The 211,390-nt window shown below is 37.3% G+C and overlaps 1 protein-coding gene across 6 annotated transcripts; it reads left to right on the top strand.

Moving 5' to 3' along the window:
• Positions 1–3,729: 3,729 nt before the first annotated feature.
• PALLD (palladin, cytoskeletal associated protein) lies at positions 3,730–203,334 on the top strand. 6 transcript variants are annotated; one of them, XM_074905733.1, is made up of 22 exons: positions 3,745–4,691; positions 73,344–73,522; positions 75,796–75,862; positions 76,426–76,531; positions 77,477–77,551; positions 79,649–79,790; positions 80,108–80,131; positions 88,594–88,713; positions 89,510–89,852; positions 165,450–166,145; positions 178,037–178,172; positions 180,554–180,655; positions 181,222–181,272; positions 182,734–182,955; positions 187,929–188,078; positions 192,320–192,414; positions 197,040–197,172; positions 198,137–198,344; positions 199,034–199,199; positions 200,090–200,223; positions 200,337–200,387; positions 201,196–201,327. In XM_074905733.1, the coding sequence occupies exons 1-21, from the start codon at positions 3,745–3,747 to the stop codon at positions 200,348–200,350; spliced, it is 4,110 nt and encodes a 1,369-aa protein (XP_074761834.1). In that variant the 3' UTR covers positions 200,351–200,387; positions 201,196–201,327. The 6 variants fall into 6 exon arrangements, with proteins under 6 accessions (XP_074761832.1, XP_074761834.1, XP_074761833.1 ...); XM_074905731.1 differs by lacking the exon at positions 200,337–200,387 and having other exon boundaries at positions 3,730–4,691; positions 201,196–203,334; XM_074905732.1 differs by lacking the exons at positions 181,222–181,272; positions 200,337–200,387 and having other exon boundaries at positions 201,196–203,334.
• Positions 203,335–211,390: the final 8,056 nt, after the last annotated feature.

The following is a 211,390-nucleotide window of genomic DNA, read 5'->3' on the forward strand; positions in this document are numbered from 1 at the left end:
TTTAAAAAAGCTAAGGGTCTTTTCAACCTAAATGATTCTATATTTCTATGTTTTTTTCTTTTCCTGGAAGGTTTTAAAGTGCACAAGGAAGCTATTAATTTTAAACTGCTTTTAGTAGAAAAAGCTAATTATTTTATTTATTGTCATAAAAATAGTTAATTTTGTTAAAAAAATAAAAATCTGTTAAGACAAAATGCTGTAGAAAGAAATAAATTTTTAAAAATTAACTTCTACGCACTGTGTTTTCTATGACCTGTGGAGGTAGGTCCTTTAATAATGAACAAAAGTCACATCCTAAAATTCCAGAATAATATCTTAAAACAGCCTAAAAAATTATGTTAAATATAAAAAAAATATTGCTCATTAAAGTGATTAAGTTCTTGGAATTTCTGAGTAGTAAGTGCACAGAACTTTGTGCCACTTCCAGGCCTAACATTGCTTCTGTTGGAATTCCAGATAGCGGCAGTCTGCTGAAACATGAGTTCAGTTCCCAAATATAGATGAGTGGGGTAAGAATTACACAGTCACAGAGGACAGATGTAACACACAGGCCACAGTCTTCTCGATGCTTACTGAGGACCAAGCAATCTTTCCTGAATAGCTGGAGCAACTTTAAGCCTACTTATATAAAGACGGAAAAAACCAACTACTATTACTTATACTTAAGACTCATCATTTTGGCCCATTCATTGTAAGGTCTGTTTTATATTTTCTGCTAAATTTAATTATCATACTATGGGGAGTAATTCTGCAGGATTTCAAAATTCAGGGGAAAAATATGTGCCTTTTGTTTTAAAAAAATCTTACCAGATACATTTCTTCCTTCACAGTAATCCTTTGAACAGATTGGCTTTGGGTCATATTTTTTTAAGTAATAATTTTTCACTGGACAGGTTCCGCAAATTCAGGATGCTTATATTTTTCCCAGAATGAGTCCTTTGATTTTCTGTGATTTTCCATCTTTCATTAATCTCTTGAATACCTTACTTTGATTAATTATTCAAATGTCTTCTGAGATTATTGTAATCCAGTACCTTTTGAATTTACTATTTACTATATTATTCATTAGAGCATCTATACTATTTTCTGAGTAAATATTTAAACAGCATGGTATTAAAATGTGTGCTTACTTGTGAGTAGTTTTTAAATGTATAGCAAATAGGACCTCATAAATAGTTTATATGTAATAATACTGGAAGCATTACTAAACACTGATCTGCATGTGACATTGTATTTTATGTTTGTGTCTTTAAATGATATAGTACGTGGCTTTGCAGGTTACTTAATAAGTAATGATGATGAAAACTGTTATAAATACATTATAGTCTAACTTGGAGAAGCTAGAAATAGCATTCAAAATTTCTAATTATGATCTTATATGCTACTTGATAGGGTTAGTGATACTTCACCTCCAGTTCACTGTGCTTACAAGTTGCTCCAAAAGAATAGTAGTGTTATATATTACAGTATGGCTGAAAAAAAGTCTTTATACTGGAAACTTCCATTCAGCTGTCTAAAGCTAGATATATAAATCCATTTTTAGGCATCAGACTTTTCTCACCAAGAAGGCTTATCAGCATTAGAAATTGCCAATAACCAGCACATGTTTAAATTCACTGGCTTCATTTAAGTACCCTGCTACAGATTGATTTACCTAAATTTAGACACTGGGCTTTGAAAATTATGACATATATTGCCGTTATATTTTTTGGATGATAAAACTAGGAGGTGATATGCTAATTCATAATACATTCATTTTAATCATCATGTTGGGTGGCTAGCAATAGATGAAATTGTCCTCCAACTCATAATCCATTGAAACACCAGAGCATCTTGGTGTTGGAAATCAGAGAAGTCTATCTATCTGAGTATGTAATGTGTCACTTTGATATGTGAGCAAGTTAGGAACTAGTGTGAATCAGATTTAAATAAAGATATCATCTGAAGCACAGATATTTACAAGTTATCTAAATAGTAAACTAGCAGCTTTGTTCATTTGAATACAAAGTTTTAAAAAATAACAAAGATTAAGGAGCCCGAAACTCTCCAGGTTTAACTGTTGGTTCCCTGGCATTCATCCAGTTTATGCCTTAACAGCTGAGCCTCTAGACCAACTGTTTGCTTGGCTTCTCAGATTCATTCTTTAAAGCTGCTATGTGGTAGTCAGTTATACTGTATATACTTTTTTAGATTTTGTTGACAAGAGATTGGCATGGTTGCTAAATTTGTTGCCCTGTAAACACAGATAAAAGGAAAGATGTAACCCCAGCAAAGAATAACCCTATCACTGTATTCTATAAAAACATATATCAAATCTTAAAATGCTCTGCTTTCCTTATACTTCTCTTTTCTGTGTTGAGGTGTAATCTGTTGGCAAGACAAGCAGGCATATCAAGGGATGGATATGCCAGGTCAAGAATTCCAATAATCTATCAGTCAGTTAATGACTACATACTGGGTAAGCCCTGGTGAAGTGACTAAAGGTAATTGGAGCTTGCACAAGCTGATGTAAAATACATCCGAGTACATCTCATGACTGTCAAGCCACCTATCTGTCAGTGGAGAAATACTCTGGACCATTAAGAGGAAAATATAATATTTTTTAAAATCTTATGCAAAATTAATCTAATAGAAATGATCATAAGAAGAAGGGGATTTTCAAGGGTAATTAAAACCACTAAAGTTCAACTTAATTAAATGCTTTGCAGAAGTAGCAATTACTTTTAAGATCAGATCACCCACAAACTAGTGACCAGCAGGACAAATACATTTCAATAAGGAGAGTTTCAGGCAGATCCTTTCCTTGGAAAAGAGCAGTTTCCTTAATGTCTTGTTTCTTGCTGTTTTTTCAGAGGCAGAGAACACTCATCCTCTTTCTAAAATCATGTGGGAAAGCTGGAGTTGTATAGATGCTTCTGTACTCTGTGAAACTGGTACAGAATATATGTTATACACATATGGTGCAGGATGATACATGGGTTGTGAAATCTATTTCTTTAGTATTTTACTTTTAGCATGTGGTAGTTTGATATTCCACTTACCAGTGCTGAGGAAAGTGCTACTAAATTGTATTGAAAGGTAACAAGTTAAAAACTTTAACACAAGAAGCAAAGTAGTATTAAACACATTGTCAACATTAAAGAGAAAGGATACTTTGGAATTTCTAATCCAAAAATCCTTGTGTAGATTCTCATAATGGCTTCAGCTGGAAGACTTTTCTGCTCAGAATTTGATGGTTTAGTGTCTGGAAGGAAATGTTATGGGAAGGAGAAAAGTAAATATATTCCATGAATCATCAGAAGCCTAAAACCAGAAAAAATGTATAATAGCATTGATGTGAAGTAATAAATCACTCAGACTGGTCCAGTGGAATTGAGTTTGTGCTAGGCAGTGTACAGAAAAAAGATATCTTCATAGTACTTCATAGAAGACACATGAGAAAAATTACTCCTAAGTGCTCTCATTTTCACCTAGACAATTTGCAACCCTTGCCCATTCTAATAGAAACCAAGGTTTACAGTATTTCATGCACTGTTGGGTTCTGCTCTTCTCCCAGTTTTGGTGCTGCAGTTTATGGGAACCAGGATCTAAGAGGTTTTTTACAGAGAAGTTTTTCATTAAGGAATTGTATTTATGTCTTCCAGGATGCAAGACAGAAGCTGTGGCCAGGCATTGCCTCTTTCTTTAGTGCTGAAAGAGGCTTACTGTGCAGAAAGAGGCATGGATAAGGGATATCTTGAAAATATGTCAGAAGCTTCATCCTACGATGACTTTTTCTATGATCCCCTATCAGACATACAGAATGGGGAATTTTCAAATGAACTTTCTGCCTTCCTTACCCAGGAGGAGATATGTAAGAGCCTTGACATAGCTCAGGAAGCCATTGCCAGTTCCATGAAGGAGGATCAGAATGCAGCACCAGACTTTACTCATTATTTCAACACCTCTCTTTCTAGCACTTCAGAACATCCTTCTTTCAGTGACACCAAACTGCACGAGCAAGATGCTTTACAGAGGCCTCAAGCAAGCAGTCTGACTTCATCTGCTGCAAGTCACCTTCCCCCAGGGAATCAGAAAGAGCAATCCACCACACCTCAAACAGCAGGTAGTTTTGTTACAGTTTCCCGCAGGCAAGCAAGCACTTCACCTTTGCTAACTGCTAGTCCCAGCTTCATTAGAAGCCTGAAACATTTGGAGAAAGATGGTCCAGGTGTGCCTAGGGCAAACCCAAAGTCCGAATTGGCATCCCAGGGAGAAGTTCCTTTCAGGAACAAGCTGTGTGACAAAGCTGCCACATTCATAGAGGAACTGTCATCTATATTTAGACAGGCAGCAAATACAAGAGGCCGAAGCCCTGATGGGGACTCGTCTTCTCCAGACAGTGGATATCTGTCTCCTAAAAAGAAACAGCCATCTGTAACTGCCTTGGTGAACCAGGAGTTTGACAAGACACATCAAGAGACTGAGCCTGACACAAAATTACCTGGAGATCATCTAAACGGAGAACACTTTGCTGAAAGGGAGACCATCACTCAGAGCAAAATGGTCCTTTGCCACCCCTTCATCAACATGGAAGAGAATAAATCTTCACCACCTCAATTCACTCAGAAGCTCCGGAGCCAGGAAGTTGCTGAAGGAAACAAAGTATTGCTGGAGTGCCGAGTTGCTGGCAACCCAGTCCCTGATGTCAGGTAAGTGCATGCCTTTTAACTGAGTCACCAGATATCATCATCTTCTGATTGTGGAAGGTACCTAAGGACAGGTATCACAGTGGACCTGCTTAGAGGCCGTCATAAGAACAGTGGATCATGCAGTGGTAGTAAGCACATGGAAGAACAGATTCTGCCCTTTTTAGTTCTCTAGAGTGTTTCATTGTTTTCTGCTTGGGAAATGACATTCTACTTGATTCAAGAGCCACATGGCAAAATTAGAAACAGAATTGGCTTTGACAACATTCTATGTGACTGTTACCTCATTAAGTTTATGTGAAAGAATTCATAATTTGCCCCTGAAGAGCATGTATCAGGCAGCTGATACAGGTTTTACCATCAATTAATTAGAATGTCTCCAAGCCCCATACCAATGGGATTTGGGGTCTATACTATGAGATAATCTAAAATTTTCTAAATCTAGCCAAATATCCTCTTGTATAAAGCAGTTCCAAAAGACATTAAGGTGGTCTCAATTTCAAAACTTCTTTTGATACGTTATAGTGAAATTTATGTGCATTTGCTTTTGTTAGATGACAAAATTAAAAGTAACTGCTGCATAAGTTTGTTTTAGGTGTTTTGTTTCATTCTTATTATGAATAACTTATAATGCTTTCCACTGTCTTTCTTTCCTTCTAAACCTAATAGAAATTAAGGTCAACCAGCAGTACACAGACAGTGTTTGCCACTTCACAGGTCTGAGCCTTAATGCTAGTATGATTGCTTAACACACACAGAGGTTTATATAGTTCCTCACAACCTATTTTGGTTTAAAGTCAGCAGGGCATACTTGATATTCTCAAAGGAAAGTTTTGTTCAAAAAGCCTTATTTGGACCCGATAGAATTTGTAGTTCCCCATTCAGAACTTCCTGTAAGGTTCTTTAGTTACATCTGAAGACTGCCTAATTCTTTTTAAGTTCTCAACATTTCCTTAAGGAAACGTAGCAATTATTTTCCTGTAACACTGGTTGTTCTTTAAATTGCTTCATATCTTTTTCTGTGAATTCAACATTAAAAAAGCACAGCTCTGAAAAGTCATGTTAGGGCTATATGTGCTTATATATGCTTTCATTTCAGGGTGAAAAGTTACTTTGTAGAAAATATCTCCAGAGGGTCTTGTCTGTGATTGCTGAAGACAACAGCATTGCCTTTATCCTTATCTGATTCTTTCTCTTCTGAAAATACAGCCCAGACAAGCTGAATATTGAGACACTGAAATTTTTACTGGGTCAAAAGGTCATTTATAGAGACATCAAGTGTGTTCAGTTGTTCTTGCATACAAGTCGGAAAAGTTGTACCTCAACACATTGAGTACATTGATTATGTACTGAAGCTCAGATTGTCCTACAAACTGAAGCCAACTGATCTTCTAAGCCAAGACAAGGTGTAGATCTAAGTATGCTAAACAAAGGAATTACGTGATGAGCCTGGCCAACAGGTTAGGAAGCTTACCCAAAAATATAATTGTAATGCCCATCAAGCAATATCATAACCATGTCACGTCATTAATAATTGTCTGTTTGGTTTGGGTTTCTTTAATATCTGCTCAGAAAAAAAGGACAAGAATCACAGTTATGGGTGCAAAAACCTTCCAGTTGTTCATTCTCTTTCAGACTTCATGAAGCGAGAAAGAGGAATTGTAAAAGAAGTCGCACAATTATGACAGCCAGGGAATGCTCCTTGTGTTTCTTAGATTCGTCCTTCCCTCTCAGTAACATATTTCAGTCTACCAGTGGTACTGATGTGGACACTAGGGCAACACAGGCTGTTAACTCTATTAATTCTTTTGTTGTTGTTGAGTTAGGTAATATTGTTTGAAAAGTGGATTCATCAGTTGGTGTGCAAGAGGTCAATAATCACACACTCAGGAGAGACATTGCTTATTTATTTTAGGGGTGTGCAAGCCTAGGCTCTCATGGTTTCCCACAAATCAAACACACCCATGGGACCTTTTGCACTACATTTATACACAAAACTTCCAGAGTTAGTAATTTTCCACGTCCATCCTCTCTATGATGATTAGTTAGTAATTTACATACAATTATAATACTACTGACACAATACTTCTACTACTACTATGCATAGTCAGGTGAAGGGTCTTCACACAGGTAAGGGTCTTCTTGACCTATAGGCATGAGTTTTAGTGTTATAATGAGGGTAGTTCAGTCAAGGATACTTGAGTTTGCTTGCCAAGTTGGCAGTGTACCCTCTTCAAGGTCTGATTGCTCTAGGATGTCCTTGCTTCTACTTGTTCTTCTGATTAGGGACGCCTTTGGCTTTAATATATACAGAGAACATCTTGACCTAAGGGTAATATTGCTACATTGTTCTAAAAGTTTAACCTTCAACAATATGACAGCTAACATGCTGTTACTAATACTTTTGACTTGTCAAATAGAGCAGTAGCAACAGACAGAGGGACCACCTTTAATGAAGAAAAACAATTACTAATAATTAATACTAAAGACCTTTTTGCCTAATTTTATCCATCTGTAGGTTAGATATTTAACCTGATCAAGTCATCCTAGACTCCCTCTGCAGTCACTAGAGAGGAGCACTTCTGCCAAGAGTCACCTGTTTGGTACACTGACAAGAACTTAGGGCAAATACTTCAGACTAAACACTTCATGTGAATCCCACCCACGCCTCCACCTCTATGCCAATGGATGGCACAGGGAGAAAGAGTTGCTCTGCCAACTCATATCCACAGGTAATGCAACTAGGAGAAAAAAAACCTGATCTCTCAGGTGAGAATTCATCATGATACATATTGCCTCAAAGGAACTTAGTTTTCCTAGTATTTGAATTTTGAAAACATCAGTGCTTCCATAACTTGAACAGCAAAATTTCTTCCAAAGTTTTTTTGCTAAGAAAGGAAAAGACACAAAGGTTTTTTTATAGGGTACTACTTTTCATGTAATTAATAAGACTGTTCAGGTACTGAGAGTCAGTCTATAGACAACACGGTTCTACTAGAATGAAACACTGTTTCTGTTATTACCACCATCAGTCTATTACGCTTTAACACATATTTGAGTCCTATTGAGTGACAAAATGCATTTTGTGAGGTGAAAATGATCTTAGAATAGGCAGCACATATGCATAAAGGAACTATAAAAACAAAATTACTAAATATCCACTGCATAGACCCTAGGGCCAACAGCATTTACTTGTGGAACACAGCAAAAAAGCCTTGCTGGTGCCATCAGACTCGCATATTCTGTATTTTATGCCATTGGTACAAGTACAGTGCTGTTGTTCAGAACCGATTAGAAGTTATTGATTTCTTTTATGAAATAAAAACTTAGACAGTTTGAGTGAGTTCGACTGTGGCAATGAGGGTGAAGCGTTTTAATAGCAAAAAAGCAAAAAAGCACTGTTGTAATGCTTCAGTATCTTGTTGATCTTATTTTATCTGGCAGGTTACTTTACTTCAGTGATATGACTACAGAACTGTACATAAGTATCAACTGAAGCAGGAAGTTGTGTACAAGCTATGGAAGTTTTTTGCTTAGGTCTTTTACACCATTGTTGTATTAATGTCAGAGGCTGCTAATATAAAGATGTTTACAAGAAGTCTAGAAAAAACAAGAAGTCTAGAAAAAAAAAGCTTTATTTTAATGCAAATTCTGCTTCTCTGAATCTTAACTCTTGCAGAATCATTAAATAAGGCAAATCTTAATCCCTGAGCAGAATGAGTCATGAGAAACACTGCTGACATAATATTAAATTATTTTAAAATTATTATTTTAAAGTATACTTTTAGGTAATCTCATCAGTATCAATTAATTTGTAACTTTTGCTTTATTTCCTTTTTTTGAAACCCATAATTGTGCTATGTTAACAGTCTGCAGATACAACTGTTGCTGAACTGCAGCAAATATGTTTCATGCCAACTTCTCAGTCTCTTTCAAAGCTCCCTGACACTTTCATGGCCTACCCTTGAACTTAATAATTATTAATAATTCTCCATCTGGCAACTGCACACAAATTTGTGAATATAATTAAAGAAAACATATTACTTGCTAACAAAAAAAATAATTTTCCAACGTTCCCACTAAAAATATATTTCCCCTTTTGTCTCCATTTCATTGTGGAACTTCAAGAGAGAAAAAATACGGCAGCTGTACCTCAAAACCTATTGATTTTGGAAGTCAGTACAATTCTGCACCGTGACCTTCCTGTAATGACGCTGCCTTGGCTGAGGAGGTCACTCGCAGACAGCACTGGCAGGGTTCTCGCAGGCTGGGTTGTTTCTGAGGGCCGAGCCGCGCAAGGGGGAAGTGCGGAGCCCTTGAGCTCTTGGGCGCTGATGCGCAGCCCACAGAACAAAAGCTCAGACTCATTCAGAGACTAGGCGAACCGTGTAAGGACACGGCAAATACGTGCGTGCTGTTTGGGTGAGACTCCTCTCTCTGCATCTTGGGGAAAAGAGGGGGTTCTTTCTTTAGAAGCTAAGAAAGCATGCAGAAAAATTTGCATTACTAGGAACTTCTAAACACTTACATATTATCACTTATGCACATCACTTCCCTTCTTTCTGGAGCTGAAAGGGAGTTCTACAGTATATCCTGAATATCCAGTAAATAGCTAGTATGCTTCAGTGGAAGAAGAAGAGCCTATTTAAAACCGCGGATGTATTGCAGAACAATTGAAGAATCCTTGCAGTTTGTGCCACTTTCAGGAACATTTCTGTAAATTTTATATGGTCAAGACAAAAAAAAAAAAAAAAAAGCAAAACATCAATGATACTAGTTGACCATTCTCTAGTGTTTTGGTAATAAAAAGAATCTAGTTTTCTAAATTGTACTTAGACAACTGTTTCATTAGACTGAATTTCTGATTTGTAGTAACTTTGAAAAAATCCTGGAAGCATGATAACATGAATTGAAAAGATTTAAATACTACTGTTTTCTGAAGAAACTGGCCAGAGGGAAAAACATGTAAAATATATTGTTTTGTGAAAACTGCTGAATAGGTAGAAGGTAGTAGAAATAGGTATTAATATTACTGCCAAAAGAAGGGCTATAGAACAAGCTGAATAGTTACCTGGTCTGTGAGGCATGAGAGCCAGCCACTCAGCACATGTAAAACTTGCTGAACAGGAGATACAAACAGGGGCATGAACCAGGATTACCACAGTCTGGACATTTGCACCTGCAATAAAATCTGCAGAAACCAGGCTTCAGCTGTTCTGATTTTTCCTTGAAAAGCCAATTTCAATAACATAGCCACTGCAAATAATATTTTTGGAATTCTATGTGGTAAGTATGATAAAAGTAGAGAGCAATTGGGATTATTTTTTTTTTGTCTCAGCTGGGAAGAAAATAACCAGAAGCCATAGTTCCTAAAGTCATGATGAAATAACAATAGTTTAATGGTGACAAGAAAAGCACTGACTAAATTGTTATTTTTCCCAGCACCCAAGAAGTTGTCTAGCCTAGTAATGAGCACAGCTGATATTTAGGCAGCAACAAACACTAGTAGCCATGAGTTCATCCAAGTGATCTACAGCAGAGCTATATTTATGACCTTTTATCATGTTACTGATTTTCTATGCATCATAGTTTATTCTGGATCCCAAAAATCTTTATAACTGACTTTCTTCCCTTCTCATAGCTTTTTTGGTGCTAAAGTTTCCAAAGTCCTCAGTTTATCTAAAGTCAAGCTAGAATCCTGCCTTAACCTGCTACCCTTCTTATAAGGCTAAGGATAACAAGGTTGCAGAATCTTATTATAAGCAAAGAAGCCGTCAAATGTAGTGAAAGGACAAGGTGTATAATTGAAGGTGTCTTAAATTTTAAGTTCTTTGGATATTCGTAGCTGTATCATACAGAAAGCAAAAACTGTAAGTATTATGGCTTGTGTGACAAAACTTGAGCAAAGTAGCTTTGTTCTATGAGAGTAAAATAAGTAAACTTTGATGGAAGAACTTATAACTAATAGCATTTATAACTGATAGAAGAACTTATAACCAATCTTAGGGTTGAATCCCAAAAGAAAACAATCAGTTAAATTTCAGGAATTACTACATTTCCTCAAAATTCAATGCCCAGCTTACTAGTTCTATTAGCAAAAAATCAGGTATCTAACAACAAAGATTTTGTCACTGGTCAGAATAATTTTAACATTGTCGAACAACTCAAATTCCAGCGTAAGACCTAGCAAAGTGTTAAGTATTTTGAGAAGTTCTAGGATCTTGTCTTCTAAAAAAGGACTAAAGCATATCAAATATAAGTTGAAACAGAAATTTTCATATTACTCCCAAAATCATTGTATCAGTCAGTAGCTCTCCTTCAAAGTGCATCAGAACTGCAGTACTTAAAATACCCAAGTTAGTATTGAGCTACCTAAAGAAAATCCCTGCTGGGAGTGATTTAGAACTCATTAGTAGTTGCCTCATTACCTGAATATTTAAATACTTCTGAGGTCTTCCCTGAGCTGTAAACTATGATTAAAGTATTTACAGATATTTGCCCATATTCTGTACCACAATGGGTATTGCAATCTTTTGTGCAAAGTATATTCTCTTCAACAGGAAATTGACAAAAAAAAAAAAGGACTTTCCACATACTACGTTGCAAGAACAAGGTTTCTGTTTTAAGGAATTTATTTACTCTCGTTATAATCCTTTTCTCCTCCTCAGAGTTGTTTACCTAAATTTCACTGTAAGTACCTAAAATCCCCACCTAGAAACATTACTTCATGTAATCCAGAGCTGTTCTTAGAAAATATAGAAGCAAATACAAAGTACAACACTTAAATTTCTAATAAACCCCAAACTACCTTCATTTCTACAACTTCACAAAACTTAACCAGTTTTACAGCCTTTAAAAGGTTTGAAGTCTAAAAACATGCAATAAACTGTCTCCACCATGATCTTCATATCAAGCACAGCTGCAAAGGACATAGCATGTCAGATTAAGTAATGCGTAACACAAATCTGAACAGCTGGGTGGAAACCCAGGTGTACAAGACAATAGTGACTGAGCTACCTAGACAGCAGTTGGTAGATTTTTTAATTGTTGGGAATGTAAAGGGTGTCACAGATATAGTTTCTGCTTCTTTACTAGGCTTGATTTCAGGTAGGAAGACTGTGGTTTAGAGGTAGCATTTAGTTTTGTTTCTTAAAGTCTCTCATTGTATACATTTTGTAGTTGTAATGGAACACTAGTGCCTTGGTGGTAGATACAGGTGTTCTACCTTTAATGCTACTTATTTTTTATCAAGTATGAGTAGCCATTATGTGTGTTAATAGAACATATTTGACATTCCTAGGTATCTTCAGTTCAAAACAAATTTGTTTCTTGTGTGTGTTCCTCACCCTTTTTGTATAAGCTCTTTGACAGTCATCTTCAGAAGTGTTACTTTTCCATTTTTAAAATCTTAACTATTGATTAATAGTTTAAACTCAGATTAGAGTTGAGAACCAGGGGGTTCAGGTCCTGCTTTTCAAATATTTTCATAAGCTTAAATACATACTTATGCTATTCAAGATGGAAACTTTAGTAAAACTATTTTATTATGAACTTGTTTAAAGTATTTGTTAACTGCATTCTTATTTGCTAGCCCTAGACTGAGGAAAGACCCAAGAACTAAACTTGCTTCTGAACAATCAGATGCTTAATGTGTCTTACCAATAGACTTTACTAGACTATAAGCATTTTGGTAGGTACAGTGATTGCAAAAATACTTTATAAAGGATTGAAAGGATTAATGTGTTCTTTGAGGCAGGAGAGGGCTTTTGTGACTTGAAAATCATTAACAGCCATATTTATTATTCTTATATATAAAATCAAATATTTTATTGAGGTTTAATGTGATTCTTACATTATTTTCTATAGTGTGCTTTAAAATGAAGATCACTAGGTTTTGAGAGGATAAAAATAGGAAAAAATTCCCTTGCAGGAACTGAAGTACTGCTTTGTTCTGGTGATAGTATTAACTAGACAAATGGTTTCTCTCTGAAGTTTTTGCAATTTTTATTACTGAGAACTACTATTTAAACTTGTCAAAATTCATTACTAATACTTTAACTACAGCAAATTGCCTCTCCTCTTTTTTCTTTTTTTTTTTTTTTTTTCTTTTAACACATGCATATCCTCACATGTTTTTTTAGATACTCTAGCAATTTTACAGCTTTATCAGGGACCTTCTTGCTTTTGGATCTCTTACAGCTTTTATTCAGGTATTGATAGTTTTAGGATGAAATGACATTTTTCATTTTAACTCAAATTCATATGCAAACTGTTTTGACAAACTTTAAGCACAGCAGTTCTATCATGTCTCATTTTTTCCTTTGTTCTGTTGGTTTACTGGATTTTGTGTTTATTATAGGTATTTGTGGTAGTTTTACTTTAATTACCAAATGCAGTATTTTACAGTTCTAAAATACTTCCTTAACTTACACAATAGTTTCTATTCCATTAATTCACAGTGTTGTTATAGTTTTTTGTTAATGTTTAGAACAGTGTGACAAGACATAGCAGTTCTTTTTTATTATGAAACCTTTTGTAAACAAGAAATGTTTCCAGAATATTTTGTATTTATTTCCTAAGGGAGATAGTTTATGGAGGTAGTTGTTAAAGTGCTCCCAAATATAAATATTTTTCTTATTTTTTCCCCATAGGCTGACTGGTTATGAAACTATTTTGCCCAATAAACGTACTTTTATATAGGAATCTACAATAGGCTTCTACTAATCACTTCAGAGTAGCATTTTACTAATTTGTGTCTTACTAGTCTTCTGCAAAGAGAGAGTACTTGTTAAGAATGGAGGAAGATTCTTGTACCTAAGGACTTCCTTGGGTCAAAAATGTTATCTTTGTATATCTGGATGGTTTTCTGTGTATGGAGCATTGAAGATCATCTGAAAGTATAGATGGCATGTGTAATGTTGCTGAGTGTGAATAGAAAAATGTTGTTAGCCATTTTAATCTGGTAGTATTTCAGAAATCTGTATTGTCATTTCGTATTTTGTACATTGTAGTGTATTGTCATTTTGTACATTGTAGTGTATTGTCACTTAGTATTTTATTTTCATTCAGATTGATATCATATCTGTTGATATGAAGATGATGTGTCAACATATTTTTCTGTCACTACTTTTTCTTACTCCTACTTATGTCAATAATCTTTTCTTTACTTTTGCCTTTTTTTTCCTTCATTTACAAGTCAAAAAATAGCTATTTACAGTCTTGACCTTGTTATTTTTTTAACCCTTCTTTCCTTCTCATTTATTTCCTTTTATACTCTTGGTTTACTGGACCATGCTATGCCATTTTTATTTCTTGAATTTTGTTTGTTTGATTTCACTAATTTGAGATAAGGCCTGTCCATCTCCAGGCACCCCTGGAGTTTCAGTTTCCTTTGGAGCAGATCTGGAATGTAATGTTGAAAGTCACCACAGTGACTTGTGAAACTGCTTCTTAGTTCTGTTTGTCTTAGAACAGTGCTTTATATTAGTGGGCTTTATTGGGGAAGCAAGGGTTTATACCCTAGCATGAATGGTTAAGGTATTGCAGTGGCTGCCTGTAGTAATTTGTGGCCTGCATGTTTTAGGTAGAAAATATGCATGTTTCAAATATTTTCTTTCCCATTCTCCATTTATTTTGTGGCAATGAAAGTTCACACTGTCAGGAATGGCTTTAAACTGCGACAGGGGAAGTTTAGATTGGACATAGTGGTCAGACAGTGAAATAGGCTTCCCAGGGAGATGGTGGAGTCACCATCCCTGGATTTGTTTAGGGGTCGTTTAGATGAGATTTTGGGGGATATGGTGTAGGGGAGAACTTTGTAGAGTAGGGATGATGGTTGGACTTGATGATCACAAGGGTCTTTTCCAACCTGAATGATTCTGTGATTTTCTGCATCTGGAGGAAAACATACAGTGGAGTTAAGGACTATTTAGATCATACTCATCTGCTTCAAAAAATAGTGTGGCATATCTGAGAAGTGCTAGTAGTTTATGAGTTTTCTTAACTTGTAAAATACCCTTTACCTTAGAAGCACAGGGATGTTGGACAGAGGATTCTTTATTATGTGTCATCATGCTACTTAAGAACAGCATTTAGGAGACTCTTGAGGTATATGATTACCAAATGTTCTGTTTGGATGGTTGGGGGTTTTTTGTCTTGCTTTATTGTCTAAAATCATGGAGTACAGTATTTAAAATTATCATCTAGAGGGCCAGGCTCTTTCCTAGGTGAAATGATCTTTACAAAGTCCAGATTGTGATAACAGGATAATTTATTAAAGTCTTATAAAATAAACTGATTGCTAATTTGACCATAATTTAGGCTGAGAATTTTTGACCATAATTTAGGCTGAGAATTTTGTAACATCCATTGATGTTACAAAATGAATATTCAAAGATCTAAAATCAAGAATGTGTGGCTGTGGTTGGAGGAAGGGGCGTGGCTGGGTGGCACATGGGCTGTTTGCTTGTTTGCTTTTTGTAAAAGCCTAAGGAAGGAGCTATAGATCCTGGACACTGGGGTGATTCTTACATTTCATATATTTCTTGTCTCTGTAGAACAGTTTTGACTACATGATATATGCATTTCCTCATCTTTGTTATACAGGCTCTGTGCATCACCAGGCTCTCTCTCTTCAGAGCCATAAGTTTAGGTTTTTTCATGAATGCTGAAACAACTTTTGTAGTTTTTGTTTTAGAAAATTGCATACTTTCTTTTTGGTTTCCCATCCTGAAAATAGGAAGAATAAAGCCTGTTAGGTGCCTGAAGATGGGAGTTACAAGAGGCAATTTTTAAAACAGTGGGATAGTTGTTGAAACCAGGACTGTTCCTTCAGTTTAAGAAGAGAATTCCAGCTCAGTAACTTTATTTTTCTCTGTCTGTTTATGAATACCAATGCATCTGTCTTGGTGTATTTCTGATTACATTATTGAAAGTTTAAAAGTATCTCAGTTCACTTCTTTATTCTTTTGTTTTGCTTTTTCTGTTTCTCAGTCAAAGAATGCAGATCTAAAGTGCCTTGCTAATGCACCATAAATAAATAATGTATTACCTAGTATTTATAAAAAGACTCAGAGATGAGATGAAAATGTTATCAAAGTATATTTTAAACTGATTCTATGCTTGACAACTAATATGAAAAGTTTAAAAGTAATAAAAATTACTCTTCTAAAATAAGAAAAATGGTGCTACTATCTGTATAATGAAAAAATACATATATAAAGAACGTTTGCCTTTTATTTACATAGGAACTGAATGAGACTTGGATGAACTCTCAACATAACATGGTACCACATGTCTTCAGAATGCTGTTTCACTACACTGGCTTTGTCCATGTTAAACGTTTTTACTTTAAAAACTAACATTAATTGAAGTAGTTTTAAAATACAGATTTCCAACAAAAGTGGTGCTGAAACAGGGCCAGAGGCAGTATTCCAAGAGGCTGCTTTTACTTCATGTTTCAGCATTTATTTGTATAAATCTTATATACTGTCTCTGGGCCTTCCCAGTATTGTGCAAAGCATTAACAGCCAAGAAGTTTGACAGTGAGGAAATACATTAGCAATCTGCTTGTCATGGACCGATCAAAAGCACCAATCTGTGAAAATTAAAACTGAATCTAGAGGCTAACTAGAACACAGGTGGGAATGAACATGTTTTAGGAGTGAACTGTTTTATTTGTACTGAAATGTGAAGAGAAACGAAATCTTGCGTGAGGTTTTTCATAGAAGAGTTTGGAGTCAGTAATTCTGGCCTCATTACTTATCAGTGTTCAACAGGTATGCAGTGCTAATTCCAAATCCTATTCAAAAAATTATGTTTAATATTCTTTGACATGTTTGCTTATTTGCCTAAAGGCCATACCACATCTTGGATTGTTTAAGTTTCTTAAGGGTAATTACAGCAGTTTAATAACATTACTTAAACAGGACATACCTTTTTAAGATACAATATTTTGCTTTATAAATATAAATTAAGTAAACACAATTATCACTTTGAAACTTGATCCTTTAAATTTTTTTTCCTAATAAAAAAACTTTGTGATGTCTGAAATATGCTCTTTAAAGGGGTTCTTGACAATGTGAAAGCTAACTTTAGAGATGTGGATGATGAAATTGAACAAATAGGACCTTTATGTAAACATTCATAGCTGATGACTGAAAATGTCAGACTTCATGCAATTAGTGTTGACGGGACTGAAGGAGGTAGAGAAGGCTGTGGACTAAAAGCTTATTAATAGACCAAACATAGAAGAAATATTGCTAAACAGCAGTGAAAATTAAGCTTATTTTTATTAGCTCTAGAACACATTTGGAAAGTGCGTTCTTTCTAACAAGTGTTACAGTTTGATAGGGCTCTGTTAAGTGGACTATTTGGATCATTTAGGTCCATGTTAAGTGGATATGGATCATTTAATAGGGCTTATGCTTTAAACCCACACAAAAGTAAAGGAACGACTAAAAGGAATTCCCTTCCCACCTACTCCCTGTCATATATGAAAATAAGAGAGTAAGTCCTTCCCATAATATCTGTATTTGCTTCCCTGAGCACAGAGATGTAAAGTGAGCAGAAAAGTTAAGGAATTAGCAGTGCTTTATTCACAAAATACTTTATGTTGTCACGAGTTCTTACATTCCATGTGCTTTAGGAAAGAAGTAGAGATTAAAGGATTATTTTTTCTTACACTTTTGGACATTGAATAATAATCTACAGTTACGTAGTGAGGAGATAGCATTTCTATTAAGACAGTAAAATTTACAGAATTTGAAAGTCTAGCTTTGCACAGAATAAACTATCACTGAGGTGTAGTCCCCTTAGACAGTTAAGTGGGTTTTAGATTTTGCTCTCTAGAAAAATTTTACATGAATTACTGTAAGAAATGGACTTAATTGCTACTTTGTGCCCCTGTCAGTTGCCTCGTCTGAGACGATTCAAAAAGAACTGATCGGTAGGAATAGTGAAAAATTGCAAACAACTGAAATAGTACAGGACTTAGTTAAGTATTAAAAACTTGGGTCAATATCCATATGACATGTTTCTGTAAATCACAAAATTAGCAGACTTCTTAAATCTACACCTAGCTAATCTAGGTAGAGAAGAGATGCTATTTTATGAAATAGTCAAGAGGAATAATTCAACTAGATAATTTCACCTGTATATAGAAAGATACCTTCAAGTTGCAGAAGGGGCAAATGCTGCATAGAAGTATCTTACCTGATGTACTGAAGTACTGCATGTCCAAGTGCTTATTATAGACTAGATACCAGGAACCTTATTTTCCTTAAGTAATATGCTACACCTAGTGTGATACTACTCAGTATAGATGAGTAGACAACTCAAGATTAGGCATAGTGCGAACTCAAATAGGTCAGACTTCCTGTGGGAAAGGGTAATAAGTTAAAATGCTTGGGGGTTGGAGGTAATTAGCAGGTAGAATCAGTCCTAAAACACTGAGGTTTTTTCAGCTACCTGCAGGTCAAAGCAAGTAGAGGACTAAAATTTTTGTGCAACAAGTCTGTTATGAAGACATGTTTCTTTTAGTCTAACGCTAACATGCTGCTTCAAATTGAAGTGATTCATTGTTCCGTCTAATTAATAATGTGTACTTGCAGTGTATGCACACATTAATGTTATAAAAATAATTAATACTTTGCACTTATGCAGTGCCTTTCATGTGAGCATTTCAGTGCTTTATAAACAGCTTATGTAATGTGTGAACAGCTTTTGTTTATCTCCTCTTATTTGATAAAGTTGTGCTTTTCAGGTGGCCAAAGGAAAAAGATTAAACAAATAAAATCCATCTCTGATTTACGGTGTGATGGAGGGGTACTGATAGCTAACTATGAATTCTTTCAATATCATAGAAAGTGGGGCCACTAAGATTACATATAGCCCAACAGTAAATCATTTATGGAAAGACCACTTAAACATTTGCCCTGTGAGTAGCTGAGGCATGTATTTAACTCAACTAACATTAACTGAGGGCCTCCTACTCCTATGAACTAGCCTTGACAATTGCAAGTTGATAACAAGCTTCACAGAAGACTAACATTTGGCCACAGTCTAGCATCCTTAGCATTTTTGTCCTGGTTCAGCTAGGATAGGGTTAAGTTTTCCCCAGCAGAGAGGGGGAAGGGATCTCTAGGCGGGTTATTCATAGTCAGGTCTGGGCACGGGAGCGTGGGAACCTTTTTCCTTTGTGGCTTTGGTGGTGGGGAGCATTGCGAGCAAGCTGTCTGTAACCATTGCAGTATTCCTCTGTATATCTTTTGTCTTGTTCACTGTTATTGCTGTTTATTGTTGTCATCATTGCTACTGCTGTTGTTCAGATTGTTTATCACACTGTTGTATTAAATTTATCCATATTTTAACTCGGGGTTTGTGCCTCACTTCCAGCCTGACCAGCTGAGGGTGGGGGAGAGGCAATGGCAACGTGGTCTCTGGTCCCAGCAGGGCTTAAACCACCACAATTTTGCACTTCCCCCTATCTTTTTTTTTCCCTATGCCATATTAGTAAAATGGATAAAGTATTAATACACTGACAATTAGGGGACAGTTATAGCATCAGACGCTGTCAGAACCTATTATCATAGAATCATCATAGAAGGGACCTTGAAGACCATCTAGTTCCACCCTCCCTGCCATGGGCAGGGACACCTTCCACTAGATCGGGTTGCTCAAAGCCCCGTCCAACCTGGCCTTGAACACTGCCAGGAAGGGGAAACTCCTCTGGGCAGCCTGTTCCAGTGTCTCACCACCCTCATAGTGAATATCATATCATTGGTATATGCTTTCCAGATAGCTGATTCTGAAGGGAAAAGTGGGTCTCTTTGGTCAAGTGTGTCCCTGTGTGCTATGACAACATTCCTTTTAAGAGGCAGGAGAAAAAACCCACCCTAAAATTGTTCCAAGCACACTTCTTCATGCAGGAAAACAAGCTGAATTCAAATAAACTTTTCCAAGGGTGCTGAGTGTAATACTCTTTTTCCTCCTGGGAATAAGATGGCAAAGTCAAACCCAGTTCGACAAAAATATACATTCTCTGTTGATTAGTTTAACAGGTACAGTTACTTAACCAAAACAGGGCCAGTTACAATGCAATGGCATTATCTCAAATATCTGCAAAACAAAGAAAGAAAATTCTTGTTCTCTTTTGTACATAGGCATGTATTCCTTTTGTCAAGTTAGAGAACATGGCAAAAATAAATTTTGTGTTGTCAGTCATGTAAATAAATGCTTTTAGTGTCTAAGACAAGCAATCATCATGTGATGTATAGAAGTAAGAGAAGGGGATGTGTGTTTTTTGGTTTTTAAGGTAGAATTGATTTCAAGAACTCATTGCTACAGTTAGATATTCTACATGCCTGTGTTGGACTGAACTGTGAAGGCCATGAGTGGCCACAGAGATATTCTTTGTAATAACATACTTAAGCCCAGAGATCAACTAGAAACATGGATCTCATAATGACAATTATCCATAGTTAAAGCTTGAATGTGAACTGACAGTTTTACCTTATTCCCTAAACAAAACCCAAGTTATTCAAAGATAATGCATAAGTGTCATGTTTATTTCAAGTTAAAGCATAGTTCTGGATGTAAAGTAGTGCAATACGCATAGTTTGAGTTATTTAAGTTAATTTTTATACATTTCAAAGTGTTTGAAGAGTAAATTTTTGTTATTGTCCAGTATAGGCTGATTAAAATGTGTGCTGGCTTAGAATTTTTATTCCAGTATCAGATGTCTCACTTAGGAGAATGTGAAGCTCATCAAAGCTTTTTCTGATTTACTCTCTTCTTCCTGCAAATGTCTTTCTCTGCTAGTTCTGAATGTAAATACTTGTTGAACCAATTAGTTCAGAAAAATAACAGGAATGAAATTATGTAGATAATTAAATTAATAAATGCAATGTAAGGTATGAAAATGGCTTTTCATTTTTCCTGTTCTTAATATATAAAATCAGCTTCTGTTAAATTCTTATTGGCAAAATTCATTCTTAGTTTCAGCTAGATCCGTTCACTCAGAATTTTCTACTTTTTAAACTGTAAAAACTTACATTAAGATAATTGACATATTTATCAAGCAGCCTGTTTACAAGCAGCGTAAACCAAAGTCTTTAAAATCTGCAGTGACCAGTTGATAATGTGCCTCAAGTAGATAAACAAAGTTACTGAGTGTATTAGTGTTTTTAAAAAAGGCAAAAAATTCCTCCAGGGAAGTTCTTATGCAGAATTGGAGATATTTATAAAAAGTGGGGAAATATAACTTTTTTTTAAGGGCCTGCCTTAATTCTGAGTGACTAATCCATAGAAATTTAATTCTCACAATTACTGCATGGAGTGTCCTCAGAAAGTGAATTCCATGATAATCAACGAATGAGATTTTGTTCCCAAATTCTTTGAGATCTCTCATGCACAAAGCTGGACCTATGTATACTATAACATAGTTGAAGATTGGTATAATATTCTAAACTGATTTTTAAAAAAATAAGGAAATCATCTCAATTTCTGTTTCTGCACTTCAACAGTTTTCTTAATTAAATATGGATATTTCTGTCTCTTAAACTATGATTGTACTTAATCAATGAAGCTTCACATCTGTGAAGGAAATTTGGAAAGGAAAAAAGTCAGAGAGGAAAATACTTATTCTCTCTGTATTAGATAGTTTTCCCAAGAATGTTTATGAATTGCTGCTGCTGGAAGGAATTCCTCTGCAGATGTTAATTTAGGGAGACCTTGAATCATAGTTAAGAAGCAGTGTAACATAATCCAAACTAGAATGCTGTACTTAATTTTTTTTGTTTTACTGTGTCTTTCCCACAGACTCCAGAAAGCATTTGTATGTTGCAGTCTTTCTTATCAATTACTATTGATATTGACTGGATCTAAAGACTTCAATATTTTGTCCCTTAGGAAAATAGAGATGGACAAATTGATTCTCAATTTATCATTTGAGATGTTGCTACAGTGAGTCTCTTGTGTAGTGAAGAATAAGGGAAAACACTTGTACAGCCTTAAAGAGGTAAAATTTACTGTATGTTTTCTGCCTTTTTTCCAAAAGAGCATTGCCACTGGTGAGGGCTTTCAAGTATAATTAGAGAGGGTTGGGAGAGAAGGAGAGTTGATTCTATCTATCTGAGCTTCCTCATGCTTGCCATATGGCCAGAAGCGATCTATAAAAGCCTGTTTTCCACAAAACCCATGACAGGTAATTTGGGGGACTTTACTTATAAAGAAAGTAGGTGGGAGTGGTGATTTGCAGTTACCTGGGGAGTTGTTGCAGATGCTGGGCGTTGCAATTCTAGAACATGCTACGGACTGCAAGTTCAGAGGCTGATGATTCAGAGTTTCCACCTAGAATCTTCTTTATTCTCAGAGGGTTTCTAAATCACTAACTAACCCCACCCCCCCACCCTCCCCTTTTTTAAAAAACACCCCAAACCTAAAACACAACCTAAATGAGATTAACTTATTCTATCGTTGGATAGAGGATACACCACTGTTGCTGTAATCCAGGTAAATGGCAAACTGAAAATTGGATGCATATGACCTTACGTAGTGTGATATTACAGCCAAAGTCACTCCAGAACTGGCATAAAACCCAAGGCAAATTCTTATATAAACTGATACAGAAACTGGCTTTCAATGAAGGCCTTCCCCAGTTTAATAGTTATAGCAGGCCCGCTGTATTATGCTCCTTTACATCTTTTGTCTTCAGAAGGACTGTTCTTCAGGTATATGACATGAGGATAGAAATTACATGCTTTGGATTGAGAAAGATGCAATATTAAAGTTTCCCTAGCTGGATGGTGTTAAATAAGTCACCTTTAACTGAATGTAGTCATCATGATTCAAAGCAGACTGTCTTACTCTGCCTCTTGCCTATTTGACTTCACCACAAGGTTGGACTGCACTTCAATGCTTTGCATTTTAAACACAGATTGAATTCATTAATTATTGCTTCAGTTAACCATATAGTCTGCTCTGCTGATTTTAGTGTAGTGCAGTTTGACTAACTAAAAGACATTACAGGGTTTTGTATGTAGGCTTTATTATAGATGTGGATATTTTGCTTGATACTATATTATTTATGGCTGCTACATTATGTAATGTCTAGACAGTTCAAACTGCAAGAAAAATGTGACATGTACCTCTGTGTCGATGTTGATCCCGAGGATGATCCTGATATGCTGCACTATCATTTCTTTATCGTATGACAACTGTTCACTTTTCTCTTGTTCTGGCATTCTCAGAGATTAGCTTTCTCACTTAAATACTACTTTCTAAATAGGGAACAGGACAAGAGTTAAATCTTGACACAAAAGTGGACATTTCTGTCTTAACAAACATCTCTAGACTGACTGTAGGTAATGCTCTCCATAACTTTTGTGCTTCTGGAAAGAGCATTGTAGTCTACTATATGCAAATTTAAACTTTAGACGCTTTGGAAAATGAACCAGTGCATGTTGTAATAACCTCTTAGTTTACAAAGAACTTGTATGGGTTTTTTCATGCTTAATTCAGAGAAGTTCTATGGGGTTTAGGGTGCAAATTAAAAATTTGACTTTAACAAATGGGGTTCTTCAGGAGCTTGGATATTTGCTACTTAAGTTCAGTTGTCTATCTGGTTTTGTTGTACAAATATGTGGTTAAGACAACTCTGTTCTGCACGTGATAGGGCAAAGAGAACAGCCAGGAGAATACTGTTTTGCAGTTCTTCGGTTCTTCCCCCCTTTACTTAATTCTGTAAAAAACTATAATTTGGTATTTCAGGTAATCTTTAGAAAAGTATCTATTTCTCACCTTTTTGTGGAAAAGAGAGTGTGAAAGTTGGGTTGAAGCAAGATATCTCTAGTCATTTATTTTTATATTGTTGAGCATTGTATAACAGTGGATTAGTATTTAAGTTATAGAATGATTATCGAAAATTACGGGGGCTCTCACACAAAGAAATGGGAAATAATCTACAAAAAGCACACTTGCTGAAAAGCTTCTCTGTATTCTTTGATTCCCTTCTTTGTCTTGAATATCTTAATAGAAGAACTGAGATTCATTTAATCTAAAAGGTTAATTTTTCTCCTAGAGCAAATTATTCAATCTAGACTACTGGCTCTCCATTTTCAAGTGAGAGGAGGATAATTTATACTAATCTATGTGAAAACAAAATTCAACTCAATTTTTCAGGAAAGGCCCGTGTTCAGATAATTTTTGTAGCAAGTGGTATGAATCTCCCATGAACTTCAGTGAAGTCTGTTTTCCAACTGAAACATGTTGTCTGGCAAATCTATTCTTGATTCTGTTTTGTAGAGCACCTTGCCAATTCCTGTTACTCTGCACCAGCAATGAAACCAGCAGTTGCAGTAATCTCAGTTGACATAAACTTTTTCCTTCTTTTTTAACAAAAGAAGCAGGTATTATTACAACCTGAAATCCAACTCAGTGTTGTAATAGGGTTTATACACCTAAAAGAAGTATGGGGCAAACAAAAGTAGTCTAGATACAGAAGTCTTCACTTAAATTCTATTTATGCCCAATTTAGTTGGTGATCTATTAAGATTGATTTTGCAACCGCAAGAGTTTTTGAGAGCTGGAAATAGTCTCGTTGCCCTTTGCTGCCTTAAGAAACGCAGGGCTGTTTCTAAGGTACGTAGATGAGAATAATGTATCTAACTTACTGTAATTCAAAGTGAAATGCCTGCTTTTAATATTTACTGAAATTTGCATAGTGGTAGTTGGCAACACTGTAGCTGAACTTCTGGCAGTTTATCTGTGTTTTCCCATGAAGAGTACTGCAATATCTGCCTTAGATAAGAAATGTCAGGGGTGAAATAAGCAACTTTTGGTTCCTTAGAAAGGCTCTCCTGACACACCTAATAAAGATTCTCGGAATGCAAATGTCTGACAGTGGGAGACACGAGGAACCACCGACCTTCTGCATGGATCTTCCCATATATGCCTAAAGTATTCTGTGAATTGGCAGCACAAGAAAACAACAGTACATGCAAACATACTATTTATGGGTGAAATGAAAGAACTGAAGAAACAGCCACTACTTAGGAATGCCAGAGAGAGGCCTTAGGCACTGCTCTTACTGGAAAAATTTTTGCCAGTTCAGTCTGGTTTTGACATCTCTTTAAGGACTCCCACTGTTGTAGATAAAAATCTTATTTTTATCTCCTCATCAGTGATGAAATTGAGGTGCAGAGCTTTCTGGGAGCAGGTTTAGAAGGAATACCACCATCTATCTGACTGTCTTTTGTGCCAACAACATGCTTACATATTTTCTTTCAACAGAAATGTCCTTTACTTATTTCTACTCATTAAACTACAGGTAGAACATTGTAGGGAAGATGTGATGACCATCACATACAACCAAAGAGATGAAGTTCCTAGTGTTTTATCATAGAATTTTTATCTTTAATACTAATCGAGAGTTCTGCTTTAGAAATCAACTTTCATAATTTACCTAAAAAAATGAAGTGGTACCTTGTGTGTGTGTGTGTGTGTAAGAATATTTAACACTACTATCTGTACCTATCCCCTTTTCTCTTTTCTTAAAACCTGTATTTCAAGAAATATCAATTTTTTTTTCATAGAAGGGCAAGTATCTCTTCAAGAAATAAAGTGACTTTGTAACCCTTTACATGTGCTTGCCAGGAGTCTTTATCTCTCCCTACATTTTCCCTTAGGTATTCAGAAAGTTTTCTCTTTCACACTATGAGATAGTCCCATGCATAACATCCAGAATCTAATTCTAGGGATTTTTTTCCTCAGATTTGCTCTGGTTTTCAAACTTTGAGATCAAAGCAGGCTGTGGAAACTCACCTGAAGGAGTGTCAGTTAGACCAAGGAAGTTCCTCAATGTGTTGCCAGGTATTTTACCAAGATGCTTATTCTTCTCCGACTTGAATACAATTAGGAGTTTTGACTAGTTGTGCCTCTTCTTTAGCCTCTTGCTGTCTTTTTTTTTTTTTTTTTTAACTGCTTCAGCTGAGCTAGTACATTTAGTTGCATCTAAATTTTGATGCATTGCACTTTCATAGAGTTATGCTGATTTTTCTTCTCTTCCCATAAGGAGAACACGTCTGCCCTCAATTTGAAGTTCTTAATACATGAAATACATGTTAAGTCTTTCATCAAATTGCTGTTCTGTTGTTCTTCAGAATAACTCAGTTTCTTTTTATTGCTAATTAAATTTTCACCCTTTGAATTCTTTCTTGTGTACTGTTTGGTGAATAGTGCACAGGGAATAGCTTCATACTTGCCATTTTATTTTTGCCTCCCATATTATATTGAATCTATTTTCTTGTTTGCTCATTTATACTTACTGAACAGTGCAAAAACTATTTCTTAGTGCTTTTTTTTTTTTTTTTTTTCACCTGTACTCAAAATTGAAACCATCTAGTTAGTTATATAATCTACCTCAAAACTGTTGGTCATATAGGAGGTATCTATGATTCTTTGAACAAAAAGGCTTTTTTTCCTCATTGTTCATCAAAAAACAGTGCCTAAATCCATGATTGAAACAAAAATTAGCAAAGATGAAAAGATTCAAGTGGGTATCAGAAAGTTTTATCTGAAAACAAATCTCAAAGATACTGAAGTGTAGGGGCTGGGTTTGTGGGTTATTTTTAACACTATTCAATTACCCATTCCATGTGTATTAGGCGCATCTCTAAGATGGAAACATGGCGTTGAACTTTTTATTCAAGTCTTGAATAATGTAATGATATTTCTTAATACCTGTTATCTGAACTAGAAGGGATTTCAGTGGTGAGTTAACATAAATGTATTATTTGATATAAAATAATCATTTGCACCTTTGCCCTCAATGAATGGAAAGGCACAATATGTAAAGAAGACTCTTTTCTGAGCGAACTCATTTAAAGCTAATGATAACTCTGTAGTCATATTTTGAAATTGCTTGCAAGTGTCCAGTTCTCATTTGTTACTTAACTGAAGCAAGAGGAGGTTGCATGGTAGGTTGATTTTGAAGCACATCAGTGTTTGATGAGAGCAAGCCTGGGACAGGAAGGCTCCTGACTGTTATCTCAGTATTCTAACAATTTGTTCATACTTCTAAGCTTCAAGAAGCAAATGCTGCACAACCAGTTCCAGTTTCAAAACACCCTTTATCATAAAGGCAGTGCAGTAAACAGGAAACTAGGAGACATTTCAAATCTGACAGATTAATGTACTTTCCACTTATTTCTCAAGTCTTAAACCCTTGTATAGAAACACGGGCATCAGTGAAAGAGAACTGAGAGGCAGAACAAGGTAGCAGACAGCAGAGAGCTTGGCCTTCTTCTGATGTAACTAGGTTACAGAAGTGAAGAAATCTGTAGCACAACAGACCTCATGAGATCCTTTTGTGACTTGCTCTCCTCATACAGCACAAAGATATCCCAAGCTACAAGCAAGGCAAGCACCAGTCAGGGATGTAAGCGTAAGGCACAGTTGAATGGATGGAGCTTGGTGCAAGCTACAAATATGATTATTATTACTATTTCACCTAATCTTGTGGGGTTTGGACTGGGCTTGAGTTTTACTATGATTTTGTAGCTTCACTGCACCCCACCTATAGCCACCTCTCATCTGTAGTATATAATTTCATGAAGTCACTCAGTTGCACAGAATGACCGTGACAAGTCCATATTTAACTGTGGTGGTTGTAACCATCGTGTCCCATTCCAGAGGTACCATTAGAGTCCAGAACTCCTGACTTCTTTATTCTACTCCTTGTTAGCAAATATGCATGTACCTGCTGAAATCTGTTCCCTACATACAAACATATATTGATTCTGAAAAGATAATAGTCTGCTGTGGTTTCACAACACACCATCTCTCTCATGCAAACCATTCTGTTGGCTATGTGATTATCAAAAAACCCATTTCTTCCAGGAAGACAAATTATGCATACACTGTATAACTTCAGTAAGGCAAGCAAGTCCTGTAGAGATTCTCTTACCTTGTTTTGAAAACAGAACTGTGCTTTATTTGTTGCTTTTTTGTTACTTTTTCACAGAAATATGGAGAGGAACCTGAAGTGAGAAAAACAGTAAATAATTGTTGCGATTTTTTAAAATGTATCTGAATGGGGTTTCTTATTTGTATGTGATTATATTATTTCTATAAATGGCTCCTCTGGTATGTCTATTTTGGTCTGAGAAAAATAAAACTATCCTTTCACCTAATATTTGAATCCCTTCTCACTTTTCTAATTTTATGCTTCATGAAACCTTATAGCCTGAGAACCCTTTGAGGGCAGTCATCATAGATCTAACAGAATACTTTTGATTTTTATCACAGTGTGAAGCCAAAATGAAGAAATGCTGAGATTCAGTGATGTTTTTCTTCAGAGTAGCTACTTAAAAATACCAATGGAAAAAATGTTGATTTGTGTTAAGGCCAAATATTGGCTAGAAAGGAAGTATTTTGATTACATTGTAATAGTATGAAATATAGCCTAGATAATGAAAGGCAAAAGGATATGGCCTCTTACTATATAATCTCTTTGGCCATCAGCCAGAGCAGGAAATTTTCTCTGGGAGCGTGAAGGTATCGAGTAACTTGAAAAGTGATATATTTTTGGAGACACTAGCTTCATTTCACACTGCTTTCTAGAATGAGATTGTCACCTTAGAGAACAGACTTCTTGTTTGAAAAGCAGTCTGCAGTCTAATTCTTTTTCCATATTTATTTAAAATATGCTTTAATTGGACAGGGAGAGAGGGGGGAAAACTACACAATGCCATTGTTTTAGGAAGGACCTTTATTACTAGTGAACAATAATACACTGGGATATATACTAGAGAACAGCATACACTATTCATGACTCTGTAGTACAAATGTGTCACCATAAAGGCAAACACTGAAATAACATATTTGCATTATTTCACTTGACAGAACTGACTCTTGGCAGAGTCAATGTCACTAATAAATCCTGAAAAGTGCAGTGATGGGTCCTGCAATTATCTTCTGCTTCTCCTGTTTGCTGTACCTAGTGAGTTTGTTCCTATTTTTAAAGTCTTTGTGGAGACACTATTGTATGCAACTATATAGCAGCAGGGCAGGGGGAGGGAAGTAAAGGCTCTAGATGGTTGGAGGGAATTCAAATCCCTTCAACCTTGAAAGGATTTTGGTTACTTATGGACCTGTAAAAGAACCATTATTTATTATACAGAAAAAGGTATACTGCTGAAATTTGAACAGTGAAATATGTTTTTGCTTAAGACAATTGCAAGTTGTTGATCGCCATTCTATTTATGGGGGCAAAGCTAGCACAATATGTTATTGTGGACTAAACTATTTCAGAAAGTACACCTCAGTTTATAATGCTTTTGTAATGTCCTAAGTGAACGATTCAACAGTTGCAATATTCATGTAACTTATAAAGGCACCGGTAGGATATGGTGGGCTGGGGAGAATCAGACCCACAACCATGGTCTTCCATCAAGGCAGTCTGATCCCATCTCTTGCTGAAGTAGGATGGAAGTCTCAACAGAAGGTGTTATTGGAGGGAATGTGGGATTCCTACTTTCTGCCAGTCCCACGCAGAAATTCTACTATGGATAGCATGGGAGAATCAGCATCAGTCATGTTAGTACTGTGTGCATTCTGATTCATGATGCCAGATACTGTAATGACATCATATCATAAATTATTTCTTTGGGGGCATCCACACCTCCCTTAATTTTTTCTATCCTTTGAAGACCTGCTGACTGTGGCTGCATTATCCCCTGACTTCAAAAGTCCAAACCAATTAAAAGGTTCTGGGAAGGATTTTGTGACAGCTAAGGGTGTGGGATTTTTTTTTTTTTTCTTTTTAAGAGAGGAATGAGCAGAAAATTAGGTGTTTAGTTTGCCTGAATTAAAAGAAAATGCTGCCTGGTAATATATATAGCATTCTGCCAGTTCTTTAGGGCATATTTTGAAATTTGATACAGGGCAACCTTTGTGCTAGAGATGTGCCTTTTGCCACGCCTATGAAAATCCACCCAGAGCTGGCCAAGTTGCAACCTGCAGTTCTTCCTGGGTTTATATGTGGTTCCATGATTGAGGAATTTTGCCCTAAAGCAAAGATTATGTTTGCACTGACTATGTTCATCTCTGAAAAACAATCCAAAAAGCCTAAAGCCTTTGTGGGCTGATGGACGTCTCTGCTCCCCAACAGGCCAAAGAGACTGAGACAATGTGAAGAGAAGCTTTGGTCAGGAGTGTAGGGTGCACTTAGGATCAGCATTGATTGGCCAAAGAGGCCAGTACTGGGAGCTGTAAACAAGCTGGGAGCTGATCAGATAAAAGCCCTTGAGAACTGGGGGAGGAGGGAAGGACTCAGTGTCTGAATAAGGAGACCGGAACTGAGATCCAGTAGGGATATTTGAAGGAGGTGGAATAAAAAGAAAATTAAACAAGACGTCAGGGTAACACTAGGCCTGTGGTAAGAAATCTGAAAATGAGTTAGGGCTGCCTAGACAAAAAGCCATAGATGTAGAAGGGATGGGATCAGGATAGGTGAAGATAACAGTGTTCAACTGTGTCACTGGATATTTAGTAAGTAAGAAGTCTTCATGTTAGACTAAATATTTCTGATTTGATCCCGTACCTTTTTTGTGATGCCGTACAATAGAATTTACCTAGCTGGCTTGTTCTAAGAAACATAACGTACTTTCTATCACAAAGAATTATTGAAGTTATAAAGTCAAGGACTCAAAATGTAGAAAACAAAGTTACACTTAAACAGTATACTACAAGATGTAATTACACAATTACATTTCCCCCCTCCCATCTTATTCATGAGATGAGGGGTACAATCAAGAAAGGATTTTTCTAAGATTCTTAGCTTATTTTTCCTGAAGCTTCAAAACATAATACTAAATTAATAGTGAAAATTAAACATGTTATTCAAGGTACTGACATGAGTGTTTCCAGCTGCAACTGGAAGTAATAGAAATGCTGCTTTAATATATACATAGTTATTTATTCTCTAAAAAAGCAGCTTCTAAATATTTTAAATTGTATTTTGCAATCCCATTTGCAAAACACTGATAACACCTTTTATCTCGCTGTATTAATTCTGAAAATAAATTGCTTATGAAGTATTCATATAAAAGGAAATAAAAAAGGCTGCAAGATACTGATAATTGTCTTAAAAGTAGGCATTGTGTAGTAAAGAAGTCCAAATGTTGTTTGATGAAGCCAAGGTTATGGAAAAGATGGAACAGGAATGGGCATAGATATATCAAGTTGAGGACAAATGGATGGAGAATGGATCCCCTTCAGAGTCTTGGACCTTCACTCTTGTCCGTCCTGTGGCATTAGCCTGTTGGTGAAACCTGGGAACAAACAGTCCCATCCTTTCTTCTCCCAAACACTGTTTTCTGCTCAGTGAATTATCTCAAGAGTAGGTGTTTGCTATTTGGCATTTCCTAACATCTGAGTGCTTCTTAGCAATGTTTTTCAATGTACTGCGCTTGTATGTAATGTCTTTACTTTCCAAATGTAATACTGAAAGCTCAGATCCCTCAATTGTTATTCATGAGATGCATAAAAGCTTGTTGGACATACAGCTGCTCCAGCTGACTTTAAAAAAAAAATAAATCATAAATTGTAAAACTATTTGAGAATGATTATTTAACCTGTGGGTTGAAATTATTAAAATGCTTCAGCAAATTCTTTGTACCCTTTGAAAAACATGAGGAATCATTCTTCCAAATGTGCCGAAAAGTAAGACTAACAAAGATGATATGCAAATAAAAATTTCTGTTAAATGAGTGGTTGCAAGGCATGAATTTAGCATTCTTCAAGCACATAAAAAATTCCAGTTTTACCTGTGGGGAGTATTTTATCAGCACATTTTATTCAAACAATAACCATTCTTATCAACCAGAACCAGGTTCAGTCTTGTTAATGGGATGAATTGGCAATGAATTCTGTCTACATAGCAACCAGCAAATATTGTTCCAGTGGTCCAGAGTGGCCAATGAGAGGCAGGGCACGTTGGGGCAGCGTTGCTCACGCCAATAGCACCGTACTGCAATTCCTCCTCCTGACAACCCCCTCCCCATTTCACTGACGTGAACGTTTTTAGAGTATGATCTCATCTGCAAATTGTAAATACTTGGCACTTTTATGACAGGAAAGTATTACAAAGTGCTGAGGCTTGCTTCATGAAGAATTTAGGTAGGAAGCATTTTTAATTTTCTGTTATTAGTGCATTACACATATTTACAAAAAATTGTACTCTCTTAGTTACCCTAATTTATTTGTAGTTTCAGTAAGAATTCATGTGTGCAGTATTCAGAATTTTATTTAAAGTCCTCACTGTCTTTAGAGCCTCTTAGTGCAACTGCACTCAGATGCCTTTTATTGTTCATAAACAAGCAGTGGCTGGAGGAAAAAAAACAAGAACTCTTCACTACCCTTGTTTATAAGCTTTTAACATCTGCCACCTTTAATTTTAACACCTCCTCCTTTAATTCTTCGTTTTGTTGCTAAAGTGCCTTTACCACTCTGGATGGAAGAATAAACCATGAAATATTATATTGTCTGCTTTTCCTTTTACATTTTTTAATAGAGAATATACTTAAAGCATCCAAAGTGATGAACCATAAAAATGTAAATCAGAAAGTATTTGGAATGTTAAACATTGCTGAAGTTATTTTATAGGCATCTTTTTATTGTTTAATGGTGTTTTCTATGTAAATACAATTTCTACTATGGAGACTTCCCCCTTCATTTCAGTTTAAACCCCATATAATAAACTTAGAGTAAGTGATGTAATATGTGTATATTCCACTAGTGAATATGATAAAGAATAATATCTTATAATTTCTGCATATGTATTAAGGAATCTAGGTTTTAACTGCTCATTAATCATAAACATTACATGAAAATGCTTCTATAGCAAAGCAAAGAAAAGAGAGAGATGGCTTTGAAGCCAGTAAGGGCAATGTTACCTTTTAATTTAATTTTGCTTTTAGGAATAGGGTTATCTTACATTTTAGATAGTGTTTCTGACTTGCAGAGATAGGTGAGATGACAGTATATGTGTCAATAGTAGTAACAAATGTCCAAAAATACTAAATGTCCATAAATAGCATTTCTTCCTACATCTAAACTCAAATTTTAAGTAGAGCTATTCTGAATCTTAAGATCTACTCGAAGTTTAAATTTTTTAGCATTCAGTGTAGCTGTCCGACTTTAAATTCATGAAAAAAAAGATGACACTTTTTATATATAGATTAAAACCAGTAGGACCATCTTTTCAAAAGTTGTAGACTGTAGACCATTTTGAAACAACATTTTGGAAGTATATTTTTTCAGATTAGTATCTTGAAGCCAGACAGAACAGTTGTTTAAATGTGCAGTATTAATACATAAATTATTGTTTATACAAATTGTTGATACAAAAAATTGCTGATACAAAATCATTTATGATGGCATAAACTGCTGCATTGTATAGAGAGTATGTTCTTGTTCTGCTTCCTGCTGATTGTGCATATTTAAAAATGATTTCAGTAGTTCACTTAAAATAATCTGCCAGCTTGATCTGAAGACCAGAAAGGTCAGTGATATAATGGTTTCTGCACATGGTCCTTAAAGGTGAGCTGCAAAGTTAAATTTAAAATTGGATGGGATCCAAAAGTCTAAAACGTCAATGCCCATGATGTCCTGCTGACAAAGAATATTAAACAGATTCTTTAGTAGAACTTAAATTTTTGTAAGCATGGGAATATATACATTGATTTTACTTGAATCTCTTGTCTCAGATGAATACTTCCCTTAAGTTTTATCTCTGTCTGCATTGTGGTTTTTGCCTCTGTTGATTCTATTCCTGAATTTAAAGTGAATTTATGTTTACTCTATCCTTTTGTTTTAGGACTTGCCAACGTTATTACATGTTCTATGTAAGAGAAGTTAGATAGATAGAAGCATTTTTGGATGCTTTTAGAGAACAGAAAAGTGGCATAAAACTTAGGTTAAGTTCTAACATGTATGGTTGCTATTTATGACAATTCAGTCATTAGACATGAATCCCATTTCATAAGTTTCCCCATAATGATCTAGCTGTGTGGAAACAAGTGAATGAAATGAGTCTTTAAAGACAAGGAAAATTAAGAATATGTAGAAAATGAGTCAGTCAGCTTCCTTGCAAGTAGAGTAAAAACACTGGTCACAAAGCACTTTGTTCTTTGATATTCTTTCCTGGACAACCCCTGTGAGGATCATCATGCTGCAGGTTATTTATACCAGAATAGCATAAGGGTGGTCCCTGTAAAATGGATGTTTGAAATAGCTCAAATTAAGTGACAAAACAGACTTAGTCTATGTACTAGCAAGATGTCAAGTGCTTCCTTTCATGTGAAACATGTCATTTTACAGCAGTAACCTTCCACCACTTCACTATGGCTACACAAAAATGATATCATTGCATATTGCATTTAAACATGTTTGATCTTGACCTTTCCGTAGAACACTTACAGAAATTCAAGCCCTGAACTTCATGGGTTCCTTTGTATCCAAACCGAATTGTGTCATTTTAATTACCATTTGTAGTCTCTGATTTCCACATCTTGATGACAGATTAGCATACCAGCAGAGTGATAAAATGAGATTAAAAGGTAGACAAACTTCTGTTTTTATTAAGCCTGGATGTTACAGAAGAAGGGAATTTAATCATGGAATGTTCCTAGACTAAGGACCTTAATACCAAACTTCCATGGTATTTTTTTTAATGTTATTCATTGTTCACCTCTGTATCTGAATGTATTGGAAACTTAGATTAGTGACTTGTTATGAAGCATTGTAGTTTCATAGTTACAGAAAACTCCAGTGCCATTGAAACCAAAAAAGGCAAGTGTCATTGTGTACTTAAACATTTCTACTAAATCCTTTTCCGTTGTTTTTTTGTTGTTGTCTTTTTTTTTTACTGGAAGCATTCTCATTTCCCTTTTTTTTTAAGCTCCAAAGGCATAAATATGTCTTGAAGGACTGCATCATTAAAATTGAGAGTTGAATCATTTTAGAAATGGGTAGTTATCTATTATAAATTAACATCTCCCCTGTGCTGACTTCAGTCTTGGAAAAGATGTACAGAAGGAAAATTCCATAGTGCATTGTTAGTTCTTTGGTTTTTAATGTAATTTTTTACTTTCTGTTTAAAACTATTTTTATTACATGCAATAACATCTCAGATTAAATGTTTAAAATCTGTAAGATAATTCAGCCAAACTGATTGCATACTTGAGGTAAATCTGTCATTAGGAGCTGTGGGCCTTTTGATGATTTGAACATATATTGCATTACCATATTTTAAAATACAGGCAAAGCAGTGTTTGAGCTTGAAAGAGAATTGGCAGATAGCTGTTATTATTTCTGGATATCCCCTCTAAGTAACAGTAGTAGCAGGTGCTAGTGACCTCCAATGATCTTATTCCTAGAAGGGCCTACATTCAATAGGAATACAGTCTCTATGCTTTTGTTGGCCAGAAGCAGCTAGATACCACTGTTTAATATTGTGATCTAGATATTTCTTGCCTCAAATTTATAAACAAGCAAACAAAAGCTTTTCCATGGGGAGAAGTACAAGTAAATTTATAAAATAATCTGAAATCCAGCTGAATATTTATGTGGAATAGGCATTGCATGTTGTGAAAATTTTCACTACTTTAAATTCATTTTTATTCCCAGTTGGAATTAGGAACCAAATTTTAAATTTTTCTGCTGAAGGGAGAGCAACAGAGATTCTAGCATCCACTTTATAGGCTGAAGTCCATGATCCAAGAGGGGCCTAAGGCTCCAACTGGAAGGACGCCACTGAGCCTTTTGTGTGTGTTTGTGTGTGTGTGAGATTAAGACCAACATCTGTTATCTCTACTGAATAAGTGAGAATTTTCTATTTCCTAGTTAGCTTTTTAAAGTAATAATGTGCACTCCATAAATACATCCCTCTCTTTTCCAGGAGGAATTGGAAGTCCCACTGCATAGCTGGGCCTGAGGGACTGTTTAAAGCTCTGCCTTCAGAGAGCCATCAAGAAGGAAAGGTCATGTCAGATTCTGGGGGAGTACAGGGAGTAAGGGATAGCATTGTCTCGGTAAGCAGGTATGGGCCAGGAATCACTTACTTTAGCACTATGTATTAATAGGAAACTGGATGTTCCTTTGTATGGATATATGTGTAGTTTTGCCTGGCAAGTACTTTTATAGTACAGTAAATTGCCATATTGAATGGCTGTCATATTCCTGGTCCTGCCCTGGTAACACAGGCTGGGGCTTTTTTCAAAACAGACTGCACAGACTGGTTGTAAAACTATCAGTCAGCAGTAACCATACTGATAGGATTTTGAAAGCAGGTTTTATTTTTGTTTTTCATCAATCCTACTAAACAAAGGTCTATGCAATATAGGACTGGAGTCTGCTCAAGGGGTAAGAGGTGATACAGAAGCGGAATTATCAGCTATGGAAATAACTCTTGTAGAGACAACAAATTTTAAGATTGCTATGAATGAAGCATGAATAGAAATGTGTGTGTTAGTACCAGAAGAAACACCAGATTAATTGTTAAAAGAATGGCCTGAAATGAGAGCGAAGAACATCATTCCCAGTTAATCAGATGAAAGATTGGGTTGCTTCTATCAAACCCAAGAGGCCTGCACTTCAGTAGGACCACAGCATCTTGTTAGCAGAAGACTATGCATACTGACAACAGAAAAGTGGGAACAAGGTTGTAGTATATGCTATTTCTTTTTCTGTTAGCCCAAAAGGAAGAAATCTTATAGCAAAAGACTTCCCATAACAACAGTTAACTCAATATAAAAATCTGTCATTATCGCTAATCAAGAATAAACCTAGAGAAAACATAATGACTTAATAGCCAGCATCCCTTGTTTTCCAAACTGCGTACAAGTGATCTTGGCCAGACCACTAAACATATGTCTTGGTGCTTGTAAATACGTGGGTGTGAGAGTGTGTGTTAAAATCAAGAGTGGATGAAATCTACAAGGGCATGAGTGAGCAGGTAAAATCAAATTACCTGGAGATACTGTAAATGCTATTTCATCCTCCACAAGGTTTTACACTGATTTTTGTTACCTAATTTCCTACACCCCTAAAAATTATAAGGGAAGCATTTAATTTTAAGCATTCACAGATGAGAAAAACATACTGAAATTGCATCTCAAGAACAAATGGAAAGCTGAAAAAAGCGTTAATTTGGTGCATTTCCTTCTACAGCCACACTTTTACAGTAAAGAAAGAAACCCCAAACTGTACCACCAACTCCATGTTGCACACCCAAATCACTGCAGCCAGAGGGCAAATACTATTCAGTTCTTAGAATCGTCATTTTGCCAAACTTTTGAGGTAAAATACATTAATAAATACAAATAATATTGCGAATCTTGTGATCATAGAACAGGATACATGACCTTGTCTCTCACCCAACTTTTCTGTTACAGTGATATATCTGACATTTCACTAAAGTATCTCACAGGCTACAGCAAGTCACGGCAGGAATAAGCTGACTTGCGTATTCTGTGAATTAGTGAAGAACGTGTCTTACAGTGATAAACATGAATAGTGATAAAGACTAGAAAAGAAAATCAATTGACAAGAATGTAAAATAAATTTCTGCTGGACAGACTGTAGAAAAAGCTGCCTTGATGTAGCTGACCAGGCCAGGCCAGGCAAAATACATTTGAAATATTGTTTTGTATTTTATTTGATTGCTTTGTTTGTTAATTTCGACATTTCTAACATGACTATTTGAAGGTATTTCTACATCCCTCACAATTTTTTCTTTAAAGATAAATTTCCTTTTGCATTAGAATATTTTAAATTTAATAACTGAAGGTGGTATTTTAGTCTAGTGAATTTAGCGGGATTCTTTCTCTTCCCTCCTTGAGTCAGCCAGGAAATTATGTTTTGCATATTTGCAGTTAAACATTGAAATAATTTACAGGTCAACGCTTATCAAGCAGATACACATTTGTGAATAACTTTTGTTGTCAAATTCTCCAATTAGTTTGCTAACAGAAAAAATTAACTTTTTGTTTTAATGACTGCTGTTAAATAATTGAGATCAAATAGAGGATGCTCGTTGCATCTTCATGCATGATTTGTTTTGTTCTCAGGACAAGCAAGAGCATTTCTCCAAAGTAACAACAGCAGAAATGAAATGCAGTTTGATTATAATATAATGACTGCTTAATGACTGTGAAGTTGCTTATTGTGAATATCATGGAGTCAGACTTAACTGTCACGGTTACAATTTTGTAACCTCCTAGCTAGAACTGTCATGGGTGCTCATCATTCAAGCAAAATGAGCCTGTGTGGATGGTTCCTTTGTGGGAGCTGAAGATACTGTTTTGATTTCTCCTGTAGAAGTAGCTTACAGCTGGAGAAGGTGCTATTAGTCCTTCATCCTCTATTTCCCAAGGGTTTAGATTTGACTTTTTTTTTTTTTTTTCTTTCAGGTATCCTTTTACTTAAAGGTGATATCTTAAAGTCTCATTTTACAAAGACAGTTTACATCAGGGACAAATCAGCTTGCTGTGGAGTTAGCACTTATCATATAAGAACAGCAGATAACTTTATGTAACATTCTGATTTAGTGCCAAACAATGTTACCTATGTCTTTCTCAACAATTCATTGAATAGTAACATTAGCAAGACCCAAACTGCTGCTTGTTTATAAACATGAGAGCACCCATTTCAAGGAGTACTTCAAGGATGCTAGAGACTGTTGGTGTTTAGTCCACATGTTAAAATGAAGCTTGTACAATATACTAATTAACACATGTAGGTTCCACCACCTTGTATTAGGAAAAAAAAGAAAGCATTATGAATTGTCACATTTCATGTCATTATCCTTCTAGCTGATGTGGTATCAGCCTGTTTCCTCTCTGATGATGACTGGAAAATGATAGTTCAATCTCTAGAATTATCATTGCCATTAACTCATTTTATGAGAAACATACATACAAGAAGATACCTCTTAGAAAGGAAAGCTGCAAGAAGGTGTACTAAATTTAGTTCAATTTTTAGTTTCATCCCCCTGTGTGTGTTGGTTTGTATTCATGACTAAACTTGTGGGAAAAATTTTAATCAAAAATAAAATAAAAAGGAAAGTCAGACTAGATTCTTTTGGTCAGTTGTAAGGAGTCTCACTTTGGATGTTTATAGAAGAACACCAGAAGAAGAAGATTCTCAACCCTTCACTTATGCTCTTTATAGCCTTGATTTTGTATTTTGCATAATGTGTCCATAGACACTGATGTTTATACCTAACCCGTTTTTTAAATTTCACTTGACCTGACTTTCAGTCTTGTTGATACCATTTTTTGCTAGGTTGTAGGACCTGAGGTGTAACACCTTCATGCTGTACTGTCCTTCTTCAGCAGTAGGACAGACACTACCTCAGACGTCTCTACTGCACTCTTGATTATGGTCTGGATATTCCCCCCATCCTACTCTATAAAGTCCTTCCAAAATTCTGATGAGTTTTGGATGCCTGTAGTCTTTTTTCCCATGCCTTGGTTTTTGATGCATGACAAATATTAAGGCAAAACATGATATTCTGCGTTTTGCTTCCTCCTCTGAGAATCGCCATACACTGAAAGGAGGTTTTAGTGACTTTATATTAAAAAAAATTACTTCAAACTGCTTGTTTTCTGTTACATACTGAAGCTTTTAGGAATCTAAAGCAACTATTCAGAATTAGCCACCTTGAAGAGTTCTGTATTTACCTGCTTATCTTTGAGATAATGTTTGCCTGTACTTAGGTGCTTAGAATGATTTGACATTGTCTAGACTGTGCTTTTGCTGAGGAAGGTTGGACCAGATGAACCTTGAGGTCCTGTCCAACCTGGTATTCTATGTTTCTATGATTTGGGTAGCTTATCTTTGCATTTTTTGACTAGGGAAATGTGCCAACGCTACTACCATATGCTTTGCACTGACATTGAGCTGAGTTATCCAAAATGTTTGCATGAGAATCCATATTACAAAAGGGGTGCAAAATCTCATAGAAGAGTGTAACTTCTAATGCAGATATCTTTATGTGTGCCCACAGTCTGTGTCAATCAATCAGGCTCCTGTATAAGTTATCAAACTCTGTCTAGAATGTAAATAGCTGTTCAAAAGTGAAATTAAATCCAAACTAATCCTGTCTTCTCTCTAGTGGGCACCTCAGAACATATATTTCTGTGTTGTTGCTATTTTTTTTTCAAGTAACATAAAGTGGGATTGCAAAAGAAAAAAGTCGAAGTTCTGTATCAGCAGAAAAAGTCTTTATACTCTGTTCCTGATAAGCAATGTGAACAGGAAGCCAATAATTTTTATTCCATATAAATATTTCAATCTTATGTGCAATTTTACAAGTTTACAAATATTTAAAGGAAAAGTCTTGTCCTGCTTTTAAAAAGGAATGCAGCGTTAACTGTGAGCTGCTTCCAAGAATTAACTATAGATATACTCATTTTGCAGTTCCATTTTAGTAGTTGCCTTTTGCAGCACAAATACCAATTTCAGCTGTAACATAAAACAAGTTCTTGAACCTCTGAATTCATGATATGAGTTTAATAATCAATGTGAACTAGCTATCTTTTCTACTGGTTGGAATCTCATGTTGTTTTTCTATTCTCTCTTTTCTGTTTTGAAGAACATGTACAGGAAAACACAGTGGTTTTGTTTTTGAATATACATTTACATTAGATACAGAGAAAGCCTGCAATATCATGAGACAAAGATAATAAAATGCTTGCAAAATTGAGGCTGTGCCATCTGAGGTGCTTTAAATGGATCATGTCAAGAGCTCTGAGAAGTTCAAAATCTTTATAGTCTTTTGTCCAGTAGTTTAATTATACAGGTAGCTATTCTGATTATTTTTATTCAACCAGTGTTGTATGTTGAAAAGCATACATTTTAATATAAATAGGCTTTTATGTATGTACTAGCAATTTATATAAAATTATCGTTCACACTTGTGTCTCTTGACCTGCTTGCTCTTTAAATTAGAATACTATTTCACGTCCCCAGTAACTTGTATTTGTAGCATCTTTCAGTTGACTCTACTTGTCATTCAACAGCTTGCTGCTCTTCTGGAAAGCAGGAAAATAAGAGGAAATACAAAGTGGTTGTCAGAGAACCATCTAGATCTGGCCAGGCTCATCCCCTCTTCCCAGACTAGAAAGGCGAATGCAGTTCAGCAAGTACGTGCTTGACAGACTGTAGTTTTCTTTAAAATGGCCAGGTTTCCTTCCACAGACACTTCTGTTGAAATGTAGTTACTATGCAAGTCCTCCTACAGATAACCATAAAGCAAGACAGGTAATGTTTGCAAAACACTGCCCTTGGAATGGGCAAGTTGCTGATGGAACCATGGTGGCACAGGCAGACTTAATTCAGCTTATGTGTGCTTTTGGGTACTTTACAAAGTAGGTAAACTGCCTATAGAAAAATGGAGCACTGTTACCTAACTTTAATTTCTTTGTAAGGCTAGAGCATAACAATATTTTGCTGCCTCCACCAAGTCAAGGGATGCAGTGTTTGGAACTGTATGAATATATAATAGCAAGTAAATATATTTCTATTCCCCACATGCATGGATCATTGCAACAAGTAGTAAGAAATCAATAATATCTATGTAGGAGTAGGTAGGGGCGAAGGGAAGGAAAGGAATGGTAGATTTTGCATGGATTTACTACATGCTTAAAATAAAATGTCATCCATTTTAAATGGGGACTTGACATTTCCAGCGGTATTCAAAAGGGAGGCTGTGAACAAACTTTAGCAAACACAGAGGGCTCTGACTGGCATGTGGCAATGGGATGTTACTTCTGGCACTGTGTGGGCTTGACGATCTGCTGAGTCCCTGGCATACAAATTTGTGCAGCAAAGATCTGTAAAGACATCAAGGACTTGGCAGCATTGTATGTATCTTAGCAATACAGCAAGCCTCGATTTGCCAACAGGTATTGCTGCATGAGTTCATTCACTGAATGCAGAAACAAAAGCCAGCTTTTCGGTGAGTGAGAGGGGAAAGAGAACTTCTTGCCAGCTGCATTACTCATTAGTCCTCTTAACCTAGCTTAACCCTTTTGTGCACAGTGAAGCTGTGAGGGGGGAAAAGTAGTGTTTGAATGCTTTGTGGATGTTTTCTGCATTTGTTCATCAGCTGCTATAGGGCAGCTGGCCATGCTGCAAGAGTGAAACTTTAAGAATGTGTTTCCAGATCTGCTTGGGCAGGTTGCCCTCCAGTTTGTGAGGCTATTGTTGAAGGCATGTAAAGATCACAGATACTGCACTGAAGAACGGCAGGATATCTGCTTAAGACATTCAGGATAGCGTATGCCTGGACTATCCATTTTTCACCATAAATTGTGTTTGCCATGCAATTAGCTCAGATCTTGCATTGCAGAATGATGTGAAATGTGATCAGGTTCTACTATGAAACACACATGCAGTCTCTTTGTTTTTATTTTTGTATACTGATTACTGGTTCTCATACCGAAAGGAGATATTTTTGCATATGGACAGGGTGCAACTGCCCTGTTAAGTAACATTGAACTGAAGGAAGACAACATGTTGATAGCACTTCATCTCCAAATGCAAGCTGCAGGAATAGCAAGTATGTAGGATAGACAATTAAAGAGCAGCCTGCGGCCTCCAGGAGGTTACCTCCATTCTTCCTGCACGGTTCTCAGGCTTCGTGCTGTGGCTGCCACTAGTGTTGTAACTCACTCCTGGCTACCAGGGCAGGGGAGCAATATTTAGGTAGACAGCATTACCTGTGCTTTACTTTAGTCCACTCAAGTGAGGAAACACATCGCTGGGGAGCACATGCGAGCAGGCAAGAAGGGCTCTGGGCTTTGTTTTAAAGGGCCGTACCCTCTTTTAGGAACAGGGTGCAAGGCAAGGGGGAGGGGTAAGAGATGTGCTTCAGGCATAGCGCACTAGAGGTAAGGCATCTCAACTTCTCCCATCTAATGTTCTCCTGATTAGGCCTTGCTATGTCTCTGACTGATCTATAAGAATTCTGTGCAGAAGACTGTCCTCATTTAAAAGCTTAATTTCAAAAAACTCCTCTGTTATATTAATTGCCCAGACACGTGTACATTACAGTTTCATCTCATCTTTTCAGGTATCCCGAGACTTCCTTCCTTTGCAAATTCATCTTTCTCCTAGAGATACTTCACATGGAATGAAGTCAGGAAAAAGCTTATCTCTTAAAAATGTAAAACCTGTAACAAAGACATGGCACTGTTCCTGTTTCACTGATTTTGTTTGTTGTTCTTTCATCTTGCTACCACCAAATATAAACACAAAACTCAAGTGAAAAGCCTCAGTTAAAAGAGCATGGGATTTCAAATGACTGGTAGAAAAAAAATACCCCCATGTATGCTAGCTCACCATGAAAAAAGCACTGGAAGGAGCAGCAGTGGGGGGTTAGACAGCCTTTTTCTGTAGAAGCCATGATCGTAGAGAATCCCAGCTGTTCACAAAAGCTTGCCTTCTGGAAGTAACTCCACAGCATTTGAAATTGATCTCCTTGGTGTGGCCACACTCCAACCCTGCTTGCGCTTCAGCTGAATATTTCTGCCTCTTTCTGGCATAATAATTGTTCAACTGTGGCTGGTTTCAAACAGAATTTATCATAGTAGAGATTTCAAAGCTAACTACTTAAAGGTTCTGTTAAAATAAGAAACCAACCTTAATATACCTACTAAGCTTAAGGCTGCTTTGTTGGTGCAAATCATTACGTAAAATTATTATTTTGTTCGCCCAGCTACCTGCTGAGTCAGCCTGTACATACCAGCTTTTACATAGCAGAGTAGAAGTATTGATGTCAACATGGCATATAATGTTTGGTAGCTAGGGGGCATAGAAGGGATTGCAAGGTGCAGGTTTCAGGGCTGACACTGATGCTCTTAAGGGGAAGAGAAAGTGATTTTTGTAACACAGCTTTGTAAGGTATTCAGGTGGAGAAAACATGAATCGTGCATGTCTGTAAGAAAACATCCTTGAAGAATAGCCTGAGTATTACTGCTTGTAAAATTAAAAAGATGTATGTATTAGGTTGATTGGCTAGAGGTAAGAAATCACTCCTTGAATTGGCCCAAACTAACTGGTAATGTTGAGGAAACATTTATAAAATAGTGCTCTGTGCCACTGCAAGAGAACCTGAGGGAAAACTCTATCCAGAATTTGTGATAATCTAGCTTTGCAAAGGGGCACAAACTTCATATGTGGGAAGTCTGAAAAGAAAAATCTCCAATCATTAGTACCTCAGGGGTAGAGGTAATACTTTATAAACATAAATGTAGTTGCAATTATTGCTAACTGTATGCTGATGTTCCTTGGGAAAGGCAGTAGGCACTTGAAGGCACAGTTCAGATACATGTGTCTTACACTGCAGTTCTTTGAGATAGTGGACTGGAAACCAGGTATAACTTTTGAATGGCAAAAATGATCTGCTGTCAAAAAAACATAGCTCTTTTGGAACTTATACACAAGAATCAGTTAGGTTCCTAATACTCCCAGTCAAAGCTGGGAAGATCAGTAATTAAAGGAAAAAAGTTGGGGCATGAGGTGAGAACAAATAGCCTGTACATTGGAATATATATTTGAAAGAAAAAAAAAAAAGGCAAACAACAAAACTGAAGAGTACTGTATATTGCTTCCTAAATTGTTTGTTACATGTTTTAATAAATAGCCTAGTTTTCCAAAATGGCTCAATATTTTACATATTTCAAAAAAAAATATTTTGATGAGCAGAACCTGCTGGGTACTTGATAACATAAACCAACTGATGGTTTACAGAAAAAAACTTCATTTTAAAATCCCATTGAAGACAGCAAAAAGAATTTATTGAGTACAGCTTTGCTTACTATTGGCTAGAAACACTACCAAATCCATGTATAAGCATTCATATACACCCCAACCTTCTTCAAGGTTTCACCAGTGCATTAGGAGAATAGCATTGCGTCTTATGCATTACTTCTTCTGGGTTTTTTTAAATTTTAGTTTTTAATCTACCTATGAGCTCATTTCCTGAACTGATTTTCCTCCGTAGTCAGGAATAGAAATATGTGGTTTACCTCAGGTTACTCTTGAAGAATTACTGCTGCACAGTTAATCTGCCTGAATAGCATTTTTAAGATTTTTTTTCAAATCATGAAAGGGGATTTGTCCCAGAAGTAGGTGAAGCAGGCAGCCTGGTATAACTCAGCCTTCACTCCACAGCTATCCAAACAGCCAAAGCAAACTTGATTCTATATAAAAAGCATTGATTGATGTTCAAGGGAGGCCCATTCCAGGAGATGCATGAACTGGGACCCCCTTATGATCCAGTCAGCAGTCTCTGTTAGGTGATCTATTGGGAAGTTTTTCCGCACCCGACCTAATCCTCAGTGTTTGTGCCAAAATATCTTTTCTGGAAATCATTCTTACAGACATTGCATAGTTTATTTTAAAAAATTTTATGTATTGACTCCAAAATGAAAGAATATGTGAAGAATATGTAAATGAATGAGATTTAATTTAAACAATTTATTTGAGAATTGGATATACTTTTGACTTTTTAAATGTACTTTTAATTTGATTTTCTGCTGATAACAATACTTCCTTTATGACAAATGTTAATTCCTATGTTGTTTCTAGTCCTTACTCTCTATATCCAAATGTAATTTCTTTTTTTTTCCTGTTTCACTAAAAAGGAAAATATTTTAACCTTCCGGAAAAATATAATTTTTAAATATATAATATCTCTCAATTCAATGTCACAAAAGTTTGAGAAGGAAAAGTTGTGGCCACTGTTGTAACTCACTTGTAAAAGAAAACACTGATAATGATGATAGAAAGAGAAGATTTTTTTAAATAAGTAGACATACATATTGTTTATGTCATCCCAGATGGACATGAATTCTTGGCTTATTTAAATGCTACCCTTGTCTAACATAAAGCATTTGTGCAAACAATTTTCATTTTCTGTTAATAGTAAGCCAAAGAATCATAGAGCGCCTTTTTTTTTTTTTAAACAAAGTCTCAATATCATGGCTCTAACTTCTCAAGTTCACCAAATACACCCAGTGCAAGAGTTTGTTTCTTCAATTTAGCTGCTTTCTGTATGAGAATTTATAAATACTGGCTCACCATTAACTCTGATGAATGCTTCTACTGCTTGGTAAACACATCCTGAAAAAATGCAGCATTTTTCACTGGGCTTAAACTAATCACAGTTTCATTAAAAGGAGGTTGTTCTTCCCATTTCAAAGCTTTGTGGTTGCTGGTTCTCAACCTGCTGTTCGCTGAGAATAGAAGGAAAAAAATGCAACTTTTTAATAACTGTTGTATGATTTCAGGAGGTGGCAGTTGCCTTACTGTCAGTTAAAAACTTCACCAGAGTTCAAGAACTGAAATTTTAGGACATGAGAAAAAAATAGAGGCTTTCCTTCCCAGCTTAGCTACACTTTATTTCAATCTATTTTTTGTAAAATATTTGTCGTTTAAATCTTAAAATTTTATTTAAATGGAAATGCAGCAGTAGCTGGATTGCCTTATTTCTCTTTTCACTAAGAAAGGTTGCAGAAATATATTCTTTAAAAGCTCAACTAGGATAGGTAAGGTGACGACTTTTAAAAAGCACTGTGGTTTTAAAAACAAAACGACAAACAAAAAACCCCACCTTCAGAATATCTGTATGAGCTATGTGGTGGGTGGAAGGGTTTGGTCCCCACAAACCTCTTGTATTGCTACATTTTATTATTAAGCTCCTAATAGTTATTAGATCATCACATGAGGACATTGGCATTGTCATATTTTAAAAGTATGTAAACTAAGCTAAAAACTAAAATAAGTGGTTCTCTTCACAGATTCTTAGAGTTGCAAAAGAAATACAAAAAAAATATATTGTATGGGATTTAGTGGTTATTTTGTTACTTTATGGAAAACACCTTCTCTAAACTGAAAGAAAATTGTTTATGAGGTGCTTCTATAAATTTGACTTCTCATTTCTTGGCTAAAATACACTATAGAGTTGTATTGGTACTGGAGTCTGGTCAGCTGCCCTAACTTTTTGCCTTGTTTGCTTGGACAGAAAGGCTACTAAACACTTGTGGTTCTAGTTTCTTTAGCAATGTGACCATGGGAATTTTATGCCGTATTCGAGCTACATTTGTTTCTGGTATTCCTCATAGATTTTTCCGTAGTAAATATTAGCTGGTAATGGCATGATATACAATTAAGAAAATAAATACAATGAAAAGGAGAGAGTAGGAGCAGAACTAGGGAGTATCCACACTGAAAATTATATTACAATAGTTGCAACAATTTTTAGGTGTAGTTTGTTACTTTTTACAACCAAAACTGACACTTTCTCTAGCCCTATACTGGATTTATAATTTCTTACAAAAGAAGTATAATTGTCTTTAATAGCTTTCAAAGCATTCACTTATTTGTGAAAGTCTTCAATTCTGACTGAGAATATGTGCACTATCCAGAAAGAAGTACTTGGGTTTTTACTTTCTGACAGAATGTAAAGGAGAATCATTACCCATTTCCATACTCTAGGTTTGTATGTTACATCAACATGAGAATGAAGGTGAACTAAAGCTGCAGATAAATAGATGCATCAGAAAAGGCATGAGATTCTCACTCACTGGCAATTAAGAATAATTCCCCTGAGCTATAGCCTCGAACAGAACATCACCAGTGCATGAGTCATATGGACAAAGCATGAATTAAAAAAGTGGATGAGTTGAGTTTTAGAAATGTTTGGTTCCCCTCATCTCCACCCTACCAGTATCCCAGTTCATGCATCCTTTTAAGGACTTTTACATTTAATTGCTCAGCAACTTAAGCGGAACCTATTTCAGGGCCAGTTATTATATACTTATCCTGAGATTACAATGGTTTCAATGAACAATCAAAAGAAATAGATCATTTTTTTAACTCTGTGAACAAATACTTCAGTCATTTGACTTGCTTGGGCTAGGGATGCCTGCATGTACACCCCCTACAAGTAAACAAGTTTTCATTGAAATCAGATGTAGCAACTGAATTGGAAAGTAATAGTTATTAAAGTGGTTCTTGGGCTTTTCAGTGTGTGGGGAATTCCCTTTGGCATCTAAATGAGAGATGCATACTCTACAAGATTCTGATGGTCTTCTAGTGCTCTAGAATATCACTGATGTGGTTTGAATGACTTTCAGGCTTAAGTGCAGATGAGGAGGATTTTTATTTGTGTAATTGTAACAAATATGTATTTCTATCAGTTTATGTTATGATATGGCTATAAAACATTTGGGAAACCAAACTTGTCTGAACACATGCTGTCAGCATGATGCAGATACTAACCCTGAAGGCATTGTTCTTGAGGCTGTAGCTTGTAGGTAACGTTCATTTTAATAGATACTGGGTTTGAAAGCTTTGAAACTCCAGTTTAGGTATGATATTAATTCTGACCTTGGGTTGTGTGGAAGGAATCTTATTAATTAACTTATCCTGAGATACCTGAACACATCCCTTTATATACACAGACTATATGTCTGTTTCTAATGCATTGTCCTACATCTCTACTGCTTACGTATAAGTCAATTAACAATGTTTGTAAATAGAAACACTCAAGACCCAAAGATAGAATTATGTATATTCTTTTTTCTTTAATATTTTAATAATAATACTTTAATAAGTTTTCATGCAACAAAAGCATTATGAAAATTTTTAATTCCGCTGACTTAGAACATATTTTCTGTAAAAGTTTATTCAGATTTTTTGGGGAAGGGGGGGAAAGTTCTATTTCTCTTAAATAAATACTTACATTATTTCTCTAAGAGACAGACTTTAGGACTATACAGTAAGTCTCACTTTCAAATATGTCTAAATGCTCTTTCAGCCCTTTTGAGTATGAAGTTTTGACACTGAATAATTTCAGAACATGTAAATATTTCACACATTATCTTTACAGAGAAAAAGCTCCTCTCTAAAACTATGCCACAAAAACAATTCCACTTTCTAAAAGAACACACGTCTTTAGGAGCAGTGGAGAGGGCAGAGGAGGTCAGGAAAGAGCATGCTTTGGCTCAGTAGTCACAGAAACCAAGGAGAGGCTGTATGGATAGAAAAAACAAAAGCTTTAAATGTTTTCTCAATCAAAGATAAACTCAGCATGGTTCATCATTGGAACAGTTAAGGTATGTGGATACTAAAATGAAGATGTTTGAATTGGGAAAATGCAGGCTCTCTTACCTCAGTGTTCTACCTTTTCGCATTTTTCACCAGTCGTGTTTCTTTTATTAGATTATAGCCCTTGTCTTGCATCCAATCACTGTGTGACCTTTACTGCTGAATCCCAAATTTACATAGGCTATATTGGGAACACATTTGTGTGTACCGAGTACAAGACACTGAAGTTGTTAAATGGCCCAGTTTACCAAGGCTTGTGTTCAGTTAGTGCTTAAAAGAAGCAAGTAAAATTTATTTCTCCTCTTAATATATAGCTATTATTATATTATACTATTATTCTGGGGAGGAAAAAAAAAAGAAATATAAGGACTTCTTCATGCAAACAGTCCAGGAGGGTCTGCCATAACCTTTCCAGATTACCATTAGTACTACAAGAAAATTTTGCTTTTCAGAAGCTACTACCGGTAGTCAACTCTGACACTACTTACAACACTCTGATCACCCTTAAGGAATCTTTTTTTTTTTTTTTTTTTTCCTGATTATAATTTCTGATGCACTTATCTAATATCTCAGAAGTTACTGTAGCCATTTGGTTTGAGCAGCAACCAATTTATGATGGCTGTATCTTACCAGTCAAAGTATTACTCCCACAAAGTGTCTCATTTCTATGTGTAATGAGATGGAATTTCAGTGAAAGAAACTATAATATATATCTTTTCTTTTTCTTCCTTACTTAAATAGAAATGAGAGCAGTTGGAAAACAAACTGAATTCTGATAACTGTTCATCAGAATTTGAAACTTGCAGCTGGTTTGTAAGCAGAAGGTGAGATATTACTTGGAGCAGATCAACTGCAAATTAACAAATGTGCAGTTGTCATAAGTATCCTAAATGTGATAGGACTACATTATATTTGAGTTAAATAATAAAAATATTAGTGTAGTAATTGTTTATGCAACTGAGACCCCTGAACAATTCGATCTTTCAGTTCACTAATTACACAATAACAAATAATTCCAGGTATTTTTATCTGACACATGACTTTGTCATCTATGGAGACCGGAGAATAAGAAGAATGTAATATCTATGCTAGTAATTATTTGTTTGATGGATAAATGTTGTGGAATATCAAGTACTTAACTATCCAACTTTATCGTATCTTATTTGAGTTTTTGGTTGTCTGGGTTTCAAATTCTGAAAGCAGCATCATGGTTTTGGGTCTGATTATGACAGCAGTGCTCATACAGAGGAAAACAAGTGACAGCTCTCCATTACTTTTCTGTTTGCTTGCTTTTTTTGTGTTTATGTTATAATTTTATACTTTTGCTGAATTTGTATTCTTTCAGGCCTGTGCTTTTCCATAATAAAAAAACAAATTCAAATGTCTGGACTAAGACTGGGTTTTGGACTAGCCTCTTTCCTCTGGAGACTCAATTGCAAACAAAATTAAATGTGGGCTTATTGTTGTCCACTGGTATGTTTTTCAGGTTAGAACTGTAATTAGCCAATTCAGCAAATTTAGCTGATGTTCAACATGGGATGAGGTGTGAACTAAAAGCCCTCAGGTAATCTTATCTGTTGTTGATCTTCTCTTGCATGTGAAATATGTCAGGTTAAATTTGGGCTGGCAAACCTCAAGATAGCAAAGGAAGTCAAGCTCTATAATGTTACCAAGGAATAAAGTACCAGCAGAAAAGTACATCACAGTAGGGCTCAGTGAACTTCCTGATACAGAACTTGGATTTACTGTAACTTTTATGGCCATACAATATATTGAAATTAAGTCTCTAGTGAATATGCAGGAAGGCAAACTTAAATCATCATAACTTCCTTTCATTCCAGATGGTTTCTATAGGCTTCTGAGATTTACCTTCAACACAGAGTGTAGTTGTAGATTTAAAATTTATCATAACAATTCTTTTTGCTACTAGCTTCAGAAAAGCACTGTAATTTCTTTACTGTACTGGGAATAGAGGGAAGTGTATTGTATCAGTTCTCTAAAACCTAAGCTCCTATCCAAAGCTCCATTAGTCTTACTAAAAGAAAAAAAAAAAAAAAAAAAAAGATAGGTCAGGAAAAAGTATTGACCCTGGATATGGAGATCTCTAGGTCTGATCAACACTGTCTCCCATACTGAGGAACAAAGTCTTGTGTAAACAGGTAGCTGGCTTATGTTATCATTGTTGAAACTGGAGGCCCATTTCTAACCCTTCTTCCTTCTTTCCCACTTTTATTTCTGTTGTGAGAATTGGTATTTCAGAACCATTCATTGTGGAAATTGACCAGTTTTGCTTTTCTAAAATACCCAGTACCAAGTCAGATACCTCAAAATCTTGGGCTAAACTATTCTGCATGAGATCCACATTTCATCAGAAATTAAATCCAAAATTGCTTTGACAAAAGAAAATTGATTTTCTTTATATTGTCATGTTTTAGTTAAACCTTTTAAAAAATAATACTATTCTCTGCAAAGTACTACTCTTCACAGAGAGTGGTATGACAAAAGTATAAATTGTATTGCTTAACTTGTAATATTTAGAGGGTACTTGCTCGAGATTGAAGCCCTACTGGATAAAATAAAAATTCACAGAGACTGCTTCTGGGTGTATAGGTAGTTTTAGTGGTTCTTAAATTTACTTGACAGAGTCCAGATTAAATACAGGTAATAAAAAAAATATTGAGCCTATCACTAATGATTTATTATTTTGCCTTAAATTTGTTGTTCACTTATTAATGATCATTTCTTTAAATTTTAAAAGCCCACAATTCTTGGAACCAACATTCTAAAGCTTTTTACCAAAAAGCAATAGATTATAGCTTTCTGATTACCCAGGAAGGAAATATGAGTTGTTTCTGTTCTGTGGGGTTTTCTTGTTTGTGTTGTGTTGTGGGATTTGATTTTCTTTTTGACAAAGGGTGCTCTTCTGAATGTGGAATTTATTTATGAAAATTTCTGAAAAAACATGGTGAAATAAAACTATAGAGAGATTTTATATCCCTGTTTCTGCATTATATTCTAAACTTGCAACATTTGCTACTCTAAAAATCAACATTAAACAGTATCTAGGAATACCTAGGATTGAAAATTAGGAACTTCTGGAATGGAAAATGTGATGCTATTTTTTCTGACACATAGTAAACTTCAGTGGTAGTTTCTGTTTTTTCTCTACAGTTTGCGAACAAATGCACACAGTGTGAAATGCACTTTGGCTGCAGTATTATCAAGTAGATTGCTACTAAATCATGCATTTCATGACATGTCCCTGTAAGTGCAAAGCTCCTCAGTTACGGTTTAATAGCGCAATCAAATGAGCTGCAAGTCACATTGGAATTTTTTCTCTACCTACTCTTGAGATCAGAATCTTAGGGTAGAGAGACTCAATCTATGCGATAAGGAGAGAGAATGAGGGGAGACGGATCACTACATTACTTCCTTCATGTTATTTTTGGATATGACTAACATTCCTCCCCTTACACACACCCTCTTTTTTCCCCAACCCCCATCTCTTACATGCATTACAAGCTCATACAAACACTCTCACGTACTCTAAAGCAAAAGCAAGAGCAACAGTTGGACTGAAGCCAGAGGACTTAAACTCCGCTTCCTCATTGCCAGCAGGCTTTGTTCTTTGGAATCAGTCAGAACTAGGAAGAACGTCTTCATTGCTGATCGTGAGTGGTTGGAATTTGGCAACTCAGCTGTCTATTAATTTTTTCTGTGCTCTTCTGCAAACTAAGCTGAATTTAGAGCAGCAAAGCTAAGAGCCGGGGATAGTCAAGAAATAAAGGATCCAGAGACCATCAGCTATCAGCTTCTTTGTGGGGGGTGGGGGTCCATCTGTTCTGCAACGGTAAGTGCAAGCATTAAATGTATATAAAGATGCAAGAAACAATAAGGTGCTTTAGTTGTTTTACTACAATAGAGGAGGGGAAAAAAGTACATGAGTGAATCATACAGTATTGTGCTCAGTTATAGTGATCTCAGAACAGTGCCTAGCAATAAAATGTTTCTCATTTCTCCCTTTTCAAAAAGCACTATAAGAATGTATATATTTTAGCAAAATTCCTAAGTACCTGTACAGTTCCAGAAAGCTCTCCAAATAGCTTTAGTATTGTTTTTTCTGCAGATCTGTTTTGGTTTGAACTGTGTGTAGTATGGAGAACTTTAACTAGGAGAGTAACCCATTTGTTTTAAGTGAAAGAGCTGAACCTGGGAAGTAAACATCTTCCATCACAGAGGATATGAATAGAACTAAAGTTCAGGAGGATAGGGGAGTGAAAAGGGATGAGATGCTTCCTAAGACTGCTTAGGTTATAGGAACCCAAAATAAACTTGTTTTAAATGATTGGCATTCATTCAGAGCACACACACACACCCCTCCTCCCCGTCATGGCATTAGGAGCCAAGTGAATCTGTTTGTAAAAACAAAAAGTTTTTAGGGTCTACTGTTCTAGGGCATGCAAGTGAAAGCTAATGTACTGTGGAAAAGAGCGTGTGCTTGGATAAATGACTCTGAGAGAGGATATGAATTGCAAAAAGATACTTGGTTTTCTTCCAATAAGCCAAATGATTTAGCTGTTCTTGCTTTATAAAAGTGTTAATACTGCTGCCTTTTAAGTTTACTAGCAGAATGGATTGCTTACAAGGACTTTCTTTTTCATCTCCCTGTCTTGTCTTTAAGCAAAATTTTATAATGTTCAGCACAGCAGCAGGTTAATCCAAATGCCTTGCTTTCAGAAATGCCATCTAGCTGTCAAAGGAAATTCACTGTAAGGACCCATTTATTTTAAAGCTGCTGATAAACCCTGCTATCAGCATGCTGCCGTCTTGCTACATGTGCTACCTTAATAAAGTGATAAATAAGAAAACCTTGAAATCCAAAAGTTCAGCTGTGTAATAAATTTGACAAAGGGGCAAAGACCAGGTGATTTAAGGTAATTATGTACCTTGGAAAAAGAAAACCAAACAAAAAACCGTTACTAAACCTGAAAAGAGGAAAGTTCTCCTTTCCCTACCCTTAATTCTGGCTTCATCAGCTACTTCAAATAGTTATTCCATTATTTTGTTTGACAACATGAGTGGTCCCTTCCCCCTATTCCCTTATTAAGTGCTGGTTATCAGGGATTTGTGAATCTGGTCACATGAGAAATATGCTGAATGAGCAAATGGGCGATTGTGCTAAGTATAGAAGGCACAATTAACTGTTCGTTTGAGGACTGTAAATTTGTTTTTTCTACTTCAAAAACTCATAACCAAAGCTCTCCTATTCTTTCACCCTTCATTTGGAAGAATACTCTGCTTAGTGTGGTAATAATAACCAACCCACTAAATTCTGTTACTATGGAATGACCGCAAAGCAGGGCTCAGCAGGATAGTGTACAATATGTTAGGACGTTGGGGATGTTTTGTACACATTTTGCTTGCCATGTACTAAGGAACTTCTGGGTAATAGCTCTATTTATGGCAAGTTATTCACTGAGCTGGAATCTCACACTAGAACTACCAAAGATTCTTTTTCAGAGCTAAAAATGGAATAGTGTTTTCCTGAGTTGGGCTCCCCCCTGCCGATGGCACCATGTCAGGTTGCCTCAGCAGCTGCTTTCAGTTTCACAATTTACATGGGTGTTATAATGACATTTTTTCTCATTGATGTGGTGGAAACATCTGACATCTTTATGCTGGTTTTCCTGCACTGATATGTTAAAGCATATTTTCTACTGACTGTGAGGTTTGGCAATGAGTGTTGGGTTCAGAGATGGGCCTGTACCAAACCCCCTCTATTCCAACATCCATGAAGTATGAGAAAGTTAATAACTGGATCCAAACGTCTTGGCTTTGGCCTGTTCCTGTTTTAAATGCACATCACTCTGGCCACATGTTTAAACTGTTTTTTTGAGGGATTAAGACTGAAGAAATCTTTTAGGTTGCAGACAGACTTTTAAAGAGGAAGTGGTATTTAAGAATCTTACAGTTAGTTAAGCAAAGCTTGCTCTCTTGCTGCTTAAACTTGACTTTTAGGCACCCCCAAGGAATTACATTCCTCTTCCTCTATTATAACTTTAGATGTAAGTAATATTCTGGAACTCCTTCTGAGATGGGCTGAGAAAAGTAAGGTGCTTTGTGATTGTCATTCCTACTTGCTCAAGTAGAGCTGTGGAAAATGCTAGCAGCGTTCACCCAGGTAATGCCGGTACCTCAAAGAGCTTTTTTGATCCTAAGTAGTCTACCTATAAGCTTTTACCGAAGTGCCATATACATACTCATCTCTGCAGAAAATTGTGGTATCCCATGGTAAGAAATACTGTAGTGCAATGTAAGGTGATGCACAGATTGTTACTGAAATCATGGTTATTCTGCTTTTTTTAACCGATCAACTTCTCTGAGTCTATCTGGCTTAAATGGATTCAGTGGCTCTCTGTGAATACAATTACACATGCATCTGCCAGCTGCTTGTGGTGTCTCTGCTTCAGCAAGAAAAGCTGTTCTTTGGCTGTGTTGGCTCACTGTGGTTTGTGGCACACAGCACTGATTTATTAGGCAGTAGTTGCATTTTTTTCCTTTTTTCCTTGAATGATTGAACTGTGATGTCACTTTTTGTCTTGGCTTTAACCTTTTAAAGAACTTTTTTTTTTTTTTTCCTTTGCTGCAGACTGTTCTCTTAACACTAGGGAAGTGGGAAATGTCCCAATGTTCATTGCAGAGCAACTCTGTCTACCCCAGCACATTCCAGGGCCACCGAATCATTTGTGGTGAGAGTGATTCAGATCTGGTTAAGATGATTTAAAAGAGAGGTTATGGGCATACTGCAGTTGTGCATTTAAGAAAATACAGAGAGTTTTTTACTGCCTGATTGAGACCACATGGCTCCAACTTAGACTTTTTTTTCTTAACGTGGAAATTGTTGGCTGGATGTACTCAAACTACTTTTTCTTTTAAATGCCTAGAGGCTAAGAGTTGGGATCATAGCATTTAATGGTAAGGTCAGGGTTAAGACAAATTGTTTTTAATGTTCCTTTCAATAAAAGGAGAAATGGCTGCTTTGAATATTTTGCATAGAGTACAAACATGCCTCTCTTAAATGAGAGTAAATATATCTCAGGAATTCTTTTGGATGTTACAGGATAATTGGTGACCTGATTTGAGAGAGAGTGAGAAGGACAGAGAAAAGGGAAGATCTCTTTGTCATCAACCACAGTAAATATATTGCTTTCCAAATACATTATGGAAAGTATGAAAAGTAAAAAGGAAGGACAATGACCTTTTTGATTGTATACAGTTTAATTGCTTGCTCTCAAAGATAGCATTTGGGGCTGCTCTTAAGAGGAGTGAAAAGTTTATATGAATATACACTTTACTAAACTGTTGTAATTATCTAGAACAAAGTATTTCCCTAATCTGCAGGATGACATTGTGATAATTTATAATGTAGGCACTTTGTACTATTGTATTCTTTTTATGCATGTTGTTTATTCTGAAATAGTTACTCTCAATCGAATTTTGCTCTTTCCTCAGTATTCTCATAGTTCTTTCTTCTCAATTATATCCTTTCTCCCATAAACTGACACATGATATAAGACTTTCACCCAAAACTCTTTCAAATTAGATTATTAAATGGTGAATGATTCTTATATGAATACTTTCTAAATGGGAAAACAAATTCAGGGAGTTTCAAATTTAGAAAAAAGATCAAAAGTCATACCATTGAAAAACACTGTTTATTCTTGTCTCTGGTTGGAAGATGAAGTAAAGATAAAGAATGATTCCTACAGTAATTCTGCATACATGACAATTTGTCTAGAAATTATATATAAATATTATTCTACAACAGCAAATCCAATAAACAACAACTATAACCTTTTTGCTATCTTTAAGCATTGGGGTAGTAAATTTAGCTGGCTGAAACTGGAAAAAAAAGAGAATAATCAGTCAAATAGGTGTAAACATCCTTTTCAACTAGTTTCTTGCTTAATATTACTTCTCTCTCTAATTTCCAGAATACACATAAACTTTGTTCTTAACTTAAAAGATAAAACTAAAAAAACCTCCAACCTTTAACCAGGATTTATGAATCACTGTTAGTTAATTTCTGCCTCAAATAAAATAAAATGTAAATGTTTGAAAGTTATTTGCAGTTTTTTGTAACTTTGAAGTGCACAACGCAGAGGGAAAGCTCTTAGTATTTCTGAATAACTGCTGTCAGGATTAATCAGAGGTCAAAAATATATACTACAGCACGTTGACATTCCTGCCTCTGATATGTTAATGTGTTGCGTCGATGTCCAGTTTTACTGTGTTAATGCATATGAAATACATAGAACCAACCTGAATGGGTTTTATTCTAGAAAATCTTAATTATAGGGTGGATAAAACAGTACAGTTTTTCTAATTAAAAGAAAAAAAAAGGGGGGGGGGGGGGGAAGCATGGCTTTCATGATACCCAGTCTTAAAAGGCACATCTTGTGCCTGAAGTCTTTGACAAATTCCAGAGCTCCTCAGCACACACAGATTGAATGAAGTAGAGGTGGTAAGATTCTGCTGTGTAGCACAGGTGGGAGTATCCCTGTGTCTTCATATAAAGGCTAGAATATTCTGTTCTTTGGGACATCTCTGGGTCAACTTTGATAGGGCTTCTGAGGGTCTGCAGGTATTAATCTGTAATTAGATTGACATTTATCATTCTTTCCAAACTTAATGACTACTTACATGGCTTTTCTGACTGTAATGGTGGTGCAATCTGTGTTGCACTGCTTATATGTAAAACAGATCTTCTCTCTTCAGTCAAACAGCAGAGAGAGGAAAGATGGAAAAGGGCTGGAAATAAGGATCAAGGAATTCCAGGATTTACATGGGCCATAGCAAGCATATATAAATTCTAGTCATTGCAAAAAGGAGTTGATGTTAAAACAGTCTTGAGCAGTGACCCTCAACCTCTTGAATTCCTATGGAATTTTTGAATTTCCAGTAAAAGCTGGTTTTGATACTGTTTCATATTTCAGTTTTCGTAATGGTTATGAAAAATACACATGGTATGTTTCAAGACATGGCTGGCTGGGCCAGTGTAAGTTGGTAGGTGAGGAGAATCTTGGAAGTGATGAATGTTTGGAGCAAGCAGGCACTGGCTATAGGTATGCAGATATTGACCAAAGCACACAGCAAGAGTACGTGCATGCTTTTGAATCGTACCATACTGACAGCTGACAACCATGGATATTAGCTTGTCTGATAAGGCTGAAACCAAAGCCTCAAGTGAGAGCCAGGCTGTGTGTTGCGGCTAATAAGAGCATGTAAATGTGCTTTAAGTGATAGCTGAACAGATAGCGTTAGTTAATCATTATTAGTTAGGTGAAGGTGATAAGTAGTCCTCAGGTCTGGCTTAGGTGATGAATGTAGTCCCCCGCTGAAGAAAGTCCTTGTGAGTTTCGAAATGCACAATAATGCAGCAGTTAACCCTGATGACAGGTATCTATTTACATAAACCAAGTCAGTTGGTCAGATTTTGCCTATGCTATGTAATTTCTATAAAGGGATGCTGTGTATAAGGATGCTGAGGAAATGGTGGCAGAAGTTTTGCTGCCCTGGGAGAACTGAGGCTCCAAAGACAGTCAGTTTTCCTTCCCCGCTCTTTCCTTCCTCTTATCTGCTGTTTCAACTAGACCCTGTCCCATAGCACACTCTGAATCTGCCCTAGGACACTACAGATGTTATCTTGCGGTCCAAAGTCTTGAATCTTGTGTTAGCTCTTTCAATGGGTAGCTTTTTGCTATATCTGTTACTGTACTTACCTCCAAGGTAGGATATAAGGAAATAGCACACCAAAGAAAAGTACAGTTACTTGTAAAGATGAAAGCTGTTACATAGAGATCAAGCCTTTTTTTTTCCCACCAGAAACTGCAAAATGTCTTTGATAATATTACATTATGAATCAGAACAGGTATAATCAGTATTGCTGAGGTATTGGTTTTGCTGGTTAATGTTGGAAATTAATTCAGAAGGCATCCAGTTTCAGTCCAGACCACTAGGCTTGGAAACTATTTAACATGTTACAAATGTGGGTTTGCAAAGTATCTGAAGTTCTCTGGCTCTTCCGGATATTAAACTTTTATTGAAAGAAAGTTAATTTTTAGATTGATTGCTGTATTTCAATGATTATACAGGTAACCTCAGATCTAGCTTTAATAATTCCCTTTCTTGAATTTCTCTTTAAATAGTTTTCTCAAAATTTTCCAGTTGTCCTTACATAAAGTACTAAGTGTCACCACATCTGAATTATAAATTAAAGCATGCATGCAAGGTAGCAAGAATTAGCTGTATGGGTCAAGGAGTCTTCAGTATATTTGACAAAGACAGCATCTGTATGTTAAGAACAAAATGTGACAAAAAATTTAGCCATTTAAAAATAGTGCAAATTAGGTGCATTATTGCTGGGACTTGATTATTTAACTCCTGTTGGCTTCTGTATGTCAAGCAAATGTGAAAAATAAAGGAAAAGTTCAAGGTAAATAAAATTTAAGAAAACATATAAGAATATAAATATTTTAAATTCGAACTGGAATGATCAGAATTTCTGTTTTGCTAACTATTTCAGGAATTACTAAGGAAAAACATTCACACAATGAAATTGTCAAGACCCCAAAAGAGCAGATCAGCCTCTCTTTACAAAGTTCTGATTTTATTCATGAGCAAGAAAATATTGGGAAATTGTTGGTTAAAAAAGCAAACAAACAAACAAAACCCCAAGAACCAGAGTGTAAGTGGTTACTCTTGATATTTTGTTTTATTGTGTGTGAAAACAGAAGGCATGTGATTTTTTTTCTGAGATTTTGTTTATGTACATTGTTGGGTACTTCATACAAACACACAAAACCCACATTTTATTTTCCTGATAATCCTGATGACACTTGCATGAGGACTTTAACTTTAGGAGATGGAAATTGTGGTGATCACTAACAGAAATTATTACTTAGAGCTTTAAGCCATACGCCACCAACTTTGGCCAAACCGTCTGTTCTAACTCTATGAGCAGCTCATCCTAAACACCATCATGCAACACACGAGGGACAACCAGATGCTCAGGTCCAGTCAGCATGGGTTTATGAAAGGCAGGTCCTGCTTGACAAACCTGATCTCCTTATATGACAGACCGACCTGCTTACTGGATGAGGGAAAGGCTGTGGATGTAATTTACCTTGACTTTAGTAAGGCTTTTGACACCATTTCCCACAGCATTCTCCTGGCAAAAATGACTGCTCGAGGTTTGGCCAATCGCACACTTTGCTGGGTTAAAAACTGGCTGGATGGCCGGGCCCAGAGAGTTGTGGTGAATGGAGTTAAATCCAGCTGGCGGCCGATCAGAAGTGGTGTCCCCCAGGGCTCGGTTTTGGGGCCACTCCTGTTTAACATCTTTATTGATGATCTAGACGAGGGGATCGAGTGCACCCTCAGTCAGTTTGCAGACAACACCAAGTTGGGTGGGAGTGTTGATCTGCTCGAGGGTAGGGAGGCTCTGCAGAGAGACCTGGACAGGCTGGAGCCATGGGCTGAGCCCAACTGGGGGAGTTTCAATGAGGCCAAATGCCGGGGGCTGCCCTTGGGCCACAACAACCCCCAGCAGCGCTACAGGCTTGGGGAGGAGTGGCTGGAGAGCTGCCAGTCAGAGAGGGACCTGGGGGTGCTGATTGACAGCCGGCTGAACAGGAGCCAGCAGTGTGCCCAGGTGGCCAAGAAGGCCAATGGCATCCTGGCTTGTGTCAGCAATAGCGTGGCCAGCAGGGACAGGGAAGGGATCTGAGCCCTGTACTCGGCACTGGGGAGGCCGCCCCTCGATTCCTGTGTCCAGTTTTGGGCCCCTCACTCCAAAAAGGACATTGAATGACTCGAGCGTGTCCAGAGAAGGGCAACGGAGCTGGTGCAGGGTCTGGAGCACAGGTCGTACGAGGAACGGCTGAGGGAACTGGGGGTGTTTAGTCTGGAGAAGAGGAGGCTGAGGGGAGACCTCATCACTCTCTACAGCTCCCTGAAAGGAGGGTGCAGAGAGCTGGGGATGAGCCTCTTTAGCCTAGTAGAAAGCGACAGGACAAGAGGGAATGGCCTCAAGTTGCACCAGGGAAAGTTCAGACTAGATATTAGGAAGCATTTCTTTACAGAACGGGTTGTTAGGCGTTGGAATGGGCTGCCCAGGGCAGTGGTGGAATCCCCATCCCTGGAGGTGTTTAAGAATAGGGTCGATTTAGAGATTAAGGGTATGCTGTAGGTGGGAACTGTGCTAGGTGAACGGTTGGACTAGATGATCTCCAGGGTCCTTTCCAGCCTAGATGATTCTGTGTGATTCTGTGTGATATCCAGATTTGTTATCCATAAATAAGTAAAATAGACTCAACTGTTGCACCTGTCTGTAAATACATTTCGTCCTAATCATGAATGCTTCACTGATAGAAGTTTTCTCCATTGGCATCCCAGCCATTCAAGACCTGCTGCTACTGTTGACAATTGTAGTCAGTGAAGTGCTGAGGTCCTTGTTCTCTACATCCTGTGATACTCTGCAGAATGATGCCAGTCTCTGCAGGCTGAGCCTCACTGAGTAACCTTGTCTGCTGTCATACTTAATGCAAGGCAGTGACAAAACTGCTGACAGCTTGCTTCCTTTGTTCTCAGCTACTAAATTGCTGACCGGATCCACATGAATCAAGTACTTTATCTTGCGGTCAACAAAGTTGTATTTACTGGCTCTGGCTTGGAAGTAACTGGGAAGAAGAAGGGAGATGATACTAGGAACAGTATCCATGTAAGAATGAAATGGGTTTGTATAGGATGTGTAGGGGTTTATTTTGTATTTAATCTGGTCTGGTTTAGCTAATGTTGCAGATGCAAATAAAAGGGTTTATCTATTCAGCTACAATAATGTAGATAACTGTCTTCTGTAGACATCATTTAATTGTGCCTATAAAAGGCACAGCGATTGCAATGTATGTCACAGTTGATTTAATAACTTTCAAGCTTTCGTAACTCGAGCAAAATGTCTGCCAGTTCTGAAGGTAAACCTGCAAGTTCCACAGTTGCTACTTCCATGTTTTCAATATGAATTAGATGACACACCCTGGATGGAGGTTTCTTCTTACTTATTGGTGATTTGCAAGTTATTAAGGTTTCTTGATTGAACATTGTTGGGGTTTTTCTGTGAATGAGAGTGATTGGTCTAAAACACTTCTCAGCTTCTTCCCCTTTCTAAGTATTATGTTTTTGAGAAGTATTACCACTTCATCTGAAATATGTGTTGCTAGACATGAACTTGCCACTAACTTACTCACCACAGTCATATTAAATGCAATCTACCTTATGTATAGAATTTGAACTGTGTAAATGCAATTTTATCCTTGTACTTTTCCATCTTTTTCTTTACTCTTAACTCTTTAGTGTATTTCCCTCAAAGTTCAAAATGTTTTTCCACTGGAAAATTACGCCTGGCAGTTCTGTAAGAGGTTCCCCTCCCCATGTAGGCAAAATAATGACAGCATGCTTGTTCAAAATCCATTTCTGGTCAAAGGAGTATACAGTTATACTGGATAGCTATGAGTGGCATTTCTGTTATAGACAATATGCATTCCATCCCAGCTAGGCAAGCAATCGTGTTAATCCTTAAAGCCTCAGCAGTTCTTTGGGTCTGACAAATGTTCAGCATTTTACATGAGATTATTAAATACTTTTTTTTTTAGCATGTTGTAACTGTCTTCACTGCTTTTAATTTTCTTTCTTTTCTTCCCTTCTATGATCATGTTATTTTTCTATCAACTACCAGAAGTGGTAACTTGATGTAAGATTAGGTCTACATAAGCCAAGTGATGGTATCTGCAATTTAAGTGAACATAGTTACAGTTATTTAGTGTGTGCACTGCAGAGTTAAGTGTAGAACTGCCCGCAGAATTAGTGGAAGGTGGCCATATCAAATCCTGCTGCAACAATAGGCAAACAGACTCCTAAGAATGAAACTCCAGTACTTCATTACCATGCAGTGCTGTATAATAACTTACACCAGTTTCTTCATTCCAATCTGCTGGCTTTTTAAAAGGTTGAATAATAATTTTGTGGATAACAGTACATCTGGTAATTCAAGGTCAGAATCTGCTCTTCTTCTAGCGACCTGGTCAGCACGTGGAAGGCGGTCTTAGCTTAAGGCAGTATAAACTGAGTTCTAATCTGGCTCATACCTTTCTTGGATGAGAGTGGACAAAGTGCTTAACCTGTTTCTCAATAATAAAACATATCTAAATATCGCATATTTAATTACAGCTTCAGTACTCAATGTCCTATTCATTGATCTTTTCTTTAGAGAAACATTTTATTCAGCTCCCTGAGACACGAAAACATTCATGGTGCTTTTGCTAGTACTGTAGATGAGTGGGAACTTGATCTGAACCATTAGATCCTGTCTAGACTGTTGTTACCAGGTGGTGCAATGCTTGTATTCAGTAAGATAGGTGCCATGTGCTGGACAGTCTGGAAAATTATGCTGAATGTTCTTACTGAAAATACACATGAGGGTATGCCTAACCTAACAGAACAGGAAAAGTGGATGAGGGGAGGGAATGGAATAAAATGACAGAGGCATAGTATGCTGCTGTAGCTGGCTCTTCCAGCATGCTCTGAGGCTGAGAACAGACCATATGAAACCAGGAACATTAATACTATATGTGTGTTTCTTCTGAAGTACCAGTCTGTAACTCTGTTCTCATATGCTTCCCCCACTACTGACTCCCAGTACGGGGCTGGTTGCATTTGAAGACTACTTTTTAAAATATATGGGATATCTTTCTATAACTTCATTTAAACAAAAATATTTGAGGATGCTCAATAGAAAATAAAACAGACATTGTTTCTTGAATTATCTTTGGAATCCATGTTGGAGAGAAAATTTGTATGTATATATGTATGTCTTTGTATTTTCCTTTAGCCACAGGGTGAAAAATATGGAGCAGCATCTGTACTTAAGAAATCTAATATTCTGATTTTTTGGGAAGAGATTATAATCTTTGCATGAAACAAAACAGCAAATAAATCAATTTCTGCTGGCACAACTACAGACACAAGCAGAAGGGGTCTGCTTGACTTACTGACAAACAAATTAGTGGAACACTCTGAAATGCAGATAATGTCTACCACACTAACTTCAGGGTAAGATGTTCCAGGCCCAAGAAGGAAGTTGTACAAAACCAGTCAATTTAATTACTTGTCAGAAAAAAATAAATTATTGCTCACTGTCTAGCATTTCATGCCCTAAAACTATAGTGTGTGTTTCAGGTGCTAGGTTTTTTCTTGTGTTCAGTGCTGAATTTGGTACAGAGTGTTTCACAGTTCTGTGATAATCCTCTGACAGTATAAAGCTCTAAAAGTGTGAAAAATTAAGGGTTATACCTGGTAATCTTTTAAACCTGAGTTACATTAAAAAATTAATGAAAGGGTCTACAATATTAGGGACAGATCTTCAGAGTCAGATATTGTCAAGCTTTTTATGACTTCAGTTCCTCATTCTTCACATTTATAAACTTGCATCTTTGTGGTTTGATACATGGAAGCATCTTCCGTATTTACTGGCCTTGGAAGCAAGCTATTGCTTATGTTGCAGTGGAAATCAAAATGTATATTTCCAAACAACAACAAAAAAACCACCTTCCATAAAAATATAAAAACTAGAAAGACAAAATGAGAATGTCACTTGGAATGTTAAGGAATGAAATGAATGTACATTAGCTGTACGTACTTCGCCCAGTTTAATTTGAACTTGTACTTTGTTTCTTTCTTCCTCTCACTTACTGCTTATAGCACCTACTGATTTAGCATAAAGTCTTCTGAAATACAGGTAAATGTACCACAAAGCTACTGTATGAACATTCTTTTACTGTATCTACTGTCCTACTTCTTGGTTTTCATTTTGTTTTTACTAACCCATTATGGAGAATTGCTTTTGTAGATGTACCAAGAGGCCAAAGGATTTTCCTTTTTAATTCATTTTAAATAATTTTGCAAATTGCAGGCCAGATTATGATCCATTAGTATTCACAGGTTTAGTTGTTTTTTTTTTTTTCTATTTTTTTTTAAACTCTGAAACCCAGAGAGGTTACAGATGGTTTTACTACTGTATTTATGAAACTACCATTGTCCAAACCTAAGTGGTGTAATTTGGGAGCTAAGAACAAGTGGGAATTTGCAACTATTTAATCATTTTGCCATATCTCATATTTAACATTATGGAGAAAACACACACACACACATATATATAATGTATATAACAAATAAATAACTGTTGGGTTAGTGCAGCTTGCTTCTGTTTCCAGTCCAGTCTCTTTTTTTTTCCCTGATATTTGCAGACTTTTATAGTCTAATTTTGGGGTCTTATATCTGAAAAAAATAATTTTTAAGTGAAGGGAAGAGATTTTTCATTCTTGGCCTTTAACAGCAATAGCTTCCTGAAGTTGAGGGTATTTTATTGAGAGGCAGTATCGCCTTTGATCTGAAGGAAATTTATTTCAATTTCAACGAGAGCTTGAAAAAATTACACATTGTCAAGTGCAGCCATCCAAGTTGTTGAGTGATTGCTTTCATTACTGAAATTCAGAACTGTAATTGTAGTGGAGCAGAGTTCTTTTGACTCTGCAGTTGTGCCAGAAGGTGCCTACTCTGACTTTTGAGGAGAACAGTAGTTTTCCCTTTGATTGTTCCAATTTATCCTTCCTCAGGCTGGCTAACCTGTAAGGCAGCAGAGTTATTTCTTAGGTACCTGCAAAAATGCTCTAGACATCTTTGCACAGACTGCACTTCATCTCAAAAGCCACTACAGGAGAAATACCTCAGATGTATAGTTGAGTTCTAAGTGGTGGTAGTACCCATATGTGCCAGGAACTCAAGCTTTGTCAAATAGAAGATTATACAAAATATCCTCCTATAGACTTGAGGATGTCAGGTACAAAATAATGCTCCAGAAAATAGTAAAGTGTGAAGAAACTGTTCAAGAAATTATGTAGGGAAATTGTTACATTAAATATTTTTAATCACTTGTTCTGCAATAAGATTTCTGAATTTTTCTGAAGAAAATTACTATTGTAAAGAATCCCATTAATTTAACCTGCAGTTATATAGTGAGTCCAACAGCCCTCAAAAATATCTTACAGATGAAAGTGTGAAAACCTCAGTATCTTAAATTGCATATAAATTATTCCTTTTTTATTCATGCTTTTTATTTACATATACGAACATGGACATTTATATTTGCCCAACTTCACTAGTTAGAGAAGTTACTCAATGAAATGAGAAGGCATTGTTATTTTTAAATAACTAACTCTGTGTGGCAAATAATCAACATGCTTGTTGTAAAATGTGGTTTGCAGTTTGCACTACATAATTGGTCCTTAAATTGCACAGTATTTTCTCTCTTTCTTGATCTGATGATTACCCAAATCTAGAATGAACTGAACTGGCTATCCACATCTATTTATCAGTTAAATCACTGCTTCTGAAAGGGACACATTTATAGCACAGGCTTGTGCCCAAATACAGAAAATAAAGTTCTCTGTAAGGTTTCTGAAATTTTGTTAAATCTATGGGTTACACCTAGACCTTGTCAATGCTTTTGTCTTCAGAAAACATGCAGTTAGGATCAAGAGTAATATAAGGTACTTTGGTTTTTGGTGATGGAAAAAGATAAGGAAAAATGATACATCTTTTGGGACCAAGGGCAAAGATAAATCAAAATAGGATATGAGGTAGGATTTAAACCTTGAACTTCAGAGACAGAAAGTGTTATTCAGCATGCAGTTCAGCAGTCTGTTATTTCATATATGAATGTTACATATGTAATATAAGCAATATTTTTTTAGATGAAATTACTTTATAGGCATATTTGTTCATTCTGGTTAGAAAAGAAAACATACTGATTTTTCCTTTAATATTGACTGCTTTTTGGCCAGTTAAAGAAATATGATCTCCTTGCTGTTCTTACTGAATACATACAGCTGTACAGAAGCCTTTGTTCTGCATGATGAAACAGGTTTACCTGAAATGTATCTCATTTTGGATGCCATTGGATGCATTTGTGAAATACCATTTGCCCAACCACCACAGTACTGTCAACAGCAAGTCACTTCCCTGGTTTCTTTGCTGTATGTCATAAATGTATCTGTGAGGCTTTGAAGCCTGTTCAGCAAGAAAACTGCTAGATGCTTACCTTAACCTCCTGCACAGCCTGTTATGACAGAGATGTTTGTTGATCACAAATAAATAGCTTTGGATTACATATCCAAATAAATCACACGGCAGGTACCTCTTCTCTATATAATACACTATCTCTGGATTCTATGAAGAAGAAATTAGCATTAAAGTTCTTCATTATAGGCATGGAATGTAATTCAGTTTTGTTCTTTAAATCACACCATTTTTTCCTTTACATCCAGATATTTCATTACTGCATCAATCATGCATATCTTCTAGACTTTTGTAAGAATGCAGGATTAACACAGAGACATTCAATTTATAACAATTAAATTTTACTAAATTAGAATGGTTTTCTTTATTAACTCATTCTTCTCTATAACTTTTCATAGTATATAGTCAAATTATAATAAATGTTTAAAAAAAATCAATTTATTTATTTAAATTACTGTTTATATGGCTCCCACACCAAGGCCACATCTTTAAGACTCAAAAAAAAAAAAAAAAAAATCTAAACAGAGCTGTTTAGAATAAGCTAAAAAAATGATCTTTGGAGTCACTAGAGCCTGCAAACAGCGACAGAGGCCATTGCTCACTGTTCTTGGAAGCTTTGTAACTTGTGGTTCGACTGATCACATCTGTTACCTTCTGCACCCCTGCTCTGCATCCTTGCACAGACCATTATGCAAAGCTTGACTTCAGAGGGAGCAGAATTAACTTGTAGGAAATGGTCGGCTGAAATGTTGACAAGTGTCTTGAAAATGCAGCCATTTTGGTATTCTCTTGCCATTTTTTTTACACTTTGAGAGGGAGGTTTTGGTCCCCAAGTACCTAATCATGCAATTTACTTAGCTGGATGTGAAGTTCGCACTGAAATTTGGGAGAGCTTGGAAAACATTGTGCAACACCTGAAGAATCGGTTAAATTCTGGATAAGTATATAATGTATACTGTTTATGATGTAACACATTTTTTATTATAAAATTGGCTTCTGTGGTTTTCTGTATATAGAGCCATTTTTCTAATTGCTTAACTGGAGATTCAGGCAAAGTGCTAGCATCTATATTTAGATCTTAATTTTCTTTTAAGATTACAAAAATATAAATATTTAAAGTCTGTATGTTGTTATTGGTAACTCATTAATGAATTGACTATACAAATAATAAAATTGTATATTGTACAAAAATTGAGCAGTGTGCGAAGAACATAAGCATCTGGATAATCTGATTACTGCAGTGTACTCTAAATTTTATATGGTGAAGTTGATTTCTTTTAAAAATCAAGTTAAAATCTTTAAGTAGTAATGTCTTAGAGCCTGGAAGTTTGGACTGCTTAACTGCAATGGAGAAAAACCAAAATGGAAGTTACGCAGTATTGTGATGAAAACTGAGTTTGCCAGTACAGGAATGTCAGAGTATTTAATTTTTACTTTTCTTGCTAGACATACTTAACACCACTAAGGATAAAATTACTTTTTAATTTACAACTTATCTTTCTGCACTTTTTGTAGTGGTCAGAGCTCCCTGTTATAATTCTTCCCTAAGGCTAAATCTTAAATTTTCACTTCAGCTGCCATTTTAAATTAACTTTTAAGAGTGTGCAGAAAGGAAAATCTCTCTATTCCTCAGTGACTCTCAAAAAACACAAGTTCCAGCAGGATTATGCATTAGAGAGAACCTTGAACTGTTTTTCTTAAGGCCCTGGTGCTTACTCAGTCAGTGTACTGTTCAACTCTGTTTATATTTTGTTCACAGTCATTAAAATCCCAGACACACGTGCTCATATGTATTTCCATGCATGAAGAGTTGTGAGGACATAAAGAAGAGTGAAAAAGAAAGACATATTATGTGAATTGCTGCTTGATGTCAGTGCATGAACCACTGCTCACCTGGCATTTGACTGTCTTTTTTTGTTTGCTGTTCTAGTTTTGCTGTCATACAATAATGTAGCCAGTAGAAAGGCAAAGTAGGCTTTGAAGCGTGAAAAGAGAATATTTTAATCATTATTCCCCTGCTACCAAAATACCTCTGGTTTGCTTCCTTGGAGTATTGACTTTCCAGTCTAGTGATTGTGTTTCAGTGTCTGCATTAAATACTTAATTGCTACCATTTCAACATACAGTACATACAGTGTAGGTGAAAACTAAGCTTAGTTGGAGAAAAGGGGCAAGGCAAAAGAGTGGAAATGCACGCAGGGAGAGAAATGGAGGAAAGAGAATGAAGAAGAAAGTAGGAAAGAACAGAGAAATTCAGTATAATTTGAAACCTGGCAAGATACTTAATGACTAATAAAAATAATTCCAGTTACATAAATTTTTTACTTTTTTTTTTTCCACCTGACATCTTACAGTAGTTTTTTTTCTCTTTCAAGGGGACAGTTCTCTACAAATTTGCATGAATGCTAGCATGGCCTGCAGGAGCACGCCTAGGATGCAAGCTTGAGTTCTTATTCTGTGGACTGATGTGTACACACATGTGCAAATCCTTTTGTTGGTCTCTCTGCCTGTTTTGTTTCTAGCTGCACACTTTATACAATATTGAGAGCCTACAAGAAAGGGATAGGGAAATGGGTAGATAATTTTTGTACTTGCTATCCAGAACCTGTGAAATAGATGGCTTTTTAAACCAATGTTCTCTCTAAAGGGAATTCTCTTTTTCATAAGGCATCTGCAGTACATTTGCTCCTTTGTGTTACTTTGAGTGTCTTCTAATTTTGGTTTGGTTTGGGGTATTTTGGTTCTCCAGAAGCATTATTGCCTTCTCACAGCTAGATAGTAATCCTCTTATCCCCAAGAGGATCGGTAGGCTTGAATAGACTGGACGTCAGTTAATGCTGCCCTAGTTAGCCCAAAGTTGGAATTGTCTTGTAAGACTTGCCTTGTGGCTGTTTTTCTGTGTCTAGGCATGAGTCCTTCTGGTTTCTTTGGCTCAGTCTGCCTTTGATAGTGATTTGTTACTTGCTTTGGTCATCCCTCTGCAGAAAGACACAATGCTTCTCAAGATGTGTCCTTGAATCTTTTTCAGTTCTTAGGAGCAAATACTCTTACCATGACTATTCCAAGTGTAATGGCAGTAAGGCTGATGGGGCCTGTCAGTAGCATTTTTATGCTCTATAATAGCCCATACTACACAAAAGATGGAAAACTAGAATTCAGTCTGTGTTTGGGAAAAAAATACTTAATGTATTTTTGTTAGCTGACCCTTTTTTTAACTCACAAACTCTCTTGAACTGAACTGGCAACTAGAAAATTATTACAGGATAAGTATTTCAATTGAGTATTTTCTCATTCACTTAATTTTGATGTAATCTCCAAACGAAATTCATGTTAATTAATCCTCTTCTTTTGTCCACATATAGATAGAAAAAAAAAATACAATTAGAAAAGGACAGAGAATATAACCAAATCTATTCTAGTGTTCTTAATTTCAAATAACTCTGCTCTTGCCCATTGTGAAGGTGAATACTTCCTTCCACAGTAAACAATGCCATCCCACACCAGGCCTGTTTCCCATTCATCAAACATCACCTTAATGATGGTTGAGGTAATTTTGTATTGAATTGCTTACTTAGGTGTTTTACTCTGTGGCAGACAATGTCTGATGTAGCAGGTCAGGACTCGTTTTCAGTGGTATGTCACTGATGCGATGCAATGAGTCTCAGTCCCAACCAGTGTTGAGGAATAGCTCCCACTACTTGAGGCTGACTGTGTGACTGCGTGAATCAAAGAGACAGTGTAGAACTTGTCCTCCTAAAAAAACAGTTTGCTTATTAAATGTGACAAAAAATATGAATGGATTTTTTAATTTTAGGTTCATATGCTTATCACAGTTTCTTAAATGTTTTGAGCATGGAATTTTGGAGACAGTAGAAAGCCGTACAATTTGCATGGGATCTATCTGAGAAAATAATTAGGCTTGAAGGAGAGGTTTTGCTTTGCAGGATGTTTCTGGAAAGGAAAGAAAAATAGAACTAATGGTTAAGTAGAACCTCATATTACAGGCTCTTGTCTGTGATTGTCTAGAAATTGAATTAACCTCTCTCTTGTGCATATCGTTTGAAAGGTAACTTAGGAAAAGCTGCACAGAGGTTAGGACTCTAAAGGTCTAATAACCAGAAATAGTAGCAGAGGTCCTCACGCTGGGAGAAGAGACGACTTGTGACAAGAGAGGAAAGGAGGGGAAGAGGGGGAAGAGAAATGTTAATTTTGGCAGCCAAGCTGACAGAATAGATTTGTCTCCAAGCCCAATAGTTGTAAAAGTAGGCCAAAGGGGTCTACTGAGTAAACAAATGAGAAAGTTTGTTAGTTTCTTCCAAAAATGATACTTTCTGTGTGCACTGTCTGGGCACAACAGAAGACAGAAAAGGAATTTGATAGTCTTTTAATTACAGAAGACAATTACATATGGTTTTAATGACACTACCAACATTTTTCACCTTCAGGAACAAAAGATCTGTTGTTCATAAACACAGAGGGCTTGCCCACAGTTCTGAGTGTTAATAGGGGGAATTGTCTCGTGTAAATCTGTTAGGTTTCTTAGCTCTGCATTCTGAAATAAGCATGAAATTTCAAGTTTTTACAATCTAATATTTTCAGAAGAAGATTTTATAATATATTTTTTATTTCTGTTAATTACATGCAATTTACTAATAAGAAAAAAAATAAAACAATTAGGGAGTTAATTTCCAAAGACTTCTTGCTGATTGTTATTGTGTGGTATCTGTCATTCTGTAGTGTTGCATGCTTTTCCTAAATAGGTGTAGGAGGTTCTGTAACTCCTTGGGGTCACCTTGGTTTTGGGGCAGGGAAAAGTCATCTCATAGGGAAGAAAAGAAAAAGTTTAATTCCAAAGTATTACTGGAATTATAACTGCAAAAATTCTCTCATAAAGATGTGCAAACTAAAGGAAAAATATTACATTTTTTTTGGTGGAAGATTGGAAGTCTTTAAAAATTATTTTTGAAAATACAGTCATCTTTCAGTTTGAATTGACTCTCCATAAATTTCTGTGGGGTTATTTATTTATTTATTTTAAATATCCTTACTACAGTAGGAAACTAAAAGTGGTTGGGGGAGAGAAAGAAACATCACTTTTGAAGCTTGCTGTGAAGAAATACTCATTTTATCTTCATCCTTACCATAGCAAGATTTGAATTTTGGGGTGGCAGAGGAAGAAGAGGGAAAGGAGGACAGAGAGAGAACATGGAAAAGCACAAATTAGAATTATGGGATGAGAGGAAAGGAAGGAAGAGTGGAAAACATCAGAGTGAGTTTTTAGGACTGGAGTGGGAATAACAAGCTCAGAAAAACTTGGCAAAATTTTTTTCAGGACATAGTGAAAATTCAAGAACAGAAGGAAGACTGTTCCCTAATGATTTTCCTTTAGTGACTCCAATCTACCATCCATCACAAAAATGCATAGCAGTCCCTGTAAGAAAAAGAATTATCCACTTCTCATACTTGCTGGACTGCTAGAGATATGGATAAATCCAGGAGTAGCCTATGAGAATAGGGCTATTTGATACGAGGGAATCAAACAGAAAAAAGATGGGAGTTGGTACCTTCCTGGCAGCAATGCAGACTGAGAACATGGACTGGCTCTTCAGCCAGCCTGCATTGGAAAATGCTTGATTGACCTGGTGTAAACAAAAGGTTGTGTTTTTACCTAGTAGTAAGTCACTCCAGATAAGTGTCTATTTTGCCTGTACCTAAACCCAGCGCTTTTGTTGGGGCATACATTTTTGGTAGTGGAACATACATACACACAAAAATCCAGGGCTAGAAAACCAGTTTATGTTCCTTATCTGAGACAAGAGTAAACTGATTTAAAGTTTAGTTATATGGAATATGTACCATGGGATTTTATTAGGTTGACTGGGCATGACAGACAAAAATCAAACATCCTGTGTGGAGAATTGGTGAATATTAGGAAGAAGGGAGTAGCAAGTTAAATTGAAATGGATTAGATTGTAGTCAAAGCAAGCTAGTACATAAGATATGCAGAAAGCACGAATTCTACCAAAAGAGAACAGGGAATAGTTTTACGTTGTAGATGTGTACAGTTTTCTTAGCATTCAGAAATGTCTCACTGCCTTTTAGACAAAGCTTATTCCAGCAAGTTATTTCTTTGCAAATGCCATTAAACACTTCAAAGCACCATTTGCTGATTTCAGTAGCAATTTAGATTTTTGCAGCAGAGTGTAATGTCTTCTTGTGTGCGATGAGCCTGAACCAATCTTTTATGTTCTTTTTCCCTTTGTCTTGCTAAATGTGTGTGGGCTGCAGATGGTTCTGTGAAGGAAAAGAACTCCAGAATTCCCCTGACATTCAGATCCGTTCTGGAAGTGGAGGACTTCATTCACTAATTATAGCAGAAGCCTTTGAAGACGATACTGGACGTTATACTTGTCTGGCTTCAAATTCCATTGGTTCAGATAGTACATCAGCTGAAATATTCATTGAAGGTAAGAGGTGAAATAGTATGATATTTGATCAGTACAGGAAAAAATAACTAAGCTGAAGTTTACTTTTTGTTCTGTATGTTAAGAGTACATTTGATTCGGTGGTATTTTTATGGTGTTCCTCTGCCTCCCTATAGTGCAACAGATTTTGAACATCACATCATATTAACTCACATATTTCAAGGAACGCCCCAAGAATTGGTGGCTAGATCGCTATTTATTTAGGTACAAGATAAAGAATGGAAAAAGAGGAACAAGTAGAATTTTTGGTATATGGTTATCATTTATGCAGTACCCTCTGTAAATCAAAGATATGACTGATGATACCAGTAATGATTTTTCATGATAGCAGTAATCCCTGCCTCAGTTCTGAACTTCCTCACAGTGCAGATAAATGTGGCTGCCCCAAATGAGTCTTCTTCAGTCATGTGTAAAGGTATTATAACTCTTCATATTTGGTACACTGACTTTAAGTTAAATTAAAAGTCAGTCATATTGGGTTTGTCCAGAATCAACTGCTAATAATTGTCAAACTATTCCTTGTCTTCAAAATTAGTCATATTTATCGGAGGAAAGTTAATAACTTGACCATGAGTTAAATTATTAATTTTTTTTTAGTTTAGATTAATTGAATACTGATTTTTATTTTAATTCATGCATCTTTCAAACATTTTGGTAATATGCATTCTTTTACCAGTTTTGTAACTCATTACAATTAATTTAAATGGTTAACTGAAAGCATAAAAGAAATTAATTTAACAAATACTCATAACAAATCTGAATAATAGCATGCCAAAATGATTAAATAGCTTTTGATTAACAAAGCAATAAACTTTTGCAAATAAACTATATACAAAAATATGCAAAAATAAATTACATAAATCAGGACAAATATGCATTTATACAGTTTCTTTCATTATGTTTTTTATTCTCAGAACCTTGTTATCCCACACTGGAATATAATAGCAAAATCCCCAAGACTTTTCTGATTGTTATGAATTCTAGTAAGATTTTTCTTTACAGAACTAAACATGATTTCAGAAATACTCAGTTATAGTAGAAATACATAATACTGTGTGAAGTTATAATAACAGAAGCAACACCATAAATAAACAGCTAGGTAGAGAGATACAGTGAATAAAACAATTCCTTTTTTGACATCTGGCAAAGTCTTATTATGCAGAAATGCTACCTTGAAGTTTTACGATATATAATTTTGAGAGAATTGTACAAGTCATTAGGCTTCTACCTGTGATCTTCAATGAAACCAGATTATCACACAAGAATTGCTTTGTACATTAATAGTCTTGATGACACTGATGCCTCATAATTTCTCCTGTGCAGCAGGCCCAGCAACACAAGACCTGGTTATCCTTTGCTCAAGAAAAATACTTTAATGTAGATCCTCTTCACTCAGTTGACATTGCTTCTCTCTTCTTACCTTTCTGTGCCACTTGTTGCTTTGATTTTTGAAGTCTAAACTTTGTAAATAAATAGGGTACTTAGGTGCCTCAGTCCGAGCCTTTTTCATGGGAATGTTTACACTATGCATATTGTTTATTTATGATTTGTATTATAAATACACCTATGCATATACATGTATAGATCCTTTGATCTTTTGCAGTATGTACTGCAAAAATGTCTGGAATAAATGTAGTGTGAAGTACCAGCTCTTAGGAAAAATTAAGACAAAGGGAATAAATGCTTTTGTATTTTTTTCTTTAAGTGAGTTCAGGGCACTGCCCAACACATACATTATATCAAAACTTCCACTGGAAAGAAATACCAGTACATCAATGTTATATATAGGTAAATATAAATAGTCTGAACTGTGGAGATTGTGGATAGCAAGTTTAGTCTGAAAATGTCTTGCTATACTGAGTTGCTCTTGCTTAACACTGAAGATTTGTCATCTGTGTATATAAGTCATGTGTTTTCTTAAGCTTTAAGTTTTAACATTCACGTAAAAATCCAGTCGAGCGGTAGTAGTAGTTAGCATCTTTTTTTTCTTTTTTGGCCATATTTGCTTCAATATGAAGGAAGACAGCTAAGAGCCTAGGGAAAACAGTTTGCAAATGAATTGATATGGTTATGATTTCTGTAACTGTCTAAAGTACATAGTTATAATCTTTTATCAGATAAAAACTGCAGTAGTTTATTAGAGTTCTCAGCTCTTGAAGTGAACGGCAAAAGTAGCACAGTTTTTTCTTTGGAATGTAAACATTAAATAAATCAGTGAAAGAATATGAGATTATTGAAAATACTTTCTTTTCCAGGTGCCAGTTCCACAGATTCAGAGAGCGAAAGTTTAATTTTCAAATCAAAATCTGGAGCTATGCCACAGTAAGTGTGCAAAGTAGAACCAATGCTGTGCAAATATTCTTAATAAGGGGCACTGGAAAATCTTTGGTAGTTCTAGATTCGGATAAGAATCTGGGGTACAGTTGTGTATGTCTTGTCTTTTCTTCTTCTCTCATGTGATATAAATGTGTAGTATTATAATTGTAGATTGTATTAATGTCTTTTTCTGTCAAGAAGTCTGACCCTGCCCTGACAACTCTTTTGTTGATACCAACTTTTCATATTCAGGAGTAACTTTAACTTAACCAAGTCTTCATTTGTGATCACCCAGCCCTGTACCTCCAAAAAAACCCCATGCAGAGGCCTACAATTAAAGAAACAAAATACATTTTAGTTTCTATCTTAAAACAGTACTTTTTATGGGGTGTGAAAGTGTAAAATAGACAGCAATTGTGTTCTACTCAAGCTTTCTCCAATGTTGATCTTTTCATCTGGTAATGACATATTCAAAGATGTAGAAGGTGACTTATCAGTTACAAACTAACATATTCTGATTTCAGATCTTATAAAGTGCTTGCTGGGTTGTTGTTGTTTTTTTTTTTCAGGGCCCAAAAGAAAACCACCTCTGTTTCCTTGACAATAGGATCTTCTACACCAAAGTCTGGAGTCACCACAGCTGTGATTCAACCTATCTCTGTGCCCAGTCAGCAGGTATTCTTAGACACCAATTTTTAAATTAGTAGAAGTATTTTGAATTTAATTTCAAAACTTGTAAGTCCTGAAAAACTCTGTCATTTTGAAGAATTATAATACTGAACTATAAACTTACATTATTATGTTAAGAATTATGATTTTTAAAACTTAAGTATATATCAAGTGAATGGGGCATAAAAGTAAATATACATATGGATTCTTACACAGTGTGTATCAACACAGCATGTGAGCAGCTGACAGATCTGGTGATGAGGAAAATTACAGACTGTATCATGTAATAAAACTTGGTCCGATTCCAAAAGAATGTAGTGCAAGTGAATACCTACAATACTTTTAAGTGGAAGTTTTAATTTTGTTATTAAATATTGCTGTAATTTCTCTGGGCCTTCTAGAGCAAATTAAATTTTACCTTCTAGAAGTTAAATGTAGAAAATCAATGTTCGTTAGTTTACGCTAAGTTTTAATGCCACTGTGGATGACTTGGAGTTTTCATAGAGATCATAAAACAAAATAAAATAAAACCTCTGTTATACTGTACATGGTAAATTCTTTTTCCTTCTTTTGGCTAACCTTGATAAGCTTTTAGGTACCTGGATTTATCTGTTACTGCATCAGTTAAGGGATGTAATAACAGGAGATGCAAAAATGCTTCAGACTTACTTGAATGATATTAACAGGAGTCAAAGCCTCAAAATACTTCAAGGCAAAGGCCGCTGGATACAAAATTCTCACAGGAAGTACAGAAGCCTCTAAAGCCTGCATTTTGATTTCAGAAATATAACAGATGTGAAAAAATGATGTCGCTCAAGAAGCGTGCTAGAACAAGAACACCATAATAAGACTGTGCATTTGAGAGCTGGCATTATTGCATAGATAAATGCAGGCCATATTATTGAAACCAATATTCTTTCCATTTTCTAGCACTGTTGCATTGCTTTGCAGGTTCAAAGCCCTACTTCATACCTGCACCGTGTAGATGGACCTAAGCCTGTCTATTCTGCACCCATTTTTACAAAGGTACATTTTATTTGTCACAATTTTTTTTATTATACTCCTATAGTCCAGAAGGAAGTATCAAAATTATATAACCTAATGCATGCATGTTTGATCATGTTATAACTTTTACAGTTTTCATTATGGTTTTCAGTGGTAATGTCTTCCTAAGAAAGTATTCTTCCACAGCAACAATGAAGTTCTTATGCCTTCTACCCTATTAAAATCACTAGTGGAATTATACATGAATACTCTGCATGTGTTTGTCTTATGCCCATGACTGTCCCCCACTGACAAAATCTTTGTAAGACAAAACAAGATACGCAGCAATTAAACATCATAGTAATGATAAAGCCTCATTCACAATAATTTATCTACTGACAAGAACAGATAATTGAGGCTTTTTTACTTTGTTTTAGAAAAAATCTATCAGGTTTGTTAGTTAAGAAAGCAGTTCAGATATTATTTATTGGGATGTCTTGTAAAATGTAAGTTACTAGAAGGGAGACTTTTATTCAGTAATTCTTAAGTAATTATTTAAGCCAATATTTATCTTCACATTCATCCCAAATTAAACTTTAGAGATGGGAATTAGGTAACAACAAAAAGGGTAGCATATTTCCCTAATCTCTAAAATACAACTTTAACTGAAAATATGATTTTCATTTTGCCTTCAAACCTCATTTCCATAGCAGTAACTATTATTTAGTCACCATTTGTTGAAGTCAAAATTAAGAAAGGAAAGTATTTCTGGTTATTACTTCAGAAAAACAGTTGACTAAAAGCTAATATGGAAGAGCAAGTAGTTTTGCCTATAGATAAGTAAGGGTAAACCCTGTTCTCCACAACTGTCTGGCCTGGTTCCATCATATCCCTTTCTCATGTCAGGAAAGGTCTGATTCTGCACCTCAGAATTCTGCACTGATACTGCAGGTATCAGAGGAGAGTGAATAGTAGAGGTGCATCAGTTAAGAGAATGTGGTTAGTACAAGGTAGGGAGGCAGGCAACTTCTCTATGAGCAAGAAATAGGAGAAATCCAGCCCTCATTCAGAAACCACCAAAGTAACCACAAGTCCCTTGTTCTTTCCCAGTCCTCATACGTCTTGTCCCTGAAATCCAATATTAACTGGCTTAAGCTGGTTGGGACATACAAAATCAAAACAACTTTAATTCTAGAATAAATTAACTGGATAGGAACAACAAAAAGATATACTTATCCAGCTTCTTGACACAAATTTCTTTCTATACAAACTTCAGGGAACAACCCAGAGATTTATAGGCTTCCATGTAACAAAATTCTTACGTATTTAAGTAGAAATCTATTAATAATAACTAGGGATAACTCTTATTTTAGACCTAACTTCAGTGTTTTGATGCATCAAGGCCTAAAACTTTATTAATAATCTGGAAAGGAAATGAGACAGCCAGTATGGTTAGAAAGATTCATTGATTTATCATCTTAAGATCAATAACAAAGCCAAAAATAATGGTTGTCTCCTGTCAATTCTGTTACTTAAAGTACTGTGCCTCTCCCCTCTCACTGTAGTTCTTCATCAAAGGTTTAGACTCCCTGAATTTTTTCAGATGTATATAAGATTTTATTACAGCCGTAATACTGTCTCAGAAGCTGTCCATATGCAAGCTAATATATCCTAATCATATTTGTCATCTAGTTTTGCCTGGTTGGTTTTAAATGGCTCAGAGGAAAAGCAACTCCACATTCTATAGACTGACCTGAAAGCAGCACAGCTACTCTCTCAGGACCAAGTAAATCAATGTGTAGCTAATTGTAGAATTTTCATTTGACTTTGTGGAAGAAGGATGAAAAATGAAAGGTCAGACTGCAACTATCTCCTTGTGCTGGTCTGAGGAATTAAATACTTTTACACCTTTTCCATCTTTGGTCTTATTAAGAATGTATTTGAAAATAACCTATTCAGTCGTTTTTAACTATATAGCTGATTAATTTAATCAGAGTGTAAATACAGCACTCAGAAAATGTCTATTGCAAAACTGTAATGACATGATAAAATAAAGTTGAAATTCAAAGAGAAGAAAAGACTGTTTTTAAAAATGTGAAATGCTTCTGGTTCATTTAAATCATGATTGTTGTATTTCAGGAGCTACAAAACTCCACAGCATCTGAGGGACAAGTCGTGGTATTGGAATGCAGGGTCAGAGGACCCCCTCCCATTCACGTTAAGTGGTTTCGACAGGGTGTTGAAATTCAAGATTCTCCAGACTTCAGAATTCTCCAAAAAAGTAAGGCAATAATCTGAAATGGCTATCTTTGATATGGGGTGGGGAAAGATATTTAAATTAGTCTGTGAGGATTGAGTTTCGGACAGAGTCCTCTCTTCCCCACATTTCAGTGACTATAATAACTAGAATTAATAACTGAACTAGTGCTACCAACAGACAATTTAAGTCTTTCTTATTTTGTAACGTGTCTGCACAGATTCTGTATTTGTCTATAGTATTTAAATATAATGTGTTCACTCAGTATACAGTTGTTTATTAATGTAATCTCTAATACCATTTTTCTTGTTTGTTTCCCCTCCTTATGATGTGATATGCAGAGCCACGATCTGCAACTGAACCTGGTAAGGCTCATATGAAAAAATAATCTCTTGAATCACTTGCTCTTTGAGTTTGTACTGAAGCCATAAATAGAAAAGCATTTCTGCTGAGCATTGGTAATCTGAAACCCCCTAAAAGACAATGTTTCTTTATCACACCTTTCATACTCTACACTGTCCTTTACATCAATTCCTTTATTAGTTAAACAGTAAATTCTGTTTAGACCAGTCTCACAGCTTGAACTCTGAAGCAAACTCATTCTCGGAAAATGAGAAATTTGCATGCTACTGAGGAAAAAGAACAAATCCCACAAAATTCCATTACCCAAATTGTACTCATAAGTTTCATAACACCCAACCACTAAATGCTGGTTTTGCCAGTCTAGCTTGGCAGATGAGAAGTGTCTTAAATGCAAGTAAAATCTGATCCTCAAAAACAGGGGCACACTGAATTTTTCTAGCCTATTCGCAAGATAAAAATCCTAGATTTCAGCAAGGAAAAATGTTCTTCCAACTACAGGTTTTCACTGGCTGCTTTGTTTTCCCATTAGACATCATTATATGCTGTGGTAGTTTATTGAATAGTAAGCGGATGCTAAAAGACTGAGAATGTTTGTGCTTTTCTTTAATGTTTCTAAATCAAACAACATGTAGAAGATAAGACAGTGATATGGTCTGAGTCTTGCTTTAAGAGGGTGACTGCTTGTGCTTGAATACACTTGAATTTGGAGAAAGATTTTGTTTTGGAGTAGGAAAAAAAAAAAAAAACAAAAACAACAAAAAAAAACACAAACAGAAAAGTTTACTATCTAAGACCTGGATATTTCCAGAGTGTTTCTGAACTGAAGTACCTTAGCAATGGGGGGTGTTTAAACTTTGAGGGGTTGCCCTGTCAGTCTTTGACTGCAGGGAGAACATATTTAGCATCTGATTGATGTTTGTGAAGTAGCAGTGTGGCTATGAGGCTATGGACTAGGAAAAGGCAGTGATCCTGGGAGAAATGTAGCTTTGTCTTAACTTTAATGGAAGGAAGAGGAGGTGAAGAGGGAAAAGCTTCTGCTTTTCTTTGTCAATTATTCACTGATTTTCTTACTGCTTCCCAAAATTGTTATATTCCTATTTTACTTCAGGATCATCATACATATACATATAAGCACACACTTGTGTGTGCATGTGCACACACACATGTGTGCTGTATCCTGACAATTTAAATTATTAATTGTGGTGTACAGCATCTTCACCTCTAGTAACAGCTGATACCCAGAATACATACGACTGAATGATTTGATTTATGGAGGCTTGAAATGTGAGCCATGTGAAGGAAAGAAGAGTGCTGGAAAACCAAGTTTAATGAGAAATTAAAACATGTCTGAGCGGTAACAATAGACTATTGGTAGTTTATAAGCATAACCCAAACTTTAAGGTTTAAAAATTGTAAGTTACAGTACAAAACAATTTGAGGAGATCTTTGATATCGTATCAAGCCTTTAAATATGAAAAGAAATTAAGAATAATAGTTGGTGCTGAAATATGTTCAATTCTGTATCTTTCTTGGAACATTCTCCTGTAATATATATTACAGAATAAGTCCACCTTAGCTGTTTTCTTGATACCTTAAAATAAATAAAATTAGAACAATGAGTCAACTTTTTTCCCTTCCCAGAGAAAGTTAGTTCCTGCCCAAGTAGTAACATCTTTTCTAGATTTAATCTATCAATGCTATGAGAATAGTACCTAGTATATCTAGCTCAATGTTACTAGGAGCTTCTTTTCTACAAGAACACTTGAACTGCATTCATACTCTCCTTTAACATGATAAAAAGTATCTGAAAGGACTGAAATCTTACACAAAAGTTTCTATGAAGTCTAAATTTACTAGCATATTTTAGGGTTTTTCTTTTTAATATCTAATGAGAAACTGTTTTGTCAAAACTCACAATTGTTAATGATGTTTGCTTATTTTTGGTTATATTTTTTTTTACCCCTTCACCCACTTTAGGCAACATAATGTGTATAAGGCTAGAGGAACAAAATGTTTTAGAGTAGGGATGCAGTGTTATCTAGTAGAAAGGAGAAGCACTTGTTTGATCAAGACAAAAGTTTCACATTCCACTGTGCAAATATTTGAGTACAAAGGAAAACATATATTGTGCTTCTTGCTCGATTTTTTTTCATGGATAAAGTAATTTTCAGTATTGTTATTTGCAAGGTTTATATAGCCTTTCTGACAGATATTACTGTGGAGTAAGTAAGAATATTCACGATAGTTCACAAAGTTAAATTCCTTTCATAACTACTACCTGAAATGGGAAATGGTGGGATTTTTGTGAGTCCAGAAAGATCATCACCTTGCCAGCCCTCTCACATACCTGCACCATCATGTTGATGGTGCTGAATGCTGTCCTTCCCATGTCTGGTTCACTTGCAGACCCTGGTAGAAGAATACCTGAAGCCTTCTAAAGAACACTAGGGAAGGGATCCTTACATGAAAGGTGCATTTCTTGAGTTTTCACAAATACAGAGAAGTTATTAAATATCAAGATATCTTATACCACTCTCAAGGTAGGTGGCAAGGAAAGAGTAGGAAGCATCTCAAAATACTATTTTGGTATCTGTATTTTTGCAGTTTAATAGGCATAACAGTAGTTAATGCCTGACAGTGGTCTGATTTTTTTTTTTCATGCTTATAATTCTGTTGTAATATACATTCGTAAGGACCTTCCCACTATCCTAAACCTATGAAAGGGTTTCAGTTTGGTATTTTGTTCTCTCTGGATTCACTAAGTGCTATCCCTGTAAGATTTGTGCATGTATCAATTCCTACTAAAGTTTATTAAATAATGGGCAGTCTCTTACTCTCCACTAAAATTAATGACAGTCCACTTATTGGCTTATTTGTATAGGAATTGACTCTCTGCATCCAAAGGGAATGTAAATAAAGTTTAGGCAAAATGTAAATATTTCCTTTTGGCATAAATGATGAGCAGCGTTTCGTGTATTAGTAACTGGTGTTAAGTAACACTGGGTTTTAGGATATCATGAAGGATCTTAAAACTTCTACAATTTTAAAGAAGCTGGGTGGGTACCAGAAATGTAGGTACAGCACTGGTTTGTGGTTTGTGAACACACAACTGCTCTTCAGTGCTGATGGTGAATACATGTGCAAGACTGACAGGAAAACCAACATGCCTATGTTAGATAAGTATTCCGAATTTTGAAAGATGGACACGATTTCTAAAAATTTTTCCTAGTGTACAGCTTCCATGGAATTTTACATAAATTCTAACAAATTGTAGTGTGGCTATAATTACCAGTTGTCACCAAAGCCCAACCATCAGTAAACACTTTACAGTGTTCAAAAACTTTGGTTATCCTTTGCTAGGTCAGTACTAATGATTTAAAAGAGAAATGTTCCATGAACTCACACAGGTAAGAAATTAAGAAGTAAGGGGTGGGGGTTGGGGGGCGCTACTTTGTTTGAGTACATTCTATCCACCCTAATGTGTTTTGCACTCCTTTTTCTGTCTAGACAGAAATCGGTTTGCATCACAAATCTCTCCAGACTGCTTTGTGAATTAATAGCTAGTCAGATTACTTAAAGCCAACATCACAGTTTGTCAAATTACCTGCTCTGTACTTCTTTCTCGGACATTTTGACTTTCTACTGATTGAATCCTTCAAAGAACAGGCTGCCTGAGAATGAAAAATCCTATGGAGTCATTTGCCAGCTGTTGATACTTTGACCATTACTCAGCTGTCTGGAGGCAGCCACAAACTGTATTGAATTACATTAAAACAATTGTCTAATGGCATGTAAGAAGAAAACTATATGAAGTAATTTTTCTTAAATTGCCAGGGAATTGCCACATACACATGCTTTTTTTTTTTTTTTTCCTTAATGATTCCTTAATAACTGTGTATATTCACCATAAACATCTCAAAAGATAGTCATCACTTCTCTTGGATTGTGCTTTCTTGTTTGCTGTTTGGCTGCTGTGTTCTGGAGTTTCAACTCTAGTAAGTAACTCCCCTAGAAATCCCTCCCTATTTCTGCATAATGTTTGAAACTGAAAATATATGGCAAATGTTACAGAAATCCCTACTGCCTCCCCACACAAAGAAAATCAGCTTTCTGATAGCTGATGAAATTTAAAACACACAGAAACTTCAGTAGGTCAGCATGCATGTTGGATCCTTGCATTTTTTTGTGAAAACAAAAGAATTATGACTAAGAACCTGGCTCCTTCTTTCACTGTTGAGCAGCAGAGAAGGGCTTGAAGAGAGCAATCTCTAATGAGCTATAGCTCAAGATGCCAAACAAAGAGAAAAACTGAAAATAAGCTAAAATGATCTTTCATTAGAAGTGGTCTGATTGACCTATGCATTATTGCTTGTCAATTACATTTTCAGTTGTACTCTGCATTCTCAAGGTACCTACAGAATTCTGGTCCTGTCAGTGACCCCATCTTCAGTATGACTGCTGTGACTGTCCTTACTTGTTGATGTTTCCAAATCCAAAGTAAACCTCTGGTCTTTTTTGCACTATATGATTTTTTTTTTTTTAATTGGTTCTATTCCTCGTCAGTTGTAAATATTTAAAGTTTATTGGGGTATGTTAATCCTCAAAGTTATGTTTCTGAATATGTTGATTTCAGCTTCAATGTATAAAGGTGACTTCAAACTATCTACCTTAGGCATTGTCATCTCTCACAGGCATCTACAGGATCACAACTCCCTTAGTGTAAGCTTTAACATAAACTTTTCCTTAACCCTGATATATGGCTTAATTTCTCCTCAAATGTGAACACTGCTGTAGGGACTAAAGTCCATACTGTCATAGCAGTATTCCTATTCATTGTACCTGAACTGGCTAGATAGCAGCCATCTTGGGTATTGATTACATATGCTGTAACCTAAGTTCTGTACCCTAAAACTACATTATGTTGCCCACAGTCATGTTTGTTTGTTCAGTTTTCTCCTCAGTATTTTCTAAGTGCTGTTTGAGATATCTTCAAACACAGTCACTTCTGTATATCTTTTAAAAACTTGTCTTTTGATTCCTTGAGTGTGTAAAGCCTATTAAATAAGCCAGAACTGCTGCCTGACTGGGTAAAGGTGTATACAATAGTGATCATCAGAAACAGGTAAATGAACTACTTTTTTTATTGTGTTATTGCAACTTAAGGCATCTACAGGTCTGCAATACTGCCATCTATTATGCTACCCTGCATATTCAGTTCCTGTCTATTTTCACACTTCCCCATTCTCTTTATAGAAAAGATGCACAGATACATAAATGAGAAGTTGTTACCCAATGGGCATATTGCTTTGCCATTAAAGTCATTAAACATCTGATGGCTAGGGGAACAAGAGGGAGAATAAGAGATAAGTTGTCTACAAGAAGGCAGAGATGGCTTTGGTTGGATTTCTACCAGGAAACCACCACCGTGACTACCCACTGTCTTTGTGTAGCAGAAAACTTGCAGCTTTGAACCCACATCTATAGAAATAGCTTTGTTCATTGCATCATAATGAACAAGTGCTAATAAAAGACCATACTTATTTCCCAGGACTGTATGCGTGTTACAGTGGAGGAAGCTAATGGTCACATTTGGAGATGAAGGGGCAGATATAAGAACTACTCTACCTTTAACATAATACATAGAAACATTCTGAAGTATATACAGTGCCAGTGATGAAATTTGTTAAATTAGATGCAACATTTTTCTGTCTTACCAAAGATTATTTGTCCTAATGGACTCATGAACCATAAAGGGAAAGGATTACTCTGTAAAACATAATCTTCCTTTCTAAATAACTGACAAAATAGTCAAGTACTTGCATGCCTAAGCATTTTACATGTTTCAGTGAACAGAATGCTTTTGTATTCATTTAGTCAAGTGTTAAATATGTTTTAAGGCCCTACGAACAGCATTTGAGAATGGCTTTCTGGAACACATTTTTGTGATGAAATTATCTGTCAGCTGATGATTGCCAGGAAGTAGAACAGACATTATTTACTTCAAATCATCAGGTTCTACTTAGCACAGTAACAGAAAGAAAAATAATTACATAAGTGAGGATGTAAAGCTAGAAAAATACTGAGACTAAGGACCTGGAGGTCAGTGATTCTTGGTCTTGGGAATGGTAATGTGTTGCTCACACATGCTTTGTGCCCAAGCTGCCTTTTGATTTTTTTCTTAGGGTTTTTTCTGTTTTCAGTTTATCCAGTTTTCTCATGATTGATCACAAATGTGTTGCAGTTTGCTCATCTGGCTGAGAAGACTGAGTTTTAGACTCTGATTTATTTTCATTACTAATTTAGTTTCAATTTCTTTTACAAGGGTTACTGCAATTTACCATGTATAATTTTGAGATACACCAATAAACAAACCACATCATGGTATAATCCATTAGAATTCTTTTATCACTGAAGAGTGAAGATAATTTCTTCTCATATGATCGTTTTATGTACATAAAAAGCTGAAAGAAAATTATGCGTTAACTGGTTGTGCTGTTCGGAAAATACAAATTCTACTGGTTCTCACATTTTGCAGTACTTTTCCCCTCATGTAAACAGCAGTTCTCAGCATGGTGGGAATGATTTTCTTTTGCAGCCCTGAAATACCCAGCTTTCAGAATTCTGCTGTTAAATGAACAGGAAACTAGTATGCTGAACGTATCAGATTGCATCCCCAGAGTCAGTTCAATCGAGGAGTACGCACGTGTGGTTAACAATATAGCTTCAACTGCTTACGACACACCAAGATTCTAAAAAAAGCTGATCTCAGTAGTTCAAAACCTAGCTTGTGTTACACATTACTTTCCTGATAAGACCTTTCATGAGTCATTAATCTTCATCTGGGTCAGATAAGATCCAACGTGCTACAGTATTACCAGACGTGCCTCTTGCAGCTACACAGAATGACTGGTTTGTGTTGCCAAAAAAAAAGCATGTTCTGCTGTCTGAAGAACAACTCTGTGCCAAATATTTAGTTAGTCATTCATTTTTAGCCCATTTCCAGCACAAGAAGTTTTTGGATATGTTGCCATTTATAATTGGAAAAATTCTGTTAACTTTTTTGTTAACTGTCTACATCAGACAATGGTCTGCCATTCCACAAGGAATATTAGGAATGAAAAAAAAAAAAAAAAAAAAAAAGTATTAGAAATTTCCTTCTTTGAATTAGAAGTTTTCCTTCTTTGAATTAAAAGAAGAAAGCTTACCTTACTGAACTTCTTCTACAGAATAATTTTCACGTGAAAGTGATATTTTTCCTCACTTTTCAGTTTGTTAACTATATTCCACTGATTTTGTGATAATATGTGGGATTGCACGTAAATGTCCAAAATACAAAATGTTTGGGGGTTTTTTTTGTTGTTTTTTAATGAAACTGAATTCTGTAAAACTTCCCTGCTTTGGTTTTGAGACTAGAAAATGAGCACAAGCAAAATAAACTCCTAATTAATTAAAGAAAACCATGATGTAACATTGTCCAGCTCTAAAATTATCTGGGTATGTTGTGTAAATACTGGATTATTTAATTAGCTATACCATGAATTTTTAAAAATATTAGAATACCATTACAAGTAGAGATAAAAATAAAATTACTTCTTTGAAGAATCTGGAGAAAACATGCCTATATAATTAAATGTGCCTATTATAAATGGATGGAATTGATTTAGAAAACATTACTATGAGACCCAACCTGAAATACAAACAGTCCAGCCTTCATATAAGTTTTCTGACTGAGACCCTGATATAATCAAAGCATATACTATGGCATATTAAAGTAGAATGAACAGATCTCAAACAACCACAGAATACGCCTGTGTCACAGTATTCTGAAGAGTTTCTGGGGATGCAGATTTGTCCCATATTTTCAATTTATCCATTCTCACTGCAGTGCAGATGGAGACAGCAATTATCTTCCCAAACATAAGGAGAATATTTATGCATCAAGGGTTTATAATGCTGGTCAATTTATACAGAAGACTTAATCGGAAGTTATGACAAAAATACTTTCTGGTTCTACCAGGAATGGGATTTGATCTGGAGTGTTGCATTAAATATAGAAAACTTCAGGAAAAGAAGGAATGATGTGACATTCATATTGGTGGTATTATTTAGAGACACAAAAAGAGCTTGCAAGTATTAATTGTGTATGGAAACCAATACACTGATTTGTATGAATTAGTACTGTCCTGCATAAAAATGAAGATCTTGAGTGTGTAAAATGACTGCACGGACTTGTGACTGCAAAATTACTGTTCAAGACAGGTCCCTTTTGGAAACTTAGCTTGGTGAATTTACTTGTTTTAGTGATTTTTATTGAAGCTATTTATGTTGGAAGCTTTTCTGAAGTTCTCCCAGCATTTCTTTGTATAAGGAGCACTTTCTGGTTTCCTTCTAACATACAATGCAAAAACATTATATGGTACTTTAAATAATTTATGATGCAGTTTATTTTTCTGTTTATTTCCAGAAGAGATATGTACCCTTGTAATTGCGGAAACTTTTCCTGAAGATTCAGGACTTTTCACCTGCACAGCAACAAATGAACATGGTTCAGTAACAAGCAGTGCACAACTAACTGTCTGCTCAGGTATGTGATGAAGGGAAAGAGGAATTTTTAATCATATATCTTAGATAATTAATTTACCCTTGAAGTTATTAGTCTGCTTCCCTTGTAGAAAAGGACTGCTGTAAGACAGGGGTTTTGTCAACTTCAGAGCATTCATATAAAGCAAACTGAATGTTTTTATTGGCTCATTTTCTAGTTTAATATTTTTTATTCATGTAAAATACATTTTTAAAGTATCTGCCACAATCCTGGCATATTTTTAAGCATTGGGGTTCTGAGACTAGATGGCAGCAGAGACAAAAATGAAAGCAGATGAAATTATGCTACCAAAGGTAGCATATGACTTCTGTAAAACAAAAAACTGTGACATGGTACATTTAGTTTTGTAATATGTTTTCATACATATTGTTGTGGAATGCGCTAACCCAGCTGCCTTTGCAAACATGCCATGTATTCATACATCCTTCAGCATTTTAAAATTATTTGTTCTTAAATGACGCTGTCTCCAGGAAGAGGAAATGCTGTTTCAGTTGTTGTTGTCCATGCTTGCCAATCTGTTAGTGGCTGGTTTCCTGAAACAGATTTAGAGGGATCAGATCCATAAAGTTTCTTATTGTGCCTTTTGCATGGGGCAAAGTCAGAAAATGTATAGCTAGTCACGTATCTAATTCAGCGTAAATTATCAACGGGAGATCTAGGAAAATATCTGCACAGAACCAAAGAGACCTCATCTTTAACAAACTGAAAATACAGCATGTATGTACCATGTACTTTGTCTATGACTTGTGGGAAGAACATTCTTTTTGATTTCTTTTAGCCAACTCAGAAAGCTCTGGTCATGAATCACTGACAAGAGAATCCAACAGTGATGATTTCCGTCATTTCTCACCACTTCCTCCAGTTGAAATTAGCTCTCTTGAGCTTCCTCCTAAGAAACATACAGAGATCCACCAAGCAAACAACACTGAGTTGAGATCTGGTGTGACAGCCCTTCAACTAGAGCTCAATTCATCCGAGGAAAAAACAAATGGCATCCACCCTATTCATGGAGTAAATGGAATGATTAACACTAAGCCAAATAGTGAAAAATCCATCCCATCTCCAGCTGTCCTGCTTTCACCCACAAAGGAGCCACCACCTGTGCTTGCCAAACCAAAGCTGTGAGTATTTTTTCATTTAGTTGGTTTTTTTTGTTTCCTATAAACTTGATATTTGGTGAAAGCAAATCTTTGCCTGGAGCAATTTAGTGTTAGACAAGTAACGGACAATGACTGTGGCTGTCCCTTGAACAATTTACTTACTTCTGTGATTTATGTCCCAAAGAGCCAAATACAGGAGTAGGAACTGTGTTCTTTCTCATAGTGCTACATCAAAGGGAAGTATATTATATATACCAAATTCTACAGAAACATTTAAGATAGTCACAACAAAGAAATAAGTGCTAGTGGCTGTTGCTCTGCACTTCTTATTCTTAGTCACTGTAGGTAAATGCCACAGTGGCCTGAGATTCTTGCATGCTATTTCTGTTTCAACACTGGTTAGCTATCTTTATTCTGGATGTTCTGGTTTTGTGTAGTCAGTGAATATTCAGGTGCATGTTTGTATTATTTCTTACATTATAGTTATATATATAAGAAGTAACTCATTCTGCTGTCAACCAGATTACCGTGGCTCTTTTATAACTAAAAATCTGAAAATGAAAAGCTCAAGGAGAGGAGAGAGAAATCAATAAAATTGTAGTAACATTTTTACCTTATGTTAGTGATGATACCTTAGTTATGCAAAAGTGATCTTATGCTGACTGTTAATGTATGGTTTGATTTTAGCATTGCGCAGACTCCTCTTTTCCATCTCCCTCAAGAATTTTTAGTGTGATGAAGGAACTAAAAATGCTATTTTATTTAATTTGCACCAATAATCAAAAGGGATTATTAAGTATAACAATGTGTTTAAGAAATATGAAATATGGTCTTCAAGCTTAGCAAGGTCATTTGCTTAATTATGTGTTTTCACAGCATAACTTGCAAAATACAAAAATGGTGTTCTTTTAGCAATCATGCTTGAGGCAGCAAGCCAACAGGGTACTCTTTCTGCATTCGCCACTTTCTTCTTTCTGTTGCTCATTCTAAGCAGTCTCTGACAACTGTAGAAGAGAAGGAGGAGTGGAAGGAGCAGAAAGAGTGGTGGAATAGCAGTATATATGATGGTGATTGCATGTATGGGAGGGAGGTTGCTGAGGATGGCAACTTGCAGATGATAATGTGATGTGAAGCGAGCCAGGTGGTCCTGTACCCACCACATCTGTTGCTAGACCCATTGCCAAAGAAAGGAGACAGAAGCCACAGCAGAGCAGCAAAAAGCAAACTTCACCCCAGAGCTTTCTTTCCCAGAAGTGAGGTTGCCCTAGATAAAGGAAAGAAGGGTGTGTAGTAGACTTCCCATTGTATAATGTTCACTGGTACTTGTGCAAAATTTATTTTGTTTTTAAACATAGAGTCAGCGTATAAACAGAGGTGAACACTGTATACAATGATGTGAGAGGGATGCTATTATGAGAATCCTTTCAGGTGCTGATGTCCAAATTGATGACATTGCAATCCCTAGTGCAATTTCTCGAGTCCTATATTTTACCATGAACACTACTTCACGCGCAAGAGACTGATCTTGATTGTAGTCAAAATACATGTTTTTCTTGGCCAAATCCAGTGTAAGTCTATGCTGCTGTCAGAAATTGAAATCTTGCCTTCCCCTCAGCCAAGTTTTTTGTTCCCAAGCATAGTAATAGCATAAGAAAGGGAAAGAGTGCTAACAGGAGAAGGAAAGGGAATGTCTGGCTGCAGGGACTTGAAATCAGCTATCAGCATTTGGGAACTGCATCCTGAGTCAAAGCAAAAAAAAATAATTGCATTAAAACAAGCTAAATAGTAAAGTAGCTATCTCAACCATGAGAATGATCCCTCTTGAAGAGAACTCATCTACGGAGTTGTATCTGTTCATAGAGTATTAGTATTTGATGATAGAAGCAGCAAGTATTAGCAATGACATAATAGCAAATGTTTATTATAACCTTTTTAAAAATTATTTAAACGTTTAAAGTAATGTTGACTATGTAGAAAGCTTAAAGCTTCTGAATATCATTAGGGAGTTTTAATTTTGCTGAAGACTGACTCTGATTTTAAATTTCTGAAAGAATCTTGTCTTTTCAAGCATATCTTAACTCATAAATTACTTAACAGGTTTATCTGTGAACTCTCTGAAAATAGATTATTAACCCAACACTGAAAGTAATTGCAGAGTTGGGAATGATGGGATGGCTTGGTTTGGATGGTTTTTTAGTAGTAGTAGTTTAACAAGGAGAGTCTGAGTACCTTCTTGAAGTATGAAATATATTTGCACCTTGGCAATGCAGCTGTAACCAACACCTATAAATAATTATTTCCTACAATTCAGTCCAATGCAAGCACTGGCATGATATAGAGAGTTACTGTAGTTGTTTTCAGGCTTGAAAAGTGTTTTTAAAGTCCTACAAAATGCTCAGTTTTACGGTTACAGACACTTATGTAATTCTTAAACCATAATATTAATTGTTGCCTTACTCTGGTGCTGAGAATATTTAAAACAGGGTTTAATGTGATAATTTACAAAATTTTCTGGGAAAAGTATATAAAGAATTAACTGGGAAAGCATTCAACTCCAGATATTTTGCTAAAATTGAATTTAGAAGACAATAATGCTAAATATGGTCAAAAGGCACAATATCTTACCATGTCTTGTTTACAACATGAGTTTATGTAGACAAGAGAGAACGAACTGTTGAACAGAGACCAAAACCTCAAAATTTCTGCAATTCTGCTCTCTGCTGCTGTGACCTAATTAATATGCATTGGACTTTTCCGGGCAATATTGGTGTAATGCACAGATGAGCTTTCAGAAGTGTCCCCACAAAAGTATATCTTCAGATACTTTGCATCTCTCAAAATTAGACAAATAAGTGTTAATATTTATTTCAGTGTGTAGCCCATGTGTGGAAGTGCTGCCTTGAACCCCTCATAATCCTCAGTCTGAATGTCTGCAAAAAAGGCAGGACACTATTCTGTATATAATATGTCTATTGTTTCAAATTAAGAACTGCCATTCAAGCGGCTTAGTATTACTATTATTTTTCCATGTGTCTGTTAAAGCAGTAACAGGAAAGAAAATGGTGTTCATGTGGTTACTGGATGTACCTATGTGTTGTTCGTTGGCTTTGTAACAAGACATCAGTTCAAGGTTCATAGACTCAATGTGACTACAGTGTGGTGCCAGAATTTCCAGACTGGAGAGCTTCTCTTCAGATGGCTCCTTTTTACCCTCTCTATGTTGGAGTAGTATTCCAGTCTGTCATATACAATGATCAGAAAGAGTATTATCTTAGTGGGAGTTCACTTCCATGCTTCTCCCTTGCAGATGCAGAGAGCAACTGTAGGTATTGACAGCCTTCTTTCTATAGTTAATCTATTAACATAAACCCAGAAAAAGCCAGTAGGAAGTGACATGTTTGACACCTTTAAAATTAGCACAGCAATGCCTGCCCCTGTAGAACGATCAACATTTTTTTCACTGCATTATTGTGAAAAGTAGTATTTTGCATGGGGATGTATCATGCATGCTGTGAAGATGATGCATGGACAGAATTCCTGAATTCTACCTCACCCAATTCTTTCTGATAATGTTTTATTGCAGTAAAAATGAAAGGCAGGTATTAATTTTGTAAAAAGCATACCTGTAAAAAGTGAGAAGCAGTAAGATATTATTTCTTGCAGTTTACAGAGTTTTGATAATCAGTATTTCCTTCAACAGACGTGGCTATATTGTTTCCTAGGAGTTTTTGAGATTTTTTTTTTTAATTTATTCAGAAGTCTTAGTTTTTTAAACAGTACACAGAATAAATTAATCATAAACATAATTTAATAGATACCAACTAATTTATATGTAACATCAGTAAGGAAAAGATGAGATTAAAATTATTTCTTAAAGATAAGGAGTTAATCTGCTTGATATGCATCAAAGTTACTCCTATGTGAGTTGACAGAACGTCCTTAACTAAAATCACTTGTGTTCATACTGGTTGTGAAAGTGATACTGTTTCTTGAACTGAATTATTTTCACTTCAGTCTCTGTTCCTCGGCAGCTGAGTTTTCTTTCACAGTTTCTTCTGGTTTGTCATCGATGCCTCAGACATTTTTGCAAAGATGCTAGTTCAAGTCATTTCTAGAATGTCTCTTATGCCCTTTATTAAAATGTTTATTTCACTGTTTTTCACTCATCATTGAAATTATTCTTAACTTGATCTTTCTGCTAGCAATTTGCTTAATATTGAATTTACTTGTACTTCTAGTCACGTACATGCTACGATGTTTGTAATGCCTGTCCTGCCAGGCATTGCATTTGAAAGATTTATTACTTAATAATTGTATTTGATACATGCAAGTTGTAAGTCACTGCTTAGACTATATTAGGAAGAGATGGATAGGAAAAGAACATGTGAGAATAGCCGTCAATCCAATGATTAATGCCTTGGAATATACAAAAGTCATGTATAAGTCCTTAGTCTGCCTAAGAGATCCCAGGTTGCTGAAGCCCAGAGAATGGACACTTGCACTGGGAGCTCTGAAGGCTTCACATTTGTTCTTATGCAGAACAGCAACATTCTGGCAATGGTGAAGACACATGTGATACAGGAAAACTGTTTTCCATCCGGTTCTACTAATGTATATATGAATGTGATTTGCTTTAGCAGCCTAAATTAGGAAAAAATCACCACAGAAATGCTGAACTTGAGTGTTAAACCCTGAATTATATAAGGTTTTGTTTCAAGTTACTGCATCCTCTGATAAAAACCTGAATAGAAAACCATTCTTGCATAGTTTGAATGATGCACAGAGCAGACCTCTGCTGCCATTATATGTACGAAACAAAAAGTAACAGAGGCTTTCCCAACTATGGGAAAGATATTCCCCACCTCTTATATGTGATTCAACAATGAACTATGTCCCAGTGGTTTTTCCATATTTCTCCAAAAGCTAAGGTAAAAATCAAAAGCAGTTGTTATTAATTTTGAATTAGAACTGTCCATCAGAAGTATGTATGGTATATATTCAAGATTTGCTCCAGCAAAAATGTGGGAAGTGAAAGCTTTGTCATTACAGAAGTGTAAAGATAAAAAAAAAAAAAAAAAAAAAAAGACTATTACAAAAACTGGTGAAGTTATACAAACAATAATTTAAATCAAAAAGTAATAACTTAAAATTCCATTGAGTCTGAAAATCTACATTACAAATATGTACCCTTACGGAGAAGGCAATAGTTAGCATCCCCTGTAGTACTTCCTGATAGAAAAAAGGCATAAAGTAATGTATAACTGAGGTTCCCATATTCCTTAAGGCTAAACATAATTCAAAGTTGTAAACATTCATAGAATTTTAGTTGGAAATGAACAAGACAATTCTCATCTGTATAAGAAAATTGTGACACTCTTGCCTTGTCTTAGGAGTCAGTGATCACAGTAAACATGTAACTTTGCATTCATGAACAAAGATCCACCCAGTTCCACTCCTTTGGTTTCATCTGGTGTGCTCTTTCAAGGTTGATAAGGACCTATGGATCCTTATCTTGCTAAAAAGTCTACCCACAATAAAACTTTGATCAACACATATTTTCTCTTGTAGTAGAAATAACTAATGCTAACAAAATTTGCTAAAGTCTAAAGCAGAATAAATGCACATAAAGATAATAACTTGATTATAGTACAAGTCCTGAGCATTTCTACATCTATTTTCACAATATATGAATGGTTCATTTGTAGTGCTTTTATTTGTCTCTCTTATTTCATAGCAGTATTAGAGATAAACCAAGGAAAACCTTTGTGAATAATTTCTATTTCAGTGGCTACTAATCAACAGGCACTTGTTGTACCAAGACTAGGGTTTATGAGTTACTAATAACAAATAATATATAAAAATAGAGGCGGCTTTATGAGAGAACATAATAAGAAATATGGGTTTGTCTCCATTTTCTCTGGCTATTTTCTTATGCAAAAGTTGCAAATCCTGAGAAGGATCAAAAAATATTATGATGCCTCATGGCACAACTGTGGACTGAATGCAGCAGATAAGGTTACTTTAAACTAATATATTAGCTGACTTCCTTAGTGATCTTAGATCTCTCAGAAAAACTCTGAGGCCTCTGGGAGATGGAAGAGAGGAAATAGGAAGTGTTATTAAATATAGGTTGAAAGTCGCATTTATTCATCATGCTGTGTATCTCACTGTTTTAAAGAATGAAGGGAGTGTTGTTTAGTTTTTACCAAAAAAGGATAGATCGGTGGAAAAAAGTTTCTGAGCATTGCATGGTATATTAGATTGGTGTTCGCAGGTAGGAGAGATGAAAAATTACACAGGCAATATGATGTTGCAGCTAAAGAGGCATGCAAGGAGACCCAGTGGTAGGACTAGAAGAAAAATATCATTCTCTTTTCTTCAAGGTATAATGATGCTTAATACTAAATCTTCCTACAAATCTTTAAACTGTTCTGTCTTTATATTCTTATGACCAAAAAAAACACTTCTAAAAGCATGGTTCTTTCCTAGAGAACTCTAAATAATTTAGACACCAATTTTCTTAAGAGAAAGAAGACCCAATTTTGCTGAGAAAAATAGATTTTCTGTACTTAGTATAAATATGTAATACTTGTATGAAATGCCGTAATTGAGTTGCATCAAGTTATATCAGCTCTAATGGAACTGTATGAACTTGAAGAGATAGAAAACTATTCCAATTCCACCTCAAAATTCTGTAACTACTGATCAGATAGATCTGATGCTGCATATTAATGATCCCTTTGTTCATATTATACTAAATTCAGTTTCATGCGACTGTTCTAACCCCAGTGACTTTCATGTTCCTCATTTAGACACTTGAAGTCACATGAAATGTGTCAACAATTTCTTTCATGTTCTTCAAAACAGTCACAAATAACTTGAATATTGAGGTGATGTGCTTGTTGGTCTGCTATTAAAGGCAGCCTGCTCAGGCAGTAGAATGTCACTTTTTTTTCCCTGTTCCTAAGGTGACTAATGAAAATCCAAGAACGGATAGTAACTTGAAATTGTAAATAAAAATAATCAGGTTTTTTTGTGTGTTCTGCTTTCAGTGACTTTAACTGCTTATTTCAGACCAAGGAGTAACATGATCCAAAACCAGTGGCAGTTATTGCTGATAAATTTCCTTTTTACCGATGCCTTTGTTAACATAGTGTTAAAGGGTAATTGTAAATGAACTTTAAGCCTTTAAAAATCTGCAGCAATAGAAGTCTGAATCTCTTTGTAACAATGGGTATCAACAAAAAAAAAAAAAGGTTAAAGGTAGGTGAGAAATGTAGTTTTTAGTTTTTTTCTTTCTTTGGCACTGGTGTTTTCTGACCTTTAATAGGTGGAGGCAACTAACTGTACATCCTGCTTACATAAAAGCTAATCAGTATTTTAACAGGAAAAGTCAAACATCCTTAAATCAGTTATATGTGTAGGGTATGTGCCACCAGAATGATACACACAAAGGACTTCTGTGTTTTTTCAGGTTTTTATTTTAACACTGAAAGTAATCCAAGGTTATAGGATAAGCAGGGGAATGAAGGAAAATGAACACACTTGTTTGCACCTGTGCATTTTAAGTTTTTAGTTAAACACATGACGTAAGCTTATAAAAATCTTTAGTGCCTCCAAGAGTGTTCTCCCTCTCTTTTCTGCCTGGCTATTGCTTCATAGCTCTGTTGACTCTCTCATACCTTTGTTGCTCTTACCCCCAATTCATCTCAAGGTACCAAGAGTAGGCTTTTTAACAAGCAGATAGAAACTAGAAGCTCAGCTTAAGTGCTAAGAACCTTCATTTTCAGTGGGTGCTGGAAGTATATGGAATTATGCAGTTGCATAAATAACCAGACAGTGTTACAGAATAAAGATAGCGAAGGTTGGGGGCGTGTGGGGCAGATAGTGCATTTGGGGTGGGGGTTTTTTTCTGCAACAAGGTTAAGTAGATCAGTATGCCAGCAGTTTATGATGCACCTTTGAACTAGAAAATACAGGAGAAAACGTACCATCTATCTGCAAATGGTAGCTTATGGTAGTCTTATGAAAACTGTGAACTGAAAGCATTGAGATGAAACATTTTGACTTCTGAAACATTTCTGTTGTTTTTTGTTTCCTTCTCACTGAAATAACCAGATGGATTTGATACTTGCAAATGATCAAGCAAAGCAAATCCAAGTGTTCAGTCCTTCTAATATGCTGCATTTTCTGAGGTTCTCAGTGTGGTTTTTGGATAGTGAGTTCCTGTAGAAATGTTCAAAAATTCTCTTGGTATCACAGAATAGGGTTCTCAAACCAACTGATTAAATGCTTCCCTGCTGCTAATCCTTGCAGACTAATCATCATATGTACTTACTCCATATTTACATGGCTTTGAAAATTGCAATGCAACCACATTTTCCTTGATGTTTGTTTCATCCCTGACCTCATCCAATCTACACCTAATTTATAAAATGTAAAAATATCACCTTTAGCTGTGTAGAAGGAGGAGGGGAGGTGAAGGGATACAGTTTTTGTTTTGCACTATCTCTGTTTTGCTCTGCCTCAATGCAGACAAATCCATTTTCCAGGACGTCTCACTTTGGCTGTAGCAGGTAGATGCTGGAGCTTCAAAACTGAGACTGATAGTGTTCATCATTTTGTGTTTGGCTTGAAGGAAAGAAGAAAGAGGAACACTAAATTTTAAAGTACCAATAATAGTAAGTCTGTCATCTTTGGCTTCCAGGTGCCTTCCTAGAGAAAGGTCCCTTCTGGTTCAGACTAAGAGCTTTTCACTAATAGGACAGAAGATTGCACTGTCACTGCCTTTGGTTTGAGATCTGCAACAATATGAGGACCGATTAGTAATTGCTTTATCATTCTTTCCTTCAAGAAATATAAAAAATAAGTTAATTTGAGGATTCATTTAACAAGGATAATTTCTGAATAGTTGATTTACTGCATATTTTTTGCATAATATATATACAATTATATATGCATATATACCTAACCTTACAGTAGGCATTTGCTACCAACCTCCAAACCAAGATGATAAGGGCAATGAAGCAACACTTGGGTCGCTTAAGCAAGCTTTGGTTCAAAAGAACCTGGTTCTTATGGGTGACTTCAACTAGACAGACATTTGTTGGAAGAACAGTACAGCAGTTTATGCATCATTCATCAAGCTCCTGGAATGTGTAGAGGACTGCTTCTGCATACAAATGTTAAATGTGCCAATCAGCAATACGGCACTGCTGGACTTGCTACTCACAAACCAAGAAAACTTGCTTTATAATGTCAGGGTTAGTGGTAGCCTTGGCTGCAGCAATCACAATATTGTGGAGTTTGGGATCCTGCTGAGCATGCTGAACATTAGTACTTAGGTTTTAGATTTTAGAAGAGCAAACTTCAGCTCTCTCAGAGCTCAATTGGGAGGGATTCCATGGGAAGCTTCCATGGAAGATAAAGGAGCTAGTGAGTGCTGGGAGTTTTCCAAGGATGCTCTTCTAGAATCACAGAAAAAGTTCATACACTTTAAAGGTAAGGGAAATAGGCAGAGCAGGAGAACCGCTTGGCTTAACTGTGATCTTCTGAGCCTGATCAAAACCAAAAGAGAAGCATACCAGAGATGGAAAAGCAGATCAATGCCCGTTGAGAAGGGCATTACCAGGGTATGCAAAGATGCAGTTAAAAAAGCAATAGCTCAGTTCAAATTGAAATTGGCCAGAGATGTCAAAAAACTACAAGAAAGGGCTCTTCAGGTACATAAACAACAAGCAGAAACAGAAGGAAAATATTGGTCCACTGTTAAACAGGAGAGGTGAATTAGTCAACAACACCACTGAAAAAGCAGAGGTTCTCAACACTTTCTTCACCTCTGTCTTTATTAGCACTGTTGGGCCCCAGGCACTGGGAACAAAAATCCAGGTTAATGTAAACACAGACCCACCATCAATGGAGGAAGGGTTGGTATGCGAACTATTACAGGAGCTTGACAGATTGATGGGCCCTGACGTTATCCGTCCGTGGGTGTTAAGAAAGCTGACTGATATCATTGCAAGGCCACTCCATAATCTTTCAGAAGTCGTGGAGTTAGAGAGATATGCCAGAGGCCTGAAAGAAGACCCATCTACATGTAGGGCTTAAAGGAGGATCCAGAAAATTATAGGCCCATCAGTCTTACTTCAGTCCCTGGGAAAGTTATGGAACGAATCCTCCTGGGGGCTATCACAAGCCAAATGAAGCACGTGATTAGGAAAAGCCAGCATGGATTCACCTAGGGCAAATTGTGCTTGACGAACCTGGTTGCCTTCTAGGCACAATAAAATAACCTGCCCAGTTGATGTGGGGTGAGTGGTGGACATGGTCTACCTGGATTTCTCCAAGGCTTTTGATATGGTTCCCTGTGGGTGGGGAACTGGCTGACAGGCCGCACCCAGAGGGTGGTGGTAAATATCTCCTTTTCAAACTGGCAACCTGTCACAAGTGAGGTCCCCCAGGGATCGATATTGGGCCCAACACTGTTTAATATCTTCATAAATGATCTGGATGATGGGGTGAAGTGTACCCCGATGAAGTTTGCTGATGATACTAAACTGAGTGGGTAAGTGGACACTTTGGAAGGGAGAGCGACCCTGCAGCATGACCTGCATAGACTGGAAGAGTGGGCTAACAAGAACCTTATGAAGTTCAACAACTGTAAGATCTTGCACCTGGGAAAACATAATCCAGGAGTGCAGCACAGGCTGGGATCTACCTGGCTGGGGAGCAGCTCTGTGGAAAGGGACCTGGGGGTGCTGGTGGACAACAAGCTCAACATGAGTGACCAGTGAGCTGCAGCGGCAAAGAAAGCCAACGGGATGCTGGGCTGCATCAACAAGGGCATCTCCAGAAGAAATAAGAAAGCCATTATCCCACTACTCAGCACTTGTCAGGCCACACCTGGAATACTGTGTTCAGTTTTGGTCCCTGCTATGCAAAATCAATGTGGGCAGGCTGGAGAGGGTCCAGAGGAGGGCCACAAAGATGATCAAGGGAGTGGGAAGCCTGCGATGTGAGGAAAGGCTGAGAGAATTAGGTTTGTTCATCCTCAAGAGAAGGCTTAGGGGAGACCTTATCACCATGTTCCAGTATTTAAAGGGTGGCTACAAAGAAGATGGAGACTCCCTTTTTTACAAGGAGTCACATGGAAAAGATGAAGGGTAATGGGTGGAAGTTACTCCTGGGGAGATTCCAATTGGACACAAGAGGAATATTTTTCACAGTGAGACCAATCACCCACTGGAATAACCTTCCCGTGGAACTGGTGGATTCCCCAACACTGGACACTTAAGATTCAGCTGGACAGGGTGCTGGGCCATCTTGTCTAGACCATGCCAAGAAAGGTTGGATCAGATGATCCTTGAGGTCCCTTCCACCTGGTATTCTGTAATGATTCTATGATGAAAAAGCTCAACTGATGACAAATTCAAGTGCTGGCTACCCTCAGACTCCCAATCCCTACTGTTACGGTGTCTTCTCGGTTTAATAAACTTGTTGCTGGAACTTACTTTATCTCAGAAACATTTAACCACCTGCATTTGGTCCTGCCCATCTACCTGCAGTTGGTCATGCCCATGCTTTAAATAATGCTCTGCAGAAGTAGGAACTCACACTTGGGTAAGGAGAATTCTGGATGAGATGGTACAGCTTATGTAGTTTAATCATAAAGTCACATAGTTACAGAGCTACTTGTTTTTATTACTCTACAGTTCCCTCCTGACAAATGCCAGTGGTTTTTTTTATTGAAGTGATATAATTTTCTGATGGTTTCTGTGCTGTTTCCAGCTGCAACTTCCAACCAAGTGCTGCAGGTCCTGTTCTGTCAGCCTTATTAATGCTAGCAAATATTTCTTGTCATAAGAAGTCTTATTGCTCTCACAGGCTTTTATGGAGGTGAAAACAGAAAAGGCTTATCCAGTGGAGGGAGCTGTTTTGCTTGGGTAGATGTCTCAAAATTTTGCTTCCAGGATGAGATCTAGGCAATGCTCACATGACCTCTCAAAGGTGCTGCATTTTTTGCTTCCTTTGACTAATTCCTTGTTATTACTCACACAGATTATTAGAAACATATCTCAACCTGCAAGTGGTCTGTGGGATAATATTTAAAATTTCTTATTGATTGCAGAAGGATACTTTCTCATTATGTACTTTTCTGCTTATTCTGTGTGCTAAAGACTGGCCTAGCATCTGGAAGAAAATACTCTCCTATAATCTCTTGTGTGCGGTATATGTGCCAAACATTAACAAGTAGTGATCTTATGGTAATTTACCTGAGTTTATCTCCTGGACATTCATGAAGTACCTTGCCAGCGAAAGCAAGTCCTTTGGTATTTTTTCCTCCTTCCTATCTGTACCTGTTTCCTTTTTATATTTCTACCTGTAGCTGATTTCTTAAACTAATGATTTCTTTAGTTTTTATTTGTGTTGGCAACTGCAGTCCACTGTTGGTGTTTTGTTGTTGGGTTTTTTTAATTTGGAAGAGAATGAGAGAAGTAAACAAACTTTATTAAGCTTAAAGCCTCTAGAGTCCTAACGAGGACCTGTGTTCAGAGTACTTGAATGTCACCTCTTTTTAGTTCAGCTTCTAGAATATGAAGCAAGCAAATCTTGTATCACTGCAGAATCTTCTCAGTTGTTCAAGAATAGCAGTAGATACGTGAGTGGTGATCTGGTGGAAGAACCCAGCTTTGTGGTTCAGTAGCAGTGTGTTTCTCCCTGGCAGCTGAAAAAATTACACTATCAACAGCACATGGAGTTCCAAAAGACAAAGCAGAACGGCATGGATTGCTTCTGTTGTAGTTTAGGGAAAGTTTAATGAATGTCAGGTAGTACGGTTACTTTGAGAAAGTAACCTAATTAAATACTCACAGAGAGAAAGCTCAACCAGCCTCAAGTGACAATACTTTTATTGCAGTGGTTTGTTTCTGATTTTACCTAAAAGATGGAGGTATTTTCATTTTCTACCTTTCTGAATTCAGTAGTAACATTTCTGTTGTGGCAATTTTAAGAAAAATGCTTTTTATTTTAGTATGAAATATTCAAAACCTACAATACTGAAATGGCAAACTTTACTGGAAAAGTCTGGTTTTATTTTCTGACAACTGATTGCTCCAAACATACATATGAATTACATCTTTTAAACTCAGTAAATTTTCATAACTGCCTATGGGATAAAACTGTCATTGGACATCACATGGAAGTGAGAAGTCTTCTTAAGTGCTTCATTTTATACTTTTTTAAAAATTAATTTCTGTGGTATTTTAAATACTTAGGGAAATAGTTGTCATATTGGCTTAGATGTTGTTGGCTTGCTGAAAATGCTTAGAATTTTGAGTTGGATACACTTCAACTTTTGTTTACTTTTATAATGCTTACTGGGAATTAAACTCTTCCTCCCTAAAGTAATATAGGATAAACAGTGTTTTCTGTTAGAAACACAAATTCACGACTTCCCTTTTGGCCCCCTTACTAATCATGTTTACTTAACTCTCAACACAGTCTAAAATGGACTTTAGTGATATTTGCAGACTTCGTTGTCTAGTAAATGCTTGTCTGAGTGAAACTGCCAAGTCAGGCCCTGAAGTCAGAACTGTATGTCTTCAGCTTCCATTAAAACACATAAACATGGTGCTGGTTATCAGCCAACACCATAGAAATGTGCATAAAATACTCAATAAGCATAAACATCCTATCAGCACCCATAGCCACTGGGATCATGTAATAAGCCTCATCGTGGCTTTATCAAAGTCACAGAAGATTTTGACAATGTGCCACAGCAGAGGACTGTGTGTTCTGCATACAAAACACCTGCCTCAAAACAAAATATTCATGGGAGGGGCAAAAAAACATTACAAGTGTCCAGCCTGACCGTTGCTGTAGTATATTGAAATATATAGATTTATATTTTTTTCCTATTGCATGTGTTTGTGTAGATGAAAGACTAAGACTTGCTAACGTTAAAGACAGCAGAGATGTTTACGTCACAGAGATAGGACTCTGGAGTTCTAATGCCGATGTGTGTACTCTGTTTAATTTACTTTTCCTGTGTGAATTCTTGTCCCTGGCAGTAGAAAGACAAAATACACAAGAGAGCCTGACTTTTTCTGTCACTAATTCACAGGGTTTCATAATTGACTGTAGTTGCAGTAATGTGTTTTGTTGGAGAAACCTTCAGACGCGACTTTTTTACTTTGATAATGTTCAAACATAATTTATAATTTTATTACATCGTGAAGGGCTAAATATTATTCACACAATATTCTGAGGTTAAGGAAAATTGGAGGCAAAACCCCTCTATTTTTGGTAAGTGTAGAAACAGACAAAACAGCTTATTAGAGATACTGCTGAATTATCATCAGCTAACTAAGGTATTCCACAGTATTTTCTGTGTGTCATTAAGGAAAAAAATTTAAAGCAATGGATGGTCCAGATTTTACTTGCACTGGAAATATTGCTATCTACCATGGTTTTTATAAATAAGCATGTTGCTTGTTCAAGTTTCCATGTTGTTTACGATCACATTTGTTGTAGGCAGTACCTGGCAGCAGATTCCACTTTTTGTCAGAATCCTCTTACAGTGGGGCTATTAACACCTCGTTTAAGGCTCTCTGCTGTAAACTGTGGAGAGAAGACAGTTGTTAAGAAATGTAGGACCATTATAGGAGAGTCATATTTTATCAACGATACAGTCTAATTTCCAACAAGTTACCCGCATACAAATGGTTCTACAGCAGGACGATTTAATGAGAAAAACTCAGCTATGATTTTCAGGAAAGCATTTCAGTTTAACCTGAGTCAGGAACAGAAGTTACCCAACACAGGGTAATATTCTGTGCTGACTGGTAAAGATGTATTTTAAATATACCTGCCAATTCTCTTAATGTCTTAAGAAGAAGACACTGAAGGAGGCTCTAAATTGCCTTGCCATGTATTGCTCTACTGCCAGAATGAAAAGTGAGTTAATACTAGCAAGTTACTAACACAAAAATGTGAAAGACGGAATTAAATAATCTTTATCTAGGGTATCTAGCTGCTTTTCATAAATTTGTCAAACTGGAACTCAGAAGGTTTGAAATTTTGGATTAAAGACATGCTTTTGAAAATGAGCATGGGGACTTAAAGAAAATATTGGCACATAGGTGTTTTGTTTCGTTACTGCCTGTACAAATCTGCTAGAAATGTTAGGGGACACTTCATCAAAAGTATTCAAAGGACAACGTTGTGGTGTTTTTTTTTTAAAAAAAAAAAAGGTAAGATAAATATATGAGTGGATGAGATTCACAGGCTTTGATGTAGCCGTCTTTTTATATGAGGTTTGTTCTGCCAGTTCTGAGAAGGAGAGAGCATGCATGTCAAATCCTTTTCTAAACAAGACTCTAATTTCTGCCAGAGAACCAGCCTTACTAAAGCCAAAGTTAATCCTTATTTAAGAAAAAAATAGCATCTAACTTGAAAGAAAGAAAGACATTGTAGCTCACTGGAATGATGCTTCTAACAATAGACATGGATTTAGGCCATTAAATAAATGATGCCATTGTTTCCAAATTCAGAACAAACTTTCAAGTCACTGGAAAAAATGGTGATTTCACAAATCATCACCTAACTGTTCTGAAAAAATATTGGAAAAGTCAGTCAGCAATTAATGAAACTGTACAGATTAAAAAACCCCAAACTTACTGGTAAGATGTGAAGTGGGTAAATGTGGTTTTATTCTTTTACTACTACCACACAATTAATACTGGTATAAGTAATGGCATAAGCAGTAAAACTTAGAAGTTATTTACCTCTTTTTAATAAATACTGGTAAAGTATGTCCTGTCCTTTCTTTATGACAAACAAAATTCAGAACAAAAGGACAGCTTTGAAAGATAAAAATCTGATCCTCCTAAAAACGCATGTATATACTAAGAACCCTTGCTGAAGCCACATCTAAATCCCAGTTTATACTCAAACAGTAAAAGAGCAAGTTCTGGACTGCCAAGCCTCATCGGGGATATTTGGAGTCAGTCATTTGGAATCAGTGCTCTAGATAATGATATTCTACAAAGCTTTACAGATAAAGGTTAAAATGTAGTAACAGATGACTACTAGTATGATTTTAGTGTCTTGTGAAACCATGACTGGGGATTTTAACAACATAAATTTAACTTATTAAAGGAAATAATAAGGATAGGAAATGTCTGTTTGTATTCAACTTGGTGCATACCACTTGTACATTTCATGTTTATGCACCCATGGAATGTTTCAGAAAAACATTGGGAAACTACATCAGCTTTTTGCCAACAGAAAATGCAGTACAGCATTATTTAAGGACATAATAACATTTTTAAGAGTCCAGATTTCAGACAGTAACTTTTTCAGCTTTGTTTGTTGGCTGTTGGCTGTTGACCTTGCTTAAAATATGCAGCAAATTCTTTGAGTTCTCTGTACCCATTTGCTCTTGCTTGTATGGGAATCCACATGCTTATAAACATTGTAACTGGTTTTAATTATTGCTTTTATACCACCTAGTATCCTCCCTAAATCAGAATCTATTTTTAGATATGGTCAAAGGATTTGTCATAAGCTGTCAAAAAGCAGTTGGTTTACAGCCCAAATATTTTACTACTTTTAATTTGTGCTTAGAAGAAAGGTTACTCACTAAAACTTAAAAAAAATTGAATGAGAGAGAAATATTCTCTAAAATGAGGAAGAAGTATTATAAACATAAAATATTGAGTATTCTACCTCTGATATAAATGCAAAAACAATTCTCAGAAGACTTGTAAGTTTTGTTTTAGTCAATGTCAAACTTTACAAATATCCAAAACATAAACTTTCAGAACCCCATTTTCATTTGCAATGGCTTGACTCTGATTTTCTTTGGCTTTACTGGAATACCCACTTAATACCCTATGTGTATGTAGCTTCTTGGAAACAGATTTTAAAACCCAGTAATATTATAGCTTATTTTAGCCAGAAATACAAATGGATTTTGTTTGTGTTTGATACCACTAAATCCTTTTTTTGGTAGAAAGGGATAGGCTTTTATAAGACCCTTTGAAATAAGCTATGTATGTTAACATGAAAGTAAGGAGAAGAGGTTTTTCATTTACTAATCATTTCATCTGTGCTAAATATTTGCAGACCATAGTAATTATCTTTCTGTAAATTCCCAGAAGATTTTTCAGTCTTGTGCTGGTTGGAGTAGAACCCAGCCACATTCCTTACCAGTCCTCAGAGCAAGCAGATATTACACACATCTTCTAGAATGTGGAAATAATGTAAGTTGGTTAGGTCTATGGTTATGATGGTGGATAAGAGTGTATGCATATGTGCCTATGGATTCCCATGATAATCATTTTAGAAGATTCCTTTACTTAAAAGTATTTTCAAGTACTCAAGAGGAAACCTTAGTCTTACCAGTTTAGAAATAATGTATGACAGTCATTGCACTAGGCATGTGATATGCTGAATGTGAATTCACTTTTGATTTTTGTGGTATTTACCTGGAAAAGACTTCTGCTGTCATTTTGGTTTGCTAAGAGATTTTTTGTTGTTGCTCTTGTTTTTCACTTATTTGACAGTTGTGCTGAATATACATCCCTGAAGCTGTTCCCAGATTTATTCATGGAATAGATATAGCATACTGTTCTTCAAGAGTATGAGGATGTTGTGTGCCTCTAATTCTTCAGATTCAAAATTGTTAATGCTTGATCTTTCTCTCTTGGCTGTGATTGCCAAGAACTGTGTTTGCAACTACCTCCTCAACATCACTGTCTTCCAGGAGCAAATCTGGAGAACCCACTGTCTTTCCACTGTAGTAGACAGTGTCAATTTGGCTCTACAGTTGATGGATCAGGAGATCAGCCAGACTTGTTCCATGAAACTATCAAAAGTGGCTGTATTTTTATTCCTTTGCTCTAGTACAGGAAAACACTGGTTCCAAGTTGAAAGACTGTTAGTTGCTAGATTAAGTGTATGGGTTGGTTTCATCCTGGTATGTTGTTGTGTAGGAGAAAACTCGAACATCATTCAGAAATCTGAATGATATCAGAATTCAGACACTTCTTTTGACACTTCACACAAGGTTTTCACAGCTCACTTTGTTTGCTCAATTAAGTTTTGTCATCTGTTTATCTTCAATATGTCTTGAGTGTGAGTCTCACTGATGAGGCTGGTTTTAGGCGGTCATTTAGGGATCAGTATTCACGCAATTTATCAGAAGTCAGTCTGTAGTCATCTAAGTTTGCTGAACTATAGTCAACTGTTTTTTTAATAAACATTATTTATAAGGCTGCTAAAGCAGCACAGAAAATGTAGAACTGTGATAGTGCATTTGCAATTTCTGCAGTGAGTCTAGATTATGTTGAGTTTTTTGGTGGTGCGTTGTTGCAAGGTGACTTTTATATGAGAATGTTCTTAAACAAAACAAAAAAATCTATAGATTTAGATGAAAACTACATTTGATAAGCTTTTGTTTTAACAAATTGCCAAAAGATGTTTCAGGTAAAGTAAAGCTGTCCCTTTAAAACTGGTTTGTTCAGCTCAGTCAGTTTGAGATAGCCTGCCAAAGCAAGGCAGGTTACTCCAAATCACTGTAAACATGCTCTGGGAAGAAGAGTAGACAGTAGTTGTTTCTTGACCAATTAATTACACACTTTCAGTTACTATTTTTAGTGGGTGGTTGTAATAACCCAATGACCCACAAATACTCCACGGAAAGCTTAGAAAAGTATTCTGTTTCAAGACTGTTTTTACTATACACTGTACAGCTTTGTTCTTTCATAGAATTTTTAATGCTGAGATTAATTTCAGAGCAAGAGATCCTGATCACAGCAAGTGAAGGAGGTGCTTTTAAACTAGCAAACCCACTTTTCTTACATGGTTGGGAGCCTGAAAGATTTCCAGCCTTCTGCAGCTTATATTGCTTTTTTTCATAGGCTTTTTATGGATTCTCAGTAGTAGGTCATATTAGTGATACACACTTCAGGAGGCCTCTTCTGCTTTGGTCTACTTTCAGCATGCCAGTACTGAAAGATGTGAGAGGATTAGTTTAGGCTGTGGTCTCATCTAAGCACCTTCAACAAGCGTAAGTCAAAGCTGCTGTCGCCCTGTTCTGGGCTCCCCTCAGCCAGCCTAGCCCCATGGCACTTCTTCCCTTGGAGCAGCCAAAGAATGAACCCAGGATGCCATGCCAGGTGAGAAGCAGTAAGTGCAGTAGATGCCTGTGCTGGCACTAGGGTGGGGGCAGAGAGCAGCAGGTTATTAACAGCAATAATGCCAACTTAAACCATCTCTATGTGAAGCTGCGGCTTTAGAACTCCTGCTGTTGCATTGATGATGGCCTCTTGCTCAATAACTCTACTGGGAGAAATGGTTTTGTTGCTTTTGGTTGTGGGTTTTGGTTTTTTTTTTCATGACAGTACAGTGTAAATTAGTTTTAGCTTAACAGAAAGGACTTTTGGCCCAGGTTCTTTATCCATGAATTCATTTGCCCCTTCTGTTGCTGTTTTTTATTTCTTATCTTGGATTTACAGTCCCCTGAGGTCTGGTAACTGAAAAGACAAAGCTGCTGTAACGAGTATCCTAGAAAATCAGACTCCAAGGAAACACCTGCAATTGATTTATACTCTGTTAGTGAGTCTCACCCCATGCTTCAAAAAAATATGAGGGACTGTTCACTCATTTGGAAAGAAGGAGAGCTATAGAAATTTCCACAGGGACCGTTCCTTTCCACTTATTTGGTTGTCATGTGTTGTTCCCTTTCCTGGCCATCCCATGTCCTGTCCCCCTCCTATCAGTTCTTGTCTCTTCAAACATAGTAGCCTCCCCAAATTCCTTCAATTTTCCCACTGTTTACTCAAAGCCAGACAAACCCCCTATCTATGAAAATTAGCAAATATGGGTTCCCTTCAGGTTGAGTTTATCTTTCCTTCTGTTGTACAGTAATAGTGCTGTTGGGAGTCTTGCACTGTGTACTTTTAGTACAAGTTATTGATTTCAAAATTTCTCTAATGAAACTGAATTTTGCTTCATAGATCAACAACTGATTTGGGAGAGAAGAATAAAAAATAAATTATATGTCTCTGAGGTGGGAAACTGTAGCAATGGTGCCTAGAGGGATGAAGAAGTGACCAAATAGGAAGGGAAAAGACAAATTCCTAAAATTACTGATGGAAAATGTTTGTGTTTCACTTTACTTAAAATTTCCATTCTCTGTCTGCAGCCTCATGTTCATCTCTATCAGGTTGTGGCAAAACCAACTGTGTGTGTCTGAGACACAGAGACCTCTTTACAGTGTAACGAAAACATTATCATCTACGAACATGATACATGATTATTCATATAGAATTATGATGATTTTGGAGCCACAGAGACACTTCACAAAATTTTTCACTTTTTTCAATTAATGCAAATCAGTCTTATATTAGACATCAGATTGTAAGGCAAAAATTACATCTAACAATACAAACTTAGGTAAAATAGTTGAAGTAGTCAAAAAATATGGCAAATGTTTCTTTCCCCACAAGTGGATAATTTGCATTTTATACAAACCATTTACTCCTGACATTATGGTTCTTTTTCCACAATTTATATTTGAAGTTGAGTGTTTTCCTCAGAATTAGAGAAAAGTGAACTAGAACAGATAATATAAGAACATAGTCATCCCAGGTCTTGATCAAAAGCCTGGTGCATGTGCAAAAATGTTTGGATTTTTTTTTTTGTTAGCTTCAAAATTCCATCAGCAAGGGGTTTGGGGGTTTTAATGTTAATGTTACCAGCATGCAGTATCCTCAGCTTTTGAGGCCAGTGTCGCAAACAGGTCTGCATCTGTTTTTTTCTGTTCATAGTTCTGGTTTTGGAAACAAAGTACCAAATTTTAAAAAAAACTGTATATGTACAATTGCATGTAGTGCTTACATTAGCACTTAGTCTAAACATCCATAAAAATGGCTGTAGTGTTTGGATATTTGTGGGTGGCTGCAGTATGGACTCATGTGCACTGTTATGAACTGTACACTGCTGCTGGTTTTTCTCATTTTAAAGATATGATCCTAAAACTGTTTGTTTACACAAAGCAAAAAGTAAGACTAAATATGCTTCCACAATGGTTTTCTTATACTGAAGTGACAATGTAAAAAAGGATTTTCCGGGGCAGATGAAAAACACTGGATGCTCCAGACAGAACAATTAAGCATTTCAGGATGAATTATACTAACTTGCTGAACTAGACTCTTCCCCCTGTGGGTATGTATCTGCATATATTTATCAGTCTGCTTGAAAACAGAATGAGGAACACTCATGCATTGCCTTTTAGAGATTAATCTGAATGGAACTTTTTTTTAATTGTATTAGGGAAAAAAAGCATCCTAGGGAAGACTGTAGCTACTTACTGTAAACTAGGAAGAGGCTCTAAAGGCTCTTCTTTCTGCTGATTTTCACACAGCATGAGTTGTTAGTTTGTCTTTCCTTTAGATAATTCCAAACTCCGGTTTAACAGCGAAGCATACTATAATTCTCTGTCTCCTAGTTTAGCCTCCCTAAGGGAGGTAATTCAGGAAGCCCATACTTTCTTGTAATTTCTTGATTGTCAGGCTATTTTACTTCTTTAGTTTTACTCACAACCACCCATGAAGCACTTTAAACTTAATCTGATTGCTAGGACTTTAACAACAAGTTCAAATGCTTCCACAATTAAAACAGTTCTCAAAATAACAGGTCATTTACTACATTTGATGTTTTAGTAGGCAAGTTCTCATGAAACAACTTACTGGTTTGTTAAAGTTACGACCTTGTGGCCTCAAAATCAAGTTAGGTCTGATATTAACGGTGGTACTTTGCAGAGTACAGGTCTAGATAGCAAGCACCACAGAGAGCAATTACAGCTATTGACAAGCTACTGGAATTCTTTTCCTTTGTGACAAGCTTTTGACAAGTTCAGCAAAAGCTGTTCCAGCATTTGACATAAAGCAAATGCTTACTGGTCACTGTGAAAGAGGTTGCTTGCAAAGAAGTATGGGTTGCTCACTCTGCTTAATGCACACAGAGAAAGCTACATTAGAAGACTGGTCATGCGTCATCCCCTATGTGGTTAGGAAGGGACAGAGCTCTGACAGGGGTTGTTTCAGATTATTGGTCTGCAGAACCCAGGAGCCCCATCAAACAATGTTATGATTTTTATCTCATGAGAATAAAAATTCCCTCTTCTCAAATTTTATTTCCACATCAAGGAAGCCTGATTTTCTTGTTTTCTTTTGATGTCCTTGCAAATCAATGCTATTGGTTATTTGCTAATTTCTAAACTAGGCTGTTTATAGCTCACACTCTTAGAACTCTGAACTGAAAACTAACATACCGATACAGATAACTTTAGCATAGCTTATATCTCTCCTTCAAAAAGTAATCATGGTAAAAGCCAAAAATGTTGCTGAAAATAATGAATTTGTTATTCACATTTTCCATAATGAGGAAAATGTCATACTGTGTCTTCTTTCAAGAGTATATTCAGTATCTAGGAATATACCCTTCTCATTTAAAGCTCCCTTTCTTTTTGGAAAAATGTATTAAGCGACTAGAATGGCTTTGCTTATTTATGGTTACTTTCTGATTAATCTGACATAACCTACACATTCAAAGTGAATCTGGTACCCATCTCGATTTATTGTGAATATCTGCTTATATCTTCAAAGCATAAAGATTTAAAACAAGGCTTGTTGCTTTCTATGGCTATTAAGATATATTGGCAGGAATTTGAAAGTCTTGGGGAGAATCTGACCAATCTGTACCAACCTTTTTTTTGGTGAAAGCAGCCATTCATTTTCATCCACTATGTAATCTAGTAGATTATAAAAACTGGTAGAACTTTTTAATAAGGAACAATGCCAAACTACTAATTGGTGGAATCGAGTAACTAGGGAATAACACAGTTTTTAAATACCTCTACATTTTCAACACTTTACAAACTAATCTGCAAATTTACGTTACACAGAAATTGTAGATTTTTATTATAAATGGCAGTTGTAACCGTAACATGCTGTGATGATTTTCCTCTCTCTGCTTTGGCTGTTCAATTTCAGGGCCACAGCACTCTTACTGCCATATCCTGGGTAGCATTTGATTTATTTTCATGTATTTCGCTTTTACTTTTCCCCCAGACTTGTTCTCTGTACTAGAAATGGTTCAGACTGAAAATTATGAATCTGAGCTCTGGGGAAATTCAGAGATGGGCTTTTGTTTCAGGCCCATCCTCAGCCATATATAATAATGACTAAAATCTTCAGTTCTTTTTCATTGTTTTAAAAAACCCAAAACCCACAAACATTTTGAAATTATGTAGCTCAGCCATGAGGCAGGAGGAGAGGAGAGCTTCAGCTTACATCAGACAGACAACTGAAAGTTAAGACCTGAAGCTCCCAAAGGAAGAATCTAAATAAGACAAGTGTTTGACAGTGTCCTGCAGAATATCAAGACTGACATCACATCAATCTATGTTCTGGACCGAGTATGAAGCAATATCCCTGCAAGTTATTTTTGTGGTCAGAATTACTCTCATGAACTGGCCCAGCATCATAGTTGAGTCTCAGTATATCCTGAAGGGTTCTTTGCCAAATAGTTGGAACGACTTGGGGAAGCTCTTGAAAGCCTTTCAAGATAGCTTCCCTTCCCCCCCTCCCTTGCAGTGAGACATAACCTGTCTCATGGAAATCTAGCCAGACAGACTGCCTCACAGATCTCTTGGTCCAGTGACTTGAAGCTGACATAACTGTGGTTTAAATTTAAGGCAGTTGTACACAAATAAACCTAGTTGCATGGCTGAGTGATATTTTTTGAGTTAAAATGAGCACTTTCAGACACAATTGCATTTTAATCCATTGGTGTATTCAGTAAGATTAGACTGTAGACACAAGACTCAATAGTGACTCTGTCCAGCTGGAGCCTCCTGTTGCTTTATGCATCTGACATTCCCAGACCTTGCAATGGGACTGCAGAAGGACTGAGCTGGTGGTGCTGGATGGGTAGAAGGGCAAGTAGGGAGGTTTCTTTCTGCCAATATAGTTAGCAATGCACTCCTAAAGTGGAGGTCATTGCCAGTGAAGAAAGTTTGTTCAAGTAGGTGGGGTAGTGCAAATTACCTCACCCTCCAGCAACAGAAATGCAGAGACCAGGCTGTTTTGCCAAGTAGGAAAACACTTCTACTTCTTGGACTCCTAGTTGGAGGATTAAAGAGGGAATGGGACCTTTCTGCTGCTCACATGTCTAAAATCCCACCAATGTGTTGCAGAAACAACAGAAAAATAGTAGTATTTGATAATATCATAGACCTTCTTTTTTGGTATGCATACAGAGAAGAATTTGAAAGGTACTGCTTATTGTTGTTGAAGAATAGCAGTCATCCATATTAATTAATGTGAGAAACAGTTTATAGAAAACAGTGTCGCTTAAATTCATATCTGTCTTCAAACGCTATTCATAGCTGTCTCCCAAGTGTTATATATGTGCTGTTGTAATCTTGACATGCTCTGTTGTTTTCACAAGTTCTTCTGAATCCACACCAACATCAACATTCATTTAAGCATCTGAAAAAGATTATCTACCTCTCTGGTTCTGATTTGCGAATTCAGTATATGACTGGTAACCTCTAATGTTTACTAAGCAAGCCATTCTACACCATTTCAGGTGGGACTGCAAGATCTAATGGAGCATGTGTGCCCTTGCTGTCAGAAGGGCTTTTTTAAAATTTGTAAAGTAGGAGCAGAGGGAACTTGTGTCAATACAGAGAGAAAAAAGGGTAGGAGAAGCATACTCATATTCAGAAATGAGCTGGCTTTCTTAATTAGGTGGAATTCTGTCATCTCAGTGAAATACATGTAACCTGCTACTCAGTCAACTTGCTATCCATCGAGTTTCAGAGTTTCTTCAAAAAAGCATTTTAAATATTCTCATTATGCGTTGTTTCTCCAGTCTTTTCAAGTATGAAAGTTTATGATTTGTGACTCTCTTCATCTTCAGTCTCAGATACCACATATGTCCTAAGGAGATATGTGGCAGAATTTAGTATCTTCATATTGTTTTCAGTGTGTAGTTTGTTGACTGACTCATACTGAAAAAAAGGGCTACATTTTACCACAAAAAGTATAAACTTGTCTTTCCCAACTCCCATCTTACTACATATTCCCCTGTGAGGGCACCAGCAATCATGCAGCCACATGGCCAGTTGAATTAGGTAGCTGATACGGTTGTAGCTGATACGGTTGAAAAGTAAGCAAAAACAAAATACAGACTTCAGTCAGCCAGATCACTGCCCTTTGAGTGTTGGCCCAAATTTAGATCAGCTAAAACTAACAGTGAAACTACATCCTTAGTATGGAAGAAGGCTGCTTAACTTAAAAGTTATTTAAATGTTAGTGCAGGGTATTTTAGAAGAGGGGCTGTTGAATTATAAACCTGTATGAGATATGACTGACTGTCCTGTGCAGTGGTACAGAAGAAAACTTTCTTGTAAGAATGGCTCACCAGCAATACTTGGTGATAACATTTACTGTGTTGATTCTGACATGATTCCCTACAGAATAAAAGCCTTGACATTGATTAATGTTTTGAAGGGTTTCCAGGAATTCTTTAAAACTTTGCACAGTACAAGAAATTGTACCTGAACATTAAACCAAAGTATATATTAGAAGAAAAGCCATGGAGAAAGAAACAGCTTAGATTTTCCTATTTTATTTTGGGCAGGTTTTTCTGCCCAATTCATGGATGTTGCCATGCACATGTTACATTATTACATGAAGGATTTATTGATCTTCATTAGCAAGTCTGGTTGGACTTATCTGAAAGGTAATCTCATCATACCTATCAGAAATATTACACCCGACTCAGAGTAGCACAGTCTGTTTTCTGTAGTATGACTATGTCTAACTCCACTTCTTAAAGTTGTTTGTTTTGTAAAGCACTTTCATACTTGGAGAATATTTTTCAAAATTACACCATCAGTATAGATCCCCAGAAATCTTTCTTTGCATTTCCAGCTGCTCTTTAATAAACTCCATCTGTGTTTTATCTATATTTATATTGATTTTTCAGCTATGCTAGCTTGTGTCTGTCCTCTGCCTTACTGACCCTGAAGTCAACGAAAGTGGAGGGCGTACAGCCAATTTCTGATAGCATTTGGTTAGTTTACTCCCTTTTAAAGTAGTTTAGGAAATGTAACTCAAATATTTCTGTTATTTGACAAGCCTGTTTAACTTTTCCAATTTCACCCCTTTTACTCCGAATTTCCGTCTCCTTAATATTTTCCAGTTCTAGAGAAAAGGATTAGAAATGTACCTCACCTTTAGCTGTTTTCATTGTAATTTTCTTTCTAAATTTCTAGTTTTGTTTGTCCAGCTATGGATATTTTTTTCCCCCAATCCTGAGTTTATATATATTTTCGCTTTGTGCTACCGTGCATTTGTCTTTTAAGACATAGTTATATAACCCTGGCACATAGCCTAAACTCATAATTACTTTAAAGGGAATTAGGGTGTGCAAGGAATGCAAGATCAGGCATTTGGAAAATGGTCCAGTGGAGTTGCTTTTTTTTTTTTTTTTTTCCCTCTGTACAATGAGTATTTATCTTAAACAATTTCCATTACTCTTGGAAACTTATTTCACTTCTCAGCTAATATGTGTTCCATTAGCATTTTTTGGCCTGTAGCCAGTTGATTCCTTCAGGCTTTGTTGAAGTGTGGGTTGCGCTCTTTTCTTTTTTTTTTTTTCTTTTTTTTCTTTTACCAGTTCTCTGTCTGAAATGATTCAGCTTTGATTTAGTGGCTATTATGATGCTGGATTTTGGTGGCTTTTAGTCTCCCAGACCAGTGGCTAGAATTGCATAGAATTGCAGCTCCTTCTTTCAAAAGTCCGGACCTTTGTTGGTTTATTGCAGAATGTATGGGATGCTGTCCAGGCAATATCTGATTAAAGTAAGATAAGAAAGTACACTTAGTGATCAGACTTATCAGGCTTATTTTATTTTTTGAGAATCACATCTCAGATCATGGATCAAACCATACTATCAATAACACTGTTCTGCTATCAATGTCATTTAAGGCATCTTTTTCTCATAGCTTACTGAGAAATTTAAAAAAATCCCACTGTATTACTCTTTACGTATATGTGGAACTGTTTCCCCATTTCACTGTGTATTCTGTTCTTTGGAATGTGTACTTAAGCAAGGGAAGCTATACAGTGTTTCTTAGAAGCCAGGAAATAGTGATGCAAATAACTCAAACAGGTGCAGTTTTTTGAAGGCCCTAATAAAATGGGAGCTAGTGTAATTACCTAGCTGATCGTATCCAAAAAAGAATCGCATATTTTTCCCTAGGGTGGGCTGAGGGGGACAAAAGATCCTTAAAGTGTAAGACAGATGATTCAAGTAAAAGAAAGTAACTTATAATAGTAATGAGATGCTGACTTGTGTACCAATGGAAAAGGCCAGCCAGCAATAAGAGGAGGTTGTGTACAGCAGATAGTTCAGAGGTCGGTAATCATGCTAGACTTTCCTCCTTTATTCATCGAAAAGGTAAGACTCATTTTGGTATGGTTTGTTTTCTGTTTCTGGAGTTGTTTAAACATGGGTTTTGGTTTTAAGTAAAATAGTCTTTGCGTAGTGTGACATAAATCACACTTTGTTTTGAAGAAGCAAATGTATATTATGACAAGCTTCTGAATTAGTTACAGGTGACACCTACTGTAATCTGAGTAGCAGAGTGAGAATAATCAAACTGGGGAATTTCCCTCCCCAATTCTACTACCTGTCTGAGTTAAAGGCCTGAGGAGTTCCTCCCTTTGGGATATGCCTTAAGCATCCTGAGAAAAGACATTGGTGAAGATAGTCAAGTGGCCACAGTTGACGCATCTCTTGGTAGAAATTAATTTATGTTTGTACATGGCTTATCCTAAATTGATTCCAGCTGTACCATTTTTAGAGATGCTGAACTGCTGCTTCAAACTGGTTCTGCAAAAATTATTTGAGGGAATTCAACCTCGTGTCATCAAACTTTTAGCTGGGTTACATCTGGATTTCTGTTCAGTAATTTTACAGCAGCATTGCCCACTAACTCCCCAATAATAAAGATTACATGTACTCAGTGAAGATCTAAAGTATGCTTCTTGCATTATAAATAAAATAATAATAAAATGTAAAAAGAATCCCAAACTTATATCACTTTGTATGCCACAGTTTAATTCTACAACATTTTTCCAATCAAAATAGATTTCTCGCATTCTTTGCATGACTGATACCATTTTTATCTTTAGTACTTTCTCAGGTAACCTTTTCCTTCTGAGTTTATGATTCTTATGCATTCTACTTCTCCTCACACATAGAATAGATTCCTAACGTAAAGTTGTTGCTGCTTGAAATCTAGAAGCTTCTTGGGACAAACCTGAATATTAAGTCTTTCTCCCTAGGGCGCCCTGAACAATTCCTGGGATTGAAATATGACCTTTTTCATATTCTTCTTTGCAGCAGCATTCCATGTGGTTCCTGGCTAGGCAAGGACTACTGAGGTAAAACCTGCTGCCACCATAATTATTATTCTTTGAATCTTCCAGCATGCCCATCTTTTTTAGGACTATCAGAAAGTTGGCATAGCAACCACACAGCAGCTGGGAGCTCTTCCCCTGTGAGGCAAGAAGAGAGTTGTCGGCCTGTCATGAAGAGATTGAGCCATCCTTTAAAGTATTTGCCCAGCTACCTGTAAATGAATGTGCTAAACCTTTTTCCACGACTGCTTTCTTTTTTCCCCGAATGTTACTTTTGTAAACAAATTCTACAGAGTGGTTATTTTACAACCATTGAATGATTGAGCATTTTTAAAGTATATTTTGAAACATATTTTTAAAGTACAAAACATGTGTAAATTATTCCTACAATAAAAAATATTTAAATAATTTATACGAAATGCAGTAAATCTAGTGAGAGAGAGAGGTCATACAAAAAAATCTCATTACAGCTATGGACAATTGTTAGTTGGAATGCCTTTTTATTTTATAAGTCTATAAACATTCAGTGAGAGATACTTAGAGTTAACTTCGTTACTTTGAACAGGTCATCATAATGGGAGTTTGGTTTAGAAATTTCTATACAAAAAAGATTGATTCAATTTAGAGACAGTGGTATTTTCCTGGGCCCAGACACTCTCAGCTAGTGGTCTTGACAGTATACCTATCATGTTATAAAGTATTCTCTGTGCTGATTTCAGTATGTTAAACTACTTATTTTTCCACAGTCTCCTAGCATAAACATCCTACAGCAAAATTCTAAATACCAAACAATTTCTGCTAACACAGTGGAATACCTTAGAGAGAATTAGATACCCCCTCCTTCCTTTCCTCCTAAGAAGCTGAAGGAAGAATAGGTTTTACAGAATGGCAGAGTGTAAAGTTGTAAAAGAAACACGGTAGTTCTTTCAGAACAGACTCTCCATAAACTGAACAGACCCTGCAGCAAAATAAACAGTGTTCCATTATACAAGATACCTATAGGGAGTTCTCATTATGCCAAACCCAGAAAAAGATTTACTTTAGATTTGACAAAGAAGTAACCCAACAATATATTTGGCAATTACTTCCATTGGGAAAGTCTTACTCTCCCCGCCTCCACCACCGTTAATGAATTCCTAGTGTTTTGGGGTTGTTTTTCCAAAAAAGATTCTGTTAGTTCTGTAAGTTCAAGATAACTGTAATAAAATGTTGTAAACCAGCATATGTTAGTGTATATTAATTGTAAGGGCTCTGTTTTAACAAAAAGTGTCATGTTTGTCTCCAAATATGAACCATAAATGTTATATAGTATTGAACCAAAAGCCTTGCTGCAAGTATATTATGTTTTCAGTTTAATCAAAATAGGGAGGGGAAATACACAATCATTGGTCATTCTTTATTGGCACACACCCATTCCTGGGGAAAAAGGAGGCCAAACTTCTTCTTAAAAGTCCAGTTCTGGCCAGTGATAAGTATCAGTTTATTGATAGGAACTGTATGTCTGCAATGCAGTCCCTTTCCGGCTGGCTACTTTGGTTAGTTGGGTGGTTGTTGAAGTTTTTTCCTTTTGATCATGTGATATGTAATAAGTGGTGCTGAACAGCTTTTAAAAGAACACCTCTGGATAAATGCACTTGTTGGGCTAGAAGATAAATGTGCCTCAAGAAATTTAAGACTCTCCAGTTTTCCTTCCTAATCAGAGTAGACTACATCCATACTGTTAATATCGGTAGAATTAGTGAATATCCAAATGATTGGTCACCAACATGGTGATACCACGAATTAAACTTCACACCTAAGAACCACTGCCTGCTGTTGTTGCACTTGCTCTCACAACGGCTGTTTGTAGAAGTCCACAAAACTTTTGGCATCCTATAGATTGCTGCCTAGGCACTGGCCTGCAGTAGTGCTCCCTTGGCATATCCTCTCAAAGGAACTTTGACATTTAAAAGTTTTGGTTGAGATACAGCATCCCTGACCATGAAGCACTCCTCAAACAAAACCTCAGATAACAGTCTGTCATGCTTCTGGAATACAAATGTTGTGTGTTGTTTAGCTTTGTCAAAGAAAGGCCTTCTCATAGCCTAACTAAAACTGTAAAAGGGAAAGTATCACAGTTTGTTAGCACCTATGTGTCGTCAGTTAACAGATGTTATCTGTCCATTCTATACACATTCTTTTAGTCTGCTATAATTTAAAAGCCTAGTTACAAATTCAGGTAGAATCTTAAAACGTAATACAACCATGTGAAAGCAAAATGTCATTCATAAGAATTCATATAAGAGAAGAAAAATCAAAATTGTGATTTTTACAGAGCATTTTTAAACCATGGAAGCTGCACACGTACAAAGTTATTGTACCTAAAGAAAATCTATATAGATAAGTAAAATTTCAGTGCTTTTTAGGAAGTCTATATATCTATTTCTTCATTGACTTTTCAGAATATTTTATCACTGGCCACTCCATGATACTTGTTCAACTTTGTTTTTAAAGAGACTTCCAGTTTTGCTTTCATTTAATTTTTACTTTAATGATCAAAAATCCTCTTTTAGAGAAGAAAATGAACTTCAGAATCTTCTGGATATCTGAGAATTGGTATTTCTGTCCTACAACAGAAGTGTGGACATTTTAATGCTTAACTGAGTTTAAAGTGAAAACTATGTTTTTAATGGATTGCATAGGGAGAGGGGTAAAGTTTTAACCAAAATTCAGGACGAAACAGCAGAAGTTTTGTTTTAATGTATGGTACAGTCTTTTTACCAGTTCTTGTCTGCATAATGAAAAAAATGAAAACAAACAAACAAACAAAAAAAACAACAAAACCCAGCATTCACTGGAAATTAGATAGCAAAAATTTAATGATAGCTATGAAGTAATTTATAGTAAGAAGTCATATACTACATAGGGAAGTATCAAAACATACAGTCTTATATTACACTTCACAGATTTTACAAGTCTGTTCCAATAATCCTGGTTGAATGAAATTTAGCATTTTAATATTCAGGCTTACTGCAGTGTAAACAAATTTGCCTTAACAGTACTTTCTTTCTGGAAACGAAGTTTTACGGTACCATATTCCTTTGCAGTTTATTTTCAGCTCAGCTGAATAGCTGATACATGCAAAACTCAGTGCTTCCCAAAAACACTGGTAAGAAGCCTAGAAAGAGATGTATGGTGCAAACTCTCAGAGGATTTCTGTGGAAGTTGAGCATGTAAGACTGGATGAAAATTGAAGTTAAAACTAATTTGAACAAGTTTGTTCATCCATTTCTACCCATATATATCACAAAAAATTACATGAAAAGAAGTTCATAAAGTCAGGTACAAGAAGTTAGTTTTATAGTCTCCTATGATTCCCTTTAACCTCTACTCTCTCACCTTCGGTTTCCCTCTCACCATCTTGAGCAAACACTGGTAATGCAGGCAACACAAACTCATTGCTTTCAGTTCTCATGCCTTGTATCTGTGATTCAGAACAGGATTTCTAGGAAAGTCCCCCTAAGCCAGTGACAGTCCAGAGATCTAGTGTAGACCATCTTATGTGTACGATCCATGGATTACTGACCAAGAAAAAAATCTGTCTGGAAATTCTGATGTCATACTGAGCATGTGCAAAGCTGAATTTTTGGTAGGAAGGGGATTTGTTTGTTTACTTTAAATAAAAGAGCTCATGATCTAGCCAAATATAGGCATAGTTTAGCGTAGAGAAAAAAGGCTTATTTCTGGCACTAGTAAGATCCTCTGACAAAACAAATAATTCTCTACAGAAGTGTTCATGTGCTAGAACATCCTTAAGATGTAAGAAGCACATTCCCCTTTTATTAATTGCAACTTAAAAACTTTAATTTCAAAGGCACCTAAAACTTCTTTGTAAAAAACTTAACAAAATAAAGGACAAAAATATTCTGTTCAGATGTTTGCCATGGATTTTTTCAGCTCAAATGGAAATTTTGCAAAGCTGTAAGCAGCTGATTGCAGGTTCTCTAAAAATGTGCTGTGGACATCTTTAATAAAAGATGATGCTATAGTTCGAAGAGAATGTTACTACTTACCAACAAACTGTCTGAACGCTTTCTCCTGTAACCATGGAATATGCCCTGCTGGGTTTCACACCTTTGGCATAGGCGAGGGTTGTGCTGGTTTAGTGTCTCTTCAGTCACCATGCAGAGAGAGGACTTGCTGATGCAAGTTTTGGTCTGTAAACAAAGTACCATACAATGGTGAAAGAGCTCTCTTTTCAAGCATTTTGATACAGTATACAGTGTTGGAGTTGTTCATGATCCACTAAGGAGAAGCGCCAGTCAACAGCTTTTCTGTGTATTTTAGAACAATTGCATTCTGTTTTCTAAGCCAAAACATAGCCATCATCATTATACAAATGTAAATCTTTCTTGAGAAGTCTGGTTCTCTTCCTTCATTTCCTGTAGCATGTTAGCTGCATCTTATTTCAGACTGTTTTCTCTTAAGATCCCAGAACATATAAACAGAGCATAAAAATCTTGTCCGCAAATCTTCACACTAAGTCATTCTGAACTCCCACTAGGAGTACATTACCCATAAGATCAGTTATCGCAAATTACTATTGAAGTTTGGTTTGGGTTTTGGTGTTTTGGTTTGTTGTTTTTTTTTTTTAAAAATATGTTGTAATGTCTAGGAAGAAGAAATCTGGTTTCTAAAGGACAAAATTAAGTCTGTAACATGTGCTCTGACAGTCCCAGACTTCACAATGCACGTGGTTTTTTTATACATTATAGTGGGTTTTGGTTGTTCAAAGGTTCAGTTCTTTTTCTGAGCATCCAATAAACGTGACTCCTACCAAGAAGATCTCACTAGTACAGTGCACCAAGAGAGCTAATACAAAAATTATTTTATACTACTGAGCTAATTTTATTAGAGTGCTGCTTTATTTTCTGTTTAGCACTGTCTGATCTGTGGATCTTCTATTTTGTTTAACAGACTGAGATTAGTTAAACTATGGAATAATGCTGCCAAATTTTCCATCACAGTCAGCTTCAATTTGTCATTTCTTAATTTCATTCTGCCACTCCTCACTGTAGTCTGTGCTAATTTACTGTTTACTGCTTACAGGTATCACTAGTTATTATTTTAAAAAGTCAGGCGGCATATATTTCTTTCTAAAACCAGACTAGAAAGCAGTCATCTACTTGCAATTGACTGTGATTTCTGCTGCCATTCTGTGTATTTCTTCCATTTTGATAATATGTTGGCAAATGTTTTCCAGATATAAATACAATACAATGGGCCATGTAAACTATACATATGGAGAATAGTACTTCCTATTCCCATGAATTTGTGCCCAACTCTCTCATACATGAGCATTGTCCTTGGCTGCTGCTGTAGATATAAGTCAAATGTATGACTTTTTGCCACTCTTAACTGCATTACATTTCAGAGTAGCTTTCATCCAGGTTTCCCCCAGGATATGTTTTAGTACTTCTGCACTGAAAGTTCTGGCAATACTGTTTTGATATGAATGCACATGGTTTTCATTCAGATGTATATATATTGTTAATGTTGCTCACATGGGCCTGTAATCAGAAAAGCATGCATTAAGATTAAATGAGAATTGAATTAAAACAATAAATATATGTCTAGTAATTGACCAAAGTCTTTATATTAAACAAATGTTTTTGGTTTCAGTAAAAGATGCCATTTCTTTTAGAGTCCCACTTATATTTAGTTGAAAAAAATCTGTGATACTTGGTATTTTTTAGACATGATAGTTATGGCATCAAGAAAAGCCTTTCTGCACAGTTATGTTTAAATATTTAATGCCACGGTGTACGTTCAGGCATGTACCGCATGATACAGAGCTTTTTTGTATCCGCTCTCTGTTTTTCTTATCACGGTGAAAATGCTGAGATAGAAACATCTTGACACTATTTTTCTTGTGATTCCATGTAAACATATTTTCATACTGCACAGATTACTTTTAAATTGGGAAATAACCATTCTTTGCCTGTGGCTGTGTGGCTGCCTATGTCTACCTGTATGCTTGGATGTGTACATTCCATATCTTTCCATGACAGTTCTGGGAGAAATTTGCAGCAAGCAGTACTATCTTGGTTTCAATGTAGACAAGTGTTTCTTTCAAAAGTATCTAAAATGTTTAGAAAAAGAAAAATCGATTAAATCTACAGATTATATATTGGCCAGAACAATTTGTGATGATATTTTGAAACAGTGTATTTAGCTAATAAACTGAGGGCAGCAAATATAGCACTGATTTTTAAAAAGTTTTCAGGGAGTTTCATGGGACTCTTGACTGATGAGCCCAGTATCTGAAAAAATAGTAGATAACACAGAAATAATAGAATGATCTAGAATAAAGAAATTAGAATAATAAGATCATTAATATAATGTGACATTTTGAGGAAAAAACAAATCTAAATAGAGGTAACACCTCACAAATCTACTCAAACTCTTTGAAAGAATCAACAAGAACCATGTGGATAAATGAAGTCTAGTCGATACAGTCCACTGGATTTCCAAAGATTTTCAACACAGTCCATTGAAAGGCTTCTGAAAAAATTAAGTAGCCAAGGAATAAAGGCTTGACAAAATATATCTTCTTGCCCAAATAAAAACAAGTGTTTAAAAGAAAGTAACCAAAAATAAGTAAACTGACAGTTCCCAAAAAGGCAGGAGATAACCAGTTGAACTCCACACAGAACTGTGTCGAGTCTCGCACCGTTCATCGTATGTGCCTCTTTTTCCAGATCAGTTACATTAAGAAAACCAAACCAAACAAAAACCCCTTCCTTCAAACAAACAAACAAAACAATGGTGTTCAGGTTTCAGGTGTTTAGGTACAGCAGATCTGTAAAGAATTATTTTTATCAGTTAAGACAATGTATATTGCCATACTTTTGGCAGGAGATTTGTTGAAGTTCTGTATTAAAATATATTATTATCAGTATGTGTATCTATATATCCAGAGTATGTCAAGATGTTAAGTCTGAGAAATATGATTATGTGTTATTGAGTATGCTTTACAATATTACTTAATGTTATGTTACAATGGCAGTATTCTTAATTTTTATTACGGCTGAACACTAGTACAGAAATTTAGTTTTGTTTTACTGATAAAATGCTGAGGTTTTTTGATTGTTTTCATAATTCCTTTAATAATAGTAAAGGATCTTGTGGTTTATGAATTCACTGTTCCCCAGCAGCAGGTTGAACAGTTGTTGCCAGTACTCTGAACTGATAAATGGTTGTGCACCTGTACCTAATACAGAATCACAGAATCATCTAGGTTGGAAAAGACCTTGAAGATCATCCAGTCCAACCATTAACCTCACACTGACAGTTCCCAACTGCACCATATCCCTCAGCACTATGTTGACCTTATTCTTAAACACCTCCAGGGATGGGGACTCCACCACCTTCCTGGGCAGCCCATTCCAACGCCTAACAACCCATTCTGTAAAGAAATGCTTCCTAATATCCAGTCTAAACCTTACCTGGTGCAACTTGAGGCCATTACCTCTTCTCCTATTGCTTATTTCTGGGTTAAAGAGGCTCATCCTCAGCTCTCTGCACCCTCCTTTCAGGTAGCTGCAGAGGGCGATGAGGTCTCCCCTCAGCCTCCTCTTCTCCAGACTAAACACCCCCAGTTCCCTCAGCCGCTCCTCGTAAGACCTGTGCTCCAGACCCTGCACCAGCTCCGTTGCCCTTCTCTGGACATGCTCGAGTCATTCAATGTCCTTTTTGGAGTGAGGGGCCCAAAACTGAACACAGGAATCGAGGGGCGGCCTCCCCAGTGCCGAGTACAGGGGTCAGATCCCTTCCCTGTCCCTGCTGGCCACGCTATTGCTGACACAAGCCAGGATGCCATTGGCCTTCTTGGCCACCTGGGCACACTGCTGGCTCCTGTTCAGCCAGCTGTCAATCACACCCCCAGGTCCCTCTCTGACTGGCAGCTCTCCAGCCACTCCTCCCCAAGCCTGTAGCGCTGATGGGGGTTGCTGTGGCCCAAGGGCAGAATGAATACCTTAATATTCAGATGACAAAACTACTCACGCCCATCAGGTTAAGGATGTGATCTTTCCTGGCATATGTCTATTCTACTGCTTCTGCAGAGCCTTCTCTTATTTGACTGCCATAACACTGATGTGGAGCTGGACAGCACAAATACACTCTGGCAGAAGTGCAGGTGAGACAGCATACAGTGTGGTTCTCCGAGGGCAGCACCTTCACACCCGTGAAGCAACTGTCAATTTACTGCATGCAGTGGAGTATTTGAGTGAGTGGCTTCACTGGGGGAGGAGAAGAAAGTATTCAGTTGTGCAGGCACAAACTGGCAGCTACCAAAATGAGAAGATGGCATGGGGAATACATATGGTCTGCTTGCTGAAAGATTGCCACTGGGGTCAATGCTAGCAATTTAACTATGTGAGTATTTAGAGAGAGAAAACCTGTACTTTGAAACCCATTTGACCAGACAGAGAGAGGTCTGGAATTGTCACTGAAAGTCAGTTGAGTAGTAAATTCCAGATCTCTGGTAGATCATCCTTTCTGCAAGGGTAGAGGACTAAGCTTTTGTATGCATTTATCTAAGCTTTTAGATAGCTTTCTTGAGAGCATTGCAAGTTCCTCATTCAGTAGAGACAGACTTATCTGCAGAAGGGAAACACAGCACAACAGCAAAAGAGCAAATGTAGAACAGCACCGCAAAGGTTGAAGAATGTGTCCTTCTACCCTGAACATACCTGTTATGGTATCATTTGTTCCACACAGAAGAACTGATGTCAGATGAAAGGGCCTGGACACCTGCTGGAGATGATGGAGTTGTTCTGAAAGAAACCACTACTGCTGCCTCCTTTAGCAGTGGAGAGGATTTGCTCCATGAGATTCCCCATTGTGTTTTCAGTGACTATTTGACAATCTCATGTCCTTATGATTTTTAATTTATTCTTAAAGCATATCTGTATTTTGAATTCTAATGTTAGCATTTTCTTTGACAGCTATGAATGTTTTAATTACATCACAAAACATAACTTGAAACCAGATTTTTCTGGACATAAATTCTGCTAAATTTTTCCAATATGTTGCTTTTTTTGCAATAAATTGTTTGGGGTTTTTTTCTGAGGTGAATTTTAGCATGGTAGTTTATGTATGTAATGTAAATATGATGTGGTCAATATCCTCCTTACCCTGTTATTCTCATGAAGCAGTTCCCTTAACTTTTTCTAGTTTGAGAGTTTCTCACAAGTAAACAAACTTGTTCAGGCCTCTGTTGAGGGCAAGAATGCAATATAAAAATACCAGAGTCAGTTTTCTGTTGAGCTGAAAATACAACTGGCTTAATGTGTTGGGTGCAGCTGAAGGAGTGTTATAGGAAAGTGGTTGTAAATGCACCTTTGTACTCTCCCTAATTATTTTTTTCATGCACTTCTGCCCAGGAGCAGTCACTATTACCCTGTACATGAGTGACTTAATGCAGTGCTCTCTTTGTTCCACCCTGCTACATGTTCTCTGCTTCACTCAAACATCCACAGGAGCTTGTAATAATGGAAGAACTTTTAGCATTACTTAAGGACCTCTTTTCACAACTTAATACTAAGGAAACATATTGAGAAATATGGGAATGCTTCCAGACTCCTAAACAGAATTAGAAAGTTAGAAGTTTAGCTACAGCTTCTTCCTTATTTTATTGCAAAATAATGTTTCTTGACACTCTGCTTTAGAGAGGACTGTCTCACCAGACTTCTACTAATTTTTAATAATTTTGAATCATTACTTTGTGAAGAGTATTCCTTTTAAGGAGTTGCAGCTCAATAACTGCCTTAGAAATATTTCTGCTTATTAACTGTGTTTCAGTTGTCACTGTGGGCATATTCAGTATATATTCTTCTGAACTGTTATCCCTTTTACATTTAAATTTAAATTTAAAGAGAGAAATCACTTCTTGCAGGACTCCTGGATATTTATTTTTAAAATTACTATCACATAAATGCCTGTGATATTCCACTTCAGAAGACTAAATCTAGAAGATGTGAACAAAAAATACAGTGACCAGCAGGGCTAATTCTTTTAGTTAAGTGTTCTTCCCTGCTTGCTGTTGGTCTTACATATACCTGTACAGTTAGACTGTAAATTCTTTCTCATGAAGTACATGATGTGCTACTGAAACTACTATCAGGCAACAGTAGTAACAGTAGGGAGTGTTCTGCTAGGGAATTTGCACCGACTTCCAGGGGGTAAGCTGCTCTTTAGAATATTACTTAAAAGAGTTTAGGATTTGGAAGTAAAACTTGTCTCGCTTGCTTTATTCATGTACCGTAACAGAACAGCCACTTTTTAAAAATTAGCTAACACTGTTGAGGGATTCCTTTTTCTCTGCAGCAAGCACGAGTTAAATCCTCAGAGGACACGCTGTAACCTGTTGTAAAGAACAATGAGAACTATGACAGGAATCCGTGAGTTTTTACACTGGAACTTGGTAACTTCGTTGTCCTTTGTTTTGCTGCCAGCGGTTTCCGCACGCTGCTACGGCAGCTCCAGCGGGGTGCTACGCGGGAAAGCCCCGCGGCCTGCCGCGCAGGAAGGCGAGGCTGCTGCCGGCATCCCCGCGGGCGGGGGCCCGCCGGACCGCGCGCGGCCCTCTCAGGAAGCCCCGGGCCGGGCCGGGCCGCCCCGCTCCGCTCCGCCCCGGCGGCGCCCCCGCCCGGGGAAGGGAAGGGAAGGAAGGGAAGGGAAGGGGCTCCTTACATGGGCATGGCCGCGGCCGGCGGCTGCCGCCGCTCGCCCGGGGCCCGGGCGGGGTGGCCCGCTGGAGCAGAGCCGCGGCCCAGCCGGGGGCGGCGCGGCCCGGCCCGGGGGGTTCAGCCAGACAAAGAACAGTCCCGGCAACCAAATAAGGAAGTTGGAGCTGGAGGATTTCAGAATAGGAGCAGGGGGGAGCCGCCGGGGAAGCCGCCCTCCCGCAAGAAGCCGCCTTCGGCTGTTCACAGCGAGCGGCAGGTACCGGGGATCAGGGCTCACGAACCTGTCTTTATCCCTCTGTAACCTTCTGCCAGAAAAGCTGAAGAACTCAAGCTGTGTTTGTCACGTTTTCGCGTGTTTCTGAAAGCTCTTTATTGATTTTTGTTTATAAAGGAGGAGACTTTGGCAGCCCCGTTTTTTAGCAGCCTGAAGATAAATGATAATACCATTCTTATATCATTTAATGTAATTATAATGATGATAAATTTTTCCCCCTTTGCTAGGGGAAAAAATCCCTTCGTAGATAATTCCAAGCATTAACAAAAACACGCTGTGAGTTTTTATCTACTGCAGTGTTCTGATGAAAACTTAGAAATTAGTCTAGAAAAGGTACATGCACACCCTGAGAGGCTGAGGTGGCTTTGCGCTTGAGAAAGCGAGAAAATGAGCACTAAGAAAACCATCCTGACAGTCCTGATAGAAAAGCATTGCATAGCAAAATGACTTGGTGGAAAAATATTCCAGGATATCAGAAATGCAAGTAAACTACTGTTTTAAACATAGGTATGGAATTCACACCCTGCGATCCTAATCCCTAGTGCCTTGGGGCTTTTTCTTTTCTACTTATATGGGCTGAATTTAAAAGGTCTTATGCCTGGTGGGAAAAGACACACCACCATTCACCTTTTCACTTCAGACTTACTCAGAGCAGGAAAAATCAACCCAACAGAAACATTCTGTAGATGAAGGAGCAGCTGTGATCTCTGCTGACTGTGTGAAAGCTAGAACAGGGAAAACTAAATAGCTGTGGGCACAAACTTCAGCAGTAACACTTAACATACTGGCCTGGTTTGCTCTGGTTTCAAAACGTTAGCAACAGAATGTCTCCTAAATTCACAGCCTTTATAGCAAACAATTACATGCACTATGAACTTGACATCTTGATGAAAGGAAGTAAGTTATGCCTTGATCTTGAAATTGTGACCAGATCAGCTCATAAACAGCTCCTGAAAAACACTTTAAATATTGTGGGGAAGCCTGACTCAGAAGAAACAGCTTCTTTATCTTTCCTGACAGGCCTCCCAATTACAGCAGCTGTAAGTTACTAAAGTGCAACTAATTGAAAGATACAATATGCTCACTATTACTGTATCAGGAGTATTAGAGAATGTGATGTTGAGATTGGAGTTAGGAACTGGGAAGGATTTACGGGTGACATTCAATTTGCTGCAGCCACCAGTGACTTTATATAAGCCTCCTGACAATTTAAGCGTCTGAAGTGTAGGTTGACCTGTCATAGATCCAATAGTGATGCTTGCACATGTGATTTCAATATCACAGCTGAAGAGTGTTATGCCAATTTTACTGTGAAGTGAGGAAGAAACCATAGATACAATACTAACAAAACCACAGAGAGTAAGCCTTAGGCAAGATTATTTTGTTCTTGATCCCAGTATGTTGATTGAAACAGAAGAGTATTACAGGTATCTTTGTAATTTATTTCACTAATAAAAAATACAGAATCTGAGAGGTAGAGTGAGGAGAGAATGAAGGTGCAAGGAAAAGCTGCAAGAGTTGGGAAATTAATACAGGGCAGAACCAGCTGCCCATCTTGGGAGGAAAATGAAATTGGACAAAGCCTTACAAAATAGTTCTCCTTTGTGGTGTTAGTGAAACTGGCAGCTTAACACAGATCAAAATCCTTTTGTGTCTGAGGAGTGAATAATTTTCCAGGTTATATTTTGTTATATTTAATGTAGCTATTTCCAGAGCTCCTATGCATTGCTATATCAGTAGTTGTGCAGGTCAGGAAATTCTCAGGGATTATTCATGGTCAAAACAGACTAAGAATATGGGTACCGAAGTATCTAGGTACTTTAAGGAAACCATTGGGATACCTGACTTATAGAGCATATACTCTATGCTGCTTGTTCAACCGTCACAGTTCCAGTTCCTTGTTAGGCAGCGCTTATGTAAGTAGATTCATGGTTTTTCTCTGTGCTGTCATACAGGTTACATAGTAAGTCTAATCAATATTATTTAAACAGTTTTGTACCCTGAAGACCTTTACTATTTTAGTCTAAAAGGTGAATTGATTAGTATTATAATGAAGACTTGAGCATGCATCACTTCATCACCATGCACATACGCATGCGTGTGTGTATACATATATGTCTATTAAAATGGTAGTTGCCTTCTCATGAAAATTGTCTCAGCAACAGAAACTTCTCATTTTTGTTTTCTTTTATGTATAATTAGAAGTTTGGGAAAAGGTCCTCTTTTTGTTTTTGTTGAATCATGTTTTCCTAGATCATAGACCTTGCAGTGTGATTTGCTTTCAAATGGTAGCTTTAGCTATGCTTTCCTCTCTAAAACATAACTTTGATGGTGTGTATTGGCAGAATTGAAAGTGTTGGGAAGCATTTACTTAAATAATCTTTCTTGTAACAAAGACATAATCCTTTATTTTCCAGAAGTGCTAAGAAAAACAAAAGCCACAAACAACTTGGTATTCCTAGCTCAGGCATTGTGAATTTCACCAACAGGAAATAACACCAAACAAAGCAATTTACAGTTATGACCTCAGTGTCTGCCAACACCAGCAAAGCTAGGTAGTACAGGATGCGTGTAACACAGGATTCAAGAGACTTTTGAAATAGCGCTAAATGCTTTGGACTAGTGCATGTTTGACAGTTGCCATTTCAGAGGTATAGTTGGTCTGTTTTGTTTTCAGGTAAGCTTAATTTTGCTTTCTGGCCTTCTAAAGAAATCTCAGACTCTCATGCATTCCAAGAAAATCAATGTCCTGTTCCTGGTTTAGTAATCCCTATTCAAAGCATTTAAATGTTGTCAAGTAGAGTATGGGAGAGGATGTAATTTTATGGGGTTTTTTTGCTTTAAACAAAAATTTGAAATCCACAGTGGTTGATATGTTAAAGCCTATTTTGCATAGCTAGTGTAAATGGGATGTATTTCCTTTATGTAAGAAAAACAGGGAGATTGCTGAATTGGGCTCCATAAATCATAGAATTCAGTCAGCTGCATATGAACCAGTTTGAAAGTTTGTAAATTCTTTCAGTTCCCTATTCTAGTCCTTCAGTGTCTATGTTACTGCCATTTTCATCTGAGCTTAATGATGTTTGAACTGTAATATGATGCAAAGCTCCATTGTGGCTGGCTGAATACTCTTTGGGTTGATTTACAGGCATGCCTATATTCTTGAATTAATTTCCAGTTTTTAAGACCAAAAGAATCTCGTGTCATGTGTCTCCCCCACGTAGAAAACACCATTTGAATCTCAATCACAACTTCTTCATAGACCTCAGAATTTTTTAGGTTTGGTTTGGTTTTCTTTCTGAAAAACATCCTGTTTTGATTTAAAGAATTTGAGAGATCTGGTCTTAACTAGCACAATCAGAATTGCTCTCTCCAGTGTAGCTTTTAATGCCTTTGTTATTCACCAGCTAGGATGCTAAAATTTTGCATATCATAATAAAAAAAAACCAAACAAAAAACCCCAAAAAACAAATAGGCAAATATATGACAGGAAATAGAAGTGTGTAGTTATTTGTAGTCTAGTAGCACTGGAAACTACCTGTTGTGGATGACAATGTATGTACACTATAAAAATATACTTTCTTCACTGAAGATACACTGCAAGCAAAAAGGTCGCATTTAAACACTACAAATTATTCTGTAGTAGTTTAAGAACTTGACAGACTCTCTGAAGAAGTCCACTGAGTTGTTTTATCTTCATTTGTTTTCTCTTGGATTGCTGAGGATATAATTACTTTGTGTAAGGTTTTTTCTCTGCATTTTCAGCTTTTTTTTTTCCTGAAGTCATCCTTGTTAGTTTTTAAACTTTAAGCAATACTGATTTCATTTTATTTAGAGTGGCATAAACAGTGAACCTTCATTTTGTGAAGATTCTCAAGGTTTGAATGAATGCAGGCAAAAAAAAAAAACCTCATATGATTTCAGGCAGTTTGGTGTTTGCATGTTTCACTAATGGCATTTACCATTACCTCTGTTAGTTCACAGAAATTAATTGTTGGGCTTTTTACTACATTTTCCCAAAACCTGTTTGTTATAATTGTCATTACATTCTAAATATTTCCTTTAAGTATTAGGACTTCATTGGACTTGTATGCAGTTGTCTTTTTACATGTAAATTAGTTTTGCTCATTTTAGTTTGCTAGTCATGCTGTACATAGAGTACATACTCCTTCAACTAGAAACAAATGTTCCTGGGGCTGGAATGATAGGCAAAGTTATTTACAGGAAAAAATCACAGATCGTATTATGTTTTAAGTTAAGCATATGATCTTGTTTCCTTTCTCTTTGGACCTTTATCTCACATTGTGCCCCATGTTTGGTTCCCAGTAAGCTGACCTTCATTTTCACTTTGCATGCCCAGTTATGCTTGTGGAGTCACACTGCAGCAAATGTCTTGAACTAAGCTGATGTGCACAAGCTGTCTTTTTGCTTTCATCTTCCATCCCCGTGACGTGAACATGAGCATACATGCATAGACATAAAATTCTTCTCCAGAATTCTTAGAACATATGTGCAAAATACGAGCAATATCAGATCTGTGACAGAATAAAGTGTCAGAGAACTCAGTTGTCTTTACTGCAATATTAACTCACTGTTGTAATCAAATACAAAGGAGAAGGTGCAGTTAAGAGATGTAAAGTCCAGGTACTGTTTTTCTGTAATTGGCTTTTCCTACCATCCATCAGCCTGTTCTTTGTTGTGTGTGTTAGATTATCTGCAGCTATTACTGGCTGAACTGTGTTCTGCTTGTTAGATAGAATACTATCCTCAACCAGCATACTTAGCCAAAATCTTATAGAGACCTGATTAGTGATGAGTGATACTCTTTTTATCTTTGTACTATCTTAATACTATGTGTATGAGCTACCATGCTTCTTCCCCATAGTCATGTACCAGAATTGGAGACTGAGTGCTAGTGCAGTGCCAGTCTTCTTGCTGCCAGGATCTGACATGTCACTCTCTCTTCCAGTGATGAGGAGATGCTTTATTTCTGCTTCCCTTTTTCCTAGTTGGCAAAATTCCTCCGTTCTCCCCTTTATGTTCTGGAGCAATCAAGCGATGTGGAGTGAGTTCTGAGTCCTAAAGAGGGCTGGATGGTGAAAAGGGGTGAAGGGGGTTGATTAAGCAGGGGAAGTTTCAGTGCCACCTTGTTCTGTGTCATCCACTGTAGAATGAAATTTCTCAGGTACAGGTCTTGCTCATCTTGGGGGTTCATACCAGTTGGAGGAAAATCGTTATGATAATGTTTTTGTGTAAACCCAACAGATTCCAGACATCCAGAACTGGACTGTAACACACACTGACTGGAAAGTGGAGCTAAAACAAGAAAGAGGAGCTCCCTGACTTTTAGCTGCCATTGTCCAGGATGTTTAATAGTGGTGAGGTAAAAGGAAGAGTGTTCGTACACTTCTTTTTGCTGTCCACGTTGCAGATAATTCAAGTGATACCACTGATCACCTCTGTGGACTGAGCATGGATATGAGAATAGAGGTTTTATAGATGTATCTTTTGAGATTGTCCGTCTGGTTTTAAGCAGATGTTTAAGTAGATGTTACTAATGATTAGTTGTGTTCTGTGATTGCTTATAAAACTGACGTTGGCATGTATTCTGTAAGAAAGCTCTGGATCCAGACCAAGAGGGTTCTAGTAGGAAGGGTATGAGCCAGCAACAGAAACCTGTTCTTCAGTCTTCATCTCCTTATGGAAAAAATGGTGTACTTAGTGGAATATGCAGTAGTAATGTATTTACAGTAAGTGTTTGATATTCGGGATGGTTTTGCATTATTAGACTGTGAAACAGCATGAATTTTGTAACATACAGGAAATCTCTGGACTCTGATGCTATTCTCGGACAGGTGAAGAAGACACAGGAGAAAGTAAAACAGATGACTAGTGTGCGATAGAGTGATACGTTTATTCGGAAAAAAAGTTTTAAATTCAGTTTAACTTGAGAACTCAGGGACTTGGTGTGGCGTAAGTATGATCTAAAAAGAACAGAAAAGTCTTCGAAAGCTTAGAGTAACTTTGAGACGTGGCTTCTGCGTTAAAACCTGTAGCCATCCCACCCACCTTGTCATGCAGGCAAAAGTGATGTGGAAATCATGGAAACTTTCCCTACGCAGAAAAGCTAACGTAAACTTTCGTGGCAGCACTTCTGTGCAGCTGCATGGCAGCGTGGAAGAGGCTGGGATGTCTCCTCTGCTCTCTAGGCAGCTGCAGCGCCTGCTTCTGCTTTAGGGGGAACGTCTCAAGCTTTTCTACTGGCTATGGATGCCGAGTTGCTGGAGGGAAGAAAGTGAACTTCCAGCGTGGGACCCGAGCCTTTTTTGGTAAAAACCGTGTCAAAAGCCCCTGTTCTTGCCGCGCCGGGGGGGAGAGCTATTAAGACTTAGGCGGCGGCAACAGGGAAAGGGGCTCCGCTGCGGCAAACCCCCCTTTCCCCGCCGTTCCCCGCAGCCTGGTAACGCCTCCCGCCGGCACCGGGGAGCCCGGGGTGACCGCGGGACTCTTAACGTGAAGCCGCCGGAGTGGGACGCGCCGGCGGCGGCTCCCTGAGTCACGGCGCGGTGCCTGCGCCGCCGGGCCCGCCCTATATAGCGCCGGTACCTGCGGCCGCCGCGCCCCGTCCCGCTCCCGCCGCCGGGCCCCGCAGTCCTGCGCCCGGCTATGTGGTAGCTGCCCACGTAAGCCTTGCCGAGGTAAGATGGCAGGGCGCTTTCTTCCGTCCGTTCGTACGCGACGCGCTTTGCTTCAGATGGGGCGCGCGCCCGGCAGAGGCGCTGAGGGCAGGCGAGAGGTTAGGGGCAGATCGGGCTCACGGTTCCCTTCCAGTGCGGCTTTTTTGCGCGGCGCTTTCTGGCCCTTTGAGTTCGCCACATCGGCTGTAGTTGCATTCGAGTTTGGCTGATGCGCTTTATTTGCCGACCTTGGCCGTCCCCTTGGTGTTTCCGAATATAAAAAAGGATGCTGCTGTGGCGGCAGCGGCTCTGTGTATCTCTGTAGTTCAAGACTTGCTAAATCAGTTGTTAGTTTGTGAGTAAATAGGACAGAGCAGTAAAATAGGAGTGCTTTCACAGCCTGCTTTGTAGGAGACTTCTGTGGGAACCCGGTGATACTCCTGGATGAAAAGAGTTGGTAATGAGCAGGAGACTTGGATGTTTTAGAAAACTTACTATGGCTTTTAACCAAAATTAAACCAAAATCAAGCAAAATACTGTGGGCTTCTTTGTCCTGTGGAATTCATTAGTCTGCAGGGAAGACATATTTGGTGACCTAACAATGATGTAGTCTTGTAGCTAGCGTTTTTGTCGAATGTTTATCACTGAGTGTTGAAAGGAATTTGGTGTTATTTAGTAACTTTGTAACTTAGAACAGTAACGGCTTTGGAGATTTTTTTTCTTCTTCTTTTCCAAGTCTGTAGCAGACATTTGTTTAAATTTTAGTAGTGAAGACAAAAAAAAAAAAAAAAAAAGAAAAAAAGTATAAGTTTCCTGGCAGCAAGCACATAATTAGAAAGAAGGCTGGGAAAAGTAAGACTGGCCTTCCTTATAATGATGTGTTTACAGAAACTTGGAAAGCAGAGATATGCATTGGCTATCAAAGAGAAACCAACGTCTGCTGTTGGAACATTTGGGTCAGCCTTATATTAAGGAATATGGCACTACAGAGTATACATCTAAAAATAGGAGCAGACACATTCGATGTTTCATTAGGCTTTGAGGTCAAGAAACTCTTTTTCTACAGTACTCTGTGGCTGTATTGAACTGAAACAATGATTCCTGGGACCAAATCTTATATTTCTGAAATTAACTCCATAAGATATATTCTACAGAAAGTTTTATGTCCACTCACAAGTCTGTGTGCACCAAAATCCACTGGAGGTCTGGGGTGGGAATAGTTATGATGATGTTCTTAAGAAGTCCAACAGTTTCCAGGCATCCAGAGCTGGTCTGTGATTCACAATGCATACCAGACATAGAAGGATTAAGATATAGAACTGATAACAAGAGGATGGAAAAAAAACATATAAAAAGTTAAATGGCTCTCAGCCCATGTCCATTGTTTGTGTCTAACTAAACCACTTCGCTGTGAAAAAGGGGGCAAATACTTGTGAGAACTGGATTCCGAGACAGATTGTGTCGCATCCTGCTTTTGCATGGGTAACAAAACCTGAAAGAACCGTCTGTCTGAAATAATACCTGGTACCAATTTTCCTGGCCAGGAAGAGAAACCCTGTGAGAAGAGGTGGGGGCAAAGGAATAAGAGTTTGCATAAAAGAAACTGGGAAGATTGGGTAGGAGGTATACAGATGTTCTTGCAACTTTTGAAACTCTTAGGAATATGCAGGTAGGATTTTGTTGGAATTAGGAATCACTCATTTGGATAAAAACATTTCTCTCATCTTTCAGATAGTAAAAACCTGATAATCACAAAGTCAGAGTTTACAAAGTTACTATACACTGCAATCTGACATAGAAGTTTTCCCAGAATTGGAATGGTGGATGTGTAGTAAAGGTTTGTTAGCAGTTGGCAGATGTACGTCGCATAGATTTTCTTGTAGCTTTATGAGAGCCAAACTTTTTTTTTTCAGTGAAAAACTGTTCTGAAAATTTGAAGTGTTTTAAGTAACAGTAAGCAGCTTGATATATCAGGATTCCATTAAAAAGCACCACCGTAAAATACATGTTTTTATTTTCTTGTACTTAATTAATTGCTAGAAAATTCTCTATTATCTTCAAATTGTTGTGTGTGTTTGTTTGTTTGTTTGCTTGTTTTAGAAGAGCAGAACAGTTATCTATATATTGTCCTGGCCAAGCTCATCCTGCTGGACATGCATACACCTATTATTGTGGCCCTGTTGTTTTTGACTAGCCTGAGTTTACCGCTTTCTCTTTGCAGAGACTGTGTAATGGTTACAACATATGAAACTTTGCAAAGTGTTATTCTACAGTAATTATTGGTTTTGTATAATTACAATTATTGTAAAGTAATTACTGATATCTGCAGTTCCAGGGAGCAGAAAGCAACTCGCTATTCTCTGTTCTGCACTGAAGAAATTTTTGAGTTTATACAACCATTGTGGAGGGCATGATAATCTTAACCACAAACAGGAGTGGGGTTGCAGTTTTGTCATCCACTTTGTGGTCTGTATGACTGCAGCAGCCATTTCTAATAGCTATGTTAGCTATGTTAGAACAGCATGCCTCCGTTTCCGTAAGGACACAGTGGTAAATCTGATGAGTAATGTTCAGCTGTTGGGCTTTGGGCAGTGGAAGACAAAGGGAGCGGTCTGGCTGAAAGTGACCTGTGGGATGCTGGTCAGCCCTCTTACATGGAGAATTCCTTCTTTCCCTCCTGTACAGAATTTCTTTCTGTTACTCTACTTCAAAATGATCCATGAGAGGCTTGCCTTACTAAACTTACCTGGTTCTCAGCTGGGCAAAGTAAGCTGATTTTACTTGTAAAATCGTGTGTTTGATGGCACGTTATTGTATTCTTCAAACAGCAAATGACTGTCTCGACTAGCTCTCCTTAAAGCAGCTACTTTGTGATTTTACTTATGCCAACATCAGTGTGGACCTGTGTGTCTGGGAGCAGAGTAGAGCACCAGTCAGTCTGACGTCATGTATACAGGTCTTCTCTGTGTGTATAGTATCATTTTTCTGTAGATTATAAATAATGGTAGGCACTAAACCTGAAAGACATGAAGATAAAGACCTTTAGTTTTAAAAGGCTGGGTTTCTGAGATGAAACTGTGTAGATAAGGGGAAGTGCATTGGGTGCAGTGAGAAGAAACTTGTCTGAAAGTTGAAAATAAGCATACACACTACAGATTACATAATTTCCATATGAAATGTTTTATGTTATTCTTGTGTGTCTTTTTATTTTCTGTTTAATCTCCAAGAAAGGACTCTTCAAGTATTTGAGGCTCTGCTGGACCTTTATTGACCTGAGAAGATTTGGTGGCCCTAAGATTATATTTCACCCCCAAAAAATTGTTATGTAGAACATATTAAATAACTGATAGACCCATATATTCTTGAGAACATAATAATTGGCTGAAAATATTTCATCCTAAGAATATTCTTTAATCAAAGTATGCTTGTGGAATTTTGTATTCATGAATCATCTTCCATCTTGGAAATATTCTCGTTTCTTAACAGATAGCATTTCAGTGTTAGATTAAGTAATAAAATTCCCTTTGGAGTGAAGCTCCTACTCAGTAATAACAATACCAAGCAATGATTTCACAGTGGTAATACATGCATTTGAAACAATTAGGAATTCATACAGAGTAATTACTAACCAAGTTATAGTATGCCCAGAGATTATTTTTAACTTCTTATTGTGCAGAAAGTGGAGAGTCTTTTGTGACCCCAAGTGTCAGAACTTCCTGGAACATTTAACACTTCGGTAAATCATATAATTTAAAAACAACCACTTACTATGCCATCGTAATTATCATAGAAGGATAACCAATAATTAAGGAAATTCTTTTTACATGTAAAGTGTACTTTCTGGATTAGCACATGAATAGAAAACTTCAGAAATATTTTTCCTCCACACTGCTGTCTAGACACTTAACACGGTCCTTCTCCCACCTGCTTGAGATATTCTAGCCCTTGCCAAGGCAGGAAGTTTGTATTTCCTTTATTGAAGCAGAAAGTGATTGTAATTAGTGTATTGTGTATGGCACTCCCCAGTGCTTTCCATTTCCACAAAGGAAAGGAGTTTAAGATAAAGAACATTTATTTTTATATAAATAAATAAATACAGTGGGCTCAATTTATCACTGGGCTTTTTTCTGCCTGGTGCACCTGCATGAGATGAGCCAAGAAATAACTGAATCTGCTTTCCCTAGTTTGTGGAGTTGCGTATCTCCCAAGGATGATCTGAGTAAGAAATCTTTGATTAACTTAGATTATCTTAAACCATTCTTTGGTAGCAGTTATTCAGAATCCGTTCCAGTCCTTCCCAGGACATTGTTCTGAGACTGGGGAATTTTATTCCTGCATGTCACCAAAAAATGTCCCACTTGAAATGGGCTCTGGATTTTGTTATCTGTTTCAGTTGACATTATATGTGCTGGTTGAAAATATAGGAGAAGAAAAACCCAGTTCTTCTTTTTGAAGAAACCAATTTTATATCACAGTTTGCTGCAGAATAGTTCAAACAGAAAATGGCAATGTGGGCTTGAGTTCATATTTCAGCCTTAAAAATGTGGAAGGCTTATTTAGTTGAAGAGTTGAGTCTGTGCGTCAGGAGCTGCTATACTGCATTGCCAAAGTATCCAAGTTTTGGTAAATGTTCATAAAATGGCACATGTCTCATTTGTCCTTTTGGATTTCTGTAATGTGAAAGCTTTCTAGAGAAAGAAAGACTATTATTTGCAGACATGATGTGTCAGCCAACAGAAATGTACAGGAAAAGATTTTTTGGTTTTTGTTGGCAACATGGTTACATTTTTTTTTTCCAGGCTAAAATGTAAAAATAGATTAGCATGCAAAAATCTGTTTTTGTAATGTTAACATATATACCAACCAACTAACCTCAGCAAATTCACAATGAAGAGTGATATTCTGGTCCTGAATGCTACTGTACCCATTAAGGCAACACAGTACCTGAGGTGTGCGTGTAAATAATGGGAAAATTGAGGGAATCAAGTTTACAACATCAGTATTTAACTCCTTGCTTTTACAGTCTTGAGTGGGTTTGTTTTAATCTTTGCATTTACAAGAAGATGACTGAACTTTGCTTTAGAAGCATTGAATTTAAATGGAGATTCAGGCAGCTGGATTTAATTTTTAAATTGCAATTTACAAAGAATTCTCTCCCTAAGATGAAGAAGAATCCACTTCAGAGAGCAAGAAATGCATGCAGGCAGTATCTGGTGGGCTGGCAAAACTTCATTAGGAGTTCCTGCCTGGGCTGTAGTGAATAGAAAAAATGAGTATAGAGTATTTTGATTTTTTGTGTATGTGTGCCGCTTCTGGTACAGAATCATTAAAAAAGTATGACCCCAGTTCTCCAGCCACACTGAGTACAGGAATCTGGTTTAAATCAAAACCTGCATATGTTACAGCAACTTTTCTCAGGAGACCCAACCTGCTGGTTTTAGGCCAAGCTTTAAGCTGGGCTTTCTCCTACCTATTTTTGCACCTTACTCACAACTTTGAAGACTTACCCTTAAAAAAGGATCATTATGTTCTTTTTGTAGATGGATTTTGTCATCTTTTAAAATTTTTACTCCATGGCTGAATTAATTCTTCTGAATAGGCCAATCACAGTATGAAAGTAGTCACTAGAAACAGAATTGTTTATTTCAGTTCCGTGTCAAACACCGTGTGCATATTATGTACATGGAGATGTGTGTAAAATGTATGTTTCTGACTTCAAAAGAACAGATAATGCAGATTTTTCTTAGGAGATGATGCGAGCCTGATTCTGTGTGCATATGACTGTAATGGTGTGTGAATTCATATATTTGTGTGTGTGTGTCCCCATACAGAGCATAAGTAAAAATCTGTATCTGACTCATGGGGATGATTTGTTTAAAGCAGCTATTAAAGTGCAAAACAATTTGAATAGCCAACTTGGACTAGCAGAGCAGATTCACCAAGGCAACATAGAAAGTTTTGCACAAATGAAAGGAGAATTTCCTTGCACAGAAACCCAGTGGTGCTGTATTTCTTCCAGCCCGCCTCACTATACTTATTTTGGCTCTGAGATATAAAGCCTTTCTTTTCAGTGTTTGAATGTTTCAGGAGGGCACCCTGATTTATGGCTGTATTTTGCAGTGACCAAAGATCTAGTGAATTTTTTGGTCCAAGTGAGGCTTTGAAAACCCCAGAGGAGGTCATACTATTTTGTGGATGTGGTATTTTCGTGCAGTCTGTTTTTGTGTGTGATCTGTGTTTCCTGTCAGAACTTTTAGGGAATTAAATGAAATCATGAGTTACTTGGTATTCCGTTAATAATGGTGCGTCTGTTGCAAGATGATGCCATTTACTTATGTGCAAATCTGAGCTGCCTAAAACCAGAATTACGTGAAGAAAATTTAACGGGATTATTGATATCCACATGAACTGAGGTGTTGGTGCATACCTACAAATGTCTTCCAGACATTTTCATGAAAAGGGTGCGTGGGCTTCAGATGTGTTCATCAGTATTAATCAACTGACAAGCCACCCAACTCTATATTTTGCTCTATAAACTGACAATTATTTTCAGTGAGGAGTCTTTCCCACAACAGACATGTTTCTTCATCTGACATGGCCAAATGCTGTTGTTTTTTCTGTTTATAAAGCTACCTGACAATTTTCATATATTCATGATAATTCTCACATATCTTTGTTCAGTCTTCTTGCCAAATCATATGTTTTACTCTTTCATGTATAACCTTTGTAGCCTATTTTTTCAGGCAATAAATAGTTTGCCATACTGCTTGGCTATGTTCTAGGGAGAAAGTCTTGATTTCCTATAAATCTTCACAGTTTTTCTATCTTTATAAAAATCTGAAGATCTGTACGTAATGTAACATAAAAAAGGGAGACACCTCTTCTATCAGTTTCTGCAGACATATGAAATCAAATTTATAAAGTGAGACTACGGAAGTTCAAACTATATTGAAAGTACATTATGTTGTCTTACGAGTCTCTAGGATGTTACATGTGGTTTCCATTCTTTTATCTTTAGTGGCTTTTGGAGTTTCTGCTAGAGATTTTCAGGTTATTAGCTGTTTAACATTTTCTTAAGTTGTTCATCAGGAATTTCTGGAAAATTATTGCTTCCATTTTCTGCTTTGTATTAAAATACCCTCTAAACCTCTTCTTTCTTTTTAAAAAAAAGAGGAAAAAAAAATTATTATCAGTGGTATTTCAAGAACATTTGTGCTCATAGGACACAGCTTTCAGGGAAAAAAAGCCAAGCTGCTTTCACGTATATATGCAACTGAATATAGAGGGGTGCTGCATGCGTATTTGTCCACATAGACAGAGAGAAAAAAGGAATGCCTATTAACATAAAGCCAAAATGGTATGTCAACATTTTCTTGAATGAAATTTCAGCTGCTCACTCCGAGGTTAATTCTACGGTTGTCCCTGGCCCATAAAAGACAGCATCTTTGAGTGTTCTTGAGATTTTAGAAATAAATATTATACAGTGATTCTAAAACTCCAAGTTCTTGTGTCCCACATCCCTTCAAAATTCAGTGGTTATGCTAATGGATAGGAATAAAGAGCCAAGTAATGTGAATAATGACATTTATGTGAATATTAAATAATATGATAAAGAAGAATGAGCAGAAGGCTCAGAAATCAGGATCTCTGCCACATTCCCCTTGCTCTCCCACCAATTATATGGCTGCTGTCAGTAACCAGCTGCAAGCAACACATTGAGCCTTCTCAGCAGCCCTAGCTGGAACATAGTGTAGTAATCTAGTCTTGATGTCAAAGGCGTGTCATGTGGTATGTGGACCAATGTATGGTGGAACCATTTCCAGGATGGTGAAGCTCAGCACTGACCACATGCATCACATTTAGCCCAAGATCAAGGACCCAAATTCAATTCTGAGGAATTTTTTAAGAAGGGAAGCAATGTTTTCTGGAGCATGAGCTGACAATTTAAAGGAGCAGGGGTTTGCGATTACCTGTCTAAGCTTCAGCAGATCCAGCTGGTCTGTGATACCTTGATGAAAGCTTTCTTATCACAAACAAATAATTGGAAGGATTCTGCAGGTTTGCAGAAGTATCAAGAAATTTAGAGCCCAGAAAGACACACAAGTGGTGGATGTTCTGTTTGTTACAGGCTGCAGTAATAAATCAGGGCTTTAGCATGTGAGCACAAATGTTAAAATTATAAATTAGTTTCAGGTTCTTTTGCCATGCATGGCTTGATGAAGCAAGCCATTCCTACATTTCTTACAGGGATGTGATTATTATCTATGGGTATGGCTTTTGTGGAGTGACGTGTTTGGTTTGGAAAAATTATTGGTATCTTTAATGCTAGATTTAGCATGTTTTACTAAAAGGCAGTAAAATACTTCTGGTTTCATCCTTTTCTGACTGCAGTCTGCTCCTGTTACAAACTGCCAGGCAGTTTCATCCCCACTTTGAACAGTCTTTGAAGATTGTTCCGTCGTACTTCTGTAACTTTGTAAAGTTAACATTCCTGTTGGGTACAACCTTTGGACTTTTTCGGTGGTAGATTGTAACTGGAAAAGAGGAGTGAACTACGGACAGTGAATTGTAATGCATTACAAAAGAGCTCCATAGTGCACTGAGGCTAATTATCGGTTTGCAATTAAAACGCAGTGCTCACATTATGTCCTTTTCTGGATTATGAAGATAGATGTTTGTACTTTAAGCATTAGTGCCTACAAATGCAAAAGACAAGGCCTGTTTACTGAGTGAATTTTTGTACAAGTACTGAATTAGAAGAACTGTTTGCAATGCTAATATTTGAAGTAACATGCTCATTGATAACAAGCAGAGCAGAATAGAATTGGAATGCATTTACGCAGGAAGCTGATCAGTAGTAGATGAAAGTTTGGGGTGGGCTGAGTGAATTCGTATGAACATACAAATCTCTGAGATGCCTAATATTTTTACTTAGTGTCCTCCCTTTTCCCCAAAAGGTTTGGTATGTCTGCCATAATTTCCAGTACTGGCAGAGCAAAGTTAGTTATGCAGAGTAATAGAGGATTGACTAATTAGAGTGAAACTGGGATGTTTGAAAGACATTTGTAAAACTTGTGAATAGTACCTTTTTAACTAATGGAAATGCTTAAAAAATGTCAGTCTTATATAGAGAGTAATAGAAGACAGAAGCAGCTTGTCCAGGAGATTAAATTCTTCACATAAGCCATAATTAAATAATTCTTAATGTGCTTTTGAGTTAGGGAAATTGTCTCTCTGTCATCGTTGATGGTCTTTGTGATAGAGGAAGAATCACAGAAATCTGCTGTCAAGCTTCCTGAGTTACCGATGTTAATCTCTGTGGTTGGTTGTTGAGATTATTCTCAAATGCTTCCTCTATTTAATTATCTCAGATTCCTCAAGAGTTTTGTTATAGGTTGTCCACTGTTTTGTATGAAATGAAAATGTCTTAGTCAAGAGTCACTTAAAAAGGAAGGAAGCTACCAATACGATTAGTTTCTCAATTAATTGCCTTTCATTTTGGAAAAATTAGGGTTTGCTAAAACCACCAACCACTGGCAAAGTTTGTAGAATAATTTAAGCTTTTGTAGATGGTAGGGGTAGCTGCAGCATGCTGCGTAGAGAGCAGGAAAAAGGTAGTGAAAGGGCTTTTTGGAAGATGTGGGATATATGCAAATGCTTCCTTAATTGGTCTGAGAATGTTTCAGTTTTCTTTGGATGGTCTTAGGTCTATTCATTCAGGTCTAAATTCATTTGTTGTCCTGTAAATTGCTGACTGTGCCTAATATTTTTATTTGTTACCGGGTCTTGCATTGTACAGATTCCTGTCATATGAATATTGCACAGTGCTGTGCAGATTGGCATGTTGTGGGGACAAGAGCCTGTGCTAAACTAAACTACCTTGCTTTTGCTTTAAGGGAACCATTTAATTGCCTTTTTTCAGAAAATATTAGTAGTTTTGCTGTGATGATAGTATATATTGTCCAGTGGTTTTGAATAATTGCCTTTCTAATCAAATCTCATTGAGATGCTAACTCTTGAGATTTATCTGTGGCATGTTTGGATTTTTTGTTCCCCACTAAAATGAGGATTGCATTTACAGTTGTTGATGAATTTACACACTGGCCTAAAAACTGAGAGATATGTAAGCAATCAGAAATAATAGTGTTGTGCATCATATTCAGCCCATGTCAAGTCAGGCTATGGCTGGGTGTTAACACAAAGTTATAAAAGTGTCTAGGAAGTGTCAAATTTAGTTATACCTCATTAGCTCTAAACTTGACTGTTTCTGTTCCAGAATAAGGGTGTATATGTAAGTAGTTTGGAATACTTGTTGTGGTAGAAGTATCTATTTTGGTACAATTCTGCCTATAGACCAGCCCAACCAATTCCTCTATCTCTGGTTTCCTAGTCCAAAACAGAGGGAAAAAGCAGCTTTTCTAGGCTGTACTACTGTAGACTAAAAATACTGCAGAAAATTAGTACAAGTGGTTGTTAAGCCACAGTTACTAAATGGTACTTAGCTGGTATTGAAGGAGGTACCTTCTGATTTATATAATATTTTAGGCTTTTTAAACTGTTATTTACCTGATAGTGGTACAGTTTCTTCTGAGGCTTCATTATGTGGTTTTTCCTCAAGATTTAATTTATTTTGGCTTGCAGTTGTCTTATGCTAGTTTTGCAATGCAGAATTAATATTTTAATTTAAAATTATTAACTTTTCTACAGTTCTCTATCCTGGGAAGAGTTTTTCTTTTTGTAGCTTTTCTGTATCTCAGGCAGTCAAATGATTAAGTAGCAGTAACAAAGTGAGTTTAGCAGTGTAAACCATAAAGGAATCCAAAATATGTCAATAGTACCTGAAATCTGAACTATTATAAACATGCATGGGTTATTGCAAGTTTCATATTATTGCCTTTTTCACAGTCATTTAGCAAAACAAGTTCTCCTGAGCTCCTGAGAAATTCTGCCATACCCCTTAATAGAAAGAGTTTTCCAATTTTTGAAGCAGATGATGATGATGATGTTCATCACTATTATTTAAATTACGTAGATTTATATTCCATGATAAGAGTTCCCTGTGATTTGAATATTGAATTAGAATTTGGAAAAGACTCCAGTGACACCAAGGACACTGAGTTAACATCCACAAAAAAATTCCCACACTCCTTTATGGATAGGGACATCTTCCAGGCATGAAAGAGAAATTTCTGTATTTTCACTGCTTGTATCTGCTAATAAATGTTGACATAAAAGGTAGTATATTTAGACTTTGTGACAACCTCTTGGGAAAGAGAGTTGAAACTGACTCACTTCAATCACACTACCAAATGGGAATCAGATATTTTCCATTTCTGTCACTACTGATTGGACTTAACTGGTGACCTGGGTATGAAACTTTTGCATCTCCCAAGTATTTCTGTGCCATTGAAGTAAAGGCAAATTACTGAGATACATAATTCACCTTAAAAATTACTCCTAAAGCACAAACTAAAATTTGAAACAAATTATTGTAATACATGGATGAATTTTTAAATGTAAACTTTCAATTTGTTTGTATGAAGTTAAATTCATACAAAAGTAGCCTGATTTTCAGAGCTGCTAATAACTGTTGCTCCCATTAGTTTCAGTGGAGTGTCTGTGTTCCTGAACACAACGGCTACTGGTTTGAATTCCTGAATTCATTTACACAAGTTTGGAAAGGTGTTGCAGCTTGTTTTTAATGTGATAAAACAAAAAGATGATAGATTTGATATGTACGTGCCCAGCTAGCATATCAGTTCCTCTTGTGGCTGCTATATATAGTAGGCTAACTTACATAATAGTAGTGCTAGGATGGATGAGCAAGAGACTTACAGTTGAATTTTTTCCATTACAGCTCATTTTAGCAGATGTTCTCTTTGTTTCCAAAATGACAGTACAATAGTTGAAACTTAACAGAGAATTATAATAACTTATTTAGCAGGAACTGTGTCGTCCAGTCAGCAGATTTCAGTGAAGTTTTATCGTAACTAAGATTTGATCAATGTCAGATAGATATAGCTGCCATATTATTTCAAACTGTTTTGAGTGTAACTTAATTCTTCTGCTTTCCCTGACCTTTTCTGAAAACTAGGCATTAATTGAAACCACTGCTAAAATGACATTTTAGAAAATGAACATCAGCTGATGCTAACAATTCTGCATAGGGTTTTAAAGAAAACCTAATTATTTCATAAGTAGCCAATTCACAGATCAACGAAAGAATGCAAAGATGAAACTGGTCAAGTGAATATTGTCATTCAGGCAACTGAGTCTTAAACTACATCTTCATTCTTAGTGAAATGAAGGTCTGTACTTGGCAAGAGTGTGTTAATGTTGCACAGATATCCTCTGTTTGAAATCTTTAGATAGTTCCAGCAATGGAAGTGAAATTTACTCCGGTTATTAATTGTGCACACTAACCAGTTTAAAATCACTTTTCTCTGTTGTAACCTAAACTTTGGCTTGACTTCCATTAAAGACGTCATTAATTTTAGGGCAGTTGGATTAAAACTGCATATGTGAATTAAAACATAAAGACCTTGTTTGGATGCTGCCAATTCAGAAGTGGATACAGAAGTTCTTTCTTATCCTTCACAATTACAAACTAAAGGTATGGCTTCACAAACCCTACCTTGGAAAGGACTTCTTCACCAGAAGTGTGAGTTGTGGGAGGTCTGTCTTTCAGGTGCTTGTTCCTGGACAAACACCACCCTTCTATTGCACCAGCAGAAGCCTTTGGGTGGCTGCTTTTAAATCTGAAGCAGTGAAGACATCCAAATCTTAAAAAAAAAGCAAAACACCCTACCCCAAAAAAACAAAACCACAAAAAAACAACCAACAATGTCACCAATCCACCCAACTCTAGGGTTACTTTCAACTTTTAATTTGCTTGCACCTTCTGCTATAAGGATCCTAACTGTTGTGCCATCACAACTGAATGTGAAAGATCAGGGAAAGACACACAGAAGTATTTGAGGATGTCTTACTGAGAAAGTGGAACAGAGAATCCATAGTAGACCACATGATTCCTAAGTGAGAGCATTTACAGTGGTATTCAGTGTACTCCATCTTAACACTTATTTGCTGCATACCTTTACTTGATTAGCATTTTCTTTCCTGAGAGTCACTGATGTAAACATGGCAACATTTACTGTAAAGTTTCAAAGATCGTATGCTGCACAGCTGCAGCTGAAAGCAGTAGGAGCCACTCAGTGAACTCCTCTCAAACATTTTGGAAAAAGCAGAGGACAAAATGATCTACTCTGACTTTTTGTACTGCAGTAAATACATTTTTGTGTTTGTGTGTGACAGTGCCTAAATAAATTATGCTCTCGATAAAATTAAGTGCCAGCAAATACTGCATGCAGACTTTGCAGCAGTTGGATTATTGCTCAGCCATTGCACATTAGGAATACAATAACTGGAATTTATGTTTACATTAATTACATCATGAACATAAATTTCTCTGGACACTTTTATTCTTCATGTACTATGTTGACTGCTTTTTGTCTCGATATATGACACAAACAATAAAGTCCAGCAATCTCAGTAATGGATGCAAAAAATTGAGTGCAAGGGCTATCTTTTTCTCAGAAAAACCTTGTAGGTCCACTGGGTTCTGCTGCACATTTATTTTTATTGTGTGCAACCAAGGAGTCCTATTGTTTGTAGTGAAAAGCTCAATATGTATGGGTGGCAACATTCAGCTCTTAGTAAATTAATATCATGTAGTATTTTACAATAATTAAGTAATTTCTTTGAAATAATGTCATACTAGTGATGAAGGATGGTACTGATGGTACTGTAAAATGGAGGGTTTATCTTTTTCAGGATCACAAAGAGTAAGTAGCAAATAAAACAATGGTAGATGATTGTGTCTGTCCTGCTTCTGACCGGTGGATAAAGCTTCTCTTTTTAATTTGTCACTTTCTGAGATTTCTAGAGTAAATCCTGAGTCTACTGAAGTAAATTAGAACTTCATCCCTTGCTTTTTTTACTGGAATTATGCACATCTTGCACATAACTTTTGTTAGAGATTATGCAAGTCCCTTGCTCTGCTGCTGGTCACAATTTAAATGTGGTTTTCACTAGAGATTCTCTTTTCAACCTTGTACCAGGAGCTCCAGCTCTGTGTTCTAGTCCTTTGAAGCTAACCACTGGCCTTATATGATGATCCTCACTGAAGACTTTGTGGACACTTCTGAGTGTTTAAACCAAGATGCTAAGTTGCAGAGAGGTTTCCTATTAAGGAAAAGTGATGTAATGTCAGTGGAGCACTGCCAGCTTCTCTCCACTCATTTTATTTATATTAGCTACATACCAAAGAAAATGCACCATAAAACATGAGTGCTCCTTGCTATATTTAGCCAAGCTAATTTACTAATACCAGGAGATTATGTTTATATGCAATGGAAATAATTATAAAAAGATTTGGGGGCATCTTATTGAAATAAAACAGGTTGAACTTGGGAAAAGTAAATACCAGATTTGCTCCTCTTGCATAGAAAGACTCTAGGGTATCTTTTAGCATTTATACTTGCAATGTTGGATTTCTGTGCTGAAAAGCGTTTGTTGAACATTTAAATTTAACTATTTTGATGATTGTTTAAAGAACACAAAGGAAGTTATTTACATTGATCTGAGTCTTTTTAGCCTTAGTGATTCAGATGTCCTCACATTTATCTAGGTGACTAAAACCAATCTTGCCATACGCAGACTGGCTTTTTTTTTTTTTTTTTTTATTACCTTCTCTGAGTTTCCTTTAGGACTACTTTTTAAAATTAGTTCCCTTTCTAATGAGTAATTTTTTTTGCCCAGTTTATGTTCCAGTCTTTGTTTTACAGATGATGGTGTTGATAAATAATCACAAGATTTCTTCCTGACTCTAACAATGTTACTTCACAATGCTGTTAAACAATTTGACCTTTTCTATTAATTTTACTCCTACATGGTGACCCTAGCTGGGTGTGGTAGTGTTAGAACTATGGATCCTCCCTAATACTAAGTCCGCCTAAAAGAATATTCCCCATCAGGAGTAGTTGAGTACATTTGTTAGCTGCTGATAAATAAGAGCTGTCATATTAGTTAACTATGTAATGCATATGGAAAATAATGGTACTTTTAAAACAATAAATATTAAGCGTAGGGTGACTGTAAAACAATGTGATGTATTACAAGATCTACAGTTGACTCATGAGCTACTAAGTTGTGGGCAGGGGAAAGAATTTTGGGTAGTGTTATTTTTGTCTGCATTACTGAGGATGTGTTGAACATTTTATGTGTTTTCTGCTCAAATATTGAGTTGCCTGTCTGGAGTTGAAGCCTGTGCTTTATTGGGATGACTTCTAAAGATGCTTCTTTAAGAGAGTCTTCATACATTCTGACATTTATCATCTAATTTACACACTCTGAACTACACTCTGGAGGTTTCACTGACTGTCTAGGAGGCTATACTCATGTGAGTGAGATGCCAAAGATGAGATGATGAGAACATTTCCCTATGTGTCTCCTTTCAACTAGAAGAATTATAGCAACATGACAGCAAACTGAAGTGCTGCAAGGCTTGAAGAAAAAGGCAAATGATCTTTTAGGCCTAACACAAATCAAATATCATTGTTTTACACATATGGGGCTTGTTTTGAAAATATAAAGCTATTTAATATATAGAGGATTTCAAAATGATTGTGAGATTCTGTTGCTATTTCCAAGTATGCAGATCTTTTTTCTTTCATTCTGAATGATTCATTAGGGAAGTATATCATGCTGCTAAAAAATCATGAGAAAAAATTTTAAGTCAACTAAGAGTTGAAAAACATTTCCTGCAATTATGAAGTATGTTAATCAAGCTGGGCCTTTTGCCTTACAGATTCCTCTTAATTTCAAATATCAGATTTGAAACACAGGACAAATTTAAAAACAACAGAAAACCTTGGATCATGAGATGCCATTTCTAGTATCAGGCTCTTGAGGACAAAAGTTCTCCCTAGTGTAGAAGATCAGACATAACTTATCTGTGAAGTATTGCCTGGACAGTGTACAGCAAGAATTATGTGCTATCAATTCTTGCTTAGCAAAGTTTATTTCCCCATTTTTAAAACTAAGGCCTGGTGGATTAGTTATTATTTAAGTAACTTTAATATTGAAGTCTTGAAATCCATTTGGAAAACTGCAGTCTCTGAAGGTTTATGAAATGACTGAAAAATGGACAGCTTCAGACAACGTTGCCTTTAGGGCGTGAGAATGTAATTAATGTGGTAAGTCTAAGTGCATGGGCTCATTAGAGTCTTGGCATGCAAAAGAGGATGGCTGTAAGGGAGCAAACTTATTTTCCTTCAAACAAAAGTACTAAGCAGCTCAGTTTTCTGTAAATCTGCGTGCTCACTTTCGCTGATACATAGCACAACTAGTCAGAGAACTTAAATGTCTTTCCATTATTTTGCCCTCTATGATAAAAACTACATAGAGCATATTTTAAAATGTGTCTGTAGCTTTTTGACTTTCATTTAATCATTCCTTGTTCTGTAAAAAATTATCATTGTATTGTGTATGAATTGTCTAATCAATTAGCTGACCTCAGATAATCCAGACACTTTTGTTACTGAGTAACCCTTCTGTTTAGTGCTGTGTTCAAGGTTTCTCCCTGAAATGGAAAAGAAATAGAGGGATGCTTCAAATGAGAAACAGGATCAATGTACTGTGTAAGTTTTATTTGTGACTACAGAGTAGCTTTAGTAAACTGGCCCAGAGACACAAGGATCATGCAGGATATAACACCTAGAATAACTATCCTTTAGTTCACAGTAGAAAACTGTCATAGACGAGGGTAGTTTAGGCCAGTGTTTCCTGAAGGGTGAAGCATGCTTTTCTAGAGAAGCTAGCATATAAAGTAAGGTAAAAGGTAAAGTAATGAATTTTGGTATAATACACCCTAGGCAGTGCTTTTGGAGCTCACAAAGGGTGGTGAAGAGTTGCTGGTAGCCCAAGAGAAGAGTCAAGGAGACAGATGAGGTGACAGCAGGTAGAGAGAGGGAGGTCAGTGTGAAGAAAAATTGAAGACAGACCAGCATTGTACCATGATCTGAGTATTGCTGAGAGGAACAGAGGATCATGTGAAATCTCATGGTTCATACAGGAAGAACCATATGAGCCACACTGATGATGACTGTAGTGCTACCAATTCTGGTATTGACAAAATTCCTGTCTTTAAAGTAACTTACAAGTCCAAAATAACATTTTTGATATGGAGCTAGAGGTTGTTTATTAAACCACAGCCAGGTAAGATTTTTAATTTTTCTATCACAGCTATTTGTGAGGTAAAAGATAGCTTGGAGTCCAAGTTGTGATACTTGAGGTTTTCCCTTACAGGTAGTATTGACTTCAGTGTGAAAGACTCGTATTGCTACTTTCACATCTTAATAGCACTTAAAATAATGGAAACAATTCATTATTTTTTAAATTTCAGTTTACTAACAGTGATTTACCAGTAGTTTCCAAATGTAATCTAAGTACTCTAGTTATGTTAAGGAAACAACTTGAATATATTGTGCACACTACTAACTATTCAATGTAAAAACTATTTTCAGTAAGGACAAAACATAAACTGCTATTGGTGAAGCTAAACTAAATTGACTTTCACTGTAGGAATAGATAAACCACCCTTCTCATCATCCATCTGGAATGTTCATTTAAACATTAATCTTAATAAATAAATATGGGGGAATATAACTTGGGACCCTCAAATCAGACAAGTGTTTTTTCTAGGCCAATATTCTTTCTCCAGGAGTGTCCACCTCCAGACTAAGAAGGTACATGAGTCATCAAAAGAATGAGTCCATAAAGAGGGAATGTCCTTCATAATTTCAGACAAAATGGGTTTAAATCTTGAGGAATACACTTTTCTTTGTAACTAGCTTTTTACAAACTACCCTGCGATCACCTAAAGACAAACAAGACATGTTTGTTTTGTCTGGGAGGTTTTTACTGAGGGGCAGAAGGAAGGAGTGGAATTAATTGAATTCTGAAGGTCAGCTGCCAGCAGTCAAATAGTAAAATCTGTACTATAACATAAAAAATAGTAAAATTGCTGTCTGGGATGGGTCCAAACATGGTCTCTGAATGTGTAAATGTTAAATAATATGTATGGTACCCTATTTTAAAATATATTATACAAAGATTTGCTGTACACTTAAAAAAACGTTTCAAGAAACCCTATAAATTAAATGAAAATCTTTTCAGCATATTTGTTTAGCAAGATGTGTATTTAACTTCCCAGAAATTGAGACTTACACAAAATATAAAGCCAGAATCTCTTGTGATATATACACTTATTTTTAAAAGCCTTCGAGACTGTATGGTTTATAGACACCTCATGGTAGTCTGTACATCTACCCTGTATGTATAGCCTACATTAGTGAGTAGTACACAGAAGCATGAATGGCTCTGTAGTGTGAAAAAACATGCTGAGGGCATGCTATCTACACTACACGTTTCAGAGTCACTGAGTTTGAGGTTTTACACTTTGGACTAGCTCTAGTCTGTTCTCAGAAGCCCATTAGTGGCTGGAGTTTGCTACATTGATTTCACCCGACAGTAAATGAGTTCATATTCTTGAGAAGCTTCTCCAGGATGCAAACTGGAGAAAAAGCAAGTGGGGTAGTTGGACATGTGCTTCAAAAGCACATTTCTGGTCCAAGCCTAAGCACAAATGCAGATGTGTCCTTACTGTCCTCTTAGGAGAAGTGCCAGTCTATGCAGTTCCTTGTTTTTGCCCAGTCACCATGTTGGTTACTAATATATTTGGGAAGAATGAAACTTGGTCCTTCTACTTGTTTCCTCTGGGTAGGAAGGCTGACTCCTCTCACTGAGAACTAAGCAAGGTTCAAAACAGTTCTAGAGAAGGGACCAGCCATTCAGAATCACTGGCATGGTATTTGGCCATAACAAGTGTTTATCAATACACAATTTACCTGTATGATTCCTTCTTTTTTTATGGCATTATGCTATTTTTATGGCACCTAGGCTTAATTCAAGGAAGAAGTCCTTTCTGTGTAAGTCTCCCATACTCAAGGTTACTTGATATATTAAGAAATAAGTAGTACTTGAAGTGAATCATCTTGAAGTGAATGTATTTTCGCTCAAAAGTACAAAAGCAATTATTTGCTCTGTCATTTATATGTAAGGTGTTCCATTTAAACTTTTCAGAACAATGCGCTGCACAGTTAGCCAGTTAAACAAATGTTAAACTCTCAATGTAGAATCACTTCATCTATTTACCAGGGAAATACTATTTAAAGTTATGTGTTGCCAGCACAAGAAACTAATTCAAGTTAAGTGTCTGTGTCCAAATGTGAGTATTTCAGGATACATTGATTCTCTCTGAGATGATAGAGATATAATTACTTATGGTCGGGTCTGTTCAGTCTGTTCAGTAACATATATATATATATTCTGCATATTTAAAAGTATGTTTTGACTGGGATGACATCTGTATACTGTGGGTGGATTTTGCCTTGGTCAGTAATTCTGCTGATAGGGACACATTTTTTGTTTTATAGCAAGCAATGGGGAAGTTACAGTGAGGTGTAGAATTCAGTCGTGGAATAAGGCAGCGAGTCTACTTGGTCCTTAGGATTTTCCTAAGACATTTTTGTTATAATTATGTTTATCATGCAGTTGTAATAAGCAGTAGCTCTGCATATCTAAGGGTGCTTTAGAAACATTTTGAGTATCGTAAATTTTCTTGTCTCTTATACTTTGGGGAAGATGCCTTTTAAAAACCAAAAAAACCAACCCCAAAACTCACACTTCTGGAGTACATTTCTGGCTAGATAAGAAGTGCCAGTGCTCTACAAACTTTATTTTCAGAATTAGTCCATCAAGGTGAATGGAGATCCATATCTTAAAAGATTGTTCCTGATAAAATAGGTCACAGAAGTATTCATCAGGCAGGTTTGAGTGAAATCAATGCAAGTTGTTGATAGGAAAAAGAATGCTATAAGCCAAAATGATGTTATCAGTCTATATAGCAGATAAAGTTGTTTACTGTTACAGCCAAGTCTACAAAGAGGTTTTTTTGGTCTTCTAAATGCAGTATCTGACATAAGGTACAAGTGCCACACTGTCGAGTGTTTTCATTTTACTAATTTCTGCTGTTGCTGTTTTGCTGGAGTGTGTTGGATTTTTCATTCTGGTCTGTGACAAGTGTAGCCCACAAAGAGTCTGCTGGGCATGAATAAATTGAGCATTGGCCAACTCTTTGCAGAAATATTTATGTGCAGTGATGCAATGCATGCAAACACTGAGGACACCAGCTACTTTTTATATTCAGTTTCTTTGCAACAAAGTGAGTATTTCACTTAACCATGGCTTTGTCTATCAGCTAGACTGTCTGGGGAAGAAAGTTGAAACAGTTTGTTCATACCTGAACAAACTCTTAACTGCAGTTGGAGCCAAGCAGCTATGTAACATGGAGGTAGTTATTTGTTTTCAGATGCCAGGGAACGATGGCAGAGAAGAAGTGAAAGGTTCTTGTTTCTTCATTTAATGTATGAGATGGGCTTCTCCAGTGCTTTTAAAAGGCTAAGAGGGCATCTGATAAAAAGAATTCTCCCAATAGAACTACAGATGTCTCTGGATGATACCAATCCCTAATACAGCAGTAACTTCAGATACTCTAGGAGGTTTGCAGCATGCAGCGTGACTGCATGGCTATTTGTCTTTTTAAGTATCTTTTTTTTCACTGCCATAACTTTCATTGAGATTACCAAGATTGCGTGAGACAGATATAGCATCCTGCACTGCATTGAGCACAAGATGTAATTGCATTAGGATTACACTGGTTGAATAAATGTCATAAAATTCGTGAGTAATGCCATAGTGTTATTTTCACTTTCCAAGGCTCTTAAGAACCAGGCTGAAAAATTATTACTGTCTTTAGCAGTTGCTGTTACTTCCTTGTGCTTCTCCTCCTTCCATAATAGTTAGTGTGTGTTGTTAATGGGATTATTTTTGTGTGTATAGTACTAAAATTTTATGGTACTAAGATGGTGCTGGCACCTAAAGCAAGTCAGTCATATTGTCATCATGGGAGAATCTCAGATATTTATTTCATATAAAAAACAGGTTTTATGTATTGATTTCCTTTCTGGTGGTTCCTTTAAGTATGGTATTTTAAGAATAGGATACCTCCAGTGAGTTTCAGTAACGTAGACTACTGATGTGTCAGCTGGTAATATCCAGGCTTTACATGGAGCAGTGATACACTGAAATATCAGAACTGTTTGTGAGTGAATATAGAATGGCTGGTAAAGGGGCCTAGAGTTTAGGCTCTAAAACTACCTTAATTTCTGCAAATAGTTTTAAAACATAAAGTTTTATTTTCCTAAAAACACACTGACATCAACTGTGTGCTCCCTTTAATATCAGGGCATCCAGTAGCTACTCTGTTTTTTTCTTTTTAATGTGATGTTCATTCTCTCTCAGGAAAGTATGGATTTCAATAGTATGAAGCAGTTACATTTTAACCCAAAGAACAGTCACTTGACAGATACTGGAATGTTAATATTGAAAGCATGGAGGTCCAGTTTTAAGCCCACTGAAACGGTGGGTAGGCGTAAAAATAAGCAAATCTCCTAACTTTGGTGGCTAGTGGTAGATGAACTGTGATGATTTATAGAGCATCTTGTCAATAAAATGTATTAAATTTAAAAAAAACCCAACAACCCTATGTGTGCTGTTCCAGTGACAGCACTGAGAAAGTGTACCATATTACATGTAGAAGAGTGGCTGTCCCATCTTTTCTTCTGTTCATTTTTGGGTTTAGGCTGGTACAGTTTTTCAGAATTTGATGATTTTTTTTTTCCCATCAGATTTTCTTTGAATATGTACCAGATAGCACAGAATATAACCTTTCACGTGGTATAGCACAATTAGAGGCAGAAGACCTATTTTGTCTATTTGCAGGCCATTTCATTCCTGCATTCTAAGTCATGATTTCCTATGCTTTGGGTTAATTACTCTGTAAATTGGAACCTGTGTTGCTATTAATGCACTGTTACAATTTACTTCTTAATAACATAACACTTTTTGCTTCATTTATCAGTAAAACTTGTCAGCCGAGTCATTTTTAACTGTTGCATCCATCACTGGATATTCTGTGCACTACTTATGTAACACTATTGAATTACCAAGCCAGACAGATTTTTGACTACCAGACTAATTCTTATGATCTAACCCTACCAGAGGTATGAAGTTTAGCCTTTTTACTAAAGCTGTATTGTGTCTTTATGACTTTTGGGAACAATGAATGCACACAAGAGCACAATTTCCTCTCTTTCTGTACCCAAGCTAAACGTGTTATCTCACTGGTGCATGTTTTTAAAAATGTCCCTGCAGTGATATAGAGAGATGAAAAATGGTTCCTGTCTCTAAAAGAATTGCTCGTGTTCTCTGAATACTGGCTCTATCACTACTGTTGGTTTCCTTGGTACAGGAATTACCTTGATGCCTTTGACAAACCATAATGGAAAATGGGCACAACTGCCGCTTTTTAGGATAGACGGAAAAGTTTTTAACAAGCAAATCACAGCAGGATTTCCTTATAAGAGAGTTCAAAACCAATGCAGATACAATGCAGATGGTTTATGTTCCTCTTCTGTGTGTATGAAGTTTCTCAAATGAAAAGTCAAGCTCAGTTTCGTAGTGTGCTCATAATACAAGTACGTGTGTTAGCTCTTGCACCATATTGACTTTCCTGAGTGTGCATTAGGTTACAGTGATATTAATTAAACACACTCCTGTATATTAACCTGAAATGTGAAAAATGTTATTTGTGGTGAATTTGCATTTTCAAACTGTTAAGCTTTGAAGGACAAGTAATAAAAACATTGAAAGGTTGCAGCTGATGGAGATGGTTCGTAGTTATAGCTCTCCAGTTATTCAGCATGAGGATTAAATTGTAGTGACGACCTTCATCCTCCCTGAAATCTGTTAGTATAGACAAAAACTATCCCTGAATGTTTGCAGGGTAGAACCCAAACTGGTGTTGTTTTTTGTTCCCCGCCCCCCTCTGTTTTTATTTTAACTAATAATTCCAGTATTACATAAATGTGAACCCTTGCAGGATTTAAAATAGTCCACATATTTTTCTCACAATATAAGGGATTGTTCTGCATCAGGAAACTTAATGCTTGAGTACATGTATTTGTATTAATACAGCCTGAAGGCTGTCTCTGTTAAATGCTTTGCAGTTTTTGTGAAAAGGGGCATCTGTTCTCCCTTTACTTCACCTTCTTGCCTTGTCATACATGTACATTTTTTAAAATTTCTTAAAATGAATAAATATTCCTTCAGTGAACAGTTTAGTTGGAATTACTTTTGTATTCTGAGTATTTATTTTCAGTACAGCTGTTAATTAATTCATGCTAACTTGAATAGTTGTTTTCATTTTTAACAACTCTCAACCATTGATAAATCTGGTGGAAAACCTTAAATTATATTATGAATTTTGTCAGAGTATAATTCCAGATATCAGTGACTACTGTCAAATTTTGGATGAGTTGGTATGTGCATTTCTCTTAAATAGTAACTGTCAGAAGGACTTTAGAAAATTACTCATTTTCAACAGTACCATTTATACCAGTAAACTACGAATGTTGTGGTTGTAGAAAGCAGAGTAAACTGTGTATTTAAGAGCTACCTTAATAGCTACCTGGCAAGTCTGCTTTGCCAGCTGCTTAAGTGTCACAGATGCAGAAGCACTGTAAATCTCTAGTGAGGGAACCACAGCAGCTCCCAAGCTCCCACCACTTCAGTTCTTCATTCCTTCTCTACCTACCAGCTATCCAGCTGGGCCACCAAGTAGCTAGAGAGATATAACTGTATGTTATACACCCCAATATTAATAAAATATGAAAAAATATTTCATCCTGGATTTTATTGTATAAATATCTAAGTATAGATATAAATAAATCTAAATATATAAATATAAAAATATATCTAAACAGAGACACTTGCTGACATGGAAGTCAGTGTTACCTAAGAAGAGCCCTTGTATTTTAATACAGCATGATGATGACTGTTCCCCTTTTGGTAGAGCTCTGACATGATTCTGAAGCAGTAGGACTGAGTTAGAAGCTATGTCTTCATTGGAAGGTAGATTCCATGGAGGTGAGTAGTTGTTACCCAAAAATACAAATACAGAGGTTGTCTGGCATTGGTTTCAAATCTTAATTTAGAAAACTAGCTCAAGCTTTTACAGTTGTGGTTAATTCTGATTATTTTCATTCGTAATATTCCTGTACTTTCATTTTGGAGGTATGTTTCCTATATTGCTGTAGAACTGCCCTGTCCGTTTCTCAAAGGGCAGATTGCTGGTAGGATTGTGAAGGGGCCAATCTGCTTTCACTCAGGAGTGACCTGAGGCAGAAGTGAGCCCATTATTCTTCCATACATGAGATAGAGAGGACTCTTTCTTTCAAACAAAAATTGCTTTCCTTGTCCGCTTCCCATTTGCTCTTTGTCTTTTTTTAAGATGAGGGTGGCGAAAATCAGGAATTTTAAAAAGTTATAACAGAAAAATTAATTTAATCTTGGTTCTTTATCTGTGGTGGTTTATTTCAATCTATTTTGTACATTGTGTTGTAAAACACTGAATGAATTTCAATGCCCTTACCACACTTTGTGGTAGACACTACCTGGATAGGGTTCATTTTGTGTATGATTGATTCCCTCTAGGCTTGGACAGCATCTCCCTACCTTTAGAGAGCCTCCCCCTCCAAGACAGATAGTCTGGTTAGAATGGCTTCCGTATGAACTTTTGTGTTTAAAAAGTACACAGACCAGAGGTTATACTGAGAAGTCAATGATTAAACTGCAATAGTAGGGTGCTTCCCAAAAGACGGACATTGCTCCTCTTAATAAATTTTTTTAATGCCCTTCACAAACCCAGAAACATAAGATAAAAATAAATCTGGTACATATTCTAATATTGGGAACCTGTGAATGAGTCTGACAGAGAACTTTCAGTATGGAGGACTTGCTGCATCCATGAAAATACCATCTGCTGTAATGTCCTCTGCAGTCCAGTAGCCAGTTCCTATTCAAAGATGCACAACCACCTATCTCCCCTTCTCCATAGCATTGTGTCCATAGCACTTGGAGTTACGGTTCCTGGTAGTGTTTGTTACCAGTGTAGTTCTCAAAGTCAAGGACTGCTCTGTGTGATACAAAGGAGGTACCAGAAATAAAAAAAATTATGAAAATGGGATAAAAAGATAAAACAGCCTACTACAATCGAAACCAAGTGCATACCTCAGAACACGAATTCTTGAATAACTATTAAAATCGCCATATGTATTAACGTCATTAGATAAGATTCTGATCATCACCGTCCACTATTTTCTCATACAATCAGAGTGTTTTGCTTTCAAAAAGATAGTATTCTGTAGCTGTCCACCAAGAAACCTAATGTCTCTAGTCTTCCCTTTGAACAGCTGTTTTCAAATGTTTCTCACTATCACTTGGTTCTGAAAGTCTTTGTCCAGAGAAGGGCAACAGAGCTGGTGCAGGGTCTGGAGCACAGGTCGTACGAGGAGCGGCTGAGGGAACTGGGAGGGTTTAGTCTGGAGAAGAGGAGGCTGAGGGGAGACCTCATCGCCCTCTACAGCTACCTGAAAGGAGGTTGCAGAGAGCTGGGGGTGAGTCTCTTTAACCAAGTAACAAGCGATAGGACAAGAGGGAATGGCCTCAAGTTGCACCAGGGAAGGTTTAGACTGGATATCAGGAAGCATTTCTTTACAGAAGGGGTTGTTAGGCGTTGGCATGGGCTGCCCAGGTCAGTGGTGGAGTCCCCATCCCTGGAGGTGTTTAAGAGTCAGATCGACGTAGCGCTTAGGGATATGGTGTAGTTGGGAACTGTCAGTGTGAGGTTAATGGTTGGACGATTTTCAAGGTCTTTTCCAACCTAGACGATTCTGTGAAGTCATCACCTTGCTGAGCAGGTTCCAAGTGCCCAGAACCAAATCTGTGCATGCAACTGTTGTTACAGGCAGTGCAGGCCAGAAACTTCAACTCTGGCGCAACTGATGTCTGCTGCCATTAAAATATTACTGCTTTACTGTTTGTCTTCAACTGTTTTAGCACACCTATTAGAACATCTGAAAATGTATATAAAAATCCTGGTTTAGAATATCTGATACTGAAAAAAAAAATCACAAATACTGAAGCAGACCTTTTGAAAATATTTATGTACTACTAGGTCTGCTTTTCAGTGAGTTGCTGAAATTTCTCGATATTCACTTTACCTTAGTTCTGATTTTTTCAATTACCTACTTTTGCCATTCACGGATTGAATTTTACTGTAAATCTCCTTTTAAATGTTCATTCTTCCATTGTTGTAATTAATTACTTGGCAAAACCTAAAACTCTGCATGAGAAATTAAGTTTTATTCCCTATTGTTTAAACAACCTTGATGTGTTCCCTGGAAGCATGTGTGCCCTTTAAAACACTGGGATTACAAAACATATTTCAGCTAATTGGAAAGAGGATGTAATTACAATTAAACTAATTTTTCCTGTAATCTTATCCAAAGACTGAACTCTTCTTAATTCCCTTCTTTGTTTCCCTGATGGGCACAACATAACAGACTGATTCCCTTGCATAATTTTGAGTGCTGGGCTCTCTGTATCTGTGGCACAGCAGTGTTATCTCTGAGGGACCTACTATGTAGAGCTTCCACTGCTGTCAGTGTCACTGCAAAGGAACATGTGAATTGATTATTTTCTCTTTTTTTCTTCATAATGACACACCCTAAGATATATCTGCTCAAGAAATTAATAAGTATTCAGGCAGTATCTGCTGTTAAAAGAATAGCTTTGAGGTAGAGAACGCTCTTTTGCAGACAAGGATCATGCATTTCTACCACTGGAATGAAAATTTGCTCTAAGAAGGGCTTTATGTTTTTTGCTACGTGAACTGATGTGATAATGTCTGCATGTTCTTTTTCAAGCAGACATGCTATTGCTTTGTCTGGACCCTAAGCTGACCAAAAGCTTTGCAAGTGGAATTAGTGCTGTCCTGGGCTAATAAACCCTGTCTCACAGGCATATATATTCCTGTGGTTTCAAGTCAGGCTTAGTGTGAGAGCAGAGCAACCTCAGGGTTGCCTGTCAGCCTTTTGTAGACATACCCTGAATCTGATCTTTACTCTTGCCCGGATTGGTGCAGCAGCAGTTCAGTGACAGGCACTGTAGTATACTTACCATTGACAGGGCCATAGATGGTCATTTGTGTTATGCTGTTGGCTGGGCACATCGCCATGTGACTTGGCAATAAAAATAAAATAGTCCTAAGACAAGACACTCTGACTTGCTTTCAGGGCATGTTGGGTAAACATAGGAGTGTTGGAAACAGCTACGTTCCTTCTATCTTCAACACACCATTTCCAGTACTAAGTTTCCTCCATTTTTTTTTCTAACAGTGTGTCTGTAATAAATTATAAAAATATTGGTGGTGATTATGATGGAAAATAACATAAGTATTATTTTATAAATAATTTAGAGATATTGGACAGTAGGCTTGCAAATAGTCAGACTAAAGATACAGAATGAGCTGAAAGTAGTAATCTTACAGGACTTTCTCTTTCCAGTCAAAGGTAATCTGAAGTATTTCTATCAGCCAAGAAAGTCAGATGATGATGGGAACTCAAACTGTGTTGCTTTAGCCTATTTAGGGAAAGGAGGCTTTTATATAATTTAGCAAAGATTGAAGAATAAGGTTCATCCCGTGTCCTATGGAGTGAAAATTGAACATTATTGAATAGAGTCTCTATTATCAAAAATTTAAAAAAAAAAAAAAATTTACAAGTGAACAGCAACATTTTGATGTTCTTGTTGCTGATTTAATTAAAAAGGAAAATGTAATCTCTTTTTAAGTACTGAAATATGTATTGTTGGTGAGATGACTGGTGTCATCACTGAACCATCTTTATGACAAAAAAGAAAAAAGCAACTATTAAATGTAAATAACTGATTTCTCAGTTTTCTGTCCTAAACAAGCTTGCTCCCCTTTTCTTATCTAAACAGTCTCCTTTGGCCTGAGATCATAAGCAGAATTATTGTCAGAAAACATTTTCTGGGAAATGTGGATGGTTGGAATATCAAAATTAATCTTAGAGTGGAAAATATGATGATATTACCATTTCTAATTTTGTCGCTACCAACAAAAGTATATTGTTGTGCCAGAATCATCATCATATGCCATGCATTAAGCAGACAGCTTCTAAAATTTCTGCTTAAATAACCTAAATTATATATAAACAATGACACACTTGTATATAATAAAGTATATATTAAATATACAGAAAAGGTATATGTGCATATGCTGAAACTTTGTGGACATCTGGAGTATTGCGATAAAGTTATGATTTCCATCTGGAACATGACAATTTTTAAGCAAGTCAGTCTGATATATTTTAAGATGATAGACCACACAGTTAATTTTGATCTCAGTGTCATTCAAACACTGTATTGTGGACCAAAAAAAAAGAAGCCAGTGCATGGTATGGTTTGCTTCACTGCTGAACGTTTTGCATGGTTGTTTTTTTAAATTTTTTACTTCATTAACAGTTTTGAGTCCTCCTGCATGTTAGTTTTTCAGTCTTTATTGTCCTGCTAGTGAATATCTGCTGCATTTTTAAAATAAATTCTCATTTCTGTTTGATAGTACTGCAATTAGCAGTTTCTCAGACATGTATTCAGTATCTACTAAGTTGCATCTCAGGACCTACAGTTAAGAATAAAGCCTGGAGAAAAAAGTGGGACTAAAGACATGGAGAAGCTCGGTTCACTGTTTTCTTAGAAAATGTTTCTTGGAAGTCTTTGCTCATCTACAGATACATGGATGGTTCTAACACAGAAGTTGGTCCCTTGTCTCCAAGTACCTCACTGAAAGTATGACAGTAATTAGGTCTGTCTGATCAGCCCACAGCAGCTGCGGCAGAAAGCAAAGCTGAAGTACTCACTGGATAAATATTTGAGGGTTATTATTGAAACAGGGCTACTGAACAAAATAAGAAAGAAGTGAAAGGAAACCTTGTTAAGAACTTCAGCATTTTTACCAATACTTAGATTATCTGGATTGCTCCTTTAAAATATCCTAAGTGTCATCAACTTGTCTTACAGTTTACCTTTTTTAAGAATTGAAGGTTCTGTTAAGTTCTATTATGCATACACTTTTTTCCTCCTTCTTGAGCTCAAAAAACGGACTTTTGTAGCAATGTTTTAGCTCTGAAGAAAGGGCATTATTCTAATACTTTGAACATTCCCTGCCTTCTGATTTTCCTAGACCATAGATCAGTGAAACTTTTTCCTCCTCCCCAACCAGCACTGCATGTCTGATCATCTTTTTGTCTATTTTTCCTTCCTACAGGGACCCTATAAAAATACAGCAGCTGCAGCACCAAATTCGTCTGGAGCAAGAAAGTGGACAGTGGTATCGTCACCAACAGCAACCTGATCATCATCAGCATCCTCCCTCTTCTCCTTCCTTTCCTCCTCCCCCCTCTTTCCAGGAGCTTGAGTCCAGCCAGTCTGTCACCTCTCCTGTGCCAATGAGTATTCTTAACTCACACACTTCCCCAACCATGCAGTCTTCCAGCTCCTTCAACTATGCTCGGCCTAAGCAGTTCATTGCTGCTCAGAACATCAGCCCTGCTTCAGGTTATGTGACTCCATCTTCAGGATCATCTACATCCAGCCTTCCTTCTCCTATGTCTCCAACTGGTTCTCAGAAACAGTTTGGGAGAGTGCCTGTTCCCCCTTTTTCTCAGCAGTTTGCTCCAGAAGGGGAGTACGCCTGGTCTCCTTCTTCTCCATCCCCTCCACCCCCACCGCCACCTGTCTTTAGTCCAACTGCAACATATCCCGTGTGTGATTCCTTTCCACTTCCACCTCCTCCACCTCCTCCTCTTCCTTCACTTTCTTCACCTTCCCACAGCCTGTCTCCAACTCCCAGATTTCCTAATTCCGGCCAGTCTCCAGCAGCTTTTCTCAGCTCAATGCTGCCATCCCAACCACCACCCATTTCTGTCAACGCATTAGGCCTCCCAAAAGGAGTGACCCCTCCGTAAGTATCAGCTAATGAGCTCCTTGAGTTTGACTGTACTGGAGATTATTGTACTTGCTTCATTATACTTTTCTAGGGTCCTTTGCTGTTATCTGCTACCTGAGAGGGAGAAATGTGTGAATTATTTGCAAATGCTTCTGTGCTAGAGATGGGATATAGTTTTCTAACCCTCACAGAAGTGAGATTCTGGAAGAGTCCTACAGTAGGAACACAAAAGAGAAGCTAAAGCTTTAAAATGGGAGTTGATGAAAATATGAAAGCAGCAGCAAAAGGCTCTGCATGCCCAGGGTGGTGAAATGAGATCAAAGAAAACCCTTCTTGTGACCCAGTTCTTTTAAAGTCAATGATATTCAATGATATTTGAAGACTATGTTCCTATTATGTCTGCAGGTAGAGAAAAATCAAGAGAGCATTGTTCAGAAGTCTCTGTAGCTTTGTGATACTTAAAAGTATAAGGTATTAAAGTATATATCTGACAACAAAGTGGTCATAGTGATATATTGACTTTTGGCTAGAGTTTTTGTTCCAAGGAAGTTTGGAAAAGGGTTTAGGAGGGGATTTAGAAAAGCAGTGTATAAAAACAAACAGAATCCCTCCCCCTAACAACTCCACATACTTGTTTTCCCCTTTTGTCTTCTCTGAAGGCCAGAATAGTATTTTGGAGCATGTCAGCTCCCATCATAGATCAGTTTGTCTTTCCACTGGCACTAGACTCTCATTCCATCCTTAGAGAACAAAGAGACATGCTGAAGAACAAAAATGAGAATAGCTGTTTCCAAGGCTTATTTATAACTTTTGTCTAGAAGTTTGTCTAAACATATCTACAGTATCTAGGTGACTTGCTCAGCTAAATACTGTTGCGGTAGGAACTTCTGTTATTTCAGTCCAAGATACAAAAAGGAAGAGAAGGAAGAAAGCAGACATATCAAAGTAATAAATCAGGTATATGCTTTAAAAAGCATTTCTTTATCTTGATTTCTGTCATATGGCTCATTATAGAGTCTGGCCATAAAATAGATTTAGAAGAAAAATTAATAAATAGTACAGTTTGCCCTTGCACTCATAATAGTTGTGATTTTTCTGTCTTACTGTGTCCTTTGCACTGCCTGAGGTTCTCTACTGATACTGACTGATGAAAGTTGTGTGATAAATTTACTGACAGCTTGACAGGTAAGCATAGCCCACAAAAGCCTGCAATTACCCCTGATTTTCCAGGAAAGGCTCTAATAAGGTATATGTAGTTTTGGATAGGAGCTGAATTCTCTCCCAGGTTCCCTTCTGTAAGCTGTGAGGGTGACAGCAGCAGCTTGAGCCTCTAGTGTGTCCCTCTTTCCCTGTTATGCTGTGCTCATGCACATGTGTTCTTACTTGAGGCATTTGCTGTGTTTTAATTCATTCTCTTTGATCTTTGGATAGAGACAACTCTGCAAGGATGCTTCCCCTCTCCTCATGCCCCTCACTTCCCCAAGCCCAGCAGCCAGTCTGGGTGTGCACATGATGGTGTGTCTGTTCCCCCAGGACAAGGCAGCAGCCTCAGGCTGTGAGCTGAGGATGAGGTGGTTGGCTGTTTGGCCTTCGTTCCCTCAGGAAATGTAGTCCAGATGGGAGCTGGATCATGTTAACCATACTGAAACTATGTGTGTATAATTTAAATATATATATATATATATATATATACACACAAGGAGCATTTGTCATCTGCATTAACACATTAAAACATGGTAAAAGATGTACTGCGTGGTGCAAAAACCCCCAAATCTATTGTTATGTATCTTTGATGCCAACTTTTCCCTTTTCATTTTACTGTGTAGGTTACTAATGTCTGGTGTGTCTTGCTGGGTAAATCATTCTGTTTCCCACCATTCTCATACCACTCCTGAGCAATTCTCCTCGCCTCCCTTCCCTCCACTGCTTTTAGTCTCTTCTGTGATTTGTGCTATAGTCTCAGTTCCTTTTTTTTCCCCCACATTTTCACTTCTTGCTGCTTTTCCCTTGTCTTCTGCTCCATCCTCACAAATCCTCTTTTCTTGAATACATTTGTCTTCCTGAGACATTGTAGGTTTTGAGCCACTCACATTTCATCACCATGGTCTGTAGTCTCACCATGTACTCCATGATCTCCAAGATCCATTGATTGAAAAGGATGATACAGTTTCCTGACAGTGTGCTGTACAGACTGGGTGCAAAGAATTAATTGAAGCAGTCACAGTTTTGCTTCAGCTCAGCAACTAAAATGCTGGTCAAGGCATTTAGCTGTCTCTGCTTATTGATCAGACATATAGCGGTGATACTGAGAGGAGGATAGTGGGTTGCTGAAAGTAAGCTAGGCAGAGCTTGAAATACTTTTCCTGGAAAGGACGTACATTTTTTACTAGAGACTCCAAATACAGTGTTTGAAGTGATCGTATTTCCTATTTAGACAATAACTTTATGATTCATTATTATTATATTTTACCATCAGTCGAAGTAGACTTGGACTTGTCATTGGATTTAGCTACCTCAAAAGTTTCATATCAAGTGCCTTTAACAGATAAAATGCTTGTAAAAGACAGTCTTCCCGTCTGCTTTCAGTGTTTTCATGGCTCCTTTCTCTTGCCTTGTCTTTCTTGTGTGTGTATTTCAGGGTTGGTAATTCACTGTTCGTATTTCGATTATATGGTCTTTTTACAGTGGTTGTTTACTCTCTTCTCTCCCAGGCATGGGTAATGTGACACCGATAGCCAACTATCTGAAAGAAAACAATAAATACTTAGTCTTGTCAGAGTCTCATGTAATTACCAGAAAATATTGTTTGGCAGAGTACGAAATTCTACAGACTATTTTTATAAGTTATGTATCTTGATATACTCCAGAAATTATTGAATAATTGTTTAAATTTTCATACATTTGAATTATTTTTTTTCATTACTTGATCTTAGTACAATCACTGATCTGTTCCTCAGAATCAGTACTTAGTATCATTCTTATTTTCTTAAATTGCTTCTGTGATAGGAGGAGAATAAGGTAAAGTAATAAACATTGCAGGTGGAGGTAATTCTTTTTGGAGATGGTCAAAGGCATCAGTGAATTTTTCTGTAAAGTGGAGGACACAGTAGTTGTATACAGACCAACAGAGAGTCTTCATTTCTCTTCATGGAGTCAGACCTTCCCTCCACCAGCTTTCCTCAGACATTTCCTTTCCAGTGTATGTATCATCCTTTTTCTACTTAAAAGAGAAATTGATCCAAGGAGGTGTTGTATGTCTTGTTATATAAGAGGTGAGACACACCACTTCTAACTCCCTTCCATCCCTGTGCTCTGTCTGTAAGCCCATGAGCAGTAAATATCAGGCTAATATTTCAGCTAAGGGTTGACATATTCCTTGGTTTTGGACCCTGAGACTCTGGAAGTGACAGGATTATCTAAACCAGCTTGATCAAATGAATGTTCTTTCCAGTTGATAGATTTTGAAACATTGCACTAGGGTTTTTTTGTTTGTTTGGGGTGGGGGTTTTTTGTTTGTTTTTTACCAGTACATTACAGCCTTGTCCAAATCATGGGAATAGCTTGTGAATTTACTACATTTTATTTGGACATCTGAAACATAGAAAGCAGCTTTTTGTCATTAGTACCTACTAATTCATCTTTTAAGTATTAAGCATTTATTTGCAACAGTTGTATGGTAAATGTTTCATCTTTCCCCTAAGCTCTAGAAACTTTGTAATGACCAGCATTTTCAAGCTGTGACTGTGGTGGTGGTAGCTGAACAAGCTTTGGGAATTTTTTCTTCTTTTTTTTTTTTTTTTTTTGTTATTAATAGGGCAGATTTGATAAATTCATGGCTTGTCAGAGCACAGTGTTGTTATACAAGAGAGAAGTGCTGGCGGAACTGCATAGCTAATTAAGTACTTAAGGGAATTATGAACACTTGTCAGTTATTTCTGAGGTAAAACTTGGCTGGAGTAAGGTGGTTGGATACTATTCTTAAAAATCTCAGGTCTTCACCCAAAGAAAACTCCAGGGTGGGTGGGTGTGTGTTGGACTCAGGTTAGCTTTTGGTTACAGAAGACTTGCAGGGAGCAGAGTTAATGTGGCAGAAACAGAACTGAGGGAGTTTTGTTCACAGTTAAATCTGTAGAAGCTAGAAACTGGTCTTCACTGCTCATAGAAAAAGCAAATTATATCTGTATGAAAAGAAATAAGTATACTTACAAATTCTAGGTAAGCACATACATTGGTAAACTTACATGAGCATTTGTGAAAGCAAAATTAGTCCCATAAGTAGAATTTAGTGGCTATTTGGTGAATATTTAAATAACAAGAATACAAATCCTGATACAAAAAGATGTGGAGTGAACCAACCTGGAGAAATGGAATCTCTTTCTAAGTATAAAAATCATATAGATATATATATATATATATATATATATATAAAATTTTGAAAGCAACTTTTAAAATTATATTGCTTTCTTAAAGAAGACTCTTTTCCGTAAAGTAGACTTTTTGTTAAAGTATATACCTTCAGTAATATTACCTTAGTCGCAAACAGAAAAAAATCTGACCGTACAGAATTGGTGAAAGAACATGACTCTAGATCTACTGCTTTCTGGAAAAGAATGGAAAATGGAAAACATTGTTTTGAAGAAAAGATTGTCTAAAGTATCTTGTAAAATGTAATTAAATAAGCTGCTTTTATCACTCTACATAATAAATTTAACTGCTCTTTCAATGACCTCTAGAGCCATAAATCCAAATCTTAAAGGAAATTCTGTGGGAATCATGAGAATATTGACATCAGAGAGATTAGCAATTTTTTCCCCTTTGAATCAGAGCTGCTGGCTTGTTCTTGCAGTTGTGTACTGTGACTTGTCCACTGAATTCTGTCTCGAATAGCACTGAAGCCAGTATTTTAATAATCTTTGTGTTCCTTGAGTCAGTTAGCAATGATGATGACCACTGAGGAAAAGTTACACTTCTCCATCTTTTTATCTTGCAGCTTTCAGTAGTCTCCCAGTACAAATACCAGCTTTCATTTTAGAGTAAACTGTATTGCTGTCCTATGTAGACTAGATATTTACTTTTCCCATTTCTGTACGTTATGTCTGTCACAACTGTAAAAAATAGAGGTTACATTCAGTATGATTGATGTGAAAATAATTATACATAGGAGGAAGTACCTTGATTAGGAATTCCAACATCAAACTAAGGAGAAAGGTCAGGTTGTTTTCTTGCTTCTGAGGGAGCTTATTTCATCTCTGTATGCTACCTATTCAGTCACACCTGGAGTTATCCCTGGATCTCAGGAAAATATATATGAAGACAAGTATTTCTGTAACTGGAAAAATTCCAGCAAATATTAGGGTTTGCATTCATTCACAACCACCTGTTTTCTTAAGCTATTGTTCCTGTCCATTAGACCATCTTTGTTTAAAGTTCCTTGATTTATCATGTTGTACTTCCTTTTCCCATAGCTTGGATGCTATTTGTGACTATTAGAACAACACCTGAGTGTTTTACCTGTGGTATCAGATCATTTCTTGTTTGTTGTGCTAAGAAACGGCTCATATTGGGAACTTTGGTTTTGCACCTTTTTATTATGTATGTGCATCAGCTTTTTTGAAATATGATGAATGCGTGTTTGTTGCATTTGAACTTTGAAATCCAGGTTGTGCTCCAGATCTAATCAATTACAGTCACTCAAAAGTAGAGATCAAGGATTTAACAAGGAGCCACACAGACCGTAGCCAAAATAACTCACCTACTGTATCCTGACAATCATTGCGTCTGGAAGTCTTCATTTTCAAGATGCTTTTATCCAGTTCTTTGTCTAAATGGTATTTGCAGATGCTTAAGAATGTTGTAAGATGACAAGTGAACTTAACTAAGAGAATTAGTGCGTATATTGCATCAGAAATAGCGTGGCCAGAAGGGACAGAGAAGTGATCTTACCCCTGTACTCGGCACTGGGGAGGCCGCCCCTCGATTCCTGTGTTCAGTTTTGGGCCCCTCACTACAAAAAGGCCATTGAATGACTCGAGCGTGTCCAGAGAAGGGCAACGGAGCTGGTGCAGGGTCTGGAGCACAGGTCGTACGAGGAGAGGCTGAGGGAACTGGGGGTGTTTAGTCTGGAGAAGAGGAGGCTGAGGGGAGACCTCATCGCCCTCTACAGCTCCCTGAAAGGAGGGTGCAGAGAGCTGAGGATGAGCCTCTTTAACCCAGTAACGAGCGATAGGATAAGAAGGAATGGCCTCAAGTTGTACCAGGGAGGGTTTAGAATGGATATTAGGAAGTATTTCTTTACAGAAGGGGTTGTTAGGTGTTGGAATGGGCTGCCCAGGGAGGTGGTGGAGTCCCCATCCCTGGAGGTGTTTAAGAGTCGGGTTGACATAGCGCTGAGGGATATGGTGTAGTTGGGAACTGTCAGTGTGAGGTTAATGGTTGGACTAGATGATCTTCAAGGTCTTTTCCAACCTTGATGATTCTGTGATTCTGTATACCTCTCTGTTGAAGGAGAGAGGCTGTTTGCAGCATTGCTTTGCAGCTTTTTTTTGGTCTGCACATTTTTTTTTCAGAGGACTTAATTTTATAACCTCCTTATATTAAGCAGATCTGAATGCCACAGAAATGTGTGTGAATGTAAAAGCCAGGTACAGTAATTGATAGTTTTGGAGACCTTAACCAGTAAAATTTCATCAACTGGAGTAAAGGTTAATAGTTTGGCTATATTACCTTTTCTCAGTCCAGTGTAGGTTTTTCTTCCTGTGATTCTGGCAGTTACCTGTTTTCAAGGTTTCAGGACTATGAGGATTGTGCCAGCCATCTTTTTCTACATTCAGGAGCAGTCAGTGCTTTATTGATTTTTTTTGTGACCATCAGTTCTAGCATAATGCTGGTAGCAATCAAAAATGTGAATAAGATTACTGGTTACAAAATAGGTACTAGTTTTAAAAATTTATATCCAAATATGTGGGCATCTTTGGAAAAGCAAATGACACTTACGTATCTATGGTAACCAGTACAGCATGAGGCAGAGGGATAACTTGCTTAGATGGGGAAGGAACTGAACAGGAGAATGAAAAAGTAGTAGTTCTTCTATTAATGAGTAAAAATGCATGTTTAAAGATAAGTCTTAGAAAAATAAATTTTACCTGGTAGGCATGCAGTTTGTAGGTGAGTTGTTCTCTGTTATCCTTAAGAAGGATCAGACTTGCTCAGAAATATATATTATTCATGTCAGTCTCAATCCTATCCAATGATGAGGCATGATTTATTTACTTTTTTTAAACTACAGTTTCATAACCTTTTCTTGGGTGGTAGAAATAATTGAACTTTCATTACCTTTGTTTCATTTAGTGCAAGTCATCCTTAGTCACATCTGTGCCTCAGGCATTTCCTTAACTCAGGCACATGTAACATCACATTACTGAACAGACCTGGCTCCTGGTCTCCATAGTGTGTATGACAAGATCAGACTAAAACGATTTTAATATGCAGCTGCAGCTTCAAGGTTTGTGACCTGTTAACAATGCTTGTAGTAACTTTGTTCTTACAGTAAGTGAAAAATGTGTTAAGTGGGCAGGAAATAGCTGTATTTTTGGAAGACTTTAGTTTTAAAGAAAAAATCAAGTTACTGTTCATTACCTCAGTACCAGAGAATTGATTTGCATTTCTGTGAAACTGAGCCATATTGGCTGCAAACAGGAATTTGTTCTTGGAAGGATAACAACAGCCAGCCTGTTGCCCTTGTTTACACTGTAAAAGGTACATAGGAAAAGAGGGAATTGCATCCAGCGGGCACTCTGTGTAATTAAAACAATAAAAGTATTGCCGGTTTGGCCTTCTTTCTAAACAAATGTTAGGGCAAATATTCAAAACTAAGGAGAGCCAAGCCGAGGTTGCAAAAGGGTTTGCTGTCAAAAATCTCTGTGTGAATGAAGACTGAGTTTTGGCAATTTCGTTGCGCCCTTTCTGACCAAAAGTATTCAGACTTGGGTGCTTTTATCTATATCTGTATTCAGACCTTCAGTGACTTAAGTGACGCATGTTTCAGAGGTGCTTAAAATCTATGCGATTGTAGCCTGATTCTCAAAGGCTGATAGATTCTTTGCACGTTTGTGGTGATGGTTGTGTGCTCGAGACTAATGGTGTGAATATCTTGAAACATGCCTTCTCCAGCTATCTCCTGCTACCTTAAGTCACAATATACTCTGAAAATTGTATCAGGCAAAGAATGAACATACAAATACATAAATGAATGGGCAGAGTGTTTTGTTTGATATTATCCTTGAGAAAAGATGAAAAGAAAGCGGATGAGTCACTAAGTACACGAATCTCAGGAACTTAATGCGTCCAGATAAGGGCATGTAAGAATGGTGAAAAATATTTGCAAAAGCAACTGAAGAAAGTTTGCCTGCCAGGTTGTCTTGACATGAAAACAGTCTCTCAAGCTGAATGATACTGTGCTTCAGAGGGTAGATTTACCAAAGACCTTCTATTTGTTGCCATTGCATTGTAGCCATTTTGAAATTCATCTCAAGGATGTATGCCTTAAGAGCTAAATTGGTGGGGATATGTATGTATGTATATATATGGACATATTTTAAAGTGTATATATGTAGAGAAATAAATAGTCTAAAGAGGAGGTGGAAATAGAGCATCTGCGAGAAGAATTACCTTTCCTTGTGCACCTTTTCTTTTTTTGCCCCAATTTAAAATAGTCCTGAAATAGAGGTTTTCTAAAGGCATTTGAAGAAGTTTTAACTGATACTCACTCATTTTTATAGTTATGTTTTTAAACCAACTACTTCCTTGCTTAAATACTTATTTGTAAATGTAAGTAAAGAGAAGAGAATTTATTTTTCAGGCAAGTTGATTTGACCAGGTCATGGATGACACTTCCACACCCACTGTGCAAAGCTCATGATATTCTGGCACATAACCAGAGATCTGGAGGGTTGTCAGGGAATCTGCCTCTCCTGTTAAAAGCTACCAGGGATCCTTAAGCCATTGCTGAAATATTTGCATACCTTGTTCTTAAATAAAATTCCTTAGCTTCCCTACATGACTTGTTCCAGTGTTGGAGGGTGGAGAGAGTTCTGCACTGATTTTTGTCTAGACCTTTGAAAGACCTCATTGACCTCTTCCAGTTTGATAGAAAAAAAAAACTCCTTGCTATTCTTAGAACAGCTTCTTCAGACAGTTAAGCAGCCATATAATAGAAGTTTCAGCAAGACTCTGTTTCCTTGATTTACTAGGGAACATACTGCAGCTCCTGAGGGCTTGCTCAGAAGACATAAACTGAAATGTAGCAAAGCTACTTCTTTTTGCCTATCTGCATGCCCTTCAGCCTGACAGGGAGAAATGTGAGATTTGATATGATTCAATTTTTGTTTCCTTATTATCCCACATTGTTTTGAAATGTGCTGTAATTTTCTTATGTTTAGTATGGACGTTGAACTTACTGAACTGTAATTCTCTTGGTACTCCTTCCCCTTTTAAAAATGGGTGTGTTTGCTTAGGGGTTTTTGTTTTTGGAGATAGTGATAATGCTTCAGAAAATTGTTTCACCTGTTACTTGAACTCCACTCCAGAGCACTTAGCCGATCCCCTTCTTTTTTGTGCACTGTTGGGACTTTCTTGGGTAAACTGTACATTTTACCTTTACAGCCTATTGAGTGCCAAGCATAAGCAGGCCTTTTTCTGCTAAGACTCTGTTTTTATCATTCAAGTATGAAGTTTGAAAGAATGTGAAATGAAAACTGTATCTCTTAATGTATCACTTGAAATTTTCAAGGTAGGATGCATGTCTCCCTTAAAAGCTGGTACAGGGCTTCCTCAAGGTGAAGCCAAATTTGAAATTTACTGCCTTGAAGTTGGCTGGATTTTGTGTGTGTGTGTGTTCTTAGCTAAAAAATTACAAAATTTGGTTCCATGACAAGTGCAGGACTGGGTGGGGTAAGAGGCTGGAAGGTGAAGGGAAAGAATATGAGGAGAGAGATGCCACCTTTCCAACTAGCTTCCAGCAGTTGGTCCAGCTTTCCTGAGGGACATTACCTTGTGATCCCCTCTTCCCACCTTCTCCTGTCCAGTTTTCCTTCCGTATTTTCCTTTACATTTACTATCCCCAAATTTCTTGAGTTGTTGAAGCATCTCTTTCTTGAAGAGACCTCATCCCTTCCTCAGCATTCTCTCGTCTCCCTGTAGATGGGATAGTTTTCCCGATTTCTTTCCCAAAACAGAGTGGAGACTGTCTTTGTTACTTGTGACTGAGAAGATCCCCAGCCAAATGCTGAGGGAATTATTCTGCTTGTTGACTGAGAAGATCTCCAGCTAACGGCTGAATATTTCTAGGGTGGGGGATGTTGTTCTCTGGCTCTTTGCGACACTAGGCAAATGTCTGCTCTTCTTCTGCTGTGATTTAATGTGAAAATGTGTTCTTTTAACAAGAACTTATCCATTTTCCCATTTTAAATTTACTTTCAGTAACAGAATATGAAATGTTTTAGGAATTTAGACAGAAATGCTTCCAATTATTGTCTTCTCCATCTATTCACTTAATTCTTTTTTGGCTTTTGAAAGCATATGCATATTGTTTCATTTTAACTAAGACTAAAAATTACCATTGAAAACACTTGCTGAAGAATGAAGTTTCTCTAACCACGTTATAGAAACATAGTACCAAACAATATCTGAGAAAATTTATTTCCATATGATTCTTGTTTGACGTTTTGGTGCTGGCAATTAAATTATTAAGTTGTGTATTAGAAAAAAGTTTACTCCTTAGATGCTAGTCTGATTTTTTTCCATCTCTGTCATCTGTAAGTTTGTCAATTTATCTGATTCAATTCCATATTTTGCGTGTCATTTCCGTGTAATGGGCTGAGCCCTAGTTAGTCGATGACGTTAAAAAAAAAAACCCGACTCAACAAACTAGTATTGAATCAATATTGGGGTTTTAAACAATAGTGTGTGACTTCACTGGAGAAATGGGGTTTGCTACAAGTTTTAAATACCGATGGCAGTGTTGATTTCTTCACCACTGTGTAAGAACAGTTGATCTCCAGTAGAAACCACCATTGTTGAGCATTTCCAGCATTAGAGCCATCGTAACATTACTGAAAAGTGATAAATATTAGCGCAGACTGAAAAAAAAAAAAAATTCCTCTGCAATTGCAGAAAATGGGAGTCAGACATCCTGAAAGTGCAATCATAACTTGTAGACTGGTATGAGGAATAGCTTAGCCCTGTGAATGCTAACTGCTGAATGGTTGCTATTCCACTGTGAAACCCTGCTGCTGAAAACGGCCTTGCGGGGATGATTTTTCTTTTTGCCAGTCTAACCTAGACTCTATGAATGGCTCTTCTTTCAGAAACAACATTTACATGTTGCCTTCTGGGTGTGTGTTCACAGAGATACGAAGAATAAACATGAAGTTATGCATTGTGTATTGCAAAGCTGTAACAAGGAATTAGTTAATAAATAATGTAGGAAATTAATAATTAACTGCCTTACATCTTTCTGATCTTTATCCATCTGGTACTTTATAGGAACCTGGCTAATCTTCCATCCCCACTTATCTAGTCATACTTTCTCTTTCATGTTTCCTTTCACTGCTTTATTGCCATTGCTCATCAGTTTCCTCTTTGAGTGTACGGTGTTTATAGCCACCACTACACAATCCTGAGCCCTGTTTTAACTAATGCATGAATAAAGCACAGTTTCAGCTTTGTCCTTAAACTAACCATTTAAATAGTGAAGTGAGTTAGAAGGGACAGAATAGTAAGAAAGATGTTAAACCTCTAATTTCAAAGACACAGTGTTGTTCTCTTCACTAATAGCAGTGATTCCAGATAAATTTCTAAATACCATTGATTTCAGGAAAGCTCATGAATTTTCCTGTACTGTTTTGCAGGGGATTTCCCAAGAAAACAGGCAGAACTGCTAGGATAGCATCAGATGAAGAGATTCAAGGGTCAAAAGATGCTGTAATTCAGGATCTGGAAAGAAAACTTCGCTTCAAGGAAGACCTTTTGAACAATGGGCAACCGGTACAAAAACATAAAATACCCTGGGGAATGGGAGTGGGCATCAAGGGTAGTTTCTCAGATATGCTGCATACAAAAAAATTGTGTGTAGATTATTTTTATATTTTATGTATTTATTATTTTAAATTGCATTTCCAAAGCTGCATTTCCATGAGGAATGATAGTGTACATTTTGGCCTATCATTATGTCTCCTGTTGGGCAACTTTACTTGGACATAACAAAGCAATGGAGGTCTCAAAGGTGATGAATTAGCATAAGAAGTCTGCACGGTCTGTACCTCAAAGGCTTTGTCAGCCTCAGAGGCCATTTGATTTTGGCTGTTCATCACCGGGTGGCTGGCCAGTAAGCATATGCATAACACTTGATCAGTCCAGGCTCATTCTACCTTTTGCCCAGCTGTAAGACAACAGGGGGAAAGAATAGGTGGTAAGTGGACGTCGGAGGGGGATGAGGTAGTTCATCACGAGAAACAAACCTGTTAGGAATCAGGCATCGTTAGATCCTGCAATTGTGGGACATTTTTTGGCCAATAGAATAAAAACCAACCTGTAGTACTAACTTACAGACCTTGTCAAGAATTAACGATATGCTTGAGGAATCAAGAAATGAGGTAAAATGGGCAAGTATATCAAATAATTAAAATGAGCAGCTGCAAAGTTCTCTATTAATTTTTGTGCATTTTAAGATGTGCATAAAAGATAAAATACCAAATTCTTCCTGCTCAGAGTTGATGAGAAGCAACTCTCCTAAGAGTTGATTACAGTTATTAAGGCATTGATTTAAATGTCTCTGAAGCAGGAATCTCTTTTAAGAGGAAAATAATTTTTAAAATGTAGAGTGTCACCCCTGTTTTGTCAGTGAAATGTTTTCAAAAGCATCTGAATGCCTTGAGATACCTTTGCGTCACTGAAAGGTAGTGTGCTGTGGGTTTCTCAGAACCATGCTCCGAAGTTTGCTGTTTGCTCCTGTGTCTGATATGTGGACTGTGGAGTTGTAGTTCAAGACAACCTATTGAGTCAGACTATCTACTCCACAGATTCTGGTTCTTAATAGGGTCAATGAAGTGAAATAGGGAAAATGTTCAGAGTGACTAGTGCTTCTGTACTTACCTTTCTTCGTGAACTGCATAGGGTTTGGCAGTTTTCCGTAGCAGTTAAGCAGAACCACTCTCATAGTGTATAAGTTGCCATTTTTTTCAAAGGAGGTGGGCTGAACATGACTGTCAATACCTATTTTGGAAAGTGAAAGAAATGTTTGGCCTGGACAAATGAATGGAATGTCCTGAGAAAGCCCACATGGCCCAAGGGAAAAAAAAAAAACAACTGCGATCAGATGATGTGGGAGCTTGAACCAAGTAAACTCTGATTTTGCACTTGCCTTGAGGCTTTTGCCTTGCAGATTCCTGTCTTGGCTAATTCTGTTTGTGTAATTATGGCTGTGGGCACTTGGATTGATTACAGAAGAAATTAAAGTGAAGAAAAGTTCATGACTTGCTTAGACATTTGTAACCAAGCCAAGATTGGTACCTAGTTTTCATGAGTCTCAGCCTGCTAGTTTAGCTATGATATGACATCTTTTAAAAACTAATTTAAATGAACTTTTTAAAAAATTGAAGCATTAAGTAGATGTAATGTTTTACAATTTCCATTCTTTTGTCATTTTTCTGTTTAAGTGAGGCATTTCACCATGTAATGAGCCTTTCATTCACTAGCATTTTTTGGTGATGTTGATTTGTAAGAGTCTAAGTGCCTGAAATGTGTTATTGAATGTAGAAGGAAAAATAATAATGAAATAATTGAATTGCACACTTAAGGTTTTCTTTTAACTTGCCTTACCTTCTGAGCGTATATTGTCTTGTATAAGCTGTCTCGTTAATTTTTGGAAGAGTAAGAAGAAATAGAAATAAAAACCTTAAAGAGTGTATTGTTCTATAAAGCTGTCATGGTTTTGACAAAATAATCAAGTAGTGTAGTATCTCCTTAGCATTTTTGGCAGAGTTTTCTGCCGTGTGGTTCTAATGTAAAAATTGAGCAGAACGGCTAGGAGTAAGATTTGGGATGATTTGACATGCACTTTTTTTTGATGGCCATGCTGATTTAAGCAGTTCCTATTGCTCATTCCTGCCCGAGTTCCTGGCAAGAGGATGGAAACAAATGGCAGAGTCAGGGCAAGGGTTGCTTAAGCCAGAAGAGCCACTTGTAATGCAAAAAAAATGCATTACAAACTGCAGCAGAAAATTTCTATTCGAAACATATTGCTGTTCTCATCTATTAACATTACTTAAAGAATTGCTTACTGTCTAGCTGCCTTGTAGTGCTTAATGAGAAATAAGAACTCTTCTTCTTTTCCCTCCAACTTGTCCCCCTCTTATTTTTTTGTTCAGAGGTTAACGTATGAGGAGAAAATGGCTCGTCGATTGCTGGGAGCAGACAGTGCTGCAACTGTCTTCAACATACAGGAGCCAGAAGAGGAGCCTGCTATACAGGTGCCACATAACTCTACAATTTCATAGGAAAATAAAAAAATTATTTCAATTTTTCTTTTTTTACAGAAAACTTATTTTCTCTGAAAAGGAGTCTTACATAAGACAATAAATATACACAAGATAGGAGAGTTTTGATTACAGAAGTCATACGTTATATATCAGTGAAGTAAACTGGAGGATCAAATGCCTATTGCTCAGTTTTTCCATACTGAATGAGTCATTAAATGTCTACTTTCTGCTTTAAACTCTTCCGTTTATCCTATTCTGTCCTGACCTTTAAGTCTTCCAAGGAAAAAATACATCTACTATCTTGAAACTATCTTCTCTTTATGTGTGTAATCTGCACTTTTTGGATGCAGACTAAAAACATAACAGAAAGTCTGCTTGAAAGGCCAGGTACGCATTCTCCATTGTTTAGATGCCAGAGTTGCTATTTGGAAATGTGCAGGATTTGTTTGCTTATGTTACCACATAAAGTATGTTCTCCTGATAAAAACTCTGAGAAACAGACATGTATGCCTCTTGGTCTTCCTTCTGCCTCTTGATCTTTTATTCTACCCTTGCAGGAAGCTCGTTCTGTTGGTGCTTCTGTAGTGAGTCCTGTGGATATTCAAAAGGTTAACGTTTTCACCTTTTTTCTGTCTTGCTTTTTTTCAGTTAATTTTTTTTCTCTGTGATCTTTGCCCTTTCCCTTCTACTGTTCTTAGTTAATAGCAAGAGGTCATCTAGCATTAATAACTGGAGATTTGGGCTACACTCCCTTAAAGTTTAATTGTCTGAGTGCAGGCAGCTTAACCACAGTAATGGTGTGCTCCAGTGTCTTTCTGCTGTAATGTTAACATACACTGATACTAACTGCCTTGCATTCCAATCAACTGCTTTTTATATATATACCATATGTACTTCATTATTTACTTTTATGATAAACTTTCAGGGAACAAAGAAATTTTAAAAATGTCTTCAGTTTAAAAAGGTATTTCTCTTTTCTTCCACTTTTTACTGCTATTGAGGGTTGTGATTAGTTCTGTAACCAGTCAGTAGAAAGACTACATGTCATTCCAAGACCAGAGTCAATGGTAGAGGATGGGCCTGTGAAAGGAGGCTTCATGTGAGATGTATTTTATCTTAAATAAAATAAGGGTCAGAGATAATGGCCAAAGGTCATTTGAAAGAGTGCCTGAATTTCTGCTGACTGAGAAGAGCATTGGCTAATAAAGATTTTTTTTTTTTTTTTTTTTTCCTGCTTCTGAGCTTTCTTACTTTCTGGCATTATCTTTGTTATCGCAAAGATTCAAAGCAGGACTTCTGTACTGTGAAGCAGAGAGAGTGAACAGGTCCGGAAAGTATATAACTCTGTCACAGTAGTGTTTCTCAGTATCTGAAGAGCAAGTTTAAATAAGCAGTAGTGTTTTACACCGGATGAAACTTTCCACTCTTCTTTCTATATCTTGAGTACTCACGAGAAATTTGATTTTTAAGGAAGAAGTGATACTTTTGGCCAGACAAAGGGGACCATGGCAACAGGAGTAAAGAGAGGCAACTATCATGGACTGCCAGTGTTGCCGTTTTCTCATTTTTACAGGCAATTGTAAACAAAATCAGTTTAGCCTGCTGGTGCAGCCTCCAGTACGGTTCTATGCAAATAGCAGATGTAAACCATATGGTCTTCTGGCCATCTGGAAACAAAACCCACCCTAAATCTGCCTGTACCCTCAAGGAAATATTAGCCTGTTTCTTTTGTCTTTATGAACTGCCTCAGAATACTTTTGTTCTTATAGGCTTTTTTAAAAAATAGAAAGAAAGCAACCAATGACTTTCCTTCCCCTTATAAATTAGACTTTAAGATAACATGAAATACAATTTTTGCCTCATACCAGATGTCTTCATTGTTTCATAGGGAAGTTATTGGAGGCACAGATTATAGTGTTTTTCTTCAACAAGAAACAGTTTCCTTTTGTGTGTAAAACCTTAATGGATTGTCAGAGATCAGTAGAATAAAAAAACCACATTAGGAACACATCTTGCTGAGCAGTGTGTGTTGAAGCTGGGCATTAATATGTACCTTTTTTGTTTGACAGGAGTATAAAGTCTCCAGCTTTGAGCAGAGATTGATCAGTGAAATTGAATACAGGCTGGAGAGATCTCCCGTGGAAGAATCGGATGATGAGGTGCAACATGGAGATGAACCTATTGATAACAGTATGTCCCCATATTTTGAGATAAAGCTGAAGCATTACAAAATCTTTGAGGGAATGCCAGTCACATTTACATGCAAAGTGGCAGGAAATCCAAAGCCAAAGGTAAGAAAAGAGGACAAATGCTTCTAGAAATGCTCTGAAGATTTCTATATTGGTAACTTACAGTGAACCTCTGGACCCTATAGGCTGTATCTTACAGGAACAGCAGATATTCTCTCTTGACAAGACAGACTCCTGGCTGGTATAAAATGTCAAATCTCTTTTGACATCACTGGAATTATTTAGATTTATATTGGGCAGAAATCCTACTATGAGGCTTTGGCTCTTAGTTACTCCCTCCTGAGACTTCGTCTCAATTATTTTACCTAGAAGTAATACTTCTGTCAATTTTAGAGTTATTTTCAGGGTACATCTGTACCACAGAATGCAGTGCAATGCTAGAAAACGCTGTGTGAGCTGGTAGAGTAGTCCCAAAAGCAACCTCATCAGGTTAACGTGGGTAATTAGCTCAGGTACAGCAACATCCTAATGCAAAAATAAATTGCTTCTGGTTCAGGAGCCAGTGTCGTATTTCTGCCATTCTTCAGCACTGCAGTGTTCGTATTTATACACCCTAACAAGACTAAATTTCGTTGAAAGTTAGAGGAAGGCATAGTAAAATACTATAAATTCCCATATATCCCAACAGCAAGATGAGCCATGATGTTGAGGTTTTAATGATGAGCTCCTGACGGAGGGTTGGGCTTGGGAGGCATTTCCTTTTAGCAAATGTAAAAGTACCAATTGTGTGATGTCAGTAGTGTGGAGGAATGCCTTCCTTTGGCAGGTTGTGTTTATCCATTTCAAAAATTGCTTGGCAATCAACTGACTCGTAATGCAGCAGGCACACAGCAGTAGCTTCTTCAGGTTCCTTGCCAAAGCCAGTAGCTTCCCTGTGAGGTCCTTGCAGCTCTTACAGTGACCTCTTGTGGACAGGGGCTCTTTCCTTCTTAGATAAAATCAAAGATGCCTTATCTCTTAGATAAGATCTTCACAGCAGCAGCCACATCCAGATCTCATCTAGTGTAAGTTTTACAGCTATTTATGATCTTGAGCAGAAATAAATACAAATGACTGTACATGTCCAGTGATACAGGTGTATGATACTGCACAAACTGTAAAAGGAAAAATGGACTTTGTCAGGTAGCAGAGAAAGAACAAAAGAGAAGTAAGGCTACATCTACGTTAACAAGTTAGTGCAGACCAGAAGAAGAAAATCTGTAGAATGAGATATCCATCCCTGCCTGCATTTCAGGAGGTTTTACTTCAGGCTAGCTCTAATCTCATCCCACAGACTGAAGCAGATGCAGCACATTAGATGTGTTCTTGGAGCACGTTTTCTGGCTTAGTTTCATCTGAAAGGAATCCAATTCTGTACTCCAAGACCACAACACAGTGTGAACCACTGCAAAGTACAAGGGGCTGATCAGTATACTCATATCAAAAAAGCACTCCTGCTTCAGCCTGAAGACACACAATGAGAAGATTAGCCCAGTCTGACTGAAACCAATCCTTTGATGTACAGCGTGACTTTTGAGATGACCGTACAGAAGAGTCTGTTGTGCTGAACAAGGGTGGAAGATAAATGGGTTTGTTGGTGTTAAGAGGTGTGCTGTGCTGGAGAGGAGGTACTCTTTTTGCCTGAGGCATATGACTAAGTTGCTGGATCACCTATTGTGAGTCAGCCTTAGTCAATTTAGCCATTCCCTAATTTTCACAGTTTTCAATTAAGGTGCAGTTTCACAGGCATCTTAATCTGATTCAAGACAGATGAAAGAGGATGTCTCCTTTCCCTCACTCTCCTTGTTTTGGTGTTAGGGATTGCACAGCCAAGAAACCACATTGTTAGTACTTCCCCTAATGCACGGCATTATAAAGGAGTATCTGATGTGACTGTGCTCAGATTCAGATACACGTTCTGCTTCTCTGCAGTGTCAGAGCATGCACATAAAGAAGCGATTTGCTCTTGCACCTGGGACTATGACCCTTTATTCCATTCACTTGCAGATGCTTTGTGTGATTTGCTAAGTTGCTTGGGATGGAACCAATTTTGGTCCTGTTGGATGGCTACTTGTTAGCTGGGCTTTGCAAATGTCAAAGGCTGTATCTTCCCCTCATCTGCTGGGGCATGCCAAGACAGCAATTTTGAAACGCTCAATGGCTGAGCTGTCATTTGTCGAAGCTGGAAGTGTTGCCCCTGAATAAATTCTTTACTTTGGCAAATGAAAAGCTGGAAACAATTTACTAACTTGAAGCTCCTCCCTTCTACGTTTTTGGTCAGCTCTGCCAAGGAATGGCTTTGGGAAGGACTGTAGTGTTTCTAAAATCTGGCATTCATTACAAGGGATTTTTCTAAGCGGGATTATTGGCTTGATTATTTTTTCCCCTGAACATGCCATGTAAATTAAATACTGATGTGCAAATTCTGTCTTCATAAATATGACTTTTTAAATCTGAGTCAACTTTTGTTATAACCTTCACTATAATGTAAAACTATTTTCTCATTAAAATGAGAACCTGTGATGATACAGGAGGAATTGTGGAATACTTCTTTTTAAGGGATATTTCTCCTCAGAATTAGGACAACACCATACAAAAGGTTAATTGAGACATGAATGTTGCACAAAGCTTGTTCTGCTTGCTCTTCACATGGCTGAATATAATTCATAGTGATTAAAGATGCCTATGCTGCCCAAGATGAAAAATCTTTTTGTACTGTGTATTCAATTATATTTCTAGCCATTATGCATTGGTTTCTGAAAATCTGGTGCAAACAAAAGCAATCCAGATGCAGCGTTCAGTGCTTACGTAGTTTAACGGTACATTTATTAAAAGGTAGCCTAGAAAGAAAATACTTCACTGCAAGGGCCATTGTCTCCAGCAGTGGCAGTGTTTTACTTATTACCTCCATGTCAGATAAAGGTAATATTAAGAATTTACTGCTCACAAGTAAATTCTTAATATTGGCAATGCCAACGCTTTTAAACTTAGTGAAAATAAGTATTGGACAACATATGCATGATGTTTGGATAGCTGGTTCAGTTAATATTTGCATATATTTGCATGTAATAATTTCTGGCATGTCTCCTGATATTTCTGATAAGTGCATTTTTATTAAATAATTACTACTTAATGCAGTAGATTACCAAGCAACATTATGACACATGTAAAGCATGCAAGTTAAAACTCATTTTTTGCAGCTATGTTGTTACCAGCATCCATTAGCATGTGTATATAAGTGATCAAATATCTTTTGCATCTCCAGTAAGTGCTCTGTCAGCAGATGAGAAGACATGACTAAATCTTTTGTTAGCACCACAGAGTCTCTGCAAGGCTGCTGACAGACAAAATGGGAAACAAGTATAACCAGCTATTGAGGAAATGAAATCATTTCTAGTTACACATAATGCTTGTTAATATAAAAACCATACATGGTAATTGATTTTTAAGGGAAATTTCCACTCGTTCCCTCCAAAACATTCTCCATTGTCTTTTTGTGATACTTAAAAGTATATCTTTAACTTTTCCCCCTCAAGTGAGTGAATTTAGAACTTTTAAATGTTGGCACGTATGAAGAACTGGCATATTAAACTCTACCAGGAATTGTGCTTTGCTTTGTCACTTCATTTTTACTGGAAAGCCAGCACCTTTTCCTCACTGCAAGAGCTAGACTCCCACTTCAGGAATTAGACTGAGGAAAATGTGTGTGTTTTCCTTATGCAAGATAGTCCCAGCAGTCATGCGACCAGGACAAATACAGTTCTTGTACTTGGTACGAGCTGGCATCATCAAAATTGTGTAGGTATCTGCACAAGTGACTTAAGAAATGCTGAACACCACTGATGTTACGGTGTAATACGTGCTTCAGAAATGGTAACTAAATAACATTCTACTTAAATGTGGGTTTGGGGAGCTGACTACAGCCTTTCTTGTATAAAATTTTTCACATATTCCTGTGTGTGTTTTCATGCCCACGTCACATTTTTCTTTTGATTCCAACAGATTTCATTTTGGGGTTTTATAGCATTTTTAAAATATAGCCAGAAAACCCCCAAAACTAGATCAAAATATTTGCTTTCTTTTTTCACCTCAAGTTCGAGGCATTAAAAAGACATACGTATTTTTTGTGTAATTCATGGATTACTATAAGATATTATTCAGCATACATCATTTTTTTGGCTCACAGTAGATCTTGGGTCAGCCAGAGAATAAAATTATGTATCAAAAGTAATGGAAACGACTCTGTTTGATAGATAATGTAACTGTTCTGTACAATTTGGAACTGCACTGGTTTTGGTGTACAGTTATTAAAGGCTATCTGTGTGCTGACTTGCTTTGAAGTATTTCCTGTTACTTTGTAAAGCTGTCCATTCCTGTCACTTCGGGGTGACACACGAGGTTTCAGTCACGCGATGATACTGAGCTGGCCCGTTCACATACTGAACTGTTCGTTGCCAGCGTGAGCAGATGAATCCCCTTCTGGCCTTTTGGTCCACTCCAGTCAGCATAAGGGATATGAGACAAAAGTGGTGTTTCAACAGTGAGATCAATACTTCTGTTTTATTCATCATTGAATTAATTATTCCTATAATTACCTTGATTTATGTTTTTATTTTCTGAAAACAGAGCAATAGCATTCTCAAGTTCTTTCTGCAGCTTCTTTAGAACTAAGTGAAATAAGAATTTAAAATCAGTAGTCTTCTCTGAAACAGAACTTTTCTTTGTGATGACCTTTATTTTCAGCTCTTGAGCTGTTCAGCAGCTGTTCGGTGCTTGGGGTGGGTATAGCCCTTATGCACCTCAGTAAATGTTTGTGCTGCTGTCTTTCCCTTTAAACAAGCACTAATCTGTAACTTGTCTCAGTGAAAGTGGTTCGTGCAGTGTAGCCCTGCACTTCTACTAGTTGATCAAACCAGGATTTTTTTAATGCTTACCAGATAGGTTTTCAGCAGTTAAGATTCATTAGCACTGTTAATTGAGAAACTATGACAATGAGCACCCACCTCTTATCAGCTGTGCCTTGTTTTTTCCTGTAGATTTATTGGTTTAAAGATGGGAAGCAGATTTCTAAACGAAGTGATCACTACCGAATTCAAAGAGAACCTGATGGAACTTGCTCACTGCATACTGCAGCCTCCACCCTGGATGATGATGGGAATTACACTATTATGGCTGCTAACCCGCAGGTAAATGAAGGTTTGGCTCCAGAGCAAACATGCTTCTGGACATAAATCTTCAGAAAACTATCTCATCGTACGTATGCATGATTTAATTAAATGATGAAGTCACCATAAAGTATGTAAGTTAGATTTCTGTTTTCATCTTGCATCAGTAGGGTGGGACCCTTCTATCTCCCAAGAGATTAGCAACTCAACAGCAGGTTTTTTCCTATGGTTTGAGGTTTCAGAGGGGAGGGGTGTTGTTTATTAATCACTCCTCCACCATTTGTTTCAGCTGATAACATCTCAGTATCCTAACTGAGCACGGATAGCATACATACTATAAAGGGAGAAAAAATCCAGGTTGCCAGCAGAAGTAATCCAATCCAGCGATTTCATTTTTCTTCTGTTGATGCTGCTCGCTGTCTGAGGCCAGCTTTTTGAAATGAGGGGGAGTATATCACACCTCGCCATGTTTACATTAGGCAGTGATTGCAGTTCTGTAAGGCAAAAAATTGTAGCACCTATTATGTAGCGGGGAGGACTCCTGTGTTGATCTCAAAGTCTTAAACATGTTTTTCTGAAACAGTGTGTTCTATTTGTTCTTTGCAGACTCAATACAAGAGCTGAGGTGTACAACAGACACACACTAGTGCATTGGACATAGCTAAACGATGTTTATGTATATATATTTATACCGTTCATGCATCCTATTGAAGTAACTTTTTCAATCCACTTTTCCTCCAGCACAGCAAAGTGAGGGGAAAGATTTGCATGTGAGAAACCAAGGCAGTAACATAACTTTAGGGATGTAACGAATTACTTTCTTCTGTAGCACCAAATACCTTGCCAAGACCAAGCCTGCAAGTAGAATCACACTGTAAAATAAGAAACTGTATCACTGAGAGAGAGTTTAATCGAAGCAGGAGTGTTGTGCTCTGTTATGAATGTTGCTAGGTTACTTAGCATGACGCTGCCATTTTTGCCTTGCTCTGTAACTGGCAGTCCTGCTCATACTGCAGCGTGCTTGTGAATGTGTGGGATTGTACACACAGATGACACACAAATAGCGGGTTTGGGCTAGATTCTGCAAACTGCAATGCTTAAATCTAGGTAGTTTGAATATTATTTCTACGTATACAAATAACACAAATGAAGAAATAATAATGAAATAATGTAAGGCCAAGGGAATTCTTCAAGCTGGGAGCTTTTACACCTAGATAACCATTGTGTTACAACACTTGATACCATTTAAACTGGGGAAATTATGGTTTAAAAGTGATAAATAAATACATACATGCTCAAAGTAAGAAGTGAATCGCGTTCATCTTCCTCTAAGTCTTGTCATGTACTGAGTTTCCAGTGTGGCGTTACTGCGTGATCTGAAGTCTTGGAGAACTTGGTGGATAAACTGTCTTTGTGTTGGGACACTGTACTCTGTCCCTGAATATTTAGGGCCTGCTTTTTAGCATTTGTTATTCTGGATAATGCTCATTTAATGACACAGCAGTGACCTAGGCCATCAGTTCTGGTCACTGATGACACGAGTTTGTTAGATGGGTTTTTAGATGTACTAAAATGAGCTGGGTTTGTATTGTACCTAGTTTGGGGATTCAAAAAGCAGTTTTGTTAAATGATAAGGTTTTGCATCTGTGCTTTTTTCCCCTCTTTGGAGAAGAACCAGAAGCATCCTCCTCTGGCTCCCCTAAACAAAACATCTGTCTGTTTCACCAAGCCCATTCTGTTCTTTCTTTACAGTGTAATTCCCAAGCAAACACGCTTCTCTCTTCTGCTATTTGCTTGCTTTTACTCTGCGTTTAACAGTACAATGGAGGCAAAGAAGGGCTATGAGTTAATGTACTAGCCTTTCACACTCAAAGATCTGGATTCCAATTCTTTTAAGTAATCTCGAGTGAAAACAATTTTGGCATAGCCTTCTCAATTCTAATGGAAAGTTGTCCAAATCTCAAAGCTATCGCAAATTTGGCAACCTTTCCTTAAGAAAAGCAAAATACGTAAACATAAGGGAGCCTGCATCAGGATTCTGATGGACTGGTAGATATTTGCTAGGTGGCTGATGTGTTTTGGTCATTGCTATTGGAACCACCAAACTTACAAAGCAAAAAGGCATTTTCTTAGCTGAAAGAAATTGATTTCATTAAAGCAAAGGATTCAGTTCATGAAAGCCCTGCCAGTTTATGTCACCTTACGATCTGGACTAATATTATGGGATTTATCTGTGTAAGATGACTTGTTGGCACACCTTGGGAACGGTCCGTGGCAGTCAACATGGCTGGCAGCATTGCCTGCAATGGAATGAAGGTTTTAACACACCACTGGAGTTTGCAGCTAAATTTGCCATGTAGCTTAATCCAGGGCAAACTGACACTGGGCCTAAATGAACATAAAACCTCGCCTGGTTTAGGCCTTTAGTTACAGGTTACATCCCTTAACTGATCTCTTCCCATAAGCTGTGTGGGCTCCAGTTGGGCCCTTATTTTCATCTTCTTTCCTTTTATCTCATTCTCTCCACTTCTTTGTGCCATGCACCCACAGTCCTCAGTCTGGATTTCCCTTATTTTCTAGGCCATCTTCTCATTAATTACTTCCCACTCACCGCTTCCTTCCCATTCATCACATGACTTTTCCAAATCTTTGGCTTCCTGATTGTTCTTCCCTATTCAAATTCCTTACTGCCCTTGGTGTTTCCATTTGTGATGCCTTCATGTATTGAGATACACAGAAATTATCCCAAAATGTGTGAATTCATCACCTGCCAGAAAAATATTAGTATACAGTGGTGCCTAAAATAGAAATGTATTTGTTCCAGATGTCTTTAATGGTCTTGTAACACACAAAAAAGCTTTTGCTTAAGAAATTGTTGCAGGTCATGCACAATGGCTTATTAACTCGAGAATTTTTCTTGTGGACTAAACGGGTCATGGGAATAAAAGCAGACACAGAAACTTCATTTCTAACAGTTCAGCAGGAACACAAAGGTTATTGCTGTTTGACAGCTGCTTGTGACCCCAGGGAAATTGTTTTTTGATGGGCTTTGGCCAGTTGTTAATGAACAGCTATTTGCAACCCCGAATTACTATGACAAAAATATTTGTCACTTTTTTGATTACATACTTGGGTGTGGAGCTCACAGCTTAGAACTGAAATACACTGCAGAGCTAATGTGGATGGTGCTTTAGTGCTACCAGTCCAGGGGGCAGACACACAGATGTACATCTTCCATACATTTATCAAAGAGCTACCTAAAACTATCATTTTTGAAGTTATTAGAATTACATTGTTATATAAAAGTATATAAACTTTTATTACAGCATTATTTTTATAGATAGCTTTTATATGTGCAGCTATTGTGTACATTTGTTAATACCACCAGATACTTTTATTATGTGGTGAATTCTGCAGAGCCCTGGATTTTGGTAGTTCTGGCTGCAGGCAGCTCCATCCCAAATTTGTTACCTCTGGAGTGCTTGTGGTGGGCAATCTGTCTTTTAAAAACCAAAATAGCTTATTTTGACATAAGAAACAAAGCAAAACAAAAATTGAGGATTAAATACAACAGAGCCCATGTTTTATTTAAAGCTTTATCATTCACTGAAAATAACCCGACAACTGAACTATCTCCAACGTCCACCAGTGCAGCTGTGTGCTTCAGTGCAGTTCCTACCCCCAAGCCAGGCTTGCTCATCAGAGGGGACCCTTTAAGTACTTGCATAATTCCCTTGCTTTTTACATTCATGGATTTTTTGTTTGAGCTGCAGCCCCACCAGATCAAGTGGATCAACCCACTCTGGAGGCAGCAGCTCTGTCGTTAACTGCCAACACTGACCAAGTGCCATTGTCAAGATCTTGAACTAGTTGTCTTGTCTTTCGGTCTGTCCGCTTGCCACAGAGAAATCTCCCACCTACATCACTAACTTAGGCATTATACTGTTTTAAGGACTTAATTGCCAGTGGGACTAATAATCTTCTTTAAGAAAAACTTCCAGGCGGAACACTTTAACTATGACTGTGTTACAGTCACAATTATTGCAGTCTTTTTTGTGTTAGATTGGAAGCTGATAAAATAGATTAATGTCAGAAGGTATCTTGACAATTATTTTTCATAGTTTTTCAATGACTTTGTGAAAGAAGAGATTGTATTACAGTCTCTATAACAGGTGGACAAAAAAGAAGAGATCAGGTTCAACATTTATTAATATTACATGCTTTAAGTCTTCTAATGTTCCTCCTCTCCATCATCATAACAGGGCAGAGTAAGCTGCACGGGCAGGCTGATGGTCCAAGCTGTAAATCAAAGAGGCCGCAGTCCTTGGTCACCTTCTGGTCAGCCTCATATAAGAAGGTACTTCATGCCTTTTTTTTTTTAAATTTTAATAATATGTGTTCTGCAAAGTTATTATGGTAAGGTAAAGAATGTGAAGTTAGAAGGTAAGTTAAAAGGATGGCATTCAGGAAGAAATGTGATGTCTGCTGTCTGAAAATTTCTGCAAAGCTTGCAGTGTCTTTAATTCTGCCTGTTTCCTCCTCCTTTCTCTGTGATGTTCACTAATTACTCCTTATCTCAAACTACACTGTCAGCTGTTGGAAAGGACCTTGTCACTTAGATGTTTTTTTAACACCCCTTACCTGATGACTAGGATTCTACCAGGAACCTGGACTTTCTGCAGCTTTTATGAGTGTTCATTTAAAGAAACAGCTGAAATAACTGCACACCAAAGAATTTTATTAGATTTACATTAGAAATGTTTTAGTATTTTGGTGATTTCAGTTCAGGTTCTTATAAGGAATTATGAGTCAGAAATAAAGTATTAAACTTATCTTTGGTGAGTTTACAATTATTCACATATGAAGCTTCGGTTTATGTTTGTGGACCATATAAGGGAATTTTCCCTTCAAATACTTTTTTTCATTACCCAGAGCATTTATGAGGCTATTTAGCACAGCTTAGACATCTTTAGACGATAAGAAAAAATGCATTTGGTTACCGAAGCGGAACTGCTTTCAAGGGAGTATGAGGGCGCCGTTTCCGGATTCTGCCGTGATGAGGCATGTGTTTTGCTTAATGGTCACGACGGCCATAGAATCTCGGTATTGTCCAACTGTACTAAGTAGAATAGATGTCATTACATACAGTCAGTGTGCAACAAATAAATGATTCCTGTAGCAATTAGTAGTTCTAGTAGTAGGTACTGTAGAACTGCTGCAGTCAAAACAGGCTCTCTTCCCCCCTCTACTAACAAGAAAGAATTAGGAAGCGAGGCTGGTTGTTTAAAAAGTCAGTCTTATTCCTGCACAGAACAATCCAGGCTTCCTGCAGTCCTGAAAGCATTTCCCAATGTCCACCTCAGGTGTCCCACCAAGTCCCCCTCTAACGTGTCACGCTCAGGCCCATTAAGCCCAAAGCTCAGGCTGCTTATGGAGGGGAATATCCTGCTGCCGCTGCCGTGTGGGAACAACCCCCAAAAAGCTGGGTCCAGCAGGCATAGCCTGTCCAGTAAATCAGGTACTTGGCACCTGCAAATGATGGGTAAAGATGTAAAGTCTTTGTTAATCCCTGAAGGGAAAAGCTGCCATGAAGAGGCTGGTTTCCACTGAGTCAGTCAGTGCACACGGGTGAGAAAGGGGAAACAGCTTTAAAAATGGGGCCTGGAGAAAGGAAGATGGGGTGGGTACGTGCCACGAGCAGCTGATACTTCTGGATCTCCCTCCTTCTGGGATGGGCAGAACCCTTGGGTAATAATGGAGGAGGCTTGGTATTTTTGGTCTCTCCCAATGCACTCAGAGTCTGAGGTTGCTGACAGCTGGTAAGGGTTAGGGTTTTATGTTCTGAGACAAGCATGCAGGCAGCCACTGTTGCTTTGGTTGGGTGTCCAGTAGAGAAAAGAATTGTAACTAAGAGATTTCCGTGTAGCAGTTAAATGAGGGCAATTACTGGGGATTCATATTTCCTGTAAAACTGCCGCACATGAAGGGCTCATCCTGACATCTTTGCTGACGGAAGGTGAGCAGGCAGCACCTGCTGTTTCTGTGTAGTGACATTTCCCACTGCTCCCATCACCCGGCTCTCCCCGAGCTGATGGGCCATGAGGCCTCCCCTGCCACTGGCTCCTCTCCTGTGACACACCACAGTACTGTGCTCCCCCCTGCACGGGGTATTGGTCACATGTATTGCCACAGACTTTTGAGAAGTAATAACTCCTCTGGCATTGCAATATTATTCCTATAAGCTTTTCTGCTTGAGAGCAACAAAACCTTTTTTCTTTTTTTTACAAGTGTAATTATTAGCTTAATGAACTTTATGACTTGTTACACTGTTGACAGGCTTTTTCCCGAAGTATTTTTAATCTCTTACAGAATGTGTTCTGGCAGAACTCTGTTTTTTGTCATCTTCACTGCATCACATTTTAAAACACTGTGTAGTTATTTCATTTGTAATATATTTTTCTGAAATTTGCTTAGCTTGCAAACAATACCTTCTTAACCTTACTTGGGGCAGGGAACAGAACTTTTGAATTGTCTGACGTGTACAAAGCTTGGGCTCAATCCCTTAGACGACACGGTGCTCCATGCTGTGGCAACTCAGCTGGCTTGTGGTGCACTGCAGCCAGAGCCCCAAATAAATCATCTTAAAATGCCTGAGATTTAAGGAAGATTTAAAAAAGAACCACTCCTATTGCCCCTGCTCTCAATTAGAGGATTAATTTGAACTTAATCTCCTTTATCCCAAATTAGTGATCATTATCATATGGTCAGTCATAAAATCTTGCTCAGCTTCTTGCTCACTGAAATTCCTCATGCATTGCGCCACACCAACCCATGGCGGCTCCCTGGACACATTTAGTACATGATGTCATTATTGATGAAATTAATCTTTGCAATTTGATGCCCACATCACAATGCTAAAGAACCCACAACTAATCCAAGGGTATTCCAGTCTATTGCAATTTGTCATTCCTAGACATCTGAAGAACTTGGCTCTGCTCATTTCATTATTTCTTTAAAACCACAAAATGTTTTGTAATTAAAATAACCCTAGTTTCACCTCTCAAGGTAAAGGCTTAAAAAGCAGTCTGCAATTTTAGAGGTGAATTTACAAAGAGGTAAAGAGAAATGCATTATTTATTTCTGACTCTAAACAGAATGCAGGTTTAGGTTTCCTTTCAGATGTGTGATTTGAAAACAGCTTTTGCCATTCAAGAACAGACGTGCAGGATGGAGTAGGGACTCGCCAGCTAGAGCTCAGTGGTGCTTATGAGCTGCAACGCAGGAGCCCCTGAGGTAGCCTTAGGCATGTTCAAGTGCTTATTGAGTGCTTAAGACCTGGCTTTAGGCACCTGAGGAGTTACATAAGCTTTTAGTGTGTGCCCAGACGTCGCTCTGTGTTCAGTTCCCAGTCCTGCGTTAATAAGCAGTAGGGGCTCCATTCCCACCCGCCCGTTTGCATTTAGTTACAGCTGTGGGAAGCCTGCAATGATCATGAAAAAGTCAAAATTTACCTATTTATTTATGACAGATAATACTGTAGAAAAAGTGATGACTGGTCAAACCGAGCAATAGTAGAGAAAAAGGGCAACAACAGAGAAGGACAAAATAAACCAAATTCAGGAACTCTAATTAAACTTAACCTCAGTGGAACAGAGCATGCAGCTGGCGTGTTTATCTTCCATACAGGAGTGAGTGCAGCGTCTTGTTTTCCAAATGCAACTGTTGGAGGGGTTTAAACTTTTTTTGTTACAAATTATTTTAACCTAAAGAAAGACCCCTGGGCAGTAAAAAGCATAGTATAGCCATGTACACTGCAGCTACTGGCCAACACAGAAACATGTGCAGAAGTTAGCAGAAAACTGAATTCAGAAAAGAGAATTTCACTGTAAAGTGTCATTGATAAAAGTTCTCTTGGAGGGCATTTGCATATCTCCTCTTCACCACAACACGAGGTTACTGCAGGCAGCACCTGGCTCCAGAATGGAATCCACTGGAGCTGATCAGGCAAGGACAGAACTGGAACTAAAATTTTGTTTCAATTGCAAGTTTCTTTGATAACTAAATCCCACAAAATGGGATAATGCTTATTTCAATTGGAAAAAAATCCAGTTAAATGAGTAACCACTTAGAAAAGGTTCAATTCAATTAATACACAAGAATAGCCAGCGCTGAAAATGGATTAAATGATATCATGGAAGCTTAAGGTGACTGATGCCATTTCCGGGAACAGGAGTTCTTTTTCCTTATTTTTTATTAAACCTTTTCCAGTACCTTTATGAAGAATAATTTAACAACCAAAATTTTTCTTCCTGTTGCTCAATGAAATTCTTATTGTTTTGACACTACAGTTTGGTGGCTTTGAAAACGCTCAAGAAAATCTCAAACAAAAGACCTGCTAAGTGAGGAATATATCCCCAGCACTTTAATCCACAGAATTTTCTGTATGATCAGTAGTGCAGAAGAAGAGAAGATGAAAAATAAGTCTGATGCGAAAAGTCTCTTCTCAGCTGAGTGGGCTTTTAGCTGCTGTTATTTTCCGAAAGGCCACAGTGAGCAATGAACAGTACCTGTGCTTCCTGGTGGGATCAGCAATAGTGGAGGGATCAGACACAGCGGACGCTGGCAGTGGGCTGCTGGAGGTGTATGCTGAGGCCTACCAATGTATCTGTAGTTCAGTGATTTAAAGACTAACTCTAAACAAAAATACTATTATCTATAAATAAATATGACAAGCAATTATTCTGGAGCAAGATTGTTTTCTAGATCATATTTTGCCACAACATGTAAATTAACTGAAAGTAATTAACAAGTGCAGTGTCATAATTAACTCAGTCTGAGCCAAATGCTACCAGTCTATGTGTGTCGATATGGAGTGCTTATGGTATAGGCCAAAGAAGTAATTTAAAATTCAAAGCAGTCTTTTGTTCTTCTGATTTAGCAGAGAAAAAAAAATAATTTGCCTTTATTTCATGTTATTTTAAGACCACGATCTCGATCAAGGGACAGTGGTGATGAAAATGAACCAATTCAGGAACGATTCTTCCGGCCTCATTTTCTGCAGGCTCCTGGAGACCTGACTGTTCAGGAAGGAAAACTGTGCAGAATGGACTGCAAGGCAAGTACCGCCCAAAGCAGGCAACCACCCTTCGGTAACATTAGCTGACTCTAAAGCCAAGTTAGTTTCTCTTTAAAGGTGTTTCACTTATCGGCAGTTTCAGCGACTGTCTGTCACTGGGTTATTAGCCTCACTGCTGGGGAGAAAGCGGGCAGTAAAATTTGCTTCTCCTCTGATGAAAGTGCTTCAGGCAAATCTTCCAGCTCACAGTATTTAGATTTCAGCTGTGCCGGGGTGCAGAGGGAGGCAGCCCACGCTGTATGCAGTGTGCTTCTCCGCTTTAAGTCCTTTTACTACCTGAGTTTTGATCCCCCATTAAACTTTCAAACAATATAATCTTGATTTATGACTTTGCCTAACAGAATTAATGATGGCTTGGAGCACTTCTGTTTACTTTATGCTGATATATTTGGGAGAAGCTATTTGTTTTCAAGCAGTACCCACAGCAAGTGGCACGGCTTTCCAAAGTACAAGACTTGCTCGCACAGACCGAGCATTAACTAGCGCAGGAGGTGCTGTTACTAGGTTCCACCTAAGTGGAAAGGAACGTAGAGTTCTGTCATTAGTCAGCTAATGTCTTTTTGTCTACCAAGTTTTTCAGAAGAAACTAATCCAGAAAGGACTATCTTCCCATTCCACCTGAAGAGCAAACAATAAAAAAAAGGACAAAAGGTGTCACCCTGCCTTTTGTTTTGCAATGTATTATTATTTAGCTTCTATCATATCTAAACACTGATCTTTTTTCAGTCACACCCATAAGACATCATGGAATTCAGGGAGTTGGCCAGAAAGTAAGTACCTGAACGCAACTGAGTCAGTATGTAATTCAGGACAGAATTAGATCTTTAAATCTTGTGGTACACCTGCAGCAGCAAACAAAACCAAGCTTCTCTGAAGTAACAAGTCAGGACTTCTGCGTTTCGCAGGGCTAAGGCCATTTCCCTTTACTCTGTTTACACTTCAGGTTAGTGGATTACCAACTCCAGATTTAAGCTGGCAACTTAATGGAAGACCAATTCGCCCCGACAGTTCTCACAAAATGCTGGTGCGTGAGAACGGTGTGCACTCCTTGATCATAGAACCAGTCACAGCCAGAGACGCTGGAATCTACACGTGCATTGCCAGCAATCGAGCTGGTGAGAATACATTCAGCCTGGAGCTCATTGTCGCAGGTAACACCTTCATGCTGAGTTTCTGGAGGGAGCAGAAATGGAAAATGGAGGTGCCATCAAATGCCGTAGTTGAGGGCTAGGGGGCAAGAAGAGGAAACCTGGCAGTAATGGAACTGGAGTATATTTATTGGTGATACATCTGTGCTATTTTGTGGCAGGGGTAAGCTCTGTGCAGCAGTTAAGAAAAGGCAGCCATTTTCCAGAGGCACAGCCAAGGCCGCACACCAGACTAGGGACTTGAATGGGGGGTTAATGGCAATTTGTGCAGCCCCATATCTCCCGGGGTAGCCAGGCTGCTGTGGGTGGTGTGTTTCACAGCACAGACGACTAACGCCGCTCCCACCTTCCAGTAGAGCAGCTCCGTCTATAACTAAGAGCCCATCTTCCTTTTATGCAATACGAAGGAGCACTGCTGGACGAGCACAGTGCAGCCAGTTTATCCTGTCTTCATGCTCCACATTTCAGTTCTTTCAGGGAAGGGGGGGAACCACTCGGCTCTGTCAGCGCTTACTGCTGCCACTGTTTCCTTCAGATGAACCAGGACTGGACTTTGTGATTAACAAAGACAACACTTAAGCTTCCTGCCACTTACTTGAGATTTTTCATTATTGCTTTTTAGCATGTTGCTGAAAGAAAGGCTATGTTTTCATAGCCAAGTGTCAACATGACTGCACTCTTTATTTTTACAGCTAAGGAAGTACACAAAGCACCTGTGTTTATAGAGAAGCTACAAAACACGGGTGTGACTGAAGGATTCCCAGTGCGACTGGAGTGTCGAATCTCAGGGGAGCCCTCTCCTCAGATATTTTGGAAGAAGGAGAACGAGTCACTCACATACAACACTGACCGAGTGAGGTTAGACAGACTTAGAATAACCTCCCCATGTATAATTTCAATGACGATTTATCCTGTAACACAAATGAAAACCTAGAAGGTCATAAGACTGCTTTGTATGAACAGCATCTCATAAATATTAACTAGTTATTATAATAATTTATGGCATTTACTCAAATTTGCAGCCAGCCTGGTGGCCAAGCCAGAATTAAAATGTTAGTTTTGTTTTCCATCCTCAGACTTGAACAATTATTTTTGTACTTTAAGCAAGTGGAGAAGTAGTTTTCCTCTTCTAGATCTAAGACTTACAAAAATTTACTGGTGAGAACCTAGGCTCCTAAGTAAAGCTGTCTGCTTCTCAGCAGAAACCTGGATTCATAACTCTGTTGCATAATCAAGCAACTATGTTTGTAGTCCAAAATCTACAAACTTATCTTCAATATTTGACAACATTTTATAGGAACGTTTAAGAGCAAACTCATGATAATACTGCAAGAAAAGGAACTCGTTACTGATACGGCACTGTAACAAATTGTTGCTGTCCTTCTGAATAACTAGGAGTATTTCAGTACCTTGTTCCTCAAGTGTTTTACCCATTCCCCAGAAAGTCTGGGTAAGTTCTGGCAGCCCTACTACTTCGATTAGATTCCCAGATGTCTTAATCTGTAATTGTGAAAGAGAAGTTACTTTATGCACGTTTGCTTCTTAGTTTTCAATACAGGATATTAAACTGCCAAATTGCCAAGCATACTCAAGTTTTATTTTCCACTTGCTAATTTCAGAGAAAATTCCCTATTAATTAGAAGTGGACTATAATCTGTAGGACTGGGTCTCTGTTTATAATAACATTTTTAAACGGTCTGTGCTGTTGTGTAATTGAAATAGTAATTTTCTACTTTTCTTTTGTTTAGCATGCACCAGGATAACTATGGCTACATTTGCCTGCTTATTCAGGGAGCTACAAAGGAGGATGCCGGCTGGTATACCGTTTCCGCTAAGAATGAGGCTGGGATTGTGTCTTGCACTGCCAGATTGGACGTTTATAGTAAGTGATTTCAATTTTCACGATCACATTAATCCCCCCAAAACCAACAGTTCTGGAAGTTTCAGTTTGTTCACAGAATGGTTTACGTTGGTCTCTCTCTCTTTTGTTTATAGTTTCTCCTCAATAATAACGATCCACATCAAGACAACAAATGCTCTGTCAAAGTACATGTCACCATCTTGCAGATACCTAAAGCAAAACAAGCATGCATGCTTTCTGTTTTTGCTTAGTATAGTACATATAGCTAATTAACAACAGATAACGGCATGATTACATTATTTTTGTGGATCATTATTACTATTGCTCTGCTAGCACTTCCCTAACCTCTTGTATTCTTTTGTACCTTAGTCTGTAATACACCTGACAGCTACCAGAAGTGCAGTAGACATTTTACAGCTTTCTGCTTAATATTCAGTTTGTTCCAAAGCAGCTCCTTACGTAGTGAACGTTTCCTTAAACCGGAATCTCTGACCAGGCTTCTCATAGCACGAGTAAATGGGGGGTGGGGGTGGAGAGAGGTTGGAGTGGTAAATGATGGTTCCTGTGGCAGTAGTGGGCCTTGTGAATGAGAGACTTGCCTCTGCGTTCCTCAGCACATGAGGGGCGGCAATGGCAGCCAGGTGATTTCCTTTCAAATAACCCTCAAACAGACCCGTCACTGTGGCATTAGTGCACGGAAACAAACCCCTTGCTGTTACCCTTCTCAGTGACACAAGGAAAGGCAGAAAGCGATGCCAAAAAGGCAAAGTAACAAACACAGACGCTATTGTTTTTACTTGCCACATCTAAAGGTGAAACTGGATGCTGAGAAAAACCACCCCACCAGGATATGAAACAAACTTACCTTTGATATAATGGTTTTCTGCTGCCCAGAAATTAGTATCTCCTTTACAAAGGGTTGATTGTGCATCCGGCAGGCTTTGTCGCACAGCTCAAGATAATAACATTTTTTCTTTCCTTTTTAATCCGCAGCTCAGTGGCAACAACCACCTCAGACAACTAAGCCAAAGAAGGTGCGGCCCTCAGCCAGCCGCTACGCTGCACTTTGTGACCAAGGACTAGACATCAAAGCAGCTTTCCAGCCTGAAGCAAATCCTGTCCACCTGGCGATGCAGTCCGGCCTGGTAGAGAGCGATGACCTGTAGACCCAGCTGCCGCTTCCATCATCCTCTTTCAAAGCAGAAACACTGAAAGCCATTGCCTTGACCAATGATACTCCTATGTCACTTTATGCAAAGGCAGACACCTTCAAGTACAAAAGATAAACAACAAACACAATAACCACATATTCCTTATTCATTATACCAAATTAGAAGAATAGATAGATTATTAATAGAAACGTACACATTGCACAACAAATCACATTCACCAGTTCCTTATACCTACATTGCTTCAGCTCTTACGAATAACCCTTCTCCTAAAGGCCAACATACATCAGAGACAGATTTTTCAGAGGAGAACACTATTTATCACTACATGCCTTCAGAAGCAGTAAGTAGACGCTACGTGATCTTAATGGTGCAAGACGTTTTATCTGAGGCCTTTAGATCACAAAGAAAATTAGAATGTCTGGTTATCTATAGTTCCAAAATGGCAATGCATTCTGATAGCTACAGTGAACAAGTGCAATATTGTAAGAATAAAACAGGAAGGGACGAGGAAGAGAAACGTAAGCAAATGCTGTGTCTCTGCAAACTGCTTTCTGGTCTACAATGAAACAAATATCTTGCCTTAAACACTCTTAGTATGGACAATTCTATAAAATGACATCAACACTGTAACTTTACATTCTTTTCTATTTTTCCTTTTTGCCATCTCAGAGGAGGCTGACTTACAAACATGCATCAAAGACAGTTTAAGCATTCAAGATAACAAAGGAAAAGAGCTGACATGTATTAACAGTCTACTCCAGACTGTAACCGTCAGTAACTAGAGGGGGAAAAATGCCGACAGTATGAACCACTGCAGTAGGTTACTGCAAGGGGTGGGAGGGGGACAGGGCAAGAGGTTGCAACTCTCTCTGCGTTTCCTGCAGACAGTCTGTAACCTCCTAATACTCCCATTCATGAATCTGAAAGTCCAAGGTGAGCTGAAAACTAAGAAGTGTATGTATGGGACGGTCAACTGTTCAAAGCTTGTGTAACATGTATGAGGACTTTAGAAATGTATAGTAAGTGAAAAATGGGTTGAGACTGCAATATGAATTTAAATGACAAGTATACACCACAGGTGATAAGCTTGCAGATCTGAGGAAGTAAAAAATGAAGATGGACAAAACCATCAAATTTGCGCCCTTTTATTTTTTTCTTGACAAAGCATGTGCCTGTGGTAGAGTTCATTTTATTCTTCTGATTATAGACAAAGGACAGCTCTTTTAATGGGTAGAGTCTGTGCGCCCTGGCTGAAAAGCCAGAAGGCAAATCCCCATCAAACTGGAGCCCCACTGAAGTCAGATCTCACTAGGTAGTTTTAAATTAGAAGCAAATGAATTTCAGATGAAGGGGAGGGAGGGCTGGAAGAATTACTAGGCCTGACAAGAAAAACGAGCATTTGATGGTACGAGCTACAATACTTTGCTATGAAAGGAAAACACTGTATTCCTTATATGAAGCACATATATGGTATCTTTCATTATTTATAATAAAAGTGTTGAAATCTTTTATCTCAGTTCAGTTATTCAGAAGTCCTTGTACTTAGGGGTTTTTTTTAAATTTTGTAATTGTGTACACCATATATTGCATTACTGCTATACGTGTATTGCTTTGTAAGTACACAAAGTTTGTTTTGTTTTTTAGTGACTAATAAACTTTAGCACATAAGGTAGTACTATTCTGGTGCAGGATATGACCAGTTACGGGGATCGTTAATCTAGATTAACGTCATAGTCTGTCATCTGGGAATAATCTGATTCTATTCTAGAAAAAGTATGTCATATCACTTGCCAAATTTTTCTCAACTGTGACATGCTAATTTACTTTTTTGTTTAGCTTCACTAGCATTATTTTGCCACCTTTTATTTGTATTTATAAAAAAAATTGTATTATCATTACTTTGGATTGTTGTGCTGATATGTGGGTTTAACATCAATAAATATTACACAAATAGAAAGTTTTCCTTCTGGTAAAGACTATTAACTGTTTCAGTACAAGCACACAAGTGTAAGATTTAAAAATTTCAAATATGAGTTGAAATGAGGGCTACATGCAGCATCTAAAAATGACTAGAATTTATCAGAATATTCTGCCTGTGACCCAGACTCTGGTTTAAACCAAAAAGAGGAACATGACTTATAAATTCTTCAAAACTTTTGCTGAATAAAAGTACTTGGAGATGCTCTTTTTTAAAAGGTTAGAAAATACGCAGGTCTATTTTGTGTGCCTAGTAATTGCAATATGACATCACTTATAACTGAATCCAAGTAAAGGGCATGGTCCAAGCGATGTTAAATTTCTTTAAGAAGAGTCTTCTAACAAGGCAAGGTCAAAAAAAGAAGAGATTTACTTGTAAAATCCTATTAACTAGCTTCTCCTTTCCTTTCTGTGCAAAGATACTAAGAAAGATGCAAGATAATCAATTTTTAATTTTAGTTTACATTTCAAGCATTGATCACTACAAACAGAATTCTCTCAGCAACTGAGCGAGTACTGGCATTAGTAGTGATAACTGCAGCTGCAGTCAATGGAGTTCCGTCTGCTTACAGTAAATTTGTCTTTGGCTTAGAGACTAAAAAACTGAAACTGCTCTTGTGAGCTGCTTTAAGATGAGGTCATCATCACTTTTTGCCTCTGTATGTATGTACAGACACACACTTAAGTAGTAAATCACATCTCTAAGCAGCAAAGTTGTTTTTATGAAAACATTCAGCTGTGCTGTTACTTAGTTACTGGGGCTGTTTGGCTTTAAGAATTCAGAGATAGAAGCATGGCACAAGAAAGCCACATAATTCTCAAGCCAAAAATCTGAAATTCTTGGAAGCATCAAAATAACTTTCAGAAGTTTAATCTCCCTCCACAAACTCCAAAGATAGATAGTATGGCCTGAAATGTACTTTTTTTTTTTTTTTTTAAATCATTTTACAGGCCTAAAAAAAGAAGTCCTAACTTTTTGCAAGACTTGAGGCTTAGCTATGGGAAGACTTCAAATTATTTAGGAAGCTGCTCATTCCAAGTGCATCCAGAGCGATCGGAGACACGCTGCAACTACATTCAGGATGGTGACAGAAACCTCTGCCGGAGCACCAACACACACTGAGGTGCAAACCTCCACACACAGGAAGGTTTTCCAGCTGGTGGTGTGCCTGAACGCACAGTGCCTTTACCCTGCAGCTTCATGACAACAGCAGCCATTAGTTAATTAACAGACACCTTTTTTTTTTTTTCCTCCATCACAGCCAACTGGGGGTTGGGGCTCAAAACCAAACTGTAGTCCTATTTGAAGCCCCATCTTAGAAATCATAGTTTCTTTCCATATTACTATTTTCAAAGACCATTTTAATTCACCGAGGTCGTACACTACTAAATGCCTTGATTCCCCACATACACCCAACTCCATCCTTACCTCTGCAAGCAGCCCAGCCGGATTCAGTATGTCAGCGTGTGCTGCACGCGTGCACGTCGCCCAGCATGTCGTGATGTGGAGGGGATCAGCTGCACGCCCCTGTCTGCCAGAGCCACCCTGCGTGGTGCAGAGGGATGGACTTCAAGTGCAGACCCCACTGGCAGCCGTGCGGGTCAGCCGTACACGCGTGGGGCAGAGCTGGCTGACGTGGCGCTCCTGAACTGCCTGAAAGAAAAAGCCCTCTCCCTGCACAGTTTTTCTGTTCAGACAGACCCATGAGCACATAAAACACGCCAGGCAGATGAAAACACAGCTCCTGCCCCACAAAATTCACCATCTGTTCCAGACAGCATACAGTATTCTTTGTATGTTTTAAAGCTTGTGACTCTAATCCAGAATTAAGCCACAATTTGCATCCTTTTACACAAGTCCTAATACATAAAATAGTCTCATATGGCACTGAATCTCTAATATAAACGTCAGTGTTTGGAACATAATGCTGAACTCATGCTTAGAGCAAAAAAAGCCAGACTACAAGCAACAGCACCTATACAGCAATGGTTGCAACAGCTATGCAGAGAAGGAAGATGAATGAATTCCAGTCCAACACCACCAGAAAGGAAAACTTTTTTGCTTCATAAAACAACTGCAGTGCAACAGGTAAATCCTGGGGAAGGGCTAAGTCTTGCAACCGCTATCACCTTCTAGTTCTGTAGTAGCATAAATAGTCCGGAAACAGCTGCAGAACAAATAAGGTGGAAAAAAAAAATAACAGCACATGGCTACTACTCAGAATAACTGCATCATTTACAGCAGGAGCTCTACAAATCTCCTCACACTGAATGGATTGGGGGGGGGGGGGGGGGGGAGGGGGTGCAGGGTGCCTTAAACTCTTCTGTTAAACACAACAACTAAACATACTGTCAAGCTTCTTTTGGCTGGCTCTTGGCCCAGACATCACAGCGTATTGCTGCGAAGGAGAACATAGGGTACAGAAACACGCTGCCAGGACAGGACCTTTCCAAGCCACAGCAGAAGGTGCTGAAAATGCCTGGTACAATAAACTTCCCACACAACAGGCAGCACACCGCTACAGATCAGACTGCAGACTAAGAACTAGTGGATTTTGGAGATGGCTTTTACCTGCAGCATTTGTCTGAGAAACTGCAGGAGTCATTTGTAGAAAAGGGCCCACACTATAGTATAATGCACAATTCTGTTTCTTATTAACATATTAACTCACTTCCTCCTACAATACTTCAGATTCACTGAACATTTTTGTAACATACATTAATCTACAATAAAAGTTTTACCATTCAGATTCTGTATTAACTTCAGCTGTACAGTCTCTGTTTACTAATTCATGTTTAATAATGTATAATAAACAAAGACCTAAAATCAAATGTAATTCTATCAGCACAACTGTAAGGAAATCCAAAGATCTTGAACTGGAGGTGAATGACGTCATTTCAGGTATGGAACAACAGCAACTTTAAAACATTTCAGTCTGTAATGTTCCAGATCCACTTTCCACTAGGAAAAAAAGTGTAATTACATCATGTAGATCTCCAAATCAAAACCAGGCTCTGCTAGTTGTTTCCCTCAAAGTCCTGTATACAAGAAGCGTAAAGGTTTAAAATCTTACTAGAAGACTGGAGTAATTTTAAAATTATTCTTAAGCTTTTTCTGAGCAAATCTATTAGACAACCAACTTCATAAAAGCAGAACAAAGTTTTCATTTGTGATTTAATGTTTTCTTGAAATATATGAAAATGGCTACAAGAAAAGGCACACCTACTGCTAGTAACTGTCACTCAACCAAGGAATTTCAGGTCAGCCTATACATGCTAAAAGCGGAGATGGGAGTGTCACAGTGTTTCCAATCTCTAATTCCAAGGACTAAGACACCAGTGATCTGTCTTTGCCCAGGACAAGCGGCATCCAAACCTACGGTGACACAAAAAGAACAGATCACCTTAAGCTGAAACGAAGCAGCTGATGATCAGTGTGTCTCCACTGCCCTCACTTCACAGTTCAGGTTTGTCCCAGCTGCTTTTGGCACATCAGAGTCCAGGACTGAGCTCCCAGCGAGCACTGCCGAGCTCAGGGTGGAAGTCAGAGGAAGCTGACACAGCAGAGCATTAACCAGCAGTTAGTACAGCACAGCTACAGTCTATTTCTGGAGGATAATACAGTGAGGGGAGCTCAAATGAGTTGTCCTTTTCAGAGACAAACCAAAGTTCATTACTTTGGCAATGCACATACCATTTCAAGGACAGCTTCAGCTGAACACATCGGCATAAACGATTTCTTATGAAAAAACCTCACCTCACTATTAATAATCTAGTATATTTGGTTCTCCCCCAAAGGGAAAGACATCACCTCAATTAATCAGTGAGGATACAGGCACATGATAAGCATTGCTGGAAGCCAGATAATACAGCATTAAGAGAGAGGCACCATGGTGCTAACAGAAACAAAGATTTTGCAGGTAGTTTAATGAACAGCTTTGGAAAACCATGTAGTAAATTAACCCCGCTAATCTGATGTTTACAGACTGAGTACAGCTGCAGTGAGTAGCAGAGAGCTTAGCATGACCTCCACTCCCATGCCCTGAAAATTATGGTGAACTATAAAACTACAGGTGCTCTCCGTTCTGTACGCTCCCCAACAAAAGAGCCACAAGAACCCGCAGAGGACAGATGCAGTTCCAGCCCACTGCTGGCAGGGCCGTCTCACCAGCAAAAATCACACATACACACCAGATGGCACCTATACAAAACACACGCAATGACTACAGTGTTCTTTCCTCTAAGGCTGCTGGAAGTTTTCAGTAGAAATCTACCAACTACCTGAAAAAAAGAGGATGAGAAGTCAGACTGATGGCAGCAGGAAGTAAAACACTAACTTAAAGGTTTCCACAGCTTTTCAAGGTGAAAATCTGTTTACAATGCAGCCCTCCAAGCATAGGTGCAACATGTACTTTTAGTGCACTTAGCATGAGAAGTGCAGAGCTGGGAGATCTGCAATTAGAATCCACAAAACATCAAACTGCTTCACTAACATGCTTCAGCATCACCACACAGTCGACCTGCAGTTATCCCTAAAAAAATTGTTCAAAATAATGCAGCAATTTCAAATCCATCAACGTGCTACACATGCGAGGCCACCTCAGCAGTGTTGGCCAGTGCCTGGGAAATGGCAAGTGAGCGTGCAGTGTGGGCTCCGTTTGCTCAGGCGGAGTCACTGCGGTGCCATCTGCTCCCCACGCTCCCACTCACATGACCCACATGTGCCTTCAGTGATACCAAGGAAGATTTGGTCGATTTTACTTGTGTGTTGTCTCAACATGTTTGACACCATCATACTCAAACTGGCAATTTGTTACCAAATCTCCAAGAAGCCAAAGCAATTTTAGTTTTAACAACTACGACAGCAAGATTCACTTTTATTTCAGAGTATGACACTATAATGGTGAAGTACATGAAGAAAAAAAGGAGGAAAAATAGTAAATTGAATCTGATTTATTTAAAGAGTGAAAAAACCACAACTATAGGTGATCTAAAGATGTCTGGCAAGGTACAGGTAATATTTGTTACTAACTCAACAGACATACATAGAGTGAAAAGAAGCCTTCAGCACATGGTCTGAAACCGAACAGTGTGGGTGAAAATGAAGTGTAATCTGGGGCTTCGGCAGAGTTCTTTAAGACCCAATGCTCTTTAAAGGCTTCTCTCCACCACATTTGCCCTGTCTGTTCAAACACTGATTGATTACCTGAATTAAGTGGGTGTACCTGATCTTGGAAAGTTCAGTTTTCATTCGCTTTACTTAAATGAACTATGCTATGCTTGAAAAGGAGAAAAAAAAGTCACATAACTGCAGCTGACAACTGAGGTTTCAGTTTCATGCAATACAACCTCACACTATGCGACACATCAAAGGAGGACAGTTTGACTAATAGTAATAATCATGACAATGTATGTTTTAACTGCAGATAATAATGTAACAAAGAGATTCTTTCTATCCATATTGCACTGAACTTAATATTGAAATCCTTTCCATCTTTAAAAAAATCACGCCTTACATTCCCAGATAGCTCCTGACTTAGACTTTACAAACCTGGTAACAGCAATGCCAGTTATCTTTTGTATCTACACAGGCAACTCCGCTTACCTAAAACTAGGTAGAGATACAAACCAAATTACCGATGGAATAATGCCTTAGGATAGACTGCCCTCAGGAGGCCACAGCGAAATCTCTTCATGGGATGTAACACTAACCCACTCGCCACGCTCTAACTCAGCACACTTTACGTGCTTCTGCTATCATAAAAGAAAGTCTGTAAACACTGTTCCTCGCAACAGCTCCTACTTACAGCTGCAATATTTTAAAAACAGCAAAACCACCTCACCAACATTTTCTGTGTCCTGCTAGAAACCTCTACTGCTGATCATCAGTTGCGACAGATGCCTCAGAAGCAGGAAGACTAACATAGTTCACTACCACAAGATCTAAGTTACAAACACATTTCTTAAGAGATAAGCGGAAGTAAGGCTCCAGTGACCTATCTAGGAGGAAAGAAATAGTAGTCGATCATCTTCCCAAACAGTAGAAATAATGCAGAGAAGAGATACAAACCTACTAACTTTCTAGGCCTACAATCTGCTCCAACTGAAGCCCAGAACATGCAAATCATACTACCTATAAAGTTTAAACTGAATCAAATGTAAAGGCAAGAGAAGAACAGTTTTAGGTTTCCTAACCTGGCAGTGACAAGGTAAGGCACATAAATGAGTTAATACTGCAATACACAATCTTCTTTTAGCAAGGAAATCCTTTGTGAAGCAGAAACCCAGCTGAGTTAAAAAACGAAAGCAATAATTAGAGGTGAGTCAGAAATCGGGTTGCTGTACAGAAGGACTGCATGCCGAATTAAATGACAGCTGCAAAAGCAGCCACCCTCAAAACAGGCCTTCATGGTCTGTCTAGAAATTCTGGGTGGGTGATGAAAGGCCCTGTAGGTACCAAGTGACATGGAGTAAGGCAGGAGAAAAAATGTGGAGTGAAACAGAGTAAGTTAAAGACCAGACCTGGACAGCAACCTCCTTTCAAATGCTCCCAAGGCTAGATCATAACACAAAGTTTCAGTGCATTCCTGAAAAAACAGTTGTAGGAAGAGAAGTGCAGAAACACGGAGTAGTGGGAATTTGTAAAACAGTTCATTCTAAACCAAAAAAAATGTAGGAAGATGTTGGTACCTAACAAAAGATTACAGGAGAGTTTTAAGCAATGTAACAGGTGAAGAAACATCACATGTGTAAGAGCACACATTTTTACTTCTTCTAGGAATGGAATCACAGAAACTTTGTATGTCTAATAAGAGAGGGAACTGCAGTTTTCAAAAATTAAAAAAAAAAATCAAATTTCAGAAAGGCTGGCTTTGTGCTGGTAACTTCTATTTCTGCAAGAATATTGACCAAGTTTATTAATAAAGACAACAGTCCACTACTGCAAACTTCCATAAAAAAAGAAGCAGCTTAAAATAAGGAAATATACTAAAATGAAACCAAAAGGACTGTCAAATGAAGATGCAATGCTTGATGACACAACACTATGACTGTATGCACAGAACTTCAGTATGACAACTTTAAATACACATGACAAATTAAACATTTTTTTTGTGGGGAGGGCATGGATTGAAAGCTACTAGATTTTAAAAGTCAATCTTTGTAAAACCCACGGTCTAGCTGCAGCAGTCAAATGGAATCTGTCACTGAATGTAAAATTTCCAGATAGAGCAGAGTGTAGAAGAACAATTTGCCACAGTGCCTACACACTGAGCACCTGTGCCTGAATAAGGCAAGCTGACGATCAAAATAAAAAGTAAAGTGCTCAGGGAAGGGAAGGTCACAGAGGAAAAAAAAAAAAAAAAAAACCCCAACAACAAAAAACCTCCAAACAAAACGCTAAAGCAGTTTTTGGTACCATGCAGGAACTTGAGCAAAACCTCTACAGGCAACAAATTTGAAGGTTTTACCCCTCAGAGCAAAACATCAGAAAAGGTTACAGAGGAGAGTGACAAATGGCTGGGACCAGGGGCTAGCACTGCCTAATTCTAAAGGAAATCAAGTAACTGCAGTGTGAAATTTCTGAGTTAAAATTGCCTCGTTACCAAATGACTGGAAGCTGGCAAAAGTGAAGCAGGATTTGGGGAGTTTGCTGGGTAGAAGGATCACTGGTTTTTAAAGAAGAGATTCCAGAGGGATCCAGGGAACTACAGACTCATTTTATTTTTCTCTACATAGCAAACTGCCAGAAGTTGTTCCAAAGCCATGGAAACAACTGAATAAATACTGAGGAAAGTCACAGATGCTTTTGCAAAGCAAAGTCATGTTCGATAAACATTTTAGAGTTCTTCTAAAGACTAAAAAGAGATGAGAGTAAGGAGATCTAATCCAGCATGCTTGAAATTCTAAAAGGCATCTGACGCACTCCCTTGCCAAAAACTGTTAAAGATGCTGTGCTGACAAGAGAAGCTGTCATATCAATAAATTGTTTCAAGATAGGAGAGAAAGGGTAAGAATCAACAATCGTTCTTTCCTAAGGA

Source organism: Athene noctua, chromosome 4 (genome assembly GCF_965140245.1).
Source record: "Athene noctua chromosome 4, bAthNoc1.hap1.1, whole genome shotgun sequence".
Classification (NCBI taxonomy): domain Eukaryota; kingdom Metazoa; phylum Chordata; class Aves; order Strigiformes; family Strigidae; genus Athene; species Athene noctua.

What these genes read in the sequence shown, in the direction of transcription:
- PALLD (XM_074905731.1), top strand. Translation starts at nt 3,745, where the DNA reads ATGTCAGAAGCTTCATCCTACGATGACTTTTTCTATGATCCCCTATCA. An exon ending in ACGATCTGCAACTGAACCTG is followed by an intron (nt 80,132 to 88,593) that starts GTAAGGCTCATA and finishes GTTTATTTCCAG; the next exon opens with AAGAGATATGTACCCTTGTA. An exon ending in CCAAAAGGAGTGACCCCTCC is followed by an intron (nt 166,146 to 178,036) that starts GTAAGTATCAGC and finishes ACTGTTTTGCAG; the next exon opens with GGGATTTCCCAAGAAAACAG.